Source organism: Somniosus microcephalus, chromosome 22 (genome assembly GCF_052327205.1).
Source record: "Somniosus microcephalus isolate GS21.2 chromosome 22, FLI_Smic_1.0, whole genome shotgun sequence".
NCBI lineage: Eukaryota > Metazoa > Chordata > Chondrichthyes > Squaliformes > Somniosidae > Somniosus > Somniosus microcephalus.
The window spans coordinates 21009163-21250914 of record NC_141008.1 but is presented as its reverse complement, the minus strand read 5'-3'; the positions used below and the strand labels follow the sequence as shown (position 1 = coordinate 21250914).

General features: G+C 45.2%; 1 protein-coding gene across 8 annotated transcripts; it reads right to left on the bottom strand.

Annotated features, from left to right (window-relative positions):
- Nucleotides 1-22062: 22062 nt before the first annotated feature.
- Nucleotides 22063-229526, bottom strand: LOC147102091 (lysine-specific demethylase 2B-like). Of its 8 annotated transcripts, none has more exons than XM_085964271.1 (11): nt 229356-229526; nt 163854-164078; nt 158331-158474; nt 156521-156607; nt 154643-154858; nt 134373-134411; nt 117779-118512; nt 46980-47143; nt 37078-37239; nt 34134-34352; nt 22063-33172 (listed from the first exon to the last, which is right to left on the bottom strand). In XM_085964271.1, the coding sequence occupies exons 1-11, from the start codon at nt 229395-229397 to the stop codon at nt 32976-32978; spliced, it is 2229 nt and encodes a 742-aa protein (XP_085820397.1). In that variant the 5' UTR covers nt 229398-229526; the 3' UTR covers nt 22063-32975. The 8 variants fall into 8 exon arrangements, with proteins under 8 accessions (XP_085820397.1, XP_085820398.1, XP_085820399.1 ...); XM_085964272.1 differs by having other exon boundaries at nt 154643-154804; XM_085964273.1 differs by lacking the exon at nt 158331-158474.
- Nucleotides 229527-241752: the final 12226 nt, after the last annotated feature.

Sequence of the window (241752 nt, the reverse complement as noted above, 5' to 3'; positions counted from 1 at the left end):
AAGGCTGAGGGGGGACCTGATTGAGCTATACAAAATTATGAGGGGCATAGATAGGGTAGATAGAAAGGAACTTTTTCCCTTAGTAGCGGGGTCAATAACCAGGGGGCATAGATTCAAGGTAAGGGGCAGGAGGTTTAGAGGGGATTTGAGGAAGAACTTTTTCACCCAGAGGGTGGTTGGAATCTGGAACTCACTGCCTGAAAGGGTGGTAGAGGCAGGAACCCTCAACATTCAAGAAGCATTTAGATGAGCACTTGAAATGCCATAGCATACAAGGCTATGGACCAAATGCTGGAAAATGGGATTAGATTAGACAGGGCTTGATGGCCGGCGTGGACACGATGGGCCGAAGGGCCTCTTTCTGTGCTGTATAAATCTATGACTCTATGACTACAGTTGAGCCGGAAAGTTACGCCATTCACCAGCAGAGGAAGTTATACACGAGTTTCCTAGGTAAGTTAATTTGCACATGAACAGGTGTAAGTTCTGGCATAATTAACGAGTAAAATCAGTGTAAGTAGCTGAAGCCCCAGGAAATTTGAGTGCAACAACGGTGTAACTGTTTAAAAGCCCTCTGCAGACTCCTGTCTTCAGCACAACCCTGGGAGACTGGAAGGTAAGGTTGCGGCAAGTGTTTTCTCTCTGGGTTCTGCTCAAATTGCATCGCCAACCCTCACGTTTACTGTAAGTTGGCAGCAGTTGGCAATGCAGGCAGCACCTGTGCCCACTGGGCAACAACACAGAGAGGTGGGAGAGGAACAATGAACTTCACTGAGGACCCTGATGTGCTCTCTCAAGAGATGGAAGAGGGGAGACACACAGGGCGAAAAATTGAGTCGCGCCCCCTTTGGGGCGCTAACTTTGCCGGGGCGCTACTTTTAGCGCCCTGGAAAAATTAGCACCCCCGCGGCCGAAATTGAGTGGTAGCGCCCCAAGAGGGAAACAGGGCGCTATTGGAAGCCTCCTTCTTGGGGCGCTGCAAGGGAATATCGTGGTGCTACATGGCGTCACGCCGTGCCGTGGTGTTGCAGGCCTTCCTCCCCTTAAAGGGGAGGGGCCTTGCACAGCACGACCCGGAGCCCAGCTGGGCCCCCGGGGATCGGGAGTGCCGGCAAAGAGCCCAGCACTCGAGAAGCGCCGGGCCCATGGAGCGCAGCTGGCCCTCCTCGGGGGGGGGGGGGGCGTCGGTTCAGGAGGCCAGCGATGACAGCGGAGGCAGGTGCTGGCAGGCGGCCAGCAACAAAAATGGCCACCCGGCACCTCGCCTTTAAATAGCGCCGCCCCGGCCGCAGGTAGGCCCCCCTGACCCCATCTACCCTAATATCTCATGTGGCTCGGTGTCAAAGTTTGTTTGATAATGCTCCTGTAAAGTGCCTTGTGACATTTTACTATGATAAAGGCGCTATATAATTACAAGTTGCTGTTTTTGTTATTTGTTCATGGGTTGTGGGCGTCGCTGGCAAGGCCGGCATTTATTGCCCACCCCTAGTTGCCCTTAAGAAGGTGGTGGTAAGCCACCGCCTTGAACCGATGCAGTCCATGTGGTGAAGGTACTCCCACAGTGCTGTTTGGTCGCGGGTTTGGGAGGTGCTTGATATACCTATCAATTCAGTTCATGAAAAGCGACGAGTTAAGTTAGTAACTATAGGTTTTTATTGGCTAAATAACAGAGCCCACCCTCGTGGGTGATCGGATCCAACAAGGAGGAATACCAGCCAGTCGACCACCTTTATACCTGGGCAAGCAGGCGGAGCCATGGGCGGAGTCAGCTGTGGTCAGCCCAGGTATAACAGCGTGACAAGAGGTGACCTTGTGTAGTGATACAACAGTGTAAACAGTGATAACCATAGTGTAACGATATAAACAGTGATAACCATAGTGTAACGATAGTGAACGATAAAAGTGGTTTACCACATTCACCCCTTGTTTAAATTTGAGTCCGGCGGGGTGAAGTGTACTACCAGTTCGGGTATGTCAGTCTGTCCGGAGGCCTCGTAAGCCTTTCTGATCGGCGCAGCAGCAGCGGCGGTGTTGCAGTATCCGATGTTAATGCTGGTGTCTGCGTGGTCGGCGAAGGCTCGTGGGGTTCCGGCATGCCGTCTACCTGGGCTGGATTTGGGGGGGTGGTGGGGGGTAACGGTGGTGTCTCAGGGGTGCCCGAGGGTGCGAGGTCTCGTAAGGAGACTGTGTCCTCCCGCCCGTCTGGGTATGCCACATAGGCGTACTGGGGGTTGGCGTGCAGGAGGTCCACCCTCTCGACCAGGGGGTCCGTTTTATGGGCCCTCACGTGCTTTCGCAGCAAGACAGGCCCCGGAGAAGTCAGCCATGTTGGTAGCGAGGTTCCCGTAGTCGACTTCCTGGGGAAAACAAACATTCGTTCATGGGGGGTGGCGTTAATGGCAGTGCAAAGCAGTGACCGGATGGAATGCAGCGCTGCCGGGAGGACTTCCTGCCAGCGAGAGGTTGGGAGGCCCTTAGACTTTAAGGCTAAGAGAACGGCCTTCCAGACAGTCGTGTTCTCTCTTTCCACCTGGCCGTTCCCTCGGGGGTTGTAGCTGGTGGTCCTGCTTGCAGCAATACCTCTCGCTAGTAGGAACTGGTGAAGTTCCTCGCTCATGAAGGATGAGCCCCAGTCGCTATGTATATAGTTCGGGAACCCGAACAAGGCGAAGAGGTCGTTCAGGCATTTGATGACCGTGGTACCGGTCATGTCTGGGCAGGGGAAGACTAAGGGGAAACGGGAGTACTCATCAATAATGTTGAGAAAGTACACATTACGGTCAGAGGACGGGAGGGGCCCCTTAAAATCGATGCTCAAGCGCTCGAAGGGGCGGGTGGCCTTGATCAGGCTTGCTCTGTCCGGCCTAAAGAAATGCGGTTTGCATTCGGCACAGGTTTGGCAGTTCCTGGTCATGGTCCTGACCTCCTCGATGGAGTAGGGCAGGTTGCGGGCCTTAATGAAGTGGTAAAGTCTAGTGACCCCGGGGTGGCAGAGGTCGTTGTGGAGGGTCTGCAGTCTATCAATTTGCGCGTTGGCGCATGTACTTCGTGATAGAGCATCTGGGGGTTCGTTCAGTTTACCAGGCCGGTACAAGATATCATAATCGTAGGTGGAGAGCTCGATTCTCCACCTCAAGATCTTGTCGTTCTTGATTTTGCCCCTCAGCTTGTTATTAAACATAAAAGCGACCGAACGCTGGTCGGTGAGGAGGGTAAATCGTTTGCCTGCCAGGTAATGCCTCCAGCGTCGTACTGCCTCCACGATCGCCTGGGCCTCCTTCTCGACCGAAGAGTGTCGGATCTCAGGGCCCTGGAGGGTCCTTGAGAAGAAGGCCACAGGTCTCCCCGCCTGGTTAAGGGTTGCAGCTAGGGCGAAGTCGGATGCATCGCTCTCCACTTGGAAAGGGATAGACTCATCCACCGCGTGCATTGTGGCCTTAGCAATGTCTCCCTTTATGAGGGAGAAGGCTGCGCATGCTTCTGCCGTCAGGGGGAAGGAGGTGGACTTCATGAGGGGTCTGGCTTTGTCCGCCTAATTGGGCACCCATTGGGCATAGTAGGCGAAGAGCCCCAGGGTTCTCTTCAGCGCCTTTGGACAGTGGGGGAGGGGAAGCTCCATGAGGGGGCGCATTCTTTCGGGGTCGGGGCCGATGACTCCGTTCTCTACTACGCAGCCGAAGATGGCAAGACGCGAGGTGTTAAACACACATTTCTCCTTACTGTAGGTGAGGTTCAGCCGTTGGGCCGTACGGAGGAATCTCTCCAGATTAACATCATGGTCCTGCCGGTCGCGGCCGCAGATGGTGACGTTATCTAGATAAGGGAACGTGGCATGCAGCCCGTTCTGGTCAACCATCCGGTCCATCTCCCTTTGGAAGACCGAAACCCTGTTGGTGACGCCGAAGGGAACCCTAAGGAAGTGGTAGAGGCGGCCATTCGCCTCGAAGGCGGTATACTGGCGGTCCTCAGGGCGGATAGGGAGTTGGTGATAGGCCGACGTAAGGTCGATGGTAGAGAATACCCGGTACTGTGCAATCTGATTGACCATATCAGATATGCGGGGAAGGGGGTATGCGTCCAGCTGGGTGTACCGGTTTATGGTTTGGCTGTAGTCGATGACCAGGCGGTTTTTATTGCCGGTCTTAACGACTACGACCTGGGCACGCCAGGGGCTGGTGCTCCCCTCGATGATGCCCTCCTTCAGGAGACGCTGCACCTCAGAGCTAATAAAAGCTCTGTCCCCGGCGCTGTACCGCCTGCTCTTGGTAGCGACGGGTTTACAGTCGCGGGTGAGGTTAGCGAACAAGGAGGGGGGCGGGACCTTGAGGGTGGATAGGCCGCAGGTGGTATGCGGTGGGCGGTTTAAAAGCTGCTGGTTGTGGACTGAGTGGGGGGAGGGGTCCACCGTATGCCAAAGTGACACTTTGGAGGTGGCATTGGAAATCCAGCCCTAGTAGGACGGCAGCGCAGAGCTGGGGCAGGACGAGAAGTTTAAAATTTTTATACTCCATGCCCCTAACCGACAGGGTCACAACACAGTAGCCGCTGATGTCTGTAGAATGGGACCTCGACGCCATCGAGATCCGGTTGCGCGTTGGCCGGACAGTGAGGGAGTAGTGGCTCACCGTGTCTGGATGGATGAAACTCTCCGTGCTTCTGCTGTCGAACAGGCAGGTCGTGGCGTGGCCGTTTACTTTGATGTCCATCATGGACTTGGACAGGTGATGCGGGCGAGCTTGGTCAAGTGTGACGGAGGCTAGTGTATGGCTGAGCGAGCTGCTGTAGTCTGCGGGTGAGGCGGTGGTCGGGTCTGGAGACAAGGTGGCGGTCGAGTGTGGTGAACAAAATGGCGGCGCCCACGACGTTGAATAAGATGGCGGAGAAGATGGCCGCCCCCACAACTCACGAGGCACTGCCGGCGTCGGTGGCCTTGATCAAAGATGGCCGCCCCACGACTCACACGAGGGGATACTGGCATCTGTGGCCTTGATGAAAGATGGCCGCCCCCACAACTCGCATGAGGCACTGCTGGCGTCTGTGGCTTTCCCCCTGCAGGCCTTCGCGAAGTGGCCTTTCTTGTGGCAGTCGGAGCAGGTCGCGTTTCTTGCAGGGCAGCGCGCCCTCGGGTGTTTCGCCTGGCCACAGAAGAAGCAGCCGGCGGCCCGATCGCGGGGCTCCGATGTCGCAGCCGGTACCGGGGGTGGCGGTCCCGATCGGTTCCGGGACACCGACGCTGTGGTAGGTCCCAGAGGCGGCGGTGCGAGGGGTATTGCGACCGGGGTCGGGCCTGAGTCCCAGGGTCGCGCAGCACAGTACCTGGAGTACGCCTCGAGGTCCCGATGGGCCACTTCCAAGGAGCGAGCGAGGGTAGCAGCTGTTTTCAGGTCGAGGTCCTTTGATTCCAGCAGTCTTTGCCGTGAGTAGTCTGACCGAAGGCCTTTCACGAAGGCATCTCGGATGTTTCCATCTGTATGTTCTGCAGCTGTTACGGCTTTAAAGTCACAGTCCCTGCCGAGTATTTGCAGCGCCCGTAAGAAATCATCAACCGACTCTCCTGGCTGTTGCGAGCGGGATCTTAGACGATGCCTGGCGTACATTGAGTTTACAGGGCTCCGATACTGTTCTTTTAGCAGGTTGAGGGCGTCCTCGAATGTGGCAATGTCCCGGATGAGTGCAAATACTTTAGGGCTCACCTGAGCGGTCAGAACTCTTAGTTTGGATGCCGGAGGCACGCCGGATTCTCTCAGGTAGGCTTCGAAGCAGCTCAGCCAGTGTTCGAAGTCGAGGGCTGAATTCGCAGCCTGTGGGTTTAGATCCAGGTACGGCAGCCGGAGGGCTCGTAGCCAGGCCGGCTGCTGGGGCTGTTGTAGATGGCCGTTTGGCTGAGGCTGTACGTCTGACTGGTCGTTTGGCTGCTCCGTTGTAGACATTTCAAAATTTAGCCAATAAAATTGATATACCTATCAATTCAGTTCATGAAAAGCGACGAGTTAAGTTAGTAACTATAGGTTTTTATTGGCTAAATAACAGAGCCCACCCTCGTGGGTGATCGGATCCAACAAGGAGGAATACCAGCCAGTCGACCACCTTTATACCTGGGCAAGCAGGCGGAGCCATGGGCGGAGTCAGCTGTGGTCAGCCCAGGTATAACAGCGTGACAAGAGGTGACCTTGTGTAGTGATACAACAGTGTAAACAGTGATAACCATAGTGTAACGATATAAACAGTGATAACCATAGTGTAACGATAGTGAACGATAAAAGTGGTTTACCACATTCACCCCTTGTTTAAATTTGAGTCCGGCGGGGTGAAGTGTACTACCAGTTCGGGTATGTCAGTCTGTCCGGAGGCCTCGTAAGCCTTTCTGATCGGCGCAGCAGCAGCGGCGGTGTTGCAGTATCCGATGTTAATGCTGGTGTCTGCGTGGTCGGCGAAGGCTCGTGGGGTTCCGGCATGCCGTCTACCTGGGCTGGATTTGGGGGGGTGGTGGGGGGTAACGGTGGTGTCTCAGGGGTGCCCGAGGGTGCGAGGTCTCGTAAGGAGACTGTGTCCTCCCGCCCGTCTGGGTATGCCACATAGGCGTACTGGGGGTTGGCGTGCAGGAGGTCCACCCTCTCGACCAGGGGGTCCGTTTTATGGGCCCTCACGTGCTTTCGCAGCAAGACAGGCCCCGGAGAAGTCAGCCATGTTGGTAGCGAGGTTCCCGTAGTCGACTTCCTGGGGAAAACAAACATTCGTTCATGGGGGGTGGCGTTAATGGCAGTGCAAAGCAGTGACCGGATGGAATGCAGCGCTGCCGGGAGGACTTCCTGCCAGCGAGAGGTTGGGAGGCCCTTAGACTTTAAGGCTAAGAGAACGGCCTTCCAGACAGTCGTGTTCTCTCTTTCCACCTGGCCGTTCCCTCGGGGGTTGTAGCTGGTGGTCCTGCTTGCAGCAATACCTCTCGCTAGTAGGAACTGGTGAAGTTCCTCGCTCATGAAGGATGAGCCCCAGTCGCTATGTATATAGTTCGGGAACCCGAACAAGGCGAAGAGGTCGTTCAGGCATTTGATGACCGTGGTACCGGTCATGTCTGGGCAGGGGAAGACTAAGGGGAAACGGGAGTACTCATCAATAATGTTGAGAAAGTACACATTACGGTCAGAGGACGGGAGGGGCCCCTTAAAATCGATGCTCAAGCGCTCGAAGGGGCGGGTGGCCTTGATCAGGCTTGCTCTGTCCGGCCTAAAGAAATGCGGTTTGCATTCGGCACAGGTTTGGCAGTTCCTGGTCATGGTCCTGACCTCCTCGATGGAGTAGGGCAGGTTGCGGGCCTTAATGAAGTGGTAAAGTCTAGTGACCCCGGGGTGGCAGAGGTCGTTGTGGAGGGTCTGCAGTCTATCAATTTGCGCGTTGGCGCATGTACTTCGTGATAGAGCATCTGGGGGTTCGTTCAGTTTACCAGGCCGGTACAAGATATCATAATCGTAGGTGGAGAGCTCGATTCTCCACCTCAAGATCTTGTCGTTCTTGATTTTGCCCCTCAGCTTGTTATTAAACATAAAAGCGACCGAACGCTGGTCGGTGAGGAGGGTAAATCGTTTGCCTGCCAGGTAATGCCTCCAGCGTCGTACTGCCTCCACGATCGCCTGGGCCTCCTTCTCGACCGAAGAGTGTCGGATCTCAGGGCCCTGGAGGGTCCTTGAGAAGAAGGCCACAGGTCTCCCCGCCTGGTTAAGGGTTGCAGCTAGGGCGAAGTCGGATGCATCGCTCTCCACTTGGAAAGGGATAGACTCATCCACCGCGTGCATTGTGGCCTTAGCAATGTCTCCCTTTATGAGGGAGAAGGCTGCGCATGCTTCTGCCGTCAGGGGGAAGGAGGTGGACTTCATGAGGGGTCTGGCTTTGTCCGCCTAATTGGGCACCCATTGGGCATAGTAGGCGAAGAGCCCCAGGGTTCTCTTCAGCGCCTTTGGACAGTGGGGGAGGGGAAGCTCCATGAGGGGGCGCATTCTTTCGGGGTCGGGGCCGATGACTCCGTTCTCTACTACGCAGCCGAAGATGGCAAGACGCGAGGTGTTAAACACACATTTCTCCTTACTGTAGGTGAGGTTCAGCCGTTGGGCCGTACGGAGGAATCTCTCCAGATTAACATCATGGTCCTGCCGGTCGCGGCCGCAGATGGTGACGTTATCTAGATAAGGGAACGTGGCATGCAGCCCGTTCTGGTCAACCATCCGGTCCATCTCCCTTTGGAAGACCGAAACCCTGTTGGTGACGCCGAAGGGAACCCTAAGGAAGTGGTAGAGGCGGCCATTCGCCTCGAAGGCGGTATACTGGCGGTCCTCAGGGCGGATAGGGAGTTGGTGATAGGCCGACGTAAGGTCGATGGTAGAGAATACCCGGTACTGTGCAATCTGATTGACCATATCAGATATGCGGGGAAGGGGGTATGCGTCCAGCTGGGTGTACCGGTTTATGGTTTGGCTGTAGTCGATGACCAGGCGGTTTTTATTGCCGGTCTTAACGACTACGACCTGGGCACGCCAGGGGCTGGTGCTCCCCTCGATGATGCCCTCCTTCAGGAGACGCTGCACCTCAGAGCTAATAAAAGCTCTGTCCCCGGCGCTGTACCGCCTGCTCTTGGTAGCGACGGGTTTACAGTCGCGGGTGAGGTTAGCGAACAAGGAGGGGGGCGGGACCTTGAGGGTGGATAGGCCGCAGGTGGTATGCGGTGGGCGGTTTAAAAGCTGCTGGTTGTGGACTGAGTGGGGGGAGGGGTCCACCGTATGCCAAAGTGACACTTTGGAGGTGGCATTGGAAATCCAGCCCTAGTAGGACGGCAGCGCAGAGCTGGGGCAGGACGAGAAGTTTAAAATTTTTATACTCCATGCCCCTAACCGACAGGGTCACAACACAGTAGCCGCTGATGTCTGTAGAATGGGACCTCGACGCCATCGAGATCCGGTTGCGCGTTGGCCGGACAGTGAGGGAGTAGTGGCTCACCGTGTCTGGATGGATGAAACTCTCCGTGCTTCTGCTGTCGAACAGGCAGGTCGTGGCGTGGCCGTTTACTTTGATGTCCATCATGGACTTGGACAGGTGATGCGGGCGAGCTTGGTCAAGTGTGACGGAGGCTAGTGTATGGCTGAGCGAGCTGCTGTAGTCTGCGGGTGAGGCGGTGGTCGGGTCTGGAGACAAGGTGGCGGTCGAGTGTGGTGAACAAAATGGCGGCGCCCACGACGTTGAATAAGATGGCGGAGAAGATGGCCGCCCCCACAACTCACGAGGCACTGCCGGCGTCGGTGGCCTTGATCAAAGATGGCCGCCCCACGACTCACACGAGGGGATACTGGCATCTGTGGCCTTGATGAAAGATGGCCGCCCCCACAACTCGCATGAGGCACTGCTGGCGTCTGTGGCTTTCCCCCTGCAGGCCTTCGCGAAGTGGCCTTTCTTGTGGCAGTCGGAGCAGGTCGCGTTTCTTGCAGGGCAGCGCGCCCTCGGGTGTTTCGCCTGGCCACAGAAGAAGCAGCCGGCGGCCCGATCGCGGGGCTCCGATGTCGCAGCCGGTACCGGGGGTGGCGGTCCCGATCGGTTCCGGGACACCGACGCTGTGGTAGGTCCCAGAGGCGGCGGTGCGAGGGGTATTGCGACCGGGGTCGGGCCTGAGTCCCAGGGTCGCGCAGCACAGTACCTGGAGTACGCCTCGAGGTCCCGATGGGCCACTTCCAAGGAGCGAGCGAGGGTAGCAGCTGTTTTCAGGTCGAGGTCCTTTGATTCCAGCAGTCTTTGCCGTGAGTAGTCTGACCGAAGGCCTTTCACGAAGGCATCTCGGATGTTTCCATCTGTATGTTCTGCAGCTGTTACGGCTTTAAAGTCACAGTCCCTGCCGAGTATTTGCAGCGCCCGTAAGAAATCATCAACCGACTCTCCTGGCTGTTGCGAGCGGGATCTTAGACGATGCCTGGCGTACATTGAGTTTACAGGGCTCCGATACTGTTCTTTTAGCAGGTTGAGGGCGTCCTCGAATGTGGCAATGTCCCGGATGAGTGCAAATACTTTAGGGCTCACCTGAGCGGTCAGAACTCTTAGTTTGGATGCCGGAGGCACGCCGGATTCTCTCAGGTAGGCTTCGAAGCAGCTCAGCCAGTGTTCGAAGTCGAGGGCTGAATTCGCAGCCTGTGGGTTTAGATCCAGGTACGGCAGCCGGAGGGCTCGTAGCCAGGCCGGCTGCTGGGGCTGTTGTAGATGGCCGTTTGGCTGAGGCTGTACGTCTGACTGGTCGTTTGGCTGCTCCGTTGTAGACATTTCAAAATTTAGCCAATAAAATTGATATACCTATCAATTCAGTTCATGAAAAGCGACGAGTTAAGTTAGTAACTATAGGTTTTTATTGGCTAAATAACAGAGCCCACCCTCGTGGGTGATCGGATCCAACAAGGAGGAATACCAGCCAGTCGACCACCTTTATACCTGGGCAAGCAGGCGGAGCCATGGGCGGAGTCAGCTGTGGTCAGCCCAGGTATAACAGCGTGACAAGAGGTGACCTTGTGTAGTGATACAACAGTGTAAACAGTGATAACCATAGTGTAACGATATAAACAGTGATAACCATAGTGTAACGATAGTGAACGATAAAAGTGGTTTACCACATTCACCCCTTGTTTAAATTTGAGTCCGGCGGGGTGAAGTGTACTACCAGTTCGGGTATGTCAGTCTGTCCGGAGGCCTCGTAAGCCTTTCTGATCGGCGCAGCAGCAGCGGCGGTGTTGCAGTATCCGATGTTAATGCTGGTGTCTGCGTGGTCGGCGAAGGCTCGTGGGGTTCCGGCATGCCGTCTACCTGGGCTGGATTTGGGGGGGTGGTGGGGGGTAACGGTGGTGTCTCAGGGGTGCCCGAGGGTGCGAGGTCTCGTAAGGAGACTGTGTCCTCCCGCCCGTCTGGGTATGCCACATAGGCGTACTGGGGGTTGGCGTGCAGGAGGTCCACCCTCTCGACCAGGGGGTCCGTTTTATGGGCCCTCACGTGCTTTCGCAGCAAGACAGGCCCCGGAGAAGTCAGCCATGTTGGTAGCGAGGTTCCCGTAGTCGACTTCCTGGGGAAAACAAACATTCGTTCATGGGGGGTGGCGTTAATGGCAGTGCAAAGCAGTGACCGGATGGAATGCAGCGCTGCCGGGAGGACTTCCTGCCAGCGAGAGGTTGGGAGGCCCTTAGACTTTAAGGCTAAGAGAACGGCCTTCCAGACAGTCGTGTTCTCTCTTTCCACCTGGCCGTTCCCTCGGGGGTTGTAGCTGGTGGTCCTGCTTGCAGCAATACCTCTCGCTAGTAGGAACTGGTGAAGTTCCTCGCTCATGAAGGATGAGCCCCAGTCGCTATGTATATAGTTCGGGAACCCGAACAAGGCGAAGAGGTCGTTCAGGCATTTGATGACCGTGGTACCGGTCATGTCTGGGCAGGGGAAGACTAAGGGGAAACGGGAGTACTCATCAATAATGTTGAGAAAGTACACATTACGGTCAGAGGACGGGAGGGGCCCCTTAAAATCGATGCTCAAGCGCTCGAAGGGGCGGGTGGCCTTGATCAGGCTTGCTCTGTCCGGCCTAAAGAAATGCGGTTTGCATTCGGCACAGGTTTGGCAGTTCCTGGTCATGGTCCTGACCTCCTCGATGGAGTAGGGCAGGTTGCGGGCCTTAATGAAGTGGTAAAGTCTAGTGACCCCGGGGTGGCAGAGGTCGTTGTGGAGGGTCTGCAGTCTATCAATTTGCGCGTTGGCGCATGTACTTCGTGATAGAGCATCTGGGGGTTCGTTCAGTTTACCAGGCCGGTACAAGATATCATAATCGTAGGTGGAGAGCTCGATTCTCCACCTCAAGATCTTGTCGTTCTTGATTTTGCCCCTCAGCTTGTTATTAAACATAAAAGCGACCGAACGCTGGTCGGTGAGGAGGGTAAATCGTTTGCCTGCCAGGTAATGCCTCCAGCGTCGTACTGCCTCCACGATCGCCTGGGCCTCCTTCTCGACCGAAGAGTGTCGGATCTCAGGGCCCTGGAGGGTCCTTGAGAAGAAGGCCACAGGTCTCCCCGCCTGGTTAAGGGTTGCAGCTAGGGCGAAGTCGGATGCATCGCTCTCCACTTGGAAAGGGATAGACTCATCCACCGCGTGCATTGTGGCCTTAGCAATGTCTCCCTTTATGAGGGAGAAGGCTGCGCATGCTTCTGCCGTCAGGGGGAAGGAGGTGGACTTCATGAGGGGTCTGGCTTTGTCCGCCTAATTGGGCACCCATTGGGCATAGTAGGCGAAGAGCCCCAGGGTTCTCTTCAGCGCCTTTGGACAGTGGGGGAGGGGAAGCTCCATGAGGGGGCGCATTCTTTCGGGGTCGGGGCCGATGACTCCGTTCTCTACTACGCAGCCGAAGATGGCAAGACGCGAGGTGTTAAACACACATTTCTCCTTACTGTAGGTGAGGTTCAGCCGTTGGGCCGTACGGAGGAATCTCTCCAGATTAACATCATGGTCCTGCCGGTCGCGGCCGCAGATGGTGACGTTATCTAGATAAGGGAACGTGGCATGCAGCCCGTTCTGGTCAACCATCCGGTCCATCTCCCTTTGGAAGACCGAAACCCTGTTGGTGACGCCGAAGGGAACCCTAAGGAAGTGGTAGAGGCGGCCATTCGCCTCGAAGGCGGTATACTGGCGGTCCTCAGGGCGGATAGGGAGTTGGTGATAGGCCGACGTAAGGTCGATGGTAGAGAATACCCGGTACTGTGCAATCTGATTGACCATATCAGATATGCGGGGAAGGGGGTATGCGTCCAGCTGGGTGTACCGGTTTATGGTTTGGCTGTAGTCGATGACCAGGCGGTTTTTATTGCCGGTCTTAACGACTACGACCTGGGCACGCCAGGGGCTGGTGCTCCCCTCGATGATGCCCTCCTTCAGGAGACGCTGCACCTCAGAGCTAATAAAAGCTCTGTCCCCGGCGCTGTACCGCCTGCTCTTGGTAGCGACGGGTTTACAGTCGCGGGTGAGGTTAGCGAACAAGGAGGGGGGCGGGACCTTGAGGGTGGATAGGCCGCAGGTGGTATGCGGTGGGCGGTTTAAAAGCTGCTGGTTGTGGACTGAGTGGGGGGAGGGGTCCACCGTATGCCAAAGTGACACTTTGGAGGTGGCATTGGAAATCCAGCCCTAGTAGGACGGCAGCGCAGAGCTGGGGCAGGACGAGAAGTTTAAAATTTTTATACTCCATGCCCCTAACCGACAGGGTCACAACACAGTAGCCGCTGATGTCTGTAGAATGGGACCTCGACGCCATCGAGATCCGGTTGCGCGTTGGCCGGACAGTGAGGGAGTAGTGGCTCACCGTGTCTGGATGGATGAAACTCTCCGTGCTTCTGCTGTCGAACAGGCAGGTCGTGGCGTGGCCGTTTACTTTGATGTCCATCATGGACTTGGACAGGTGATGCGGGCGAGCTTGGTCAAGTGTGACGGAGGCTAGTGTATGGCTGAGCGAGCTGCTGTAGTCTGCGGGTGAGGCGGTGGTCGGGTCTGGAGACAAGGTGGCGGTCGAGTGTGGTGAACAAAATGGCGGCGCCCACGACGTTGAATAAGATGGCGGAGAAGATGGCCGCCCCCACAACTCACGAGGCACTGCCGGCGTCGGTGGCCTTGATCAAAGATGGCCGCCCCACGACTCACACGAGGGGATACTGGCATCTGTGGCCTTGATGAAAGATGGCCGCCCCCACAACTCGCATGAGGCACTGCTGGCGTCTGTGGCTTTCCCCCTGCAGGCCTTCGCGAAGTGGCCTTTCTTGTGGCAGTCGGAGCAGGTCGCGTTTCTTGCAGGGCAGCGCGCCCTCGGGTGTTTCGCCTGGCCACAGAAGAAGCAGCCGGCGGCCCGATCGCGGGGCTCCGATGTCGCAGCCGGTACCGGGGGTGGCGGTCCCGATCGGTTCCGGGACACCGACGCTGTGGTAGGTCCCAGAGGCGGCGGTGCGAGGGGTATTGCGACCGGGGTCGGGCCTGAGTCCCAGGGTCGCGCAGCACAGTACCTGGAGTACGCCTCGAGGTCCCGATGGGCCACTTCCAAGGAGCGAGCGAGGGTAGCAGCTGTTTTCAGGTCGAGGTCCTTTGATTCCAGCAGTCTTTGCCGTGAGTAGTCTGACCGAAGGCCTTTCACGAAGGCATCTCGGATGTTTCCATCTGTATGTTCTGCAGCTGTTACGGCTTTAAAGTCACAGTCCCTGCCGAGTATTTGCAGCGCCCGTAAGAAATCATCAACCGACTCTCCTGGCTGTTGCGAGCGGGATCTTAGACGATGCCTGGCGTACATTGAGTTTACAGGGCTCCGATACTGTTCTTTTAGCAGGTTGAGGGCGTCCTCGAATGTGGCAATGTCCCGGATGAGTGCAAATACTTTAGGGCTCACCTGAGCGGTCAGAACTCTTAGTTTGGATGCCGGAGGCACGCCGGATTCTCTCAGGTAGGCTTCGAAGCAGCTCAGCCAGTGTTCGAAGTCGAGGGCTGAATTCGCAGCCTGTGGGTTTAGATCCAGGTACGGCAGCCGGAGGGCTCGTAGCCAGGCCGGCTGCTGGGGCTGTTGTAGATGGCCGTTTGGCTGAGGCTGTACGTCTGACTGGTCGTTTGGCTGCTCCGTTGTAGACATTTCAAAATTTAGCCAATAAAATTGATATACCTATCAATTCAGTTCATGAAAAGCGACGAGTTAAGTTAGTAACTATAGGTTTTTATTGGCTAAATAACAGAGCCCACCCTCGTGGGTGATCGGATCCAACAAGGAGGAATACCAGCCAGTCGACCACCTTTATACCTGGGCAAGCAGGCGGAGCCATGGGCGGAGTCAGCTGTGGTCAGCCCAGGTATAACAGCGTGACAAGAGGTGACCTTGTGTAGTGATACAACAGTGTAAACAGTGATAACCATAGTGTAACGATATAAACAGTGATAACCATAGTGTAACGATAGTGAACGATAAAAGTGGTTTACCACAGTGCTGCTGAAGAAGCCTTGGCGAGTTGCTGCAGTGCATCTTGTAGATAGTACACACTGCAGCCACGGTAAGCCAATGGTGGAGGGAGTGAATGTTTAAGATGGTGGATGGGGTGCCAATCAAGCGGGCTGCTTTGTCTTGGATGGTGTCGAACTTCTTGAGTGTTGTTGGAGCTGCACTCATCCAGGCAAGTGGAGAGTATTCCATCACACTCCTTACTTGTGCCTTGCAGATGGTGGAAAGGCTTTGGGGAGTCAAGAGGTGAGACACTCGCCACAGAATACCCAGCCTCTGACCTGCTCTTGTTGCTGGAGTATTTATGTGGCTGGTCCAGTTAAGTTTCTGGTCAATGGTGACCCCCCCAGGATATTGATGGCATGGAATTCGGCCATGGTAATGCCGTTGAATGTCAAGGGGTGGCAGTTAGATGCTTGCTTGTTGGAGTTAGAAACATAGAAACATAGAAGATAGGAGTAGGCCATTCGGCCCCTCGAGCCTGCTCCGCCATTCAATGAGATCATGGCTGATCATCCAAACTCAGTACCCTGTCCCTGCCTTCTCTCCATATCCCTTGATCCCCCTAGCCTTAAGAAATATATCCAACTCCTTCTTGAATATATTTAATGAATTGGCCTCTACTGCCTTCTGTGCTAGAGAATTCCACAGGTTCACTACTCTCTGGGTGAAGAAATTCCTCCTCATCTCTGTCCTAAATGGCTTACCCCTTATCCTTAGACTGTGACCCCTGGTTCTGGACTCCCCGACCATTGGGAACATCCTTCCAGCATCTAGTCTGTCCAGTCCTGTTAGAATTTTATAAGTTTCGATGAGATCCCCTCTCATTCTTCTAAACTCCAGCGAGTACAAGCCCAATCGACCCAATCTTTCCTCATACGTCATTCCTGCCATCCCAGGTATCAGCCTGGTGAATCTTCGCTGCACTCCCTCCATGGCAAGAACATCCTTCCTCAGATATGGCGACCAAAACTGCACACAATACTCCAGATGTGGTCTCACCAAGGCCCTGTACAACTGCAGGAAGACATCCTTGTTCCTGTACTCAAACCCTCTCGCTACGAAGGCCAACATACCATTTGCCTTCTTAACCGCCTGCTGCACCTGCATGCTTACTTTCAGCGACTGGTGCACAAGGACACCCAGTCATTGCTTGGCACTTGTGTGGCGCGAATTTTACCTGCCACTTATCAGCCCAAGCGTGAATGTCGTCCAGGTCTTGCTGCATGCGGGAATGGACTGCTTCATTATCTGAGGAGTTGCGAATGGCGCTGAACACTGTGCAGTCATCAGCGAACATCCCCATTTCTGACCTTATGTTGGAGGGAAGGTCATTGATGAAGCAGCTGAAGGTGGTTGGGCCTAGGACACTGCCCCGAGGAACTCCTGCAGCAATGTCCTGGGGCTGTGATGATTGACCTTCAATCACCACAACCATCTTCCTTTGTGCTAGGTATGACTCCAGCCAGTGTAGAGTTTTCCCCTTCCCGATTCCGATTGACTTCAGTTTTATTAGGGCTTCTTGATGCCACACTCGGTCAAATGCTGCCTTGATGTCAAGGGCAGTCACTCTCACCTCACCTCTGGAATTCAGCTCTTTTGTCCATGTTTGGACTGAACTGTAATGAGGTCTGGAGCAGAGTGGTCCTGGCGGAACCCAAACTGGTCATTAGTGAGCAGGTTATTGGTGAATAAGTGCTGCTTGATAGCAGTCGATGACACGTTCCATCACTTTGCTGATGATTGACAGTAGACTGATGGGGCGGTAATTGGCTGGATTGGATTTGTCCTGTTTTTTGTGGACAGGACATACCTGGGTAGTTTCCACATTATCGGATAGATGCCAGTGTTATAGCTGTACTGGAACAGCTTGGCTAGAGGTGCAGCTAGTTCTGGAGCACAAGTCTACAGCACGACAGCTGGGATGTTGTTGGGGCCCATAGCCTTTGCTGTATCCAGTGCACTCAGCCATTTCTTGATATCACGTGGAGTGAATTGAATTGGCTGAAGACTGGCTTCTGTGGTGGTGGGGACCTCAGGAGGAGGCCGATGTGGATCATCCAAACTTTGATTGATTTTTGTTAGGCAAGGGTATTAAGAGATGTGGAACCAAGGCGGGTAAGATGGAGTTAAAATACAGATCAGCCATGATCTAATTGAATGGCAGAACAGGCTCGAGGGGCTGAATGGCCTACTCCTGTTCTGATGTTTCTAGTACCGTAAACTGAAGTCCAGGTGTCAGTAATTTAAAAAAGTGAAGGGGTTATATTCCTTGGAAGCCTGTACTCAGTCAGTGAAGTTGATGGCCTCTTCAGCTCACCAACCACCTCGTGCGTGAGACCGTTTTAATTGGGGTGTAAAATTTACAGAGCTGCAGGAGCAGGAAACTTCCACATACTTGAAATGTGCCAAAATGTAAATTTTCGCAATCTTTCCAGTCCAATAAGGGCATGACTACCGAATAAATGCTGAAATGAGCAAATTCAGGGCCTATATGTTTAATCATATCCTTCCACAAGCTGTGTTTCGTAGGTTTGATATTTACAAAGTTTCTCTTGCTTTCAACAGATTAAAAGCAGGTTTTAGATTTAAACTGTTGTTTATATTTTTGTGTCAATTTGAGAGTTTTTTTTTTACATTTTCCGGGCTGTGCTCTTTTTTTCATTTTTATTTTCCATCCTCCTCAGCTTGAATGGGACGTGTTTTATCTACAAACTTCTCTACAGCTATTGGTATCACTCCTCCACATTGTCTAACAGGAAGTCAGCTTTCCAAGGGATGAATAGGTCTCTAATTCAAGGTTGCAAACTTAGCCATCGTGAGAAGCTTCAATTTAATTAACAGCCGAGGCTGAGGTTCAGCTGGTATTTTGAATGTGAATTCGGCAATCGCAAGGCTCCTATAATTCTTTCAGTTTGTATTTCACGGTATTCTTAGACATTTGACCATTTAAAATCTGCCAACCAACAGATTGTGCCTTCTGCATTCCAGAATCTCCCTGCTCTGGTGCTGCAGTAGTATTCGGAGTTAGAGGCTTTGGGCAGCTGGAGCCAGATTCAGTTGACGCAATTCTTCTTCAGAAGTTTCAAGTTCAGTTGTGTTTTGGGAATTCTACTTTTGGATGTGATGAGGCATCGAGTTTCCTGCAGGTAGAAAACTGTTGAGTCTGATTGAGGAGTTATTTAACTGATGTAGCTCACCTCCATTTTCATTCATTTCCCATCAACAGTAGTGGTACTCGGTCATGATGATTACAGCAAGGCAGCACAATGCATTGCTACACCAGCAGTGATGATAATAGTGATTGATAGCCATAGCTCTCAGTACAACAATCTTTTCTGGGAGAGAAGAGAAACATTCTCCTGAAGGTAAGCAAAAAGAACACACCTGGTCAGCTTTACTCACGAACAATACACTGCATAAAACGCAGAGTGAAACACAGAGAAACATACCCTGGACAATGGGAGAGTAAAATAACTTACAAAGGGAAAGAAAATGGTTGATTCAAAAAAGATCTTTCCTCCCCCTATTCCATTCGTAGGACTCCCTGGGTTGTGCAGTTCCTGGCCAAGCCATGTGCAAATTGGCATAGGGACAAACAGATTAGAGGTTTAAATGCGTGGCTCAAAGACTGGTGTGGGAGGAAGGGGTTTTGGAACATGGGGTACTGGCACCAGTACTGGGGAAAGAGGGAGCTGTTCCTTTGGGGACCAATGTCCTGGCGAATCGAATAACAAGGACAGTAGACAGGGTTTTAAACTAATGAAGAGGGGTGGGAGGATTCAGGAAAGAGTAAAATTTAAAAGCAGTGAGAGAAATGTCAAGGCTCGAGAGCAGAGTTTTGAGTAAAAATAAGCAGAGTGGGTCAGGAAGGGACAGAGAGAGTAACAAAGGTAATAAGGCATCAGTGACTAAGGTGACATCAGGGAAAAATAGAAATAAGTCAAAGCTAAAGGCACTATATCTGAATGTGCGAAGCATTTGCAACCAAATAGATGAATTAATAGTGCAGATAGAAATGAATAAGTTTGATCTAATAGCTATTACAGAGACGTGGTTACAATGTGGCCAAGCTTGGGAACTAAATATTCCAGGATACTTAACTTTTAGAAGAGATAGGCAAAATGGAAAAGGAGGAGGTGTAGCCCTGATAATAAAGGATGGGATAAAGACAGTAGAGAGAAAGGATCTTAGCTCCGAAAATCAAGAAGTAGAATCAGTTTGGGTGGAGCTAAGAAACAGCAAGGGGCAGAAAACATCGGTGGGAGTTGTTTATAGACCCCCAAACAGTAGTTGTAATATAGGGCAGAGTATAAATCAGGAAATTAGAGGCGCAACGAGGGTAATACAGTAATCATGGGGGACTTTAATCTACATATAGACTGGGCAAACCAAATTTGCAGTAAGTGTGGAGGACGAATTCATGGAATATATGCAAGATAGTTTTCTAGATCAGCATGTTGAGGAACCAACTAGAACAGGCTATTTTAGATCTAGTATTGTACAATGAGAAAGGGTTAATTAATAACCTTGTAGTAAAGGGGCCTTTAGGGAAGAGTGACCATAATGTGATAGAATTTTATATTGAGTTTGAAAGTGATTGTTAAATCTGAAACTAGGGTCTTGAATCTAAACAAAGCAAACTACGTAGGTATGAGGGGCGAGTTGGCTAAGGTAGATTGGGAAACTACATTTAAAGGTATGATGGTAGAGAAGCAATGGCTAGCATTTAAAGAATACATAATTTACAACAAATATACATTCCTTTAAGGCACAAAAACTCCACAGGAAAAGTGGTCCAACCATGGCTAACATGAGAAGTTAAAAATAGTATTAGATCAAAGAGACTTATAATGTTGCCAAAAAGAGTAGGAAGCCTGAGAATTGGGAGGATTTTAGAATTTAGCAAGGGAGGACCAAGAAATTGATAAAGAAAGGGAAAATAGAATGAGAGTAAACTTACAAGAGACATAAAAACAGACTGTAAAAGCTTCTACAGGTATGTAAAAAGGAAAAGATTAGCGAAAGTAAATGTGGGTCCCTTACAGGCTGAGATGGGAGAAATTATAATGGGGAATAAGGAAATGGTAGAGAAATTAAACAAATACTTTGTGTATGTCTTCACAGAAGAAGACACAAAAAACTTCCCAGAAATTGTGGAAAACCAAGGGTCTAGCGAGAATAAGGAACTGAAAGAAATTAGTATCAGTAAAAAAATAGCACTGGAGAAATTAATGGGACTGAAAGCCAATAAATCCCCTGGACCTGATGGCCTACATACTAGGGATTTGAAAGAGGTGGCTTCTTCTTTCTTCTTATTAGGCAGTCCCTCGGAACCGAGGATGACTTGCTTCCACATGGCTATAGAGATAGTGGATGCATTGGTTGTCATTTTCCAAAATTCCATAGATTCTAGAACGGTTCCCGTGGATTGGAAGGTAGCAAATGTAACCCCACTATTTAAGAAAGGCGGGAAGAGAGAAAACGAGGAACTACAGACCAGTTAGCCTGACATCAGTAGTAGGGAAAATGCTAAAAAAAAATCTATTATTAAGGACGTGGTAACATAATAACACAGATTTATGAAAGGGAAATTATGTTTGACGAATCTGAGTTTTTTGAGGTTGTAACTAGCAGAATAGATAAGGGGGAACCAGGGGATGTGGTGTATCTGGATTTTCAGAAGGCATTCGATAACGTGCCACACAAGAGGTTATTAAACAAAATTAGGGCTCATGGTAATATAATAGCATGGATTGAGGATTGGTTAACTGACAGAAAACAGAGTAGGAATAAATGGGTCATTTTCGGGTTGGCAGGATGTAACTAGTGGGGTACCGCAAGAATCAGTGCTTGGGCCTTAGCTATTCACAATTTATATCAATGATTTGGATGAGGGGACCAAATGTAATATATCCAAGTTTGCTGATGATACAAAGCTGGGTGGGAATGTAAGTTGTGAGGAGGGTGCAAAGAGGCTTCAAGGTTATATAGACAGCCTAAGTGAGTGGGCAAGAACTTGGCAAGTGGAATATAATGTGGAGAAATGTGAAGTTATCCACTTTGGTAGGAAAATAGAAAAGCAGAGTATTTTTTAAAAATGGTGATTGGGAAATGTTGGTGTTCAGAGGGACCTGGGTGCCTTGTACACGAATTACTAAAAGTTAATATGCAAGTACAACAAGCAATTAGGAAAGCAAATGGTATGTTGACCTTTATTACAAGATTATTTGAGTAGAAGAGTAAAGACATCTTACTGCAATTATATAGGGTGAGACCACACCTGGAGTATTGTGTACAGTTTTGGTCTTCTTACCTAAGGAAGGATATACTTGCCATTGAGGAAGTACAACGAAGGTTCACCAGACTGGTTCCTGGGATGGGGGGATTGTCCCATGAGGAGAGATTGAGTAGACTAGGCCTATATTTTCTAGAGTTTAGAAGAATGAGGGGTGACGTCATTGAAATATACAAAATTCTTACAGGGCTCGACAGGGTAGACACAGAGGATGTTTTCCCCTGGTTGAGGAGTCTAGAACCAGGGGTCAGTCTCGGAATAAGAGGTCGGCCATTTAGGACTAAGATGAGGAGAAATTCTTCACTCAGGAGGGTGGTGATTCTTTGGAATTCTCTACCCCAGGAGGCTGTGGAGGCTCAGTCACTGAGTATATTCAAGACAGAGATTGATAGATTTTGGATATTAAGGCAATCAAGGGATATGGGGATAGTGCAGGAAAGTGGAATTGAGGTAGAAGATCAGCCATGATCTTATTGAATGGCGGAGCAGGCTTGAGGGGCCAAATGGCCTACTCCTGCTCCTATTTTTATGTTATGAGTTAACCTGCCTCCCCAGTCTCTACGCAAGCCATTCCAGCTGGAGGTGCATAAGCAGGAGACAGGGTGAATCCACATCTGATTTCCCTTCATAGCTGGTGTCTGGTTGATCACTGCTAATAATGGTGTCCATCTACTCCAAAGGCACATTTCACAGTGAAGCCCCAGGTTACTGAGTGTACTGTTCAAAATGTAGCAATTAGAACAGGTGAAAGAGCTTTAAATTTAAAGTAAAACTTTATTCAAGTATAATTGAGATTTCCGAAGTACAGCATGTTTTGTGCAGCTACAAATTCAAAATAAGGATCAGCGGTACAAGGATTAGGAACCAACCAGCAGAACGTTATTTACAAGTGGTATAATGCCTACAAAACATCAACTGAGAAATTACTCAAATCTTTACAAAATTCTGCATTTATTTTCTATTAACAAGGAGAACACCAGGAACAAAAATTACAACCTGAATTATTCGGCATCCCACATGAACTTGTGTGGCCCTCACCCAGTATTTTGGTCAATAAATATGTATCTGACACATATACCCAACAATAAAACTCAAGTCTTGGGAGCTGGAGGGTTCCTTTAGCAGTCCTCTGCATTTGTTCTCACTCATTGTTTGAGGAGCCTGAATGTACTTAGGTCAAATTGCTACACATTAAAATTGGCACAACCCTCCAATTTGCTGACTGATAAGACAGTTCAAACAGTGCTGCCAAAACAAAGTGTGGTGTAACAACATTAAAGCATGAACATTGGTAAAACAGGCATGAACAAAAAAAAGTTAAATATTCCCCCTGCAGCATCAGTGACATAATATAGAGGAGGAGTGATTACAAGGATGATGGAATTGCAAAGCTCACCCATGGCCTAGTCCATCATCAGGTTTCACATGGGGTACAGAGTTAAATTAATTTAACAAACCTAGCTGATAGTGTCTGATTCACTTCAAATATTGTGAACAGGGTTATATTTGGGCTAAATTTAGAACAGAATTGCACCACAACCCACAGGCTCGAACCATACAGAAGGGAGTTCAACTTCCATGTATAAAACAAGCAATCTGAGCCGGATCTGCTTTGCAAACTCCAGAATGCACTGTGCCAGAGGCAGCAATCCTAACCAGCAAGGAAACTCAATTGAAAGGGACAGGTTACTATCAGAATGTGCACCATGGGTCATTCCAATACACTGGAGACACTATCCCAGTCTCTTAAAGTGGCAGATGTAAAAAAAGCTGAGACACACAAACAGTTAAAACTTTAATTAAAACCTATTTGTTCTGATATTTTGAGACTAGCCAAAGACTATTCGGGTTTGGACAGCAGAGCTTCAGGTAAGCAACACATTTTGACATTTTAAGTGGTTATCATGCAGGTTACAGTACACGATATTCCAACATGTGCATACAGTGTGTACTCTGCCCAGCCCACCCAGCGGGCTCACACCACTGGAAGCTCTCTCCTGGTTTTGAGTTTTTCTTAAAACACAATGAATATTTCACTTTTGATTGTCCTTCTTTGAAGTTCAGTACACATTAAAAAGGGGAAAAGTGGAAGCCAGCTCATCGGGGAAGGGGAGATGTAGAAGCACAATTAGGGTAATGGCTTAAGTGGTTACTGTAGCTATGTTGCTTGTTCACTAGTCTCCAAGACAGCTACAGGATTTGACGCTTTACAATTTCTTTGTACGGAAGCTCCACATGAAAATGACATTTTCGACAACTCCTCAAGAAACTGCTGTAAAGCCGTAATAAATTTCAGCCTGGTGCCAATTTGGATTTCCCAAACCCACCATTTTGTTTTGCTCTGTAAGCCAGCACCTTCTTGCAATTACACAAACTGCCGTTAACAATCACCTTCAACATTTACAGACAATAACATGTTTGTTAAAAAAAACTTGAAATGACTTCCCAAAAGCGAGGATTAAGTGGCATGACGCAAGTTCTAAGCAAATGCAGTGGGGCTACCCTGAAAATTCAATAAATGCTGCAGCCATCAAACAAAGGCATTTCAATGTTTCTGGCTGACAAGAGGAGGGATGTTCTGAGGCGATGGTCACAGGAATTGAAGCACACAGGTTTTTAAAAAAAGTACAATTTCTGGTTTCGATGCAGAATGGTTTTGGGTGCATATTGAGAGGAGCGTGGCAGAATAATTAGCGTCAGATGCGAATCTGATTCCTGAGCCCACTGTAGCCACATGGGGAGAGATCATGTCTTGTATTTGGGCTTCACACTAGGTGGAGTATAGCTCCAATCTAGTATGAAGCCAGGCTTAAAGGAGTTGAGCTGGGGAGTGTAACCATAGCATCCAGTCTTTAAATTAGAAGGAAAGTAGCAAATGCTGCCCCCACCCCTCCTAATACAGCTGCAGGAGGAGCAGAGATGTGCACATGTGTAGACCCCACTCCTGGTGGACGGGGCGCACCGTCAGCCCGTGGTATATCACCAGACATTCTAGCTGTGCAACTATTCGTCTCAGATCAGAGCTGTAAACATAACTTCGAAAGTGCGTTTTGGGAACAGGGACGGTTTCTACTACTCAAAGGCAGGTAAGCATTCAGACACGAATTAGAAAGACCATTCAGATCACTGTAACAGGTACCACCTTAGTAGGTCCAAATTACTGTATTTAGTTAGGAGCATATAGCTTAGTGCATTCCCATGATAGTCCTCTGCTTGTTTTATTTTTAACGCAGGTGTTAACCGGTCTATATTAAATGGTTAACATCCCTGCTAAAATAGGCAGAGGAACCTCCTGTGGACTCAAAGCATTTGTCCACTAATATCAGCAAGAGTCATTTTTGGGTTTATATAGTACACAAGCTGCAATTATTATGGGCACGGGCTTTAGTTTTATGGAACACAAGCGGCAGTCAGTTTGGCTCAAATTTAAAAAGAAACATCCCTTCATAAATGGGTTCACAAGATACAGAAGGCACTATTCTAGAGAGCAAGCGTAACTCAACAGCATCTTTCTTAGTTTACCAAATACAATATTTGGAGGGATTCTTTAAACATAAACAAGACACAGCAACTTGCATTTATATAGCACTTGTCCCAATGTACTATACAGAGGGGAAATGCATTTCAAAAGATGTCAAGTCAGCAGATTTGGCAGTGGCAGTGAAAGTGACACAGGAAAGGGGGGGGGGGGGGAGGGTTTGATGTGTTGGGGTATGAATTTTCTCCATGTGACATTAATAGCTCCTTTTATTAACATCCGTTGAAAGCTACAGGAAGTAACCTTTGTGGGACGGCTATACACAAACATCCGCCAGTGCCCAATGGGTGAAGAAATCAAATATGGAAAAATTAGAAATGGTCAGAGAAAGATTTAAAATGTTTTTAAATGGTCATCAGGGAAGTATTTCAAAACTCAGAAAACTGCAGCATTCAAGCAGGACAGAACATTAGTACGAGGTCTGGGTTTCAGGAGGTCATCACAAGGCCGGAGTTCCAATTTTGTGGGACAAGCCCCCCCCACCCTCACAGTAAAATTATTCAAACTCCTTATAGCACATTATCAGTATTTGGCTATGGCGGGGGTTACTTCCTGCAGTAAAGAGTACAAGAGCAGGTAACGGTAGCGAAGATCAGCAAGGCAGGCCTCTGTACTCGTCATTAATGGGGAGCTGCCCTTCCCTGATACCAGTAACCATCAACGTGCCTTTAAAAAACATAACTTAGTATGGTTCAAGGAGCACTGTTGAAATTTACAAACTAAAATATGGGCGTCAGTAAAGGGTTTAATTCTTAACTGCTTTGTAGACATTTTTTAAATGATCCGCAAAACCGGTTTAAAATGAATAAAACTCTCTTTCACTGGCAAGAGATCCAGGCTGAAGAGGTAGTGGTACTGAACGTTGATGGAAAAGTGGGTTCGCAAGCAGAGCATCGTCCCCAGTTCGGAGTGGGCTAGTTAGCCACTTCTTAGCTAAGCTTCGAGATGATCCATCGTGCCATAGTGGAGCACAGCATCCTGAAGCTGTAATGCCCTGCAATGTACAAGGAAACTCCACAGTCAGCACTGCCAGAGTGTGGACATTCCAAAAGCAGTGAGGGGAAGTTGTGGGGGGGGGGAGAGAAAGAGAGAAGGCGTGGGTAAGAGGAAGAGGAAAAGGGTAATACAAAATAATGTAGTTAAAAAATAAAATTTTGATTTTTCTAATTTCATTGCAAGAAACAGTAAAATGCTTTACTCAGTGAAATGACACGGTTGGTGGCAGAATTCAGGACAGATTGTCATTTAGTTTCTTAGGAACAGCTTTATACATAATTACAGTATATTACACTGGTAGAAATTCCTAAAACAAATTGATACCCGAGTGAGTGAATAACCATGCAAATTATGCAAAGAATAATAACACTCCTCTAAAGTCACTAGTTGAGAGATTGTCATTAACTACCAATGTACCAAGGTGAATTGTATGCTACTGAATGGGCAAGGGTGATGTGGGGAGAGGGGGTGGGTGGGAAAGAGAGGGGTACAGAGGCCTGCCTTGCTGATCTTTGCTACCGTTACTTGCTCTTGTACTCTTTACTGCAGGAAGTGACCCCTGCCATAGCCAAATAATCCCATTCATTCTATTCCCATTCCCAACTGGAAACAATGACAAGACAAAGACTGAAAATTCAGCGGGTGATCCACCGTTCGAGTCAAGAGCAAACTTACAACCATAAGGCAAGAAAGTCTTCAATTAGTTATCGAAGTGGGAGGAAGACCAGTAGCAGCCATGTTATTTTGCCAGTAGAGCCATTTTTATCTCACTCCCAATTGTAAGAATGTCCTACAACTGATCCAAGGAGTCGTCTCCCTCAATGAAGCTCTGTAGCATGAATGGGAGATTTTTTTTAAATGCTGAGAGGAATGCAGGTTATTTGAAGTGGAATGCAAGTACAAAATTAGAGGACAAAAATACAAGTGATTGACTCTCCCCTTGCCCCTCCTCCAGAGTGGGATGTGGAAAAGACTCCCAGATAAAGCACTAATGCTGCTTTAACCAACACCTTGAAGGTTGATTTTACACTTAGTGCTTTGTAGCTTGGTTTGTGGGAGCCCAAAGTGCATACATTTCTGTGGGCTTACCATTCTGGTGCTGGGATGAAGGGGTGGAAACAGTGGAAACGCAGGGAGATGGCGGATGGACATCGGGCTCTTGTGACCCAACTATAGGAGCAGCTGAAGAGCTGGATGGGTAGGAACAGGATGAAGGGTTATTAATGTAATTAAATTGGATATGACAGACTGCTGTGTGGAACACAACAGTTCCTGAACTGCTGGCACTTTAGAAATGTCACAGCAAGGAAGGAAGCAGTCAGCATTAGTAATATTCTAGAGTTTAGATCGATTTACCAGAGGAGGGGAAGGCTAAGAAGCAGCAGCGTTGCAGAACCGTTTTGTGTGTGATGTTAGACAGGAGAGGGTTTGACACTAACCCTCCACCCCCCCCCTCACTCCTCAGTTTTATGCTTTATCCATTTACTAATATCTGGGGAGGGCTTTATGGCAGGAAAGTGGTCGTGAACATGTTACAATAACAGCAGACAGAAGCAGCAGAGCTACTGAAAGGTGACACTGTATTGAGGTTTGCCCCACTCTCCGACAACCAGGATCACTAACACAGCTCATACACTCCACTGTACATTTTAAAGCACATTAGTGACATCTAGTGGTAGATGGTTAGAATCGCTGAATTAAAAAAATAATAAGAACAAGGCCAGCTGGCAGGTTTAAATAAACTGGAGACTTAAAAAAAATATTAAACCTACCAATGTTTTGTGTTTAAAAACCACCAGCCTCCTGTTGGCTACAGAATATAAGCCCAATTGTGGCTTAATATCTGCAAAGGAAGATAAAAAATAAAAGTTTGTATTTGAATCAAAAAAACAAACTGAACTTACCTATGCGCCAATGTTCCCTCTAGTTTTTTTTTGGATGCACGGTACCTTTAATTGGCTGCACGCCCCATTCAAATTTTTGCACATGCACGGTTTCTCCCATTTAAAAGCCAGTGAGCAGCCTGCGCGGGACCTTCAGAGCGCCGCGCGGCCACACAGCTTAGTGGAAACGTTGCTGTGCACTTGCCCAGTCTGATGAGCACTGACCGCAGTCTCACAGTGCATCTTATATTAAAGGTGCACTGGCTTCAGACCCCAACAGCTCATTTGATTCGACCTCCCACTTTATTAGTAAGACCCAACTCTGACTGAGTCACATTGGCAAGTGGTACTGTACCATTTTCAATGTTCATAAGCAAGTGGCAAATCATGGTTGTTAACTGAGAAACAGAGAGAATCAGATCATATTGAGCTGCACAAATTAAGTCTTCAGTGCGCAGAACCCAAGAGGGGATTCAGAAGATAAAAGCAGTATATAAATTAACAACTATTTCAGATACCTCACGTTTCTATGCTTTACTGGCTAAATAAATGTTCACAATTTTGCACATGCTGTTTCCATTTAAAAGTTTTATATAGAAAAATATTCACAAAGCAGCTCTGACAGATTTATTTGAGTAAAGAGGTTTAAGAACAGTGCAACTTTTTATGGGTTGAATTATTTTTGAATGGCAATATTCACCTTTGGCAAACTGCAATTTGTTTTCATTTGAAATGAAATACTCAAAAGATTTGGGACCTAGAAAGGAGAGCTGGTGATATTAGCAGACACATCTGGATGACATTGCCCTGCTGTAACTTATCGGAACAATGGGTAAAAGCCGGCGATAAAACAGCAGACAGAGCAATGTCATACAAATGTGTTTAATACTGGCAATTAATTTGGCAGCTGCCATTTCTAGGCTTGTGTGTCAGACCTCTGCTTTGTGCTGGCAACCAATCCACATTCTTAAGGTCAAAACACCGGAGGTTTTGTGTTATATATCTCAAACCACAGAATTAAAACAGTGTTCCTCTCTGATTATCCATCAATGGACAGAACTGATGTTCCTCCAGCCAACGCAAAATTAGACGGTGCTTCTGCCGAGACAGCCAGCACAGTTGACTCCTCTCAATACTAATACCATACATTAAATCCAGTGACATGTTTCTCCTCCTTGAAATGAGCAGTGGCATAGCTTTGCCAAAAAGCATTATTTAGATGCCATCTGTTTTTAGCAGATTTTTACTGAATTTATTTTCATTTCAGTGACACGTTGAATCCCGTCAGTGTTAAAGAAATACTCCAAACCTATGATAAACCTATTTCCCAGAGGCTCTGAAAGTGGAATAAGACAAACATACTAAAAACAGAAGATCAGAGTGTGAAAATAAACACGCACGGATTTTTAAAAAGAGAAAAAAAACACAGGATTTAAGCACACATAAAAAAAATCACTCGTGAATTCTGCAGAATTATTTTGAGATATAAATTTACCAATTAAAAAAAATATATATTTTTGAAGTTATATCATATCCTCTATCTCCTGATTTGGATTTTCTTTAAAAAAAAATCAACATATTTAAAGCTCTTCCAGATTAGCCTGAAGAGGAGCGGTTAGTTCCTGTTAGCTGCATTAACCTGGAGTATTTCTTTAATAAGATGTTAACAGTACAACACAAAAAAACTACTGTGGAAAATTTAGTCAGTCAATTTTATATTGGGTATGAAAGTCGTAGACCACAAGAAATTCACAGAACTATAGAACCCCGTCTAATGTAAAACCCTCTATGAAACTGGTGTCAAAAGTGCTTTCATTCTAGTTTCACATATGGTGTAAGGTTCCTTGCGCCATTAGATAAGAGTGTAAACAAATGCGCCAATGTGTATGCATATAAAATTTATTTATACACACAATTTGAATTCACTGAGTGCACACATGTAAATGATAATCCACAGAGCCAGGTTCCTACTGTGAACCACAGCGCAGCACAGTGCCATCTAAACTTCAAAAGACAATCAGAGGCCAAGTGGTCAGAATTACAGGAAAATAGTTTTGCTAAAATGAAAAAAATAAGTCCATTGTAAAACCAAAAAGGAAAAACCTCATCTATGGACCTTAAAGAAGCATTTACGTCAGATGTTGTCACCCAAAAGAAAGTCAACCATAAACAGCTGATTGATCAGCTTGCACATTCAGTTGTTCATGTATGGAGCATAGCCTACTGACCAATGAGTTTATGAGGCTGCACTGCACTGGTTAAGAGAAAAAATTTTTTTTTGTACAACAGACCAAGAAATGTAAAATTCCTTCAGAATATCGCACTGTTTTCAGCGTTCTTTTTCCCTGATCTTTGGATCAAACAAAGCCATCAAAGTTTTGGTTTTAGGTATAAATTTAATTACACACCCCTTTATATTTCAATCTATTCCAAACCCCACTGGAATGACCCCCCATTGCTTACACAAAGCAGCAGGTGCTTCAGTATAATGCACAGGCCTTTACAGCTGCTGCTATCTTGAATTGGTGCAGTCACAAGTACCGTCTACATTCTAAGGGGTGAAGGTGTGGCAGATATTTAGTGCATTATTCGGTTTTATTCATAGGTAGCATGCTGTGGCCAGTATTTGGAATGCTTTGCTGCTAATACTTGTAGTGAGGAAGCAGGGTACAGTAGAGGACAAGCAGCAGGTCTTCACTGCTTTTGAAGTCAGACATCAATAAGCGAGGCTGTAAGGAAAGTTCTCTATCAGATATCTACTCACCCTCTTTATCAGTGCGCAGGCTAATGACTGAAGCTTAAAGATGGGTACAATGTGTTGGTATAACCTAAGTTATAAAAAGCATTGTATTGGGCTAGAATTTCCACCGATTGGTTATGCATGGTGAAAAATCAAGCCACACGTAAAATTTAAAAATACAGAACACGAGAATCTTTACTCTAAGGAAGGAAACACCTATAAATCAGATACTGTAATAAAGTGAGTGCAGCAAACATTCTGAACCCCAAAGCTCTAACTAGGGCTGTCGAAAAACACAAATTAGGATGGGCATTTCAGAGCCGGTTCAGCTAATGTAAAGGCTTCTCACCCTCAAGGTGAGAACAAACTAATTCACTCGTATAACAATCTATGGTAGTGGGCATATTTACCAGCAAAACTCCCATCCAATGTTAATACAAGGCCACACCAGTAAAACAGGATTTACTCAGTACATGGGGTTGACAAACATGTAGGCAAAAGAAAACCAGAATTTATATCAGCTGTTTTTTGAAATGTTATTTCTCCAGTGTTCCTTCTGTGGTAACAACTCAAAATGCTCATAGCATTCCATTTAGTTAAAAGTGTTTGTCAGCATACTTAAGATAAAAAAATATTTCTGCTGCTATCTACAGGCTAGATGTTACAGATCCAATTTAAAATCTCTCATATTTAGTGAACCAGTAATGTTTACAGTACAATAGAAACAAACTGTGTGCACAGGGCGAGTTGGGGGGCATGGTTATTTACAATTAAAGTTAATTATTATTAAAACTCAGTGCCTTACCCAACACAGATTCTTTAAAAAAAAGACATTGCCAGTGCAAAAACAAGATAAGACAATGAGCCTGGTTAGAATTCCCAGTACTGCTGTTCCCTGGCAGGAACTGTAGTGATGGAACATTACGAACTAGTACAATAGGAGTCAAAAGTCCTTTATGTTTGTTTAGCTAATGGTCTAAAACAGTTATCCTGCTTCCATTTTCTTTGTCATGTTTAAAGGGGACAGAACGAACAACTAATAGTGAAGTATTCCTTTCAGAGTATTCATTTTCTTTAAATGCAATTCCTACACATTTCCCATTTCTCTGATTAAAACACTGTGTGCTCACTTAATTAGGCCATTTGGGTTGCCATGGTGCATTCTTAAATACTACAAAATATGAGCAAAATCATATCATTGCAGATCACAATAAGTAAAGCACACACTACAACACACAATTCTGTACTAAAATGTGTCAGAGGAAAACAATATGTGGTCGATGAGGACTTTTCCCACTTTACAGCACAACCTTTCCCCACAATTCTGAGCAGGACTTGAGCATCATAGCAACCAATGTGACCTAAATAAATGAGCTAGTCTGTTTTGACTAAAGGAATAAGAAGTCACTGAGAAAAATCCATTGCAGGAATGAATGGAGTCTATTAATGACAGGAATTATTTCACCAATGAGATTCTGCAAACTGACAACTTGTTTCTCAGTACAGGAAACTTTCTGGTATCCGGCACTGACGGGACCGAGCTGGTGCCGTACCATCAAAACTGCTGCAGAAACCAGCGCTAATGTTAAAACATACGGAGCTATTGAGCTCCGTGTGAATCAACAAACCCTAACAGCTTCAAAACAGTCGGCCGCAGCTTAAAAGCGTCTCTGTAGCTAAGCAACAGCTTCAGCTAGACCTTGCAGAGCCTGACTGGAAAAAAGCAACGAGAAGTAAAAAAACTTATAGGAAACGGCTCCTGAATTTTGCCGGTAGATAGAGCTTTCCGGACATTTAACCTCTGGTTAAACAAAAGTTTCCTGTATGAAAGTAATGTGCTGATTCACCCACACCTATTCGTCATAGGTTAGAAATGCAGTGCAGCAAAACTGAATGTCTGCTGAAACATTGTACATTTCTGCAGAAGAAGTGTTATTAAAAATGTACTGTACTTGTATAAGTACTGGATATTACATTGGACTGTAATCAATTTAGACTTAGACAAAATGACTATTGTCTATTTCAAAATTAAATTGCAGCCCATCTTTAAGCTTTCTTGTGTTTTTTTTCCAAACATGCATAATATCAGATGTGATATGTATGTCTCCATGTTCTGTGTAGTTTTAAATATTCACTAAATCTACAGTATTACCCTTTTGTATTTTAGGGGGCAAAGGAGAGAGGGGAGGGGGATTTACTACCAGAGCATAATGCTTAGAACCCTGTATTTGCAATACAAAAACATTTTTGTCCAAAACCATGCTTCATCTTCTAGGCCAAGACAATTACACCAGTAATTTCCCTCCAAAACTATACAACAGTCACTGGATCACTGACTTTACCGGCAGTGGAAGACGTGATCGCCATGACGACTCCAGACTGTCACGGCATGGCCCACACACAGAGACCCCAAGCAGCGGGCGGAGGCAATTCTCCGATATGTTGCATCTGTGCCATCTCCGTCAGGACTCGGAGGAACATTCCGGCAAGGCTTATGGTCATCCGTGAGGCTATTTTGTCAATTGTAATTTGCTTCTCTTTAACAGTTTGTCTTCTGAAAGTTCAAAGGGGGCGACAGCTGCCAGCCCTTCCACAAGCTGCTGACAGGCCTGGGGAGAAATCAGTTTGCAATTGCGAAGGTCGATTCGAGTAAGGTTTGGGCAATGTTTAAGCAGCAATAGGCACTGATCCGTTATTCCATGGCAACCTGAAAAGAGCAAGTTAAAAGAAATGAGGCATTAACAAATGTCGCCAAATACTATTAATACAGGCATTTTCAGCAAATTAAAGCGGTTTTCATACTTGCCCTTGATTTTAGGACAACAATGCCAAGCTGACTTGTGCACTGCTCTCCTGTATATTAATATATAAAATCTGATCTCCTGAAGGCCTACAGGAGGCCAATTGGGAAAAGAGGGGTCTGGTCTGCATGTGTGTATTAGACCAGCTCTCCCATTTTCCAAATTGGCTTCCTTTAACAGCCTTGCTGTACATCCCTCTCCTGATATACACACTAACTAACTAAATCTATATCCAGAACAGTGCAGCAATACTCCCCAAGACCATCATGAATCTGCCCTGGTACAAGAGAAATAGGTTATAATGGATACCTAGAGTGCTCTCTCAAATCAGTAATCTCATTTTGGGGTTTAGTTAATAACCTATTCCGATTCACTCCCATAATTTATGACACTACTATTCAAAGCTCCTTAGAGATTGCTGCCTTGTAGTTATTGCAAAGTATCTGTCACTCCCCAGTCTGTCACTGCAGTGTGCAGCTTGTCATTTTGTCACTAAGTGTGGATATTTTTACTTTGTTGATGGGGATTTTGCCAGCCAAAAAACACAGGAAATGAAAATGAATGCTGTTTAGGTCAAGAGCTTTTAGTCATATTAACAGGAAACACCCACATCATCAGCACATTCAGATTACAAGTGTCTAAACAGAGGCATCTCTAAGTTTTTAATGGTGGAACCTCACCCAAGTAATTTTTACTGGAATATATTTGTGTTTGTGAATTACTCTACCCTAACCCGATAACCAGTGAATTATGTAAAGATGGCAAGAACAGCATTGGTCAAGTTGGCTACACCTACAAGGTCATATCCCTCTTCTCAGAGTCCATAAGAAAACAAAAGATGTTGGTGAGATGTCATTGGCCTTTTACCTGAAAGGTTAATTTCAGTCAGTGTTTCCCGTATAGAAGATCCAGCAGCCGTCAGGAGGGCGATGGACTGATCAGTCACATGGTTACACTGGTTGAGGTCCAGCTTGTTCAGTCTTGGCATGTGGCGGGTCATCAGTGCCAGAGAGCAGTCGGTGATGTCCAGACCCGCTAAGCGAAATTCTGTCAGGTTCCACAGTTTGCTCTGATTATTGTTCTGACCTACAGAAGGCAGGAAAAGAGCAGCTTCTTTCAAAAGGGCATGTTAAAATTAGTTAGCGACTGCAGCACAATCACAACCAAGGAAACGCAAGGTATTTGCAAAAAAATAAACTCGAGGACATTGTGCACTCCTTGCAAAAAAAAATATAGGCAGATTGTATTAAAGCTGGCTTGTATGGACTCTCTCCCTCGGCCCCTTGATTGTCATGTAGGACTTTCAAGCTTGGCAGGGAGGCGCAGCAAGTTGATAAAAGTATAGTACTGCTGAAAATAATAAATGACCGGCATCAAGTTGAAAATAGTCTGAGGGGATTCTGGTTTTAGTTTAATTCAATCTATTTTTCTTTTTCTCGTTTGAAAATACACAAGCTTATACATACAGTATTTAATATGGCTTTCAGGTATGAACATGCTGAAATTATGTTGAAATGTGGGTCACAGTTAGTTAAAGGGGAACATACCACTAATATTAATTACTTAAAAGCACAATTGCTTTTACAAATATTTTCACTTCCATTTTTTCCTTGCAGCCCTGTATCTATCCATTTCAGCAGCTAAAGGCGAGGTGGGTCCGCTGTGAGGTAGTCAAGAGTATGTTTGTTTCCTAATATTCGTGTCTGTTGTGATCCATCTGGTTTTGAAATAAATCAAATGCCTTTCACTACCCACCTCTGCAAAGCATTGGAGAGAAGGATAGGTGGGATGGGGTGGGGGGAGCGAGGGGCGGAAGGACGTGAGGGTGGTGAAGTTGAGAGAGGAGGGTGGAGAGAGAGAGAAGTGGGAGCAGAATCTTGAGCATAATTTGTCCAATGTTTCAATGGGCTTTGAATGCTCTTACAGAAAAGCTACTATTGCTAAGGGGCGATACCCACTGGTCTCCTCATTAAATTTATTGTTCCCTTACAAGTCAACTAAGAATAAAATCAGATACTAAACTTATGGCACATTCCACTGACCCCTGCGAACGTTCCATCACTCACACAGCCATATTCATTTCTGCACAAGCACTTCATGAGAATCACTTCCACAACATCCAATATAAACCTGTGAAGATTTTATGGAGATTTACAATCTAGAAAATTGAATATTTGATAAAAATATTAAATCAGGGTTGAATTCTCTAAATTCCAAACGACCCATCATGTAACAAATATCTAGTCGGTGTGGGTCCTACTGGATTAAAATCCACAATGTTCTCCCATCATCTTGCTTGTTACTGTTCTCTGCATCTCTAGAGTTGGACATTTCTTGTAATCGTAGATTTATTCCACGGTCATCGGTCTTTGCACTTTACAATTGGCATTACATGGAAGTCCATTCAATTCCTTTTAAATCTACACTGCTAAATGTACCATTCGGAAGCTGGAAGTCATTTTAGACATCCCCAGATGCATTTTATTCAAACATAATATGGTGGTTTCTGGGAGTCTAAGTGGAGAAAGTTATAGTGATGATATTCTGTCTTTAGTGCTTTTTATTAGGGTGTGACAGGATTTAATGTAATGTCCCAGTGACAAATCAGCACAACACAAACCTTCAATAAGCTGTTCCATTTGGACAGCTTTAATCCTTTGCTATGTCGCCTTACTGAAATATCTGAGTACTGTGAGACCGCACCTTGAGTACTGTGTGCAGTTTTGGTCGCCTTACCTGAGGAAGGACGTTCTTGCCATGGAAGGAGTGCAGCAAAGATTCACCAGGCTGATACCTGGGATGGCAGGAATGACGTATGAGGAGAGATTGTGTCAATTGGGCTTATACTCACTGGAGTTTAGAAGATTGAGAGGGGATCTCATCGAAACTTATAAAATTCTGTCAGGCCTGGACAGACTAGATGCAGGAAGGATGTTTATGATGGCCGGGGAGTCCAGAACCAGGGGTCATAGTCTAAGGATAAGGGGTAAGCCATTTAGGACTGAAATGAGGAGGAATTTCTTCACCCAGAGAGTGGTGAACCTGTGTAATTCTCTGCCACAGAGGGCGGTGGAGGCCAGTTCATTATATTCAAAAAAGAGTTGGATATATTTCTTAAGGCTAAAGGGATCAAGAGGTATGGGGAGAAGGCAGGGACAGGGTGCTGAATTTGGATGATCAGCCATGACCTCATTGAATGGCGGAGCAGGCTCGAAGGGCCGAATGGCCTACTCCTGCTCCTATCTTCTATGTATGTTTCTATCAACTGTTAATGGAGACTTGGATATAGACCAAGATCTAACGCTGAGTATGTAGTTCTGAATCTGAATCACATTCACTTTCTTTCTTAATCAAGTTTCCCATTTCTTCATTTATTTCACTATCTGGGAATAGCTCCGGTTTTTTTTGGAGCCGGGGGGTTGGGAGGGGGAAGAAAGAGGGCATGAAGGGAAATGACAGAAGGGGAGACCATGTTGTATTTGGTAAAAAAAGATTTACTAAAAATCAATTTAATGCTAAACAAATTGATGATAGCAATACTGAAAGGGGGTCTGAACATTTCAAAACACATGAGCAACCTTGCCCCATCTTCTGGCAGCCCCAACTATTCAGAGGTGATGAAAGCAATTTTAACTTTATAGCCAGTAATTTGTTGACGTGCTAGTGAAGGGTCACACCAGAAACACATTAAATGAATACATCATCGCTGTACAAATGAAACTATGGACTCAGTACTTTACTGCAGTGGAGAAGACCATGATACTAAATACTTGCTAATGGATTATACAGGTGTACTACTCTTTGAACTGACCTACTCTGCAATCTGTAGGTGGTGAAAGCAACTCCCTCATCTGCGAGTCTTTGAGATCGTCCACCCAACGAAGATCGAGCATGCGTAGAAGGGGGCAACTCGATGTACAAAGCGCAGAGATCGCACTCCAAATGCAACCTGCTAGTGCCAGGATTTTCAAATCTGTCACAAAAAAAATTACATTTAAATTCCACTTCATTTAAAAAGAGATAAAAATACACAATAAGCTGCTCATTAATCCTTATCCCATGAAACATCCGCAGACATAAATTAGATATACTTTCAAGTGGCTATTAATTCTGTGTAATTATTCTTGGATGTGCACACAGTGCCACTTACAAACCAGAACACTGCACTGGGTGGAAAGGCCTCCATTCCAAACAAAGCAATGAGAGGGACCCTCGACTGCTCTCTTGGACTGGAGCACCTTCTTAACCGGTTTTAAAGGCTAATTTATATTAACCCCGAGTACAGAAAAAACATTTTAACTTTCAGATACACAGATTTCAATTCCTTTTTAATCAGCAAAAATTAGGACCACAATATTGGTATCACAGCTGATGTTTACCTCTTGAAGCTTTATGAACATTACATCAGCAATGTAATGACGGATATCAAATTGCATCATTAATGTTGTTGAATACACTCCATCTTTATAAAAGTACCACACCAGTGCAACATAATGACAATCCATGAAGTGACTGACATTGTATGATGCAGATGATGTTTCATTTGACAATATAGTTTCTGTTTTTTAATCACCAAAAATTAAGTACATTACAGTCATTTTAATTTTAGTGGCTGTAAAAAAAAAACCATCTTGCAGTATTCTCGAATCCTGCAATTGTCCCGTGTTAGATAGAATCAAGGTGCAAAAAAAAAGGACTCTGTTTTCCTGGAATAAACTATAAAATTATTACCCCATTTTTGAATGATGCACAAGTACTATTATGGTCATCGAGAATGTAACATATTTGGGTCAATATACTATTTCTCAGTATTGTTGTATGAGGAGCTAACAGAGTATTGGCAGCATAATATCCTGTGTATTAGAGAGCACAGGTTTAGAATGTGGCACCAGCTAACATGCTAGTAAAGATCCACTATTTTCAACCATCATTATATTATAAAAGGAGAATTGTCCATTAGAATGAACTCGCCCTCTATTATAAGGAAATACCTGAAATGTGCTGTGCAGTTACAGCAGCCCTCAGTCACCACTGCGAACATCTAGTATTTGTGCAACTAACAAATGGCATAATAAGATCAAGTTAAAAATAAGTTGTTCATCTTTTGCATATAAAAGATCCACACATAATATTCAAACCTTGAAGGATATACAGCATGAACTGCTGAGTAACATCAATTTCCAGGGCGTCAGTCAGAGAACCATTGAGGATAGGGACCCAGTTTTATGGAAATAGGCCAATACAATTTGTTGAGATTAAAAGTGGCACCAGACTAAACAATAAATTGCCAAATGCAACCTCCATAAATGACTGTACTCGTGTCCAGGGCAGGACTGTGGGCAAGTACAAACATCGTAATGACTGGTGCAATTAGCTATTTAAAAAACCCTTTTCTCTTCTGAAGGTGCTGACTCATGCTAGGGTGCAGTATAATTCTCAGTTTCTCATTACAATCAGTTCTAATCTAGCAGTGTATTTCAATTTCTCACTACAATCTGATCTAATCTCGCAGTCTATTTCTCTCAGTTTCGCTACAATCTGATCTAATCTAGCAGCATATTTCAGTTTCCCACTTAAATCATTCATATCTCTCTCTGCCATTCAAGCTTTGCCCAATTATTTTAATTACTGGCAGAAGCAATCGCGGATATCAACTTCTTCATTTTCAATTAATTTTCTCTTATTTCAATAGAAAGCGCAGGAAATTAATTTATCCTCCAAACCACTTCCCAAAGGGCAGCCTCAGTCACCTCATTACCATTAGCAAAAGTATAAATAATCTATGCCTGCTTCAAAATTTCAGCTCCAATTAATAGAAGCCATTCTTGATATAATCAAGTACTCAATCAGGTAGGGGAAGTGTTTCTGTAATAAAACTGTTATGAAGTGATCCAAACACAATTCTGTACCAGCTTAATTCTAAAGGAAAGGGACGCTCCTCCTCCTCTTCTTCTTTCCTCCTCCTTCCCTTGCGTGATAGTATCAAAGACAAACAGCACAAATGTATTTTTGAGGGGTGGGGGGTGGCAGGGGGACATCCTGTTCCTTCAGAATTAAACTGGTACCGATTTGAAAGGTGCACACGACTTCAAGGACACAATACTGCACAGGCTTTGGATTCCCTAATCAGTTTGAATTTGCATTGTTCAGATTAGCCAAGATTACTGTATTCAAATGAGGGTCACATTTTGTAGTTACAATATACACATCTAAGGAGTGTTCTTATTTGAATTTCTTGCCTAATAGACATTGCAGGTTACATCTAATTTGCCTTGTTGCAGTTACACTAACTGGAGCAGATGGATTAGAGTTATTTATAGGCATATATTCAATGCATTAACTGTGCCAAACTACCATTTCCTAAGGGTGGGAGGCAGCGCTGCCCTTCCATTTTTCACGATGATACAGCTGGTAAGCAGCACCACGGTCAGAGATACACTATACATGACTAATAGGTAGAAGGGAGACCCAAGGCGATCGCCCTTTGGAATGCAAGGCACCAATCCGCATCATGCAGTAAGGTGAAAGGAGGACATAAAAGACTTAACCCATTACCAATCTGTGGTGTTCACAGAGGAGTTGCTGTTACAGTCTGTAATTTTATGTACATGCAAAGATTCAATGGGGCTCAGTCCATCCTCAGAATCAAAGTGGCAGACCTAATAAGATGGCTACCGCTGGCAGCCAGTGATTCTACCTGCCCAGGAGAGGGTGCAAGCTTCAGTGCTTCTGGTGGCTCTCACTCCAGATCATTAAAAAAAATTAATTCAGGGGATGTGGGCGTCGCTGGGAAGGCCAGCATTTACTGCCCATCCCCAATTGCCTTCGAGAAGATGGTGGTGAGCAACCTTCTTGAACCGCTGCAGTCCTTGTGGTGAAGGTACCCAGGTACTCCCACAGTGCGGTTAGATAGGGAATTCCAGGATTTTGACCCAGCAACGATGAAGGAACGACAATTTATGTTATAGGACACCCCCCCAACAGCATGCTTATTGCCAGAGACAATCCTGTAAGGTAAAGGGGCATTAAGAGTGCTGAATGGCTAAGTGGGAGCCTCGCAATTACACGTACACATATTGGGAAAAAAACAGCAGGAGATGGGAAGGAACTTATCAATAGTGTCAAGTGTATCATACTGAGAAACTCAGCTCCTCAGATTTCCTAAATGAAAGAAATCTGTAAAATTCAAAACTCCATGAATATTTATTCAGTCAGCGTAGCAGTTAGTGCTGGTCCCTGGGAACAAAACTGAACTCCAATAAAAAATTAAACAACAGTTAAAGCAGCATTATGCAATATTAAATAGAACTCAGTGTCAATCCAGTACTTTACTATTGGTTGATTTGTAAACCAACAATTTATGGGAGTTTTATAAACTACTCAGTGAATATCCAAGGGTTTCTAATATAGTGCAGTCTTTACTTGATCCCTGCATGATGGGACTGCTTGGCTAACACCCCATAGTATGGAATGAAGTACAGAGCTACAACTGAGGCTGCTGAACATCCCATGCAGATTTAATATTAACACTCGAAACTTCATATTTTTAGACATGAGTAATGACTTCTTTTCGTATACACATGGGCCTAGAAATTGAGTTTGCGCTGCGCCGGGGCTTAACGCCGGAAATTTAGCGCCGGTGCTAAGTCGCGCTGTGCGCGCCAAAAATTCAGTAGCGCCGCGCCCAAACGGCTGCCGGCACTACTGAAGGCTGTTTGCGCCTGAAAACTGGCGCTATTCCGGCGCTGCGGCGCCCGATGCGGTGCGGCAGGCTCGGGAAGTGCAGGCCTCCTCCTTCAGTTAAGGAGGAGCTGCCTGCACCCGCCCACTGGCTGGTTAAATCGCCACAAAAATGAGCCCGGCACCTCGGGGAAGTGCCGGGCTCGCAGCCGAGAAGCATCTGTTCCGCGGGGGGGGGGGGGGGGGGTGGGGGAGTCCGGGGAGGGAGGTGCGGGCAGGCGGCCGGCGGGAAAGCGGCCGGCCGCCGCTCCACCTTTATGCGCCGGCGCAAAGTCGTGTAAGACTCTGTTGCCAGAGTCTTAGTTGCGGCTGCCACGGGCGAGGTGGCTGCAACTGAATTTCGGCGCTGGGGCCCGTCACCACGGCAACCGGGACGCTGCGCACACCGATGACGTCATCGGTGCCGGCGCAGCGCTACCGGTTTAACGCCGATGTTGGGCCCTAGTCAATTTCAAAACCGGCTGTAAGTCCAGCGCAATGCCCTCTAGCGCCGCAAAATGGGCGCTAAGCCCACTCAATTTCTAGGCCATGGAGTCTTACATGGAAGGGGGTGGGGAAAGGAAATGGAGAACTGTGCAGTATGTGCATCAAAATCAGAAACTCATTTATAGAAAAAAAACAGGTTTACAACTTTACCAAACATCGTACCCAGGGGATATGCCCCTGCTCCCATTGTCAGTACATACCAGTGTGATACTGTTTTTTGGTGAAAGTAAGGAGACCGTGCCAACAAGTTCTGTTACCATGCAGTTGTACCGCTTTATTCTTGATTTTAAGCATTTTTTCCATTCACATTAATGCAAAAGCAGTAAGATAACATCAGCTGGTGATCCAACACATGGGTGCACTAAAGGATGGGTGAAGATCACCTCGAGTATGGAGTCTCACACCTTTTGGATTTTGCGCCAGTTGTGGAATAAATCCAGGCTGGTGTGAAGCAAAATTGGAAAAGTACCCAGTGGGTTGCTCAGTGGTTGAATGAGGCTCCTACCTGCACTCTCCCTCAGTGATACTGTTCAATGAGCATTACACTGTGCCCTGCACTCTCCCTCAGTGATACTGTTGAATGAGCATTACACTGTGCCCTGCACTCTCCCTCAGTGATACTGTTCAATGAGCATTACACTGTGCCCTGCACTCTCCCTCAGTGATACTGTTCAATGAGCATTACACTGTGCCCCGCACTCTCCCTCAGTGATACTGTTCAATGAGCATTACACTGTGCCCTGCACTCTCCCTCAGTGATACTGTTCAATGAGCATTACACTGTGCCCTGCACTCTCCCTCAGTGATACTGTTCAATGAGCATTACACTGTGCCCTGCACTCTCCCTCAATGATACTGTTCAATGAGCATTACACTGTGCCCTGCACTCTCCCTCAGTGATACTGTTCAATGAGCATTACACTGTGCTCTGCACTCTCCCTCAGTGTTACTGTTCAATGAGCATTACACTGTGCCCCGCACTCTCCCTCAGTGATACTGTTCAATGAGCATTACACTGTGCCCTGCACTCTCCCTGAGTGATACTGTTCAATGAGCATTACACTGTGCTCTGCACTCTCCCTCAGTGATACTGTTCAATGAGCATTACACTGTGCTCTGCACTCTCCCTCAGTGATACTGTTCAATGAGCATTACACTGTGCTCTGCACTCTCCCTCAGTGATACTGTTCAATGAGCATTACACTGTGCTCTGCACTCTCCCTCAGTGATACTGTTCAATGAGCATTACGCTGTGCCCTGCACTCTCCCAGTGTTAATCACTAAGCAGACAGGAGCAGAGCACTACACATGTGCGCTTATGTCCTGGCCAACATTTATCCCTCAACCAACATCACTAAAAATAGATTATCTGGTCATTATCTCATTGGTGTTTGTGGTACCTTACTGTGTGCAAATTTTCACATTTCCCACATTACAACAGTGACTACACTTCAAAAAGTACTTAATTGACTGTAAGGCACTTTGGGACACCCTGAGGTCGTGAATGACATATATAAATATACAAGTTTGTTCTTTCTTTTGTGCATAGCTCCATCGTCACAGAGAACAGTGTGATGCTCAGCATCACGGAGGGCTGCAGGCCGGCATCACTCTCTATAGGGTATACTGTATTCCAGAGCAGCATCTCTAACAGAATGACAGCCTTGTATGTAGGCCCGGCGAATACAGGCACATTTGAAATTGCACACTGTTGGTTTAAAACATACTTAGCAATCAGTGCAGGTCAGTAATGTATTTGAGGGGTCAGAGGACCTCAAAAGGTTTAAAACAATCACTTGAACCAGAAGGTTCAATTACATCCATGAAGTAAGTTGCCAGTACCAGTTATTGCTTAGCTATACACTATTTCAATTTTACCCAAGTGTTGTGCTCGGAGTTTGGTCAGTTTTTGCGCTGGCTTCAACTTCGGTCAGGCTCCAACTCAGAGTGCACTATAAGTCCTTGAGGTGGGAGCACAAACAGCTGGGGTATCGGTGGAATAGGTTTATTCAAAAATTATAGGCAGGCATTATATGTTTTCATGTCCAGTGTGTAAATCAACTGCATCAATTTTATTTAACCCTCGTTTGACTCCAAAGGATAATAAAGTTATAAAAACAGAAAATGCTGGCAATACTCAGGTCAGGCAGCATCTGTAGAGAGAGAAACAGAGTTAACATTTCAGGTCAATGACCCTTATGCATCCTAAGATTGTGGCACTTCAAGATTCAAATTAAACTATGTGCAGGATGCTGCCTTACCTGCTGAGTATTTCCAGCATTTTGTGTTTCTATTTTCAGATTTCCAGCATCTGCAGTATTTTGATTTGTATTAATATTTAATACTCCGTCGCCTCCAGTCCAGATCCAAGGTCGTCCCTTCCTCTGTCGTCAAATTACAGTATGCAGACGACGCTTGCGTCTGCTCACACTCGGAGGTCGAACTCCAAACCATCGTTAACACCTTCCCCGAAGCATATGAGAGCATGGGCCTTACACTAAACATCCATAAGACAAAGGTCCTCTACCAACCTGCCCCCGCCACACAGTACTGCCCCCCGATTATCAAAATCCATGACAAGGCCTTGGACAACGTGGACCACGTTCCATACCTCGGGAGCCTACTGTCAACAAGGGCAGACATCGGCGACGAAGTCCAACACTGCCTTCAGTGCGCCAGTGCAGCCTTTGGCCGCCTGAGGAAGAGAGTGTTTGAAGACCAGGACCTCAAACCCGGCACCAAGCTCATGGTCTACAGAGCAGTAGTAATACCCGCCCTCCTGTATGCCTCAGAGACATGGACCATGTACAGCAGGCACCTCAAAGCACTGGAGAGGTACCACCAACGCTGCCTCCGCAAGATCCTGCAAATCCATTGGCAGGATAGGCGCACCAACGTCAGTGTTCTCGCTCAGGCCAACATCCCCAGCATCGAAGCTTTGGCCACGCTCGATGAGCTCCGATGGACGGGTCACATTGTCCGCATGCCCGATACAAGACTCCCAAAACAAGCGCTCTACTCGGAGCTCCGACACGGCAAGAGAGCCCCAGGTGGGCAGAGGAAACGCTTCAAGGACACCTTCAAAGCCTCCTTGAAAAAGTGTAACATCCCCACCGACACCTGGGAATCCCTGGCCCAAGACCGCACAAAGTGGAGGAGAAGCATCCGGGAAGGCGCCGAATACCTCGAGTCTCTTCGCTGAGAGCAAGCAGAAGCCAAGCGCAAACAGCGGAAGAAGCGCACGTCAACCCAAGCACCCCACCCACCCGCCCCTTCAACCACCGTCTGCCCCACCTGTGAGAGAGACTGTAGGTCCCGCATTGGACTCATCAGTCACCTGCGAACTCATTTTTAATGTGGAAGCAAGTCATCTTTGGTTCCGAGGGACTGCCTAAGAAGAAGAATTTCCAGCATTTTGTGTTTCGATTTCAGATTTCCAGCATCTGCAGTATTTTGCTTTTGTATTAATATTTATCAGGTGTTCAGTCGGTTAAGCTCAGGCCCTTCCTCTCAAATCCCAGACAGGATTTCCTATTCTGTTACAGTCCATTCAAACAGCAAGAGTCTCTACAGTAATGTGGGCCGGATGCCCCTCCATTACAGTAAAAAGGTGCACTTGCAGCATCCTGCACATATTTTAATTTGAATCTTGAAGTGCCACAATCTTAGGATGCATTCTCACTCACACACTGGGTGTCGGCGCAAAGCACGGACAGCAAACTCAGGAGTGTGAAGGCTTTCAAAACCGAGCACAGCGAGACCCCCTCCTCCAGGGATGCTCATTTGGCTTTGCTCATCAGGCCCTGGCTCTGGATTTAGACTTTATTTAAAATTCGCTTATGGGATCTGGGCGTCGCTGGCAAGGCCAGCATTTATTGCCCATCCCTAGTTGCCCTTGAGAAGGTGGTGGTGAGCAGCCTTCTTGAACCGCTGCAGTCCGTGTGGTGAAGGTACTCCCACAGCGCTGTTAGGGAGTGAGTTCCAGGATTTTGACCCAGCGATGATGAAGGATTGGCGATATACTTCTAAGTCAGGATGGTGTGTGACTTAGAGGTGGTGATGTTCCCTTGTCCTTCTAGGTGGAAGAGGTCGCGGGTTTGGGAGATACTGCCAAAGAAGCCTTGGCGAGTTGCTACAGTGCATCTTGTAGATGTACACACTGCAGCCACGGTACGCCGGTGGTGGAGGGAGTGAATGTTTAAGGTGGTGGATGGGGTGCCAATGCTTTGTCCTGGATGGTGTCGAGCTTCTTGAGTGTTGTTGGAGCTGCACTCATCCAGGCAAGTGGAGAGTATTCCATCACACTCCTGACTTGTGCCTTGTAGATGGTGAAAAGGCTTTGGGGAGTCAGGAGATGAGACACTCGCCGCAGAATTCCCAGCCTCTGACCTGCTCTTGTAGCCACAGTATTTATGTGGCAACTTCATTTAACTATAACTGCAGCAATTGCGCAAAGTGGAATCACTTCACACTGACATGACAGCTGTAATTTAAATGTCCCTTTACACAACTAGGCCTTCAGTTAACTCTAAACCAAATGTTTTCTTTCTGAATTTGACAAAAAAAGCTCAAAATCCAAATCATAATCAGACCTTATCCTGAAGCATTTTTTCCAAACTAGTTACATTAGAACCAAGATGCCAGCCTTGGCTCAGTGGTAGTATTCTTGACTCAGTCAGAAACTCATGGCCCCACTTCGGAGACTTAAGAACATAATCCAGGCCGACACTTCTGAGCAGCATTGAGCGAGTGCTGCACTGTTGGCGGTGCTTTCAAATGAGACGTTAAATCGAGGTCCTGCCTGCCCTCTCAGGTAGACATAAAGATCTCATGGCACTATTTCGAAGGAGAGATGGGGAATTTTATGGATGTCCTGACCAATATTTATCCCTCAAACAACATCATGAAGACACATTATCTGGTCATTTATCTCATTACTGTTTGTGGGACCTTGCGGTGTTCAAATTGGCTGCCGCATTTCCCTACATTACAACAGTGACTACTCTTCAAAAAAAACGTTATTAGCTGTGAAGCGCTTTGGGATATTGAGAGGTTGTGAAAGGCATTATATAAATCCAAGTTCTTTCTTGAACTTATGTCAGTCCACAATGAGCCCAGCACAATGGCCGCATGGCCCTACAAGTTGTAGAATGCCTAAAAACAAGCATGCTGCAAAAAACACTATCCACATATACAGTATTGCTGGGTTTAATCTTCACACATAGTATTTCTATGGTACAATTTTAACTGAAGTTCTCAATATGGCAAGTGTGTTCTTAAAATTAATACCAAACTTAAATTAAATTAGTACCAGTTAAATTGTTCAACACTCCCGATATTTCAATATTACATATTAAATGAGACAGTTCTATTATCAGTCTTGTCCTAAATAGAGATTTATACAAACACAAGACATAGTGCACCTTTTCAGAATTCACATATATATATAATAAACACATATATATATATGAACCAAATAAGTCTTACTTTGTAACTTGTTTATGAGCCAACTGAGTTGTTTTTTGGAGACGTTTGTCCAGCTAAGGTCTAGTATGATGGGCTGTCTCCTGATGATCCCACTGAGCATAGTTGGAGTGATCGATTTGCAGTGGCTCAGGTTGATTGTGGTCCACAACCGCTTGTCACAACACCTGCAACCATTGAGAAAGAAAAGCCGGCCAGTGAAACCATGTAGTGGGCTAGTTAAAAGTTACCAAGTAAAAGCATGTGTTTTGATAAAATGGCACCATTATACTTAGACCCAGCAAATACAAGAGCACTCAAATTGCACCCTTAATAGGGTGTCCATTCATTTTGGACGAGCAAATCTCCCATGGTGCGCTTACATGAGTCAGAGGTTACACTACAGTACAACAGTTAAAATGTGACTGGAAGTGCGTGCGTGCTATGGGCAACTCTTGTTATACATGGTCTGCAGTTACCCACTGATTTGCTCCAAAGCAATTTATATACAACAGCCGCTTAATTCCACTCAACAAGATCACCGAGGAAATGTGGAATATACAGTAGAAACTCGATTATCCAGATATCTCAGGATTGGAAGGGTGTCTATGAAACTTCAGCATATACACATCATCACAATTTTTAAGTCCATAATACATTGAGTATAACATCTTCATGCTCAAAGAAACAAAATGCAGAACTTTGTAAAAAGCACTATATTACTGTATAAGCTCTGTTAAAAATGGCATTCATGACAGTAAATGTTACAAAGTGCCCATAACTGACATTTTACTGTATGAAATAGAAACAGATTCTTTCTCTCTCTCTATCTAAAAAGAACACTGACATTTTTACATGATGCAGAGTTAAGTACAAAAATCCAGTTCCGTATACCTTCCATTTTAATAGTTTACATAACGCTTAACCACTGACTTTAAATCCGGATTGTTCCGGCACTCCTCATTTTGGGGAGTATTATTACTCTGCAGCCCCAACAGCAAAAAAATGTCCAGTTCAGGTGCGCTTTAGAACTACCCAGCTACAAATTTTGCTGAGGAATCAGCCACTTATCAGGCTGCATCAGCATGTTTCTGTTCCACTTGTGCTGGTGTTTTTATCTGCTGGCCAGAACTATACTAGCGCAGCAGCAGCTGTGCTTTCAGTACTAAGCAACTAAAAGGGAACTGAAGCTATTACTGTGCATTTTCAGTTTTGTAATTCTGCTTTAATGTTGTTTTGTAAGGATGAAGGTGGTCAGAAAGACAGCCAGAATGCTGACTGTGGCACCTTGGAGCAGGAGGGAGGAAGAGGGAAGGGTAATGTGGCAGTTGTAGGGGATTCAATAATTAGGGGGACGGATAGCATCCATTGTAAGCAGGATCGAGAGTCCCACATGATTATGTTGCCTACCTGGTGCCACGGTGAGGGACATTGCAAACCGGCTTGAAAGAATATTCGAGGGAGGGAGGGGGAAGATCCAGTCATTGTGGTCCATGTTGGGACCAACAACATAAGAAAGAGTAGGCAAGAGGCCCTGTTCAGAGTATACCAGGAACTAGGAGCTAATTTAAAAAAACCTCAAGGGTTATAATCTCTGGATTATCACCCGAGTCATGTGCAAATTGGCATGGGATAAGATGATTAGGGAGGTGAACACGTGGCTAAAGGAATGGTGTGAGAAAGAGGTGTTTCATTTCATGGGATACTGGCACTACTACTGGGACAGGAAGGAACTATTCCATTGGGACAGGCTCCACCTGAACCAGGCTAGGACCAGGGTCCTAATGGAAAGAATAAATAGGGTGGTCACAAGGACTTTAAACTAGTAAATGGGGAGGAGTACTCAGGGGAAAAAAGGTAGTATAAATAATAATTCAAAAACAAATGAAAAGGAAGAGAGTAGAGTAATAAAAAATGTGTGTTAGGTACTACAGGTAAAGGGAAAACTAAAAGATGTGAAACAATTAAATCAGGAGAGAGAAATAAGAAGTGTGTGAGAAAAACAGCATTAAAGCAGAAGGACAGGTTAGGGTGTGTTGCCCAAATAAGTGTTCTTTATACAAACACATGGCGTATAAGGAACAAACAGAATGAATTGCAGGCGAAAATTCAACTTGGAGAGTACCACATGGTAGCCATTACTGGGACATGGCTGCAAGATGGTCAGGACTGGGAACTGAATATACCAGGCTATAAGGTCTACAGGAAGGATGGGGAATCTGGTGGAGGGGAGAGGAACAGCATTAGTGATTAAGGATGAAATTACTTCTATGATAAGAGATGATTTAACGAGAGGTAAGCAGGCAATGGAGACTTTATGGGTAGAATGAACAAATAGAAAAGGATTTAAGACTGTAGTGGGAGTTGTGTATAGGCCCCCTAGTAGCAGCTATGAAGTGGCAGAATGCATTAATAAAGAGATTAGACAAGCATGTAGTAAAGGCAGAGTGCTTTTAATGTGGGATTTTAACTTCCATGTGGATTGGGATAAGCAGACACGCTCATGTCAGAAAGCCAGTGAATTTGTTGGGTGCATTTAGGATAGTTTTCTTTAACAATATGTCCTAGAACCAACAAGGGGGCAGGCCATATCAGATTTAATAATGAATAATGAGTCAGATTTAGTTAACAGCCTAACGGTGTGTGAATATTTATCTAACAGCAACCATAACATGATTGAGTTCAATGTTGTGTTTGAAAGGGAGAAACGCAAAACAGCTACTAAGATTCTAGATTTAGATAAGGCCAACTGCAACAGGACGAGACAGAGACTGTCCACAGTAAACTGAGCAAATGTTAATGAGTAAAATGACAGAAGAAGTGGGAGTCGTTCAGAAAAGAATTTAACGTGATACAGAACCAGTTTATACCCCTAAGGAACAAGAGTTTTGCTTGCCAAAAAAAAAGCCACGATGACTAAAGAGATGGGACAACATAAAACTATAAAAGCATACAAGAAATCAAAAAATAGCACAGATCCTTTGAATGGGAGAGATACAAAGAACAGCAAAGGGTGATAAAACAGATAGTAAGAGTTACAAAAAGGAGTATGAAATAAAACTTGCAAGGGATATCAAAATCAACACAAAATACTTGGAAAAAGAGGGTGGCTAAGAGCAATGTGGGCTCCTTAAAAACTGAATGCTGATATTATAAATGAAAATAAGGAAGTGGCGGACATGTTAAATAATTACTTAGCGTCAGTATTTACAGTAGAGGAAGAGGCTAGCATGCAGGTCATCCCAAAGAAACTAATATTCAGTGACAGGGACTCACCAAAATTATCGTAAGCAAATTAACAGTAATGAAGGAAAAAATGGCACTAAAGAGTGACAAATTCCCAGGACCATATGGTTTTCATCCTAGGGTTTTAAAGGAAGTAGGAGAGAATATTGTAGATGCCCTAACCATGATCTTCTAAAGTTCTTTCAATTCAGGAATGGTTCATTTAGGATTGGAAAATTTCACGTCACTCCACTATTTAAGAAAGGTGAGAGGGGGAAACCAGGGAGCTATAGACCAGTTAGCCTAACATCTGTTGTCCGGAAATTATTAGAGCTGATAATTAAAGATAGAGTGACTGAACACCTTGAACATTTTCAGCTGATCAGAGAAAGCCAGCATGAATTTGTAAAAGTTAGATCATGTCCGACAAACCCAAATGAATTTTTTAAAGAGCTAACTAAAGTAGTGGACAGGGGAATGTCTATGGATGTTATTTATCAAATGCCTTCTGTAAATCCATATAAAGTCCCTCATAAGAGACTGTTGGCTAAAGTTGAAGCTCATGGAATTGAAGGCAAATTATTGACCTGGTTAGGAGATTGGCTGAGCTACAGGAGACAGAGAGTAGGGATAACAGGCAGGTATTCTAATTGGCAGGATGGCCTCAACTATTCACTGTATTTATTAACGACTTAGATGATGGGATAGAGAGCCACATATCCAGGTTTGCCGATGACACAAAGATAGGCAGCATTGTAAGCAGTGTAGATGGAAGCATAAAATTATAAAGCAATATTAATAGATTCAGTGAATGAATAAAACTGGCAAATGGATTTCAATATATGCAAGAGTGACCTAAAAAGGATAGATCAGAGTACTTTCTAAATGGTGAAAAGCTAGAAACAGTGAAGGTCCAAAGTGACTTAGGGGTCCATGTACAGGAAACTTTGGTTTATCCGGAGGTTGTATGTCCGGAAACCTCGATCTACCGGCAGAAATCAGAAGCTGTTTTGTTAGGTTTTTTCTTCTTCTCGTGGCTTTGTTTTCAACAGTCGGGCTCTGGAAAGTCTCTCTGAAGCTGTTGCTAAGCTACAGAGACGCTTCCAAAGTACGGGCCGACTGTTTACAAGCTGTTGCTAAGCAACAGTGTTTGTTGTCAGATACGGAGATGAAAACCTCCATATGCTTCAACATTAACTTTGTATGTCCGGCAGTTTTGATAGATCGGCAACAGCTCGGTCCCGTCGGTGCCGGATATCACAAAGTTTCCTGTACATAGATTAAAATGCCATGGACAGGTACAAAAAATAAATCAAAAAAGGCTAATGGAATACTGGCCTTTATATCTAGAATACAAGGGGGTAGAAGTTATGCTGCAGCTGTACAAAGCCCTGGTTAGACCACACCTGGAGTACTGTGAGCAGTTCTGGGCACCACACCTTAGGAAGGATGTATTGGTCTTGGAGGGAGTGCAGCGAAGATTTATTAAAATGATACCTGGACTCCAAGGGTTAAATTACAAGGAGAGATTACACAAACTAGGGTTTTATTCCCTGGAATTTTGAAGATTAAGAGGTGATTTGATCGAAGTTTTCAAGATATTAAGGGGAACTGATAGGGTAGATAGAGAGAAACTTTTCCCGCTGGTTGGGGAATCTAGGACTAGAGAACATAGCTTAAAAATTAGAGCCAGGCCTTTCAGGAGTGAAGTTAGGAAACACTTCTACATGCAAAGATTGATAGATTTCTATTAACCAAAGGTATTAAGGGATATAGGGCAAAGGCGGGTATGTGGAGTTAGGTCACAGATCAGCCATGATCTCAATGAATGGCTGAATGGCAGAACAGACTCAAGGGGCTAAATGGCCTACTCCTGTTCCTAAATGGGTTAATGCCCCAATTAAACTAAGTTCAGTGGAATGTCATACAAATGTGTTGAGCGTTAATCTATTATCACCAACAATAATTTCTACCGTCTCTAGCATGCAATGGCAAAGCATGAAAGAAATCTGAAATTTACCAGCAGGTGGCAGCAGCTGCATAGCAACAATAATTAGTGCAAAAAAATTAGGTTTAATTCTGAAAAATTTCAAATCTGAGGTATGCCGTAAAATCTTTAACCAGTCAAGATTATTATTTACATGTTACTCAGGTAAAACTTAGCAAAACAGAACAGTTCTCAGTGAAAAGCCTTTTTCCTGTTGCTGACCCACGATGGCCTTGATCCAATGTCAGTGTTGTGAAACACGCCCTCTTAGTCACCTGATACCATGCTGTACATGCAAAAAGCTGGCCATATTAACAAGAGATATGAATCTACACTGTAAAAATAGGGTCATTTCAAAAAGAAACTAAAAACATTCAAATTTAATTTTAAAGTATACATCAGTGGTTCTAGTTTTGGAGTTTCATTCAAAAATCAATATTTTTGGGATATTTTGGTCCATTTTACATCTTTATTAGTAGTATTATTATTAAAATAACTGGGTTTGTGGGAATCTTTCCAAAAAAAGGGTTCCTGTCTGTGGCTCTGTGTGAATCTTCCGATCTATTGTCAGTTGGATGAATGGTTAACATGTGGTGGCAGCCCCTCTGTTTACTTTAGAATTCACAGAGGAAATTACAGATATTAGTTATTTTCACTTGCCCCTGTCTACTGCACCATACCCGTGGGACAGCAGGCAGGGCCCTGTGTCTCTATTAATGTGCTCTGGGAAGTGTACTAAAGACAGAGTCAATCAGCTCACCTCCTTGTGCTACAGCTGAGATCAGGAATGAAACATGTTAGAATTCGGGACAAAATCCCCACCTGCAGCTCCACGGCACTGTGCACTGGGCCAGCCCAATGGACTGAATATATTATAGACACACAAATGCCTCTCTCATTAGTTAATTCTCCAGCTCTGAAATGATAAAAAAGACATTTCAAAGCGTTGTAGTGCTTAAAGTCAAAGATTTAAAGATGTATTTCTAGTTTAATTGAAACAAAAACATTCAATTGTACACAATGTGGAAGAGATGAAGGAAAACTGGCTGGAGGAAGTGACGAGCTGGATAATGCCTGGGGGAGAGGGGCTAACCAGTCATAGCTTCCCGTTCACACACCGTTACCTCTGGAGTCCCCCAAGGATCTATCCTTGGCCCCCTCCTTTTTCTTATCTACATGCTGCCCCTCGGCGACATCATCCTAAAACACAACATCAGGTTGACAACACCCACCTCTCTTGAACCCTCCCCTGCCTCCGAGTTGTCACGCTGCTTGTCCAACTTCCAATTCTGGATGAACAGAAATTTCCTCCAACTAAATATTGAGAAGACCGAACCCATTGTCTTTGGTCCCCGCCACAAACTCCGCTCCCTAGCCACCAACTGCATCTCTCCCTGTCCAGAGGTTAAAGCAGATCGTTTGCAACCTCAGTGTCCGGATTTGACCCCGAGTGCTGAGCTGACCACATATGTGCTCCATCATCAAGACTGCCTACTTCCACCTCTGTAACATTATCGATCTCTGCCCCGGCCTCAGCTCATCTGCTGCTGAAACCCTCCTCCATGCCTTTGTTACCTCCAGACTTGGCTATTCCAATTGCTCCGGGCCAGCCTCCCACTTTCCACCCTCCATAAACAGGAGCTCATCCAAAACCTCTGCTGCCTGTCATGTTCACCCATCACCCCTGTGCTCGCTGACCTACATTAGCTCCCAGTCTGGCAGCGCCTCAATTTTAAAATTCTCATCCTTCTGTTCAAATCCCTCCATGGCCTCGCCCCTCCCTATCTCTGTAACCTCCTCCAGCATTACAACCCTCAGAGATCTCAGCGCTCCTCCAATTCTGGCCTCTTGCGCATCCATGATTTAATCGCTCCACCATTGGCGGTCGTGCCTTCAGGTTCCTAGGCCTTAAGCTGTGGGAATTCCCTCCCTAAACCACTTTTTTACCACTATTTCCTCCTCCTTGATGCTGAAGAGGCCAGAATTGAAGGAGCGCAGATATCTTGGAGGGTTGTATGGCTGGAGGAGATAGGGAGGGGTGAGGCCATGGAGCCAATGTAGGTCAGCGAGCATAGCGGTGATGGGTGCACAGGACTTGGTGACAGTTAGGACACGGGCAGAGGTGTTTTGGATGACCTCAAATGGGTAGAACGTGGGAGGTCGGCCAGGAGTGCGTTGGAATAGTCAAGTCTAGAGGTAACAAAGGCATGGATAAGGGCTTCATCAGCCAATGAGCTAATGAAGATGAAATAGGCGGCCTTAGTGGTAGAGAGGATATGTGGTTGGAAGCTCACCTCAGGGTCAAATATGATACCAAGGTTGCGAACAGTCTGATTCGGCCTCAGACAGTTGCCAGGGCGAGGGATGGAGTCAGTCGCTAGGGAACAGAGTTTGTGGCGGAGACTTAAGACAATGGCTTCGGTCTTCCCAATAATGGCCTAGAAATTCGGGTCTCCACGGGTGAGTACGCATGGGGTACTCACGCGTAGGGCCGATGGAAGTGCCGGTTTCCTGCATGCACTGCGCATGCGCGGGAAACCGGCACTTCAGTTCCTCTGAACGAAGGGGTTCAGAGGTCGAACGCGTGTGCGGGAGGGGCTGCGTGTGCACATCAAACTTACGTTTTTTTTTAAAAACAGGTTTTCCCAGGATCGTAAGCCTGCAGCATTTAGAAATGTAAAAAGCAGGCGTAAGGCCTGCTTTTTACAAGGTAAGTGGTGAATTAATTAAAATTAAAACATTTTTTCCACAGGTTTATTATTTTTAAATACTTTAAAGCAAGGTAAGTTTATTTTTAGCCCCGTTAGAATATAAAATTATTTTTTTCAAAAATTTAAATTGTTTTAAATAGTTATTTCATGTAATTTATAGCTTATTTAAAAAATGTGATTTAAAAAAAATTTATTTGAATGTTTAGTGCTATTTTGGGGCCGTAGTATTTATAAGTCTTGACAGCACTTCCCGTCAATCTTATGAATGGAGCATTCCCTGCTCCGATTGGCTGCCCATGGCCCACGTGATCCCAGGGGACACATCTAACTAACTGCGCCCCTGGGATATGCAAGCACTGCGCGCCGGCAGCTGGACCAGGCCCCGGATCAGAATTCCCCGGGGGCCCACAGCTCAACTGCCGGCGCGCAAGGTAAGTGCAGGTCAGGGGCTTACACCCGCGGGAAGCCCCCGACCCGAATTTCTGGTCCATTTAGTTGGAGGAAATTTCTGCTCATCCAGTACTGGATGTCGGACAAGCAATTTAAAGACAGTGGAGGGGTCGAGAGAAGTGGTGGTGAGGTAGAGCTGGGTGTTGTCAGCGTATATGTGGAAACTGACGCTGTCTTTTTGAATGAAATCGCCGAGGGGCGAGGAGAAATAGGGAGCCATAGATAGATCCTTGGGGGACACCAGAGGTAATGGTGCGAGAGCGGGAAGAGAAGCTGTTGCAGATGATTCCCTGGCTACGACTGGAGAGATAAGAATGGAACCAGTCGAATGCAGTTCCACCCAGCTGGACGACGGAGGAGAGGTGTTGGAGGAGGATGATGTGGTTAACCATGTCAAAGGCTGCAGACAGGTCGAGAAGGAATAGTTTACCTTCTTCACCATCACCTTCAACCAACATCGCCAAAACAGATGATCTGGTCATTATTGTTGTTTGTGGGAGCTTGCTGTGCGCAAATTGGCTGCCGTGTTTCCTACATTACAACAGTGACTACACTTCAAAAGTACTTCATTGGCTGTAAAGTGCTTTGGGATATTCTGAAGTAGTGAAAGGCACTCTATAAATGCAAATTTTTTTTGTTCTTTCTTTTCAAAAGGGCCTCTAAATTAATTAGATCCCTCGATGTCCTTGTATCTCAAGAGTTTAACAATTGTTTAAACGCTATCCACAATTCAGTATCACGGCGAAGATTCTTAAAGGGGTGTTGATGCTAATACTCTGTTTAAGGTTACAACTAACTACTCTGCCATTGGAAATTAATCCACCTCAGTACAGTACATGAATTTTTTTCATTTAAGATAAAATGAGAACAATCATAAATCACAAACATTCATATTTTAAATTCCTCAGCAGAGCTTTGCCAAGCACTTACACTTGCAATTCAATTTTCTATGAAGTAGTGCAGTGATTAGGCACAGTTACTATAGTTACAGCTGGCACTCATTGTTGTTGAGCTCGAGTGCACATCTGTTTGAACTTTCTCTCTCCAACTGGTAACTCGTGGGAAAGCAGTTCTGGTCAGGCAATCATCTCACGTATGCGGAATAATTCAATTCCACATCCCACAAAAGCAAAATGGACACTGTTCCAACACATGGTGCTTCTGTAAACATGTTTTGTGCAGAACAGCAGAACTCTCATGGCAATGCTCACAGTTAGCCAGATCCTGATACACTATTTTATAAGGACAAGGAGCGTTCTGCTATATAATGCACAATGTATTATTTTGCTGCGACAGTGAAGCTTAATTCAAATCCCAATTGCTGTTAGGTAAACAGTGGGTGAGGCCATTTGGAGTTTAATTGCTGCAGGTCACAACCGTTACTTTCCCCCCCCCCCCCCCCCCACCCCCCCAGAAGCGAGCTCATTAAAGTGAATTAAGATACTGCAGGCATTCTGTTACCGGGAAACTGTTCATTAAGTTACAAATAACTGCCGTTGTTTCTTCAAACTCTTTTTTTAAAACTATGGCAACATGAAATTTGAGGCACTGTTTTATTATATTGGCAACTACCTTGCCATGCCTTACTCAAACACAGGTAGGAAAAACTGCCAATCAGGAACCAGCACCCAAAACAAAAATCAAGCAACTAAGTCGATCAAATAAAAGCCACCAATCAGTAACCAGTAGCTACCACAAACAATTAGATGCTTGAATTTTTTTTTCCCAAATCTATCATTTTCCTTCTCCACAAAGCAGCTAAAAATAACTTTAATATAATGGTGTAAATTTCTAGAAACAGTAAGCTTAATTGTTAATGACTACCACTACATGTTAGAAATACCGACTCGAAGCTTACTCTACACAGACCTATCTCTCTCTCCAATGTCTAGGGCTTCAGTTCTTCTACATTCGAGAGCTTGAACTATGCCTGGAAAAAGAGGCTCACCAAGTAATGGCCTTCTAGAATGTACTCTGGAAAAATCCCAGAATACATTTTAAACCTACCACCTTCTACTAAGAACAGGAAGGGCAGAGCTTACAAACAGGAAGGCATGCGTGGTATGTTTTGAGAAGGGCATGCCTTGTGAGTAGGCAGACTTGCGCTTAATCTTAAAAAAAAAAATATATATATATATATTCTGGTACTTTAGTGACATGTCCCGACTTCCTGATTGGACAAAAATAAATAATCTCCCAGATACAGCATTCCAATTGGAATTCAGATCCATAAAAAGAATCTCAGAACAGCTGCCCTCAGAGTTTGCGGTGTCCAAAACACTCTTAAACAAGGTTGCCACATCGTTAAGTTTTCGGCCAAACAGGGCCCTGCTTTTGGGAGCCTGTCGTTTGGAGCATGCTCAGTATTTACTCCAATAGCAATTGTGTGGCGCTGCACTGACCAGTTTTTTTTTTACTATTCTTGAGTCATTTGAGTTTGTTAATTGTTACCTTGAGGAAAACAATAAACCACTGAACCTTTTAAGGGAAGTAGAAGCTTGCCAAAGGTCAAGAACAGGTGGTAAGTGCAACTGAACTAAATGAAACTGATGTCGAGTGACAACAATGTAAGAGAGGAGGCAGACAGGATTGGAGTTTTTCTTTATCTCTTTATCCAATCTTTCTTGCCCTCTCTATTTTGCTTTCTGTACCTGATTTGACATTGAACTTTATTCTAACTGACACTTCCTGGTTTAGATTCTGCGCTGCCCTTTAACAATTCTTCAGTCTGATTGGTTAAGGAGATACACAGTTGCTTGCCCTGTTCACACAGGTCCCAGATGCTCCGTAGAGGGCGCAGCGTTGTTTGGATGTTTAGTTGACAGCAACTTATCGTGCAAGTGCCCATAGAAAGTCTATGGGCAAGTGCAAGTCCAACGAATGGCTGGCGCCGTTCGTTCGTTGTTCAAAGCAAAATCCGGCCCAATAATAAAGAAAATAGCACATTGGTATTTTATTTCCACATAAGCTACATAGGCCCAGAACTTCGGGTCTCCACGGGTGAGTACGCACGGGGTACTCGCCCGTAGGCCCAATGGAAGTGCGGGTTTCCTGCATGCACTGCGCATGCGCGGGAAACCGGCACTTCCGTTCCCCTGAAAGAAGGGGTTCAGAGTTCGAACGCGTGCGCAGGAGAGGCTGCGCGTGCACATCGAACTTACCCTCCCTGGAAAACCTGCAAAAAAAAGTAAGTCTCCAGAAGTTACACATTTAAAAAGCAGTCGCAAGGCCTGCTTTTTACAAGGTAAGTGGTGAATTAATTAAAATTAAAACATTTTTTCCACAGGTTTATTATTTTTAAATACTTTAAAGAAAGGTAAGTTTATTTTTAGCCCTGTTAGAAAATAAAATTATTTTTTTCAAAAATTTAAATTAGTTTAAAATAATTATTTCATGTAATTTATAGTTTATTTAAAAAATGTGATTTAAAAAAAAAAATTATTTGAAGATTTAGTGATGTTTTGGGGCCTGTAGTATTTCTAAGTTTTGACAGCTCTTCCTGTCAAACTTATGAATGGGCATTTCCCTGCTCTGATTGGCTCCCCATGGCCCATGTGATCCCAGGGGACACATCGAACTAACTGCGCCCCTGGGATACACAAGCACTGCGCGCCGGCAGTTGGAGCAGGCCCAGGATCGGAATTCCACGGGGGCCCGCAGCTCAACGGCCGGCGCGCAAGGTAAGTGCAGGTCGGGGGCCTACACCCGCGGGAAGGCCCCGACCCGAATTTCTGGGCCCATAGTCTAATTGCACTCTCCTTGCAAAACTACCAGTGTAGGCTTGATGAGCCAACTGGCCTGTCTCTGTGCTATGGTTCTATGGGAGCACTGCAGTTTAATTTTGGCCCAGAAATTCGGGTCCCCACGCGTGAGTACGTGCTGGGTACTCACGCGTAGGCCCAACGAAAGTGCCGGTTTCGTGCATGCACTGTGTATGTGCGGGAAACTGGAACTTCCGTTCCCTTGAAAGAAGGGGTTCAGAGGTGGAATGCGTGTGCCAGAAAGGCAGCGCGTGCGCATCGAACTTACGTTTTTTTTGCAGGGTTCTCCGGGAGGGTAAGTCTCCAGCAGTTACACTTTTAAAAAGCAGGCGCAAGACCTGCTTTTAACAAGGTAAGTGGTGAATTAATTAAAATTAAAACATTTTTTCCACAGGTTTATTATTTTTAAATACTTTAAAGGTAAGTTTATTTTAGCCCCGTTAGAAAATGTAATTAATTTTTTCAAAAATTTAAATTATTGTTTAAAATAGTTATTTTATGTAATTTATAGTTATTTTAAAAATGTGATAAAAAAAAAATTATTTGAAGTTTTAGTTATGGTTTGGGGCTTATAGTATTTATAGGTTTGACAGCTCTTCCTGTCAAACTTATGAATGAAGCATTCCCTACTACCATTGGCTCTCCATGGCCCACGTGATCCATGGGGACGCTTCGAACTAACTGCGCCCCTGGGATACGCAAGCACTGCGCGCCGGCAGTTGGAGGAGGCCCAGGATCGGAATCCCACAGCTCAACGGCTGGCGCGGTAGGTAAGTGCAGGTCGGAGGCTTACACCCGTGGGAAGCCTCCGACCCGAATTTCTGGGCCATTGTGTCTCTTCCAAAACAATAAATGTCTCAAAGTCTAGCAGTTCTTGATAGAAACTCTTGTGTCTATGATGTTTTATACCAGAATGAACTTCCATGGAGTCCTTAGTTAGCCATATAGTTATACAGGAAGTACTGGTTAATTAGCAGAAGCCTGCCATAGTTATATCCTATAGCTTCTGGCTACTGAACCGTCAATCAAAATAGAAATTTAGAAAGGTCCCTGCCCCTACCCCAAAGCCGGTCTCCAGCCAGTCACTCACTTCCATGATTAAGCAGAGCTGCAAACAAGTTATCAGAACACCTTGTTGAGATACACATCACAGTTCGAGTCTCTGAAGGCCTGGTATAGTAGCAAATGAAGTTGTAAAAATCACAACCTGGGATCACTCAAGTGGGTTGTGAATCTTCCCTCACCTGAACAACAAAGCAAGGCAGCTTCCATTTCCCACAGCTGGCCCCTGCCTCACATATTTCCTCGAATGTAATTAAAGACATCCGAGAAGGAAGGGAACTCTCAGTCTGACTATTTGCACAGATAGGGCCCAATGATGCTGCAGTCCTGGTCCAAATAATGTGTATTTCATTTAGACAGGCAAGAAGCAAGCACTTTAAAGTGGTCACAATACTAGCACCACTACAAATTTCCTCAAAAACAGAGATTCTTGGATTAAATAGGACAGAGCTCTGATCTTTCACAGCTCTACTGAATTGAGGAAGTACATTTAAGTCGAGGATACTCAGATTTTACACAAATGATATGGTTGGGTTATTTTATCAGTAATAGATCAGCAAATTATTATATGTATAAATAATAGTACAGCATCAAGAGCTGGGGTTTTAAGTGCAATCTTTCTAGTCCTAGTTAAAAATTAAGCAAACAAATTGACAAAGTTTTAAGTACATTTCAAGGGTATCGGTCCAGTCATTACCAGAAACAAGTGGCCTATCACATCTGGGCTTTTTTTGATATCGATTAAAACATTTAAAAATGTTCAAATGAACCAAATCTCAGTTTTAGGAATGCTAACATTTTCAAACATTATACACTTTTAACAAGTGTTAAAATGCAAGCATGTAACAGATGCTCTCATGTAGAACAGCAGATACAGGGATGGAATTATTAGGCTGTAAAACTGAGTGCTTCATTCAAATAAGGTCATAAAACCACAAGAATGCAACTAGAAGTAGTTTATGAACTCATCAAAACCACAATCCAATCATGTTTACTTCAAACCTTCCCCCTCCCCTTACTCTATAAATATCCACAGTATGCAAATGATTATAAAACTGCAGCCTTTTGACTCTACAATTCATACGAGCCTGGGGTGAGGAGCGCAAAGGTCAGAGTTTCTGTGCTTATACCAGTAACTATCAAAAACAAATCAAGATCTCAAATCCAGATGCAGTGGTGGGCCATCCCCCTTCCCCCTCAAGATGGGCTTCTTTACTTCTTACTTGTGTGTGAATATATAATTAACAGACAACTGTGGGGCATTGCAGCTACAAATAACGACAGAATAAAGTTTCAGGAAACATGTACCGAGGCTGACTGCCTTATGAAGAGTAGCACACGCAGGCAGTATTTCAACTCACTTCTCCAGTTGTGAATCTTGCACTGTAAAGGAAAAAGCCATATTCCAAGAAATACACCACCCTATGAACAGATTTCTGATATTAATACATGACACACTGGCCTAGAAATTCATTGTAGCCACTTTTGGGGCGGTAAAGTGGGGCGGCCGCTAAAGTTTGCGCCCGCCGCCAAATCGAGGCCACTTCTCCGATATTCATTAGCTTCGCCCTAAGAGTTCGCTCGAGCGCTAAAACTGGTGCTGGACGCCTCTCTTTGGGCGCTAAGCCGGAGGTGCTGATCGATAGCGCCGAGGCCGGGCGCAGCGCAGGTGCGGCCATCTCGTGATTGACAGCAGACAACCTGGCGCCGGCCAGCTCTTAAGGGGGAAGGGTCGACTGTGTCTGCTGCCACGCCCTGGATAGTGGAGCCCTCCAGCTAGGCCTGAACACTGCTGCTGGACCCAAATAGCGCCTGAAGCCATGCAGAAGGCCCGTGAACGTGCGCAGCGCTTCTCAGAGCGTGCTGGTTGGTGCTGTGGAGAAGAGGCGCCATGTTTTGTACCCGGACAATGGCAAGAAGGCGCCATTCCGCGTCTACAGGAGAGCCTGGAGGCATGTCGCCAGCAAGCTGTCAGCCAACAGCGAGGTCCCCAGGAACGGTGTCCAATGCTGCAAAAAGTTTAATGACCTCACTCGCATTGCCAGGGTGAGTACCCTTTCCAGTGACCTCCTCATCCTTGCATGTGCACCTCACATTATGGGCAAAGGGACCTGAAAGCCCTAATGGCCAGCCCTCATCCAGCAGCGATGGGACAGGCATGAACATCAATTGCACATTCTGCACTTGACACACTGGCCAAACTATTCCACCATGGGAGGCAGTGCACACAAGATCAGGGCGACACACTGGCCAGGCTATTCCACCATGGGAGGCAGTGCACACAAGATCAGGGCGACACACTGGCCAGGCTATTCCACCATGGGAGGCAGTGCACACAAGATCAGGGCGACACACTGTACTTAGAGGCCGTCCTTTCTCTTGCAGGTCAAGCTGGCGAATAATAGGAAGAGCCGGACTGCGACCGGGGGAGGCCGACCCCATATCCAGCCACTCACCGAGCTGCAACATCGCGTGGAGTGCATCATGGGTGGCCGGGTGATTGGGCCCGTTGCATGTGGAGATGCCGACCCTGTTCTGGCCAGCAATGGTAAGGACATCACCTTTTGGACCTCTCTCGTCCCACTTGCGCATCAGATCTACATCCTTTGCCACTGTCCGACCAATGCGCTGAATGCCACCACTCATGCATCCCTTGCTGACGCCCTCTCCTCACTCTAAAGCTACTCTTGTGCCTTCCTGCTTTCAGATGGTGAGGAGGAGGTCCCTGAACTTGCCAGTGACAGCCCCTCAGAAGAGGAGCAGGAGGAGGAGCAAGAGGAAGGCGGCCCATCAGGGGAACCCTCAGCCGCGGTCACCTAGGCCAATGTAGGGGACACGTCTTCCCTGGAGGGGAGCGTGGCGGAAGTGTCGAAGGGGAGGGGAGCTCATGGGACCTGCGGCCTGCAGAAACGCGGGAGGGGGGTGGAAGCTCGGCGGCCTTCTCCCCAGAGGGGGGATGCGTCGGAGGGGAGTCCAATTGCTGGGCCCAGCGGCGTCCAGCAACGCAGGAAGGGTCGGCCAGCTCGGCGGCCTTCTCCCCAGAGGGAGAGTCCGGCCTCCAGTCCAGAGATGGTCTTCGCCGAGGAGATGGAACGCCTCGAGGGCTTGTCCGTGGACTCGCAGCGCCGGCACACGGAGCTCATGGTGGCAGTGGCACGGTTGCCTGAGGCCATCGAGTCCCTCTCTCGGAGTGTGACTGAGTTCGGGCCCTCAGAGGCCACCAGTCGGGCGGAATTCCGGGCAGATCAGGCAGCGAGTCGGGCGGAATTCGGGGCAGCTCTGGCAGCGAGTCGGGCGGAATTCGGGGCAGATCAGGCAGCGAGTCGGGCGGAATTCGGGGCAGCTCTGGCAGCGACTGGCCAGGTGATCAGTGGTGCCGTCCAGTCACTGGCTGCTCTGATGCGGTCAGTGAACAGGTCAACACGGGCACTCACTGCTGCCACACTCGCTGTGTCAGCCAGGCATCGCCAGGGCACCCGGCGCGCTGCAGCAGCACAGCGGTCTGTCCCTTGGCAGATTGGTGCGCATGCTGCAGTGCTGGCCCGGGCGAGTGCCAGTGTCTCAGGCGACCAGCGAGCGCCTGCCATCCGCCAGCTTGCCCCCATTCCTCCAGCCGCCACTGTCACTCCCCCAGTGGAGCTGCCAGGAGCTGCTGCAGCGACTGATGCTGGCCAGCCACAGCTGCAGCATTCAACAGCCGCCCGCTCGACGGCCAGATCTCGACTAGGCCGACCCCCAAGGGCATCTGCCGTCACGACATGTGCCCCTCAGGAGCCTGCCCCCAGCCTTGCAGCAGCCAATGGCCTTACTTTGAGGAGGAGCAGCAGGGCGGGCAGGGGCCACACAAAGATGGCCAAGGCATCGCCCTAGCGGGCCAAATAGTCGAATGTGTGGCCAGTTGTGTTTGTTTTTTGAGGCCGAGAATTGGATGTTTGTTTTTTGAAGGCCGATGATGTGATGTTTGTTTTTTACGAAGGCCGAGAATGACGGCCATTTTAGTTGCACTATTTTGTTAATCCTCTCCAGGTTGTGGGAGCGAGTAATGTGTTTGAGTGTTTTTTGGGGGTTTCGTCTGTTTTTGGTTTTCATGTGGGAAGGGACCTGAGTTTGAACAATAAAGCATTTGATTTATTAACATTGTCCATGTTTGATCTTTGAAGTGTTTGTTGCCTTAACCGGCTGAGGGCTTGCGGAGCGGCTGCAATCATGTTCTTTCATTGGCACAAGCCATTCCCTGACAGGGGGCCTAGAAGTGACGTTCAATAAGCCGCCGACGGGCGGCCCTTGGACCTTGTGCCTCCCTCCTGGGCTGGTACTCCTCGTCCTCCTCCTCCTCCTCCTGAGGTGGGGGTCCAACGTGAGGTGGCAGTGCCTGAGTCCTGCGGATAGCCAGGTTGTGCAGCATGCAGCAAACGACGACGAATTGGGAGGCTCGATCCTGCGAATACTGGAGGGCTCCCCCGGAGCGATCGAGACAGCGGAACCGTTGCTTGAGGACGCCGATTGTTTGTTCTATGATGTTCCTAGTCGCTTGATGGCTCTCGTTGTATGCCTCTTCAGCAGGGGTCGTGGGCGCGCGGAGCGGGGTCATGAGCCAGGTACACAAAGGATAGCCTTTGTCCCCGATAAGCCATCCTCTTGGGGGAGGCTGTGCCTGGAACATGTCAGCCACAGTTGTCTGTCGCAGGATAAAGGCATCGTGCTGCCTGGAAAGCGGGCATTGACAGCTAGGATGCGCTGCCTGTGGTCACACACCAGCTGTACGTTGAGGGAATGGTAGCCCTTCCGGTTGCGGTAATCCTCGGCATGCTCAAGAGGTGGCCGCAAAGCCACATGCGTGCAGTCAATGGCGCCCTGCACCATGGGGAAGCCCGCTATTCTTGCAAATCCCACTGCACGCTGCTGCTGCTTGTCCAGGGTCATGGGGAAGGAGATGAATTGATGTCTCCTTGTGAAAAGGGCTTCGGTCACCTGGCGGATGCAGCAATGCACGGCGAACTGGGAGATGTTAGCGATGTCCCCAGTAGCGGATTGGAAGGAGCCGGTGGCATAGAAGTTGAGAGCCACCGTCACCTTCACTGCCACCGACAGAGACGTCCTGCGCATCAGCTGTGGCTGCAGATCTCTGTGAAGCAGCCGGCAGATGTCTGCAACCACCTCCCTTCTGAATCGCAGCCTCCTAACACACATCGCGGCAGACATGGTCAGATAGGAGGTCTGCTGGCGGTATACCCTGGGTGGGTAAGGCCTCAGTTGGCGACGCCTGTTGCCCCCTCTGCATCTAGCCAGGGCTGCCACTCTCTCACGGCGTCTGTAAGCCCTTCTGGCATAAGGCTGAAAGTCAGCGTTGCCACCCAATGCAGCCCCCATTATATGCTGGCAAACACTGAGCTCTCAATGAAGGCAAAGATAATTGCTAAGCTCTGGCCTGAGCCAAAAATACCTGTCCTAGTGTTGGTCCAAACCAGTAAGCTCTCCTCCTTGGTCTCTGTCCAAAAAACCGTTGCACAAGAGTGAATGCTGCAAAATGGCGGCCCTTTATAGTGCAGGGTAAGTGCCCTTTAATTAGCGCTCCCTGCGGCCCGGCTCGGCTGTGTACCGTTCCACTTCACAGTCGTTAGGGCCGCCCGGCGCACAATGGGCCGGCGCGAGTGAAGTTCCGGTTTGGGGCGCACAAAGGGCGTTGCACGAGGAAATGACGTCATGATCTGCGCGCACAGCAGGGCGCGCGCTAAGACTTTGCGCCGGCGCTAAATGTGTACTGAAGTTGGGGCGAGGCGCAGATCGCGCTGCGCCCGGGCGCTAAGTGCCTAGCGCTCAAGATCTACTCCTCCTAAGGCGCTAACGGCTGGCGCGCCCAACTGAATTTCTAGGCCCCTGGGTTTAAAAGTCTGGAAAGCCTCGGTGACACAAGCTGTGTCAATACAGGCTTCTGAGATAAAATGAAGTGTTAACACAAGCTGTAAACACCACACAAGCTTTTGAAATGGGAATTGATTGTTAATACTGAGACAAAGACCCTATTGAAGAAGCAAAGGCTTGCTTCCGAAAAGTCTGCAGTTTGGAACCAACACAATAGCAATGCCCAAGTAAAGTGTTAAAAACTAGACTTTGAACAGGAACACAGAATATTAAAAAACCATGGCCTAGAAATTCAGTATCGCCACGTTTGGGGCACTACAGCCGGGCATTCGCTAAATTTAGTGCCCGGTGCAACTTAGCGCCACCTTCGGCGAAAAAAAAATGGAGTTGCATCGCCCCAGGAGGTTGCTGCTGCGCTAAAGCAGGTGGTGCACGCCTATCATAAGGTGCTAAGCCAGCGAGCCGAGGCGCTAACACCGAGGGCGGGCGCAGCGCAGGTGCGGAGAGTTGTTGATTGAAGGCAGACACGCTGGCGCCGGTCAGCTCTTAAAGGAGGAGGGTGGACTTGTTTGGCTGCGACGCCCTGCACACTGCAGCCCTGAAGCAAGGCCTGACCATTGCTGGATCATCATTTCTACGCCGAGGACCATGCAGAAGGCCAGGGAGCGAGCGGAGCGCTTCAGCGAGGGTGGCCTGAGGCTACTGGTTGGCGCAGTAGAGCGCAGGCGACCTGTCCTCTTCCCAGACAGTGGGAGGAGGCCGCTTCCCAGCGAATACCGAAAAGCCTGGAGGGAGGTGGCAAACAGGGTGACCACCAACAGCATGGTTGCCAGGACTCCACTTCAATGCAGGAAAAAGTTCAACGACCTCACTCGGGTTGTCAGGGTGAGTACCCTTTCCACTATCCTGTTCATCCCTGCATGTGCACCTCAGTTTCTGGCCAAAGGAACCTGAAAGCCCCAATGCCCAGCCCTCATCCAAGAGCTATGGGACTCTCATGAAAACCACTTGCACATTCACCACTTGACACAATGTCAGGGCTATTCCACCATGGGAGGCAGTGCAGGCCAGATGAGGGCTTGACACTGTCAGGGCTATTCCACCATGGGAGGCAGTGCAGGCAAGATCAGGGCTTGACACTGTACTTAGAGGCCGTCCTTTCTCTTGCAGGGCAAGCTGGCCCACAATCGCAGGCAGCAGTGATGAACCGGGGGAGGCCGTCCTGAATTCAAAGAGCTCAGCGACCTGGAGCAGCGTGTGGAGCGCATTATGGCAGGCCGGCTGATTGGCCCCGTCGCCAGTGGAGATGCCGACCTTGTTCTGGACAGCAATGGTAAGGTCATCACCTTTTTGACCTCTCTCTTTCCACTTGTGCCTCACACCAGCATCGTTTGCCACTATCGAACCAATGCAGTGCATAACAGCATTTATGCCTCCCTTGCTGCCGCCCTGTCCTCACTCTAAAGCAACTCTTGTGCCTCCCTGCTTTCAGATGCTGATTCGCCAGGTGAGGAGGCTGGCCCTCAAGCTGCCACTGTCAGTGATTCTGAATTCGAGGAGGAGGAAGAGGAAGCCGGCCCATCAGTGCCACCCTCAGCCGAGGCAGCCCATGGCCATGATGGGGACACGTCTTCCCTGGAGGGGAGCGGGGGGGAAGGGTCTGAGGAGAGTGAAGCTCCGGGGCCCAGTGGGCTGCAGCAATGCGGGAGGGGTGGGGAAGCTCGGTGGCCTTCTCCCCGGAGGGTGAGTGCGGCCTCCAGTCCTGCTACGGTGAGCGCAGAGGAGGTGCAGCTCCTTGATGAAATGGGTGTCCAGGCTGAGCGCAGGCACACTGAGCTCATGGCTGCAGTGGCAAGGATGCCTGACTCCATAGAGTCACTGGCAAGGAGTGCTCAGGAATTCAGGGCAGCACAGGTCAGGAGTCTGCAAGAATTCAGTGCCGCACAGGCAAGGAGTCTGCAGGACTTCGCGGCAGCACAGGCCAGGAGTCAGCAGGACTTCGCTGCATCACAGGCGGCTTCCAGCCAAATGCTCAGTCATGCCGTGCATTCACTGGCTGGTCTGATGCAGACACAGATCAGGGCCACACGGGCACTAACTGCTGCAACCCTCACTGGATCGGCCAGGCATCGCCGGGGCCCTCGCCGTGCCGCAGCAGCCCAGCAGTCTGTGCTTCAGCAGATTGCTGCGCATGCTGCAGTGCTGGCCCGTGCAAGTGCCAGTGTATCAGCCGACCAGGGAGTGCCTGTGCTCTGTCAGGTTGGCAGCATTCCTGCAGCCAACACTGTCACTCCTCCGCTGCAGCTGCCACCACCCGTAGGACAGACTGCTGCCGCCCAAGCAGAGTTGGAGCAGTCAGCAGCCGGGCCCTCCAGGCCCAGAGCTGGTCCAGGCCGTCCCTCAAGGGCATCTGGCGTCTCACCATCTGACCCTCAGCAGCCTTCCCCCAGCCTTGCTGCAGCCACTGGGGTCCCATTGAGGAGGAGCTGCAGGGCGGGAAGGGGCCATTCGCGGAAGCGAGGCAGATCACCCTCGCAGGGGAAAAAGTAGGTGGTGTGGCCAAATGTTGTGTTTATATAGGAAGGCCGAGAAAGTTTTTTTTAAATATATGAAGGCCGAGACTGTTGTGTTTGTTTTTTATATGAAGGCCGAGGATCATGGTCATTTTTGTTTAACTGTTTTTTTCATTTTCTGAAGGTTGTGAAAGCCAGTTATGTCTCTGACTGTTTTTTGGGGGGTTTATAGAGTCATAGAGTTATACAGCACGGATAGAGGCCCTTCGGCCCATCGTGTCCGCGCCGGCCATCAAGCCCTGTCTAATCTAATCCCATATTCCAGCATTTGGTCCGTAGCCTTGTATGCTATGGCATTTCAAGTGCTCATCCAAATGCTTCTTAAATGTTGTGAGGGTTCCTGCCTCCACAACCCTTTCAGGCAGTGAGTTCCAGACTCCAACCACCCTCTGGGTGAAAAAGTTCTTTCTCAAATCCCCTCTAAACCTCCCGCCCTTTACCTTGAATCTATGCCCCCTAGTTATTGACCCTTCTACTAAGGAACTATTTGTTGTCTTGACCGACTGAGGGCTTGCGAAGCGGCTCCATTCATGTTCTTTCATTGGCACAAGCCATTCCCCGAGAGGGGGCCTAGAACAGAGTTGCAATAAGCCGCCGACGGACGGCCCTTGCACTTTGTACCTCCCTCCCGTCTTGGTGATCCTCCTCCTCCTCCTCCTCTGGTGGTCCTCCAATGTCTGCTGGCAGTTGGCTGAGTCCTGAGGATAGCCAGGTTGTGCAACATGCAGCACACTACAACGAAATGGGAGACTCGCTCAGGCGAGTACTGTAGGGCTCCTCCAGAACGGTCCAAACAGCGGAACCGTTGCTTGAGCACGCCGATTGTGTGCTCAATGATGTTCCTGGTAGCTTGATGGCTGTCATTGTATCGCTTTTCAGCAGGGGTGCTGGGTGCACGGAGCGGGGTCATCAGCCAGGTGCACAAAGAATAGCCTTTGTCCCCGAGAAGCCATCCTCGTGGGTGAGCCTGGGCTTCGAAAATGTCTGCCACAGAAGTCTGGCGCAGGATGAAGGCATCGTGGCTGCTGCCTGGAAAGCGGGCATTGACAGCTAGTATGAGCTGGACGTTGAGCGAATGGTAGCCCTTCCGGTTGCGGTAATCCTCGGCATTCTCTGGAGGTGCCCGCAAAGCCACATGCGTGCAGTCAATGGCACCCTGGACCATGGGGAAGCCCGCTATTCCTCCAAATCCCATTGCACGCTCTTGCTGCTTGTCCAGGGTCATGGGGAAGGAGATGTACTGACGTCTCCTTCTGAAAAGGGCATTGGTCACCTGGCGGATGCAGCAATGTACCACGAACTGGGAGATGTTGGCAATGTCCCCAGTAGCGGATTGGAAGGAGCCGGTGGCATAGAAGTTGAGAACCACCGTCACCTTCACTGCCACCGACAGAGACGTCCTGCTCCTCAGCTGTGGCTGCAGATCTCTGCTAAGCAGGTGGCAGATCTCAGTGACCACCTCCCTTCTGAATCGCAGCCTCCGAACACACTGCTCCTCAGACATGTTCAGATATGAGAACTGCTGGCGGTATACCCTGGGTGGGTAAGGCCTCCTGTGCCGACGCCTGTTGGCCCTTCTCCATCTGGCCATGACTGGCACTCTCTCACGGCGTCTCTAAGCCCTTTGAATACAATGCAGTAAGCCAACGTTTCCACCCATTGCAGCCCCCATTATATGTGGCCACTCAAGGCTATGGCACTGAAAGTTAAATCCAAGTGCAAAGCTCTGGCCTGAAGCCAGAGGTACCTGTGCGAGCACTGAGTCAAAGCAGAAAGCTCTCTCCCTTTGTCTCTCTCCAAATATCCGTCTCTCACACAAAAGGATTGCCACAAAATGGCTGCCACTTATAATGCAGGAGGAGTCCCCTTTAAATAGCGCCCCCCGCGCCCCGCAGCGACTGGGAACCATTCCCCTCTACCAGTCGCTGGGGGCGCCAGGCGCACAGAAGGGCAGCGCCACTGAAGTTCCGGTTCGGGGCACACCAAGGGCATTGCACCATTAAATGACATCAGGATCTGCGCGCGCAGCTGAGCGGGCGCTGCGGTTTTGCGCCGCCGCTAAATCTTGAGTGAAGTTCGCGAGAGGCGCAGATCGCGCCACGCCCGAGCGCTAGCCGCTTAGCGCCCCACTTCTCCTCCTCCTAAGGCGCTAGCGGCTGGCGCTAACAACTTAATTTCTAGGCCCATGTGCCTTTGATAAAAGTAACATCCAATGCTATGTCAGTAATATAACCAACTAAGATGGCTAGGAAAACAAACACCCTAGTTGAAGTGTTTTTGATTTACATGTTATAAAAGATACCTACAGAACACTTTGAAAATATGACTTCAATAGATACACCAAGCAATTACAGGAAACTCTTTGGTATCTGGCACTGACGGGACTGACGTGTTGCCGGTGGATCAAAAATTTCGGATGATGGAGAGGGTTATCTACCAAGGCTATTTTTAACAAAGAAGAATAAAAAAATCAAGAAATGTGCAGTATACAGTAATTGGGTACTCACCTACAGAATGTTGTGTTAAATGGATGGTGGAAGATGCTTGATTAAGTCAGTACTGCCAGTTGAGGGTAATGCAATGCAATACTACCAGCAGCGTGGGAGACACACAGTACCCCTGTAAAATGGCGGATCAGAAGAGACTACCGGCAGCGCAGGAGAGTCAGACTCCTGTTGCAGGGGTATTGAGGTGTTCCGACTTCTGACAGCGCCAAGAAGCCGAGTAGTGGCAGTTTGGAGAACTACCCCCACTGACTAACTCGGCCACCGCGGGAGACTCGGACTCGGAAACATTGCCGGTTATTGAGGTGTTGTTTTCGGAGTGAGAATTTTGCCGGTTAATAGAGAATTTTGGATGTTTAGGTGCCGTTTAAACGAGAGTTTCCTGTACATTGTGTTTGTGTTGAACTTGGAACACATAGGAGTCACGACGTCTGATGATAACCAGTTAAGCCAATATTAAGAATTGAATGGAAGATCTTCGATAAAAATGACATCAGAGATAAATCTGTTGTAGCCATTTTATGATAAGTTTTGAAACACCTAAACAACAGACAGAAGTCTGCAAGCTAACAGCTAAATTGACAGTATGAATAGAAAAGAAGTCAACAGAAAGAATGACTAGAGATAATTAGCTTACATCAGCAGAAAACTTCAAAGGATAAACCACTAAAAAAAGGTGTAAAAATAGAGCTTTTCAGATAGAAAGTTAGAAGTCGCTGGAAAGGGCAAGCGTTTCTCAACTTCAGAGGCAGTCTGTAAGTTTTGAGTCTCGGGGATTGAAAATGTAGTGTATGTCCCTTTAAGTCAGAACTACTTTTACAGCTCCTGTATACTGTAGTACCGGCAGTGACCACACCGGTATATAAGCTTTGCGCATGCCTCTGTACCCCCAGTCTAGAGACTACCCTCCTCCAGTAAAGACCTGTTTATTGTTCATGTACAGCATCCGTGTGATTATTTAATAATAGCATATCCACTGAACCACGGATCCAACAGTGCTGACGAGTGTCGATTCGAATCTACCTGCAACATAAAAAAAAAAAAAAAAGTCGAAGCCAGGAACACGGGCGTCGACCACGAGCAACCGCCCAGCAGTCAGGCAGAGATTGAACTTCGCAGGGGAGGCTCTGGAGAGCCGGGCTTGGTTCCCCAGCCACGACGAGCAGTAAGAGACCGACGACAGGTCCAGCGCAGACCCGTCCCGAGCAGCGGTGGCTGGAGCCGACCGACGGCGGAGAGAAAGCCAAGCAGCGTCGACGGGGTAAGACAGAGGGTGAAGAGCGCAGGGCGCAGCCGGGGGTTGAACACCGAGCGGCGTCGAGAAAAAGAAAACAAACCGGAGAGAAAGAGGGTTAAGAAACAGCCGGGTTCTAGACTGAGCGGCGTCGAAAAATATCAAAAGAAGAACGCGCAGAGCACAGCCAGGGCTCACGGGCTGAACAGGGTCCGCGGGGCGAAGAAAGGGGAGACGCTATTGAGCCGCGGAGAAGGAAGAGCGCGGGAGGCGCGATTTTTAGAAGCCGCAGCAGAGAAGAAGGGCGAGCGCGGGAAGGGAGGAAAGCGCGGGAGACGCCATTTTGTGCCAGCGGAGAAGAAGGGGAAGCGCGGGAGGCGCCATTTGTGACAGTTAACTCACACCCAAGGATGCCGAAGAGTGGCAGTATCTCTACGTTCGACAATGAAGTCGAAGATTGGGTGACATATGTGGAACGTATTGAGGTGTACTGCAGGATGAATGAAGTGCCAGATGCTAATAAAGCACTGGTTCTGTTAAATTCCATGGGTGCAAATACTTATGGGTTACTGCGAAATCTAATAACCCCAGAGAAGCCGGTAAACAAGAATTTTGAAAGTATAGTAGAAATCCTACAGGACCACTTAAACCCCACACTGCTGCTGATAGCAGAACGATTTAAGTTCCATAAAAGGAACCAACACAAGGACGAAAGCAATGCTGAGTACCTAACGGAACTGCGCAAGCTATCGAAACACTGCCAGTTTGGAGCGGGACTAGCAGATACGTTAAGGGACAAGTTTGTGTGTGGGCGACAAAGTGAAGGAACCCAGAAACGGCTTCTATCAGAAAAGGACCTTACGCTGGACAAAGCTTTCAGTATGGCAGTATCACACGAAGCAGCCGCAAGGGGCGCTGCAGAGATACAACGGAGACCGCAAGAATATGGCACCAATGAAATGTCCTATGGAACAGGGAAGTGCTATCGCTGCGGCAGAACAACACATGACCAGAAAGATTGTTGGTTCAAGGACCAAGTGTGCAGACAGTGTGGGAAAGCAGGACACATAGCAAGAGTCTGCAGGTCTGGGAAGAAAACCAACAGTAATAAATCTCCACAGGAGAAGTACAAAAAGGTACACCAGGTGATGGACAGTGGTTCAGACGAACAGAAAAGTGACACAGACTCCGGAAGCAAGGAGCTGGGTTGTCTGAAACTACATAAGGTAACAGAAATGGAGGATCACCAGACTATCTGGGTTACACTCAAGATAGACGGAGTCCAAGTGAAAATGGAATTGGACACAGGATCAGCTCTAACAGTCATAAATCAAAGAGACTACAAGCGGCTATTTTCACACATACCCTTGAAAGCTACAGAGATTGTCTTGAAGACGTATACGGGGCAAAAAGTCTACCCCAAAGGAAAAATAAGGGTGAAAGTGACATATAAAGGCCAGGAAATACCTAAAATGGATATATATGTATTGCCAAATGGAGGACCACCACTGCTAGGACGTGAATGGATCCGGAAGATACAATTAGATTGGCATTCCATACAGGCACTAAAGGTTGAGGCCAAAAAGGATGACGACGTCACACCTGGACGACTGTCAAAAATGCTAACTGATGCAAAAGAAGTGTTCCAGGAGTGACTAGGAACACCAGGAGGGACTAGGAACACTAAAAGGAATAACAGCAACGATTAAAATAGAGGAAAATGCAAGACCAAAGTTTCTGAAGGCCAGACCAGTGCCTTATGCGATCAGACCAGCTGTTGAAGCAGAGCTGGAAGGGTTGGAACATTCAGGAGTACTGTCCAAAGTGGACTGGAGCGAGTGGGCTACACCCATTGTTCCTGTAATGAAGAGGTCGTTGAGTAACACGCCTGGGGAACCAAAGAAGGTCCGAATCTGTGGGGATTTTAAGAGGACAGTGAACCCAGTCCTTCACACGGTGCAATATCTGCTTCCACGAATTGAGGATATTTTCGCCTCGCTGTCTGGAGGTAAACGCTTCACCAAAATTGATCTAGCCCAGGCGTACTTGCAAATGGAGGTAGAAGAAGCTTCGAAGCATTGCCTTACGATCAACACTCATAAAGGTCTCTATCAATACAACCGGCTGGTGTTTGGAGTAGCCTCGGCTCCGGCTATCTGGCAAAGGGCGATGGATCAGGTCCTGCAAGGGATTCCAGGGACCCAGTGTTATTTGGACGACATCTTGGTCACGGGCGAAAATGACGGTAATCACCTCGCCAACTTGGAGAAGGTGCTCACCAGATTAAAGGAGTATGGGCTACGAGCTAATCGCCACGTGCGAGTTTTTCTAGAAACAGATCTCGTATTGTGGCCACGTCATCGATGAAGAGGGGTTACATAAGTCCCCTGACAAGATTGAGGCAGTAGTCAAGGCTCCAGCACCGGAAAATGTGTCACAACTGAGGTCGTTCCTCGGGCTGGTAAACTACTACCACAAGTTCTTACCAAATTTGTCTACGGTATTACACCCGCTGAACACCCTACTGCAAACAGGGGTACCATGGAAGTGGGATGACGAACGTAGACGAGCTTTCCAGAAGTGTAAAGAATTGATCACATCAAAAGAGGTGTTGGCCCATTTCAACCCAGCACTACCAATTCATTTGGCATGTGATGCATCACCCTATGGTATTGGAGCGGTGCTGTCGCACAAATTCCCAGACGGGTTGGAGAGGCCGGTAGCCTTTGCGTCTCGGTCACTAACCTCAGCCGAGCGCAACTACGCCCAAATTGACAGGGAGGCCCTCAGCCGAGTATGGGGAGTAAAAAAATTCAACCACTATCTGCATGGGCAGAAGTTCACCTTGCTGACTGACCACCAACCACTTGTCTCCATCTTTAATCCTAAGAAGGGCGTTCCAGTGATGAATGCACAGCGGTTACAAAGATGGTCCCTGTTTCTAGGGGCGAATCAATATGAAATAGAATATAAAGGCACGAAACAGCATGGGAACGCTGATGGGCTATCGCGCCTGCCACTGCCTACTGTGGAGGAAGCACCAGCAGTGGACCCTATCGAGATATTTTATTCGTCAATAATTGAACAATAAACGCGGACATAGAGCAGGAGACCCGCAATGATCCGACGCTGTCGAGGATATATGAATTGACGGTGAGGGGATGGCCAACACATGGCGACTCACTGTTGCCAGCATTCTCATCCAGAAGAGAACAGCTGTCAGTATGCCAGGGGACAGTGATGTGTGGATCCAGAGTGGTGATTCCACCCAAGTTAAGGGAGAGAGTGCTAAATGAGCTACATGAAGGTCATCTGGGGGGAGTGAAAATGAAAAGCCTTGCTAGGGCTTATGTGTGGTGAAGACCTAACTAAGAGCTGCTTAGAATGCCAGAAGGTCCAAAATGCACCACCACATGCCCCTCTACACCCATGGGAGTGGCCCTCCTCTCCATGGCAACGGGTGCATATTGATTTCGCTGGTCCATTCATGGACTGAATGTTCTTAATAGCAGTGGATGCTCATTCAAAGTGGCCTGAGGTGATAAAAATGTCTTCAACCACTACAGAGAAAACGATTGCAGTCCTACGGACCATATTTGCCAGAAACGGTTTGCCAGAGCAGATTTGCTCTGATAATGGACCACAGTTTGTGTCCGACGAGTTCCAAAAATTTGAGAAGGAATGGGGTAAGGCATTACACATCCGCCCCGTATCATCCAGCCACAAATGGATTGGCTGAGAGGTTCGTACAAACCTTTAAGAAGGCGATCAAGGCCATGTGCGACGATGAAATTCCACGACAGCATAAGATGGACAATTTCTTATTAGCCTACCGAAACGCGACACATGCAGTTACCAACCAGACCCCGGCCATGATGTTCTTTAACCGAAGGTTGAGAACTCGTCTGGACTTGCTCAGACCAAATGTGCGAAGAAATGTTGAGGACAAACAATTCCTGCACATCAATGATAAGCCGACAAGGAGCTTCAATGTAGGGCAACCAGTCTTGGCCCGTGACTATCGAACAAAGAAATGGCAACCCGGAACGATATGTACAAGGCAGGGGCCATTAATGTACACAGTGGATGTTGGAGAGAACATTGTGAGACGCCACGTCGATCAGATCTTAGCGTCACAGGAACGTGTCAACCCCATGTCTCAAGTACCTGGGGATGGACCTGACATACCGGTAGCATCTACTTCAGACCCAGTAGCAGTGGAACCCGATGAAAAGGGGTCAGAATCGCCTCTGCACCAAGAACAAGAACCTCCGGAAAGGCGCTATCCCGAAAGGGTCAGGAAGCCGCCCCAAAGACTGAGGCCTAGAAATTCAGTGGGCTTTGCGCCCAGTTTCCGCCCAAAGAGGGCTTCTGCGCCACTAGAGGAGCTTGTGCTGATATTCAGCGCTGCGTTAATGGCGGCGGTAGCCGGTAGCGCTGCGCCGACACCGATGACGTCATCGGTGTGCGCAGTGCCCCGGTTCCGCCCCGCTACCGGCCCGACCCCCATATTTAGTTGCGGCCGCCTCTTCCGCAGCGGCCGCAAACAACGTTCAGCAACCGGGGCCGTCCTGCAGCCTTACTGGGGCGAGTTATGGCGGAGGTGCGGCCGGCCGCTTTTTCGGCGGCCGCCTGCCCGCACCTCCTTCCCCGGCCTCCTCCACCCACCCCCCCCCCGCAGCATTGCCGGCTGCTTTCCGGGAGCCCGGCACTTCTCCGTGGTGCCGGGCTCATTTGCCGGCACTAGCGAGCGGCGATCTCGGAGTTGCAGGCACCTCCCCCTTAAGAGAAGGAGGAAGGCCTGCAGTACCGCAGCCTGCCGCACCGCAGCGGGTGGCACTGCAGCACCTAGCGCGCCAAAATTCAGTTTCAGCGCCCCAAGCGGGGGCGGCCACACCCTTGAATTGCGGCCGGCTTCGACTTGGGGCGCTGAAACTGAATTTCCGACGGGCACACGCGGCTCCGCGCGCAGCGGTAACTTTTGGGCGCAAGCCAGCTGGCGGGCCCAAAGTGAATTTCTAGCCCTCAATCTATAAATGGACTTTTGTTGTTTAATGTACATGTTGAAATGTTAATTGTTATTTGAATATTAGGGGTACTACTAATCTAAAAGGGGAGGAATTGTTGTGTATGTGCCTTTAAGTCAGAACTACTTTTACAGCTCCTGTATACTGTAGTACCGGCAGTGACCACACCGGTATATAAGCTTTGCGCATGCCTCTGTACCCCCAGTCTAGAGACTACCCTCCTCCAGTAAAGACCTGTTTATTGTTCATGTACAGCATCCGTGTGATTATTTAATAATAGCATATCCACTGAACCACGGGTCCAACAGAAAAGGTACTCTTATTTGATTTTGGTGGATATTCTGGATTAAGAAATAATAAGAAATGTAAAAATGTGCGAAGTTAAGATTTGAGAATGAGTATCTCTGAGAATAAGAAATGTAAGCTATTTGTATTTTGAACTGTTAAAGTCGCGATTGACTCACAAGCTATTAACTGAATGTTGGTTCTTTAATAAATTTATATATTTTTAGAATTGTCTCAATTAGTATTTCTGTATCAAACTCGCGAACTCAATTTCTGTATACTCTTTTGTGAGGAGTTGCAGAATTCTGGGGGGGGGGTGGGGGGAGGTTTCCGGACCCTCATAATATCCGGAAGGTTACAGTCTAGTTAAACTTATTAAAAGTGCTATCTGGAGGATAGAGAGATAGCCTGGACCTTTAGACCCAATTAAGCGTCTTATAGAATTCGACTATCTCTAACTTTAGTTGAAGGTGAACGTGTGGGGAACACACCTGATCTGGGGTAGCCCGAAAAGGGCTAGGACTAGTAATTATCCCTTCAGCACCGCATCATTGTTGCTAGGAATGAGACCACACACACACACACAGTCTTGCCACTAAACTGAAATAACTGACACCAGTAAATACGAAGATATTTAATATTCATTAAAGTACATTAATATCTATATATTTATTTTCTACATTATAAAAAAATAACACGTCCAACACACATTTCCTGTCTGCCACACTTCAAATATCACACTCAAATTTGTGTCACATTTCAAAAAAAATAAAGAAACAGATAGCCATTTACAATGTACAGGATGAACACCCCAGCAACTGAAAATCCTGAAGTCAGAATGACCACAGACTCTTAACTAACCTTCGGAATCACATTTAAAAAGACAAAGCCAGAGTTGTGACCTGCAGCAATTAAACTATGAATGCTTCTAAGTAAACACTGGGTACAGTCAATTAGGCTTTGTAACCTTAAATGAAAAAGCCAAACCTTGACAGCAGAATACTACATTACATGGTAAACCACTCCTGCCATTAGAAAGCAACGCATCATCTAACTTACCATGAGTGATACCACAGGAGATCTGCTAGCAATATACTGAAAATGATATGTCGGCACGAGCAGATCTCATACTTTGTTATAGATGCACTATAGAAACATTTATATCTCGAGGACACAAGATTTTACAAAGCTATGGTTGGGTTATTTTATCAGTAATATATCTAAATTATATACTTATTTCAGCATCAGGAGCTGGGGTTTTTAGGGCAACCTTTCTAGTCATTGTTCTATGTATTTTATAAAACAATCTTAAAATACTGGGTGTTTCACAGCTGCAACCAGAGACTGACCAATACACTCTGTAGTAATGACCAACGCGTGGCTCACGAGTCCCATGTGGTTTTTCTGTTCAAATACTGCTCTTTGACCATGATTGACTGCAGTATGGTTCTCTGACTGTAACACCAGTTACTGGTGCAATGGCCCAGTCACAAAGAAAATTGGCATTTTCTGTGGGAGCAAAGTGTTTGGGAGAGCAGACTTGAAATCTAGTGGAAAACAGGGCAGGCATTTTTCTACAGAGCAGGAAGCAGTGGACAAGAATGGTCAGTGGCAATGAGGGAGGAGCAGCATGTAAGTGGCGAGTGAAACCTGGTGATTTTACTAAGAATCCAGGTCAAGATCATTTTTGCTTCAGATGTTTACCTCGCTGCCGATGCTGGATTTGTGGGGTTCCAGGCTTAATAATGCTACAACTTTGAGATGTGAAACAACAACAGAAAATGCAGAAAACACTCAGCATATCTGGCAGCATCGTGGAGAGAGAAACAGAGTTAATGTTTCTCTCTCCACGGATGCTGCCTGACCTGCTGAGTGTTTCCAGCATTTTCTGTTGTTGTTTCAGATTTCCAGCATCCACAGTATTTTGCTATTGTTTGAGATGTGAAATAGTTTAATTAAATTGTTTTGGGGAATGGAAGAGTGAAGTGAAACCTACTACCGAAGAATATTTTTTTAAAATAAAAAAATTGCAGTATGAACTGTTATCCTCCTGTCCATATATGATGCAAAATTACTCTTCACCACAGACTAGAAGCAAGGGAAGACAACAAAATACAGGAAAGAACTAGTATTTATATTATGCCATGGTGTGGAGATGCCGGTGTTGGTCTGGGGTGGACAAATGTAAGAAGTCACACAACACCAGGTTATAGTCCAACAGTTTTATTTGAAATCACAAGCTTTCGGAGCGCTGCTCCTTCGTCAGGTGAAGTGAAGTGATGCATAAAGACACAGCTTATACAGTCAGAGAATAATGCCAGATGATTACAGGTAATCTTTCTAACTGCCATTTATCACACCTCGGCAGAGAGATAATCACAGCAATCAAAGGTGTGAATGGTGTCCAAACAGGTCAGTCAGGAAAACATTACATCAAAGAACAATGAGGTGTGGTCAAAAGGGGTCAAATGTTGCAGATGCTGGGGTCTGTATGAAAAACAAAAAACAGACAAAAAAACATTTTTTTTGCTGGAAATCACAGCAGGTTCGGCCGCATCTGTGTAGAGAGAACAAGCCAACGACGACTCGAGTCTGGATGACCCTACGGCAGGTGGGGTTACATGTAGCGCGACATGAACCCAAGATCCCGGTTGAGGCCGCCCTCACGGACAACCTCTGGGTGCTCCACTTCTCCAGCTTCCACCCTAACCACGTTAAAGAAGCCATCCCCTATGGACAAGCCCTGCGAATACACAGGATCTGCTCAGACGAGGAGGAACACAATGGACGCTGAAAGACGCCCTCGTAAGAACAGGATATGACGCTCGACTCGTCGATCGACAGTTCCGACGGGCCACAGCAAAAAATCGCATAGACCTCCTCAGAAGACAAACACGGGACACAACCAACAGAGTACCCTTCGTCGTCCAGTACTTCCCCGGAGCGGAGAAACTACGCCATGTTCTTCGCAGCCTTCAACATGTCATCGAGGACGATGAACACCTCGCTAAGGCCATCCCCATGCCTCCACTACTCGCCTTCAAACAGCCACCTAACCTCAAACAGACCATCGCTCGCAGCAAATTACCCAGCTTTCAGGAGAACAGCGACCACGACACCACACAACCCTGCCACGGCAACCTCTGCAAGACATGCCAGATCATCAACACAGATACCATCATCACACGTGAGGACACCACCCACCAGGTACATGGTACATACTCATGTGACTCGGCCAACGTTGTCTACCTCATACGTTGCAGGAAAGGATGCCCCGGAGCATGGTACATCGGCGAGACCATGCAGACACTGCGACAACGGATGAACGGACACCGCGCAACAATCGCCAGGCAGGAGTGCTCCCTCCCAGTCGGGAAACACTTCAGCAGTCAAGGACATTCAGCCTCCGATCTTCGGGTAAGCATTCTCCAAGGCGGCCTTCGAGACACACGACAATGCAAAATCGTAGAGCAGAAACTGATAGCCAAGTTCCGCACTCATGAGGACGGCCTCAACCGGGATCTTGGATTCATGTCATGCTACATGTAACCCCACCTGACGTAGGGTCATCCAGACTCGAGTCGTCATTGGCTTGTTCTCTCTACACAGATGCGGCCGAACCTGCTGTGATTTCCAGCCAAAAAAAATGTTTTTTTGTCTGTTTTTTGTTTTTCATATAGACCCCAGCATCTGCAACATTTGACCCCTTGTGACCCCACCTCATTGTTCTTTGATGTAATGTTTTCCTGACTGACCTGTTTGGACACCATTCACACCTTTGATTGCTGTGATTATCTCTCTGCCGAGGTGTGATAAATGGCAGTTAGAAAGATGACCTGTAATCATCTGGCATTATTCTCTGACTGTATAAGCTGTGTCTTTATGCATCTCTTCACTTCACCTGACGAAGGAGCAGCGCTCCGAAAGCTTGTGATTTCAAATAAAACTGTTGGACTATAACCTGGTGTTGTGTGACTTCTTACATTTATATTGTGCCAATAGACATCACCTCCTGAGGAATCCCAAATCATTCCCGAGTACCATTTTTATTATATAGAAGATGGATGTACAGATAAGACTGTGCTTTTATGAATATTGAAATCATCTCTAGAGCCCCATTGGTTTTGGTTTTCTGTTTTTCCGTGGTAGGACTTACAAGGTGTGATGAGTAGAACTCCTCTACAAAGCCAGAGTTGTTACCTGCATCCTTAGAAATTAGACTTTGTAACCTTAAGGGACACAGCTGCACACTGGAAGCAGTGGAAACACATTCTACATTGTATGGTAAACCAGAGGGTTTCTGCTTATTTGGGAAATCAAGACTCATTAAATATTGGAGATCCTTCCAAAATGAATTACTTCTGAAAAGTAGTGACTGTTGTCATGTGGGTGAACAGGTCAAATGATGTGCGCACAGCAAGATCCCACAAACAGCAAATGAGATGACTAGTTAATCTGTTTGTAGGATGTGCCATGCAGTGTTTTAACTGTTAGTGCGGAGTGCAAGTCTTTCCTTTATGGATTCAGAGGCCCCGGGTGTGCTAGAAAGTGATAAAAACATTTGCGCTGAGCTGAATGTTAAGAGGGCTATGTCAGGTGAGAAGTACTCAAACACCGAGACTTCTGTCCTTTGTCCGAATTCTGTGTTCAGTTCCAGCCATGTGTGTGAATCCTTTCCTCCCTTCAACTTGAAATCAAAGTATGCATCTGTTCAGATTGACACTCATTATCTTCATCTTCAGAGGAGTTATCCCTGGTTTCCTGGCCAATATTTAGCTCTCAACCAACATTACAAAAAAAAGATCTGGTCATTATCACATCGGAGCTTGCTGTGCGCAAATTGGCTGCCGCGTTTCCCATATTACAACAGTGACTCCACTTCAAAAGTACTTCATTGGCTGTAAAGCTCTTGGAGACGTCCGGTGGTCGTGAAAGGCGCGATAGAAATGCAAGTCTTTCTTTCTTTCAAGCATTATCAAGCAGAAACCAGATTTAGTGACAAATAAAGCATGTCAAACATCGCATTGATTCATGTGCCTGACTGTCCCATGTGCAATGCAAGCATGTTCTTGCTTTGTTACAATGGCCCCGAATTTCCTGTAACCAGTCAACAAATGGCACCCGCTGTTAGTTAGACTTGCCCATACCCATTTAATATGCATTATGTTCTGCGCTGCAAGTAGCTGGAAGTGGGTGATGGAAATGGCGTGGCACCCTCCACAGGGCATCAGGGATCTAAGTGAACAGGGCAAGCAACTGTGCATCTCATTAACCAATCAGATTGAAGGATTCTGAAATGGACAGCACAAGGACTGAACAAGGAAGTGCAAGCTTGTGTGTGTGAATTCAATGTCAATTCAGGTACAGAAAGAGAACTAAAGAGAGGAAAAGAAAAACTGGATTGAGAGAAAAAAGTAAAAAAATATAATTAAATAAATAAAAAATCTCCAACAATTAAAACCTGAAGGAATGAGATTTCACACTTGTAATAGTTAATTTTCAGTGCCAGAGAGGTTGACTGGCAGTAATTAACATTTAGCACACCCTTAAAAGGGTACTTAGACTGAAATGGACAAGCCCTAACTTTCTGTGGCAAGTTTAGTTTGTATTTCCCGTGCAAATACAGCAAATTCACAGTGCTCAATGCAATTGAATGGTGAGTCAGGCAGCGAGATGCTGATTTCGCATTTATTAGTAGAAAATATTTTCAGCAATATTAAATTTTATATCAACTGGGGAAAGGGTGACCATTTTGAATATGGAGTTTCAAAAAAAATGATAGCTGGAATTGTCACGACAAAAAGTGTGCCATAGATTACACTGAAATTAACCATATTAGCCGAACTACAGGAAACTCTCTTTTTACCGGCACCTAAATAACCGGAAATCTCTCTTAACCGGCAAAATTCAGGAGTAGGTTCAGGTAAGTTTTACTTCATATTAGTGGCCGTGTAACCGGGGTTCCTGCAGCTGTTGTCATGCAACAGGGACGCCTGGTTCTGTGGCCGTGCAACCAGGGTTCCTGCACCTGTTGCCATGCAACAGGGACGCCTGGTTCTGTGGCCGTGCAACCAGGGTTCCTGCACCTGTTGCCATGCAACAGGGACGCCTGGATCTGTGGCCGTGGAACCGGGGTTCCTGCACCTGTTGCCATGCAACAGGGACGCCTAGATCTGTGGCCGTGGAACCAGGGTTCCTGCACCTGTTGCCATGCAACAGGGACGCCTGGATCTGTGGCCGTGCAACCGGGGTTCCTGCACCTGTTGCCATGCAACAGGGACGCCTGGATCTGTGGCTGTGTACGGGGCTCTCGTACCTTGGTAAGTATACCTCTCTGTAATTCGGACTTTTTGATCAACCGGCACCACGCCGGTCCCGTCGGTGCCGGATAAAAAAGTTTCCTGTAGTAGATTTTAATTTCTGACACTTCTATGGTAATAGAGTGCCACATACTGTAGATGCCTCGTTCTCACAGCTCAACAGCACACCCAAACATGAATGGCCTGTTTGGCCTTGCATCTGCAGTCAACAGCAGTGAAGGCCCACATTTGGTGCCACTCTCAAGACTTAAGTTGTAGTTGACAAAAAAGGGCCTGAACAATTCTAGTTTTATTTTTGCAAGAGAAAAATAATTTTCCTAGCTATTTAGCTGTGAAATCAATCCCCTAATCGTGCGAGTCCCTTCTCTTTCCATCCTGAATCAGGCAGAGATATTACATTGCGCTCTCACTGTACCACCTTGCTTGAGAACAGTCACCGGCTATAGGTGAGCAGAAATGTCTAGCTGGAATTTCCATAATCAGAATAGACACACTTCCCTAGTTGATTTAAAATGTAATAGCGCTAAAAATATTTTCTACCACCAACACCAAGGTAATAACTCTAGCACCCTTAAAATGAGGTAACAATGACTTACTGGAACAGAAGCTTGTATTGATTTATGTTTTGTAGGTTTTATATATTTCACATACAGAGTTACACTTTATAGAGGTTATATATTTTAAATTGAATCTTTACTACCTTACTTGAAAACCCCAACAGTAGTGATAAGGAACTAGTTTGAGAAATAAGTTTTTAAGCTGTTCAGACTTCTGCTCGGAGAGTGTGTGTGCTCACAAAGCCTGTGTGAGATTCTGTGACCCAGTCACAGAGGTGCCCAGTCTGCAAAGCATGTGTACACATAGTTCACAGACTGTGCATCTCCATGAATTGCTTCCAATTTCAGTGGGACACCATCAGTAAGCAGCGGCACTCAGTTCGTGACTACATTAGAATGCGAGTCAATGCAGTTATTATAAACAAAACTGAAAATGGATTCACTTACTTCTCTCACCATACGTAATGCAATGGATAACCAGTACCGACATTTATGCTCCGTTTTAACAACATTGCAACCTACTACATCACTGGCCCAAGACAAGAGGTTAGCTTTTATATGGGATAAAAATATTTTATTTCATCTCATTAAAACCATTGGTCCTCAAGCTGTTCTGGCAAAGTAGGGCAGCATCCATTCATTCAATTAGTAATACAGCTGCATACTTAGTATGTTGAAATGGGACAGTCCTTTGAGATGCCAAGTATGGCATGGCAGACAATAACAGTATCTAACTGTCTAATACATTTCAGGCATTATTTGGAATGAACAAGCTTGTTCCTCATTTTAAATTGACATCAACTTCCCCTCTCACTCCACCTAAAAAGGAACTTTTTGAGTGCTATTACTGGAATAGTGATGTAAGAAGTTATGAAAATGACAGCAGATGTGTATCAGCAACTTTCTGGGTCAGATTCTGAACACATACCAATACCCTGTTTACATTGCTAACAATTTGACACAATGAATGCGCCACCAACTTGTCTCAGCAGTGGGCTTGGCTGTATGAACCTTTCATTCAAGTATGGTACACAAATTTGAAATTTCACCTCTTCTGACTGCAGGTTACATGCCTATAAATGAGGTCATGTAAAAGAGCTAGTGATCTTATGCCCATGCTCCCAGATCAAAAGGACAATGGTGCAAGGTTTTAAACTGCTGCGCTAGGGGGCTTGTACCTCCACGTGTCATCGAATTCAAATCATCAGTCTCTGAAGCACTTAAAACCTTCAGAAATGGAACTGATCCGTGGAGTAATCCTACAGCTCACGGCCAAATAGAAATATGACATTAGGGTGATGGTGTGTGTGTGTCTGTGTGTGTGTCTGTGTGTGTATCTTAGCTCAGTCCTGGCCCTTATATTTAGAAATGGTTCAATTCACAAAGATTTGAATTTCATAAACGCAGTTCTAAGAAAACACAGATGACCTTACTACTATGCACTTCAACGCTTTTCAATGAAGCAAAAAGTAACAGGCTACCTTTCAATCACAGTAACCAAAACTCCAACTTAATCAGTTTATTGAAGATGTCAATTAAAGTTCACTTACAGATGTCACGTACAGGGCCACACACAATGCATTACAAACCAGAGTCATTGCCAGCACATACTACTTTCAAGGCCCGGAAACCATGCCATTGACTCTTTTTAAGTGTCTAGTTTTCTTGCCCTGTGCTTCCTGTGGCCTCTAGCAGTTCATTTTAAACTGACTTTTCTGGCAATTCCACAGGAAAAAAAACTACCAATGCTGAACTTCGAGATAATTACATTCCTCTTTAACCAGTCGTGTCCTAGGAGTTTTCCCAAAATGGTTTCTAAAACACACTACTCAAAAGTTGTCAAATAGAATAAAATGAGTAATGTCCATCAAAATCCCCTAGTAGTGTATATAAAACAATAGAATATTTGCAAGACATGACGTGGAAAGTGCTTTGGATGCACATCACCGAAGACCCTTGCTACCCTTTGATTTTCAATCCAATTTCGTGCTTATGAAGCGGAGCAGTATACAAAACGAATTGCTCACATGAAAACAAAATTTGTTTTTGTTGCAGGCCAATAGCTCCATGGAAAGTGCTCACACCTGCGCCAACCACTAGAATATATGCTAGAAAATGAGACTGCCCCGAAAGATAGTTTCCAAAGTAGGGACGTTTGCTTCATCAACAATAGAGTTAGAAAACAAAAGGGTAGAACTCGCCATGGTTTCTTCGACTGCACCTTCACTATCTAGAAGCACAAGGGAGGCAGGCGCATGGGAACACCATCACCTCCAAGTTCCCCTCCAAGTCTCATGCCATCCTGACTTGGAAATATAATGCCGTTCCTTCGTAGTCGCTGGGTCAAAATCCTGGAACTCCCTCCCTAACAACACTTTGGGAATAGCTTCACTACGCGGACTGCAGCAGTTCAAGGTGGCGGCGCACCACCACCCTCTCAAGGGCAATTAGGGATGAGCAATAAATGCTGGCCTTGCCAGCGATGCCCACATCCCAGGAATGAATAAAAAAAGTGTGAAGTTATTCATTTTGGTAGGTAAAATGAGGAGTGGCAATATAAAGGAAAGGGTACAATTTTAAAGGGGGTGCAGTAACAGAGACCTGGGGGTGTACTTACACAAGTCTTTGAAGGTGGCAGCACAAGTTGAGAAAGCTTTTAAAAAGACACATGGGATCCTTGACTTTTTAAATGGAGGTATAGAGTACAAAAGCAAGGAAGTTATGCTAAACTTTTAATAAACACTGGTTAGGCCCCAGCTGGAGTATTGTGGCCAATTCTGGGCACCACACTTTAGGAAGGATATCACAGCCTTATAGAGAATGCAGGAGATTGACCAGAACGGTACCAGGGATGAGGGACTTCAGTTACGTGGAGAGACTAGAGAAGCTGGGGTTAGTTTCCTTAGAGCAAAGAAGATTAAGGGGAGATTTGATAGAGGCGTTCAAAATCATGAACGATAACCAGAGGATACAGATTTAAGATAACTGCCAAAAGACCCAGAGGAGACAGGAGGATTTTTTTTTAACGTAGCGAGTTATGGTCATCTGGAATACATTGCCTGAAAGGATGGTGGAAGCAGATTCAATAATAGCTTTCAAAATGGAATTGGATAAATACTTGAAGGGGAAAAAATTAAAGGGCTATGGGGAAAGAGTGGAACTAATTGGGTAGCTCTTTCAAACAGCCGGCACAGGCACAATGGGCCGAATAGCCTCCCTCTGTGCTGTATGATTCTACAAAGGTGGGAAGAGAATATGCATAAATACTGCTTACATTTAAATATAAAATGTTAGAGCTAAATTCTGAATAGTTCAAATTTTATTGCAAGTACAGTACTCCTTACTCACTGCAGGCCTCTTTGGAATCAAAATACCACAAACTGTATAACCTGGAAGTCAGGAAAGAGTTAACCCAGAGATGCACAAATACTGATTTTTCTTTTAAAAACAAAACGTACTCTTAAAACCTTTAGCAAATTGAACTGGTCCATGAACATATAAATATACATTTGTTAAAAATGTAGTGATTAATTAAATTAATCATTAAAAATTGATCACCTACAATATTTTACACACACTAAGACAAATGCAAGTATTTAACAAAGGAAGAAATTTAACAGTGTTGGTTATAATCTCGAGTATTTTCAGGGTGATTGAACTGGTTAGTCTGAATTCATGACCACTTGTGCATCAGTGTATAAAGGCTCTCAGTAGAACTATCTCTGAAAGGAATATTACCTATGCGGCGAGGGAGCCACTCTCAAAATTTGGTTAAAAACTAATAAAGCCCTTTCAAGATACTGAGCTGGAAAGTCAGTATTTTATGGATACAAACTTTATGGCTCCCAGCACGCCCATTTGTGCAACTCAGAGTCTGATGAAAGCAAGTCATTTAATGAAAGTTGGTGAGCATCTGATGAAGCCTTTAAAGGCTATTAAGGGGACAAGATTTGCTGTTTATAGATGGATGGACAGTGACGCAGAAATTTTAATAACCAGGGACAAGGTTTACTTTACAGGGATATAAAATGTAACTGCTGTATAATCGGCTATGAAAGTTAGAAAATACCCAGGCAGCTCCTGGGTACTATCTACAGAAACCTCAAGGATGCTTTGAAGCTGTTTGGAATAACAAGAGGACTAGTACTGTTCATCCATTAATTCATTCATTAAGTACTCTTCTGGAGATGATGACTAATGCTGGGATACATTTTGCATGTGCTGAAACCCTCTGGTAACTCACCCAAGTAGCCCTTTTTCAAATATGAAACGTGTCACCAGTCTATTGAACAATGGGAGAGCATCACTGCAAAACCTATCTCTATCCTCACCCAACATCCACACTGGCTCACTTTGCAGCAAGTCACTGAATAAGCTTGGGAACCCTGGCTGAGGTGGGTGTGTGGAGAAAACGGTAAAATTGTATTGCCCCAATTGTTTTCTCGGCTGAGATAAGCAAACTCAGCAGGGGAACTGAACCTCAGACACTTATGTATATGGCTTTAATCAGGAGGTCTTTGGGGTGGCTCTGCAATATTTCAAATGCTCAGAATATGTTCTGAGAAAAAAAAATCAAAATTAACCATGAACTTTTGTGATCAATTCATTTAAAATAGAGATTTTCCTGGTTGTCCAGGCTGTATGAATAAACTGGATCAGAGTGCAAGCTTGAAGAATGATGCCATAACCTAAACCTCCAAGTTCCATAAAGAGTTAAGACACTAAAAGAGAAACTGTATTTATTCAAACCACATAGCATCGCACTTCCTTCTTTCATTAAGGTCACCAAACACATTAGTTAATACTGAAATTCAAAATTCTGATTTTGCGTAACTTTTGTACATGGTGTGAAATGTTGCATCAATATATTGCACGATACAATATGTAGTGTAGTATGTGTGGAGGAGGACGAGGCTAAATTTGAGGGCTGAACATTTTCTCTTTTTGCTATTTTTCTCTCTATCTTTCATGAGGGCATCCACAGGTAGTGGGAAGCCTCCAGCATCTCAGCCAAGGGACCATTATTCACACATGAACCTTGAGGGAGAATATTAGCTGGTTATTCAACCATGGGAGCATCACAGCCAAAGTTGATCTTGTCTTCACTCAACACCCATTAATGTGCATTTCCAGCAGATGTCACTGGCTAGTGATTAGAAGGGTTAGTGTTCTCCTCCCCAACTCAATGGTGCTAAACTCAACTGTACGACATCTACTCTATTTGAGGTGTTTAAGGTGATAGGGTAGATAGAGAGAAACGATTTCCTCTGATAGGGGAGTCCAGAATAAGGGGGAAGAACCTTAAAATTAGAGCTAGGCCATTCAGGGGTGCGGTCAAGATCCCATAAAGCGAATTAAGAAAAAGTCCACTCCTGTTCCGATCTTCCTATGCTACTAGCCCAGCTAAACGAGCAGAGATTACAGATCAAACCGGGACATCCTTGGCCAGTATATTTGATGCGCTATCAATTACTCATAAAAGACTGAGAGTTAGAAGAGTAACTAAAGGCTTTTATTAACAACAGAATGGAGGTCTGCCTCGCGTGGTCGACCGGTCCATGATACTAAGGGCTGGGGAGCAGTCACCTTTATACTAGGACCTGTGGGAGGAGTCAGCCGAGGCATGTCCAGGCATGTACACAGTGGAATACAAACAGGACAAACAGGAATACAAACAGTGGTTTACCACATTCACCCCTTGTTTAAAATTGAGTCCGGCGGGGTGAAGTGTATTAAAAGTTAGTGTATTGGAGTCTCTCCGGAGGTCTTGTCTGCCGCTGTGATCTGCGTGGCGACGGCAGGGGTAGTGAAGTTTCCGGCGTCGAGTCCAGCGTAGGCTGTGGCACAGGTGTGTCGTCCTCGTAGATGTCGAGCGGGTCGCGGGGCCCAGGCCTGCCGTCTGCTGGGGCTGGATATCGGATTGTGGGGGGGGGGGGTGGTAGTGGGTAGTGGGTTACTGCGGCCCCCGCGGGTGCAAGGTCTCTTATGGAGACTGTGTCCTCCCGCCCGTCCGGGTATGCGATGTAAGCATACTGGGGGTTGGCGTGGAGGAGGTCGACCCTCTCGACCAGGGGGTCCGTTTTATGGGTCCTCACGTGTCTTCTCAGTAGGACCGGCCCTGGGGACGTCAGCCATGGCGGTAGCGATGTCCCCGATGTGGACTTCCTTGGGAAGACAAACATTTTCTCATGAGGGGTGGCGTTAGTGGCAGTGCAGAGCAGTGACCGAATAGAGTGGAGCGCATCGGGGAGCACATCCTGCCAGCGGGAGGTTGGAAGGCCCCTAGACTTTAAGGCTAGCAGGACGGCCTTCCAAACTGTCGCATTTTCTCTTTCCACCTGTCCGTTCCCCCGGGGGTTGTAACTGGTGGTCCTGCTTGTGGCAATACCCCTAGTTAGCAGGTACTGACGGAGTTCGTCGCTCATAAACGATGAGCCCCGGTCGCTATGGATATAGCTGGGGAAGCCGAACAGGGTGAAGAGGTTGTTCAGACATTTAATGACCGTGGCACTGGTCATGTCCGGGCAGGGGAAGGCGAACGGGAAACGGGAGTACTCATCAATAATATTGAGGAAGTACACATTGCGGTCGGAGGAGGGGAGAGGCCCTTTAAAATCGACGCTCAGGCGCTCGAAGGGGCGAGTGGCTTTTATCAGGTGGGCCCTGTCTGGTCTATAAAAGTGCGGTTTGCACTCAGCGCAGACTTGGCAGTTCCTGGTCATGGTCCTGACCTCCTCAATAGAGTAAGGCAGGTTGCGGGCCTTGATGAAGTGGAAGAACCTGGTGACCCCCGGGTGGCAGAGGTCATTGTGGAGGGCCCGCAGTCTATCGATCTGCGCGCTGGCGCAGGTGCCACGCGATAGCGCATCCGGGGGTTCATTTAGCTTCCCGGGCTGGTACAAGATCTCGTAGTTGTAGGTGGAAAGTTCGATTCTCCACCTCAAGATCTTGTCATTTTTGATTTTGCCCCTCTGCTTGTTGTTAAACATAAAAGCAACTGAACGCTGGTCAGTGAGCAGGGTAAATCGTTTTCCGGCCAGGTAGTGCCTCCAATGACGCACAGCCTCCACAATCGCCTGGGCCTCCTTCTCAACAGCGGAGTGTCTGGTCTCCGGGCCTTGGAGGGTTCGTGAAAAGAAGGCCACGGGTCTCCCCGCCTGATTGAGGGTAGCGGCCAGGGCAAAGTCAGACGCGTCGCTTTCCACCTGGAAGGGGATGGATTCGTCCACTGCGTGCATGGTGGCTTTGGCAATGTCCTCCTTGATACGGTGGAAGGCTAAGCGGGCCTCTGCCGTCAAGGGAAAAGAGGTGGACTTGATCAGCGGACGGGCCTTGTCCGCATAGTAGGGGACCCACTGGGCATAATAGGAGAAAAACCCTAGGCACCTCTTCAGGGCCTTGAGGCAGTGGGGCAGTGGAAGTTCCATAAGGGGACGCATCCGGTCGGGGTCGGGGCCGATGACTCCGTGTTCCACAACACAGCCAAGGATGGCGAGGCGGTTTGTGCGGAATATGCACTTCTCCTTGTTATATGTCAGGTTTAGGAGTTGGGCGGTGCGGAGGAATTTTTCGAGGTTTGCGTCATGGTCCTGCAAGTCACGGCCGCAGATGGTCACATTGTCCAGATATGGGAAAGTGGCCTGCAACGCATTTTGATCTACCATCCGGTCCATCTCCCTTTGGAAGACGGAGACCCCGTTGGTGACGCCAAAGGGAACCCTAAGGAAGTGATAGAGGCGGCCGTTTGCCTCAAAGGCAGTGTACTGGCGGTCCTCAGGGCGGATGGGGAGCTGGTGGTACGCTGATTTCAGGTCAATGGTCGAGAAGACGCGGTACTGCGCGATCTGGTTGACCATATCAGCTATACGGGGGAGTGGGTAGGCGTCAAGCAGGGTGTAGCGATTTATTGTCTGGCTGTAGTCGATGACCAGGCGCTGCTTCTCGCCGGTCTTAACGACCACAACCTGGGCTCGCCAGGGGCTGGTGCTGCCCTCAATAATCCCTTCTTTCAGGAGCCGCTCCACTTCGGTTTGAATGAAAACCCTGTCCCCGGCACTGTATCGCCTGCTCTTTGTGGCGATGGGCTTACAGTCGGGGGTGAGGTTAGCAAACAGTGGTGGGGGGGTGACTCTGAGTGTGGAGAGGTTGCACCTGGTGCGCGGCGGGCAATTTGGAAGCTGCTGGCTGCGGACTGTGAGTGGGGGTAGGGGTCCACCGTACGCCATCGTAACACTTTTAAGGTGGCACTGAAAATCTAACCCCAGCAGGACGGCAGCGCAGAGGTCAGGCAGGACCAGAAGTTTAAAATGATCGTACACGGTCCCGTCTACTACGAGTGTCACCACGCAGTAGCCGCCGATGTCCGCCGACTGGGACTCGGAGGCCATAGAAATCCGCTGTTGCGCAGGCAGGACTGGGAGAGAGCAACGCCGCACCGTGTCGGGGTGGATGAAGCTCTCCGTGCTCCCAGAGTCAAAAAGGCAGATTGTATCGTGACCATTTACCTTAATGTCCATTGTGGAACTGGCCAGTTGGTGCGGTCTCGCTTGGTCCAGTGTAACGGATGCCAGCGTAGGGGTCGGTGTGTCGCTGCGGGTATCAGATGAGGCGGTGTCGGGGGCCTGCTGCGTCCCGGCTGTCGTCCAAGATGGCGGCGTCCATGATCCCCATGTGGCTGGAGGTGTCCAAAATGGCTGCTGTACCGGTGATTCGCACATGGCCGGGGAGGTCCAAGATGGCGGCCCGCATGGCCCACACGCGGCGCTGCTGGGGTTCGGGGTGGCTTTGGCCCTGCAGACGCTAGCGTAGTGTCCCTTCTTCCCGCAGCCCGAGCAGATCGCGTTTTTCGCCGGGCAGCGCGCTCTGGGGTGTTTTGCCTGGCCACAGAAGTAGCATTTCTGGCCTTGGGGCACTGCTGTCTGGCCTTGGGACACTGCTGCGGTAGTTGGGCCGTTGTTGGGGTGTGGCTGGGGTGGCACGGCGCTATGAGGCGGTCCTACCGTGTCCCAGGCTGTCATTCCCCGCGGCGTCCACGGTGCAGAGGAGTAGGCATCCATGCCCTGGTAGGCTGCATCCAACGATAGTGCGAGTTCAGAGGCCTTGTTGAGGTCGAGGTTACTCTGCTCCAACAGTCGCTGTCGGGTGTAATTGGATCTGTGGCCCGCTACAAAAGCGTCCCGGATAAGTTCCTCTGTGTACACGGCGGCCTTTACATCCTTACAACCACAGGCCCGGCCAAGCACAGACAGTGCCTGAAGGTATTCCACGGTCGATTCCCCAGGTTGTTGTTTACGACTCCCCAGGAGGTGCCTGGCGTACACTTCGTTCACTGGGCGCGTGTACTGGTCCTTGAGGAGCTTGATAGCGTCCGCGTACGAGGTCGCGTCTTGGATGACCGAGTACACTCGGTGGTTCACTTTGGAGGTCAGGACATCCAGTTTGTCCTCGTCCGATTTGATTGCTTCGGAGGCGGTCAGGAATTTTTCGAAACACTTAAGCCAGTGAGTAAACTTGGCGGATGAGTCCGCCTCCCGATGATCTAAGTCCAGGCATGCTGGTGTGAGGATCTTCTCCATTATAAAAATGTTGTTAATAAAATTGATGCGCTATCAATTACTCATAAAAGACTGAGAGTTAGAAGAGTAACTAAAGGCTTTTATTAACAACAGAATGGAGGTCTGCCTCGCGTGGTCGACCGGTCCATGATACTAAGGGCTGGGGAGCAGTCACCTTTATACTAGGACCTGTGGGAGGAGTCAGCCGAGGCATGTCCAGGCATGTACACAGTGGAATACAAACAGGACAAACAGGAATACAAACAGTGGTTTACCACAATATTCATCAATACACAGATTGACTATTTTCTTACAAGTACCAACAGTCATGGACAGGAAACATTTGATGAAAGCAGCCAATCTAGAAATGTAAACTGCCTTTAGTCCTTACCATTACAATGTACAACAGCAGACTCATGATCCAACATCACATAAAACACAGATTTTATGCCCCAGTGTCCTTTCTGTTACACCTGACATTGAAGTGTTTTGTGTATGATTGAGGCTGTATTGCAGGTCACAAAATATAGGCATCACAAACACAAGTATTTAGTGGCACTGATTACTGCAACCTAGTAACTTCCAGCCCCTGGGCAGCTTTGTGTGAGTGCTTCTTAAGCACTAAAGAATGTCATTAGTTGAGTCATGTTCTAAAGAAGCTTTACCAAATGTTTCTATTACCGACACCTCTGATCTGAAGAATAAGAAACTAATGAGATGACACACACGTGGAGAATAAATAAATGTCAAGTTGCATTTAAACAGGCTGGAAAAGGTTATTTTTATATATAAAATAAAACTGTAGAAATGTCCCTCACAAGCCAAGAGATGCAGAATGTGACTGTTTAACATTTCAACTAATGTAACCACGTCTCAGCAAACACAATGGCCCAGAATTTGCCATCGGGATGATGGCGATCTGGCAGCGTTCACCGTCATTTTGCCTTTGAAACTGACTGCAACTTTGGGATTTAGTGCATGGAACAGGTGCATGTGGAAATCCTGAAGTTGCGGTCTGTCAATGACAGCCCCGAAACAGGCAGTGCTGTACTTCCCCTGCCCCACCCCCCACAGAGCCAGCAATCAGTCAAATCTCGCAAAATATCGAAACTGACAAAAACTTCGGCTCTTCCGCAATAAGTACGCTATTAAATTCCCCACTAATTGTTAGACCCAGGGATTAGGTATAACTGGGGTTTTGACAGCGTTATTATTGCTAAACAAATGTGGAGAGTGCAAAGTTTGTCCATTTTAATAAAAAATAAAATTAAGAAACTTTTCTTTATTTCAGGTTTGCCTTTTCCCCATGTGAGAGCCCCAATCTTTGTTTTGCTCTCTAACATGTTTAAAAAGTTAGAATTTTAAAAGCTTACTCACGTTCTTGTTTGCTGTCTGTGAAATTCTGCATTTTGATTGGCTGCTTAGACAGCCTGATGACATCACAGCAGTTCGCACAAGGGGATCCTCACCTACAGGTCACTGATTTGAACTGAAGGTCGGAAAACCCTAAGTTCTCAACACCGGGATCGAGAGAATCGTACTTCGGAGCCAGCAGTGAACGTCTTCACTTTGCTGCTGACTGCAAATTCCGAGCCAATGCCCTTTTATATACCAATAGAAAACCTCATCGTCAACCACTTTAGCTGCCCGTGCACCTAAACTACAAGCTGGTGCTTAATAGTTCTCACCCCAAATTCAATACATACACAGATGAATTCTCAAATAAGAAATGCTATAAACAGCTACATACATATAGCCATTTTGCATCATATTTATCACACAACCCATTATTTATTCAGTAATTTAATCCAAACAGCACAAATATTTTTAATAAATGCGATTATGTACAAAGATGTTTCAGATCCACATCTCATATGTCTCATCTCAATAATTATGTTCAAAATGGTTGCCCGACTCTATGCCCCCAGCTCGCAGGAGCTTCCCTGCAGAATCAGCTGCCAGGTAATGACATGTCAAAGTATATATGAATACATTAGCACACTAAAAACAGGTTTTAAGTATAATAAATAAAGGATAACATGGAACAACTGGTAACTGAATAGCTTATTTTGGTCAGTGGAAAAGGAAGCCACAATACTAGATGTATTTACAAGACCAAGGAGTAGTGAAATGGAGAAACTCGTGGGAATTGGAAATAAACAGAAAAACTGTAATTAATAAATTAATGGAATTGGAGCCAGACAAGTCTCCAGGTATTGACTGTTTCCACCAGGGAGTATTAAAAGAAATGGGCAAGGAAATTAGTTATAATCTTCCAAAGCTGATTGGATTCAGCAATAACTGGGGATTGAAAGGTAGTAAGCACTATAATATTATTCAAAAAATAAGGAACTATAGGACAGTGAGTTTAATATCAGTAGTGGGGAAACTGCATCATCAGGAATAGAGTAAGCACTTTAAAAAGCATTAGCTGATTAGGGAGAATCAGCATGGTTGTGTGTGAAAGGCAAGTCAAGTCTAACTAACCCACCTGAGTTGTGCTACAGATTTTAATTAAATTGGAGATGTTTAAAAACGCGATAAAGTATTATGGGATACTAATCAGTCTCCTGTGGTATTGGGCATGGGGAGTTAAGAGCAACTGTAATCTTGAGGTGAAGGGGGTGGGAGGGGTCATACATTTGGTCCTTATTTTTATATAAAACTGTTGCGTTACATCACTTATAGTTAAATAGAAAAATTTAAGGCAATTTAGGAAGCATAGAACAGGTTTGGTTGAAGCATAGCAGATTCTCTATCATTCAGGCTGAGGGACTATCAGAGATAAAACTGAAGCTACAGCACCATCACTGGCAGGAGGGCATAATTACAACACAAGTTTACATAGGCAGTTTCCATTGTAAGTGTGGACATTGCAATTTTATAATGGAAAATAGTTGACACAAAAGTATCATAAAAAATGTGACAACATTTTTTTAGACAGGAAGTGTGTGCAGGTGCAAGATTTAAAAAAAATATAGATGAAGAAAGGGCAATGACTGAAAAATAAACAGCAGCCATGGCTAATAAAATGGCAGAGCAAGCTTGATAGGCCAAAAGGCCTACTCTTGTTCCTGTGTAAACAGGTATGCTAGGTAAACAGACAGGTTAGACAGGGACCATGAGAAAGGATAGTGACAAAGGAACTGCATAATTCCAGGTACAGGAAACTTTGGTTTATCCGGAGGTTAACTGTCCGGAATGCTCGATCCACCGGCAAAATTCAGGAGTCGGTTCAGTAAAAATTTTTTCTTTTCGTTGCTTTTTTTTCCCACCAGTCAGGCTCTGCAAGGTCTAGCTAAAGCTGTTGCTTAGCTACAGAGACGCTTGCAAGCTACGGCCGACTGTTTAGAAGCTGTTGCTAAGCAACAGGGTTTGTTGCTAGATACGGAGCTCAAAAGCTCCGTATGTTTTAACATTAGCGCTGGTTTGTCTGGCAGTTTTGATGGGACGGCAACAGCTCGGTCCCGTCGGTGCCGGATATCACAAAGTTTCCTGTAGTTAGGTTTTTACAGTACAATCATCCTCTGAATGTAGTTTATCCTTCACATACCATACAATTATTGCATGCGTAATAAGCAAATGAGAATGTAAGTTGTTTCAGTTCATACATTAAAAGACTATAGCACAGAATAAAGATCTATAATGTTCTTAGCCACAAGTATTTGAAAGCAGACCAGGATGCACTTTTTAAAAAGTAAACAAACAAATAGGTTTAATTTAGGGGTATTATGGAACCATCTTCTCTCTCACACAGCCATTCGATAAACAAACCATTTCATCAATACTATAATTTATAAGGAATTTGCCCTCGCAGAATTGTGTGACTAGGTGGATTAACAATTACTCTCACCGGCAGTAATCTGCTTTCTCAGTGTCAGTCTTGGCTCAATGGTAGCACACTCGCCTGAGTCAAAAGGTCGTGAGTTCAAGTTGCATGCAAGAGACTTGAACACATAATCTAGGCTGACGCTTCGGTGCAGTCCTGAGAGAGTGCTGCACTAGAGGTGCCGTCTTTCGAATGCGACGTTTAAACGAGGCCTCGTCTGCCCTATCAGATGGAGTTAAAAGATCCCATGGCACTGTTTGAAGAAGAGCAGGCGAGTTCTTCCGGTGTCCTGGCCAATATTTATTCTTCAACCAACTAAAACAGATTATCTGGTCAGTATCTCATGCTGTTTGTGGGAGCTTGCTGTGCACAAATTGGCTGCCACGGTTTCCTATACTACAACAGTGGCTACACTTCAAAAGTACTTCATTGGCTGGGACGGCCAGGTCGCGAAAGGTGCAAAATGTCAAGGTCTTTCTCTCAGAGAAGTCCAAATAGGCCAATTACCCAATACAAGGAAATTAAATCCTTTAGGGCTTATTCTTTCTTTATTGTATTTTCAAGGATTTCACAGATATTTCCAATTGTACATATTGATTACACAGTGCTTGTGGGAGAAGCAGGTTAACATATTGGCCCGTAATTTCTGATTCCTGCGTGCAGATGCACTCACCCGAGGGCTCCCGAGGTCCGGACACTTCTGCTCCTGGGCCTCGGGCCTCTCCACAGTCGAAAAGCGCAGGGCCCACGTATCCCAGGGGCGCAAGCGAGCCAATAAAAGAAGGGAATCCCCCTTCATACTTTTGACAGATAGACCTGAAACCCGACAAGTGGGAGTCCCGCTTCCAAAAGTTCCCCATTGGCAAAATCTAGCCCATGATTTCTAAGAACATAGCAGATGCCCAAGGAGTGATGCTGGCAACTACATGTTCAAATAGCTAATTTAAAGTAATATATATTTTAACAGCAATGGATCCCTCAGGAATATTTTTAAAATATAATTTCATTAAAACCATTTTAAATATGAGTGTAATGGTTAAAAATAATTTTAATTGCTCTCTCATTTACTATTGGTTGATTTTTAGCTGTGCTCTTACTAAGCACATAACAGGTGAGGAATCACTGCAACCCATCTGAGTGCCTCCCTCAGGATATTGTTAACAAGGGAAGGAAAGTCTAAGGGGGAATACCTGTTATGCAGGCATTCCCCTTATTTTTCAATAAAATAAAGACAGAACTAATTTAAAAAAAAAACATTTTCCCCAAAACATCAATTTTCTTGCCAATGTGGGAGACTCTCGAGTTGGGTTTCCCTCCCTACTGGGCTGCTCTGGTGATGGGGACTATCTCAGAGTAGTTCCACTGCAAATAACATTGGGGTGTTGTAGAGCCTCTCGATACAAAGAGATTTACCCGTCATATTGTCACAAATAAATTAAACCAACCATCTTCAGCCAGAAGTGGGGAGTGGCTGATCCATCTTGGCCTCCTCCCCAGGTCCCCACCATCATAGTAGTCAGTATTCAACCAATTCGATTCACTCCATGTAATATTAACAGCTGAGCGCACTGGATACAGCAAAGGTTATGGGCCCGGACAACATCCTGGCTGTAGTGCTGAAGACTTGTGCTCCAGATCTAGTCGCGCCTCTAGCCAAGCTGTTCCAATTCAGCTACAACACTGACATCTACCCGATAAAGTGGAAAATTGCCCAGGTATGTCCTGTCCACAAAAAGCAGGACAAATCCAATCCGGCCAATTACCGCCCCATCGGTCTATTGTCAATCATCAGCAAAGTGATGGAAGGTGTCATTGACAGTGCTTATTCACCAATAACCTGCTCACTGATGCTCAGTTTGGGTTCTGCCAGACCTCATTACAGCCTTGGTCCAATCATGGACAAAAGAGCTGAATTCCAGAGGTGAGGTGAGAGTGACTGCCCTCGACATCAAGGCAGCATTTGACCGAGTATGGCATCAAGGAGCCCCAATAAAATTGAAGTCAATGGGAATCTGGTGGAAAAATCTCCACTGGCTGGAGTCATACCTAGCACAAATTGAATAGTTGTGGTTGTTGGAGGCCAATCATCTCAGCCAAGGACATTGGTACAGAAGTTCCTCAGGGCAGTGTCCTAGGCCCTACCATCTTTAGCTGCTTCATCAATGACCTTCCCTCCATCCCAAGGTCAGAAGTGGGAATGTTAGCTGATGATGGCAGAGTGTTCAATTCCATGCGCAACTCCTCGGATAGTGAAGCAGTCCGTGCCTGGACGCAGCAAGACCTGGACAACATTCAGGCTTGGACTGATAAGTGGGAAGTAACATTCGTGCCACACAAGTGCCAGGCAATGTGACCATCTCCAACAGGAGAAAGTTTAACCACCTCCCCTTGACATTCAATGACATTACCATTGTCAAATCCCCCACCAACATCCTTGGGTGGGGGGAGGGGCGGTGGTCACCATTGACCAGAAACTTAACTGGACCAGCCACACAAGTACTGAGCAAGTCAGAGGCACGATATACAAGAGCAGGTCAGAGGCTGGATATTCTGCGGCGAGTGTCTCACCTCCTGACTCCCCAAAGCCTTTCCACCATCTACAAGGCACAAGTCAGGAGTGTGATGGAATACTCTCCACTTGCCTGGATGAGTGCAGCTCCAACAACACTCAAGCAGCTCAACATCATCCAGGACAAAGCAGCCCACTAATTGGCACCCCATCCACCACCTTAAACATTCACTCCCTCCACCACCGGCGCACCGTGTCTGCAGTGTGTACCATCTACAAGATGCACTGCAGCAACTTGCCAAGGCTTCTTCGACAGCACCTCCCAAACCCGCAACCTCTACCACTTAGAAGGACAAGGGCAGCAGGTGCATGGGAATGCCACCACCTCCAAGTTCCCCTCCAATTCGCGCAACATCCTGACTTGGAAATATATCGCCGTTCCTTCATTGTCCATGGGTCAAAATCCTGGAACTCCCTCCCCAACAGCACTGTGGGAGTACCTTCATTACATGGACTGCAGCGGTTAAAGAAGGCGGCTCACTACCACCTTCTCAAGGGCAATTAGAGATGGGCAATAAATGCTGGCCTTGCCAGCGACGCCCACATCCTGTGAATGAACAAAATAAAATATCTTGAAACAGATAATTTATGGATATATATAGATCTTTAAAATGACTCAATTCCATTTAAAATAAAGGCTATTCTGCACTATTCAGCAATCCATCCAGGTTAGTGTTCCTTATGCCGAGATATACTGTGATCACCTACACTCCTTACATGTATCCAGATATCACCAATTCTCACACGAGTTTGTACAAGAACATGTTTACATACAAGCAAGACATCTTGTGATTTCCCCACTAATAGTACTGTAATATGAACTGGCCTACCTTCTGCACAAGGTCACTTATATAACCCAGTGTCAAATGGAACCTTCATTGCTTTCATTTTTAAAAAGCTACATGATATTTTCATAACATTACAATACTCCTCCATTAAAAACTGGTTGTAGACAAGTCATTCACATTCAGCTGAGAGGGCAGTTAAATGCAATACATTTTCAATTTGAGGAGGAACAGAAAAAAATTCATTGTTTATCAATTTTAATATTTTACATTCTGATGAAACGCAAGCACAGGGGAAATTGGCAGCTGAAGCAGTTCACTACAGATGGATTTTTCATTTGTAGATACAATACAGGATGTGCCCTGTGGACAACCCAATGTCCTAATTACTAGGTGCAATTTATTTTCATTGAGTTTATATCAAAGATTGGAAGTATCGCTTTCAAGTGCTCTTATGGAGCCAGGTGCTGATGCCAAAGCACTGCAAACTGCAAGGGCAAACCTGGAATATCGCTTTAATGATCCACGGCTGAGTTTACACAATGTTGTTCTGTTGCAGTGCTGTGGTTTGCTTTCTCAGGGGAAGTACATCTTGCTTTCATACATATTCACACAGATGGTGGCTTGGTTTTTGCCACAACCATTGTTAAACTGCAGAAATGCAATATAATCCAAATAGGGTCATTGGACATAATTGCACAATATTGACCATATTGTTAAAGAAAAACTTATTATTATTTCATGTTGCATCAAATATGGTACAACTAAAATATACACAGATAAAGCAGTGGCCTTGAAAAGGGACAGACTACACTAGTAGCTAAACATCACAATCCGACCCCACACTACCCACTCTAAAGAGAAATAAATAGTTTTTTCTCAAAACTTTGACATTAAACATACTTAAGGCAGTCAGCAATCTTGAAGTCTCATTCCAAGTGTGACTTACAGCACGTAACCAGGTAATAGCAGAAAATAGCACTTTGAGTTAAGTGGAAACAACTTGCTAATAAATAGTTCAAATGAGGTTTTCAGTCCACTAACAGTGTTAATGCAGAGTTCAACACCTGTTGTAAAATGTGATGCACTACAACTGTCAAAATGAGCTTTTACACTAAGTTTCCATTATTTGCTGAACACAAAAATGATCAAATCTCTACAAAAAGGGTCCATCAAAATGCAATGAACTGAAATACAAAGAGCATTGTTGCTTATGTCCATTCTGTGACTGCACAGCAGAAACGGAGTGACCAACATTTCATGTTGCCTGAATTCACTTTGTGGCATTTCTGTGGTTAATGTCACAGTTGCATTGGCAGTTAAACACCCCAGTTACACTGGCCAGAGTCCAGAACTGTTCTAGTTCCTTACTGGTTCCAACAGAAAAAAAATTCAGTTGTTTGGCCTCATTACAGTAATTCTGCTAAAACATTTTCAAATTTAGCAGAGCTTGCATGCGGCAACTAAAAACTTATCAAGCAACGAGATGATTTCATGCATGGCATAATGATTGCATAATATATTCTGCAATTCAGAAATCAAACTGACTCAAGAGTTATTATTAAAGTTGATCCCCACTAAACTCATTTTTCAAGCCTTGGCAACAAATCTACATTTCATTTTTGGAAATAAATTTTGGCCAAATTTGAAACTAATTTTGAATCTAAAATTGCAGTATAACTAGGGATCAAGAAAGCTATACATCTAAGGGAACCCAATTCCCTGCCGATATAGGACATCTATCAATGCCAGTTTCTCTTGCTTCTTTCCTCCCTCTCTCTGAATACTATGTTGTCACCTGGGGTTTGAAGTAAACCTAAAATCTCAGAGGAAGTCCAAATCCTAAGGTGGCATCAACATTAAAGCTTACCCTTTCTCTACAGTTATGCAGTCCTCCTCACTCATTGTCCCAGTAACAGTGAAATGCCCCTTATTCAAAAATGCTATAGCACAAATTTTCTCACAAAAGTTTTTCTCATCAATTATGAAATCATCGTCACACACTGTTTTAAGGAATTTACATCTACCTATGATGGTCTAATTCCACACAATTTAAACAGCTCCTAACATAACAAAAGTTTTTAATGGCCTGGATTTTGCGATCAGCGGCGAAGGAACGGCGCTTGCCGTTCACTACGCTGACAGCTGCCCACAGTTTTCGTGGACTTTTGAGCTGAGACGTGCCATCATCATAATGTCTGATCCAGTGTGGCAACCTCTACAGGGGATGTGTGTCATCTGTGAGCAGGGAAAGGAACAGCGTGGCTCTTCAACCAATCAGACTGAAGAATCCTCACTGAGACACGCAGAGTCTAAACCAGGAAGTATAAATTAGATTTAAATCATGTACAGAAAGCAAAATAAAGATTGGGAAAGAAAGATGGAGAGAGATCAGCGACAGACAGAAAAAGTAAAAAATATTTTTAAAAATTTTCAGCGCTAATTAAATTCTGAAGGAATGAGACTCCAAAATTGTAAAATTAAATTTTCAGGGCCAGAGAGGTTATTTGGCAGTAATTATGACTGATCACGCCATTAAAAATTCACTTACACCTGAATGCACCAGCCCTAACATTTTCTGCCATGTTTAGTAGGTAACTAGTCGGCAAGTACCGTAACTTCACGGCCTTACATGGATTGCAATGCCGAGTCTATTGGAGAGGTACTGTTATAGTGTAGCCTGTGGATGAGCAGGGTAACTTGGACGGCAACGTCCGGATTTCAGTGTTTAACTGCGCATGTGCTTACTCCGGAAGTTGCTGTCTGAATTGCTCCACAAGAACGGTGAGCGCCGTTAGCCTCACCATTATTTTCAATGCAAAATCTGGGCCAATATATTGATGTTGCAACACTGGATGCATATTTAATGAGGACAAATGTTTCCTAAAAACATGTGGCAAAGTTAATTAAGCTCAATGGAACATGGGAAATCCAAATGGCTCGTGGTCCTAAATAACAACATCCCAAGAGGACGTTGTATTTGTTCTACAGGAATTATTGGTTCTAGTACCGTTTGATGTAATAAAACTCACTACGCACTTGGTTTGAGTATAAAGCAAGGCTTTAATCAACTTGTTTCAGAACATGGAGGTCTAGTTGTACTTCACTAGTTCCTGTCTTACAAAATGTCCCTGGGCAAGCTGGGCCGACGCCCGAGTATTTATACTCCTTGGACGGCGCCACCAGCTGGCTGTCCAGCGTTATTTCATGAGTAGTTCTGTGATGATGATGAGATTTATAACACCGTTATTACCACAAAAAATACAACTTCAAAGGACTTCACAGGAGACTCACTCTCTACTTTAGTTCTATAGTTAGTACTTAGAGATGAGCCTGAAATGCTAACCAGCATTTGTACTTCTTTAAAAAAACACAAACGGTGGGGGTCATTTTGAACATTGCCGCCAATGAAAACAATGGAACAGAAATCGGGTGGGTTCTACAATGGGTAGATCACTTCCGTCATGTTACCTCTCAGGCAGTGAAGTTGAAAATTACCCCCAGTGTATTAATCATGGAGCTACTGCTTTCATTTAAATTAGGTTTATGATAAATTAAGCTTATTGCTTCAGTAAGTATTTACAACAGATTTCTAAAGTCAATCACCACATGAGAGTTAAGACAATAGTTCAATTCCAATGAACAAACAAAAGCCCCTCCACACCGTAATGCAAAGTAATAAAAGCACCTTCTGTGATTAGGACAGTCCCTATTACATTTATTGCAAAACTCTGCTTAGCAGCACAAACAGAATACTAGTCATTCAAGTAAATGCAAATTGTATCCACATGTATAGACAGACACAAAAGACTTTATACAGCTTTTTGGTGCCTCTGGTGTTTGAGAGTTATTCAGTCACCCGCACTGGTCGGGATAAAGTTAACATTGAAAGAGGGAGAAAGCTCCTTCTTTCTTATCTATTACCATCCATCATCAACCACACTGCCACTGAGACTTTGGTTACTGAGGCCACTCTTCGATATCTGAAACAACTATTTTAAGGAGGAATCGGATCACATTTCATTTGAACATACAATAATTGGACATGGTCCTCAGCCCAGAATGAAAAATGATACTTTTGAGGAAAAAAACTCCTCGGTAAATTCCTCTACATCATGACAGTATCCAAGGAATCTGCTATCTCAGTTGTAACAAAGATTTAAACTCTCAAGGACAGCAGTATTATTTTACACCAAGATAAAAGATTAACAACGGTTTTTTTCTGCTCTAGTTGGAGCAACAGAAAATATCTTCATTCAGCGTTGTCTACATTTTAGACTCGAACAGCTATTTTAGATTTACAAAATTAAGTTTCTGTGAACTTTGTACTGTAAAAGAAATTATTTGCAAGAAATATTTTTATGACGAGGGCAAGTTGCTTCTCCCACTTTTTAAAAAAAAAATGAAAGTTTTTTTCACCATGCCTTTTGTTTGTTTAACTTCCGCTGCCATGCAACGTGCCCTGCTGATACAGAATCTGCTGCCAGGCCTCTCCAATGGTGCCTTTCTCAGCCACTAGATGCTCAAGAGCAGCCTAGGATCATTCACCTAGTGGTGCAGGCCCTCGCCATTTGCACGATTCTGAGGTCATTAACATGTAGAGGAGTGCGGGCACCAATTCAAGTCTAGGTCAAACATGCATGACCTTTTCAAGGAAAAATTAAATAGGGAAAAAAAAATGCCACAAAGAGCCTAATAATTCATGACATATGCAAAAACTGTTGTAGGAACATTTTTAAACATTCATGTTTGTTGCAGAGCTAAAGAGGGAAAAGGTTACTGTGGTAAACCACTTTTACCGTTCACTATCGTTACACTATAGTTATCACTGTTAGATCGTTTCCCTATAGTTATCACTGTTCACATTGTTGTATCACTGTATGAGGTCGCCTCTTGTCACGCTGCTATACCTGGGCTGACCACTGCCGACTCCGCCCATGGCTCCGCCTACCTGCCCGGGTATAAAGGTGGTCGACTGGCTGGTATTCCTCCTTCTTGGATCCGATCACCCACGAGGGTGGGCTCTGTTATTTAGTCAATAAAAACCTATAGTTACTTTCTTAACTCGTCGCTTTTCATTGGACGAATTGATAGGTATATCAATTTTATTGACTAAATTTTAAAATGTCGTCACTTGAGCAGCCAAACAACCAGTCAACGGAGCAGCCAAACGACCAGCCAGACGCCCAGCTACAACAGCCACAGCAGCCGGCTTGGCTGCGAGCCCTCAAACCACCGTACCTGGATCTAAACCCACAAGCAACAAACGCAGCCCTCGACTTCAAACACTGGCTGTGCTGCTTCGAATCCTACCTGGAAGAATCCGGCGTCCCTCAGAGATCCAAACTGAGAGTTCTGACCGCCCAAGCGAGCCCTAAAGTATACGCACTCATCCAGGACATTACTACTTACGAGGCCGCTATCAACCTACTGAAACAGCAGTACCGGAGCCCGGTAAATTCCATGTATGCCAGACACCTCCTAAGATCCCGCCCGCAACAGCCAGGAGAGTCTGTAGCTGAATTTTTACGGGCGCTACGAACACTCGGCAGGGACTGTGACTTTAAAGCAGTATCGGCTGCAGAAAACACTGAAGATAACATCCGTGATGCCTTCGTGAAAGGCCTTCGGTCCGACTACTCACGGCAGAGACTGCTGGAATCAAAGGACCTCGACCTGAACACAGCTGCAGCCTTGGCCTACTCCCTAGAAGTGACCCAGCGGGACCTCAAGGTGTATTCCAGGTACAGTTCGCGACTCTGGGACTCGGGCCCGACCCCGGCCGCAATATCCCTCGTAGCGCCGCCCCCGGGACCTACCTCAGCGTCAGCGTCCCGGACCCGATCGGGACCGCCACCCCCAGTACCGGCTGCGACTTCGGACCCCCGCAACCGGGCCACCGGCTGCTTCTTCTGTGGGCAGGCGAAACACCCGAGGTCGCGCTGCCCAGCCAAAAACGCGACGTGCTCCAGCTGCCTGAAGAAAGGCCACTTCGCGAAGGCCTGCAGAGGGAGAGCAGCAGAGGCCAGCAGTGCCTCATGCGAACTGTGGGGGCGGCCATCTTCTATCAAGGCCACAGATGAGCAATGGGGGCGGCCATCTTTGATCCAGGCAACCGACGCCAGCAGTGCCTCATGTGGGTTGTGGGGGCAGCCATCTTCTCCACCATTTTGCCCCACCTCGTGGGCGCCTCCATTTTACCCACCACGCTCGACCGCCACCTTACCTCCAGACCTGACGACCGCTTCACCTACAGACTACAGCAACCCGCTCAGCCACACACTAGCCTCCGTCACACTAGACCAAGCTCGCCCGCATCAGCTGTCCAAGTCAATGATGGACATCAAAGTAGATGGCCACGCCACGACCTGCCTGTTCGACAGCGGAAGCACGGAGAGCTTCATACATCCAGACACAGTGAGCCACTACTCCCTCACTGTCCAGCCAACGCGCAACCGGATCTCGATGGCATCGAGGTCCCACGCCACAGACATCAGCGGCTACTGTGTTGTGACCCTGTCGGTTAAGGGCACGGAGTATAAAAACTTTAAACTCCTCGTCCTGCCCCAGCTATGCGCTGCCGTCCTACTAGGGCTGGATTTTCAATCCCACCTCCAAAGCGTCACTCTAGCATACGGTGGACCCCTCCCCCCGCTCACAGTCGACAACCAGCAGCCTTTAAATCGCCCACCACGTAGCACCTGCGGCCTATCCACCCTCAAGGTCCCGCCACCTTCCCTGTTCGCTAACCTCACCCCCGACTGCAAACCCGTCGCTACCAAGAGCAGGCGGTACAGCTCCGGGGACAGAGCTTTCATTAGCTCTGAGGTGCAGCGTCTCCTGAAGGAGGGCATCATCGAGGGGAGCAGCAGCCCCTGGCGTGCCCAGGTTGTAGTCGTTAAGACCGGCAATAAAAACCGCCTGGTCATCGACTACAGCCAAACCATAAACCGGTACACCCAGCTGGACGCATACCCCCTTCCCCGCATATCTGATATGGTCAATCAGATTGCTCAATACCGGGTATTCTCTACCATCGACCTTAAGTCGGCCTACCACCAACTCCCTATCCGCCCCGAGGACCGCCAGTATACCGCCTTCGAGGCGAATGGCCGCCTCTACCACTTCCTTAGGGTCCCCTTCGGCGTCACCAACGGGGTTTCGGTCTTCCAAAGGGAGATGGACCGGATGGTTGACCAGAACGGGCTGCAAGCCACGTTCCCCTATCTAGATAACGTCACCATCTGCGGCCGCGACCGGCAAGACCATGACGCTAATCTGGAAAGATTCCTCCGTACGGCCCAACGGCTGAACCTCACCTACAATAAGGAGAAATGTGTGTTTAACACCTCGCGCCTTGCCATCCTCGGCTGCGTAGTAGAGAACGGAATCATCGGCCCCGATCCCGAAAGAATGCGTCCCCTCATGGAGCTACCCCTTCCCCACTGTCCAAAGGCGCTGAAGAGAACCCTGGGGCTCTTCGCCTACTATGCCCAATGGGTGCCGAATTATGCGGACAAAGCCAGACCCCTCATGAAGTCCACCTCCTTCCCCCTTACGGAAGAAGCGCGTGCGGCCTTCTCCCTCATCAGGGGAGACATTGCTAAGGCCACTATGCACGCAGTGGATGAGTCCATCCCCTTCCAAGTGGAGAGCGATGCATCCGACTTCGCCCTAGCCGCTACCCTCAACCAGGAGGGGAGACCGGTGGCCTTCTTCTCAAGGACCCTACAGGGCCCTGAGATCCGACACTCTTCGGTCGAGAAGGAGGCCCAGGCGATTGTGGAGGCGGTACGCCGCTGGAGGCATTACCTCGCAGGCAAGCGATTTACCCTCCTCACCGAGCAGCGTTCGGTCGCTTTTATGTTTAATAACAAGCTGAGGGGTAAAATCAAGAACGACAAGATCTTGAGGTGGAGAATCGAGCTATCCACCTACGATTATGATATCTTGTACCGGCCTGGTAAGCTGAACGAACCCCCTGACGCTCTATCGCGAATTACATGCGCCAGCGCGCAAATTGATAGACTTCAGACCCTCCACAACGACCTCTGCCACCCCGGGGTCACCAGGCTTTACCACTTCATTAAGGCCCGCAACCTGACCTACTCCATCGAGGAGGTCAGGACCATGACCAGGAACTGCCAGACCTGTGCCGAGTGCAAACCGCACTTCTTTAGGCCGGACAGAGCAAGCCTGATCAAGGCCACCCGCCCCTTCGAGCGCTTGAGCATCGATTTTAAGGGGCCCCTCCCGTCCTCTGACCGTAATGTGTACTTCCTCAACATTGTTGATGAGTACTCCCGTTTCCCCTTTGCCTTCCCCTGCCCAGACATGACCAGCACCACGGTCGTTAAATGCCTGAACGACCTCTTTGCCTTGTTCGGGTTCCCAAACTATATACATAGTGACCGGGGCGCCTCCTTCATGAGCGAGGAACTCCGTCAGTTCCTACTAGCGAGAGGCATCGCCACTAGCAGGACCACCAGCTACAACCCCCAAGGGAACGGCCAGGTGGAAAGAGAGAACGCGACGGTATGGAAGGCCGTCCTCTTAGCCTTAAAGTCTAAGGGCCTCCCAACCTCTCGCTGGCAGGAGGTCCTCCCGGCGGCGCTGCATTCCACCCGGTCACTACTTTGCACTGCCATTAACGCCACCCCCCATGAACGAATGTTTGTTTTCCCCAGGAAGTCGACTACGGGAACCACGCTACCAACCTGGCTGACCTCTCCGGGGCCTGTCTTGCTGCGAAAGCACGTGAGGGCCCATAAAACGGACCCCCTGGTCGAGAGGGTGAACCTCCTGCACGCCAACCCCCAGTACGCCTACGTGGCATACCCAGACGGGCGGGAGGACACAGTCTCCTTACGAGACCTCGCACCCTCGGGCACTCCGGAGACACCACCGCTACCCCCCCCCCACCACCCCCCCAATTCCAGCCCAGGTAGACGGTACGCCGGAACCCCAAGAGCCTTCGCCTACCTCGCAGACGCCAGCATTAACACCGGAGAACGCAACACCGCCGCTGCGACGATCAGACAGGCTTACGAGGCCTCCGGACAGACTGACATACCAGAACTGGTAGTACACTTCACCCCGCCGGACTCAAATCTAAACAAGGGGTGAATGTGGTAAACCACTTTTACCGTTCACTATCGTTACACTATAGTTATCACTGTTAGATCGTTTCCCTATAGTTATCACTGTTCACATTGTTGTATCACTGTACGAGGTCGCCTCTTGTCACGCTGCTATACCTGGGCTGACCACTGCCGACTCCGCCCATGGCTCCGCCTACCTGCCCGGGTATAAAGGTGGTCGACTGGCTGGTATTCCTCCTTCTTGGATCCGATCACCCACGAGGGTGGGCTCTGTTATTTAGTCAATAAAAACCTATAGTTACTTTCTTAACTCGTCGCTTTTCATTGGACGAATTGATAGGTATATCAGTTACCTCATCTGAACCTGACGAGTATAAACCTGAGCTGCACAATAATGACTTTTTAAAATCACTCTGGGGTCAATATTAAGGGGAGGAAATGGTGCCGTATGTGCTCCTACAAAATACACTTGCTGACGTCAACAGATTGGAACTCTTCCAACTGGAAAAATCAAGCAGCCTGCTGACCAGTTATGAAAATTGTAATTTATCATTCCCTTAACAGCTAGAGAATAGATCTAACAACTTTAGCATTTGGGGATAGGGAAATACTGAAGGCAATTTTAGCCTGCCTCCGAGGTCCTCCTCTTTTAATCTTGAATGATTATCAGGGTGTTGTCCTATTCCATACCTTAGAACAGCATTTTTAAAAATCTTATATAATGGAATATAAGGTAACATAGATTTTGAAAATAGCTACCCAACAGGAATGAACAGCTGGTTCATTAACTTTTTGTTATGCAATGCTAAGATAAACAGACTGGTGCTCAATTCCATGCAAATGCAATACTGGTACAAAGGAACACAATCCACTGTGAACCATATAGTCAGCAAGGCCCACCCCCAATATAATGCAACTGTCATTTAATCACATGACACTGATCCCTATCAAATCACACCTTATATACACAATCGCAATGCAAAGGTGAAAGCCTCCATTTGAAATGGTTTTTAAAACTAGAACTCAGTCACTTTGACTCGCAAGTCTTTCAAAGACTAAGTGAACTGTCATTGTTAAAATAGGGCTTTTTAAATCCAAAAATCACTTCTTTATGATCACAATAACAAGCACATTATACGAGATGTTTCATTACTTAGCATATATACTTAGTTAACCAAGGATCACTTAAGTGAAATTAACAGTATTCAAATGAAGGAAATTTGATTAAAACTAAGTGAACGTTAGCTATAAATAGAGCAGTTTCTGCTGGGTCTTGCTTCCCATTACAGAATCTTGGCATCTCTCTGGAGTCTGTTAAAACTTTCCATAAGTTTGACCACCCTGTCACTGATATTGTGATAGCACTGCGCTCATTGCTAAAAGTCTGTAATGAAGGATGACACAGCAAGTTCAACTAGAATTACCAGCCTATACTGACAGTTCAACCACTGATATTCATTTAGGTCGAATTCCAAGAGATCTGTAAACCAGCTCCTGGAGCTTACACTACTAGACCCAACTCCCTTCCCTACTTTACAACACTTCAGAAGTACTTCATTGGCTGTGAAGTGCTTTTGGGTGTCACAAAAGATTCTATATAAATTCAGGTCCTTTCCTTTCTAGGCAGGATTGTAGGCCAAGTTTTTGTGTGCCTACCTTTCTGCCAGTGGTATAAAGAAAATAGACACTGGCCTCCTGGAATATGACCTAAACAAGTGCCAGTCTAACACTGGCTTTCTATTTGGTGCTGTGTTCGTTCAGATTCTGGGAGACCAGTGTACTTGAGCTGGCTTCCCAATGGAATCTGGTGCCCCTATCCTGGCAGCAGATTAATAGACCCACAGAAAGATGGGTCTAGGATTCTGTGGCTAGGATGGGAAGCCAGATTTGTACTATACATGCCAGGAACCAGTTCAAGGATGCCAGTCTCCCAGGATCCAAACTAAAACTGCACCAATAATAAAAGCAGCTTAAACTGGTCAATTATCCACATTGATCAGTGACATCAATGATATGACAGTAATGTTCAAGTTAAAATGCATTTTGTCATTTAAGATCAATTAAACTAGTGGAATTCTAACTTTTATACTGTACACCATCTGAAAGTGTGCTATTTAGAGGCACAATTTATAGAGCATTATTTCAGCAGAATCAAGGTGATGAAGATGCACACGTCATCATTCTGATTTGCCCTCTGCCAGCCAGCTGACACACATACCATCGTGTAAATTCACACATACAGCTAGATGCAGCTCAGTCTTATTATGGAAAACACAGCTCTCAAGGGTAGGTAGGGTACGTGCATTAAATATTGCAACAGGCTAATCTCCTGACTCTGCTATCACTAATGAGGCCACTTAGAACCATTGAACCCTAGAAGTTTACAGAATGAAAGGTGCCCATTTGGCCCATCATGCCTGTGCTGCTCTTTGTTAGAGCAATCCAAAACTAGTTCTACTGCTCTCCCCATAGTGCTGTATCTTCTGCTGTTTCAAATATTTATGCAGGTTTCCCATAAAAGATGCAAATGATCTCTGCCTCCACCACGCCTTGTGGCACAGCATTCCATGCTCCAACAGCTTCTATAAATGCCACTGCAGCTCATGGTCCAGATGGAAAAACAACAGTGAGCAAGCACAAACCGTATTTTCACTTAAAGACCATCCTAACTGTGTAGACCTGCTATGTGCAAGTTACAGCTTACAGGCACCTCAGGCCTACGGTCATGGCAATTAGTGCAGACACCTCATTGGCGGTTAAATCCTACATATGAACAGTTGAAATACATTGGTATCACAGCTTGAGATGTGTGAAAACTAATGGAAACAAGATTCAAAGGATCCATGGTACTCACCTAAGTGGCCACAGACTGAAAAACTTGGACACTCTTAACGTGTCCCTACTGAGTTCAGCATGGACAAGACCATTTGTTTTGTGGTGATAAAAGGCGAGATCTTTGGAACAAATCCATTTCTAAAGTTAAAACCTAAACATTAAAATGCACAACAATCCTGTTCCACCAGCTAGATATTATGATCTGCCTTTTCGTGGGATATGTGGAACACTCTTTGTTCCAGTCCTACTCGGGTCCCCTCCTTCACTTCTTTTTCCGGTACATTGATGACTGTATCGGTGCCATTTCCTGCTCTCACCCTGAACTAGACAATTTCATTCACTTTGCCTCCAATTTCCACCCTTCCCTCACCTTCACATGGTCCATCTCCGACTCTTCCCTTCCCTTCCTCGACTTCTCCATCTCCATTTCTGGGGATAGGTTATTGACCAACATTCACTACCAGCCCAGTGACTCCCACAGCTACCTGGACTATACTTCCTCCCACCCCGCCTCCTGTAAGGACTCTATTCCATTCTCCCAGTTTCTCCGTCTCCGCCGCATCTGCTCCGACGATACCACCTTCCACACCAGTGCTTCCGACATGTCTTCCTTTTTCCTCAACCGAGGATTCCCCTCTACCATGGTTGACACGGCCCTCGACCGTGTCCGTTCTATCTCCCGCACTTCTGCCCTCACCCCTGCCCCTCCCTCCCGGAACCACGATAGGGTTCCCCTTGTCCTTGCCTTTCACCCCACCAGCCTCCACAATCAACGCATCATCCTCCTCCACCATTTCCGCTACCTCCAACGTGATCCCACCACCAAACGCATCTTCCCCTCCCTTCCCCTTTCAGCATTCCGTAGGGACCGCTCCCTCCGAGATACCCTAGTCCACTCCTCTATCACCCCCAGCACCCATTCCCCTTCGCCTGGCACCTTCCCGTGCAAGCGCAGGAGATGCAACACCTGCCCTTATACCTCCCCCCTTCCCACTGTCCAGGGCCCCAAACACTCCTTCCAGGTGAAACAGCGATTTACTTGTACTTCTTGCAATCTAGTATACTGTATTCGCTGCTCACGATGTGGTCTCCTCTACACTGGGGAGACCAAACGCAGATTGGGTGACCGCTTTGCGGAACACCTCCGTTCAGTCCGTAAGGGTGACCCCGAGCTTCCGGTTGCCTGTCATTTTAATTCACCGCCCCATTCCCACTCAGACCTCACTGTACTCGGGCTCTTGCATTGTTCCACGGAAACCCAGCGTAAGCTCGAGGAACAGCACCTCATCTTCCGATTAGGCACTTTACAGCCTTCCAGACTCAATATCGAGTTCAACAATTTCAGATCATAACCTCGGCCCCTATTACATTTTTATGTATATTTTTTATCCACACCTTTGTTTTGTGCCCTTCCCCCTTTTTTTTCCTCTCTCCCACATGGCAGCTGTCTCCCATTCTGCCAGCGCATTTCACACCTAATCTAGAGCCGTCTTTTGTCTCCACTAGTCCTATCACCATCTCGTCTCGTTTTGAATACCTCTTAATGTCTCTTCACTTCTCTTTTGTTCTCTCATCCCCATTTCCCAGCCCCCAAACTGGCCTTTCAATCTGTTTCATTTCCTGTGTTTTTCAGTCCTGATGAAGGGTTTCGACCTGACACATTGACTTTGTTTCTCTCTCCACGGATGTTGCCTGGCCTGCTGAGTTTTTCCAGCATTTTCTGTTGTTATTTCGGATTTTCAGCATCCGCAGTATTTTGCTATCGTACTAGATATTTTGATAGTTCCATTAAAGTCACAGGACCTCAACTTTATTTAACTCTGAAGTGCTTTACCAAACAACCTGAATTAGGGAGAGGCAGGAAATTGCAAAACCCTCTGAGATACAGTATAATGATGGAACTGACACTACTTGTTTATCTGTTAATAAGTTGTCAACCAAGGAAGGTGTGACCAAGCACACACCTGCCCATGCCTTCACACCTGCCCATAGTAATGTAACATTCTTGTGCCCAAAGGGGATTCTATGAGGAATATTCAATCTAAACAAAAGCTGCAGCTGGCTGGGGATATTTAATATGCAAAAGGCCCCACTCTCAGGCTCATGCCTGCTCCAGCCCACTTGTGCTCTCTGCTCGTTCCCTGGGCCACAACCTCTCTGCTGACTCCTACTAAAACCAGGAACCATGTAATTGAATATTTAAATGATATTTTCTCATTGCTTGCTCCCATCTAACATACTCTATTGTTTTTTAATGCATGGTTTCTGGAAGTGATGATCAATTTTTTTTTCTAAATAAAGGATTGTCTAAGCACTACTATTGTCATCGCTCAGCAAATAAACCGGTCAATTTATCTGCAGGTAAACGTAATAAAACTGACCAATATCACGTGGCTGCTTGCCTCTGTAATATCAGCAAAGGGTTTTACAAGCCCAGGCATAATTTTGACAAACAGCCGCCCTTCCAGATGAGAGTCTCCTACTCCCTCGTTGCCTTAGTTCCCCACTACCTCCCTATCCACAGAGCCTCCTTCATACCCTTAAGGCAAGAGTATTTCTGCAATTATGAGACAGTGAGCGCAATTTCCTCCAGCTAAAAACAGTATTCTGATTTAGGATTTATCCAGTAAAGAGGCAACTGTGCCAAGAACAGCCTTTTTCCAAATCTCCAAGGCCATAACATTGAAAAAACCAGGGCCATCACTGATTTAAAGCATTCAACTCCAGAAGGACTCCAGAAGCATACAAGTACCTTTAGGAATGCAAATGATTAATAGCTCAATATTCATGTATGTTACTCATTGAATCATAGAATCAGTAGGAGTGTCTATTTTAATCCTATTTCCCTGTAACCTTTCAGAACTGTTCAGCAATTCCAACAGAAGAAGGAGGCCATTTGGCCCTTTGGCACAGTAGCCAGATATTAGCCAATGGTAGGATAAGGAACATAGCTGTCTTGTTTACAGAAGTTATTTAAAAGCATACGGAAGCATGTAATAAATCAGCAGATGAGAAAAGCTTTTGTGCGGTTTCACGAGACAAATGTAACTGGACTGAAAGAGCTCCTTCAATATGCTCGAGTATATATTGTAACTTGGAACATGTGAACAAAAATCTACAAAAACAGACTTATCTACAGAACTCTGTACAAAGTTTGTCAGCACAGGGCTCGAACCTCCTGAATTCTGCTTTGCAGCAGAAAAATCAGATATAGGGAGCTGTCAGTCATAGTATCTGTTGAACTATTTACTATTATTAATAGTTTCAGTTTCAAGTTTACACTGTTCAGTCACATTTGTGAACATGAGTGTACAGGCTAAACAAGCCATTACTGGCCATCTTCAACAGAGACCGATTGCTCAACCTCTACTGAGAAAGCAGGGCCCCCCAAGAGTAAAACCACTTCACGTTAAGAGCAGGTTTTTACTTCTGACTTACAGCTACCTACTAAGCACCATGAAAGTTTACAGTTGTTTTCAATTGACAGTAAAATAGGTAGAGCTTCAGTCCTAGAATGAGTAAGCAGGCCTTTAGCTTTATGTAGATCATTTCATTAGACCGCTATTTGCTTTAAGAAATTATTCTACTTATAAAACAGGAACAGTAGATGTTAAAGTAATGGGAGAAATCAGGAGGAGGGGGGTAGATGGGCTAGCTAAAATGTTCAATTCCCTCAGGTACAAACATATTACATGTATAGTTTTAATACAGCAACTTAATTTTAATGTTCAGTTTATTATAAGTGGTGCAAATCAGTTTTCCCCACAGTTTATATTAATATAGAAACATGGATTATTTTTAATTTTTATCTGTATTTATGAAACTTGTAATTTGAGTCATTAAAAATTACAAACGTATATACACACACACCATAAATAGATTTATGTCAGTTGTGTGTACTTGGATATGTTGCAGTATTGAACAGATAATTACATTTCTAGCTTGTTAAATCTTTGAAAAGATTCATAATACAACATGCCCTCATTTTTGATGTTGATTAGAACGCTTGCTTGATAAATTAAACTCCACAATTTGATTGCTAGAGGTTGTTGCTATGCAACAAATAATTTTGAATACCATAGTAACAGAGCACTTTCTACTTTAAATTTATCACGCAGAATTTCCCAGCCTATATAGGCTGGAAGAAAAATCTAATTACAGATCTTTGAGGGTTCTAAGTGGTAGGTCTGTATCCAAATAAATTTATGTTTGCCTCTTTTGTTACATTAACATTCAAAATGATAGAATTTCAACATAATATTCCTGTGAATTCCCCTGTTATATTACAATTCAGAATCCTGTACAATCTAAAACCAAATTGTAAAATAGTGTCTAGGCAAATTTAGTTAGGCATTCATTAGGTTTCAACTGTACTGTCACTTCAACACCTCTAATAAATGGAGGCCCATTTAATTTTTGTTTTCACAAAACTTGTGGCTACATTTAATTGCATGAGAAAGTAAATTAATTGCCAGAATTATAATTCTTCACGGATAGGGAAGAACTGAGAAATAGCAATGAACTCTGCGCCAGTGTGTGATTTGAAAGAACTTCAGCATTTACAATACACTTCTCACATTACTGACACTTACCATTTACTCCAGGTCTTGCACACTCTCATACAGATGCATAGGTCCCGATGGCTGAGGTACCTGAATATTGCTAGCCACACCTCCCGTTGCATCACATGTTCTGAGCCACCAGCCAGTGGTAGAGAATCAGGTTCAGGGCTATCAGGTGGAGGCCGCACCACATGCCGCTCCATTTGAAATGGCTTAGGAGGAGACTGCACAGGGAGTTTGCTTAGTATCTGAGGGCGAGGCAAACCTCCTAGGACCTTGTGACTAAGCTGACTGGATGGTCCATTTTTCTTCTTCAATGAAACCTCCACTGTTCTAAACGAGTTTTTTTGAATATTCTCCCCTCTTAAGGAATAATAGTTATTTTCTCGAACCTTTGAGCCCAAAGAAAGAAAATTGGATTTTGTGTTTCTTGCATTCTCTTCATCTTCATCCTCCTCTTCCTCATCATCTTCCTCACTAAAAATATCATTAGACAGCCTTCTGAGCTTTGACCTTTGGTTATCTTCCTTTGCAATGGACCTTGGACTAGATCCCCCACTGCTTCCTGCTGATCTCTGTAGGCTGGATTCTGAACCAGAACTGGAATCGGAGTCAGAATCGGAACTAGAGCTAGAGCTGGTAGCTTCATTTCGGTTGACACGTTTCATCATTTGTCGTATCCGTTCTATCCTATCTGCATGCTCTGATCTTTCAAGGTGATTTGCTTTATTGGATTCTTCAGAATCAGGAGTAGTTTTCCGTTTCTAAAGAATAAAAATCAAATTAAAAACAGTTTTAAAAAAAATTCAAAACCTTCAAATACAAAACTTCATAACCCTGCAAAAGTTTTAAAAATATTTTAATAATAGTTACAGTAGGCCTCAAATGACTAAACAGCCAATTGCTTCCACTTCCAAAGAGTGGAACTCTTCCATTTAATTTTGTTCATTGTGCTAAAAAGTGACCAGCCCTCGAGGTAGGCTTGAAGATTGGACTCCTACTTTTGACTAAAGATCACAAATTTTGAGTTTGAAAATTTTTTTAAATGTGGAATTCCTGCCAAAATAAATGTTGACATATTGCACACCGGAGTATTGGCGAAAATTCTCTGCTCAAGGGCTGGACTGTGGCTTCAACCCATTACGTTTTGCCACAGAGGCTGCCAACTGAGCCAAAGTAAATACAACTGAAGCAGTTTCAATAAGATCTACTTTACTTACTGGCCCTCTCGACAAGGAACAAGAAACTGAAGAGAAAAATGTAATGTTGGTTTATGCACTCATTTGCTCTCTCTCAATTTGTTATTTTATTTTTAAAAGACTGCCATAAGGAACAACTTTGCAAGGCAAGTCTAGGCAGGATAGAAATAGGAGACAGACCATGATTTTCTCCTTTCTGTTGGTAAAACTGTTGCATTGTACAAAATGGTGCACTTTCCCAGATTACAGTTATTGTAATCAAACACAGCTCAAGTCTATGGATTGGATGGGGGGGGGGGGGGGGGAAGAGAAGTTGGCAGAGGGTGTTAGAAAAACAGATTTACAAACCACTTGATCCAAAGATATAGGATAATCAAGTAGGATCTATGAATTTGATGATGACATCAATTTAATGGTGTCTTGTTCTACATAGCAATTAAGACTATATTCAACAATATTAACTAAGCTTTCCGATACCAAATTACAGCACGGTGAATATTAAACACTAAGTATGGCCTCTATTTCAGTCATGCACATATAAACAATAGCAAAAATGCTTCTTTTTTTAAAAAGTAGGATCGTCTCAACAGTTTGCTTGATTGATATGCGTAAGTGTAGACCAATCAGGACAAAATGATACTTTAACCAATGTGATTAATACTTTGCTACAAAAAGTTCAAGGAAACCTGAAATAAAAAGCAGAAAATGCTGGAAACATTCAGCAGGTCAGGCAGCAGCAGTGGAGAGAGGAAGGTAGGGTTACCATTTCAGGTCGACGACTTTGGGATAACCGTGGCTCAGTAGTAACACTCTCGCCTCTGAGTCAGAAGGTTGTGAGCTCAAGTCCCACTCCAGAGACTTGAGCACAAAATCTAGGCTAACACTTCAGTGCAATACTGAGGGAGTGCTGCACTATCTGAGGTGCCATCTTTCGGATGAGGCGTTAAAGCGAGGCTCCGTCTACCCTCTCAGGTGGACATGAAGGGTCTCATGGCACTATTTTGAAGATGAGCAGGGAAGCTCTCCCGGTGTCCTGACCAATATTTATAAGAACATAAGAAATAGGAGCAGGAGTAGGCCATTCGGCCCTTCGAGCCTGCTCCGCCATTCAATGAGATCACGGCTGATCTTCTGCCTCAACTCCATTCACCGGCCCTATCGCCATATCCCTTGATGCCCTTACTAGTCAGAAATCTATTGACTTCTGTTTTGAATATACCCAATGACTGAGCCTCCACAGCCCTCTGGGGTAGAGAATTCCAAAGATTCACCACCTTCTGTGTGAAGAAATTTCTTCTCATCTCAGTCCTGAATGTCCTACCCTTTATCCTGAGGCTGTGGCCCCTGGTTCTAGACTCCCCAGCCAAGGGAAACATTCTCCCAGCATCCACCCTATCAAGACCTGTAATAATTTTGTATGTTTCAATGAGATCCCCTCTCATTCTTCTGAATTCAAGAGAATACAGGCCTAGTTTACTCAATCTCTTCTCATACGACAGTCCCGTCATCCCAGGAATCAATCTCGTGAACCTTTGTTGCACTCTCTCTATGGCAAGTATTTATTACTCAACCAACATTACAAACAGATTATCTGGTTATGATCACATTGCTGTTTGTGGGACCTTGCTGTGTGCAAATTAGCAATCGTGTTTCCTACATTATAACAGTGACTACACTTCAAAAGTACTTCATTGGCTGTAAAGCTCTTTGGGACGTCCCGAGGTCGTGAAAAGTGCTATATAAATGCAAGTCTTTTTTTCTGATGAAAGGGCATCAACCTGAAACATTAAACCCTATGTTCCTCAGTGTTTCCATTTTTTTTTTGCTTTAATTTAACAGATAGTTACTTTACTCACAAACTATTTAAAATTTAGATACCACAGAAATGGCAAAAATATATAACAAAGTTGCATTTTTTTAAAAGAAAGTAGACCTTACTTTACAGCGTGCAAACAAAATTGCCGTAAAAGCAAAACATGAATAGAATTATATAATGCCAAAGCAGCACAGTCCAGAGGACAGGGTTTGTGGCACTGTTATATTTCTACTCATTGCAATGGAACAAAATAAAAAACTAAAAGCAGGCACAGAACAAAAATATACATTGAAAATGCTATAGACTACAGATTAGTTAAGATCCTGTGTGAATATTATTAGAGTGATTTGTTGAGCACAAAATATTCTACATAGTATAGAAAATGCACCGATTCCCTTCTCTGGAAGGCTGAATTGGCAAGTTGTACTTAAATTATGGTAAAATAAAGGCTGTGCACCAAAAAGGCATTTAGAATACCTTTTTAAAAAATCTGAGTCATAAACAATGTTTTATAAGGCATAACAGAATACCAGTATTTATTTCAGCAGCTACAATGCATAAACATAAACCAGTAGAGAAAAGTGCTCAACAATGTTCATTATTCAGCTAATCGATATCAGCCATAGAAATAATCTAACCATCTTTGTTGCAAGATAACTATTAGATAAGGAAGTCAAATGGACTGAGACAACGTGTATTATTTTACATATAAAGTGTAATTTCAGACGCGATGTAAAATGCATTGCCCTACAAATTCCATATTAACCAAGATCAGATAAGTAGATCGATGGAGTGTCATATTAATGATGCTTCTTGCCAAATTAACTGGTGTATGTCACAAAACAATTAGGCAGCAACATTAAGATTTTGTTAAATTGAGTGCAAATTGCTCCACACACAACCCAGTTTAAGTGCCTCCACACTATTTACTACAGTGGCTTTTGTACACCGCGGTTCTACTTAAAGGTCATATGGATTCTGTAGAAATGACAATAGCAACAAGCATCCTCGTTGGATATTCTTGGATTCCTTCCAGATTATTAAAAATTGGTTACCTCAGCAACTCTTGCATTAACTCAAAACAAACAAAAAATATTCAAAGAAATACTACTTGAGGCATGGTAGCAATGTCTTAACATGGCCATTCTCAGTATGGGACATCTGGACTGGACATGAATTAGTCTACCAATGGAAGGAAGGTGGCATCAACACAATCCCTGCACAAATCCAGCCAATTCAGAAAGAATGAGATTAAATGAACTGCATACTGCATGGTCAAGAAAGAGAGTTGGCTGTCAAGACTCCAGGTTACTGAGCAGTATGGGCATGGTAGAGCTGATTATCAGTACCCAGGCTGTAGAAAAAGTACAGTGTGTCAGTTGACTCATAGGTAGCCAGAAATAGGCATCGGGAACCTCAAGGATGGACTTGCATTTGCTAGAAATTCTGTAAAAAGTTCACAAAATTCTAGCAAAGCATCCTATGGTCAGATTAATCCAGAATGTACCTGTTCTTCTCCAATAATGATTGTGACTCGCATTTACTACAGTCCATAAGGTCAGGAACTAGCCCCTCATCTTCTGGAATGGATGACGACTTCTGTGTATTAAAAATTCCATTTCAGTGACTGCAATTATGCACAGGTACATCTGGGAGAATATTCTTGTACAGCCAGCAAGATCCCGGCTGTTGTTGGCAAAGTGCTAGACATTCCAGCATGGTAAGGACCTGAACGATATATGCTTGTGCAGGATTTCCTAAAGAAGCAACAGGTCACGGTGTTGGAATTGTCCACCCATTCTCCAGATTTAAAGCCAACAGAGTGACATTGTCATTATCACATGGTTGTGTGAATGCTCAAAAGGCTAACATCTCTCCAGCAACTCTGGTAAGTGATCCAAAAACAAAATGGAGGTATAACTCCTAACCAGTGTTCCTGATCCTAGTTAATTCCATAATAAAAACAGAATATGCTGGAGATACTCAGCAGGTCAGGCAGCATCTGTGAAGAGAGAAACAGAGTTAACGTTTCAGGTCGATGACCTTCCGTCAGAAAGTTGACGAAAGGTCATCGACCTGAAACGTTAACTTTGTTTCTCGCTTCACAGATGCTGCCTGACCGCCTGAGTATCTCCAGCATTTTCTGTTTTTATTTCAGATTTCCAGCATCTGCAGTATTTTCTGCAGTAGTTAATTCCATGCCCAGGTAATGCCAGATTGTCACCAAATAGCAGAGCATCATGGATATTGCTTTTGGCATGTTGGGTACAAGGACTATTGACCAATGTACACAAAAGTAGCCACACATTTCAAGGTGTACAAAGAAAAGCTGACCTGCTCCTATAAACACTGTAATAGATATGTAATACCCTCCTACACATTAGCACCTGATCAAACACACAATGAATATAGTTTTCTCTTTTGTAATCTTCAAAGCTCTTCAGTGAAATTTTTCTTTATACTTCTGATATAAATATATCTTCCCTCCCCCTCAATAGTCTAATGGGTAAATTTGCAGCCTGGGGTAGTACTAAGCCATACAAAGCAGATTGTCACAAGGTACATTCTTATTCGCCGATAAGTTAGCTGATTGCAACTTAGCCTGAGGGTGGGCTGCAGAGTGATCCTAAACGGAGTGCTTCGAGACAGAGTGCTAAATTGGGAATTGAGAGAGTGGGAATTCGGAGCAGAGGGAGAAGGAGGAGAGAGCGAGAGGAACAGCCAGAGAGCCCGGAGGGAGTGCGAGCGTCAGGGAGCGAGGTAAGTGACGTCAGCATCAGGGAAGGAGCTGAACAGAAAAAAACCCAAATTGGTGAGTAGCTGGTGATTGTTTTGTTTAAGTCTTGAGTTTATTTCTGTTACATTAGTTAATAACCTATTAAGTGGAGGCATGGCAGGGCAGGGCACCTCAGTCCCGTGGAATGCACATCTTGTGCCATGTGGGAACTCCAGGACGCTTCCATTGTCCTGGACAACCACATGTGCAGGAAGTGTCGTCAGCTGGAGGAGCTTCAGCTCCAGGTTTTGGAGCTTGAGCTACAGCAGCTGGCGTCACTGTGGTGCATCTGTGAGGCTGAGAGCTACATGGATAGCACGTTTCAGGAGGTGGTCACCCCACAGCGTAAGGGCGTGCAGGCAGAGAGGGAATGGGTGACTGCCAGACAGACCAGGAAGGTAGTGCAGGAGTCCGCCGAGTGCATCTCACTCTCCAACCAGTGAGGTGAGGGCGATGGTTCCTCTAGGGAGTACAGCCAGAGCCAAGTCCACAGCACTACGTGTGGCTCAGCTGTACAGGGGAAGGAGGAAGATCGGGAAAGCAATAGCGGTAGGGCATTCGATAATTAGGGGAACAGATGGGCGTTTTTGCGGCCGCAGACGTGATTCCAGGATGGTATGTTGCCTCCATGTACCAGGGTCAAAGATGTAACTGAGCGGCTACGGAACATTCTGAGGGAGGGGGGGGGGGGTGGGGAGGGTGAACAGCCAGAGGTCATTGTCCATATCGGCACCAAAGACCTAGGTAGAAAGAGGGATGAGGTCCTGCAGGCAGATTTTAGGGAGCCAAGAAAGATTAAAAAGCAGGACCTCAAAAGTAGTAATCTCTGGATTACTCCCGGTGCCATTAGCTAGTGAGTATAGAAATACGAAGATAGAGCAGATGAATGTGTGGCTGGAGAGATGGCGCAGGAGGGAGGGCTTAAGATTCCTGGGACATTGGAACTGGTTCGGGGGGAGGGGAGACCTGTACAAGCCGGACGGGTTGCACCTCAACAGAGCCGGAACCAATGTCCTCGCGGGGGAGGAGGGTTGCTAGTGCTGTTGGGGAGGGTTTAAACTAATTTAGCATGGGGATGGGCACCAGGATGTAGCATTAGAAAGGTGAAACAAAGTGCACAAAGATTGGGAGAGACAGACAACACTAGAGTAAGAAATAGTACGGTATTAGGTGGGGTCAGACTAAAAAAAATACAAGGCCTAAGATAGGTTTACAGTGCGTGTGTGTAAACGCACAAAGCGTGATAAATAAGGCTGGTGAGCTGCAGGCACAAATAGCCACATGGGAACATGATGTTGTGGCGATAACAGAGACCTGCCTCAAAAAATGGCAGTTTTGGGTTTTAAATATTCCTGGATATAAGGTGTTCAGGAAAGATAGGAGGTGGGATGGCAGTATTGGTTAAGGAGAATATTACAATGCTGGAGAGAGAGGATGTCCTGGAGGGGTCAAGGACAGAATCTATTTGGTTAGAGTTAAGAAATAATAGAGGTGTCATTACTAGGTGTATTCTATAGGCCATCAACTAGTGGCAAAGATAGAGGAGCAAATTTGCAGGGAAATTACAGAGAGGTGCAAGAACTATAGAGTAGCGATAATGGAGGACTTCAACTATCCTAAGAGAGACTGGGATAGTAATAGTGTAAAGGGCAGAGAGGGGGAAGAATTTCTGAAGTGTGTTCAGGAGAACTTTCTTGATCAGTATATTTCCAGCCTAATGAGGAAGGAGGCATTGCTGGATCTGGTTCTGGGGAATGAGGTGGGTCAAGTGGAGCAAGTGTAAGTAGGTGAACATGTAGGGAACAGTGATCATAGTATCATACGGTTTAGATTAGCTTTGGAAAAGGACAGTGAGCAATCTGGAGTAAAAATAGTAATTGGAGGAAGGCAAATTTCAGTGGGTTCAGAACGGATCTGGCCCGGGTAAATTGTAATCAAAAATTGGCAGGCAACACTGTAATTGAACAATTTAAAGAGGAGATGGTTCGGGTACAGTCGAGGAGCATTCCCACAAGGGGGAAAGGCAGGGCAACTAATGCCATAACTCCGTGGATGATGAAAGAGATAGAGAGTAAGATGAAGCAGAAAGAGGGCGCGTATGACAGATTTCAGGTTGAGAATACAAGCGAGAATCAGGCTGAATATAGAAAGTTCAGAGGGGAAATGAAAAAGAAAAGAGGGGCAAAGAGAGAGTATGAGAATAGATTGGCAGCTAACATAAAAGGGAATCCCAAAGTCTTCAATAGGCATATAAATAGTAAACGAGTAGTAATGTGAAGGAATAAGCCATATCACCTATTCAGAAAAATACACTCTCTTTTGAAAGCATTCTGGCCTTATTAAAACATGACAAACTGGGTTTGGAAATCGAGAAACCGAACTACGAAAAATCTGTGAAAGCATTCAGGCTATTGAGATAAGATAATTGTTGACACTGAATCAATAACCTTATTGAATCAGAAGGTTAAAGGCTCCGGTAGGCTGAACCTTTCGGAATGAAACAATGGTTCACCCTGGATAAGGTGTTCTAATTTACACTTCGTAAAGAAACACATAAAAGTAAGAAACATCTGCCTTCATAAAAATGACATCAAGTAAAAAACACACCTGCCGTCACACCATTTTTTATGGTAAACTTAGAACACCCAGAGAGGAGACATGATTCTGTAATGCTACCAGCTGAGGTGACTGTAAGAATTGCAGGGGTCAGCAGAAAAATGACTAGAGATAATTAGCTTACATCAGCAGAAAACCTTAAAGGAAATACCACTGGAAAAGAGTATAAATATTGAACTCTCAAATGGGATAGTAGGCTCTCTTTAATCGGGCAAAGTGATTCTCGGCTTCAGAGGCAGCTCTGTAAGTCTCTAACTCTTTGTACCTCGGGGATCAAAGGTATTTGATTTTGGTGGATATCCTGAATAGAACTTTAAGAACTGTAAAACTTTAGCGAAGTTAAGATTTGAAAGTAAGGTTCTCTGATAATAAGATTGTAAGCTTTCTCTTTTTGGAACTGTTAATGTTGCAATTGACTCACCAACTGTAAACGGCATGTCGGTTCTTTAATAAATCTATATATTTTTAGAATTGTCTCACATAAGACTTCTGTATCAAACTCGCGAACTCAATCTCTGTACACTCTTTGGTGAGGAGTTGCAGAATTCTGGGGGCATTTGAGACACTCATAATATCCGGAACGTTACAGTCTAGCTAAACTTATTAAAAGTGCTATCCGGAGGACGGTAACATTTTCAGGTTGTTCCTTTCCTTTAGGGAGAGATAGTCCAGACCTTTAGACCCAATTAAGCGTCTTTAGGATCCGGCAACCTCAAACTTTAGTTGAAAGTGAACGTCTGAGGAATACGCCTGATCCGGGGTAGCCCTAAAGGGGCTAGGACTAGTAATTATCCCTTCAGTAAGAGGAGGTGTGGGGCTGATTAGGAACCTATGCATGGAGGCAGAGGGCATGGCTGAGGTACAAAATGAGTACTTTGCATCTGTCTTCACCAAGGAAGAAGATGCTGCCAAAGTCACAGTGAAAGAGGAGGTAGTGGAGATACTGGATGACACAAAAATTGATAGAGGTACTAGAAAGGCTGTCTGTACCTAAAGTTGATACGTCACCAGGGATAAAGTACGGGATGCATCCTAGGATGCCGAGGGAAGTTAAGGAGGAAATCGCGGAAGTACTGGTCATAATCTTCCAATCCTCCTTAGATACAGGGGTGGTGCCAGAGGACTGGTGAATTGCAAATGTTACACTCTTGTTCAAAAAAGGGTGTAAGGATAAACCCAGCAACTACAGGCTAGTCAGTTTAATCTCAGTAGTGGGGAAGCTTTTAGAAACAATAATCTGGGACAAAGTCACTTGGACAAGTGTGGATTAATTAAGGAAAGCCAGCACAGATTTGTTAAAGGCAAATCGTGTTTAACTAACTTGATCGAGTTTTTTGATGAAGTAACAGAGAGGGTTGATGAGGGCAATGCAGTTGACGTGGTGTACTTGGACTTCTAAAAGGCATTCGATAAAATGCCACATAATAGATTTGCCAACAAAGTTGAAGCCCATGGAATAAAAGGGACAGTGGCAGCATGGATACAAAATTGGCTAATTGACAGGAAGCAGAGAGTAGTGGTGAACGGTTGTTTTTCGGACAGGAGGAAGGTATACAGCGGTGTTACCCAGGGGTCGGCACTAGGACCACTGCTTTTCTTCATATATATTAATGACTTGGATGTAGGTGTACAAGGCACAATTTGAAAATTTGCAGATGACATAAAACTTGGAGGTATAGTGAACAGTGAGGAGCATAGTGATAGACTTCAAGAGGATGTAGACAGGCTGGTAAAATGGGCGGACATGTGGCAGATGAAATTTAACGCGGAAAAGTGCAAAGTGATACATTTTGGTTGGAAGAACGAGGCAAGGCAATATAAACTAAAGGGTGTGGCGGAGCCACTAAGTGACTCCAATCAATTGTATATAATTCCCTTTAACAATATGTTGGCTACAGCCTGAGTCTGTATTTTTGTTTTCACTGTTTACATGTACAGAGCGCGATCACTTTAATAGCGCGGGTAAACGCGATGATGTCACGCCGTTCATCACGTGATCCCCCACCGGCGGGAAAAACGTGATGACGTCAGCCACGGGACCGCCCTAGCAGTCCTCGTGGAGCCGCCGAACTGACTAAACCTATATTCGATGTTCTCCTGTAGTTATCCATTAAACTCTGTTACTTTTCATTAAACCTCGTTTATTTGATCGCCTGAGTGGACCTCAGTCTTTTGGATAGGAACTAGACATTCCTACATTGGTGACCCCGACTTTTGCGAACGGTTTTCGCAGAAGTTACTGAACATGGAATCGAACGCCGTTGCTTTGAAGCTACCACAGTTCTGGGAGCAACAGCCAGCCGCGTGGTTCATCCAGGCCGAAGCCCAGTTCGCAATCAGGAACATCGTTGCGGATCAGACCCGTTACTATCACGTGGTCTCCGCCCTCGACAGCGCCACAGCCTCGCGGATCGTCAGTCTGCTTGGTAATCCACCAGAAGATCGCAAGTATGATACGATAAAGGCGTGGTTGTTACAGGTCTTCGGGCTCACGAAGTCGGAGCGCGCCCGCCGGCTGCTCAATATGCCCGGCCTCGGGGACGCCAAGCCGTCCGAGCTCATGAGCCAAATGCTCACGCTCCTGGACTCCGAACCGGAATGCTTCCTCTTCAGGGAGCTATTCCTCAGCCAGCTACCGGAGCAAGTTCAGGCTGCCCTAGCCAGGTCGGAAGTCACCGACTGCGCAGAGCTGGCTGCCGATGCGGACAAGATCTTCGCGGTGACACAGCAGTACTGCGCTGCTACGAGGCACCCATCCCCCACAGACGCCACTCCAGCCCCTCAACCTGCGGGGTTGTGCCTCTACCACGCCCGTTTTGGCGCGAAAGCAAGATGCTGCCGCCCTCTCTGCAGCTTTTCGCTCAAAAAATAACAGCAGCCACCCTGTCGAAAGAGGACCGGTTATAATGAGCGCCCCGCGGCTGCGATGGCAATCGGTAATTCGGGAAAACTCCTCTTCATCAACGACTCCCTATCTGGTCGACGTTTCCTTTGCGACACCGGGGCGCAGTGTAGCATCCTACCTGCGTCAGATCTTGATCTACAAGTTGGGGGGCACGGCCCCTCCCTCCAGGCGGCTAATGGCGGGGCCATTCAGACCTTCGGAAGCCGGCGGGTCCAGGTGTGCTTCGGCGGCCAGCGGTTTTACTGGGATTTCATCACGGCCAAAGTCTCTCAAGCCATCCTCGGGGCGGATTTTTTGTGCGCCAGCGGCCTCCTGGTGGATGTACGGCACTGCCGGTTGATCAATGCGGCCACTTTTCACTCCATCCCATGCTACCGCGGTAACACCGTGGCGCGCACTGTCTCCTGCGCGTCCCCACCTCCAGATGACTTCACTCGCCTCTTCGGAGATTTCCCGGATCTGACCAGACCCACTTTCTCTTCCACGGCCACGAAACATGGTGTCGAACATCACATCACCACTACTGGCTCCCCGGTCTACGCACGGGCCCGGCGCCTTGAACCTGGCAAGCTCGCGGCTGCGAAAGCGGAGTTCGACACGATGGAGCGGCTAGGGATTTTTCGCCGGTCGAATAGTCCCTGGTCTTCGCCTCTCCACATTGTTCCAAAACCTGGCGGCGGATAGCGGCCTTGCGGCGACTACCGACGCCACTGCTCCTGATCGGTAACCGATCCCTCATATTCAGGATTTCTCTGCACATTTGGCGGGAAATACCATTTTTTCCAAAAGTCGACCTTGTCCGTGGCTACCACCAGGTCCCCATACACCCGCAAGACGTCCCGAAAACTGCAGTCATCACCCCATTTGAATTTCTGCGGATGCCGTTTGGATTGAAGAACGCTGCACAGGCTTTCCAGCGCTTGATGGACTCCGTGCTTCGGGGCCTCAACTTTCTATTCATCTACCTCGACGACATCCTCATCGCCAGCCCTAATAAAGAGGAGCACATCTGCCATTTGCGCACCCTCTTTAGACGCCTCAGTCAACACGGCTTGATCATCAACCCGGCCAAGTGCCAGTTCGGCCTGCAGCAGATTGATTTTTTAGGTCATCGCATCACATCAGACGGCGCAATTCCCCTGCAAACGAAGGTGGAGGCAGTTACTTCGTTCCCGCGCCCGCAGTCCGTCAAGGCCCTGCAGGAGTTCCTCGGGATGGTAAATTTTTATCACCGGTTCGCCCCTAATGCAGCTCTGCTCATGCAGCCCCTGTACGAGGCCCTCAAGGGCAAGTCCGGCAAGGATCCGATCAGCTGGACGGTCGACATGGACCGGGCGTTCGTCGACACAAAAGGCGCTTTAGCCAACGCAACCATGCTGGCACACCCGCTGCCAGGTGCCACCATCGCCCTTACCACCGACGCATCAGACTACGCCATCGGCGCAGTGCAGGAACAGTGGGTGCATGGGACGTGGCAACCGCGGGCGTTTTTCAGCCGTCAACTACGGCGAAACGAACGAAAGTACAGCACGTTCGACCGGGAGTTGCTGGCCTTTTTTCTGGCCATCCGCCATTTCCGGTTCTTGCTAGAGGGACGTCCGTTCACGGCTTTTGTGGACCATAAGCCACTAACGTTCGCTATGGCCAAGACCGCCGAACCGTGGTCAGCTCAGAATGGTTTATCTCAGAATTCACCACGGACATTCAGCATGTGTCCGGTAATGACAACCTGGTGGCGGATTGCCTCTCCCGCGCGACCGTTCATGCAGTCCAGCTCGGCATCGACTATGCCCTCATGGCTGCGGATCAAGCCTCGGATCCGGAGGTCCAATCTTACAGAACCAACCCCTCTAGCCTCCAAGCGGCCGACGTCAAATTCCATGCCGCGGGCACTACGCTACTCTGCGGGGCACGGTGGGATAGTGGTTAGCACTGTTGCCTCACAGCGCCAGGGACCTGGGTTCAAATCTGGCCTCGGGCGACTGTCTGTGTGGAGTTTGCACATTCTCCCTGTGTCTGCGTGGGTTTCCTCCGGGTGCTCCGGTTTCCTCCCACAGTCCAAAGATGTGCGGGTTAGGTTGATTTGGCTATGATAAATTGACCCTTAGTGTTAGGGGATTAAATACGTGGTGTTACGGGGATAGGGTGGGATATGTGTCGGTGCAGGCTCGATGGGCCGAAATGGCCTCTATCTGCACTGTGGGGATTCTGTGATCCTCGCCCTATCGTCCCGGTCGCCTGGCGCCGAAAAGTTTTTGATGCCATCCACGGGTTGTCGTACCCTGGCATGAAGGCCTCGCAACGGTTGATGTCGTCCAAATTCGTGTGGCGGGGCATGCACATGGATGTTCGCGACTGGGCCAACACCTGCATGGTCTGCCAAAAAGCCAAGGTGCAGCGTCACGTCAAGGCCCCATTGGCCACTTTTGCCGTTCCGGAACGTAGGTTTGATCATGTGCATGTGGACCTGGTGGGGCCACTTCCGCCTTCGCACGGGTTTACTCATCTTCTTACAATGGTGGACCGCACCACTCGATGGCCGGAGGCGGTTCCTCTGTCTTCCACAGACGTCGCCAGAGCATTCATCTCCTCTTGGGTCGCCCGCTTCGGGGTACCGGCGGACATCTCGTCCGATCGTGGGCCGCAGTTTTCTTCGGAGCTCTAGAGCGCTGTGGCTCAGCGTCAAGCTACATCGCACCACTGCCTACCATCCACAGGCGAACGGTCTGTGCGAACGATTCCACAGGTCGCTCAAAGCTGCACTGCGAGCCAGCCTTCAAGGCGCGGGCTGGGTGGACAGGCTTCCATGGGTCCTTTTGGGTCTTCGTACGGCACCTAAAGAAGATCTTCAATCGTCCTCGGCGGAGCTCGTATATGGCCAGCCGCTACGCGTACCAGGAGATTTCCTTCCGTCTCCAACAGAGCCATGGTCCGCGTCCCAGCAGCTCATCAGCCACCAGGAGGCAGCCAGAAGTTTTGCTCCAGTTCCTACGTCGCATCACGGTTTGCAGAGCTCCCACGTCCCAGCTGAGCTGAAGAACGCCGACTATGTGTTTATCCGCCACGACGCTCATCGGGACCTGCTCAAACCCCCTTACACTGGTCCTTTCCGGGTGATAGAGCCGGGAGACAAGTCTTTTTCGGTCGATGTCGGTGGTAAACCGGACCACATTTCGGTTGACCGGTCGAAGCCGGCTCACTTGGACCTTGACCGCCCAGTCGAGATCGCACAACCGCCGAAACGTGGCCGACCGCCCAGTCGCCATGCCAGATCAAACGCAACCACCCGCCAGTTCGCCCGTCGTCCATCAGCTTCCACTTCAAGGCTACAGAAGTCGGATCTGACAGGCTTGTCAGGCCTCCTCGCCGTTTTACTTTTGCTATTAAAGACAATTCTGGGGGGGCGCATGTGGCGGAGCCACTAAGGGACTCCAATCAATTGTATATAATTCCCTTTAATAATATGTTGGTTACAGCCTGAGTCTGTATCTTTGTTTTCACTGTTTACATGTACAGAGCGCGATCACTTTAATAGCACGGGTAAACGCGATGACGTCACGCCGTTCATCACGTGATCCCCCACCGGCGGGAAAAACGTGATGACGTCAGCCACGGGACCGCCCTAGCAGTCCTCGTGGAGCCTCCGAACTGACTAGACCTATATTCGATGTTCTCCTGTAGTTATCCGTTAAACTCTGTTACTTTTCATTAAACCTCGTTTATTTGATCGCCTGAGTGGACCTCAGTCTTTTGGATAGGAACTACACATTCCTACAAGGGTACAATTCTAAAGGGGGTGCATGAACAGAGAGACCTGGGGATATATGTTCACAAATCATTGAAGGTGGCAGGGCAGGTTGAGAAAACAGTTAAAAAAAGCATCCTGGGCTTCATAAATAGAGGCATAGATTACAAAAGCAAGGAAGTTATGATGAACCTTTATAACACACTGGTTCAGCCTCAACTGGAGTATTGTGTCCAATTCTGGGCACTGCACTTTAGTTAGGAAGGATGTGATGGCCTTAGAGAGGGTGCAGAAAAGATTTACGAGAATGATTCCAGGGATGAGGGACTTCAGTTATGTGGATAGACTAGAGAATCTGGGATTGCTCTCCTTAGAGCAGAGAAGATTGAGAGGAGATTTGATAGAGGTGTTTAAAATCATGAGGGGTCCAGGCAGAGTAGATAGAGAGAAACTGTACCCATTTGCATAAGGGTCGAGAACCAGAGGACACAGATTTAAGGTGATTGGCAAAAGAACCAAAGGCGACATGAGGAAAAACTTTTTTACGCAGCGAGTGGTTAGGATCTGGAATGCACTGCCTGACGGTGGCGGAGGCAGACTCAATCGTGGCTATTAAAAGGGAATTGGATAAGTACCCAAAGGATAAAAATTTGCAGGGCTACGGGGAAAAGGGCGGGGGAGTGGGACTAGCTGAAGTGCTCTTGCAGAGAGCTAGCACGGACTTGATGGGCCGAATGGCCTCCTTCTGTGCTGTGCCCATTCTATGATTCTATTCTATGCAGGTTGGGGCTACAATTGGTCTCCTTGTGCCTGGGCTAGGGTGGCCAGGACTTGATTGCTATCCAGAGACCCCTGCAGATTGGTACATGGTGCAATGCAACTATGGTGAAAAAGCCGCAAGCACACACACGCAAGGTATCAGAGGACTGCTAGAGGCCATGAAACTGTACCCCAGCAACAGAATTAGTGCCTTCGGGAGGAGAGGCTTGAAAATTCGAGGAAAAATAAAAATAAATAGATGGTCCTCAACAGCAAGATCAGATCATTCTTTCCATTCACAAGGCTGATAAGAAAACTTTGCACTCAAGTTATCAGATCAATTTCATTCATGGAAACACTCACCATAACTCACTGCTAGCTAGGACAGAAGCTCTTTGCATTTGGGATTTAAGAACAACAAATCAAGATCCAATTGTATGTGTGTTGTTGCTGCATCTTACTAAATTATTTGACCACCCATATACTTTTGCATTATTAAAATAGCCACTAACACACTCAACTTAAAAGTGTAACTGGTTTAAATGGTTACTCGAGAGTGGAGTTTGTCAATTCACTCAAGAGTTTGTGCAGTAACTGGCCTTTGGAGTTAGACAATACTGAAATACACACGAGCTCCTTTAAAACTGAACAAGCTTTCACAATCTTCAAAAAGGTTAAAAAAGGTACTAATTTATTTTAAGTCAACCCTATACTGCTACACAAATATTTCACAAACTTCTTTATTATTTTAATGGAGACAATCAAACCAAAACTATATACATGTAAGTTTTAAAAGCCAACAGCCTACCTTCCTCTTTTGAAGTTTGTCATCTTTTCCTCCTCTTAGCTAAAGAAAAGAAAGAAGCACATCCATGAAAATTAGACATTTTTATGCAACTCGTTCACTTTGCTAAATTATACAGCATGGCTTACAAAAAATATATTAGCCAGAGGTCTGTAATTTAAAAAAATTTGGATAGTGAATAGAAAGCTTCTGAAATTCATGACTGGGCAAATTGCATTGCGAAAATCATTTGTGTCATTTACTAAATGAAGAAATTAGGAACATATGAACTATCGGAACAGGAGTAGGCCATTTCTGCCATGATCTTATTGAATGAGTCGTATGGCCTACTCCTGCTCCTGCTCCTAATTCTTATGTTATGTTCTTATTTAGTCCCTCGAGCCTGTTCTGCCATTCAATGAGACCATGGGTGCTCTGTGGCTTAACTCCATATACCCACCTGTCTTTGCCCCGTATCGCTTAATATCTTTGGTTAACAAAAATCTACCAATCTTAGATTTAAAATTAACAATTGATCTAGCAGCAAATGCCATTTGCGGAAGAGAGTTCCAAACATCTACCACCCTTTGTGTGTAGAAGTGTTTCCTAACCGCACTCCTGAAAGATCTGGCTCTAATTTTTAGGCTATGTCCCCTAGTCCTAGACTCCCCAACCAGTGGAAATAGTTTCTCGCTATCTACCCTATCAGTTCCCCTTAGTATCCTGAAAACTGCAATCAAATCACACCTTATCCTTCTAAATTCCAGGGAATACAACCCTAGTTTCTGTAATAACAACAGAAGACGCTGGAAAAACTCAGCAGGCCAGGCAACATCCGTGGAGAGAGAAATAGAGTCGACGTGTCAGGTTGTGTTTGTGTAATCTCTCCTCTTAATTTAACCCTTGTAGTCCAAGTATCATTCTGGTAAATCTACGCTGCACTCCCTCCAAAGCCAATATATCCTCCCTAAGGTGTGCTGCCCAGAACTGAACACAGTACGCCAAATCTGGTCTAACCAGGGCTTTGTATAGCTGTAGCATAACTTCTACCTCCTTATATGCTAGTCCTCTAGATAGAAAGGCCAGTATTCCATTAGGCTTTTTGATTATTTTCTGTTCCTGTCCATGACATTTTAATGATCTATGTACATAAACCACTAAGTCTCTTTGGACCTCCACTGTTGCTAGTTTTTCACCATTTAGGAAGTACTCTGATCTACCCTTTTTAGGTCCAAAGTGGATGACCTTGCACTTGCCTACATTGAAATCCATTTGCCACAGTTTTACCCAGTCACTTAACCTATATTACAACAGTGACTACACTTCAAAAAAATGCTTCATTGGCTGTTAAGCGCTTTGGGGTATCCTGAGGACGTGAACTGGCTATAAAAATGCAAGTTAATTCATTTCCTATTAATATCTCCTTGTAATTTTATGCGTCCATCTACACTGCTTACAATACCACCTATCTTTGTGTCATCTGGAAACTTGGATATGTGGTTTTCTATCCCATCATCTAAGTCGTTAATAAATATGGTGGTTAGTTGAGGTCCCATCAGATCCCTGTGGGACACCACTCGTCACATCCAGCCAATTAGAGTACCTGCCCATTATCCCTACTCTCAGTCTCCTGCAGCTCAGCCAATTTCCTAACCAGGTCAATAATTTGCCCTCAATTCCATGGGCTTCAACTTTAGCTAACAGTCTTTTATGAGGGACTTTATCGAAAGCCTTCTGGAAGTCCATATAAATAACATGCATAGACATTCCCCTGTCCACTACTTTAGTCACCTCTCCAAAAATACAATCGGGTTCGTCATGCATAACCTACCCTTTACAAATCCATGCTGGCTCTCTCTGATCAGCTGAAACTTTTCAAGGTGTTCAGTCACTCTATCCTTAATTATCGACTCCAGTAATTTCCCGACAACAGATGTTAGGCCAACGGGTCTATAATTCCTTGGTTTCCCTCTCGTACCTTTCTTAAAATTAATCTATCGTACTCCATATACATTCATCCCTGAAGCCAAACTTGATCTTCCAGAGCTGAATTTTTCTTTCTCAGTCTGGCAATTGCAATACACTCAAGCCCTCCCAAAAATTGTTAGCCCTATCCATAAGTCTAAGTATCCAATAACCAATTAACATCACAATTGTGTACTCTACAAAGAGTCAAGTGTGCCCACACAAGAAACTCAGTCAACATGAAGATATCAAATCTTCATATCAATATGAAGATCACAGGCATGGTTTCATAGTGGTTATGTTACTGGACTAGTAATCCAGAGACCTGGATTAATGATCCAGAGACACGAGTTCAAATCCCACTATGGCAGCTGGGGAATTTAAATGCACTTAAATAAATCTGGAATAAAACGCTAGTATCAGCAATGGTGAGCATGAAACTACTGGATTGTCGTAAAAACCCATCTGGTTCACTAATGTCCTTTAGGGGAGGGAATCTGCCTGGCCTATATGAGACTCCAGACCCACAGCAATGTGGTTGACTCTTAACTGCCCTTTGAAATGGCCTAGCAAGCCACTCAGTCAAGAAGGCGGCTCACCACCACCTTCTCAAGGACAATTAGGGATGGACAATAAATGCTGGCTTTGCCGGCAACGTCCACATGCCACAAATTGAAAAAAAGATTGGTGCACTATTGGCGGTCTACAACTAAATCAGATCAGATCTTTGGTATACAAGTTATTGGCAAGGAGCTGGTGGGTTATCGAAGCAACATTCAGTGCGTGGGTGAAGTCAAAGCCACTTAAGGGTTATACCTAGAGAATATACTGACTTTAGGATGTACTACTTCAGTATTTACATATGCCAACACCACCTCTTATTACAGTGAAATACTATTATGCATAGTTGGGGCAGACAAACATGACAGATGAATAAAGATGAATGGCCATAACAATACTCAGCTAAGAGCACAGACACAAAACGAAAATCTTGCATTTTTATTTCCCAATGGCCTCTCATTTAGCAAACTCTATTTGGTTTCAAGAAGTAGGACTTATTTCCTGATTTTCAGAACTACCCCAGCCAAAGTTCTAAAAGTATTTTAAAATTTGTCAGAGGCTTAGTTTAAATTTCTAGCTCAGTTACTGATTAATGCTGTAAATATTGTGGGGATATAAAAACATTTTTTAAACTCAAACAAGGGGCATCTTCTTGTTACTTAGCAGCAAGGCACAGAAATGTATTTTCCCAGATTAAGACTAACAGTTGAAGCTAGAATGCTAAACTGCATCATAGCAATTTATTAAAATATTACAATTTTTAGTGGTACTAACTTGTCTAACTTCAATCGCTAAGACAGTAATGGACAAAAGCCTCGAGAAACAGCAAATGCTGCTTCAAAGAAAAGGAAGGTATTAAAGTACTTCCAATAGCTACAAGCAAAATCTTAAAATATAAAATTCTGTTTTGTTACAATCATATTTTATGCCACGCTTATGGTCAAAACCGTCATCTCACTTCTCAGTCATTTAGCTTACTTCACTCACGGGACCATATTTTGTATTTATAGCCCGTCCTGGTGTGCTCCCCATATAGCTAAATTACATGTATGTGGATTTCATTGTACATATTGAACAGATTCAAAATGTAATAATTTAATTCTGCTAAATTGAGCCATTAGATCATGTTTTCCATCTACATTCATTCCTCTGCCAAGCAACTTTGGAAGGCTAACCTGGGTGTAGAAGTTTAACTTGCTGTGTTTGCATATGAAAGCTTTTATCACAGCATCACATTTTGCTATTTAGATGTTATTATTGGACCATTTCTTTTTATAAAAGGGGAACATTGCTGTAGAGAAGCATACTTCTACAGTGCAAAAGTGACTACATTTCAAAAGTACTTCATTAGCTGTAAAGCGCTTTGGGATGTCCTGAGGTTGTGAAAGGTGCTATATAAAGTCTTTCCTTCTTTTACTTCCAATATTAAGCACTCACTCAATGTAGTTGGTATTTTTCTTTGGGGGGTGGGGGGGGGGGGTGCTGGGTGGGGAAGGAGAGGATGGAAAAATGTAAAGCTTGTGAATACTAAGAGAAATTTTAGTTTTCAATCCCCTCAAAAGTAGCCTGACGGTATATAGCAATATTCAACCTTACTGATGCTTCCAGATCGACATTCAGGATTGAGGAGGATACCAACCCATGGTATGGCTACAAAATCAATGTTCAAAGCCAGCATGGCTGGGCTTCACCTCTGACAATTTGCTGGCGAGTGTTGAAATAAAATTGCACCAAACAGTAAGAGAGACCTTTAATTCCTCTTCCCCAGGAAGAATACTTTATATTGAACGTACTTATTCTCCTCTACAGGGATATAGCAAAAGCACATTCAAAAAGGCACACCGATGGAGGGGTGAGAGGGGCGAGAAACTGAGAGAAAGAAGAACCTAAAAAACAAAACAATCCAACTGCAGTCACGAGGGAAGTGAAGATATTTTTAAACTTAGCTGCAAAGTTTAGTTATAGATTTCTTTTGTTGAATCTTTTGGCAATTCAGAACACGATAACCTCAAAAGACTCTTGGAACAAGAAGAGTCCCTGAAATTGACAGTCCGCCTCAAACGTTCCAAGTAAGTTGTGTTTCCATTGTTACAGAACTATTTTTAAACTTTAAAAATTCTACAATGATAAAAAATCTGTATGAAGGAAGAGGACACCGGCTTTAGTTTGTCTGCTTAGAGTGTTCCTTTAATAGGTAAAATCAGGGTCCAACTAATATTTTGACATAATCTTTGTGACGTTAAACTGATTTTTGGACATTATCCTCATCCATCACAGACAATATTCCCTCAACATCTAAATATAATTTACAAATGATTTGGAAAGACTGCATCAGATTAGACAATAGTTTAGGCAAGTTCTGAAGATGGAGCAGTGGAGTTCAGTTCCCAGCCACAACATAATGAGTCTAAATATCAATCTTATTCAATGTTCAAACTCATCTACCGTCAATGGATGTCTCATCAGTTTTTGGCCAAGATGCAGAGCAGCGGCGCCACTTTTTTGGGGAAGGGAGGGAAGGGGGGGAAGAGAGAGAAAGAGAGGGGGGGGGAAGGAGAGAGAGAAGGGGAAGAGAAGGAAAGGAGAGGGGAAGAGAAGGATAGGAGAACTGGAATTAGCACAGCAGTTGCTGCTTAACTGGAGGTTTATTCTACACATACAATTACCTTTTTCCTGCAGAATGTGAGACATAAATATGTAATGCTAAAATGGTTTAAAATGCTCCAAAAGCCAGTTAAATTGCTTGTGTATGTTAATTTCCTATATTTAATTTGGTGTTTTTTTTTAATGAATCAGCTGTAATAATAAACAGCTTATATATGGCATTCTTCAAATCAGAATGCTCACACCATCAGTTTGGCTCAGTGGTTGGGTTCAAGCCCATTCCATGACTTGAGCACAGAGTTTGGCAGTTCAGCACAGTACTGAGCGAGTACTGCATTACAGGAGGCAACAGCTTTTGGATTAGATGTCAAACTGTTCAGGTGTCTACCCGCTCAGGTGGATGGAAAAAATCCTGTGGTACTATGTGAAGTAAGGAGTTCTCCTGGTGTCCTAGACAATATTCCTCCCTCAACCAAACCCACCAAAAACCATTAACTGGTCATTCATTTATTTGCTATTTTTTGGGGCCTTGCTGTGTGCAAATTGGCTGCTGCATTTGCCTATATAACAGTGACTGCACTTCAAAAGTAATTAATTGGTTGTAAAATGGTCTGGGACATCCTGAGGACATGATAAGGTGCTCTACAAATGCATTTTTTTCCTTTGAGACCACTGTACTTTATGAATACAGGAAACTTTCGATTAACCGGCAAAATTCAGGAGTCGGTTCAGATAACTTTTTTTACTTTTAGTTACTTTGTTTTTACTCATTTCTGGCTGTGCAAGCGTCTAACTGAAGTTGTTGCTAAGCTACAGAGACACTTGCAAGCTGTGCTGATTGTTTTGAAGCTGGGTTTGTTGCTAGATACGGAGCTCGAAGCTCCGTATGTTTTAACTATAGCGCTCGATTCTCCGGCAATGTTGATAGACCGGCACCAGCTCGGTCCCGTCCGTGCCGGATACCAGAAAGTTTCCTGTATATTGTACAATAGGTGTGCCAAATGCCCATCATGATCACCAATGGAGGAACAAGCTAACACATAGGACAACAGCTTAACCCGTAACTAGTCTGTGATGCATTAACATTGACAGAATGGGAGGAAGAGCACCCTATGAACAAGTAAACCTCTGGCATGAAAGTTCAAGATTGAGATGTTCAAGATTCAATTCTTCATCATTTGCCTTGAGTTGTTTATGCACCATAATTGTCAGCACGCTAACAAATGAGACGGACACAATGTAAAAAGACAAAAGCGCAACTCCTTTTCAGTATACTTTATGAAACACTGCCGTCTTGGATATATATTGTCATATATGCAAAACAGATCTAAATGTTTAATAATCAAGTGCAGACTTTATCATCAGTGCTCCTGCATATTTTCAAATTCTGTTCATGGAAATCCCTCTACAATTAATGTAAAAGAAAACACATTTCCTGAATATATGTGAATAAGGTCAGGTCAACAGAAAACAAAGCGGAATAATTCTTCTGAAGTCAAAGCCTGGGCAATATCTTAAATAAATTACAATCAGGTTCCTATTTATACTGTACAAGGAATTACAATATTTTTAAGCTTATAAAAGCACTGTACTTCTCCGCTGTGTATATATTTATTTAGTAGTTCTAACAGTATTCATATAAAATAAATTAATATATTTGTTTAGCTGGGAAGCTAGCTATTTATCTTCCTTTAACAAGTAACAAATGCATTTTAAAAATGAGGGGGCAACATTGATTTTGAAAGATTTTAATTATTATGAAGTCAGAAGTGGGCAACTGTGTATATGAAATGAAGAGAAATGCATTCTGTACAAATAAACCAATTTCTGGATAAGTAAACAAAAACTGTACATGTATTACTTTGTTTAAATGCCTGATCAAAATTTACTTTTACTTTATAAGTTAGTTATTTGTATGGCATTGATGCACAATTTTAATTCTCACCTAGCTAATTATATAGTATCTGTAGCTTGAGGGCTTTCTTACCAAGAGAGTTAAACATTCCACCTCAGTTATCTATTTCCATTCTTTTTAAACTACCTGGGCATTTAGTGCAACATGGTTTTTTTTTAAAGTGTTAAATGATTTGGCGTGACATTTCAGGGCCATTTAACCATGGCCACTCATTAGAAATCAACAAATTACAGAACTATGGTCAGTGTTGAAGCAGGGCCTGCTTGTTGCTATAGTACTGCAGCCGCTTAATTATTCATCATGTTTGTACAATTGAATATGAAGGTCCTGAAAAATTAATCAACTATCTTATTGCTCTTTTTTTTAAATAAAAACATAAAATCACAAAATGGTCCCTACCTAACAGGCTCATAAAATGCTGATTCTAGTCAGGCAAAATTGTATTCACTCGGTTTAATTTTTTTAATAAAAGAGACAAGTAAATGCACAATTAATGATCAGATGCGAACCGTACTCCACTTTCCTTTCCATCACTTCTAATTTAGGGAGTTTGTGTCAAATTCAAAACTTATTTTAAATGCATGGAGTTAAAAAAAAAACTAACCTCAAGAAGTCAACCGTCAAAAATAACAGGTGGGGAAACATGTGAAATTGATACTTTAATCTCCAGAAATGCATTTTGTCTATCTACTGTAATGCACACGATAATCTAGAGAAAGGGGAGTCTACCTTTACTGCCAGAGCATGTACACATTGTGGGGGATTTTCCAGCTCTTCTCCAAATGTGCTAAAAATTAAATAGTGAATTTTTTGTTTGATGGAGGCGCCAGGCTCTTGCAGATAACAGGTCACGGTCTTATAAATGAGCCTCCAATGGTCTTAAAGTGAGATTAGTGCTAAATGGCAATACAAAACGCATGGCAGCAGGTTTTTGGGCATTGCTCCAGGATCCAATTTATAAAAAGAGAACCTCAAGAAAGAAACAGGTGCAGTTAGATTATTGATAGACACAGCAATAGGCAAGACCAACAGGAATGGGGTGACTGGGGAGAGCGCAGTGTGTGGATGAGGTAGATCCTGTAATTGTACTCATACGATAAATAAGTGGATCTCAAAGTTAGTCATAAGAAACATAGAAACATATAGAAACATAGAAGATAGGAGCAGGAGTAGGCCATTCGGCCCCTCGAGCCTGCTCCGCCATTCAATGAGATCATGGCTGATCATCTAAATTCAGAACCCTGTCCCTGCTTTCTTCACATATCCCTTGATCCCTTTAGCCTTAAGAAATATATCTAACTCCTTCTTGAATATATTTATTGAATTGGCCTCAACTGCCTTCTGTGGTAGAGAATTCCACAGGTTCACTACTCTCTGGGTGAAGAAATTCCTCCTCATCTCTGTCCTAAATGGCTTACCCCTTATCTTTAGACTGTGACCCCTGGTTCTGGACTCCCCCGCCATCGGGAACATCTTTCCTGCATCTAGTCTGTCTAGTCCTGTTAGAATGTTATAAGTTTCAATGAGATCCCCTCTCATTCTTCTAAACTCCAGCAAATATATGCCCAATCGACCCAATCTCTCCTCATACATCATTCTTGCCATCCCAGGTATCAGTCTGGTGAATATTCGCTGCACTCCCTCCATGGCAAGAACATCTTTCCTCAGATAAGGCGACCAAAACTGCACACAATACTCAAGATGTGGTCTCACCAAGGCCCTGTACAACTGCAGCAAGACATCCTTGCTCCTGTACTCGAATCCTCTCGCTATGAAGGCCAACATACCATTTGCCTTCTTAACCGCCTGCTGCACCTGCATGCTTACCTTCAGCGACTGCTGCACAAGGACACCCAGGTCTCGTTGCACTTCCCCTTCTCCCAATCTATTGCAGTTCAGATAATAATCTGCCTTCCTGTTTTTGCCACCAAAGTGGATAACCTCGCATTTATCCACATTATACTGCATCTGCCATGCATCTGCCCAATCACCCAGCCTGTCCAAATCAAACTGGAGTTTCTCGGCATCCTCCTCACAGCACACACGCCCACCCAGCTTTGTGTCATCTGCAAACTTGGAGATATTACATCTAGTTCCCTCATCTAGATCATTAATATATATTGTGAATAGCTGGGGTCCTAGCACCGATCCCTGCGGTACCCCACTAGTCACTGCCTGCCACTCGGAGAAAGGCCCGTTTATTCCAACTCTTTGCTTCCTGTCTGCCAACCAGTTCTCTATCCAAGTCAGTACCTTGCCCCCAATCCCATGTGCCTTAACTTTCCACGCTAATCTCTTATGCGGGACCTTATCGAAAGCCTTCTGAAAATACACCATATCCACTGGTTCTCCCTTATCTATTCTACCAGTCACATCCTCAAAAAATTGCAGTAGATTAGTCAAGCACGATTTACCTTTTGTAAATCCATGTTGACTTTGTCCGATCCTGTCACTGTTTTCCAAGTGCTCTGCTATTACAGCTTTTATAATGGCCTCTAGCATTTTCCCCACTACCGATGTCAGGCTATAATTCCCCGTTTTCTCTCTACCACCTTTTTTGAATAGTGGGGTTACATTAGCTACCCTCCAATCCACAGGAACTGTTCCAGGGTCTATAGAATTTTGGAAGATGACCAGCAATGCATCTACTATTTCTAGGGCCACTTCCTTAAGAACCCTAGGATGTAGATTATCAGGCCCTGGGGATTTATCGGCCTTCAATCCCGTCAATTTCCCCAATACCATTTCCCTACAAATACTGATTTCATTCAGTTCCTCCCTCTCATTAGACCCTATGTTTCCCGACATCTCTGAGAGGTTACTTGTGTCCTCCTTTGTGAAGACAGAACCAAAGTATTGGTCTTCCATTTCTTTGTTCCCCATTAGAAATTCCCCTGATTCTGGCTGCAAGGGACCTACGCTTGACTTCGCCAATCTTTTTCTCTTCACATATCTATAGAAGCTTTTACAGTCAGTTTTTATGTTCCCTGCAAGCTTACTCGCATACTCTATTTTCACCCTCTTAATTAATCCCTTTATCCTCCTTTGCTGAATCCTAAACTGCTCCCAATCCTCCGGTTTGTTACTTTTTCTGGCCAATTTATATGTCCTCGCCTTGGATCTTATGCTATCACTAATTTCCCTTGTTAGCCACGGTTGAGTCACCTTTTTTGTTTTATTTTTATGCCAAACAGGGATGAACAAATTCTGTAGTTCATCCATGCGATCTTTAAATGTTTGCCATTGCCTATCCACCATCAACCCTTTAAGTAAGGTTCCCCAATCCATCCTAGCCAACTCGCGCCTCATGCCATCGTAGTTTCCTTTATTTAAATTCAGGACCCTAGTCTCTGAGTCAAATACTTCACTCTCCATCTTAATGAAGCATTCTATCATATTATGATCGCTCCGCCCCAAGGGGCCTCGCACAACAAGATTGCTAATTAATCCTTTCCCATTACATAATACCCAGTTCTAAGATGGCCTGATCTCTAGTTAGTTCCTCGACATATTGGTCCAGGAAACCATCCCGTATACACTCTAGGAATTCCTCCTCCACAGTATTGTTACTAATTTGGTTAGCCCAATCTATATTTATAATGGGGAACAAAGAAATGGCAGACCAACTAAATACATATTTTGGTTCCGTCTTCACAAAGGAGGACACAAATAACCTCCCAGAGATGCCGGGGAACATAGGGTCTGATGAAAGGGAGGAACTGAAAGAAATCAGTATTTATAGGGAAATGGTGTTAAGGAAATTGATGGGATTGAAGGCCGATAAATTCCCAGGGCCTGATAATCTACATCCTAGGGTACTTAAGGAAGTGGCCCTAGAAATAGTAGGTGCATTGCTGATCATCTTCCAACATTCGATGGAATCTGGAACAGTACCCATGGATTGGAGGGTAGCTAATGTTATCCCACTATTCAAAAAAGGTGGTAGAGAGAAAACGGGGTATTACAGACTGGTAAGCCTGACATCAGTAGTGGGGAAAATGCTAGAGTCCATTATAAAAGATGTAATAGCAGAGCACTTGGAAAACAGTGAAAGGATCGGACAAAGTCAACATGGATTCACAAAAGGTAAATCGTGCTTGACTAATCTACTGGAATTTTTTGAGGATGCAACTGGTAAAATAGATAAAGGGAGAACCAGTGGATGTGCTGTATCTGGACTTTCAGAAGGCCTTCGGTAAGGTCCCGCATAAGAGATTAGCGTGTAAAGTTAAGGCACATGGGATTGGGGCAAGGTATTGACTTGGATAGAGAACTGGCTGGCAGACAGAAAGCAAAGAGTTGGAATAAACGGGTCTTTTTCCGAGTGGCAGGCAGTGACTAGTGGGGTACCGCAGGGATCGGTCCTTGGACCCCAGCTATTCACAATATATATTAATGATCTAGACAAGGGAAATAGATGTAATATCTCCAAATTTGCAGGCGACACAAAGCTGGGTGGGCGTGTGTGCTGTGAGGAGGATGTCGAGAAACTCCAGGATGATTTGGACATGTTGGGTGATTGGGCAGAAACATGGTAGATGCAATATAACGTGGATAATTGTGAGGTTGTCCACTTTGGTGGCAAAAACAGGAAGGCAGATTATTACCGGAACGGCAATAGATTGGGAGAAGGGGAAGTGCAACGAGACCTGGGTGTCCTTGTGCAGCAGTCGCTGAAGGTAAGCATGCAGGTGCAGCAGGCGGTTAAGAAGGCAAATGGTATGTTGGCCTTCATAGCGAGAGGGTTTGAGTTCAGGAACAAGGATGTTTTGCTGCAGTTGTACAGGGCCTTGGTGAGACCACATCTTGAGTATTGTGTGCAGTTTTGGTCACCTTATCTGAGGAAGGATGTTCTTGCCATGGAAGGAGTTCAGCGAAGATTCACCAGGCTGATACCTGGGATGGCAGGGATGACGTACGAGGAGAGATTGGGTCGATTGGGCTTGTACTCGCTGGAGTTTAGAAGAACGAGAGGTGATCTCATTGAAACTTATAAAATTCTGACAGGACTGTACAGACTAGATGCAGGAAGGATGTTCCCGATGGTCGGGGAGTCCAGAACCAGGGGACACAGACTAAGGATAAAGGGTAGGCCATTTAGGACAGAAATGAGGAGGAATTTCTTCACCCAGAGAGTGGTGAACCTGTGGAACTCTCTACCACAGAAGGCGGTGGAGGCCAGTTCATTAAATATATTCAAGAAGGAGTTGGATATATTTCTTAAGGCTAAAGGGATCAAGGGGTATGGGGAGAAAGCAGGGACCGGGTACTGAATTTGGATGATCAGCCATGATCGCATTGAATGGTGGAGCAGGCTCGAGGGGCCGAATGGCCTACTCCTGCTCCTATCTTCTATGTTTCTATATGTAGGTTAAAGTCACCCATGATGACTGCTGTGCCCTTATTGCACACGTCTCTAATTTCCCGTTTAATGCCATCCCCAACCTCAGCATTACTGTTTGGGGGTCTGTATACAACTCCCACTAACGTTTTCTGCCCCTTGGGGCATAAGAAGCAAGAGTAGGCCATATGGGCCCTCGAGCCTGGTAATCAATAAAGACATTCCAAAACACTTTTTTTTCCCTAATTCAGCAATCTTTAGGATAAAATGGTCTAGATTAGTTCTCTTCCCTCCCTTTCCAGGTTAGAGTGTTTCACAAAAACAAAGATAACATCAAAGAGCCTCACACCTAAAAGTTGGCATTTGCTGTTGCACACAATAGTGATCTGCTAATGAATGCCATTCACACCTTTAACAAATCTCACCCATATTCTAATGCCCTTTTATATTACAGCCCCAACTTTGGTCACAATGCAGCAGTAGAAACTTAGAAACATAGAAGATAGGAGTAGGCCATTCAGCCCCTCGAGCCTGCTCCGCCATTCAATGCGATCATGGCTGATCATCCAAATTCAGTACCCGGTCCCTGCTTTCTCCCCATACCCCTTGATCCCTTTAGCCTTAAGAAATATATCCAACTCCTTCTTCAGTATATTTAATGAACTGGCCTCCACCGCCTTCTGTGGTAGAGAGTTCCACAGGTTCACCACTCTCTGGGTGAAGAAATTCCTCCTCATTTCTGTCCTAAATGGCCTACCCTTTATCCTTAGACTGTGTCCCCTGGTTCTGGACTCCCTGACCATCGGGAACATCCTTTCTGCATCTAGTCTGTCCAGTCGTGTCAGAATTTTATAAGTTTCAATGAGATCACCTCTCATTCTTCTAAACTCCAGCGAGTACAAGTCCAATCAACCCAATCTCTCCTCATACGTCATTCCTGCCATCCCAGGTATCGGCCTGGTGAATCTTCGCTGAACTCTTTCCATGGCAAGAACATCCTTCCTCAGATAAGGCGACCAAAACTGCACACAATACTCAAGATGTGGTTTCACCAAGGCCCTGTACAACTGCAGCAAGACATCCTTGTTCCCGTACTCAAGCAGTAGAAGTGACGTGGTTCTTTCAGAGGGACTAAGATCCGTGTTAGGAGGTGATTCTCCTAAAGCTCTGACAGAGAAGCAGTGCTACCAGGTACAATGTAAAGGGCCACAAACCGTTGCCGTAGATACTGCTGCCCATCATTCTTTCTGGCTGCAGACAAATTTTGCATTGCTTGCTTGCGCAGATCTACCCTAAAATCAGGGGAAGTCTGCAGCCAGAAGAAGCACAGCTATTAAACATTTGCTGCTCCATTGCCACCAATAATTTGAAAAGCACCTAGCAATGCAAGATAGGGAGCATTTCAGGGCACCAGAAGTCCGAGCACACTGCTGCACTGCCACCAGTGGAAAGGAGATAGAGCAGCAAATTTGCAGGCAAATTCCACAAAGGTGCAAAAACTAGAGCGTAATGATAATGGGGGACTTCAATTATCTCAATATAGACTGGGATAGCAACAGTGTAAAGAGCAAAGAGGGGAAGAATTCTTGAACTGTGTACGAGAGCTTTCTTGATCAGCGTGTTTCCAGCCCAACGAGAAAGGAAGCAATCCTGAATCTAGTTCTGGGGAATGGAGTGGGGCAAGTGAACAATAATATCATCGGGTTTAGAACAGTTATGTAAAAGGACAAGGAACAATCAAGTGTAAAAATACTTAACTGGATGAGGGCTAACTTCAGTGAGTTAAAAAAGAATCTGGCCAAGATGGACTGGAATCAAAAATTGGTAGGCAACAGTAATTGAACAATGGGAGGCCTTCAAAGAGGTGGTAGTTCGGGTAGAGTAGATACATTTCCACGAGGGTGAAAGGAAGGGTATCCAAAGCTAGAGCTCCCTGGATGACTAAAGATATAGATATAATTGAAATAGAAAAAATGAGGCTTATGACAAATGTAAGGTAGATAATACAGTAGAGAACTAAGCTGAATATAGAAAGTATAGAGGAGATCTAAAAAAGGGAAGAAGAGGGGCAATGAGAGCATAAGAATAGATTAGCGACTAAAAGGAAACACAAAATTTATGAACATATAAATAGTAAAAGGGTAGTCAAAGAAAGGGTGGAGCCATTTAGGGACTAAAACGGAGATCTTGGGGAGGCAGAGGGCATGGCAGAGGTACTAAATGAGTGCTTTGCATCTGTCTTCACTAGAGGATGCTACCAATGCAGCAGTAAAGGAGGAGGTAGTAGTGATATTGGATAGGATAAAAATAGATAGAGGAGGTACTTTGTCAGTCTTCAAAGTAGGAAAGTCACCCAGTCCGGATGGGATTCATCCCAGGTTACTGAGGGAAGGGTAAAAATTGTGGACACTCTAGCCACAATTTTCCAATCCTCCTTGAACATAGGGGGGGTGCCAGAGGACTGGAGGATTACAAATGTTACACCCCTGTTCAAAAAAAGGGAGCGGGATAAACCTGGCAATTACAGGCCAGTCAATGTCAGTGGTGGGGAAACTTTGAGAGTTAATAATCCGGGACAAAATTAATTGGCACTTGGAAAATTATGGACTAATAAATGAAAAATTATGAGCTAATAAATGAAAGTCAGCATGGATTTGTTAAAGGCAAATCGTGTTTGACCAACTTGATCAAGTTCTTTGATGAAATAACGGTTGATGTTTATATGGACTTTCAAAAGGCGTTTGATAAAATAACACTAATAGATTGGTTAGCAAAATTAAAGCCCATGGGATTAAAGGGACAGTGGCAGCATGGGTATGAAATTGGCTAAGGGACAGAAAGCAGAGAGTAGTGGTGAACAGTTGTTTTTCAGACTGGAGGGAAGCATACAGTGCTGTTGCCAGGGGTCAGCATTTAGACTACTGCTCTTTTTGATATATATATTGGCCCAGAAATTCAGGTCTCCACGGGTGAGTACGCGCTGGGTACTCACCCGTAAGCCCAATGAAGTGCCGGTTTTCTGCATGCACTGCGCATGCGCGGGAAACCGGCACTTCCGTTCCCCTGAACGAAGGGGTTCAGAGGTCGAACGCGTGCGCGGGAGGGGTTGCGCGTGCGCATCGAACTTAGGATTTTTTTGCAGGTTTTCCCGGGAGGGCAAGTCTCCAGAAGTTACACATTTAAAAAACAGGTGTAAGGCCTGTTTTTTACAAGGTAAGTGGTGAATTAATTAAAATTAAAACATTTTTTCCACAGGTTTATTATTTTTAAATACTTTAAAGCAAGGTAAGTTTATTTTTAGCCCCGTTAGAAAATAAAATTACTTTTTTCAAAAATTTAATTATTGTTTAAAATAGTTATTTCATGTAATTTATAGTTTATTTAAAAAATGAGATTAAAAAAAAATTTATTTGAAGATTTCGTGATGTTTTGGGGCCGTAGTATTTATAAGTTTTAACAGGTCTTCCTGTCAATCTTATGAATGGAGCATTCCCTGCTCCAATTGGCTCCCCATAGCTCACGTGATCCCAGGGGCCGCATTGAACTAACTGCGCCCCTGGGATACGCAAGCACTGCGCGCCGGCAGCTGGAGCAGGCCCAGGATCGGAATCCCATGCGGGCCCACAGCTCAACAGCCGGCGCGCAAGGCAAGTGCAGATTGGGGGCTTGCACCCACGGGAAGCCCCCGACCCAAATTTCTGGGCCATTAATGACCTGGACTTGGGTATACAGGGCAAAGTGTCAAAGTTTACAGATGACATGAGACTCTGAAATGTAGTAAACAATGAGGAGGCTAGCAACAGACTTCAGAAGGACAGACAGATTGGTGAAGTGAGCAAAGACGTCAGATGAAACTTAATGCAGAGAAGTGTGAAGTGATACATTCTGGTAGGAAGAATGAGGAGAGACAATGGGCTGGATTGTGCTGTAAAAATAACGGTGAGGTTAACAGCGCTCACAGTTATTAAAGTGTAAATCGGACAGCAATTTCCAGCAACTGCACCTGCGCAGTTAAATGCGGAAATCAGGAAGTTGCTGTCAGAGTTGCCCTGCTCCTCTAGCAGCTTCACTGTAACAGTATCTCACCGAGAGACTCGGAATTGTAATACATGAAGAGCGTGAAGTTACAGTACTAGCGTGATAGATACACGTTAAACACGGCAGAAAAAGTTAGGGCTCGTCCATTCCAGTGTAAGTACATTTTTAACAGCATGATAAATCTTAATTACTGCCAAACAACTTCTCTGGCACTGAAAATTAACTTTTACAAGTGTGGCGTCGCATTCCTGCAGATTTTAATTGTTGTTGGAGATTCTTTTTTTTTTTTTAATAAAATTTTCTTTAACATTTTCTTGCTGTCTCTTATCACTCTCTTAATCCCATCTTCCTTTCTCACTTTTTTCACTTTCTGTGCTTGATTTGACATTGAACTAAATATTCCAACTGACACTTCCTGGTTCAGACTCTGCACTCCTCATTAACGATTCTTCAATCTGATTGGTTAAGGAGATACACAGTTGCTTGTCCTGTTCGCACAAGTCCCAGATGCCCTGTAGAGGGCGCTGCACCAAAATGGCTCTCTAATTACAGTAAGTTCCAGTGCAAAACCCCATAGACAAACTGTGGACAAGTGTAAGTGTAATGAACAGTTGGTAAAATCTGGCCCAATAAAAACTAAATGGCACAATTTTAAAGTGGGTGCTCGAACAGAGAGACCTGGGGTTGTATTCACACAAATCTTTGAAGCTGGCAGGACAAGTTGGAAAGGCTGTTCAAAAAGCATATGGGGCATCCTTGATTTTAATAGAGGCATAGGCTACAAAAAGCAAGGAAGTTATGCTAAACCTTTATAAAACACTGGTTAGACCTTAGCTGGAGTATTGTGTTCAATTCTGGGCACCATGGGGGCGATTTTGCCAGCTCTGGGGAGGCGGGACTGCTGGGAAAATGGCAGAATCTGGGGGCTGTTACCCATCCCACCCCCAAGCCATCTTCCCAGGAGGCGGGTAGCTGACCCGCGCTGGGAACCGCCTCCCCGAGGCGGGAAGGGGATTAGCGCCAATTAACTGCCTGTTAACAGGCAGTTTTTTGGCTAATCCCTATTTTCAGCCCTGAGGTGTGGGCTTCCCGACGGCTCCAAATCTCGCCAGGGTCAGTGAGGCGGGCAGTCGATCTGCGAGGGTCAGAGGGGCCGAGATGTCTGGTGTGCAGGTGAGTGACGGGTGCATGTGTGCAGAGGTATGTGTGCGAGGTGTGTTTAAAATGTTTTACTTACCTTTACTTCTTCCTGCAGGCTTCCTCCCTTCAGGTCTTGGAGTCCCTCAGCTCACCGGCACAGAAAGCAGAATGGCTGCTGAACTGTCAAAAGCTGCAGCCTTCTGCTCAGGAGAGCTCCCTAACTCAGCCTGAGTGACAGGACTGAACATAGAGGACAGATTGTCAGTGTTTGACAGCTTCACAGAGCCGCCAAAACGATGACAATTCATCTGTCAAAAGCTCTTGACAGATGAAACGTCACTCGCTGATGTCACCTGTAACCGGCTTTCCCTTAATTGGCCTGCTAAGCCCGCTGGGCGGGCTTAACAAGGTCAATCAAGGGAACATAGCGTGGGTTGGCCACAAGTCGATGGAGGCGGGACTAAAACCCGACAAGTGGGAGTCCCACCTCCAAATGCTCCCCACTGACAAAATCCAGCCCCACACTTTAGGAAGGATGTCAAGGCCTTGGGCGAGGATGCAGAAGAGATTTACTAGAATGGTACCAGGGATGAGAGACTTCAATTATGTGGAGACACTAGAGAAGCTGGGGTTGTTCTCCTTAGCGCAGAGAAGGTTAACAGGAGATTTGATAGCAAAACCGTTCATGAATTGAACACCTAAGAGTAAATAAGGAGAAACTGTTTCCAGTGGCAGAAGGGTCAGTAACCAGAGTACACAGATTTAAGCTGATAGGCAGAAGAACCAGAAGTGACATGGAGAAACATGCATTTTTTTACATAGCGAATTGTTATGACCTGAAATGCACAAGCAGATTCAATAGTAACTTTCAAAAGGGAATTGAATAAATACTTGCAGGGAAACAAATTACAGGGATATAGGGAAAGAGCAAGGGAGTGGGATTAATTGGACAGCTCTTTCAAAGAGCTAACACAGGCACGACGGGCCAAATGACCTCCTTCTGTGCTGTATTATATGATTCCAGTAACTGTTCTACAGTATTAAAAAATGGCACAACTTCCAAGTTGTAAGATTTCTGCAAGCGACACATACTTTGTCATCCCTTTAGTGGCATTTTGGTATCACTTTTCTGCTGTTGGATCACTTTCTACCTTTTTTTTTAAAGTTCTATTTCACCCTTCAATTTGATAACCACATGTAATGTCAAGCATGGCTGACAAACTGGATAATACTGTTTTGATTCAAATTTTAATGAAAAACAGGCTACAACTACATGCAGCGAAAAAAAAAGCTCACAGACAGAAAGAATGGCACCCAAGTGTGTACTAATACGTTACAGAAGATTTTGGGGCAAGCTTTTTTTTTTTAAAAAAAGAAAGCACCAAACTTTTCTGTGTGTCTGTTCTACTGTAATTTAAAAAATCTATAATTTCACAAAAGAACATTAGGCGCAACTCCCAGATATTTAATGAGCTGACTAAAGTTGCATCATTCTGGCTGCTCGTGTACTCATCTGAGGCAGGCAATGCACTGGAGTAATTTGCCCAGAGTTATTTTAACCCCTCCACTGCCTGAACAGTGTTTACATTTGCATGCCTTCTGCTCATTCACAATGCCCGTATCAGCTGGTGGTTTCAATTCAATATATCCATATATATATTATATATATATATGGCAATAAATTTATAATGGAACTTTGTATGTCATGACACCCCATACCTGAATGTAATATTTCTACCAAGTTTGTGGGAGTGTGCTGATTTTTTGAAAAAATGGTTAGTAATTCTTCAGAAGACTTTCTCCTGAGATTTTGTCTATAAAAGCAGAATGTAACAAGGGCTTCAGAAGACATTCAGCATTAATACTGCAAGGCTTCAGCAGACAAGTGTTTTCCAAGCAAACCAAGACGTTAGAAAGAGCCCGTTTGTGCAAATAGCTTGACATTTGGCTTCGCAAAAAGGAATACACAAAGAGACACTGCAGTTATCTCCAACTAAGACCTCTATTCTCGAAACAAATCTTTTTGAAATCAGAGGCCAAATTCTATAAAGTTTTTAAACTGAAAAACTCCTACAGGCCCTCGGTTTTCCTAAGCCCTATTTCACTGGATTGGATTCACTGAACAAATTCTCTGGTTAGATGTGCCCCGCTTTTATCCAATACCCAAGTCAGAGTAAGCAGATATTAAAGGATTAGCTACATGAATGTTTTTATACACAAATTATAGGAATGTCTGATTTTCTACAGATGCCTTTAGCTTTGGTTCATTCTAATAGTTTCTTTTCTAATCCCCAGCGTTCCACACTGGAACATAACGTCCCATGCAGCGACTTGCACATTCTAATACCTACAACGCTTTATATTCATCATATTGTAGTTAGCAACTGTAGCTCATAAGATTCATTTATTCTTTGTACTGCACATTAATGAAGATAAAACAGGTACTTCTACAGCCCATTTCCTGTGCCAACTAATGAATTCACATTTACTCTAATACAGCACATGATCACAAGTGACAATGACCGGAAAATATTTCCCTCCCCCTGAAAACTCCATATGAGCCTGGAAACAAATTACAGATGTGCAAATGTTTTTGCGAAACACTGCCCATACACTGTGGAGATCTTTAAGTTTGTATCTGGATGAACTCTTAAGACATGAAGTGCCACTAACTATTAGCCTTTCTTAATCCCACATCTTTAAACAAAAAGCTTTTAAAAAGTGGGATACCTTTTTTCTTGGGCCCAAATCCGTTGGCATATCCTTTTCCTTTCTTCGTTTGAGCCCCAGACCATCGTCAGATTTCCGCCTGTTGGGATGATATTCCTCCATTTTTGGACGTCCAAGATCGTCAGACTTCCGTCTCCCTCCATCTTCACCTTCTTTAAACTCCTTTAAGAGAGACCCAGGAAGATTGGAGGCGAATTTAAACCCAGGGCCTCTCTTCTGCATGAAGATCGGAAATGGGAATAAACGCACATTACCACCCGCTATTGCAGAGAAGCTTGCGCTGCGCTGCCTGGTGTGGTATGTGGTCTACATGTATTTTACTTTAATCCACTCTTCCTTTGTGTTTTGTTTATAAGTACAAAGCTACATATGTAGCAATAAAATTTAATCAATATTACAGTTTCTGAAAAAAATCATATCATACTATAAACATGCGTTTGATTTAATCCAAAATAATTTTTTTTAATGTTGAATAATAATGTCCCATTTATTTTCTCAAAACTGATTTTAAAAGTGTTTGCAATGCAACTGTTCTTCAGTGTTTGGGTTGCATTTACAGTATTCAAAAAGTGTTTCTGCAATGCTCTACAAGCAGATCTATAACTATTATAATGCCAATGTAAAGATTAATTATGTGCATTCAATATCAGTGCAGCTGAAATCTGGTACAGAGGAAGTCTCAAATTCTCACTTTGACCACAAATGTATAACATTTAATGTCGGTCCCCATGCCTTCCCTCTCCCCTCTCCCTTTTTTCCTCCACAATTAGAAAGGTGGCTTGCTTGCTAATTTTAAGGGGGTGGGGGAAAAGGGGTAGTCAAGTGTCAAACAGGTGTCTGACATGCACGAATACCCATAACCACATTGACGAGTCTCTAATTCAATCTATTGAGAAGTCTGTAGCCACCTGCTGGGTTTCTGTTTGCCCAATATGGACTAAACACTTTATCACCAAAGGGACATTTCCCAAAGAGCTTGGATGGTAGTGCCAAGGCCTCCCTTGTGCCAAGTGTACACAAAGCTACTGCTAAAATAACAAAGCTAACTAGAGGAGAGCTACTGTAAGCTGCCCAAGCTTGTCTAGCCTTGACCACATTATCCAATGGGGCTTTGGCCTGTTGGGTTACTTGGAGACAAGTGGGGAAAAAAATCCCACCTCCAGTGACAGGGCCACCCTTCTGGGTTCCAAGCTGGCTGATCAATCATCGGTGTCATGGAATTTTGCAGACTTGTCCGGCTTAGGTACTGGCTTGTCAAGCCTGTCAGAGGGTAGACTTGATTACATATATTTTTGTTGGTATTTCTATCACCAGGCAGGTCACCAAATAGACCACTGATGCTTCAGTCATACAGTTTAGATAGAGATAGCGATATATATAGAAAGAGAAACTGTATGACTGAATCACCACTCCAGCCCCATTGTGATAAAGGCCAATATTCTATTAGCCTTTTTGATTATGTTTTGTACCTGTGCACCAGCTTTTAGTGATTTGTGTACATGGACACCTAAATCTCTTTGCTCCTCCACAGATCCTAGATTCTCCCAATTAAGAAAATATTCGGATTTGTCTTTCTCAGATCTATAAAATGGAGGGAGGGAACAAAGAAGGGGGAGGGAAGAGGATGAAAGATTCCCTCCATCATGGCAGATAATGGAGACTATACAGTACAAGTAAAATTAGAAAAATATCTGTGTCAGATTGTGTAACAAGCAGAATTTAGTTTTTCTACTGGTTTTAGCTCGAAGTAATTTCTGATCAGAAATTAACATGGTCCCAAATATAGGCTCAGTTGTGTATATTAGGTGTGACATTCCTTTTAAATCAGAAATTTCCTTTGTAAATAATAAATGAATCACTTATTTCATCAGCACTTACTTTGCCTGTTTTTCCTTCCTGGTTACACTTTGGGCATTCCCAGCAATTTGGCAACTCGTCATTTATAAGTCCTTCAGACTCTTCCACCTGATTAAAAAAAATAAAAAATACATACTTTGCTCATAATATACCTGCACCATTAACAAAACAATTGAAGATCCAAAATAGCCAGGTAACTAGAGTAGTTAACAATATTTGGTGGCAGTAAAGTACATAAGACTGAAAAATAATTGGCTATATGAGATTTTTAATAAAAATAAAAAAAGCTATTTGTGTTGGTTGAAGAGAACCACAGCAATAATCAGCAATTTCATAGTACAAAGTTTGTTAATAGTTCAGCTGTTGAAAAATTTAACATTATCGGCTACACGTGTTTCAATGCATGTATACAGCCTGCTCAATCATTTTGAACAAGTACAAAGGAGACTGATGTCACCAAGCTACATACAGAACTCTTGCTTACGTGACCTTTCTTGACCAGCTGAAACGTTCAGAAATCTGAGCTCCTTGGGAATGCCTTAAGTGTCATGTGACAGACATCAAAATAAGTCCAGATTTTAACAAAGCATCAGTGAACTTATGTATGCAGTGATGGACTGCAAACTTATTTTGCTTGAAAGGGGCCAGCTGCACACAAGTTCAGGGCAGGCTAACTTTTTGTATCCTGGACTGTAGGAGATGGAATAGTTCCAAGACTCCCTCCCTGATGAAGTGTCAGTGATAAAGTCAGATCTCCCCAGACATGCCCAAGTAGCTCTAGCAGGGTCTATAGATTCACCTCCTTGGGTAATGGTAGGTTGGTGCATACCACCTCAGATGTAGACTGTCCTGCCTACGTGCTTTCCTATGGAACTCCTCGTCCTCTAGCTCCAGGGTAGCAACAGGAATTCCCATAGGCAGGTCCATTCTACAAGTTTAGGGTGCTTAAAGACAGACTTTAATTTGATTCAGTAATAGGAGGTGAAAAAATAATAAAATGTATATATAAATAAATGCAACGCACCAAGCTGAATACCAGAAAAAAGAAACCCTCTCACAAACCAGCTAAACACGCCTATAAGAATCTCATTCTCAAATGCACCCATTTCATACAGGCCTTCTGGGACAAGCCATGTAAAGTATCAGGTAGGTAAGTGCAAACCTTATTTTCATAGCTTTTAAAGACTTAATTCGGTTCTCGCGTGTCAGCAGCAAGAGGCTCCAAATGATCCCAGCACAGGACCGACTCCCAGCATTTCAGGAGCAACCACACCGCAAATCGGCATCATAAAATTTACCCTTTAATCCCAACACTTCCCTCCAGATGTGAAAAAGCGACTATGTGTAAAGAGTCTAAATGTAAGTGTATTATATTGGCAGCTGCGAATTGTGCATCACCCCCTACAAGAAACCCCAAGTATCAACAACAATTGGCATTTAGCATCACTCCACTTTAGTCTCTGGTCCTGGGAAACAATTAAATATCCCATTTGTGCAGCTGTGCAGAATAGGCGTAGGCCATAGGGATAGAAGTCACACTGCAGAGTTATAGTCAATGAGGCTAAATGAAGCACTTTTGCGGTACTTCACTGCAAGGCATAAAACCTAAATTTTAATTTCCATATTTTGTCAGGTTTTCAAAATAGTAATTATTTCATGATAGATTGCAGTAATTTACTCATTGCAATGTTCATTTCACCTCCAACACTAAACTATCCACTCAAAACACACTGTTCAAATTAATCCTATCAAAAATATTTCAAATATGAAAGGTGTAAGATCTTAGGACTTGTCAAAATACGATCTCTCAGGTCAACTAGGTCAAGCATACCTTTAGACATCCTGGGTGTAATATTTCATTGCAGATGGAGCATTCCATTAAGCTAGCATTAAATTTCTCTGCTTCATCCACCACATTGTCTTCCTTTCCTGCCTCACCGCAGATCTTGCAGACTGCTGTGTGTGGTAGCACAGGCTGCAAGAAAGTGATAGAGGTCAATAGATTCTAGTCTAAAATAATACTCAATGTAAAACAAACCATTCATAAAACCACCATTCATAATCTTTGCTTAGTGTGATATTTTGGAACTACGGGTATATTTGGTGAGGACAATGCATGTAGCAGCACCAATACATTGTGCCGCAAAGTTCAAAGGGAACAGGTTTGATTCCCACTTCGAGTCCCTAATCTCAGCCACACAGCATGGGTAATTGTTGAGCAGAGGCAAGAAATCTCCTCACAGGGTGAGGGAAATTGGATAGAGTGTCTATTACTGCTGCTGAATTACTGTTGAAGTGTAGTTACTGCTGTTCTGTAGAAATGCAGATGCCAATTTGCACACAGCAAGGTCCCACAAACAGCAATGGAATGGATGACCAATTAATTTGTTTTTGATGATGTTGGTTGAGGGAGAAATGTTGGCCAGAACAGGAGAACTACTCGGCTATTCTTTGAACAGCACCGTGGTCTCTATTACGTCCACCCAAGAGGGCAGACAGGACCTTGGTTTAAAGTCTCATCCGAAAGACTACACCTCCGACAATGCAGTAGTCCCTCAATACTGCACTGAAGTGCCAGCCTAAATTATGCACTCGGGTCCTGAAGTGGAGCTTGAAATCACAACCTTCTGACTCAAAGGTGAGGGTGGTACCACTGAGCCAAGTTTGTCACATGTTGAGTTATCAATTTCCAGCAAGCTACTGTGTCAAGCCAGAACAAAAATCTGAATTGTTCTCGCACATCTTCCGGCAGCTGGTTGCAGAACAGTATTAGTGGAGGTTAACAAGCAGGTTGTGACCTGACTTGCTGTTTAAATGAAATAAATAATAGTGTTTTAAAAAAAAGTTACTGACAAAGGTTCAAAACGTACAGCTTGCTGATCAGGCAAGTATGTTGCCAAATCAAAAAAGCTCCCCACCCATACAGATCCTCCAAAAAGAGTTAAATTAATGGGTAAATCTTCTATTAAATGTGACATACAAATGTACTCCTTAGATTCTACATTATTTCCAAGAGGCACTATGTTGTATTGAAAAAGCTCATCACGGTCATTATTCAGATGAAATATATCTGCTTGCACAAGTCAAATGAGCTCATAGTTGAACTAGTTTTAGCTGCCTAATGGCCTCGGAAAGGTCCTGGTGCTCGGAGTAATGTGGGATCACCGCCATTACAACACTTGATAATTATATTCAAATGATAACTAATGTTTGTGGCGTGTACTACAGCAAGCTTTCATCAAGGTCTCTAGTTGAGGAAAGTACATATGAAAAGTTTAACCTTCCCCCGACCCGATCCATAACTTGAACTTTTATATACAGTTTAAGGGTCAAACGATACAAGCTAGCGCTTTTAAAATGTTAATTGTAAACTCGGTAGAATGAAGCCTTTCATTAATGTCATTACATTGGTTAGCAACTGCACCAATGTGGTGTTATACACCATCAACCAGCCTTATTTCTTGCTGTGATTCAAAAACATTCATAGGATCTGATCTACCTCTACCACTCCTTCAGGTTTCTCAGCTTCTCTCTTTCCCCCCCCCCCCCCCGCCCCACATTACAACAGTGACTACATTTCCAAAGTATTTAACTAGCTGTAAAGTGCTTTGGGACATCCTGAGGTTGTGAAAGGTGCTATATAAATGCAGCTTCATTTCTTTGCCGCTCCTCGGTGCCTTTCTCCATCTCATCTTCGTTTGCGTGTTGTAAAAGCACCAGCTCCCTCATCCATTCTATAACACTTCAAAAGTGTAACAATGAGATTTTGCATATTTCCTCTGCGTCTTAGGACTACAGCAGTTGCTTTTCCCAGTTATATCCATTACAGGAAGTGATCGTCAGTCAGGTGAGCATTATTGTCAAGATTTCATAGTGGAGTACAAGAAATTGCACCTCCCTTGTGTGTCAGGAGCAAGAAGCCCCACCACACCACTAAACAATATAAAACAGCTTAAGTCAGCACAGTTATGTGAGGGTGGGTGTAAAGAGGACACGCGAGCACGCACACACCTTTGACTAGAGAATACACTATTGTTTTTCATTTAAAAGATTGAAAGCAATTACATTTTTGTGTTTCCATATCCTAAGCATTCCACCTTTACATAAAAATTAATAAACTATAGATCAGTACATATGAAATAAATGTATTACCCAAGGAAAGGACTAGAGTCCTAAACTTAAATAAAGCCAATTACATAGGTATGAGGAGCGAATTGGCTAAGGTAGATTGGAAAAATAGATTAAAAGGTATGGTGGTAGATAAGCAGTGGCTAGCATTTAAAGAAATATTTCATAATTCTCAACAAAAATACATTCTATTGAGGAACAAAAACTCTACGGGAAAAGTGATGCATCCGTGGATAACTAAAGAAGTTAAGGATAGCCTAGATTGAAAGAAGAAGCTTATAATGTTGCGAAGAATAATAGTAAGCCTGAGAATTGGGAGAGTTTCAGAAACCAGCAAAGGATGACCAAAAAATTGATTAAAAAAGGGAAAAAATAGAAGAGAAAACTAGCAAGAAATATAAAACCAGATTGTAAGAGTTTCTACAAGTATGTAAAAAGGAAGAGAGTAGCAAAAGTAAACGTTGGTCCCTTAGAGGCTGAGACAGGAGAAATTATTATTATGGGGAATAAGGAAATGGCAGAAACGTTAAACAAATATTTTGTATCTGTCTTCACAGTAGAAGACACAAAAAGCATAACAAAAATAGTGGGGAACCAAGGGTCTAATGAGGGTGAGGAACTTAACGTAATTAATATAAGTAGAGAAAAAGTACTAGAGAAACTAATGGGACTAAAAGGCAACAAATCCCCTGGACCTGACCGCCTACATCCTAGGGTCTAAAAAAGGTGGCTGAAGAGATAGTGGATGCATTGGTTTTGATCTTCCAAAATTCCCTAGATTCTAGAACGGTCCCAGTGGATTGGAAGGTCGCAAATGTAACACCACTATTCAAGAAAGGAGGGAGAGAAAAAAAACAGGGAACTACAGGCCAGTTAGCCTGACATCAGTCGTCAGGAAAATGCTGGAATCCATTGTTAAGGAAGTGGTATCAGTGCACTTAGAAAATCATAACATGATTAGGCAGAGTCAGCATGGTGTTATAAAAGGGAAATCGTGTTTGACAAATTTATTAGAGTTTGTTGAGGATGTAACTAGCAGGGTAGATAAAGGGGAACCAGTGGATGTAGTACATTTGGATTTCCAAAAGGTATTCGATAAGGTGCCATATAAAAGATTATTACACAAGCTTAGGGATGGGGTGCCGCAAGAATCAGTGTTGGGGCTTCAGCTATTTACAATCTATATTAATGACCTAGATAAAAGGGACCGAGTGTAATGTATCCAGGTTTACTGAGGATACAAAACTAGGTGGGACAGTAAGCTGTGAGGAGAACACGGTGGCCGGAATTTTGCCGGTCCTCAGAGTACAGGATTGGAGGCGGAACCGCTGTCAAAATCTCAAAGATTGACAGCGGGCAGGAAACCCTCCATCAACCAGCCTCCAAATCAATCTTCCCAAGTGTCGGGTCCCCGATTTGCGCATGGGCCCGACACCTAGCGGCGGGAAGAGGATTATAGCCACTTACCTGGCTGTTAACAGGTACTTGATACTTGTTAACAGGCCCTTTTTCAATTTTGCCGCCTCTGCCTCGGGTTCCCAGGCGTCTGGACACTACACCAGGTAAGTGTGGCATGTTGAGAGTCTGCTGTAATGTTTCTGCGTTGATGGCAGCTGCAGAAGTGGTGTGAAGGATCCAATGGTGCACTGGTGAATTTCAGAGGTAAGAAAATGTTGGGAAAATCATTTTTAGTGCAGTTACACTTTTCTGTAGGTAACAAGTTTTGAATTGGCTGTCTAGTCCCACCTCATTGGGAGAACCTCTCTCACCAGTGACAGATCACTCTGTAACCTCACCTGCAGCTGCCATCCCGTTCGAGCCTAAGGAGGGAGTCACTGGAGAGCCTGGATGCAAGAGCTCACCTGTGAACAATCATTGTCAGTGTTTGCAGCACCTCAATGCTGTCAAACACTGAGAAATGAGCTGTCAAAGAAAAATTGTGCGTGGTCACTTTAAGAAAACCGGCAGATAACAAGGCCAATCGACATAAAATCACATTTGTTGGCAGGATGCAGGTGGAGGTGGGGGTGGGGGTGGGGGTGGGGGTGGGGGTGGGGGTGGGACCTGGAAACCAGCTGACCCGCTCCCAAGCTGCATCCATTTGCAAAATCGCGGCCAAGAGTCTGCAAAGAGATATAGATAGACTGAGTGAGTGGGCAGGGAGGTGGCAGATGGAGTATAATGTGGGGAAATGTGAGGTTATTCACTTTGGTGGGAAGAATAGAAAAACAGAATATTTTTTAAATGGTGAGCTTTCAAATGTTGGTGTTCAGAGAGATTTGGGTGTCCTCGTGCAAGAAACACACAAAGCTAGCATGCAGGTACAGCAAGCAATAAGGAAGGCAAATGGCATGGTGGCCTTTATTGCAAGGGGTTTGGAGTGTAAGAGTAAGGAAGTCTTGCTACAATTGTACAGGGCCTTGGTGAGACCACACCTGGAGTACTGTGCACAGTTTTGGTCTCCTTATCTAAGGAAGGATATATTTGCCTTGGAGGCGGTGCAACAAAGGTTCACTAGATTGATTCCTGAGATGAGAGGGCTGTCCTATGATGAGAGATTGTGTAGAATGGACCTATACTCTCTGGAGTTTAGAAGAATGAGAGGTGATCTCATTGAAACATACAAGATTCTGAAGGTGTTTGACAGGGTAGATGCTGAGAGGTTGTTTCCCCTGGCTGGAGTGTCTAGATCTAGGGGGCATAGTCTCAGGATAAGGGGTCAGCCATTTAAGACCAAGATGAGGAGGAATTTCTTCACTCAGAGGGTTGTGAATCTTTGAAATTCTCTGCCCCAGAGGGCTATGAATGCTGAGTCTTTGAGTATATTCAAGGCTGAGATAGATAGATTTTTAACTCTAGGGGAATCAAGGGATATGGAGATTGGGTGGGAAAGTGAAGTCGAGGTCGATGATCAGCCATGATCTTATTGAATGGCGGAGCGGGCTCGAGGGGCTGTATGGCCTACTCCTGCTCCTATTTCTTATGTTCTTATGAAATGACCAATTCTATCCATTATCAGAACATTTAAAATAATATTTTCTTTTAAATACTCAAAAGAAAGTTGCTGCCTACTACCTATATTTTTTTCCCCTAAGTCAAGCTTGGGAAGTTGAAAAGGCTACAGCAATCTCAAAATTAATCACCGGATAATCTCATTGACACTGAAGATGGTTTCCTTCCACAGATTAGGTAGAATAATTAAACCAATAGATGCCCTTCTACTTACAGCAATACATTGCCTCTTGATACAGGACTGCTTCATTCTGCCAGGGCCTCCAAACTTCTTCATGTCTTTGCAGAAGTGGCATTCGCCACACTCCGTTCGTAAGCAGGCTTCGCATTTGCGACATCGTGTCCTGCGTCTGCGTGCACCACTTGTTGATTTATGGGGAAGGAGTTTGGGTCCCGATGAAGGGGTAGGCCGAGGTTTTAGTCTTGCTGAGGCCCTGGACTGTAATAAAGTAAAAAAATACTTACTAAAACGTGCAATATACAACGGGAAGACTTTAGACTTCATATCAATTACAAGGTCACATTTTTCCACCCATTTAATCAATGGGCAGGAACCCTAGTCATTAATTCATACTAAAGGTGAATATTTCTTTTTAAAAACAAGAAGGGGAAGGCAGTTCTGAATATTTAGCTCTACCTGATCTCTTGGCATCACATACAGTATGCAATGTCCCAGCATGCTTCTGCAGAGCAGATAAATGAGGAACTTGATCTATTTTACCAAATAATCCATCAACGAAACAAAAAGCTTTTACAGAGCCGAACCACCCTTTTATGTATTACAGCTTTGCTTCGACCATACACGACTTGATGGCTTGTTATGCAAAGCTCCCAAACCTTACCCGACTGGTTACTCTTATAGAATATGGCTGATGGAAGAGTTTTACAAATGGAACAGGTTTTGAGGGTTGGGAGTGAGCACATTAAAGTTGTTCAATGGAGTACTTTGTGATGTAAGGCAATTAGGGTGACTCTACCATCACCCTCTAAAAACAAGAGGAACAAGATCTTTCAGAGAAAGACCAAATAATTTAGTGGCTGGCCAAACTAGTATCTCAATGTACTGTGCCCGCCCGGGGCTAGTTTGCAAATTTGCAATCAAGATTCTCCACAAGTCAAATGACGGATGTGAAGTGTGCAGTTGTGGACTGGTGCCACGTAGAGACCATGGGGGAGAAATTGGGTGGAGCCGCAAACGGGGCGCCAAGCTCGCCTGGGCGCCAGATTTTGCGCTGCGATCGGAGCAGCAGCGATCGCCGGAAATTCAGCTTGAGCGCCCCGAGGGGGAGACGGGGCGAGGCTCGTGGCGCTCCGCATCCCTCTTAGGGCGCTGAAACTGAATATTGCGGCACGGCGCGCTGCGGTACTGCAGGCCTTCCTCCCATTCTTAAAGGGGAGGGGCCTGCACCAGCACGATCAGCGATCGCGAGTGCCGGCAAAAGAGCCCGGCACCGAGGAGAAGTGCCGGGCTCTCGGGAAACAGCCGGCAATGCCGTGGGGAGAACAGGAGGCCGGGGACGGAGGTGCTGGCAGGCGGCCGCCGAAAAAAACGGCCGCCCCACACCTCCACCTTAATTTGCGCCACTGCCGCCACAGGTAGGCCCCGTGAACCGGGCGCGATTAGCGAGCGGCGCTACAGAGGCGGTCGCTGCCAAATATCGCGATCGGGGCAGTAGCGGGGCGCTGCGCACGCTGATGACGTCATCGGTGGCGGCGCAGCGCAACAGGCTAACGCCGCCATTAGCGCCCCAGCTAAATATCGCGGGAGGCGTGGCCAGTGGCGCTAAAGCCACTGAGTGCCCTCTTTAGGCGCTAACTGGTGGCGCAGCCCACCGAATTTCTCCCCTCCATGTGTTTCTATGCTGGAGAGGGTACGAAGAGAGAGAAACAAGAACAATAGGCTCTCACATGCCCATTAGCTTAAATACAACATTGGAAGTCAGGTCACCTATCTGCTCTCTTGCCCACATGGAACAGTGTACTGGGGGGTGTGGGTGAAGGGAGTAGGAGAGTAAAAGGGAAGGCGTAGAAAATATATATTTTTTTTAAAAGAGCCAAAATAAGATATACTTAATATGAAACAAAAACAAAAACACATGAATGAGAATATGCTGGACACTGTATGCCAAATGACCAGCAAACCCACAGAAGCTCATTTCCTCAATAGGTAGGCTTGCCAACTCTGGTTGGGTGCATTCCTGAAGGTATCTTCACATGACCTCCCAGCGTGAACCACCCCGCCTCCACACTCCCGTCATTGGTCCATTCTCCAGGCACACTGCCTTCCCATGCCAGTTGGAAAAAGGAACAGACTCTTTTGTTACCCAATTGGATTCATCTTGACTGTCAGTGAAAGTCTTGCCCCCACCCCCAATACTTTTACAACTAAAGTGCTCAAAGAAAAATGAAAAAAACCCACAATTTTATTTAATGCCCCTATGATTTTTCTTCTGAGTTCCTTGCAGCAGTGTCCTGGAGATTAATCTACAATTCCTGGAGGCTCAAGATATACTCGAATTTCACTAGCTCATTTAAAACAACAAAATAAATCACATCCACTCGATTAGAAGCATTCCATTCAAGATGATGTTACCAATTGTTAGTCATGTGTGAAATATCTCCAAATGGTCACAAAATAATGATAATCACTTGTGCAACAACACAAATACATGAACGTCGCATAAGAAATTAACAGCATGACCATTAAAAACAATCACTTGAACCACACCATGATTTCCTAGATCTACAGATACCACACATGCTCAATGCAATATTGTCTGCATTCAAGAGGGCAATTTTATACTTTGACAAGAACAAGACTACTGTAAACTTAGTGAACTAGAATACTGGAACTAGGAGTCCAGATTTCCTATCAGGTTTTCAGCAGTTAAATACTGAATTCAAATAAAGTTGAGAAACAGTCGACATAGTAAATGATTATGTTCTCCCCATGACATTTGGGGCTACATAATAAATAATAAATAATAATAATAAAGGATTTAAGGAGTGAATGCACACTGGAATTTGTCCCTGACACAGTTATTCATTCATTCATTTTCAGATTGATTGAACTGATTTAGATCACAGTGAGTGGAAAATGAGGTAGAGAGGTGTGTTTTGTTCCACTTCACTGAAACAATCTACAGTGGAATTATTTTTCCCCACTCAACAGCAAAAAGCTGCTTGCTTTTGGCTCACAATTTGCTGCCAAAATAACAGCAAGTTTAATAGCGCTCGTTATTAATGTGTAACTCACCAACAAGTTGTGGCGAGGAAGAGATGACCTGTGAATTATGAATCCCCACAAGTTGCTGGACAATTTGCACTGCTCTGATGTTAGCCTCGCAAAAACAGCAGCTCGCCCTCAACCAACCCATGAGTTTCATAAAGTTGCTGCATTTGCACATTAATTGTTAAGTTAAGGCAGGCAATTAACAGCGCAATCACCTTTTAACGAGGAGATTTATGTTCCTGCAATGCCACTCAACCTCAGCCCAGAAAGAGCAATTGAAACTGCGGAGTCTCATTCCTACAAGTAGTAAATTGTTGTTAGAGATTTTTCTCTTACTTTTCCTTTCTATCTATTTTTCCCCTCCCTTAATCCAATCTTTCATTCCCCCTCTCTATTTCTCTTTCTGTATCTGATTTGGCTCTAATTCACCCACTCTAATTTACCCTCCTTCTCCGTCGGTCTTCTGTTTATTTCTCAATCTTTAAATCTCATTGGTTTTACTATGTTAAAGTCACTATACAAATACAAGCTGTTGTTAAGGAGATAGACTGTTGATCCCTTATCACCAAGGTTCCAGATGCCCCATTGTCCTTGCCACGCAGTTATCATCTCGCACTTCCAGCAACTTACAGGGTAAAAGAATTTTGAGCTGAAGGGTGAGGGGAAAAGTGTAACTAACGGGGAACGCCGCATGATTGCCCCGCCCCAGCAAAATCTGAGCCATTGTAAAGGATGCATACAATGCTGAGATGTGCAATATGCATGCATACAGAGCAGAGTGGTTGTACAGCTGATGCAGGGCGAAGAACTAAACATTTCTGGCTACAAAATTGTCAGAAGAGATAGAGAAAGCAAAAAGGGATGACATTACTAAGAAAGGATATAGTTACAACGTCAGAAAGAAACGATATCATGGAAGGCGACATTCAGACTGAAGCTCTCCAGACTGGACTGAGAAGCAATAAGGGATTTGTTAAAATACTGGGTGTCCATTATAGACCACTCAATGATGAGAAAATCATTGATGGAGAGACTGTAGACAGTTCAAAGAGATTTGCATAATTAATAACAGAATACTTTTGTTGTGTATGTACCTTTTAAGAGAGAAAGAACTGAGTTTATACTGCAGTACCGGCAGTGACCACACCTGTATATAAAGCCATAGCAGGCTTCTGTACTTCAGTCTTAAGTTTACCCTCTGTTCAGTAAATACCTGTTATTATTGTTCTCCTGCAGTCCGTGTATTATTGACTAGCTGGGGGAGCCCGGCTTTGCCAGGGCTGTTTTGGGCCGGGCGGTTTAAATCGAGTCCCAGGCTTTGGGGCCTCTTGGTATCCCTCTGGTGAATCTGCTGCCGGGCAACATTTTAAATCGAGTCCCAGGCTTTTGGGCCCTGTCTCTGGGTCCCCCTCTCAATCTGCTGCCGGGCAACATTTCTACCTTTTAATACCTTGAAAGGTGAAAGTGAAAGTACTTATAAAACGTTTTTGGTAAATCTTATGTTATTTTTAAAAGAGATACTAATTTTTTCAAAGCTGGGTCAGCAGATTTTCAGCTGGAAGTAAATGGGGTTTTTAGCTTGAGGCAATGGCTGCCACATCCCTGAGATGAAAACGATTAGTCCTGCCCACAGACGCAGCGATTGGCCAACCATCAGGCGACCGAACTGTAGGATTGGTCAATCGTGACGGCACAGGATTGGTCGAACCTTGACGTCAGTCAATCAATGGTAATTAGCAGATAATGAGTTTAATTTTGAAGGGTTTTTGCATAAGGCGCGAACAATTTTCGTCCGACCGAAAAGTAAATATGCTTACGACCGTCCCGGAACCGTAAGCTTTCTTCGGAGGTAACGCACGCGTAGGTACGCTCTATAACTTTCGAGTGCATAGCCGGACAGACGCACACCGGAGGACAGACAGATCGATCCTTTTATATACTAGCTGGGGGAGCCCGGCTTTGCCAGGGCTGTTTTGGGGCGGGCGGTTTAAATCGAGTGCCAGGCTTTGGGGCCTTGTCTGTGTCCCTTTGTGAATCTGGTGCCGGGCAACATTTTAAATCGAGTCCCAGGCTTTAGGGCCCTGTCTGTGTCCCTTTGTGAATCTGCTGCCGGGCAACATTTCTACCTTTTAATACCTTGAAAGATGAAAGTGAAAGTACTTATAAAACGTTTTTGGTAAATCTTATGTTATTTTTAAAAAGAGATACTAACTTTCAAAGTAGTTTCAGCTGGAAGCTGAAGTCATGGCACTGAAACAATGGCTGCCAGATCCCCGAGATGAAAACGATTAGTCCCGCCCACACACACACCGATTGGCCAACCATCAGGGGAGCGTACTGTAGGATTGGTCAATCGTGACGGCACAGGATTGGTCGAACCTTGATGTCAGTCAATCAATGCTAGCAGATAATGAGTTTAATTTTGAAGGTTTTTCGCATAAGGCGCGAACAATTTTCGTCCGACCGAAAAGTAAATACGCTTACCAGCGTCCCGGAAGCATAAGCTTTCTTCGGAGGTAACGCGAGCGTAGGTACGCCGTATAACTTTCGAGCGCATAGCCGGACAGATGCACACCCGAGGACACAGACAGACAGAAGGACAGACAGATCGACCGCTTTATATATATAGAAGATAGATATATACTAGCTGGGGGGAGCCCGGCTTTGCCAGGGCTGTTTTGGGCCGGGCGGTTTAAATCGAGTGCCAGGCTTTGGGCCCTGTCTGTGTCCCTCTGTGAATCTGCTGCCGGGCGGTTTAAATGGAGTCCCAGGCTTTGGGGCCCTGTCTGTGTCCCTTTGTGAATCTGGTGCCGGGCAACGTTTTAAATCGAGTCCCAGGCTTTAGGGCCCTGTCTGTGTCCCTTTGTGAATCTGCTGCCGGGCAACATTTCTACCTTTTAATACCTTGAAAGATGAAAGTGAAAGTACTTATAAAAGGTTTTTGGTAAATCTTATGTTATTTTTAAAAAGAGATACTAACTTTTTCAAAGCTGGATGATCAAAGTAGTTTGAACTGGAAGCTGAAGTAATGGCAGTGAAACAATGGCTGCCAGATCCCCGAGATGAAAACGATTAGTCCCGCCCACACACACACACACCGATTGGCCAACCATCAGGGGACCGTACTGTAGGATTCGTCAATCGTGACGGCACAGGATTGGTCGAACCTTGACGTCAGTCAATCAATGCTAAGTAGCAGATAATGAGTTTAATTTTGAAGGTTTTTTGCATAAGGCGCGAACAATTTTCATCCGACCGAAAAGTAAATACGCTTACGACCGTCCCGGAACCGTAAGCTTTCTTCGGAGGTAACGCGCGCGTAGGTACGCCCTATAACTTTCGAGCGCATAGCCGGACAGACGCACACCCGAGGACAGAAGGACAGACAGATCGACTCATTTATATATATAGATACTCGGACACTACACTGGCGACGCAGGTTCGAACTCACCTGCAGTACTGCATCACCTCACGGGGATCTTTCCCTGAGAAGAAGCTTCTTGGAGGTCGAAGTCAGAGCAACGGGCGTCGACCGCAGGCAACCGCCCAAGGATCCATCGGAGTTCGGAGAATTGCAGGGGAGGCTGTGGAGAGCTGGGCTTGGCTCCCCAGTCAAGGTGTTCCAGCAAATCGTGCTGGTAGCAGGTAGTGCGCTGACCCTTCCGGACTGCGGCGGGCTCGAGCTCGATCGAGCAGCTCTGCAAAGGGGCCGTGCAGCGTCGTCGGGAGGAAAAGAGAGAGGGTGGAGCGCACAGGGCGCGGTCGGTGCTCAAGAACCGGGCAGCGTAGAGAAAATAAAACGAGGGGAAGGAAAAGTGAGACGCGCCGAAGCCACGGGTCGCCGCCATTACCCTGTAGAACGCTAGGAGCAGCGTGGCAGCAAGGGGAAGAAGGGAAAGCGCGGGAGGCGCCATTTTAATCCATTGGGGAAGAAGAAAAAGCGCGGGAGGCGCCATTTTAAATCACCCAAGATGCCGAAGAGTGGCAGCATCACTGCTTTCGACAACGAGGTAGAAGACTGGACCACGTATGTGGAAAGAATTGAAGTGTACTGCAAGGCAAATGAGGTGGCCGATGGAAAGAAGGCGTCGGTATTATTAAATTTGATGGACGCGAGAACGTACGGCCTATTGTGGAATTTAATTACCCCAGCTAAACCAATGGAGAAAAGTTTTGAAGAGATTGTTAATATCTTACAGGAACACCTGAACCCTACACCGCTGCTGATAGCAGAAAGAAACCAGCACAAAGATGAGCGCAATGCTGACTATCTTACGGAACTACGCAAGTTATCGAAGCACTGCCAGTTCGGAGCAGGACTGGTAGACACCTTAAGGGATAAGTTTGTCTGTGGGCTCCAGAGTGAAGGAACCCAGAAACGACTACTTTCGGAAAAGGACCTGACGCTAGAACAGGCTTTCAGCGTGTCAGTATCCTACGAAGCAGCAGCACGGGGAGCTGCGGAAATACAACAGAAACCACAAGAATACAGCGCTAACGAAATGGCGTATGGAGCAGAAAAGTGCTATCGCTGCGGCAGAACAACCCATGATCAGAAGGACTGCTGGTTTAAGGACAAAGTATGCAGGCAATGTGGGAAAATGGGACACATAGCAAGAGTCTGCAGGTCGGGAAAGAAAACCAACACTAAAAGAACTAAGGAAAAGTACAAGAAAGTAAAAAAAATGACAGACGGTAGTTCGGAAGATCAGGAGAGTGATAATGACTCTGGGAGCAGGAGACTAAGTTGTCTAAAGTTACACAACGTGATCGCAAAGGAGGATCACCGAACCATTTGGGTCACCCTCATGATAGCAGGGTCCCAAGTAAAGATGGAATTGGACACAGGATCAGCCCTAACTGTCATGAATCGACGAGACTATGAGCGGCTATTCTCACACATACCCTTGAAGGACACGTCCATTGTATTGAAGACATACACGGGGCAAAAAGTCTACCCCAGAGGAAAAATAAGGATGCCAGTTAAATACAACGGCAAGGAAACACAGAAACTGTATCTATATATACTACAAGATAGAGGACCACCATTATTGGGACGTGAATGGATCCGAAAAATACAATTGGATTGGCATTCCATTCAGGCGCTAACTGTGACTGACAAAAAGGATGATGACGTCACACCTGGACGACTGTCAAAAAATCTAATTGACGCGAAAGAGGTGTTCCAACAAGGACTTGGGACTCTAAAAGGAGTAACGGCAATGATAAAAATAGAAGATAACGCAAACCCAAAATTTTTTAGGGCCAGACCGGTACTGTACGCGATCCGCCCAGCCGTTGAAGCAGAGCTGGAGAGTCTGGAGCGTTGGGGTGTGCTGTCCAAGGTGGACTGGAGCGAGTGGGCCACACCCATCGTTCCTGTAATGAAGAAATCATTGAGCAGCACGCCTGGGGAGCCGAAGAAGGTTTGCATCTGTGGGGACTTCAAGGTAACTGTGAACCCAGTCCTGCACACAGTACAATATCCACTTCCACGGATAGAAGATATTTTCGCCTCACTATCTGGAGGGAAACGCTTTACGAAGATTGATCTGGCCCAAGCGTATCTACAAATGGAGGTGGAAGAAGCATCTAGGAAATACCTCACGATAAACACTCACAAAGGCCTTTACCAGTACAATCGACTGGTATTCGGGGTAGCATCAGCCCCGGCTATTTGGCAGAGGGCGATGGAACAAGTCCTGCAAGGGATTCCGGGGACCCAGTGTTATTTGGACGACATCCTGGTTACGGGACAGTGAACACCTTGCCAACCTGGAGCAGGTGCTCACTAGGTTACAAGAATATGGGCTACAAGCCAACCGCCCCAAATGCGAGTTCTTCAGGAGACAAATCTCGTATTGTGGCCACATGATTGATGAGGAAGGGTTGCATAAGTCGCCAGACAAGATTGAGGCTGTAGTCAAGGCTCCAGCACCAGAAAATGTGTCGCAACTGAGGTCGTTTCTCGGGTTGGTGAACTACTACCATAAGTTCTTGCCGAATTTATCTACAATTCTGCACCCACTGAACGCCCTGCTGCAAACTGGAGTAACATGGAAATGGAGTGATGAGTGTAAGCGTGCCTTTCAGAAATGTAAATGCCTAATCACTTCAAAAGAAGTATTGGCCCACTACAATCCAACACTACTGATTCGGTTGGCATGTGATGCGTCTCCCTACGGCATTGGAGCGGTGCCATCACACAAATTCCTTGACGGTTCAGAGAGGCCAATAGCCTTTGCGTCTCGCTCGTTAACCTCAGCCGAGCGTAACTATGCCCATCAGGGAGGCCCTCAGCCTGGTGTGGGGGGTGAAGAAGTTCAATTACTATCTGCACGGGCAGAAATTCACCCTACTGACTGATCATCAGCCCCTGGTCTCCATTTTTAACCCAAAGAAGGGCGTTCCGGTGATGACGGCGCAACGGCTGCAAAGATGGTCACTTTTTCTAGGGGCACATCAGTACGACATAGAGTACAAGGGTACGAAACAGCATGGAAACGCTGATGGGCTGTCGCACCTACCGTTGCCTACGGTAGAGGAAGCACCTGCAGTGGACCCTGTTGAGATATTCCATTCGACCATAGTCGAATGTCTACCTGTTACAAACTCAAGTATAGAGAAGGAAACCCGAAATGACCCGACACTCTCTCGGGTCTATGATTTGACGGTGAAGGGATGGCCAGCACATGGCGACTCACTGTTGCCAGCATTCTCGCCAAGGAGAGAACAGCTGTCAGTGTGCCGGGGGACCTTGATGTGTGGATCCCGAGTGGTAATTCCACCCAAGTTGAGAGATAGAGTGCTCAATGAGCTTCATGAGGGTCATCTGGGAGGGGTAAAAATGAAGAGCCTAGCCAGGGCGTTTGTGTGGTGGCCGGGAATCGATAAAGAAATCGAGGATATGACCAAGAGATGCACAGGATGCCAGAAGGTCCAAAACGCTCCACCACAGGCCCCGCTACACCCATGGGAGTGGCCCTCATCTCCATGGCAACGGGTACACATTGATTTTGCTGGTCCATTTATGGACTCAATGTTTATAATCGCCGTGGATGCCCATTCGAAATGGCCAGAGGTCATCAAAATGTCCTCCACCACCACGGAGAAAACTATTGCAGTCCTACGGACCATCTTCGCCAGGAATGGCTTGCCAGAACAGATTTGCTCCGACAATGGGCCACAGTTTGTGTCCGAGGATTTCCAGAGGTTTCTGAGGAATAATGGGGTGAAACATTACACATCTGCCTCATATCATCCAGCCACAAATGGATTGGCTGAGAGGTTTGTTCAGACCTTTAAAAAGGCAATAAAGGCGATGTATAACGACGACATACCACTACAACACAAGGTGGATAATTTCTTGTTTGCTTACCGGAATGCGACACATGCAGTCACCAACCAAGCTCCAGCCATAATGTTCTTCAACCGAAGGCTAAGATGTCGCCTGGATTTGCTCAAACCAAACATAAGACAAGATGTTGAGGATAAGCAATTCCAGCACATCAATGAGAAGCCAACCAGGAGCTTCAAGATAGGGCAACCAGTCTTGGCCCACGACTACCGAACAGAAAAATGGCAGCCAGGAACGATATACACACAGCAGGGACCACTAATGTACACAGTGGACATTGGAGAGAGCATCGTGAGACGCCATGCTGACCAGATTCTAGAGTCACAGGAACAAGCCAAACCCATACCACGAGCATGTGCACCTGGTAATGAACCCGAAGTACAGATTGCGTCTACCTCAGAAGCAGTGGTATTGGAAGCTGACGAACCAACCAATGACAATGAGCCAGAATCGACTCCGCCGCAAGAACAGGATACTCGAGAAAGGCGCTATCCAGTCAGGATCAGGAAGCCTCCTCAAAGACTGACCTTATAAATGATTATTTCAGTTGATGCATATAGTACAGAGAAAATTGTAATTGTAATTAGTTATTATTTAGTTGTTAAATGAATGTTATGTACTGTTTATCTAAAAGGGGAGGAATTGTTGTGTATGTACCTTTAAGAGAGAACTGAGTTTATACTGCAGTACTGGCAGTGACCACACCTGTATATAAAGCCATAGCAGGCTTCTGTACTTCAGTCTTAAGTTTACCCTCTGTTCAGTAAATACCTGTTATTATTGTTCTCCTGCAGTCCGTGTATTATTGATACTCGGACACTACAACTTTAACTATTCAGAGATCAACTGGGAGAATATTAACAGTGATGTTTAAAATGGGGAAAGGTTCACAAGAATGCAGCCAGGATTGCTTTCCAATTAGCTTACAAATCCAACAAGGAAATATGTAGACGTAGACCTGGTTCTGGATGAAGAACCTGGACAAGTTAGCAACCAGAAGGTGGGAGAATATTTAGTGGCATGATCACAACAATTACATTTACAGTCAGAAGAAAAAGGAAAACAAAAGGTGCTGAACTGCAAAGGAGCACATTTTACAGGGGTGAAAAGGAACCCTACCAAAATTAACTGATGGAAAAGTTGGCACAGCTGACCAGCAGTGAGAACTATTTATGATTGTGATGGGTAGGGTCAAACAAAAAGCATTCGGACCTAGTGTAAAGGGATTGTAACAAAGGCCAGATTGCCATAGATGAATGAAGATATTAGGTCAAAAATGAAGTCTAAGAAGGAGGCATACAAGAAAAGGAATGCAGAAGGAAATCAGGAGGTATACCAAAAGCAGAGGAGAGAAGCAACATTTTTTTTTTAAAAGAGTACAAGGACTAAGCGTACCAAAAAAAAGGCAGTCAACATAAAATAACAAAGGGGTTTATAAGCAGAGTTACATTTCTGGGTCTTTTCCGCCCTTCTTCTAGAGATTTCAGCTTCCATTTAGGCTACGCTCATAAAAAATGAGCCTTGGCTCATTGCACCCGTGAGAATATCTAACATGCCCAAGGTAACAAGTACAAGACTTTTCCTTTTTGCTACTGGGTCTATCCTTCACTTCCAAAGAATTTAACTCATATCTTTGAGAAGCAACAGAGTACATAAAACACCAGACATTCTTTTAGGCTTTAACTGCCACTGAATTTTTTTAAAACTATAAACAACTGAATAAAAAACATTAAAATAACAATACTAATTTTTCAATAATAGATGGTTATTAATATCTATAACAACTATTTTATAATTAAACTTTTGTATATACCGTTATTCTTACCAACTGCAGGAAATGCTTGCCTAAGGTCTCAGCCTTGGCTCAGTGGTAACACTCTCCCCAGAGTCAGAAAGTTGCAAGTTCATTTCCACTCCAGAGACTTGAGCACATCATTTTGGCTGACTCTTCAGTGCAGTACTGAGGTAGTGCAGTCGAAGGTGCAGTCTTTCGGATAAGGCATTAAACTGAGGCCGCGTCTGTCCTCTCAGATAAATCCCAATCAGATCCCATAGCATTATTTCGAAGAAGAGCAGGGGAGTTATCCCCGGTGCCCTAGCCAGTATTTATTCCTCAACCAACAATCACTAAAACAAATGATCTGGTCATTATCACGCTGCTGTTTGTGGGACCTGCTGTGCACAAATTGGCTGCTGCGATTCCTACAGTAACCACACTTCAAAAGTACTGCATTGGCTATAAAGCGCTTTGGGATATCGGAGGTTGTGAAAGGTGCTTTATAAACGCAAGTTCTTTTTTTCTTTGACCTAATCTCTCTGCGATTCCAGAGCGACACAGTGTGTTGATCAGATAAAGCTATAAATACTCCCCAGTTACTGAGGTTTATGATTTAAATAACTACTAGTCAGACCATCATAACATTGACCAAGCACAGCATTCCGGTCAAGCAAAGTTAGAGAGGCTAGGGGGATCAATAGGGAGGGGAGGGGAGATCGGATTTCTGGCAGGCAACCTTCCCTCTGCTGGGGCCTTGAATTTCACCTTGGAGGCAGCGGTTGATTCAAATTCACTCAGCATGATATCAGCTGCCTCCAGAGAACCTCTCCGCTGGATACATCATTTTCGGGGCAGAAATTGTGTTTAATTGCAGGGGGGTCGGTAACCACTGCTGTCCAGATTCCTTTCCATTTTTGAAATTGTGCACATTGCAAGTCAGATCCTCGACTGCCCACATTTCAGTTAGCAGGATGGTGCATGCTTGGTGGTAGAGTGACCATGGCTGGGGCTCAGGAGAGAACCGGTTCTGCTCCATTCACTGAACTGGAAGGGTTACATTCAAGAGAATAGGGTCAGGGGATGATTCACAAGATTTGAACTTTTTTTTAAAGACATGTGAGCAAAAGAAAAGGAAAATGTCTGTTGGGGATTGTCAGAGGCCGAATGCTGTTATTAAAAAAAAAAATTATAGCCGATTTCCTTGCTACTCTTCCAATTTACATTACTGTTCCTAACCAGCAACTAGTGGAAATATCATTCTGATGCGCAGTAATCCAGTGGCTCAGGATCGCACTCCAAGATAATCAGCAGTAACATTTCATTTCTGACCTAACATTACCGTGACAGGTAATTTATAGTTGTGCAGGTCTACTACAGGGCCAATGACAGAAGTAACTGGTATTACAGGTGAATATTAGCACATTTCCAATGGATGTTGCCATAGGTGCAGTCTTACATAGGAGTTTTCAATGCACTTCAAACTGGAATGTTGCAACCCATTGCCTACAAGTAATTTCAAAAGAAGTTGGAAGAACAAGACTGAACAAACGACAGTACATTTTTGCTTGAATTTTGTGGTTTGAATCCTCACTTGAGGTATCTGCCGAGACAAAAATGACCAGTAGTCCTTGCAGCACTGTCTTGAGTTACACTAGGAAAAAAGGTGAATGCATCTGGCTTTTTAAAACTCCTTATATACTGTGAATGAATTGAAAGGAATCACCAAGCTGAAACTAGACAAAAGTGCTTCACTAGAAGCAAAGCGAAAGAACTTTCATTTATATAGTGCCTTTCACATCCTCAGATGTCCCAAAGCACTTCACAGCCAATGAAGTACTTTTGAAGTGTAGTCACTGCCATAATACACGGAAACACAGCTGCCAATTTACACACAGCAAGGCCGCACAAACGGCCAGGAGATGAATGACCAAATGATCTATTTTGGTGATGTTGGTAGAGAGATGAATGTTGACCAGAACACCGGGACATCTCCCCTAATCTTCTTCAAATAGTGACGTGGGATATTTTACATCCACCTGAACCGGCAGGTGGGGCCTTGGTGTAACATCTGGTCCGAAAGATGGCAACTCCTACATTGCAGGGCTGAGTCCTTCAGTACTGTGCTGAAGTATCAGCATAGTTTATGTACTGAAATCTCTGGAATGGAGTAGAGAATAAAGTGCTGGCAATTATTAACTTCTATTGCGAGTAAGGTGAAGGAAGGACAGCTAGAGTAGCAAACAAGGTGATGGAGGTAGCAATATTAGATATTTAATTAAAAAGGAAGCTATTTTAAAATGGTTAATTAAACTTATACTGTAGTTAGTAAGTCACTAAACCCAAATACTCTGCACTCCAGAATACTGAGGGAGGTACTGGCCATAATTTTGCAATTTGTTTTTTGGAAAGATTAACTGTATCAAAGAACTGAAGAAAAGCAAATATTATACACCTGTTCAAAATAGGGGAAAAGGCAAGACAGGTACTAATCAGTTAGTTGAATGGTGGTAGTCGACAAACTGCTAAAGACCACAATAAAGGAGAACGTTAACACTTCAAAAGACATGGACTAATTAGGGTCAGTCGACATGGATTTGTAAAGGACAAGTCGTGCTCGACTATATAATCACATTTTTCAAGGAAGTAGTTATACACGAGTAATTTTTGTTATCTCGTCATATATGACTTTCAATGGGCAGGTTAAGGAGAACTAAAAGTTGGCTTCATCTAGTCGTATCAGGGGCATTGTCAATACACCAAACTGTCCTAATACATCCCCAGTTTTCAAAATGAGAGGCTGCCAGCCATCCTTGTTCGTGCCACTGCCTATATTCAGAAACTAATGAGGTAAAAGTTTACTTAGTGGCTAGGCAGTCTTTGTTTATTGTACACAAATCTGAAGACTGGGCAAAATCAGCAAGGTAATTTTCTTGAATGGCTGACTCATTAGGGGATATACTTAAGAGGAAGATAGTTTATGTTGCATTAACACCTGCAACTTGAAAGGCCTCTGTTGATAGAATTAACACTGCTCTTGTTACTCAACTTTAGTTCATTCAGTTCTAGCTGACAGCTGGGCTCATGTGGTGGGCAGAAGTATCCCATAAATATCCCGCTCACTCAACATATAAACGTTACATCAAGAAATCTACAAAAGACTATTTTCTCCAAAACTCTTGCAGATTAGAATGTATTCTTTCACAGTCTGATAAAGATGGTATTTTGACCCATTGTGGACTGTACCATCAGTATCTTGCTGTGACTTTCTATTTGTGTTTAATCTTACTTGTATCAGCTTGGCTCATGGTACCACTTTCCAAGTCAAAAGATTATGGCCCAGAAATTCGGGTCCCAACGCGTGAGTACGCACGGAGTACTCACGCGTGGACCCGATGGAAGTGCCGGTTTCTTGCACGCACTATGCATGCGCGGGAAACCGGCATTTCCGATCCTCTGAACGAAGGGGTTCAGAGGTCGAATGCGTGCGTGCGGGAGTCTGCGCGTGCGCGTTGAACTTCCTTTTTTTTTAAACAGGGTTTTCCGTGCGTAAAGGCCTCTACATTTTACACATTTAAAAACCAGGTGTAAGGACTTCATTTTAAAAGGTAAGTGGTCAATTAATTAAAATTAGAACATTTTTTCCCCACAGGTTTATTATTTTTAAATACTTTAAAGTAAGGTAAGTGTATTTTTAGCCCCGTTTTTTTATAAAATTATTTTTTTCAAAAATTTAAATTGTTTAAAAGTTATTTATAGTTTATTTAAAAAGTGTGATTTTTAAAAATATTTATTTGAAGGTTAAGTACTGTTTTGGGGGCTGGAGTTTTCATTAGTTTGACAGTTCTTTCTGTCAATCTCATGAATGGGCTTTTCCCTCCTCCGATTGGTTGCCCAGTGCTCACGTGATCCCAGCGGATGCATCGCACTAACTACGCCGCTGGATCACGCAAGCACAGCGCGCCGGGAGCTGGACCGGGCCACAGAGAGGAAATCCACGCAGGCCCAGGCCTCAACTGCCGGCACGCTAGGTAAGTGTAGGTCGGGGACTTGCACCCGTGGGAAGCCCCCCGACACGAATTTCTGGGCCTATAGATTCAAGTACTGCTCCACGACTTGAGCACATAATCTGGGCACCTCCGTGCATTACAGAGGGAATACAGCATTGTCAGAAGTACACCCTTTTGGACAGCACATTGAATGGAGGTCCTGTTGCTTTAGCTGTTCAGGTAGATTACATGGTACTACTCCAAGCCCAGGTTTAACTAGTGATTGCAAATTAGCTGCCACATTTGCCTGCATAACAACAGTCATTACACTTCAAAATAATCCATTGAATCTGAATTGCTTTGGGACGCCCTGAACACACGATACTACATTAAAAAATTGCATTTAAGAGCTTCGCATAAATAAATCTATTAGTTTTAATTTGAACGCAATAGTTTGACAGTGTAGTACTTAACACCTTTCAGAATCTCCAATGAGTTACATTGTAATTAAGGGGTAACTGTTACTCCTGTGGCACACTATCCTATTAACGGTATGGAAAGCTTGCAAGTTCTGCTTATGGAAACTGCCTCCCTGCCGAGGTCAAATGGCAGTGTTGGGAAAAGGTCTGAAATGTAACAATCCAACAATTACTGAGCATATAAACAAAGGGAATTCAGCGGATGCGGTCTATTTGGACTGTCATAAAACATTTGCTAAAAGTGCCATGCCAAAATACTTGTTAAAAACATTGGTAAGTGCGAGGAGCTCATGGACTTCTTTGTCTCCAAGATTGAGACCATCCGATCAGCTGCCTCTGCCACTTCCTTTCCTTCCCCTGGCCCACCAGGCCAAACTTCCTCAAAGGTTCCCCCCCTTTGCCCTAGCCCTAAACTTGCATCTTTCTCTCATTTTTCTCCAATCTCCCCATATAACCTCTCTGCACTCACCTTGTACATGAGAGCCACTGCTCCCTCAACCCTATTCCACTAAACTGCTGACCACCCAACTTCCTTTTTTGGCTCCCATTTTAGCTGACATTGCTAACAGTTCTCTCTCTTCAGGTACGGAAAGCAGACCCCCACCTGGTTCCCGTGAGATGGAGGAATGGATGGGTGACGCTAGGTCAGAGGAAGATGATGATGTGTGAGGTTGGTTCCATACTGTGGCAATGGGTTCATAGAATCATAGAATGGTTACAGCAAGGAAGGCCATTCGGCCTGTCGAGCCTGTGCCGGCTCTCTGCAAGAGCACCTCAGCTAGTCCCACTCTCTCACCCATCCCCTGTAGCCCTGCAATTTTTTTTCTTTCAGGTACTTATCCAACTCCCTTTTGAAAGCAGTGATCAAGTCTGCCTCCACCACTCAGTCAGGCAGTGCATTCCAGATCCTAACCACTCACTGAGTAAAAAAGTTTTTAATGTCGCCTTTGGTTCTTTTGCCAATCACCTTAAATCTGTGAGCTCTGGTTCTCAACCCCTCTGCCAATGGGAACAGTTTCTCTCCATCTACTCTGTCCAGACCACACATGATTTTAAACACCTCTATCAAATCTCCTCTCAATCTTCTCGGCTCTAAGGAGAACCCCCCCCAGCTTCTCCAGTCTATCCACGTAACTGAAGACCCTCATCCCTGGAATCATTCTCGTAAATCTTTTCTGCACCCTCTCCAAGGTCTTCACATCCTTCCTAAAGTGCGGTGCCCAGAATTGGACACAATACTCCAGCTGAGGCCGAACCAGTGTGTTATAAAGGTTCATCATAACTTCCACGCTTTTGTACTCTATACCTCTATTCACGAAGCCCAGGATCCCGTAAGCTTTTTTAACTGCTTTCTCAACCTGCCCTGCCACCTTCAACGATTTGTGCACACATACCCCTAGGTCTCTCTGTTCATGCACCCTCTTTAGGATTGTATCCTTTAGTTTAGATTTCCTCTCCTCATTTTTCTGCATTAAATTTCATCTGCCATGTGTCTGCCCATTCAGCCAGCCTGTCTATGTCCTCTTGAAATCTATCACTTTATTCCCCACTGTTCACTATACAGGAAACTCTCGATTTACCGGCACCCAAACAATCGGAAATCTCGGTTAACCGGCAAAATTCAGGAGTAGGTTCAGTTAAGTTTTTCTTCATATTAGTGGCTGTTTCTTGATTCTTGGCTGTGTAATCGGGGGTTCCTGCACTTGTTGCTAAGCAACAGGGACGCTTGGTCTGTGGCCGGGGTTCTTGCAGCTGTTGCTAAGCAACAGGGAAGCCTGGATTTGTTGCTGTGTACGGAGCTCTCGTACCTTTTAACTATAACTCTCTGTAATCCGGACTTTTTGATAAACCGGCACCACGCCGGTCCCGTATAAAAAAAAGTTTCCTGTACCTCCAAGTTTTGTGTCATCTGCAAATTTTGAAATTGTGCCCTGTACACCCACAACCAAGTCCAAGTCATTAATAATATCAAGAAAAGCAGTGGTCCTAGAACCAACCTCTGGGGAACACCGCTGTATACCGTCCTCCAGTCTGAAAAACAACCATTCACCACTACTCTCTGTTTCCTGTCACTTAGCCAATTTTGTATCCATGCAGCCACTGTCCCTTTTATTCCATGGGCTTCAACTTTACTGGCAAGCAAGCCTATTATGTGGCACTTTGTCGAATGCCTTTTGGAAATCCATGTACACCACATCAACCACATTTGCCCTCATCAACCCTCTCTGTTACCTCATCAAAAAACTTGATTAAGTTGGATAAACACGATTTGCCTTTAACAAATCCGGGCTGGCTTTCCTTAATTAATTCACACTTGTCCAAGTGATTGTTAATTGTGTCCCTGATTATTGTTTCTAAAAGCAGATGAGACCCTGATTAGTGCAAATTCAAAAGGGCTCATATAGGACTACCCACATGCTCTACAAGAGCACCGTCGAGGAAGGAAACCCCAAAGTAAGAGTCCAAGCATTCTGAGCTAGTGTTCATAAGGATGTGTCAGCTGTGGCTCAGTTGGTAGCATACTCGATAAGTCCCGGGTTCATGGCCCACTCCAGAGACTTGCGCACATAAAGCTAGGCTGACTCTCCAGTACAGTGCTGAGGGAGTGCTGCACTGTCAGAGGTGCCGTCTTTCGGATGAGACATTAAACCGAGGTCCCGTCTGCTCTCTCAGGTGGATGTAAAAGAGCCCATGGCACTATTTTGAAGAAGAGCAGGGGAGTTATCCCCCAGTGTCCTGGCCAATATTTATCCCTCAACTAACATGACAAAAACAGATTATTTGGTCATTATCACATTACTGTTTGAGAGAGCTTGCTCTGCGCAAATTGGCTGCCGCGTTTCCTACATCACAACAGTGTCTACACTCCAAAATGTACTTCATTGGCTGTAAAGCGCTTTGAGACGTCCGGGGTCATGAACGGTGCTATAGAAATGCAAGCCTTTCTTTCTTTTGATTATCTCCCCTACCCCAACACTCATCCAGTCTATAGAAGAAGTAGTAAAATAAGCTGTGCCACCATGACCAGGATCAGTTTCTGCTAGTGCTGTTAAGCAGTAGTCTGGTTAAAGTCAATGGCTCCTTCTCTAAATAAATGTTTAAAAAGCCAGTCGGTATTGATCCACTAGGTCACCAGGTGCCATATAAGTCATTGTGGCAGACATCTGAACAGTGCAATCTGGCAACTGATCGATTCTTTTCAGGCATCAATGCTGGTAATGTCAGACAATAATGCACGTCAAATGGATGAGAAAAGACTTGGGTAGCAGAGGTGATGGCACCAGCAAAGCTTTCTGGACTTTCCCCTGTTCATTTCTCTCTTGCATTATTCCACCCTTGCAGTTAAGTCCAGACAGGAACAGGTCCAAAAACGGAGGCAGATTTGACATGGTGCCAGATCATATTTGAAGGATAGGCAGCGCAGCTTTTGCTTTGGCTATTCATGGTAGTACCACATACTCCCAAATATCTGCATCTAGTGAGTTCAATGGTCATTGTCTCGTATGTAGTAGGCATAGAAACATAGAAGAAACAATAAGGGGTAAGCCATTTAGGACAGAGATGAGGAGGAATTTCTTCACCCAGAGAGTGGTGAACCTGTGGAATTCTCTACCACAGAAGGCAGTAGAGGCCAATTCATTAAATATATTCAAGAAGGAGTTAGATATATTTCTTAAAGCTAAAGGGATCAAGGGATACAGGAAGAAGGCAGGGACAAGGTACTGAACTTGGATGATCAGCCATGATCTCATTAAATGGCGGAGCAGGCTCGAGGGGCCGAATGGCCTACTCCTGCTCCTATCTTCTATGTTTCTTCTATGTTTCTATGCCTACTACATACGAGACAATGACCATTGAACTCACTAGATGCAGATATTTGAGAGTATGTGGTACAACAATGGTTGGGACAGTAGACGTGTTGGTCAGTGCAGTCAGGGGTCTGGATCTACCATTACTTGAGACTCATGTGAGGTTAGTTGATACTAAGAGGAACAACCAATCGGTGAAAAATTAACAATTGCGTTCCCATTTATTTAGAGAAGGAGGCACAAAGCGTCAACTGAAGGATTTTTAAATGCACGAGAACATTAAAAAAAATAAATACCACACTAGATTTCCAACAAGAAATACACTACAAAAGTACAAAGATGGCTAAATGCAGTACAAAACCTTTCCTCCATTTTCTTGTGCAAAATATCCTGTAACCTTTGGCGCTGATCCCACTTGGCACAGGCAAAGACAACAGTTGTAGCCAACAGCCATGGTGAAGGCACAATTGGAAGAGATAGATTGTTAGGCAGGGGAGAGGGGGAGACAAGGGGAGGGGGAGAGAGAGGGGGAGGGAGGGAGAGACGGGGGAGGGAGAGGAGAGGGGGAGAGGAGAGGGGCGGGAGGGAGAGAGAGGGAGGGACAGAGAGCGGGGAGAGAGAGGGGAGAGAGGGGAGGAGAGAGAGGGGGAGGGAGAGAGAGAGAGGGGGGAGGGAGAGAGAGAGAGAGAGGGGGAGGGAGAGAGAGAGAGAGAGGGGGAGGGAGAGAGAGAGAGAGAGGGGGAGGGAGAGAGAGAGAGAGAGAGAGAGAGAGAGAGAGAGAGAGAGAGAGAGAGAGAGGGGGAGGGAGAGAGAGAGGGGGAGGGATGAGAGGGGGAGGGAGAGAGAGGGGGGGAGGGAGAGGGGGAGGGAGAGAGAGAGGGGGAGGGAGAGAGAGAGGGGGAGGGAGAGAGAGAGGGGGAGGGAGGAGAGAGGGGGAGGGAGAGAGAGGGGGAGGGAGACAGAGGGGGAGGAGAGAGAGGGGGAGGGAGACAGAGGGGAGGGGAGAGAAGGAGCGTGGGGAGGGGAGAGAGAGAGAGAGAGGGGGAGGGAGGGAGAGAGTGAAGGGGAGGGAGTGAAGGGGAGGGAGTGAGAGGGAGGGAGAGGTGGAGGGAGAGGGAGGGAGAGGTGGAGGGAGAGGGTGAGGGAGGGAGGGGGACAGAGAGGGAGGGGGGAGTCAGAGACTCCTGACCAGACTCAGGCACGGCAAGCTGTTGACCAGGCGAGACATACCCAAAACTATAAAACCTGGAGTATATGGCTACTGGCGATCCCCATTAACAAAAAACGAAGTTGAAGAACCACCTCCTGGGTGCTTGGGAAGAGTTCTTCAATCCCAACAGTTTTATAAACATGGCAAAGGGTTCTTCAGTTCCCTCGGCAATGCCGGGTACTCCAGCTAGTATAGCATACAAAAGACTGATGCTATACCTCTCTGGAGAAGGTTTGATGCAAAAATAAAATTGTTACAATTATTGAGGCCGATGATGAACACAATTATTGCAAATCCTCCAAGCATGGTGTGTGTTCCAGTTCCTCTATTGCACATGCTCAGATTGTAGTTCTCACATTGCCCAACACTGAGTGTTTATCAGATTTAGCTAGGGCATGTTGTCTCATTTCACTCCTACAGTATGCAAATGTGGCAGTTCAGTTCCCTACAACCCAGGGAATTTGTTGAGAGTTTCATAGCATGTGAGGCACCTTCCAAGGTTTCAATTTCTTCCCCTTTGGCCAGGCATGTGTCTCAATTAGCATGTAAATCAGAACAATTATAAATGTTGAAACCAATCCTGAGGATGATCAGGTTTAAACTGGATGAGTGATCCAGTTACAGGAAACTCTTTTTTATCCGGCACCAACGGGACCGGCATGGTGCCGGTTTATCAAAACATCCGGATTACAGAGAGGTATAGTAAAAGGTACGAGAGCCCCGTACACGGCCACAGATCCAGTCGTCCCTGTTGCATGGCAACAGGTGCAGGAACCCCGGCCACAGATCCAGGCGTCCCTGTTGCATAGCAACAGGTGCAGGAACCCCGGTTACATGGCCACAGATCCAGGAACAGCCACTAATATGAAGTAAAACTTACCTGACCCTACTCCTGAATGTTGCCGGTTAACAGAGATTTCCGGTTATTTAGGTGCCGGTAAATCGAGAGTTTCCTGTACAGGTAGACTATCCCTTATCCGCAATTCCGAAATTCGAAAACCTCTGAAAACCGAAAGTTTTTTCGTGGAGCGTAACTAGAGTATTTATGGTCTATATTTATCCCACTATTTAATTTACCAAATTATTACTGTACAAATAAACTGTAATACTATTTATAGTCTTTATTTATCCCACTCAGTGTGAATATTCATAAGGTTCGCTGCAGAAATGTTAATGTGCTTGCTTACGGGGTGCTGCCCAGACACCCGCTAGGGTGTTACATACTGATTCTGAATACCATTCTGAAATCCGAAAAATTCCAAATTCTGAAAAACATCTGGTCCCAAGGGTTTCGGATAAGCGATAGTGCACCTGTATTACTATCTCAATAATTTGGAGTTTAAAAAAAAAAAAATTTTTAATTGATATTGCAATCAATAGTTTTAGCATTAAGATTTTTTTTTAAAACACATGATAAACTATTTGTGTTTAATCTAACCATATCCACAAAACTTACACTGACTTCATGCATTCTATTAAACCGATTACTGATTTCTGCCAGCATAGCAATGGGAGCACAAGAGGCAGCAATGCTACTGGACATGGTAGTATAGTGGTTATGTTACTGGACTAGTAATCCAGACGCTTGAACTAATGGCCCAGAAATTCGGGTCTCCACGGGTGAATACGCACGGGGTACTCACCCGTAGGCCCAATGGAAGTGCCGGTTTCATGCATGCACTGTGCATGCGCGGGAAACCGGAACTTCCGTTCCCTTAAAGGAAGGGGTTCAGAGGTCGAACGCGTGCACCGGAGAGGCAGCGCATACGTCTGGAACTTCCGTTTTTTTTTCCAGGTTTCTCCGGGAGGGTAAGCCTCCAGGAGTTACACATGTAGCGCAAGGCCTGCTTTTAACAAGGCAAGTGGTGAATTAATCAAAATTAAAACATTTTTTCCACAGGTGTATTATTTTTAAATACTTTAAAGAAAGGTAAGTTTATTTTTAGCCCTGTTAGAAAATGTAATTAATTTTTTCAAAAATTTAAATTATTGTTTGCTATTTTATGTAATTTATAGTTATTTTAAAAATGTGATTTTTAAAAAATTTATTTGAAGTTTTAGTGATGTTTTGGGGCTTATAGTATTTATAGTTTTGACAGCTCTTCCTGTCAATTTTATGAATGGACATTCCCTGCTACCGTTGGCTCTCCATGGCCCACGTGATGCCAGGGGACGCATCGAACAAACTGCGCCCCTGGGATACGCAAGCACTGTGCGCCAGCAGTTGGAGCAGGCCCAGGATCGGAATCCCACGCGGGCCCACAGCTCAACAGCCGGCGCGCTAGTTAAGTGCAGGTCGGGGACTTACACCCGCGGGAAGCCTCCGACCCGAATTTCTGGGCCAATAATTTAGAGAATGCATATTCAAATCCCACCATGGCACTTTGAGAATTAGAATTGCTACCAAGCTATCGTAAAAACTCAAATGGTTTGCTCACCTCCAACTGTTCTTACCTGGTCTCCAGACCCACACCAGTGTGGTTGACTTGTAACTGCTCTCTGAAGTGACCGTGCAAGCCACTCAGATGTTAGAGATGGTCAACAAATGCTGGCCTTGCCAGCGACACCCACATCCCAAGAATTAATTTAAAAGCAACCAATATCTGCCAAATGAAACTGGTCATTTTTTAAACATAAATTATTTTTTCCCCAGCAGAGAGTATAATGCTACCCTACAAAGGCTACCACTTAAAGGGGAGGAGGGAGGAAAGGGAGCATCCTGCTGCACACCATCACTGTGTAGCCTGCCCATATTTCATAAGATTGTTGATAGCACAATGAGACACATTTCAGTTATACTTTCCAGCTGATTTGGGATCACATGGGCCAAAGATTTCCATATTGCTGTATGTGCATACTGTATACAATTCAGTTAGAAGAATGACAATAGTAACCCTCAAGGACAAAATCAAATTAGTGATGGACCTAACCATATGTCCAAGTTATCCAAGGAAAAAAAATCAACATTTCAGTTGGACAAAATGCAAGATGATGAAAAGCTTTCCAAATTGCCTAGATGTAAAAGGCATTGAGCCTGTTGATCTAGTAACATTCTGCCACTAGAATTTTGTTTTTGTGACATGAATTGCTCCATTTTCTTCAATGTTTCCAATCACTCTACATTAATTTGCTCAGCGAGGCTCAATAACTCAAGCCAATGTCTCGATAGTTGGCTCCTTAAAACAAAATTAAAATCTCTTAACTTTCTTTAAAAAAAACCTGAAATTTGTTCTTCAATTTCTTCCACCATAACATCTTGGCTATGTGCAGTCATCTAGTCTGTAACAGTGTGTCTGGAGTAATATTAATCCAGTTTGTAACTGTGTGCCTGGGTAATATTAATCCAGTGCATAACAGTGTAACCGGGGTAATATTAATCCAGTATGTAAGTTTGCCTGGTGATAGGACTCCCCTCTGTACGTTGTACCTGTGGTAACAATCCAATTATATCATGGAACTAGTTATTTTAATGCGTAACTTAGTGTAAAATTTAATTTTCATAATACAGTAACTTCAAACATTGAATTTTAAATAAACTTTAAAAAATTGCGAGCCTTTGCCTTTTTGCATATTCTAAATACTCTTCATTTAGCTAATTTTGCAAAATGTTGTGGGTTAACTTTACATTTCTCTAGTCAACTTCATGCAACTTCTGCAGAAAGCTGCATTGCAAATAAAGTCAGTAGACAGAGTTGGATTACAGCAAATGCACTAAGTGAAAAAGAATCACATATCTTTAAACAAGGCAAGACTGAATTCCTTCATACTACAGTGGTGCAAGGTTCAGAATACTTGCATTTATGAATAAATTATTGGGGTGCCTTCCTCTCTTCTCAAAAGTAGGGTGGAGGTCGCTTCTATACTTGGCTCACATTCTGGCTTCAGCTCTTGAATAGCCTTTGTACTTCACCACATCATCTTCCAGTTACTAAACCCTCAACTGAGGCCACACCAGAGACTTGGCTAGGTGATCACACCAGAAATATGTGCAAGCTCGTAGGTTTAAGTCACTTTTGAGCACAAGTTTGGAAAAAGGCAGACAAGAACAAAAGAATATTCAAAGAGGCAAGTGGCATAGTCAGACACACACACACACACACACACACACACGTAACATATACATACATGTGAACCTCTTAAAATATTAATTGCAGTTTTTCAAAAACTAATGTTTGGGCCTTGTAGGCTAATCATTTTAGTGCTTGTATTTATTTATGTACAAGCACTAAAATTATTAACCTACTGTACAAGGCCCAAACATTAGTTTGAGAAACAACACTGAACATTTTAAGAGACTCTGTTCAAATTACGCTAGTGCAGATGGTACAATCAAAAATTATTGATGAGCTATACGCTAGATCTCCTGTATAAAGCAAATTGATTTGGCACTGTAGGATTTTTACTCATCTATTACATAACTTACTTGAAACAATACATTTGGTCGACAGCTTAGCCATGAAAACAAGCTGCTACAATCCATCATTCACATAACCAAATTATTTCATTACAAATTGTTAGCGACAGTGCAATAACTGCTGTTTATCAGCGCACAAACATGACAAGTACAGTACAAAGTTCTCCCAAGAATATGACTGATCACATGGTTCTGAGGAAAGGCTGACGGAAAGTACCTTGTACTCATAACTTTGCCTGTTGAAAGTAAAGCATGGGTAGGTCTTTGGTGAAAACCTTGGAACGGCTGAATATGAACACACGAAAATAACGGACAGGAAAAGATCCACTGGTCCATCTAACCTGTCCCATATAATTGTGATGTCCAGTGCATCACAATACAGACACACTCCACCCACCTGGAGCCATGTAATCTCCTGGGAAAGTCAAAGAAAACAGACAAAAATTCAAGCCAAGCAGGGGAAAGTATCTGGAAAATCTATCTCCAACCTCTTAGGTGATCAAAATTTGTCCAGAAGATCACATAGACCTAATTAATATTATAGAATACCTACCTCTTATACGAGGAGATCGCCGCCCCAGCCAGAAACAGGTCGAGCTCCCTCTTGAAGGAATAAAACGAATCAGTATTCACCGTACGAGTCGCCAACCTGTTCCACAGGTCCACTATTTTCTGGGAAAAGAAAAACCGCCCAACATCCAACCTAGTTCTGGCCTTACACAACTTGTAAGCGTGATCTCTGGTCCTCCCGAACCCATTCGGTTGAAATAATTGGCCAACATAAACACAATCCGTGCCTTCATTATTTTATAAACAGTGAGCAAATCGCCCCCGAGCTTATGCTTTAATAAAGTACGCAGACCCAGCTCTTTGAGCCTATCTGCGTAGTTGATGCATTTTATACTGGGAATCAATCTTCTGGCCCTCCTCTGCACCCTTTTCAGAATATCCCCCAGTATGTGAGACGACCAAAACTAGACACAGTATTCTAAGGCCTAACCAAGGTCTTGAAAGAGGGAAGGCCACGCGACCATAGCCATCCAGGCCATATGGTCAGAGGACGGGTTAGCTGTTACAGTCTGAAAAGATAGACTTCCATAATGTCATTTGAGAATGCCTCCAGAAGTTTCAAGGGGCAACTTCTGCATGGAACTATTCATCTTTTCAGTCAATGACAGCTATCCAGTGCCCTGGGAATACAGCCTGCAGGATCTGTGATAGTGTGGCCATTTTGAATTTCTCCTGTTTTAAGAATCGTGTTAGGACTTTTAAATCCTTGGATAGAGTTCCCCGACATTTTGGGGATTAAGAAAGACCAGGGGAGGTGATTTTCCCACTGGAGGAGAGATGGAGGCGGGTTTCGGTTTGGGTGGGTTTGAAACCCGCCTCCACTGATTAATTTTTGAAAATTTGCGATTTTCCCCTGATTGGCCACTTGATTTCAGAGGTATGGGATGCACTTGGTCAAATTAGTGTTTTGAGACTGAAACTCGCTTCTGCTGACATCACTTTTCCAGTCTGATTTTATGGCTTCTTGCTGCCTTGGCTCATTCCACAGGATTTCTGCCTATGCTGCACCACCTGCAACATATTCTGAGAAACCACTATGTCCAATTCCAAGGCAAGGGCCTCCCTGAGGCTCTCGGATGAGGTGCTGCAAATGTTGTTTGAGGGGATGACAGCTAGCAGCGAGGTGCTCTTCCACTCATCTGGGAGGAAGAAACCTCCCAAAGAAACCAAGGCTGTGTGGGTACAGCTGGCAAGGGATATAACCTCCAGATCTGTGTGCAGATTGGGAGACTGTTTCTGTGTATTGATGAAATGCCATCCCTGTTGGAAAGCATTAAAATGATTTGATGCCAAAATGTTGGCGTTATGGCATCTGTTCTTTCGCCTTAGGCAGTTCCACATTGCACTTGCGTTGTCAGGTTGGTGGCCTGAGTGAAAGGAGGCCAGAGAGTCATGTCCATTGTCAATGATGTCTTAGGAAGGAGTCAAGGACTCGTGCCAAATTGGGCAACCTATGCAAATCTGCATCCCGGGCAGCCAAGTGCTCGCGTGCTGCTGCTGGTCAATACACCGGCGCTCTGACCTCCTCCTGCTCCTCCAGATCCTCCTCCGAGGAGGGTTGGAACTGAGCCACTTGCTCATCAGGAAGCTGCAAGCCACGACGCTGTCCAATGTTGTGCAGTGCACAGCAGACCACGACCATTCTGGAGACCCTGTATGGTGTGTACTGCAGGGCTCCACCTGATCGGTCAAGGAAACGGAAGCGCATCTTCAACAATCCAATGGTTTGCTCGATGATGGACCTGGTCGAAGTGTGGCTGGCGTTGTAGCGTTCTTCAGCCTCATTAGCTGGCCTGCTGATTGGCGTCTTTAGCCACTTCTTCAGGGGGTAGCCTTTGGCAGCAAGGAGCCATCCGTTAAGTTGGTTTGGTGGATTGAAAAGTGGAGGAACACTAGAGTGCCGCAGGATGAGAGTCATGGCAACTACCATAGAACTTGGCGCAAACATGCAAGACCTCCTTCTTGTGGTTACACACCAGCTGTATATTGAGGGAGTGGAAGCCCTTTCGGTTGACAAAGATAGCTGGGTTGTGATGGGGCGCCCTAAGGGCCGCATATGTGCAGTCTATGACGCCCTGCACCATTGGCATGCCTGTCATATTTGCAAAGCCAACCGAACGGGTGGTTATACTTACTTGATCCCATGAGAACTGGATGTAATTGTGGGCCTTAGCAAAAAGGGCATCGGTAACCTGCGTGATGCAACTGTGGGCAGCCAACTGGGAGATGCCGCTGATGTCTGCTGATGATCCCTGGAAGGAGCCGGAGGCAAAGAAGTTGAGTGCGGTGGTGACTTTGACAGCCACTGGTAAGGGGTGTCTACCCGTTCCTCTGGGCACCAGGTCTTGCTGCAGCAGGCAGCAGATCTCTCGCAAAAGTCTCAGCCTCCTTTGGTACTGCTGTTCACTCATGTTGAGGTAGCTCATCCTCTGTCTGTAAACCCTCTGTCGGGGGTATCTCCTGCGGCGAGGTGCCTCGATGCGCTGGCGCCTTCTGCCCTGTGCAGCATCAGGTGGCTGAGCAGGAGGTTTGGGCTCCTGCTGCTGTTGCTGCTGAGCTGCCTGGTTCTGCTGCTGCTGTGGATGCTCCTCACCCGAATCCGAGGTCCATGGAGAAAGAAAACGAATGGTTCCCATGCTGCTTGCAGATGCCTCCGTTGGGGAAGCGCTCATTGCAAGCGGGGAGAGGGTATTCCAAGGAGGTCCCACAGTTGATAACTTCAAGCTGCAGCACCTCCAACTTCGGAAGGCCTTCTAAAAGTGCTCAAAGATCTTTTAAAGCAAAGTTCTGGCACCTGCAACTAATCCCTGATGAAATAAACGATTTAATGTTGGACCTGCAGCTGTGTGGAGACCACCCACTAGTCAACCCGCCAGGTTTTGCTGGTGTGATTTAGGAGGGTCGTGGAACACGCCTCCCAAAATAGGCCCTCGTGCATTTAATCCTCTTAACAAGCACTATGGCCAGCTGGAGGCAGGACTGTTTCCCGCCCTGCAAAACCGGCACCGGCAAAATCCCGCGGAGGTGGGTTCCAAACCCGCCCTCATTGTTTCTGATTTTCCCGCCTCCTCAGATGTCAGAAAACCGCCCCCCCAGGAGTAGAACCGGTTCTCCTGACTGGAGTGGACACCAGCACCAATTCGAGCAGTTTGTCTACTTCAGTTGAGAACACCATTAACCCAAGTGACCCACTTGCGGGATCCAATTTGATCACCGAACAGAATCTCGGAGGTGTGTTTATAAAATGAGGGTAACCCTCTCAAAGTCTCCAGGACCGATGTATCTGTCGTAATGCTTCTGTAAATTTCATGGATAGTCCCTGACTGACTTCCAGGTGAAAGTAGAATATTTTTCAAGTAACAACACAAGACCAGAGGTAGCAGAGGGGTGCTCTTAGAGTCGTGCTTTCCATAACCATAACAGAGCATGCACATTCCATCAGTTTCACTTCTTGTTCCCCCCAAAATCTCTCCATAGGAGTGACACTGAACTCCAGCACAAAAATCTGAACAAAATGAACAGGCTCCTTTCTCTAAAAAGGAGACAGCTGAGGGGGTCGCCTGACAGAGGTCTTTAAAATGATAATTATAAAAGAAGTTTAATAGGGTAGACGTAGGGAAGATGTTTCCACTTATGGGGGGAGACAAAAACTACGGGTCATAAATATAGGATGGTTACTAATAAATCCAATAAGGAAATCAGGAGAAACCTCTTTATCCAGAGAGTGGAACTTGCTACCCCATGGAGTAGTTGAATAGCATAGATGCATTTAAGGGAAGCTAGATAAGTACATGAGAAAGAAATAGAAGGATATGCTACAAGGCCTAGGCTGGGAGGAGGCAACATGAATTTTACCACGGCGTAATGCCAGATTCAAGTATTGTAAAAAGTCACACAACACCAGGTTATAGTCCAACAGCTTTATTTGAAGTCACAAGCTTTCAGAGCGCTGCTCCTTCGTCAGGTGAAGTGGAGAGATGCATAAAGACACAGCTTATATAGTCAGAGAATAATGCCAGATGATTACAGGTAATCTTTCTAACTGCCATTTATCACACCTCGGCAGAGAGATAATCACAGCAATCAAAGGTGTGAATGGTGTCCAAACAGGTCAGTTAGGAAAACATTACATCAAAGAACAATGAGGTGGGGTCACAAGGGGTCAAATGTTGCAGATGCTGGGGTGTGTGTGAAAAACAAAAAAAGACAAAAAACATTTCTTCTTACAATTGTCCACCCCAGTCCAACTCCGGCATCTCCACACCACAGATTCAAGTATGGTTTTGTTGCGGTTGTGTGTTGAAGTGGTCTCAATCCTAAAGCTCTGAAGTATTATTTTATTGTACTTCTGTTTGGTAATGTTATTAAAATTCATTCATTTTCTTTCCTCAATGAAATGAAGCAGGGTTTAGCTGCAAATTCTTTTGTTGGAATAGTGTTCAAATCAAACAAGAACTAAAGGGCTAAAGTGCATCCCTTGAAAAATAGCTTACGCAACAGACTGTCATGAAGGGATTGCAAGAAGTCTTGACATTTATCATTCACCATGCCAATGCTAAAGAGACTATTCCAACTGCTGGAGAAAAGTTCATTAATTTCTGATGAACTGTACATTATAAATACTAGTTGTATTGTACTCCAGTATTAGTCTAATTTGCCGTATTTGCAAAGAAAAATACGGTCCAATGCAATGCAAGCACGAAGAATCCCTGGAAATCAAAAAATGTTGTCGATGCAAGATCCAAAAGGAAGAGTTCCACTCTGGAGGAACCCCTAAACTAATACTGTACATTGAAGCTTTAGGAGATTCTTGCAATAAACATCTGTGTATCTGAAGCTTTGGTCTAACAATTCCCCCCTCATTATTTTCTTCTTTTTCCTTCTCCTTTGGTAGATGGGGAGGGGGTTGGAAGTCCTAGTTGCCTCCAGGTAGATAAAGGATGCTCAAAAGCAGATCCTTTGGGTTGTTGCTAGCGGTCATCACCTGTGGATGGGAACACGTGTCAGCTTTGGCTCAGTGGTAGCCTCTGAGTTACAAGGCAGCAGGTTCAAGCCCCACTCCAAGACTTCAGCATATAATCTGGGCAGACTTCAGTGCAGTGCTGAGGGAGTGCTATATTATAGGAGGTACTGCCAGGGTTTTATCTACCTTCTCGGGTGGGAACAAAATATCTTAGAACATTGTTCAAAGAAGAGCAGGGGAATTCTCCCAGTGTCCTGGCCAACAGTTATCCTTCAACCACCATCACTGCAGTTACCTTGTGCGCAAATTGGCGGTCACATTTCCCTACAGAACAGGGACTACGCTTCATTGGCTGTAAAGTGCTTCAAGGCATCCTGAGGACGTGAAATGCACTATATAAATGCTCATTCTGCCAAGTTGCTGACTGTTTTGTTCATGTTGTTGAGTCAGTCATGTTGTGTGTTCTGGGATTCGCCAGAATACTGTACCTTTCTTGAATAATCCTCCTCAGGTGGAGCATGTAAGCGTCTCAGAAGACGACAATGAACAGTGTTGACAGGGATCAAACCCATGCTGGTAGAAGTGGCTATCCATATTCCACAGTGGGAGCGGTCAGTAAAAGAACAGATTTGTTCAGGAGATACTTTCTTGCATTATAGCTTGGGAGGCCTCCCAACATCCCTCAGCGGTTTGGTATTTACAATTTGCTTCATGGAGTATAGTCCATATGGTACTCGTACTCGGTGCCAATAGGCGCCAAGGTTGCTTTAGCAATACTTTCTGGATGGTACCAGATACTCGTAAGCTGAGGGATCGTTGAAGATTACCTTGTTCCAAGATGAGTTACCTCCTTGGAAGGACTGGATGGAATTCACCGTTGATTTTCACAGAACTTAACTGGCACCATGTTACCGAGAGCCATAAAAGCATCCAAAACCAGCGAATCCATAGTGCCAACTGAAGCAGAATTCGTTTCTTCGGCACTGATCGGTTCCAATGTACATTCAATGATGCCCAATTGGGCGTTATTAGATTTAAGTTTTCCACATTTATTTTAATAATGTGGCAACCATGTTGCAGCTGCTGCATACCAGCGCGTTTTGCCAAACAAAGAAATTTGGCAAGTTGGGATCATCACATTTGGCAGACGTGCATTTTAGACAGCCATCATGAGCATCAGCGACAGTAAACTAGACTAGTGCATTTTGCACAATATTTTTTAAGTCTTCAAATGTTGGTGCAAACATACTGATCCAACTATGGAAACATTTTGTTTGTTTTTGATCTAGGATCGCACAGGTCAGTGCGCAAGAGCATTCTACGGATCCGTAATCCAGCTGGGGCACATCTCTAAGATTTCAACTTGTGCCGTAGCCCCTCATACATTAATGCTCAGTTGCGTTTGCCTGCTTTATTTACTTCGTATGGCCTTCCAAGGAACAGCAGTGGTAGCTCGTATTACTACAAAACCTAATGCGTGTGCGGAAAAGGACAGCCTATAGTACAACAGTATTTGGGGGTTTATCACCCAGTGATATCACTAGACTTCTGGGAAATATGAAGTAGAAAATAAAAACCTGGAAAGATAAGTACTGCAGCAATGGCACAAGTCATAGACTTTATTGCCCGGATATTCCGATCCCTACGGGTGGGTACGCGCTGTGTACCCACCCGTAGGGACATCAGAAATGCCGGTTTCATGCGCTGAAAACCAGCATTTCCGATCTGTCAAGAATGCTCTTGACAGATTGGACGCCTGCCCTGGAGAAGGGCCTCTGCGGGCGGAGAGTTCCGCTTTCTGGAGACCCTCCACCCGCAGAAAACCTTTAGAAATCTTACGCCTGGTAAAAGCAGGCATAACGCCCGCTTTCACCAGGATAAGAGTTGAAAAAAAAGTTTTTTAAAAATTCCAGTCATTTAAAAATGCTTTTAAAAACGTTAAGTTTATTTTTAGCCCCGTAAAAAACTTTATTTTTTTCAAAAAATTAAATTGTTTAAAATATTTAATTTATTGTAATTTCAACTAATTTTAAAAACGTGATTTAAAAATGAAAATTTATTTAATGTTTTGAAGTGTTTTTGAGGTGATCTCCATTCATATATTTGACAGGTCTATCTGTCAAGTGTATGAAGGGAGATTCCCTTCTTTGATTGGCTCCCCATGGCCCACGTGATCCCAGGGACACTTGCGAACCTAACCGCATGTGCCCCTGGGATACGTGGGCCCTGCACACTTGAAGTTGGAGGCCCAGCATCGGAACTATACGCACCTCGAGAGCCCTCAGGTAAGTGCGTAGATTTTTTCCAGATCGGAAGCTTCCGCACGCGGGAAGCCTCTGATCGGAAAATACGGCCCAATACTTTTAAGTAGGAGATCACAAGTGGCCCTGTGTATGTGCAGCAAAACATTCCACCAGGAGCCCCATGGGGAATCCCTAGTGTATATTTTTTAAAAGTTCTGAGAATATCCAACACACTTCAAAAAGGAAAAAAGGGCTCACTATTATTTCAGGCCTCCCACCGCCCTCCTAACCTGCAGCTGGAAATTTATAATTAATTTCAAATCCACCAACTTCCCCCACCAAACCGCAATTACACTCTGATCGACTTCAGGCTTGTTTACTTACAGCAGTTAGAATCTCTGGCCTTAAGGGACACAGGTCCACTTTAGCAGTAGAATAATACATTGTGCATTATTATATGGTATAATTCTCCTGTCCTAAGCAATAACATGGGAGATCTGTTATTTAAAACTTAACTGCTGTGACTTGGTACTATGTAAATAAATCAGTTAATTCAGCAACTGCAAACCACTGGCCTCAAGACCATCAAACCATAGCTGCCATCTCAAGCTGGGTCAGGAAATGCAGGAACCTGGCACCTCGCTTGATCCGGAGCTCAGCTTCCTTCCCCATCCACTCAGTAAGAAAAACAGCTTACTTCCACCTCAAAAACACTGCCCACTTCCTCTCTCCTTTTGCCACTGAAATCCTAATCCATGATTACTTCAAAAAAGAAAAGGAAAAAAAAAAACATAAAATAAAAAAATTAAAAATCATTTAAATAGCACTTTTCATGACCTCAGGACACCCCAAAGTACATTACAATCAATAAAATACTTTTTGAAGTGCAATCACTGTTACAATGCAAGAAACACAGCAGCCAATTTGCACACAGCAAGATCCCACAAACAGCGATGAAATAAACAATCAGATCTTCAAATACATACCATAGGATCTTTTACATCCACCCGAGAGGACAGATGGGGCCTAGATTTAACGTCTCATTCGAAAGACAGGCACCTCTGGCAGTGCAGAACCATCTCAGTACGGCACTGAAGTATCAGCCTAGATTATGTACCAAGTCTTTTTAGTGGGATCTTTTGACTCAGACGCAAGAGTACCATCACCGAGCCAAGTCTGACACCTAAGAAATCAAGGGTTAATTTGTCAAAAAACCCTCGTAGCTTGCCTCACTTCATCAACCATCCACGAGCTTCTCATCTTGTTCCCTCCTTCTGGTCCATCATCAGCCATCTGGAATTCTCTACTCAGTTGCCTCTGGTTTGCCACCTCCCTCCCTACATTCAAAAACTTCTTAAAATCCTCCCCATTTGTGCCTTTTGTTCCTCACCCTTGCCTCCATTCCACTCCCCTTCCCCCTCATGTTCAGTTTCCACCATATCCCTTTCCCCTTATTGTAAAATGCTTCAATGACTTCAGTGTATGAAGCATGCAGCAGAACCTGGCCTCCAATTGTCCTGGATTTCCTTGCCATTGGACCAAGACCTTGCTCTGTCAAGTTCGTGTGGTAGCTGGTGTGCAACGGCCACCTCACGTTAAAAGAATTCACGCACAGGCATCTTCCACCCCTTTAAAATTAAGTTTGGGACCTGGAATGTCAGGACCCTCATGGATAACACCATCAGCAACAGACCTGAACATCGCACCGCTATCATAGCCCGGGAGCTCGGACGCTTCGACATTGCCGCCCTGAGCGAGACACGGCAGGCAGGAGAAGGCCAGCTCAAGGAACAAACTGGCAGATACACCTTCTTCTGGAAAGGCAAACCAGAAGAGGAATGCCATCTCCATGGGGTTGGCTTCGCCATCAAAAATGAGCTAGTTTGGTGTCTTAGATATTCTCCTTGTGGGATAAACGAATCCCTCATGACCCTTCGGCTCACTCTAACCCGGAATCAGTACTCTACGGTTGTCAGTGTGTACGTCCCAACCCTGGAAGCCACGGACGAGGCCAAAGAGGAATTCTATTCAAGCTCTGAACAATCTCTGTCCCGAGTTCCAACGGGTGACAAGCCGATTCTCCTTGGCGATTTTAATGCCGGTTGGAAAGGACACAAACCTCTGGACAGGTGTGATTGGCAGGGAAGGAGTAGGGAAAACCAACTCCAATGGAATCCTTCTCCTGACGAAATGCTTACAACATGGTCTTGTCATAACCAACAGCTTGTTTTGTCAGAGAGATAAGTACAAGGCCTCATGGCAACACCCTCGCTCCAGGCATTGGCATCTGTTGGATTACGTCATCATCCGAGCGAGGGACCTCAAGGATGTCCGCATCAACTGCGCCATTACAGGAGCCGACAACTGCTGGACTCACCGTCTAATCCGTTCCGTTATCTCCATCAACCTAGCCTCAAAATGGCGGCAGCAACAGGAACGTTGCAGCAGAATAATCAACACTGCAGGACTCAAAGACCCTGCAAAGAAAGCCCTATTCAGTCAACTCCTCACAGCTAACCGAACGACTCCCAATGAACCGGAGCCGCAAAGTGTCCATGGTGCCTGGTTTGCCCTTAAGTCCACCATAATTAGCACCTGCGAAGGTTACTCTACCAGAAACCATCAAGACTGATTTGATGAGAATGACCAGGAGATCCAGGAGCTAATAAATCGTAAACGTAAGGCATTCTTGAATTGGAAACATCACCACAACTCAAGGGAAAGAAAACAGATTTACAAACAACTGAAGGCGGAGGTCCAACAAAAAACTCGTGACCTAAAGAACAGATGGTGGGTGGAAAGAGCGCAGTAGATCCAGCAACTAGCCGACAACCATGACGTGCGTGGATTCTTTAGCGCAGTCAAGACCACCTACGGCCCAAGCACCCAAGGACCTATCCCGCTGAGAACGAAGAACAGTGTGGTGCTCATCAAGGACAGAGAGGCAGTCAGTGCCCACTGGAAGGAGCATTTCGAAGATCTCCTCAACCAGTGTCCTTGACTCCATCCCACAGCATGCTACCTGCCACTATCTCGGCACAATCCCAGCCCGGCTTGAGGTTGAAAAGGCCATCCGACAGCTGAAAAACAACAAGGCTTCCGGAACAGATGAAATCCCCGCCGAAGTACTAAAGCATGGCGGAGAAGTACTCTTGGCGCAAATTAATGACCTTATCTGGTAGGAGGAGAGCATGCCAGGGGATTGCGGTAATCACAGAGGAGTTTCTCTGTTGTTTGCCACAGGGAAAGTCATTGCAAGAATCCTCCATCGTCTCCTCCCAGTGGCTGAAGAGCTCCTCCCAGAGTCACAATGCAGATTCCGCCCACTAATAGGCACAATGGACATGATTTTCACTGTGCGACAAATCCAAGAAAAATGTATGGAGCAGCATCAACCTCTGTACATGGCCTTTTTTGACCTCACAAAGGCCTTCGACTCTTGTCAACAGAGAGGGATTATGGAGTGACCTTCTCAAATTTGGCTGTCCTTAAAAATTAGTTACCATCCTCCGTCTGCGCCACAATGACATGCAAGCAGTGATCCTTACTAATGGATCCATCACAGACCCAATACAAGTGAAGACCGAGGTCAAGCAAGGCTGTCCCAACCTTGGTTATTGAATTACAGTATGCAGATGGCGCTTGTGTTTGTGCACACTCGGAGGCCAAACTCCAAACCATCGTTGACTCCTTCACTGAAGCGTATGATACTGGCCCTTACATTAAACATCCAAAAGACAGGTTCTTTACCAACCTGCCCCCGCCGTACAACACTGCCCCTCGACTATCAAAATTCATGACGAGACCTTGGACAGTTTGAACCACTTTCCATACCTTGGGAGCCTTCTGTCAGCGAGGGTGGACATCAATGACGAAATCCAACACTGCCTTCAGTGTGCCAGTGCAGCCTTCAGCCGCCTGAGGAAGAGTGTTTGAAGACCAAGACCTCAACTGGAGAAGTATCGCCAATGCTGCCTTCGCAAAATCCTGCAAATCCATTGGCAGGATAGGCGTACCAATGTCAGTGTTCTCTCTCAGGCAACATCCCCGGCATTGAGGCATTGATCACGCTCAATCAGCTCCAATGGACGGGCCACATTGTCCGCATGCCTGATACAAGACTCCCGAAACAAGCACTCTACTCCAAGCTCAGTCACGGCAAGCGATTTCCAGGAGGGCAGAGAAAACTCTTCAAGGATGTCCTCAAAGCCTCCTTGAAAAAATGTAACATCCTCATCGGCTCTTGGGAATCCCTGGCCCAATATCGCTCAAATTGGAGGAGAAGCATCAGAGAAGGCGCCGAACACTTCGAGTTTCTTCGTCGGGAGCAAGTGGAGGCCAAGTACAAACAGCGGAAGGAGCGTATGACAAAACAAGCACTTCACCCACTCATCCCTTCAACCACTACCTGCTCCACCTGTGGCAGAGTCTGTAGATCCCACATAGGACTCATTAGTCACCTTAGAACCCAAAATATTGGAGTGGAAGCAAGTCATCCTCGCCTCCGGGGGACTGCCTAAGAAGTAGTATGAAGAGCAGCAAATAAATGCAAGTTGTTACTATTTGAAGTTGCATTTTGCAACAATCAAAAATTGTGCAGTTTAAAAAAAAAATTAGGACAAGGAATGGAATATTTGGGTACTTTTGTTTTGATACAATATCATTAGGTCAGCATGTTAGTTAAAGCACCAGGCTTTTGCATCCTTCATTAGGTGGGAAAGGGCCTACTACAATGTAATTTTAGCAGCTAGCAGAGGTTGTGCTATTAATAGCAACTGTTCAGTTATACATGTCAAAAATCAAGACTTTGGTGATAGCTGCTACAATTATTCCAATTCTAAGATAATACAATATTAAACAAAGGTACAAACTGGAGGGGACCAAAGGGGACAGAACCCTCACCAAAAAATTTGTTGCGATATATGCTTGTTTCCCAGTATCATCATTAACTCCTGATAAAACTTAGGGCGATCACTAATCCTTCAACAGCAATGTCAAATACATACACCGTGCCAACGCAACCACAAAATGCACATTGAATAAAACTGTTTCCATCAACTGTAGAAATGCATTCGAAAACAACTTGCTGCCACATGGAGTGATTCAAGTAGGTAGCATTGACATATTTAAAGGGAGGCTTGAAGGAGAAGGGAAGAGGGGGCTAGGGGCAGGGTGGGAAGAGGTTATTAGAGTAGGAGGAGGGTCAAGCGGACTATATACACTGATGTAGACCAGTTGGACCAGTTTCAGTACTATAGATTCTATGTAAAAATAAATGAGCAATTCAAAGGCAGTGATCTCACCGAAGGCTCAGTTATAAATCTGCTCAAATATATTGACCCGATTCCTGTCTTGTAAATTGCTCCCAGCTATCCATTATTCTCAGGTTAGCCCACCTTTCCGAGAAATGTCACTGAATTATGAAGGTGTTGAAGTACACGAGGTCTCCAGAGTGCATTTTCTCTACACATGCAATGAATATAGCAGCGCATGAACATTATTACACAACAAATCCTTAGAAATGCTGACTTTGAGGTAATGGAAACAAAAAGCCAAGAATGCAATTGCATTCATATCCCGCCTTTCACGACCCCAGAACATCCCAATGTGTTTCACAGCCAAATAAGTACTTTGGAAGAATAGTCACTGCTGTAATGTAAGGAAACAACGCAGCCAATTTGCAAATAGCAAGATCCCACAAACAACAATGAAATAAATGACCAGATAATCGGTGTTGATTGCGTGAGTGCCAAATGTTGGCCAGACCATTGGGAGAACTCCCCTGCACTTCTTTGAATAGTGCCACGGACACTTATACATCCACCCAAAAGCCTGTGTTTAATATCTCATCTGTAAGACAGCACCTCCAACAATGCAGCACTCCCTCAGTATTGCACTGGGGAAAAACAAACACACACACACACACACACACACACGGATTTGACTGACAGATGATGACTAGCACTGTTGTAAAATGTCACTCACTTTTTAAATTCCAGCTTTCACTACCACTGTATACTTTCTAATAAAGTAGAATACATTTTATTGCACAAGTGCACTCCTAAAACTAGTTCATCATGCACAAAATAGATATTGGCCCAGAAATTCGGGTCTCCCCGGGTGAGTACGCACGGGGTACTCACCCGTAGGCCGAGTGGAAGTGCAGGTTTCCTGCATGCACTGTGCATGCGTGGGAAACCAGCACTTCCGATCCTCTGAATGAAGGGGTTCAGAGGTCGAACGCGCGTGCAGGGGAGGCTGCACGTGCGCTTTGAACTTAGTTTTTTTTGCAGGTTTTCACGCAAGGTTAAGCCTGTAGGATTTACACATTTAAAAAGCAGGCGTAAGGCCTGCTTTTTACAAGGTAAGTGGTCAATTAATTAAAATTAAAACATTTATTCCACAGGTTTATTATTTTTATAAATACTTTAAAGCAAGTTAAGTTTATTTTTAGCCCTGTTTTTTTATAAAATTATTTTTTTCAAAAATTTAAATTATTGTTTAAAATAGTTATTTAATGTAATTTGTAGTTTATTGAAAAAGTGTGATTTAAAAAAAAAATATTTGAAGGTTTAATGCTATTTTGAGGCCCGTAGTATTCATAAGTTTAGACAGGTCTTCCTGTCAATCTTATGAATGGGCTTTTCCCTCCTCAGATTGGCTGCCCATGGCTCACGTGATCCCAGGGGACGCATCGCACTAACTACGCCCCTGGGACACACAAGCACAGCACGCCGGCAGCTGGGCCAGGCCCCGGAGCGGAATTCCACGGGGCCCTGCAGCTCAACTGCCGTCGTGCAAGGTAAGTGCAGGTCGGGGGCTTGCACCCGCGGGAAGCCTCCGACCCGAATTTCTGGGCCATTATCTAGGCCTGGCCCAAAAAAGCAGAAAGATTTGAACTGCCAACACTCCATAAATGAATTATTGGAAGTTAGAGAACTAGATTCCCACCACAGGGCTATCAGTTCAGGACCACTAACTCCAATAATATTCACGGAAATTTACCTCTTTTTAAATTGCCCGTAAAACATTGCAAGGCCCAATCACATTTAAAGGTTTTAATTACAGCATTGTTTCTGTTGCTATTCTCAACAAAAAGACTCTTACAAGCCAATTGAGATGCCCATACATACAATTGTTCAGTTATTGCATTTTCTCTTATCTCCATCCCAAACAACCATTCCTCAATCAAAGTTACTCAATATTTTAACTGTGTGTGGGGGGGGGGGGGGGGGGAGAAGAGAAAGAAGAGGAAAACAAATGTAATCTCATTGTTTTTGGGTTACATTTTTCTTTTCCATTTCATTTGACAACACAAATTCACATTTCACCCCCATCCTCTCCCTTTGCAAAAGAAATCATGTTCCTTCACCTCCTACATTCAGCAATAACTACCTCCATCCTCTGGGCTGACTCAAACTTCCTACATCGGCTGCAAGAATCCAAAAATATGACCATCCGCTTGAGTAAAACAAGTTCGTTTCTCTGGTACTCTCATTGGCGTGGTGATTTTGGAGAGTTGTTGCGGGAGGGGGGAGAAAACAACAATGCTGATATTGCAGCTGCACAAAGCTTTACATCCTACTACAGGTTGAGCTCTGGTAATCCGGCACCCGACGGTCCAGCATGAATTGAAACCGGCGGTCTTTAGTTTGCGGAGCAGCCGCTCGGCAGCGCCACCGTTTCCCACGATATAAACAAACATAATATTGTACCTAATATTGTTATTTTAGGTGTTATTTACCTAACCTTCAGTGGTTCGGAATTTTCAATGGTCCGGCACCGGCCTTGTCCCGAGGGTGCCGGATTACCGGGGTCCAACCTGTACCCTGCTCACGGGAGCTCCCCCAGGTCAACTTTATACAGGAGATCAAGTGGACAGGTCTGCACATCCTGTGGCAATCTAACAGTATGTAATCAAGTCTCCTGGCAAATAATCAAGACCAAAGTGGAAGTTTGAATGTCACAAGTTGCCAGAAACAGGAAGTTGGCAGTTTCAAGGTTTTTCACCAAGATGGATTGAATTCTGAGTTAAAGAAAGTTTTTAAAAAATCTAATAAGAGACACTGACAGTATATGCCATATAAAACACAATCCTACTGTTCCAGGTAAAATGTGTTCAAACACTGATCAATGAATCCATCCTTAGCTCAAGGTTAAACAATCCAACTTGCTGTTCGTGCAGCAGTCACTCTGCAGCCTTCGAGTCAGCTCATGGACAACATTTGAATACACGAGTGCAACTGGGGGAAGCATCCTGTATACATTTTAGCCAATTGTCTCAATTCTTTCTGGGAAAACCTGTGCAGGTACATAGAAACTTCAGATCCAAGATAGGAAATTAGTCCCATTGCTGGCATTCTGGTCATGTCCATCTGGTCAACATAAATACTAGTGTTAATGCTGTAGTTATTGATGTGTTTATTAGAGTGAAAACAATTACTGAATAGTCAAGATAGTTGACATCATGAAACAAAATCAGACAGAAGTTCACCTGCAAGTCACTTAGGTCTTTCCATCATTCCCCTGCTTCTCTCTCCATCCGCCTCCCACAACCACAAAAAAAGATGGGGAGATGGGGAAATTATTCTACATTGCAATGTTAAAGACATGTGGTGCACTTAAATGGATCAAGCAATGATCAATGGATCAAGCAATGATCAATGAATCATCCCTTATAACTAAAAGTTATATAGCACAATTTGCTTGACAAAAAGGAGGCAGTAACAAACAAATCAGCAGCTTTCCATACCACTGCATATACTTTGAAAGCAGAGGCATAGGCAATAGCTTTCAAACTGGGATGGTGGATGTCGCCAAGGGGTCTAAAGTGAACAAATTTCTGTTTTTACTGAATTGTTAGCACGTTATTTCCATGGCTACATACAAATATATAAACATGTTCTCCAATTATACCACTATTTCGGTAGTTGACACTATCTTTTGAAAGTGGAGTCAATATTTGCAAGGTGGCAGGGAGGGTTTACACAGAGGTGTCTAAAAACTACTTTAGAGAAACTTAGTGCCAAGTCACATCTGGGATCATCATTCTAGTTGTGGACCTTCCCTAATACAAGAAGAAAGTCCATACAGAGTAGCAACAGTGAAAGTGTAATATTGCCTGTACAAGTAGCCTGAGCTCAGTCATTTACCTTTGCCAACACTGGCACTTTGCAGTTAAAAATCCCTACAAAACACTCTGCTGAGGGTGGTTGTCGCCTCCAACGGCATTGATATCACAGGGTTGCCTCTGATGGTGCTTTTGCTGTTGCAGGCAACCTTTCACAGTAAAGGAAGTTCCTAAACCCATAGCCAGAGACCGCCTAGGACAGATATTATGTGCAGAATTCCTCCTGTAAAGGAGGTCACAAAATTCCACTACAGGTGACACTTGACAGCTCGGATTTCCCATTTAACCACTCACTGGAAACAAGATTTCACCATCATCACAGAAGTGTCGGAGTGCAATTTTTCAGCCACCTCTGTTTAGAACTTTTAAAAGATTAAAAAGGATAGCAGATGTATGCAGGTGACTTCGTTGAGAACATTTAGAATGTGTGGCAATTAAAATAAATAGTTTCCTTTAAATTCAGTTCAACAACTCCTCAGTTACTTTAAAGCGAAGAACACTGTGCTATAGGGAAAACCAACTAAATATAAAGTAGCATTTTGTTTTCTGGATTAATTACAACTATTCCAGCTAGACAGAAGCACAACAGGGAGCTCTGGGTTAGACTGTAGCAAGAATAAATTAATGGACTGCCTATGTTTTTGCCTGGCTCCATGTCAGAAAAGCTGCACGTAAAGAAAATTTGAATTACGGTACACCTATTCATTTCATGGGATATAAAATGTTATGGTTTTACACATATTAAATCTACTTGCTGGATTTTATTAGCTAAATGCAGTTAATAATGCAAGCCATTTAATTTGTGCACATTTTCTTCAAATTCCACAAAATGTAAATTGCCACAATTGCTTTTTACAGTAATCATTTTTAGTGTGCAGTCAGGAAATGCTGAGCTAGCAAAGCCAAGGCTGGGAAGTTCACTTTCAGTTCAAGTTAAAGCACAGCAGGCAAGCAAATCAGTAAAACCATCAGTACAACCAGCATCCTTTTCACCTGGGAATCAAAGCCAGATCATCTTTCCCTTTCTAGCTTTAAATATTTCTTATTCGTGATGAACGCTGAATGTATCAAGCTAAAAAAAAAATCACATATTGTTGCAAGATCACTGAACGCTTGGCCATTTGAAATACTTCAGGATCAGTTGTATTTGTCATCTAACTTCAAAAGCAGCTGTAAATAGTATTTGAGAAAATTCAGTACCTTCTTGTCTCCAACCATGACTATTCGCTCACCACAAAGATAGATGCAACTGGTTTGAACCTTTAATAGTCACAGGTCTCTTAAGCTGGCCATAAACACTTCCTGTTTATTCAAACAGGGCAATGGTTAAAAAGAGTCAATATCAAAACCCCTAAAACTCACATCACTGGAGCAACATTTTAACTGTTGGGGGGGGGGGGGGAAATTCCACACAAAATACCCATTCCAGATTGTCATGTTTTACAATTGTTGGCCAGAGGCAATCAGAAACAAGCAGCAAATGTAGGTTTCAGGTCTCTTAACTCCTCCCACTCCTCCCACTCATTTCCCTGAATCTAACTTTGTAGTATTGCTTTCATAACACTCACTCTTCAACTTTAGGAGCTTTTCCTTTATCCATGCAACATATCTGGATTCAACAATCATGACTGGATGTGCTCATTATCGCTACAGAAATACTGGCAGAGAGTCTCATGTGCCTACCTATCCTTCAGGAATGTGAAAGATCTATAACTCCGAAGTACTCCAGATAAATAAATAATACATCTTGTCTAAAAACCTGTCTGATCACATCAGATATTTTTTCACAAATACATTTCTGAAACATTTCAAATGCATTTTCAAAATATGTGAAAAAAAAAGTTAGCAACTTGATAGCAAGAAGATATCATGACTGCAGCAAAACACTAAAACTGTATTGATGACACTTAGTAAAGAGCTGCCCATTAGTGCAGCTGGAATACTGGGGCCTCAGCTCATCGCCATATAAATCAACGACGGATGGAGAAATAGGAGTATATCCAAGTTTGCAGATGACATTAAGTTAGGAAGCACAGTAAGTTGTGTGAATGGGAGCAGGAAGTGACAAAGGGACATAAACAGACTTAAGTGAGTGGGCAAAACTGTGGCAAATGGAGTTCATTATGGGGAAGTGCAAGGTCATCAACTTTGGATCCAAGATATAGACAAACCAGAATATTTCCTTAATGATGAGAGACTGGAGGAGCAAAGGATTTTGGGTGTTTATGTACACAAATTACTAAAGGCTACTTGCGCAGGTAATCAAAAAGCTAATGGAATGTTGACCTTTATATCTATTCACCTGTTCCTATGATACATGAAGAGATTACATTTGGGAATGTGTAATTTCTCAAAGTAATGGTCAGTATTAAGTGTATAGAATCATAAAAATTTCAGCAGATAAGGAGACCATTTTGTAGTGTATGTACCTTTAAGAGGAACTATGTTTTTGAAGCCCCTGTATATTGTAGTACCAGTAGTGACCACTCGGGTATATAAGCCTGTATAGCGTCTTGTGTAGTTAGTTCACCTCCAGACTTTGTTCAGTAAACACTTGTTAAATCAACTCCTGCATTCCGTGTCTCCATTAACACACGGATCTAACAGTGGCGATGAGTTAGAAACGAACTTACCTGCAATTCGGCAGCACCTCAAGGAGATCGATTCCTCAGACGAAGGTCGAAGCCAGAAAAAAAAGTGTGGTTTCACCAGCTAAACGGGCTGGTGGCAGGTAGTGCACTGATCCTTCCTGGGCTGCGGCGGGCTAGAGCTCGATTGGGTGGCTCTGCAACGGGGCCGCACAGCGAGTCGGGAAGCAGAAGCAGAGAGGGTGGAGCACTCAGGGCGCGGCCGGTGCTGCAAAGCAGGTCGGCGTTCGGACCGAGCAGAGGGAGGGGAAAGTCCCAGAGGGTCCACTCCACGACGGGAACGGTTCTCCAAGTAACGGAGAAACTACTGAAGCGATATATTAAAAAAAAATAGAAATACCGCGAAAAGCTGCAGGTCGCAACGGGAACCGCGGAGAACAGCATTGGCAGCAGCGGCGGGAAAGCGCGGGAGGCGCCATCTTAACTCGGCGGGGAAGAAAGAAAAGCGCGGGGAGCGCCATTTTAGATTTTCAAGATGCCGAAGACTGGCAATATTACTGCTTTCGATAGTGATATAGAAGATTGGACCACATATGTGGAAAGAGTGGAGGTATATTGCAAGGCGAATGAAGTAGCGGATGATAAAAAGGCATCGGTACTTCTAAATCTGATCGGCGCAAGGACATACGGGCTGTTAAGAAACTTGATCACTCCAGCCAAACCGATGCACAAGAATTTTAAGGAGATTGTTGATACCTTACAGGAGCACTTAAACCCAACACCGCTGCTGATAGCGGAACGATTCAAATTCTTCAGGAGGAATCAGCACAAGAATGAAAGTAACGCTGATTACCTCACCGAATTACGAAAGCTGTCAAAGCACTGCCAATTCGGGGCAGGACTGGCAGATTCTCTACGAGACAAATTCGTCTGCGGTCTCCTAAGCGAAGGAACACAGAAAAGACTACTTTCTGAGAAAGATTTGACACTGGACAAGGCTTTCAGTGTGGCTGTATCATACGAAGCAGCAGCAAGAGGAGCTGCAGAGATACAGCAAAAGCCACAGGACTTCGGCACCCATGAAATGACACGGGGTTTCGAGAGATGTTATCGCTGCAGCAGATCAACCCATGACCAGAAGGACTGCTGGTTCAAGGACAAAGCATGCAGGCAATGCGGAAAGATGGGACACATTGCACGTGTATGCAGATCTGGAAAGAAATCCGCTGACAGTAAAAAGGTCAATAAGGAAAAGTACAGAAAGGTACAAATGATGACGGACAGTAGCTCCGAAGACCAGAAGAGCGATAGCGACTCCGGAAACAAGAGACTAAGCTGTCTCAAATTACATAATGTAAATTGCCAAAGAAGATTACCAGACCATTTGGGTTACCCTCACGATAGCAGGGTCCCCAGTCAAAATGGAGCTAGATACAGGATCAGCTCTGACCGTCATGAGTCGACGGGATTACGAGCGGCTATTTCCGCATATACCTTTGAAAGACACATCCATTATCTTGAAGACATATACGGGGCAGAAAGTATACCCCAGAGGGAAAATAAGGGTGCCTGTTGTATACAACGGCAAGGAAATACAGAAGTTGTATTTATACGTTCTGCAAGATGGTGGTCCACCGTTGTTGAGACGTGAATGGATCAGGAAGATACGTTTAGACTGGCACTCCATTCAGGCACTGACGGTGACCAGTAAGAAAAAAAACGATGATGACGTCATACCTGGACGATTAAAAGAAATCTTGGCTAACGCCAAAGAAGTGTTTCAACAGGAACTAGGAACCCTGAAAGGCGCCACCGCCTCAATAAAAGTGGAAGATGCGGCAATTCCCAAGTTTTTTAAGGCAAGGCCGGTGCCATACGCAATTCGTCCAGCCGTCGAGGCAGAGCTGGAGAATTTGGAAAAAGCAGGCGTGTTATCCAAGGTAGATTGGAGCGAGTGGGCAACACCCATCGTCCCGGTCATGAAGAAAACGTTGAATAACGATAAATCTGAAGAACAGAGAAAAGTTCGCATCTGTGGGGACTTCAAGGTGACTGTAAACCCGGTTCTTCACACGGTACAGTATCCTCTTCCGAGGATAGAAGATATTTTCGCCTCACTATCCGGAGGGAAACGTTTCACCAAAATTGACTTAGCACAGGCATATCTACAGATGGAGGTTGAGGAAGCCTCTAAAAAGTATCTCACGATAAACACACACAAAGGCCTGTACCAGTACAATCGACTGGTTTTCAGAGTGGCATCAGCTCCAGCTATCTGGCAAAGAGCTATGGAGCAAGTCCTGCAAGGGATTCCGGGGACTCAATGCTACCTAGACGACATCCTTGTAACAGGAGAAAACGACAACGAGCACCTTGCCAACTTGGAGCAGGTGCTCACGAGGCTGAGAGAACGGGGCCTACGAGCAAATCGCCCCAAGTGCGAATTTTTCCAGAAACAAATATCATATTGTGGCCATGTCATTAACGAAGAAGGGTTGCATAAGTCACCTGAAAAAATTGAAGCGGTCGTAAAGGCCCCAGCGCCAGAAAATGTCTCACAATTAAGGTCGTTCCTGGGATTAGTAAATTACTATCATAAATTTTTACCAAACTTGTCGACGGTTCTGCACCCTCTTAACGCACTGCTACAAACGGGAGTAGTTTGGAAATGGAGCGAAGACTGTAAACGTGCCTTCCATAAATGCAAAGGTTTGATCACATCCAGGGAAGTGTTGGCTCATTACAACCCATCACTGCCAATCAGACTGGCGTGCGATGCATCCCCTTACGGCGTGGGAGCGGTATTATCACATAGATTCCCTGATGGCTCGGAGCGGCCGATAGCTTTTGCGTCACGCTCATTGAACTCAGCTGAGCGTAACTATGCCCAGATCGACAGGGAGGCACTCAGCCTGGTGTGGGGGGTGAAGAAATTCAACCATTACCTACACGGTCAAAAATTTACCTTGTTGACTGACCATCAACCCCTTGTCTCCATAGTCAACCCTAAAAAGGGCGTTCCCATTATGACAGCGCAAAGACTACAGAGGTGGTCCCTTTTCCTAGGGGCACACCAATATTACATAGAATACAAAGGAACAAAACAGCATGGGAATGCTGACGGGTTATCGCGCCTACCGTTGCCAACGGTGGAAGAGGCGCCTACAGTGGACATGTTCCACTCGACCATAGTGGAATGTCTACCGGTGACAAATTCTACCATTGAAAAGGAAACGCGAAATGACCCGACTCTCTCATGAGTCTACGATTTAACGGTGAAGGGATGACCAGCACATGGCGAACCACTGTTGCCAGCATTCTCGCAAAGAAGAGAACAGCTGTCAGTGTGCCGAGGAACCTTGATGTGTGGATCCAGAGTGGTGATTCCACCCAAACTCAAGGATAGAGTGCTAAAGGAGCTTCACGAGGGGCATCTGGGTGGAGTGAAAATGAAGAACTTAGCCAGAGCGTTTGTGTGGTGGCCAGGTATCGATGGAGACATCGAAGAAATGACCAAGAGCTCTCTAGGATGCCAGAAGGTCCAAAACGCCCCACCACAAGCCCCTCTACATCCATGGGAGTGGCCCTCATCTCCCTGGCAAAGGGTACATATTGACTTTGCTGGTCCATTTATGGACTCAATGTTCTTAATCGCGGTGGATGCACACTCCAAGTGGCCGGAGGTAATAAAGATGTCCTCCACCACCACGGAAAAAACCATCACAGTATTAAGGACCATATTCGCCAGGAATGGGTTGCCTGAACAGATCTGTTCTGATAATGGACCGCAATTAGTATCCAAAGAATTCAGGAAGTTCTTAAAAAACAATGGGGTTAAACACTACACGTCCGCCCCATACCATCCCGCAACCAATGGATTGGCTGAAAGGTTTGTCCAGACCTTCAAGAAGGCCATAAAGGCCATGGGTAATGAAGACATAAATCTACAACATAAGGTAGATAACCTCTTGTTTGCGTACAGGAATGCAACACGTGGTTACAAACCAAACCCCCGCCATAATGTTTTTCAATACAAACCTAAGATGCCGGCTGGATTTGGTCAAGCCAAACGTCAGAAGGGACGTAGAGAACCGGCAATTTCAAAGCATGAATGAAAGGCCAACTAGAACCTTCCAGATAGGTCAACCAGTTTTGGCCCGGGACTACCGTACCGAGAAATGGCAGCCTGGAACTATTTGCACACGACTAGGACCGCTGATGTATACCATGGACATTGGAGAAAGCATAATAAGGTGCCATGCTGACCAGATCATAGAGTCATCCGAAAAAGGACAACCTGCACCACAACTCTATACGCCTAGTGATGAAGCAGAGATACCCATAGTATCTACCTCCGATCCGGTGATACTGGAACCAGAGGAACCCGACACTGGCATTGAAGCCGAATCGACCTTGCCAAAAGAACCTAATACACCACCGAGGCGTTATCCGGACCGAGTCAGGAAGCCTCCAGAGAGACTGAATTTGTAATTGATTAACTTCAGCAAATGTGTATATTATTGTTCTTGTAAAAATGTTATTTAATGATTACTTAAAATGTTATGTACTATTTATCTAAAAGGGGAGGAATTGTAGTGTATGTACCTTTAAGAGGAACTATGTTTTTGAAGCCCCTGTATACTGTAGTACCAGTAGTGACCACTCGGGTATATAAGCCTGTATAGCGTCTTGTGTAGTTAGTTCACCTCCAGACTTTGTTCAGTAAACACTTGTTAAATCAACTCCTGCATTCCGTGTCTCCATTAACACACGGATCTAACACATTTGGTCAATTGTGCAAGTCCCACACTGGAGTTATTTTGTCCAATTCCATTTCCCTGCGCTCTTTAATATTTTCAAGCAAAGAGTTCCCAGATCATAACATCATGCTGACTCAATTTGCTCGATTAAATCCATGGATAACATAGTACAGTACACTATTTTGTAAATATGGGATGCCTTTCAGTTCTTTTCTTTTAAAATAGCACAGTGTCACAGATAATTGATATGGGTAGTGATTCAGTGCACTTGATAGCTGGTGTGGTTTCTTTTGTAGATTGCAAATTAAATACAGATGAGGAAGGCCATTCATCCCATCTTAGCTCATCCATCTAGAAAATATTAGCCTAATCACAGCATTCAGCTTATTAAATGATTGTATGTTGTTTGTTTCCACTACACCATCGAGAAATCCCTTACACAGGTGAGGTGCGAGGAAAGAGACACACACACCTGGCAGGAGGGTGGGGTGAAGGTAAGAGAAGAGAGAAGCAAAGGAAGGAAGACAAAATTGTAGGGGAAAAAGAGAGGCAAAGATGGTAGAGAAAGAGGCAGAAGTGAAAAGAGATAATAAGAACATAAGTAGGAGCAGGAGTAGGCCATACGGCCCCTCGGGCCTGCTCCACCATTCAATAGGGTCATGGCTGATCCGAACCTAGACTCATGTCCACTTCCCTGCCCGCTCCCCGTAACCCCTAATTCCCTTATCAGCTAGGAAACTGTCTATCTCCGTTTTAAATTTATTTAGTGTCGCAGCTTCCACAGCTCTCTGAGGTAGCAAATTCCATAGATTTACTACCCTCTGAGTGAAGAAGTTTCTCCTCATCTCAGTTTTGAAAGGGCAGCCCCTTATTCTAAGATTATGCCCCCTAGTTCTAGTCTCACCCATCAGTGGAAACATCCTCACCGCATCCACCCGATCAAGCCCCCTCACAATCTTATATGTTTCGATAAGATCGCCTCTCATTCTTCTGAATTCCAATGAGTAGAGGCCCAACCTACTCAACCTTTCCTCATAAGTCAACCCCCTCATCTCCGGAATCAACCGAGTGAACCTTCTCTGAACTGCCTCGAGAGCAAGTATATCTTTTCTTAAATATGGAAACCAAAACTGTACGCAGTATTCCAGGTGTGGCCTCACCAGTACCCTGTATAACTGCAGCAAGACTTCCCTGCTTTTATGCTCCATCCCCCTTGCAATAAAAGCCAAGATTCCATTGGCCTTCCTGATCACCTGCTGCACCTGCATACTAACCTTCTGTGTTTCATGCACCGGGACCCCCAGATCCCTTTGTACTGTAGCACTTTGCAGTTTCTCTCCATTTAGATAATAACTTGCTCTTTTTCTGCCAAAGTGCATAACCCCACACTTTCCAACATTATATTCCATCTGCCAAATTTCTGCCCATGGATGGATTGAAGTGAAGAGTAAATGATGTGGTCCAAAGATTTCAAGTAGTGCAAAATAGATTGGACGTTGTATGTGGTGGTTCATCATAATTCTGCCTGACTCGAGAAATTTAAACCCTTACTAGCTGTGTCACACACATCTGGAATGCTGCTCTAAAAGGAAGCATACCCTGCTCTATTTATTTTAGCAATGTAGTTCAGAATTCCATCTACTTTGATTACTGCCCTACACTACCCAGAGCTGGAAAGTAACTGGTCACAAGCTAATTGGAGTATTGTGGCGGAGCCACCAAAGGACTCAGATCGTTTGTATATAATTCCTTTAACAACATGTTAGCTACAGCCTGAGCCTGTATCTTTATTTATGCTGTTTAACTGTACAGAGCATGGTTACTTTAACAGCGCGGCTAAAACGCGATGACGTCACGCCGTTCATCACGTGATTCCCCACTGGCGGGAGAACGTGATGACGTCATGACGTCAGCCACGGGACTGCCGGAGCTGTCCTCGTGGAGCCTCCGAAGAGAGCAGACCTACAGTTTCTTGTTAAATCCTGTTTGTTTCATTAAAGTTCGTTTTGTTTGATCGCCTGAGTAGAACTCAGTCTTTTTAGGTAGGAACTCACATTCCTACATTGGTGACCCCGACTTTCGTGAACGGTTTTCACGGAAGATCTTCAGCATGGAAACGAACGCCGTGACTCTGAAACTGCCACAGTTCTGGGAGCAACAACCAGCCGCGTGGTTCATCCAGGCTGAAGCCCAGTTCGCCATCAGGAACATCGTCGCGGATCAGACCCGTTATTACTACGTGGTCTCCGCCCTCGATAGCGCCACTGCCTCGCGGATCATCAGCCTACTCGGTAGTCCAACTACTGACCGCAAGTATGATACGTTAAAGGCGCGGTTGCTACAAGTCTTCGGGCTCTCGAAGTCAGAACGCGCTCGCCGGCTTCTCGCTATGCCCGGCCTCGGGGACTCCAAACCGTCCGATCTCATGAGCCAAATGCTCACGCTCTTAGGTGCCGAACCGGAATGTTTTCTCTTCCGGGAGCTATTCCTCTGCCAACTGCCGGAGCAAGTGCAGGCTGCCCTAGCCAGGTCCGAGGTCACAGACTGCGCAGAGCTTGCTGCTGAAGCAGGTAAGATTTTCACAGTAACCCAGCAGTGCTGCACTGCCACGAGACGCCCATCCCCCACAGACGCGGCTCCAGCTCCTCTTGCAGCGGGCTGGTGCTCCTACCACGCCCATTTTGGCGCAAAAGCACAACGCTGCCACTCTCCCTGCAGCTTTTTGCCCCCAAAAAAACCAAAGCTCCTGCAGCGTTCCTGGCGAAGGAGGACCGGGTCTAACAGGCGCTCCGCGACTGCGAAGGACATCGGATCTTCGGGGAAACTTCTTTTCATCACCGACTCCCTATCGGGTCGACGTTTCCTTTGCGACACCGGGCGCAGTGTAGCATCCTATCTGCGTTGAATCTCGTTATTCAAGCTGGGGGCCACGGCCTTTCCCTCGTGGCGGCTAATGGCACAGCCATTCGAACTTTCGGAAAACGACGGGTCCAAGTGTGTTTCGGCAGTCAGCACTTCCATTGGGAATTCGTCACGGCCACAGTCTCGCAGGCCATCCTCGGGGCGGATTTTCTGTGTGCCAACGGCCTCCTCGTCGATGTCCGGCACCGCCGGTTGATCAACGCGGCCACCTTCCACTCAATTCCGTGCCACCGCGGTGACGCCGTGTCGTGCTCTATCGCCTGCGCGTTTCCATCTCCGGATGACGTTTCCATCTCCAGATGACTTCACTCGGCTCCTCGGAGAGTTCCCAGAGTTGACCAGGCCCACTTTCTCCTCCTCGGCCACGAAGCATGGTGTTGAACATCATATCACCACTACTGGCTCCCCGGTTTATGCGCGGGCTAGAAGGCTTAAACCCGGCAAGCTCGCGGCTGCGAAAGCGGAGTTCGACACGATGGAGCAGCTGGGGATTATTCGCCGGTCAGATAGTCCCTGGTCTTCGCCTCTCCACATTGTTCCGAAACCGGGCGGCGGATGGCAGCCATGCGGCGACTACCTACGCCTCTACTCCTGATCGTTACCCGATCCCGCATATTCAGGATTTCTCGGCCCATTTGGCGGGAAATTCCATCTTTTCAAAAGTCGACCTCGTCCGGGGGTATCACCAAGTTCCCGTGTACCCGCAAGACGTCCCGAAAACCACTGTCATCACCCCTTTCGGCCTTTGAGTTCCTGCGGATGCCGTTTGGCTTGAAAAACGCGGCACAGGCTTTCCGGCGCTTGATGGACTCCGTGCTCCGAGACCTAAACTTCATCTTCGTCTGCCTCGACGACATTCTCAATCGCCAGCGCTAGCAAGGAAGAGCACATCTGCCATTTGCGTACCCTCTTTACACGCCTCAGTCAGCACGGTTTGATTATCAACCCGGCCAAGTGCCAGTTCGGCCTGCAGCGGATCGATTTCTTGGGACACCGCATCACATCAGACGGCGCCGTCCCCTTACTGACAAAAGTGGAGGCTGTTACCTCTTTCCCGCGCTCGCCAACCGTCAAGGCCCTGCAAGAGTTCCTTGGGATGGTCAATTTCTATCACCGATTCATCCCTAAGGGGGCTCTGCTTATGCAGCCTTTGTACGAGGCCCTCAAGGGCAAGTCCGGTAAGGATCCGATCAGCTGGACGACCGAGGTGGACCAGGCGTTCGTCAACACCAAGCGCGCCTTGGCCAACGCAACCATGCTGGCGCACCCGCTTCCAGGTGCCACCATCGCCCTTACCACCGACGCGTCAGACTACGCCATCGGCACAGTGCAGGAGCAGTGGGTGAACGGCACATGGCAACCGCTGGCGTTTTTCAGCCATCAACTACGGAGAAATGAAAGAAAATACAGCACTTTCGATCGGGAGTTGCTGGCCCTTTTTCTAGCCATCTGCCATTTCCGGTTCTTATTAGAAGGACGTCCCTTCACGGCTTTTGTCGACCACAAGCCCCTAACGTTCGCCATGGCCAAGACCGCCGAATGTGGTCAGCTCGTCAACAACGTCACCGGACGTTTATTTCTGAATTCACCACGGACATTCAACATGTGTCTGGTAAAGACAACCGGGTAGCGGATTGTCACTCCCGCGCGACGGTCCATGCGGTTCACCTTGGGATTGACTATGCCCTCATGGCTGCGGATCAGGCCTCGGACCCAGAGATCCAATCATACAGAACCGTCCCCTCTAGTTTCCAAGCGGCCGACGTCAGTTTCCAGGCACCACGCTCCTTTGCGACATCTCCATGGGCGTTCCCCGACCCATCGTGCCAGTCGCATGGCGCCGGAAAGTGTTCGACGCCATACACGGGTTGTCGCACCCGGGTATGAAGGCTTCACATCGGCTAATGTCGGCGAAATTCGTCTGGAAGGGTATGCACCTGGATGTCCGTGACTGGGCCAACACCTGCGTGGTCTGCCAGAAGGCCAAGGTCCAGCGTCATGTTAAAGCTCCAGTGGCTACGTTCGCTGTTCTGGAGCGTTGTTTCGACCACGTGCATGTGGACCTTGTGGGGCCACTTCCGCCTTCCCATGGTTATACGCATCTCCTCACCATGGTGGACCGCACCACTAGGTGGCTAGAGGCAATTCCTTTGGTTTCCACCACTTCGGCAGATGTCACTAGAGCTTTCATCTCCTGTTGGGTTGCTCGTTTCGGGGTACCGGCGGACATCTCTTCCGATCGTGGGCCACAATTTTCCTCGGAGCTCTGGAACGCTGTAGCTCAGGGGCTCGGCACCAAACTTCATCGCACCACCGCCTATCATCCACAGGCAAATGGCCTGTGCGAGCAATTCCACAGGTTGCTTAAAGCCGCTCTACGGGCCAGTCTTCAAGGTGCGGGATGGGTGGACAGACTCCCATGGGTACTTTTGGGTCTTCGTACGGCGCCCAAAGAAGACCTGCAATCGTCCTCGGCGGAACTCGTTTATGGCCAGCCGCTCCGAGTACCAGGGGATTTCCTCCCTTCTCCCACAGAGCCATGGTCCGCCTCCCAGCAACCCGTCAGCCACCAGGAAGCGGCCAGATGCTTCGCTCTGGTGCCTACATCAAATCACGGCCTACAGAGCTCCCACGTGCCGGCTGAGCTGAAGAACGCCGAGAACGTATTTATCCGCCACGACGCTCACCGGGATCCGCTCAAACCCCCTTACACTGGTCCTTTCCGCGTCATCGAATCGGGAGACAAATCCTTTTCGGTCGACATCGGAGGAAAGCCAGATCACATTTCGGTGGACCGGTTGAAGCCGGCTCACTTGGACCTGGACCACCCAGTCGTCATCGCTCAACCGCCGAAACGTGGCCGACCGCCCGCAGCCGCCCGCCAGCTCGACCACACCTGCCGCACCAGCTCAACCACAGCCGCCCGCCAGCTCGACCACCGTCCATCAGCTTCCTCTGCAGGGTTACCGAAGTCGCTCAGACAGACTTGTCAGGCCTCCTCGACGCCTCGCTTTTGCTGTTAGACAATTCTGGGGGGGGCGCATGTGGCGGAGCCACCAAAGGACTCAGATCATTTGTATATAATTCCTTTAACAACATGTTAGCTACAACCCGAGTCTGTATCTTTATTTATGCTGTTTAACTGTACAGAGCATGGTTACTTTAACAGCGCGGCTAAAACGTGATGATGTCACGCCGTTCATCACGTGATCCCCCACTGGCGGGAAAACGTGATGACATCATGACGTCAGCCACGGGACTGCCGGAGCTGTCCTCGTGGAGCCTCTGAAGAGAGCAGACCTACATTCGATGTTATCCTGCAGTTTCTTGTTAAATCCTGTTTGTTTCATTAAAGTTTGTTTTGTTTGATCGCCTGAGTAGAACTCAGTCTTTAGTTAGGAACCCATGTTCCTACAGTGTAAAATTTCCTCTTCTTAGTCCAAGATGGTGTATTTTTAGATCCAAATTATCACCCCTTTCCTTTCCTCATCCCCACCCCTCTGTTGCAAAGTACAATACAAAGTGTTACTGTACTTTAAGTAAATGTGTGCTCCTGGAAGCGGTTTGTATGTTAGTGTAGCATTCTTGTAGCACAAATTTGAGGCTGGCTGTGATGCACTGCTCTGCACAAAAGTAAACCACACCAGACCACCCGACTCCTGCATTTCTGATGTGACACACATACTTGAGTTCCATCCCTCTCCTGTTCAAGTCTGATCTCCCATGTGTTCAGTCTGATCTCCCATGTGTTCCCGTGTTCAGGATATCTGATGCTTCTCAACTAATCTGAAACATCCAGAGCTAACTACAAAGCAGCTTCAATTACAGGATCATCCTGCAATCAGCAATTTGAAATATTTTGTCAAGTTATGTTATTGCTGTTAAGACTTGTCCTAAAATCCAAACATGAGGAAAAGCAATTTGAGTCTTTATGTTTGTACAATATGTGTATTGGGTTCCTTTAAGGTTAAAGTGCACAGGGTGCATAAGATAGCACACTGCAATCTTTTAATTATAGTAGCCATTTTGCTTGCCACAATCTATAGCACAAAATTATTTTTGGACTCTATAAATGAATTAGTAATTGGTATGAGAGACTTAGAGGTGCATTTACACCATAGTTAATAGCGTAAATGCAGCCTGAATCTGAAGTCAAGGCCAGGAGGGAGTCTTAATCAGCTTCTCTTTGCAGTTGATTTGGGCCTTAATGCTCAAACTTAGTGCCAGTGCAAAGCCAGACCTGCTTCAGGCTGATGTCAAAATTGTGCAAGTACACCCAAAAATCATACTACTTACATTTACACAAAACATCAACTGGGCCGAACAATTTTTCAAGTGTTAGATTAAAAGTGTTTTTATACTTGCCCTGAAGTTTTGGAAGAGCAGTGTCAAAAACCTACTGTTTTCCTTCCCAGTGATCCAGTTTTTCCTGCAGCCCCATCGGAGGACAACTCAGAAACAGAGACCCGATTTTTCATGCAGGCAGAATGACTGTTTTCAGGGGCATCTCGGTTGGTTCAACGACTGCGTTTATTTTTAAATGATGCATAGACCTGGAACAGATGCTGAGCTGACCCAGTGCACCATAGGTATTTGTACTGCTGCTTTGCATCATGATGTTAAGCACGTTGACACACCAAACTGACTTAAAGCCAATGAAATGCTGACCAGACAGCTTCTAGTACTGGTGGTAGATTGGGAGACCGAGGAAAATCCAGACCGAGAGGTTTAAATTTAATAGTGCCATCGACGGAGCAGGATCTGCATGACAGGAACCAATAACAGTACTGTACTGTAGCAGTGCCTTATTTACTGCATCAGAGATAGAAGATTGTAATGCTGAGCCAAGTTAGATAAGAATCGGAGGCCTGATTCTAATCACGAGATGCAGTCATTTTTTGCAATACAAAAATGGAGTTATCCAGTAATTTGAAGTAAACAACGGAGAAACACAGTACTGTGGGAATTTAGTGAGGGATGAGATAGGTGAAGTCAATCAAGCTCATTTTTCAGTCTTCAATTCTTCATCGCTTGCTGAATTGGATCCATTTCTTCTTTCTTTCTTCATTGTAGCCATTTGCCACTCTTCCCTACACTACTGACCAACTCCTAGCTCTACAAAAGTATTGTACATCTTGTTCTTTTCCTCCACTTAAAAAAAACTTTCATTACCACAAAAAAAAAATCAAATGCAGTCCTGGCCCTGAAAGAAGTGGAACTGAGGTAAGGTTTGGATTAAATCTCTTATCAGTTCACAGAGAGATAGCCCCAGTCATCCATAACCAAATTAATTTAAATGGTCAATTTGCGGTTTTTAAAAATCAAATATTAGCCATTAAGATCCAGTACGGTGAACAATCGAAAAAAGGAATTCCAACTAGTAATAGCAACACTATTTGTATATGTTATTAGACAGGCACCAACAGACCATACAAAAAGGGAACCTCAGCGCTTTTATATTGACTAAATACACCAGTGTGTACCTTCATATGCTAAAATTTCAAAACACAGTTATGTTTAAAAAAAACCACAGTAGACTTTGAAGGTAGCAGACTGAGGGGAAAACCTGTCCTAGCTTTTGTTAGGACACTGTATGCTCGACTGGGGAATAACTGATTAGGTCAGAATGTACAGTTACCATTTTTTGTAAAGTTACTTCAGTATATCAAAATTAACTTCACACTGAAAATCAAAATTAACTTCACACTGAAAATCCAAATACTTTGCAGCAGTTTAAGTGAAACGGTAGTGCATTGGTGGTTAAATACTGGAGGTTTCTTTTGGTTATTTTCTTCTATTCACTCCACCCACTGCCAATTTTCTCCTATTTACCCCACCCGTCCTGATAATTTTATCCCCCATCTGAAGGCATTGATTCCTCACCAGGGATGTTACACTTTTTCAAGGTGCTAAGTATTGGTAAAGTATTTGACTATGTAGAGCATTACAGCAGCTCAATTTGGTTCTCACCCGACATCCATATACATGTCCTTTCCAGGGAAAGTCACTAGATAGCAATTAAGGAATGGGTTCCCAGCTCGTTTCCCTCTGCCACCCAGAATTGTAATTTTCACAAGATTATGGAGGGGGAGGGAGAGAGTTAATGTTGTGTATTTTATGTACATTTTTGCCAGACATAAATAGCCCTTAAGTGAATAGTTACTACCTAATATAGTGAAAACCTAAGTAGCAATCCTTAATTGTTCAGCCCCAACAGAAACAGCTAAATACCTCAATGATAATCCTCAATTTTATATTGATTGAGAACTATAATTATATTTTTTTTAAACATTAATTTCAATGAAACAGGAGGAAATGGCTTCATCATTGCAGTTTCTGTTTTGCGAGCTATAGCTAAGGACCTTATAAATAAATTTTTATTACGATTTTTTTTTTTTTTTAATTCTCCTCTGGGTGTTTCTCAGCTTTTATTTTTAGCATGAAAAGCCAGGAAAAGAAATCAGTGAAGAGGAATTCGAGCTTAAAAGCCAGGCTAGGTTCAGAGAAAAATCAGGTTTTATTTGAAACAACATTAAAGCTCAAGAAAACAAGCAAGAAACTAACAAGGTAAAATTAAGCAAAATAACAACAATCATTATTTATACAGTTCACAGACACCACATATGAGCCTCAAGGCAGTTCCAAAAATAATGTAATCAGTTTCTGCAATCACAAAATACTACCAAGCTATTTTAACAGTAAAATACATTTCTAGTATTTGGTCAGTGGATTGCGTGCTGCAAAATGTTGACTGCTAAAATTAACACTCGGAGTAGTGCATTATGAATCACAAATATTTTTAACATCTGACTGAAATGTTACATAGTTGGGGCGAAGATGTAATTTTGCAGGATGTGGTGTGAATGGTATAGTCATCATTGTATGCAGTATATCCATTTTGTTAATAACCTAGTTGTAGTCATTATTCAGGGTGTTCAAAATCCACTCCAACAGTACCGATGTGACATGCGTGTATCTCTGGACCGGATTGTCGATGGCCTGTTACATTGCTAACTAAACATTAGATAAGTAATGCAAATATTCAAAACTGACTTCTGACTCTATTTGACTTATGAGATGCAGCTTAGGAAAAAGGGGCTGTACCCAACAGAAAATGAAACAATCTGCATGGGTCGGTGTCACTGAAAACACAGATACAACGCAGCCTTTTCATAACTGGATTCAAAAATACTTGGATTACCAGAGCAGAGATGGCATAACTGCAGGTTGCATTTAATATGCAAAATGCCCCTCTAAGTCCAGTTCACAGTAAAATGAAATTCAAAGCAGTAATTTCCACTCACCCAATATCTGTACCAGCCATCAACTGTGTTGGAAAGATTGTTACTCTTATCAGAAATGAGAAAGAAGTGCTCATACTGATCTCCACCAATGTCTTTTAGACATTGGAAACTAGAAGTGTCAATAAAGAAATTAGGACCTTAAAAAGAAAATGGGGAGTTTTTTCTGCATTAATGAAATAACTGAAGAGAATTTCCTGAGCATTATGTTGAAAGAATTTCTTAAATATATAACCACAAACTGAAACACTAGATTTCCGGATACTGTGGTATCATGGGGCTCTGGAAGTATGAATATACAATGAGGCAATTGGATGAGGATTCCCCCACTCCACTGAGTTTCTTATCCCATCACAGTACTGCAAGAAGCAAAGACAGGCATCTGCCTGCAAGGAGTGCAAGGGGAAAAAAACCCTCAAGAATGACATAAGGAGGGGCTGGAGAGTAAATCAGCTGTCACAAAGACTCAGCAAACACACGACCCCAGAAGATTAAAAAGAGGGAAATAAAAGGGAGTCACACCCAATGTTCCCATTAAGCTGCACGGCTGTCTGGAGGTCCCGTGCAGGCCACTTGCCAGCTTTACAATAGGAAAAACTGCGCATGCGCAGAAATTTGAATGAGCCGCGCAGCACGTTAAAAGGGACCACACACCCAAAAAAGAGGGAACATTGGTCACACGCCCTCAAACCCGCCAAGATTCTTAACTATTCGAGTCAGCTGAAAACCGTACAACATCGACAGGTGACAAAAGACACATAACACTCCGAGGCAAGCAAGTTCAAAACATCGAATTTACAGTAGAGAAATTAAAATCTGTACTGGCAATTAGATATCAGAGGGTAGCAACCAAGTGTTTTACTGAGAAACTATTCCCCAGGTGTTTCTGACTAGAATATTGTACTAGTGAGAATTTCATGATATATTTACACATGAATCATATTATTTCCCATAACTAACAGTTTATCACTTAATAAAATTAAGTCACAAATCACTAGTCCTTTAGTATCAGTTAATAGCATGGACGACTCCAAACATTAGTGTCCAATCAGGCAGCTAATGTCAGCCAGAAAACATGCTGCCATCTCTACTTCCCCCAGCACCCACACCCGCAGCACAGAAAAGTTCCAAAACAGAGTGAAACCATCCCCATGAAGTTGATAACCTAGATTAACAAAAAAATGGAGTATTTCAAAATGAAATCTCATCTCACAGCTCAGATCATTTGCAAGCCATTTAAATGCTGTTGCAGTTCATGTCAAAATCTGAACTCCTCCATTTCCGGCTTGTAATTACTTTCAATATTCTTTACAAAAATCAATCATTTGGGACCCGCAAAGGTCCAGCACTAGAAGAGACTTATTTAAAAAAAAGATCTTTGCTGCAATATAAATATACTAACTGTGAAAACAGTAGATGAAACGTACAATTGAAGTGCAATGACTGTAGTTTCAAGTATAGCAACATTCTCATAGACAGGCTTGTGTTGCAAAGGCAAGGCTCAACATGTACTTAAAGAGGAAGCAGCTATAAAAAAAAAGAAAATGATACAAAGTTCTACAGCAATGAAGAAATTATTTGCTCCAGATTAAGTGCTGAAAAGTAACAGAAATTGTTCAGAATTCGAGTTTGTCACCTGTATAACCACTCATCACTTACACATGTACAGTTCCATCAACAAGGCTTTAAAAATGAATCTGATGAAGCCACATCCTCTCATAGCTGCACAAGCTCCACTGGCTCCCCATGCCCCAGACAGTCGATTTCAAAATTCTCACGCTCGCTATCAAGTTCCCTCGTGGCCTCACCCTGCCCTAACTTAAGTGTTCTCCTCTTGCCTTATGTCCCCGCATGCAACCTTTACTCCTCCAACTGGGTTTCTCCATGTTCCACTCTCCCATTGCTGATTCCTCATTCAGCCACTGCACTCCTGTCCTCTGTCCAACTCGCCACCTCCCTGCCTGCTTTTAAAAACCTCTCTCTTCTATCTTGCCGTTGCTCCCGTTCAACTTCTTCTGTTCTATGCCCCTGTTCTGTCCACCCAATGTTAAGTGCTTGGAGACATCGTGCTGCACGTAACCAGCATTACAGAAATGCAAGTAGTTGCTGTAAACTAGAAATTGCTCAAATTTAGCAATTAGCTAGACTAATTCTAAAGCCATTGAAAGTCTAAAATCATGTGAATTAGATCTGCTGGAAAAGAAAAGCAAAGAAGTAGATTACAAAATCTTACATGTAGCAGATTAGTCTGCAACTATGCAGTGAGGAGCTGAGCCATAAGATCCTAGGTGCGACTGCCAATTTGCTGAACTCAGCTGAGGTAGTGGTAAGGGTGCAATCCAGGAACCCCTGCTGGAAATGCTGCATGTAGATGCTGGTGTATAGATGATTGGGCTCAGCTACACTGACCGTGAAAGCTCACACATGAAGAATGGCCATTTCAGTGAGGTAGTAACACAGAATGCCTTTTTCCGAGATATCAACACCTTCATGGGAGGGGAGGGAGGAAAACTGGAGAGGGGGAGAGAAAGAGAGGGGGAGCGCTATCCAATTAGTCCCACTCCCTTGCTCTTTCCCATAGCCCCTCAACCTTTTCAGGTATATATACACAATTCCCTTTTGAAAGTTACTATTGCATCTTCTTCCACCACTCTTTCAGGTATTGCATTGCAGATCATAATACCTCGCTGCGTAAAAAAAATTCTCATTAAAATGTAGAACATTTTAAACATCAGTTTATTAAAAATACAGCAACATGAGGAATAAATGACGTGCAGTTAATGAAGGTTTGAAGCAGTTTATTCCCAAACTCCCTCTGTAAACTTTGAACTATTTCCAAGTTACTGTATCAGCTGACAAGGAATACACCCACCCAATATAGCAACCATAGAAATTCTGTAGCCACTCACAAGACAGCAGCTACTAAACAATAGGTTGGAGTGTAGCAGCTAGACAACACAGTACGGTAGCTTAGGCAAATAAAATGCGCTCTAGCCATGCCTCTCAAATCCTAGCGTTATAAACCAAAATCATACAAAGCAATCAAGAGACTCAATGTCTAAAACACTGCCAGTTGGTCACAAAGACAAGCTCACTAAGCTACCTACTCTGCCAGAAGAACTCATTTACTTAAAAATGTTTTACCATACTACTGTAAACCCGAAGTAAACAAGCAATGAAAACTACAGTTTGAAGTCCATACTGTACAATTATCTGATCACAATCCTTGTTTCACAACATGGAAGCATTCAGTAACTTTATTGATAGGCCCACTTCTAGATTTTAATAAATTGTCAATCTGGCAGCTGATTGTATTAAACATATTAGTGTAATGCTCCAGAACCAACCCACAACACTGCATTTTTGAGTCCAATCGCAGTGACTGTAAGTACCTAAAAACTGCAGCTTATAATTTATTTTGCATTTACAGATTTTCTTGCATTTATAGCTGTCCTGTATACCAAGTTCAGAGCAACCGTCTTATTTTTATTTTCATTTTTGCAGTGCCATTTGCATTCAAAAATGACACAGGATGGCATGGGAGTGCTTGATAAAGAGATCCTCACTTCAGCATTTGACGATTAAACTAAAAAGACATTATAACCTGTCCCAGGTTCTGAAAATAACCACAGGAAGACTGTAATGGCTGCCCAATTCCAATGCTCGAGACAGCAACTTATACAAGGGACAACAAACAAACACATCTGAATTTCAACTTCAGTTCGTGCCCAAGGAACTTGCAGCTACAGGGGTTAGGCTGGTACAATCAAGAGTTCTTTAAATTCAAAGAAAGAGGAATGCATCACAACAACCTCAGAGAAAATGAAAATAAACCTTTTTGCAAAATATACATATACATATGACTGTCTCCTTCATCATCTGCACCATTCAGAAAAACAAGTCAACACCACAACAAAACTTCTACACGCACCACCTTAACATTTAAGTGCATCCACGCAAGATAATTATTAGCTGGCAAGAAAAAAGCTCAATGTAATAATGTCTATATACTGATCCTTCAGTAAAGTTAGGAACATACAAAAACCCTGTAACCCTCAGCCCCTAAGCTGTTGCTTTGCAGAACAATGGACTTTTGGTAAAACATTAGCTCATTAAACCCAAAGGTTAGTTTTGCAAGCCCACAGATGATTTTATATCCTTCATGGTATCAGGATAATCATTATTGTAATTCCTTTCCTCCTAATAAAAATCATTTTAAGAGCCAATTCAGAAAAATATGATTCATAACAGGCATATTAAAAACAGCCATATTAAAAAATTGCAATGTGCATGATACATTGAGACAGCAATGCTGTAAAAAAATTTAATTTTAGCACAGGGACACTGCTGAAATGGATATTTAATATGTTGGTTATACAACAAATCAATCAAAATAACTAGTATTTCTGGTTGTGGTAATCTGAAAGGTACTTTCCCAATCAAATCTAACATCGGTTTACACTGCAAATATTTAAGTGTTTGATCACTACATTTGGTAATGTTTCAAACTACATTGGAGATTGTACTGAAGTACATGGGAGTTGAAACATTCTTTTTAATAACACCACAGATCACATACACACAATCCATATATGCACCATCTTTACATACAGATGATGCACAACAAGGAGGTATCCTGCTATCTAGTGGAAGATGTGCAAAGATTTATGGCTCATTAAAGCAAATTCCTAAAAGGCTGGTTTGAATAATCAATTAGGTCACCCTCTTTCTCAAAAGGAGAGATTGACACCTTGAGCTACAAACTATCCCACTTCCCTGAAGCTTTTTTCATGTCTGTGAAAAGGATACCATTATTTTCCAGTGCTGTGTGTTTTCTAAGGGTGGGATGAAAAGGCCTTGCCCAGTAGCAACAGCAGACACTACTGACTGAGACTTTCTCCCCACATCACCACACAACACACGCAGGCACATTAAGCCTTTAAGCAAAGTAGTAAAATGATTCTTAAAGGCTGACCTGGGAGGTGTCATAGTCTTCATCATCAGGACTCAGTGCCATGACCTTTCACAATTCATGCTGCCCAGCCAAAGAAATCCAGTCATGGCTCTATTAGCACACTCTCACAGAATACACTCAACATTCACTAAGGAGCTTCCTCCATCTACTGCTGCTCAACCTAACTTCACAATGCCAAAAAAAAACAAGCGCCTCGCGATCTGCCGAAGTGGCAGGCGCGTTGTCCAATCGCCGCTCAGATCGCGAAAGATCGCCCGCCCTCCGCGGCGGCGTCCGCCAATCGGAGCGAGGGAGGGGCGGGATCTGCGTGGCAGCATTGGCCTGAGATGGTGGTTTGCTGCTGTCAATCACGGCGCGCGGGCGGTGCGTTAATTATTCAAAAGTGAGCACGCGCGGAGAAGCAGCGCACGCGGTGACGGACAACATTCGCCTTTCCCCCCGCCCCGCCACAGCCCAACTGTAACCGCGCAAGGGAACCGTAAGCCCCGCCTCCAAGCTGTGCGCACGACGTACGTCTTACGTCAACTGAAGGCTTCCCAACCGCTATTGGCTCGTGCGGATGTCAATCAATAACGTATTTCGTCATAATGTGAGTGACGTGTCCAGGCGCGAAATAAAATGAAAGACTTGCATTTATATAGCGCCTTTCACGGTCACAGGATGTCCCAAAGTGCTTCACAGCCAATCTCTTAATGTCTCTTCTCTTTTGTTCTCTGGCCTCTTAATCTATTTCATTCCCTGTGCCTCTTTAGTCTTGATAAAAGGTTTTGACCCGAAACATTGACTCTGATTTCTCTCCACGGATGTTGCCTGGCCTGCTGAGTTTTTCCAGCATTTTCTGTTGTTATTTCACAGCCAGTGAAGTCATTTTTGGAAGTGTAGTCCCTGTTGCAATGTAGGAAACAGGGCAGCCAATTTGCACACAGCAAGCTCCCACAAACTGCAATGTGATGATGACCAGATCATTTTAGTGATGCTGACTGAGCGATAAATATTGGCTGAGACACCAGGGAGAACTCCAATGCTCTTCTTCGAATAGTGCCATGAGATCTTTTACGTCCACCTGAGAGAGCAGACAGGGCCTCAGTTTAACGTCACATCCAAAAGATGGCACCTCCTACTGCACAGCTCTCCTTCAGTACTGCACAGGAGTGTCAGCCTAGATTTTTGCCCTCAAGTCTCTGGAGTGGGACTATGAACCCACAGCCTTACGTGACTCCAAGGCAATGGTGCTACCAACTGAGCCACTGGCTGACAAGCAGTCTTGAATGCAAAGATAAACCCCGGCTTCTATTCTCCACTGCTAACCGTCTTCTTAAACCTCTCTCCCCTGTCTCCTCCACCCACACCTCCGACAACAAGTTTGAGGAGCTCATGGACTTCTTTGTCTCTAGGATTGAGACCGTCTGTTCAGCTGCCTCTGCCGCTTCCCTTCATTCCCCTAGCCCAACGAGCCAAACTTCCTCTAAGGTTCCCCCCTGCCCTAACCCTAAACCCGCATCTTTCTCCAGTTTCTCTCCAATCTCCCCTCAAAACCTCTCCGCGCTCATCTTGTCCATGAGACCCACTTCCCGCTCCCTCGACCCTATTCCCACCAAACTGACATTGCTAACTGTTCTCTCCCCTTAGGTACTGTGCCCCTCTCCCTCAATCTGCTGTCATCGCCCCTCTCTGCAAAAAAGCAACCCTTGACCCCTCCGTCCTTGCAAACTACCACCCCATCTCCATCCTCCCTTTCCTCTCCAGTCCTTGAACATGTTGTCGCCTCACAAATCCATGTCCATCTTTCCCAGAACTCCATGTTTGAATCCCTCCAATCAGGTTGCCGCCCCGCCAAAGTACCAAAATGGCTCTCGTCAAAGTCACAAATAACATCCTTTGTGACTGTGACAAAGGTAAACTATCCCTCCTCGTCCTTCTTGACTTGTCTGCAGCCTTTGGCACGGTTGACCACTCCATCCTCCTCTAACGCCTCTCCACTGTCGTCCAGCTGGGTGGGGCTACACTTGCCTGGTTCCATTCTTATCTATCTAATCATAGCCAAAGAATCACCTGCAATGGCTTCACTTCCTGCTCCCGCATCGTTACCTCTGGTGTCCCCGATGGATCTATCCTTGGCCCCTCTTATGTTCATTAATAAATAGACATTCTTATTATGAACACAGCTAGCTTTTGCTAGTTACTTTATTGAGCACATGTGGACTAGGTACAGTATCTGTAGAGGCTTCCATCTTGACTGCTGCCTTGTGGGTAGCCTAGTGCCTCATGGGTAATGTAGTCTTAATATACATACAGCTGGGTAGTGTAGTCTTAATATACATACAGCTATATACAGCTCTACACAGCTCTACGGCTCCACCTAGTGTCCACTATAGAATTACATGTTATTGATCATTACATCCCCCTTTCTTTGAAGTTTAACAAAATCAATATCAATCAACTTTCAAGAAAACAATAAAGATAATATCAGTAACACTTTTGTTAGTGCTCTATAAACATAAACATTTTCAAAACAGTCAACACATTTTCAAAGCTTTACATTGTACTCAAAGATCTAGTCAAAGTCTATCAGGCTTTTTTACTTCACGTGTGGATCTTCTCAACACGGGTAAGTCTGATGTGTCTTCATGAGATTGTTCTGGCGGTGAATGACAAGATGCAGTTGCGGCATTGTCATCAATCTGGTCTTGAATAGTCTCTTGTGTTTTTAGGAGGGAACGGCGGTTCCTCCTGAGAATCTGTCCTTCATCAGTTTTAACAGTGTATGACCTTGGTCCTACTTCCTCAAGAACTGTAGCTTTCCTGTTCCATGCATCTGGATCCTCAATCCTGACAACATCATCCCTTGTCAATGGTTTTAGAGTTTTGGATGACTTGTCATAGTATGATTTCTGTTTCAGCTTTAACAGTTGAAGTCTCTGTCTCAGTTCCTAACTTTGCTGTTCTTTTGCACAGCAGGGTAGCGTGGTGCGCAACTTGCGACCCATTAGTAGTTCAGCAGGTGAAGAACCACAATCTAAAGGTGAGGCTCGGTAGCTCAGCAGGGCGAGATAAGGATCAGACTTGCTTTCTGTTGCTTTCTTCAGTAGCTGCTTGAGAACTTGAACACCTTTCTCTGCCTTACCATTTGACTGAGCATACAAAGGACTGGATGTGATGTGCTGAAAGTCATAATGTGCTGCAAACTGTTGCCACTCCTTACAGTTGAAGCACGGACCATTGTCGCTAACGGCAATCCTGGGAATTCCATGTCTGGCGAAGATGGATTTCACATGCATTATGACACTGCTTGCTGTGGTGCTTGAGAGCAGCGCCATCTCAGGATAGTTAGAATAGTAGTCAATCACTATAAGATAGTCTTTACCATTTAAATGAAAAAGGTCCATACCAACCTTTTGCCATGGTGCTGTTGCTATGTCAGCTACTATCATTGGTTCCTTTGCTTGTTTGTTTTGGTGTTTCTGACATATCTCACATATGCCTATCATGTTCTCAATGTCCTTATTTATGCCAGGCCAATAAACAGTGTCTCTTGCCCTCCTTTTGCATTTTTCAATTCCGAGGTGTCCCTCATGAATCCTTTTGAGCATGTCTTGACGTAGAGCCTGTGGAATGACTATTCTGTTCTGTTTTAGTAATAGTCCACTTGCGACACTCAATTCTGACCTTATGTGAAAATATTTTGGACAGGAACCTTTTGGCCAACCATGGTGAATGTTCTCTATTACTGTTTGTAATACTGTATCTTTTACTGTTTCTTCTGCTATTTGCTTTGATTTTGTGTCTGACACGGGCAGCGCAGCAATGACCATACTCACATGAACATCCACGTCTTCTTCAGTAGAGCTCACATGACTCATTGTGGGTGCTCAGAATAGTGCATCTGCTAATACTATGTATTTGCCTGGTGTGTAGATCAGTTCAAAGTCATATCTTTGCAGCTTCATCATGAGTCGTTGAATCCTTGGAGACATCTCATTCAGGTTTTTTTTTATGATGGCAACCAGAGGGCTGTGGTCTGTCTCAACTGTGAAGGTGGGAAGTCCATATATGTAGCCATGAAACTTTTCTAGTCCAACTACCAAGGCTAGACATTCCTTTTCAATCTGGGCGTATCGACACTCAGTATCAGTCATAGACCTGGAGGCATAGGCAACAGGCTTCCAATCTTCACCCTCTGCTTGTAGCAAGACCGCACCTAGGCCATCTTTTGATGCATCCGTTGACACTTTGATTCTTTTTGTTGGATCAAAGAAGGTGAGTACAGGTGTGGTTGTCAGCACTGTTTTGAGGTTTATCCACTCTTGTTCATGTCTTTCTGTCCATGCGAACTCATTTGTTTTATGTAGCAGGTCTCGCAGACAGGCTGTCTTGGCTGACAAGTTAGGAATGAACTTTCCAATGAAGTTTATCATCCCCATGATGCGTAGCACTCCTTTTTTGTCAGTGGGTCGGGGCATTTTGAGTATGGCGTTTACTTTTTCCATATCTGGCTCTATTCCTTTACCAGATAGATTATCTCCTAGGAAAGTGACTTCCTGGACGCCAAACTGACACTTGGCTTTGTTGAGCTTCAGTCCATTCTGGCGTATGCTCTGTAGCACTTTAGTCAGTCTCTCATTGTGTTCTTTCAGCGTGGAGCCCCAGATGATGATGTCATCAACATAGACCCGAACTCCTTCCAGACCTTCAATTATGTGTTCCATCGCTCTATGAAAGATTTCAGATGCAGATATTATCCCGAAAGGCATTCTGAGGAAACAATACCTGCCAAATGGTGTGTTGAAGGTACAGTATTTGGTGCTCTCTTCATCCAGTTTTAGTTGCCAAAATCCTTGTGAGGCATCGAGCTTTGTAAAGTATCTGGCACCTGACATTTCACTGGTGATTTCTTCTCGCTTGGGAATCTGGTAGTGTTCACGTTTTATGTTTGCATTTAAGTCCTTTGGATCCATGCATATTCTTAGATTATTGTTCTTTTTCTTTACACACACCATGGAGTTAACCCAGTCTGTTGGCTCTTCGACTTTCCTGATGACTCCTAGTGTGGTCATTCTGTCTAGTTCATTCTTGAGCCGGTCACGCAGGGGTGCTGGAACTCTTCGTGGAGCATGTACCACTGGCTGAGCATCCTCCTTTAGCTGGATCTTGTAAGTGAATGGTAGAACTCCAAATCCTTTGAACACATCCTGGAAATTATTCACTACAGAATCCACCGAGTTATCTGGTCTGCTTATGGCACAGTTTATATGGTAGACTCTCTTGACCAGTTCTAAGTCCTCACAAGCTTTGTCACCCAGTAGTGAATCAAGTCTTTCAGCCACAACAGAAAACATGAGATGATGCACTTTGTCTTTGACTGTCACTTTAAGTCTGCATACACCTAAGCTATCTATTTTCTGTACATTATAGTCCTTCAGTTGTACTGGCTTTTTCTGTATTTTGGGCTTTTCTTTCATATTGTTAATGTCACTCATACTGATTAAGTTTGCTTTTGCCCCAGTGTCTAGTTTCAAGGTAACTAATGCTCCATTTACCTGCAGTGGGATCATCCATTTGTCCTCTTTTACTGCATTAACTTTATGTTCAGCATTGTCCATTTCTGAGGGCTGCACATTTTCTGTATCCTTTTTGATATTGTCACATGACACCATTCGTACAAAAAATGTCTCACTTAAATCAGTGTCCTCAATTACATTAACTCGTTGCCCTTTCGTTGTTTTTACTTTTGAAAAGCATTGTTTGGCAAAGTGATTCTTTCCATTACACTTTGTGCACATTTTTCCAAACGCTGGGCATTGTCTTAACTGGTGTTTGTAACCACAGCGTTTACAATTAAAAATTTCATCCTCCGATTGCTTTTCATTCCTGTTCTGCCCATGATTCTTCCCCTTATAGGACACAGCACCGACAGCAGCATTATCACTCATTACAATCGCATCATTATTGATTTCACTGAAAGTCTTCGCGTGCTTTCGAGCTAGCTCGCTGGCTTGGCATATTTTCACTGCATTTTCCAAATTTAGTTCGGTTTCTCTCAATAGACGTTCCCTGACTTTTTTATCATGAATACCAAACACAATCTGGTCACGAATCATGGATGCTTTGAGCTCAGAGAAATTACATGTCTGTGCTTTCAGTTTCAGATCAGTTATAAAGCTATCAAAGGTCTCATTTTGCTGCTGTGTCTGAGAACAGAAGATGTATCTTTCATAGGTCTCATTCTTTTTGGGAGAGCAATGTGCATCAAATTTTTTTTAGCACATCTTCTAATTTTTCTCTGTTCTCCTCTGGATTAAATACAAATGTGTTAAATACCTCTATCGCCTGTGGGCCTGCAACCGTAAGCAGCAACGCTATCTTCCTTGCGTCTGGCTTCGTACCGAATCCGATGGCTGCAATGTAGAGTTCGAATTGTTGTTTAAAAGTCTGCCAATTGTAGTCGATTTTTCCTGTGAGTTTCAAACACTCTGGTGGCTTCAAATTCTCCATGTCACTTTTCACAATTTTCAGCAGATCTTCACCATCCTGGTACCATCTTATGTTCATTAATAAATAGACATTCTTATTATGAACACAGCTAGCTTTTGCTAGTTAATTTATTGAGCACATGTGGACTAGGTACAGTATCTGTAGAGGCTTCCATCTTGACTGCTGCCTTGTGGGTAGCCTAGTGCCTCATGGGTAATGTAGTCTTAATATACATACAGCTGGGTAGTGTAGTCTTATAATATACATACAGCTATATACAGCTCTACACAGCTCTACGGCTCCACCTAGTGTCCACTATAGAATGACATGTTATTGATCATTACAGCCCCCTCCTATTTCTTATCTACATGTTGCCCCTTGGTGACATCATCCGAAAACACAGCGTCAGTTTCCACGTGTACGCTGACGACACCCAGCTCTACCTCACCACCACTTCTCTCAACCCCTTCACGGTCTTTAAATTGTCAGACTGCTTGTTCGACATACAGTTCTGGATGAGCAGAATTTTTCTCCAATTAAATATTGGGAAGATCGAAGCCATTGTTTTCGGTCCCCGCCACAAACTCCGTTCCCTAGCCACTGACTCCATCCCTCTCCCTAACATCTGTCTGAGGCTGAACCACACTGTTCGTGACTTTGGTGTCATATTTGACCCCGAAATGAGCTTCCGACCACATATCCGCGGCATAACTAAGACCGCCTATTTTCACCTCTGTAACATCGCCCGTCTCCACCCTTGCATCAGCTCATCCATTGCTGAAACCCTCATCCATGCCTTTGTTACTTCTAGACTTGACTATTCCAACGCACTCCTGGCTGGCCTCCCACGTTCTACCCTACGTAAACTTGAGGTCATCCAAAACTCTGCTGCCCGTGTCCTAACTCACACCACGTCCCGTTCATCAATCACCCCTGTGCTCACTGACCTACATTGGCTCCCGGTTAAGCAATGCCTCGATTTCAAAATTCTCATCCTTGTTTTCAAATCAATCCATGGCCTTGCCCCTCCCTATCTCTGTAATAGCCTCCATCCCCACAACCCCCCGAGATATCTGCGCTCCTCTAATTCTGCCCTCTTGAGCATCCCTGATTATAATCGCTCAACCATTGGTGGCCGTGCCTTCTGTTGCCTAGGCCCTAAGCTCTGGAATTCCCTCCCTAAACCTCTCTGCCCTGCTACCTCTCTGCCTCTCTATCTCTCTTTCCTCCATTAAGATGCTCCTTAAAAAAGCTTTTGGTCACCTGCCCTAATTTCTCCTTATGTGGTTTGGTGTCAAATTTTTTGTCTTATAATACTCCTGTGAAGTGCCTTGGGACATTTTACTACGTTAAAGGTGCTATATAAATACAAGTTGTTTTTGTTGTTTTCTATTGTTGTTGTTGACAATAACTGAAGAGATTGAGCAAAGTAAAGGGGTTGACCAAAAGGTCTGGGCCGGGGAATGTGAGATTTATTCATCCTTTTGTTTGTTCGGGCTTGTGCAGAAATTTTAAAGGGGTATTGCGTTACTGGACAGAAGAGGATTGGGCAGTGACATCATCAGTAGCTCCATGAAGTCACCTATTGCATTGGCTCCATCATTCACTGAATTACATAGCAACTACAACAGGAGGCAGATGGTTCGGCCCAACCAGTCCGTGCTGATGTTTATCCTCCCAACAAGCAGTAGCCCTAATCCCATGTACCCGCCCTGCTCTCTTATCCCTTTACTTACCCTCCCTCTCCGCCACCTTCAACCACCTATCTAACCTATTCGTAAATGTTGACATGGTCTCTGCTTTAATCACCAACTCCAATAATGTGGTCCACAACCCTCGTGTGTAAAAATGTTTCTCCTGCTCTCATTCCTATAACTCTTACATTTAATCTTATTCAATTTTATCTATGGTCCCTTATTCTCGGTCCCTGAATCACTGGAAACAGTCTATCTACTCTGTCCCATCCCTTCATAATTTTAAACAGATAATCAAATCACCCAGTAATCTCGATAGCAAAATACTGCGGATGCTGGAAATCTGAAAGAACTGATGAAGGGTCCCAGACCTGAAACGTTAACTCTGTTTCTCTCTCCACGGATGCTGCCTGGCCTGCTGAGTATTTCCAGCATTTTCTGTTGTTCACCCAGTAATCTCCTTTGTTCTAATGAAAATAGCCCCTATTTTTCCAGTCTTTCTTTGTATTCATATTTTGTCATACCAGCAGCATCTGAGTAAATTTGCACTGTATCCTCCCTGTTGCCTCAATATCCTTCCTATAACGTGGAGCCCAAAACTGCTCATAGTACTCCAAATGTAGTCTTACTAAGGTTTTATAGACATTCACTATTACACCTTGACTTATATTCCGTGCCTCTTGCCATTAAACACAGTCTGCCATTAGCGTTTCTAATAGCCTAATCCGCTTGAGGTCCTGTGAACCCAAACCTCCAAATCCCTCTGATTTTCCACATCACCCAGTTTTCCCCCATTCATAGAATAATTATTACTATTTTTCACCAAAATATGCCATCTCACATTTTCTGACATTGAATTTCACCTACCACTTTTCTTACCCATTCCACCCATCTTATCAGTATGCCCTAGAACATTCCATTGGTTCTCGGAATTATTTACTATTCCTCCTACTTTAGCATCATCTGCAAATTTGAACACCGTAACTCCTACTCTCTGCTTCCTCCCTTCTAACCAGTTTTTAATCTAAATTTCTACCTTTCCCCTAATTCCATAATCCTTAGGGGGCGATTTTGCCAGCCCTGGGGAGGCGGGTTTGGAGGCAGGACTGGCAGGAAAATGGCAGAAACTGGGAACAGGTACCGAACCTGCCCCCAACCCGCCTCTGTGCCATCTTCCCAGGTAGCTAACAGGCAGTTAAGAGGATTATCCCCATTTTTCCAAAACAAGTGCGGGCTTCCCGACGTCAGGAAACCCCACCAGGGTCAGCAAGGCGAGCAGTGGGTCTGCGGGGGTAAGACGGTTCTAAAAGTGCGCTGTGGAGGTGAGTGATGGGTGCAAGTGTGGAGCGGTAAGTATGTGAGGTAAGTGAAAAGTGTTAGAAAAAGTTTATTTACCTTTGTTTCTTCCTGCAGGCTTCAATCGCTGGGGATCGGAAGGTTCCGGGCATCTCCACGGCAGAGATGACAGAATGGCTGCTGCATTCTCCGATGCAACAACCATCTGATTTCTGCTAAAGAAAGAGGTTTGGTGAGTCTTGAATACAAGGACTCATCAAACAACAGAGAATGTCAGTGTTTGACAGCTTCTCTGTCTCAAGCTTCTCAAAGCTGTCAAACGATGACAATTCCTCTGTCAAAAATTTTTGACAAATGAAACGTAATACGCTGACGTTCTCTGTCACTGGCTTTCCCTTAAGGTCAATCAAGGGAAAATAGCGTGGGTTGGCCGGACGTCGATGGAGGCGGGACTAAAACCCGGCAAGCAGCAGTCCCGCCTCCATCACGTCCCCATTGGCAAAATCACCCCCTAGATCTTCTCGAGTCTTCTGTGTACCTTACAAAGGCTTTCTGAGAGTTCAGGTGCACCACATCCACTGCATTTCTCCATCCATCAGGTCTGTCACCTACTCAAAGTGCATCATCAGGTTTGTCAAGCATTATCCTCCTTCTGAAGTCTGTGTGGGCTGCTAACTAATTATTTTCTCTTCATTTAGATATGTAGCAATTTCATCTTTAATTTTCCCTACCACAGATATTAAACTAGCTGGCCTTTAATTACGCAGGTTACCTCCGCCTCCCTTCTTGAAAATAGATATTACATTGGCCACTCTCCAGGCGCCCGGCACACATCCACTCTCAATAGAACCCTGAAAAATAAGTTTTTGAGCCTTCATTTATTCTATCCTGGTCTCCCTCAGGATCATTGGATATATCCCAACAGTTCCTGGCACGTGGTCATCCTTTAGCTTTACTAACTTCTCTAATACTTTTATTTATTATTTTACCTCTCATCTCACTTTTCCTCCGCAACATCCTTCTCTTTTCTAAACACGGAAGTGAAGTGTTGTGTATTTTGAATGTGTATTAGAATTGTCCCACGTGGGATACCGTAGTGGTGATTTGCGATGCACTATGGGAAATGTAGTGCATTGAGTGAAGAAGCACATTGTAAATAAAATGGCCGTTAACTAAACTCTCCACCCCGGAGTCCTTCTTAATTGTTATATAGGTAAGGGTATAAAACCCCTTGAGACACAACATGAAGCATTGCCAAGTATACCTTCCAATTTCCACTTATTCTCTTCTAAACCAATATCCTGTCCTCTCAGAGCTCCCATCTCAATTTTAGCAATACCTCCTTGTTTTTCTATATTACCCCCCAATGATTATGCACTCACATTTTTGTTCTTCTGATACCTCCAACGAGGGTATGCACTCCTTTTTCTTGTTTTTCTCTGTTATCTGAAGACTTTCGCACCCATTTTATGGTATTTCTTTTACCCTCCAGTGAAGGTATGTACCCCATTTTATGGTGTTAATGTTATCCTGCAATGACAGTGTGTACCCCATTTTATGTTTTTTCTTTTACCCGACCATGAGGGTACATCCCCCATTTGTGGCTTTTCTTTTATGCTCCAATGAGGCTATGCACTCCCTTTTTCTTGTTTTCCCATTGTTCTGTTTTTCTATATTACTTTGTAATGAGAGAAAAAATCTCTTTTTCTAATTTTTCTCCCTCACAAGGTTCCCACACCCAAGACACCCACGAGAGACACCTGATGGATACACTCCCTGCAATTTTGCCTTCCTCCTTGAGGGCACTGCTAGCTTCTGCTCAGCATCTCCTTGAGAAAGAAGGCTCTGTATCAGATACTGAAGCCGTGAACTGTCTGGATCGGCCTCAGTAGGCAGCTAGGAAGAGGGATGCAACTGGGGGAGGGGTGGGGAGCTGCGTTGCAAAGTTTCTAGCAGGAGCTGAAAAGGATGGCTTCAGTCTTGCCAATATTGTGGAGTAAATTCTGGCCCATTCACAACTTGATGCCTGATAGGAAGTTGGACAGCATAGCAACAGTCATGTGGTTGAGAACTGTTGGAGGGATAAACCTGGGTATTATCAGCATATGTGTGGAAGCTGACACTCTGCTTATGTTGGTGTTACTGAGAGGTAGCAATTATTAGATAATATACAGGAGAAGGCCAAGGATGGAATCTTAAGGCACATCAGAGGTGACCATGCAGCCATAAGGAAGAGACATCATTGCAGGAGATGTGTTGGCTATGTTCGATCAAGTTGGAATGGAACTATGAGTGGGCTGTACCACGGAGATGGATCATGGAGAAAAGACAGTGGAGGGGGATGGAGTGATTGACTGTATTGAGGACCATGGAGAAGATGAGGAGGACAAGGGGAGATAAGGTACCATATTCACAAAAGTGTCTATGGCCAGGGTGGTCACTGTTCTTTCAGCAAGCTACAGATGTTTCAGAGAAAGGAGAAGGCTTAAGGATTGCAATAAGGATCGGTACTGGGCCTCAGCTTTTCACCATATATATTAATGACTGATGAAGGAATAGAGAGTTGTATATCCAAGTTTGCAGATAGCACTAAGTTAGGTGGCAACGTAAGTTCTGTGGATGGGAGCAGGAAGTTACAAAGGAACGTAGATAGACTAAGTGAGTGGGCAAAAGTGCGGCAGATGGAGTTCAATACAGGGAAGAGGGAGGTCATCAACTTTGAATCCGAGTAATAAAAATTGGAACATTTTCTTAATGGTGAGAGACCAGTATCTGTAGAGGCGCAAAGGAGATTAGGCGTCCATGTACAAAATGACTAAAAGCTAGTGTATAGGTAGAAAAAGTAATCAAAAAGGTGAATGGAATCTCAAGGGGTTTGGAATTCAAAAGTGAGGAAGTTATGCTTTAGTTGTGTAAAGCCTTAGTCAGACCCCATC

Excerpts from the sequence above, each read along its gene's own strand:
- LOC147102091 (XM_085964271.1), bottom strand. The coding sequence starts at position 229,397 with ATGGCACTGAGTCCTGATGATGAAGACTATGACACCTCCCAG. Across the intron at positions 134,412-154,642 it reads ATTTGGGCCCAAGAAAAAAG|CTAAGAGGAGGAAAAGATGA; the intron begins GTATCCCACTTT and ends TCTTTTCTTTAG. Across the intron at positions 118,513-134,372 it reads ACAAACTTCAAAAGAGGAAG|AAACGGAAAACTACTCCTGA; the intron begins GTAGGCTGTTGG and ends TTTATTCTTTAG.